Source organism: Lepidochelys olivacea (genome assembly GCF_965140295.1).
Source record: "Lepidochelys olivacea isolate rLepOli2 genome assembly, chromosome: 1".
Classification (NCBI taxonomy): domain Eukaryota; kingdom Metazoa; phylum Chordata; order Testudines; family Cheloniidae; genus Lepidochelys; species Lepidochelys olivacea.
Window position 1 is genome coordinate 197,006,500 of NC_140411.1, and position 288,358 is coordinate 197,294,857.

At 40.8% G+C, this 288,358-nt stretch overlaps 1 protein-coding gene across 5 annotated transcripts; it reads right to left on the reverse strand.

The window, feature by feature from the left end:
* Positions 1 to 5,078: 5,078 nt before the first annotated feature.
* Positions 5,079 to 172,057, reverse strand: ALCAM (activated leukocyte cell adhesion molecule). Of its 5 annotated transcripts, none has more exons than XM_084638665.1 (17): positions 171,792 to 172,057; positions 48,198 to 48,298; positions 45,172 to 45,391; positions 40,308 to 40,372; positions 39,753 to 39,840; positions 39,008 to 39,190; positions 31,809 to 31,936; positions 29,272 to 29,401; positions 22,560 to 22,672; positions 20,677 to 20,812; positions 20,454 to 20,584; positions 19,335 to 19,467; positions 18,339 to 18,377; positions 17,915 to 18,032; positions 15,742 to 15,873; positions 10,389 to 10,499; positions 5,079 to 7,267 (listed from the first exon to the last, which is right to left on the reverse strand). In XM_084638665.1, exons 1-16 carry the CDS (start codon positions 171,877 to 171,879, stop codon positions 10,412 to 10,414), a joined length of 1,893 nt encoding a protein of 630 aa, XP_084494791.1. In that variant the 5' UTR covers positions 171,880 to 172,057; the 3' UTR covers positions 5,079 to 7,267; positions 10,389 to 10,411. The 5 variants fall into 5 exon arrangements, with proteins under 5 accessions (XP_084494791.1, XP_084494790.1, XP_084494788.1 ...); XM_084638664.1 differs by lacking the exon at positions 171,792 to 172,057 and adding an exon at positions 171,037 to 171,150; XM_084638661.1 differs by lacking the exon at positions 5,079 to 7,267 and adding an exon at positions 7,333 to 8,794 and having other exon boundaries at positions 171,792 to 172,017.
* Between the last annotated feature and the right edge of the window lie 116,301 nt (positions 172,058 to 288,358).

Consider the following 288,358-nt stretch of genomic DNA (forward strand, 5'->3'; position numbering starts at 1 on the left):
GCAGCGGAGCTCCGGGCCCTTTAAATCACTGAGGAGCCCTGGGGGCTCCCGGCTGCCACCACTACCCCAGGGCTCTGGGCTCTGGCAGAGCTTTAAAGGGCCTGGGGCTCTGCTGTGGTAGCAGCTGCTGGAGCCCCGAGCCCTTTAAATCCCTGCCTGCGCCCTGCTGCCCAAGCCCTGGGGTCGCGGCGGCGGGGCTCCATCGGGGATTTAAAGGGCCTCGGGGATCCAGCCGCCGCTACCGCCCCGGCCCTTTAAATGCCCACCGGAGCCCCCCCACCTCTACCCCAGGGCTCAGGCAGCAGGGCTCAGGCAGGGATTTAAAGAGCCCCCGGGTAGTAGCAGCGGCTGGAGCTCCAGGGCCCTTTTAAATCCCTGCTGCTGCCCTGCTGCCACTACCCCAAGGCTTTAAATTGCCCTCTCAGAAGCCAGTCCTGGTACGTGCACCGGCTCTTACCAGTACGCCGTACCGGCTTACTTTCACCTCTGGCTCCAATACAACCAGCGACTCCTTTATCTCCATCTGAGAGGTCTTCCGTGAGACCTCTCCAGGCTGTTGGTCTTCTACCAGGACCTCCTCTGAACCTGGAAACTTGGGGGCTGCCGAGGGGGCAGATCTTCTTGCGGAGCCTCTGCAACACAACCTCCAGCTCCCAGTGCAGGTGGTAGAGTCCCCCTCAGTGCGCCAGAGGTTGGTCCTGGCAGCAGTCACCGGAGTTGGAGACCTCCTGGATTACAACCAGGGAGACTGGCTGGATTCCCTGATGCTCACTTGGCGCATGGGGCTCTCCAGGCCTTGTACTCCCTGGTGCATATTTCAGGAGGTGAGGGCCACTTTAGTGCCCACTGCACGGGTCTTCCTCGACTGGGTCCTGTGAGAGGGCACGCTCCACCCCATGACTTGCAGCTGGTTCAGTTACGGACCACACCAAGAAAACATCTGTACATGCTCATGCTCCACACTTTTCATGTCCTCACTCTTGCATCTCGCCCTGGCACAAAGTGGCAGGACCTCTTGCCACCTCTGGAGGGTGAAGAGCCCCAGTGGGCCAGCCTATATTTCACCCTGGTCCTGAGGCCCACCGGGGATGTCAGCTGGCGAATCCTTCACAGAGCTGTGAGCGTGGGCGCGTACTTGGAGCGGTTCACTCCCCTCCCAGACACCTGCCCCTTTTGCAGCATGAGGGAGATTCTGGTGCACATGTACCTGGAGTGCACCAGGTTGCAGCCCCTATTCCAGCTTCTCTTGGATATACTATTACATTTTTTGGTTGCACTTTTCCCCTCACCTGTTCATCTACGCACTCCCCATCCATGGCCCCACAAAGTTGCAGGACCTCCTTGTCAGCCTCCTCCTAGCCCTGGCCAAAATGGCCATCTACAAAACCAGGGAGAGGAGGCTGGCCAACAGGGTTTCCTGCGACAGTTGGGACTATTTCCGCTCCTCAGTCTATTCATGCATCTGGGCAGAGTTCCTCTGGGCGGCGTCTGCTGGCTCCCTTGACACCTTCAAGGAGCAGTGGGCGCTGTCCGGGGTTCTCTGCTCGGTGTCCCCATCAGGTTCCCTTCGTTTAGCCCTGTGACCTCACTCCCGTTCTCTCATTAGTTGTCCCCCACAATTATTTGGAATACCAGACCTGTGGATCCTCCCCTGGGGGAGGTCCTTTAGTAGTGGGCGGGTGAAGCGGCCCGCCCACTTTGGATCCCAACAGGATTACTCTGCTGTGCCCAACTGGCCTGGGTCTATCACAATAGTTAGGATCAAATCTTATCCTTGACATGTCTTGTACAAACATTACTACAATAGCTTGTAGGGTGTGGACATGGGTATATTCATTCACACTTTGCAAACAGGCTTTCTGAGGTATCATTTAAAAACTCATAATATGCTGATCAATAATATGGCAAAATACATATAGCAGCAGCATATGTGAAGTTATAAACATAAGCTGAAATCATGACTAAAATGTTTTTTTCCAGGTAAGTTTGGGGAGTGGTCAGACCAGTTTCTCAGAGACAAAGGGCAAATTGATGCCTCAGCTGACAGACAATTACCAGGTAAGTGACCATTCTTTGGCAGGAAAGGAGGCATGGGCAAAAAAATCTACATCTTACTTAAGAAACAGTTTCCTTTCACATAGTCTGCTCACCACTTTGCTCCCAGCTGAAAATGCTTCTCAAAGGGGGACAGGACTATAAAAAGAAGCAGCAAATACCTCAATGGACCCCTCTCTCTCGCCCTGCCCATCACATTCACTGCACCTGAAGAGACAAAGGAAACAGCCATTGGAGTTTGGGGGCCAGGTCCTGATCTAAAGGGTTTGGTCAGTAAGACTGCTGAGAGCATGTGGTGAGAGAACTTTTCTTTGACTCTTAGTTTTTATTAAGGTTAGGAGTAGTAAGCATTTTATCTTTATTTTTCTTGTATCCATTTCTGACTTTTATGCCTCTTACTTATACTCACTTAACATCTCCCTTTTTAGTTAAGAAACTTTTTTTACTGTTTTATCTCATCCAGTGTGTTCAAGTTGAATTGTCCAGGTAACCCTATTTGGGATAGCAAGTTTTGTGCATAGTATTCCCTTAAAGGAATAACAGACTCAATAGATCTGTGCTGTCCAGGAGAGGGCTGGGCAGTACAGGACACAGTTTCTGGTGGGAAATCTGGGAGTGAATTGGGGTCACCCTGTGGTAATTTTTAAGGCTAGTAAGAGCCAAGATAGTGGCTGGCTGGCTGCAGCACACACAGACATAGCTGGGAGTGACTTACATGCTGGAGGCTACAGAAGCAAGGCAACACAAAGGGCATCCCCAGGTCACAAGGCAGAGGTGACACAGCTACTCAAAGGTCTGGATTGTACCCTGGTATGTCACACTAAGTGGGTCGTGTGCTGGGACTTTTCTTTCCTTCAGGCTGTGAAGCATCCTGCATCTTCTTTGCAGTGCTCTGCACCCTTCTGTATATCTCTTTTCTGGGTAGTAAATCACCAGTGGAACTGCATCTTCTTTTCCTACCTGTCCCCTGCCTCCTAAAAAGCTCCTGAGTACTGCTTTGCAGGAAACCTGGGCAGTACTGTCCTGTGATCTGCATTGAGTATACACCAGCGGAATGAGCTTCCTCTCTCTACTCCCCATATCACAGTGGGTGAACTGCATGTCTGTGGCTATAATCTAGGGGATGGCTACTCTAAGTCAGCACAATTCCACACTGGTCCTGTGTTGATTTACACCAGTTGAGGATCTGGGTCTTAATCTTTTGCTGTTATAAAAGAGCGTGGGAGTCCTCAAGTCTATGCAACAGAATAATAAAAGCACATATTTAGACTGAAAAGGTGAGCTTATATTCTGCTCTTAGCTGCCCATCATGTACGTTAGCAAGCTGGAACAAGTTATGCATCAGCAGCCTTTATATCCGTGTGCAAGGATGTGTCTGGTTTTCTTGTAACATCAGCTGATTTGCAGATCCAGGAAACTGCAAAGTCCCAGGTTTGATGTTGATGGTTTGCACCAAACTCCGACAACCATTCTGTGACACTGGCTGAAACAAGGTATTCCATGTGTATCACTGATAACCTCAGCTAGAATAATTATAGACATGCAACCTCTTAAATGTTAGCTAACAGGAAGTTATCTGGCTGCATGGGGTGGTGTTACGCTTAAATCTCTTATATACTTGTATCAGCCAGGAACTGGGGATATTAAGTTGATTTGTGACACTTCCTGGAGGAAATTTGGGCTAAGACTAACGAATGAATGACACTCATTCATATAATTTCTTATCTATACTGCATACAGTATAAGGATTTTAATATTTGATAATGTTAAATTAACAATCACAATATAGTTTTAAACACTAATTGCCACTACAAACACGCTATATTCATTTTATGTAATTGTTTCAAAACGCAGAAGAAGAGACACTTCCTGTCCAAGAAGACACAACACAATACTGGGTAAGTAAAGGGTAATATTGGGGCTGTGCTTTTGTCACGGTAGTATGTCAGGAAACAAGATACGCCACAAAAAATGGGGAATAGATAATTTTATTTGTATTTCCTACATGTGCATGTATTGGTTACGTGGGCCCCTGCTGTTTCAGCTGAAAATTTATTCCTTATCTAATAGCAGCCTTGGTTGCTATAGATTGTAGCTCTGTGTTGTGTCTGATAGATAAATGACTAGGAAGCTCATGTTGGATTATAAAGCCCAAACAAAGCCTGGGGGTTAGGACAGATACACAGAAGGTGAAATGAATACCCAGAGATGGGCACAAGCAAGCATTACACCATAGATATACTACACCCTTGGAGCCTTTAAAAAAAAAAATCAAAGGGCAGAATCTAGTATAATTTTCTACTAAGGGTTTTTTTGTGTGTGAAATCCCCCCCTGTTCAAAAGGGCAGATTTTTAACCACCACTCTGTAAATTTCTGCCTTGATCTTTTATTTGTGGTGATTGCAGAATTGGTCCTACTGAACAATATGGCACTGTATTGTGATTCAGTTGAACTGGAGAACATAAGATTGATTTAGGAGCTGTGGGTTCATTTTGTGGTAAACCACTATTTCCTGTATGACCTTGGGCACAGAGTTTAATCTCTTGCTCTGCCACAATTCCCCATTGTTGAAATGGGGATAACAGTTCCTTCCTCCCTCCCTCCCTATGTTTTATCTTGAAATTCAGCATATAAGCAGGTGATTATTACCCACAGTATGAATCCAACAACTGAGATCAAATGAATTCATTTGGAGTGGTCCATCTGTGACTTTAGCCCTCATGGCCCATAATTGCAGTTCTTTCTGGAGGCCAAACCTGATTTCCTCACCCTGCCAAATGTAAACCATACAGAGACTTGTAAGGTGCCCAGATGTCTCAATGATGGGTACTAAATACATGCACCCATGTTCTGCATAATGTGATAAGATTTGATTCTTGAGTCCTGATCTGCAATGTGTGGCAGATCCCAGCACCTGTGTGGAACCCCACTGATTTCAGAGATTACGCACGCATGTAACTTTACTGTTAAGAACTCACAGGATCAGGGTTGTTCCTTTGAACTGAAATGTCAGACAGGCAGGTGAATTCATACTTCAGTTTTATTATCTTTTAGGCATGGATTGAAACATTCTTTTTTTTTTTTTTTTTTGCACTGGTGGTTCCTGGAACATGCCTGAAGTGAAGGCTGAACAGGGAAAAATCTGTCTCCTGGGGTTGAAGAGTAAAACTGGATGGGAGATGCAGCAGAATTTCAAAAAGTGAGGTTTTTATTCCTTTTTCACAATTGTGGATGTAGAAATTGAGTGATTACTTTTTAAAATCTTCCTTGTTTTTTTCAAGACATTGGTAAATATTTTTTGACCCATTCCCTCTACTTATCAGTCTTGAAGGTTTCTTCAAATATAGAGAATTACAATAAACTTCTGTCATTCATCACATACTTAAAGCCATTACAACTTTTTTTTCCTAGTCACTCCCACTGCATTTCAGTTAGCAGTGGTGTTCACACCAAAATAAAAAAAAATGGTATATAAAGTACCTTTTTTGTGTGTTCACGTTTTATTTTGGAAAACAGGTGTCTAAAAATTTTAGAATTTAACAAATTCTAAAAAAAAAAAAGGGAAAAAAATCACAGTATTTACAGAGATAACAATGGCTTAGCCATGCAAAACAAATAACTTTGGTTTTTCCCCCAACCCTTTTACTTTGGTTTAAATGTTGACCAAGATTTTTTTCCCCCTTTGCTAAATAAAACATTAACAAATCAAAGTTTGGAGGCAAATAACAGGATTTTCCCCTTAATATTTTATACAGCAGAGAGTTTATAGGACATTATGTATTTAATCCATGCCAATGCACTACAGGAAGCTTTTATTAAGACATCAGTCACTACCGCCCAGACATTTAACATTTTACAAATTTACAAGTAACAGTGTTTTTTCTAAATAATGTAGAAGTGGCAAAATGTTTTCTAATTTCCATTTCTTTAACTAACTTTTTTGCCTACCAGTCTATAAAAACTTACTTTTCCCCCTGGATCATAGATTTAAAAATGGAAACCTGATGTTCTGCTTACTCTATGTACTTATTTTCCTCCCATGATCAGAATTGTCTAATACATTCTCCCAGAAACTACACTTCTGTTCAAGAGTAAAAACTCAGAAGTGCCATCTACCCAAAAAAGTTTCCTTTTACATAATCGTTCTAAAAATTTCCTCAAGCATAAAACACGTTTATAAAGTTAAACTTAAGATACATAGACATTTCATTGTTACAATTATATGCACTGTTTGATAAATTATGTACCAGGTAAAAACACTAAAATTATCTCAAGGTGCATTCAATATCTGTAGCGGAGTTAACAAAAACACACAAAAAATATATATATATTCTATTTTTGTGGAAAAATGCAGCTTTGATATGACCACTGTTTTAAAAAAAAAATCCAATTCTGAGTGTTATCTTGTTGAAACGAAGAAAAGATACAGTACTTTAAGGCAGTGGATAACCAAAAGGACTTCAAATCAATTCAAAATTACAGTGTCACTCTCTTATCTACCATGAGATGGTGAGGACAATCAACTTTTTTCCCAACTGCTTTCAACAATACATTTGTGATTCACTCACGGAGAAAAGGTTTAGCAGCAGCAATCTGTACACAGGCTAACAAGAATTTTGTGGTGAAGTCTGTGCTAGACTCTCAGGCTTATTCTTGGAAACTGTCTATGCCCTTTTCTGGTCAGTTAGGTGGCTGTTCTTACTTTCATGAACCCTTTAGTGAACTTTTGTCATTCCTGGCTCCATCTCGCTCTACTGTGATTTCAATAATTCCCCATAACACAACCTTATGTTTGAGATCTCTGCTCTACAAAAGCAGGGGTTTTACGGATAGCAATCAGAATTAGAAATGTACCTGCTCAAAGGGTGTCCTAAAAACAAACAAATAAAAATATTACACCATACATCAGATTAACAGCAACTCCCAGAACAAAGCTTTACAGTGTATAAAAATAGCTACGTAAAAAATTTACATAAAGGCAAACAAAAAAATCTTCAGTGCAGACATTTACAAAAACAAACAGAACACAACATGGTGACCTATTATCTTGGCTGATGCCAAATTAGTTTTTTTTTAAACTTGAGATAATTGCATCTAAAATCCTTTGAAAACTTGGTAGAATGATCTGTTCAATACTTGAACCATGAATAACTGTCACTTCTTTGTATATGTTTTGAATACAATCCACGTTCATGCTTCTATATGTATTCTCTGAAAATGTGAAAAACAGTCAGTTAAACTAGGTAACTGGCAAAATTATCATAATTAGACAGGAGTTTTAATAGCCTTTATTTAACTGCAAAATAAATGTTACCAGAAAATATTACAAACAAGTTATAAATTACATCACAAAAAGATATGTCCATTGCTGATGAATCAAATTCATTCTCCAAATCATGAATGTAATGATGATAAGCTCATGTTTATATAACACATCGGATTTGAAGGCACCCAAAACAATACACACATACTACCCAGGGCTAATTTAATTCATCACTAACATAGTCACCTCTGTGGATGTGGCAGCTACTACAATGTCCAACACCATTACACAAAACATTAGGGCAGGAAGTGAACCATGTCTTTCCCATGTGAAATTGCAGTGGAAATTTTAGGGATTCAGATTTCACCCTTTTACATAAGAATAGCCATAATGGGTCAAATGGCCCATCTAGCCCACAATCCTATCTTCCAACAGTGGTCAATGCCAGGTAGTTCAGAGGGAATGAACAGAACAGGCAATCATCGAATGATCCATCCCTTGTCATCCACTCCCAGTTTCTGGCAAACAGAAGCTAGGGACACTGGGAGCATTTTCCCAGAAATTTGTAAATTAAGTTTAGGGACTAATTTTTTGACATTTTTACAAGGAATACGAAGAAACTTCCTTCTTGGACAAAATGAATTCAATTGTGCAAAATTCATTTCACCAGAGCCCTCTCCTCTCTCTCTTCCCACAAAGTCTAGGCCTGATGAACTTCTAACACTAAGGGTAGGTCTACACTGCAATCAGGAGGTATGACTGATCTAGCTAGATGGAAGCTAGCTCGAGATCCTGAGTGGGGTTGTACTGGGGGAAGCCACCTGTACCACTGCTGTGGCTCCAGCCGGAGCTTGATTTGATCTAGCTCAGGTAGGCCTGCAGGAGCTGCAATCGTACCTTATGATTGCAGTGTTAGACATTCTCTAAAGCTGAGGGAAACAGGACCACTCCACCATCTCTGAAGGCCTTAAATCCCTTACACTCAGAATTCTGTGTTCTTCTAAAGCCTTCACATCCATAGCAGATTAACAAAGTACCACAGTATCTTTTGGGCTCGTGTTTGCAGCCAGCAAAATGATCACTTAAAATACAACCCCAAGCAATCACTTAATGGAGGGTGGAATGCCACCCTGTGGCATTGTGAGGAATCCATAGAGGGGCTCTCTTCCTTCCCATTTTACTTTGCGTCCAGATATCTGCAATATGAGAGGGCATCTTTCTTAAGACTGTCAGCAGGGCAAAGGTAGGTAGGAATAATTTTGCAGCTGGGCACTCATGGGGGGGAGGGGGAGAGAGCAGATTTTTCAAGGAAGTTCCGGGGGGGTTGGATGTGAAGGTGCTTGCCATTTGCAGGTGAAGGCACGAGAGACCAGCAGCTGGAAGTGGGAAGGAGAGGGTGACTGCTTGTAGTTTTCTCCCATCGCTCAACCTCCTGGTGTTGGACATTCCTTTCCTCCCACCAGTGTACTCTAGGACTGCAGAATTTCAAGGGTATGCACAATTAAAAGAGCAGAGCAAGAGTCTTCCACCACCCTCTCACCCCCAAAGTTGAAAGCAACCTCCCACCCCACACACTCCCTACCTGAATGATGAACTCTGGCACAGCAAACTCTATGGAGGACTTTTGCAACATAAACTTTAATTACAATATCAATGATTAGAACACTATTGCACAATAAATAGGGACATTCCTGACAATAGTAGTAGTAGAGGTTTATATGGACTGTCTGATTGCCCTTCCTTTGTGTCTCTCAGATCTTTGAATCATTCGAGTATTTGTGGCAAGAAAAGTTGTCTGGTAGTTTATGCTAAATTTAGAGGCAAGACTGTATGAATAACAAACATTCAGACCCAGACTTTTTCAAGATCTTAGATTTTTCCCTTAAAGTACCCTTCTATCCCCATCTTACTGGAACAAGAAACCTGGTGTAATAAACTTACAATTTCTACACCAAATTTTCAAGTGACCAATGATTTTGTCCCCCTCCATTTTTGGCTTTGCAACTTGACACTTCAAAGAGGGCTGACAAAGGATAGGTGCACAGCACTTTCTGAACCCGGGCCTTTCTAAAGTTTCTCAAATTGAAGGCTCAAAAGTGGAGACACAAATTTAAAAAAACTAAATTAGAAACTGAGTAAATTTGATAATTTGATATGAAAGCTTATCTTTTGACTGTTTACTTCCATAATTTAAAGAACATTGGAAACTGATTTCTACCCCCTTTACCCTGGCCTTCCACAATATGTGTGTGCTAAATGATATCACTGTTCAGAAAGACGGTGTAAGACCCAGCCTGTGACATTAAAAGAAGACAGAGGCAGCAGTGGTGGCTGCATCTGACCACTGGAGGATGCTGTTGGTTTGTTGTACCACCACTGTATTCATTGCTGTTTGGATTCTGTGGGTCCTCCTGCAGCTTCTGTTTTATAAAGAAGAGGGGAAGTCTCCACTTCTCTTGCACAGTCATGGCACAATGACTACCTCCAGCATGAGGCTAGTAATAGTATGTGGTTTTACTGTAAGAACTTATCTCATCTCTTGAACGTACATTGTTTTGAGCTCACCAAAAACTTTAATTTTTATCTATAGTGAATAAAACTAAATGTTCTCCTTTGAGTATACATCATATAATTATTTATAACTAAATTTCCCTGAGTGCATGAGCTCAAATGCATGCGATCATTTATTTCTGAATGTCAGAATCCTTTTGCATTTCTTTTAATGTGTGTACACATGCTCTATTAAAAATCCATAGTTGCCATGGGTCTTGCTCCCCCAAAATCACAAGAATACAAATAATTCCTATTGTCTTTAGTAAGAGTATTTATAGTCTGAAAGGGGAGAACAAGGCATCATAATTTCCCATAGTTCTCAACTCTGAAGTCCTAGGTTGACTAAAGATCAATATTGGATCATCTTATTGCAGTAGCACAGGCTCTCTAGCTCTTGAACTGAAAGAGAACCTCCCTTTGCTGTACAGGATATAGGATACACAGGTAAACAGTTCTGATTCTATTTTCCAAAGGGTGGACACCCTGGTACTACGCTTTTCAGTTCACATTGCTTACCTTGAATGACTGACATTTGTCTTTTAAGCTTCAGATTTGTGATTGTTTTCTTCTAGCTTTTTATTTTCCTCTGTATTGCCAAGGTCTTTGTCTACGTGTTTTGATGGTGTCCTACAAGAAAAAAATTATCAGTGTCTCATTTGCATGTCTGTAGCATTTTGTTCATATTACCATATAGTGTGCGTGTCTCTCTCTCTCTCCCCCTCTCTGCAAAGAAAAAATTCTTAAGAGTTCAATTACCAACACTAGAAACATTTGCATAGGACTATGAATATACCAATAAGCATTGCAGTAGGACTACATATGCATACAGTAGTAACAATGGAACTTCTACATTGCAAAAGAGCCCAGGAGAATTCTGTTTACTGAGGCTAAGCTGGCTGTGCAGGTGTATTTTTTTTTTTTTTGGACAATTCCCTAGGTTTTCTGCATGTTTCATTAAGGGTTTTGTCCACAGGCACTTTAAATGCCGAAGTGTGGCTAAGACATCTTTATCAACACAACAATCTTTGTGTGTGTCCACATTAAAATAGCTTTTGGAGCTTGTGCTGAGCAGAAGTCGATCACTTCTTAGATTGAAAACCATTTTGGGTACCACCTAGATTCTACTTGTTTCAGTGCCCAAAGCATTTTTTCTGGATCTCTGACCATTTTTGGATAGAGACTGTAAATGTTGGGGAGAGTAGGGGGAGAGAAAGAGGTATAACTCATTTAAAATAGCAGGTCTGCTTTAATGTAAGTAGTGAAGATGAATTAGAGAGTTAAGTGCTTAGTTTAGTTTAGCAGAATAACCCCACAAGCCAAACATTTAATGTGAGAAACCTCACCATCAGCCAAGGTGAAAGATTGCTGCAATAGTGTGATAACATTTTAAAAGCCGTGAGACATTAAATCTCATGTCAAAGCAGCTTATCATATACACTTTCTCTGTGATAATTTGTTTCCTTGATGGAAGTATCTGTTGTGACAGATTTATGCATATGCTTACCACAGCTTCAGGGTAAAGGACTGAAGTGACACTGACTTGCAAAATACAATGATGGCACAAGTTAGCAGAACACTATGACATGGCACACGGGTGCTAGTCAGCATACAGCCCTCTAAAATCAATGGTTTTATTTTTGCTAGTGGGGTGTGCCTGTGCAAAGACATTAGCTTCAACTAGCAGCGTAGGCGAACACTGCCAACAGCCTCAGTTTAAGTGACCTCAAAGTATAAAGGGCTCTGGTTTAGTCACGTCCTAATCCAAATGAGTCAGGGGGAAACATTTCCCAGGAGCTTACAACTGTATCCTAAATCTCAGACATGGCTGAAGTGCTACTACTGGAAGTACCAATTCCCCAGCATGGAAAGTGGGCAGCAGACCTGATGCATCAGGTCAAGCAAGAGTGACAAAGGCTGATGGACCTGAGGTCTAAATAGATGATTGGACATTTGAAATTGCAATAGCTGCCTCTCTGTTTTAAGGTAGATTACTACATTGGCTAGTACATTTTTAATGCTTGAAGTTACTTCAGCCTTTTTACCACTTTCTTTCAACTTTGTTGTTTAATGGTATTGCTATTGTGGTCTCTCTCTGCATGAATTCGTTGCGTTAGTTCAAAGATCCAAGTCTCTGATCACTAGTTATGCTGAAACTGAACAGTTAACCAAGGTGATTAGCTCCTGGATCTGAGCATTCCCACAATAAAGCCCTACTTGTGTTACTGGGTCCTCACTGTTTCGGCACAAGCCTGTGTGTATCTCAGGGCATATCCCATTGTTCTTTTTTCTCAGATGCTTTAGGGTTCTTTGCTGATCAAGTATGGAAGAACTTGTCAATCCTTGGGGGGGTGGGGGAGGAAGAGCATTAGAAGAATATTGGAGGACTATCAGTACTTGAGTGATTTTGTCTGTCCTCCAAACCCAGATCAGAGGGTTTTCTTTGTGGATGATACTGATAGGTAGAAATTAAGGCTAAAATTTAAGATCCTGGGTTAACTATGCAGCACAGATGTACCTGTAGACAACTGTCATTTAAACAGTGGGATTATATCACAAAGTAACTTGTTACACCCATTGTAAGTCTCTTCTGGGAAGTTATTTTCATTCTCTCTTTGAATATCTCAAAGCTAGAGAAGACTGATCCGCACAGAGGAAAATGAGAGAGTGAATGAAACCAAACAAGAAGAAAAATCAATACTGACAGTGGTTGAATTTCTCATGTGATCCTAAATTTTTTTTGCAAATCTCTAAGCCAGAGTAAGAGAAAAAAACCAATGTGCTCTCTTTGGATGGATTTTGCTTGTCATCTGAACAACTCCTCATGAGCAGGTCTCCTTTCTAAACATTAGGTTACAAAAATAGAGAGATTGAGAGTAGGGATGAGGGACAAAGAATTTGGAGTCTTGTGGGAGAAGAATGTGCTGAGCAGATAATTATAGGCGATAACCCCTGAGGGCCTTTTCAGTGATGAGACCAGGCTTTCTCAAAAGGGGTACGGGTACCAACAAATGCAGAGAAGGACAAGTTGACAGGGGATGATAGGAAAACTACTGTTTCTGCCAGGGAACGTGACTGACAGAGAGAGGCCTATTTTTCCATTGGATATTAAAATTTGAACAATTCAAGAGCTGTATTTCAAATGTGACATGTTAGACTCGAGAGAACGAACCACAGCAATGGAGAGAGATGCAGAATTACTATAAAATCCCAAAGCTGCTGTCCCTACTTTGGCTCTCCTGTGAGTTGCTACTTAAGGTTGAAAGGCTTTGTATCTGACATTATCTGCTTAGGTTAAAGTTGTTCTATTGTAAAAATCATAGAAGTTGCTGTAATGGTCCAACTGGTGTTAGTTTTATTTTTAAACAAAATTACTCTGTTATATGTAAGGATTGAATATCACATACCTCTTCCTCAACCCTTCAAGGCTTCTAATTTGGGTGACTATGCCACCTGTACTAGTGGCCAGATTTTCAGAGGGGCTGAGTACCCATCCCCTTCACAGAAGTTAAGATATGGCCCACATCAATGCAATGAGAACTGCACATGCTCAGCCCCTCTGAGAACCAGGCCACTTAGATGCTTACACATGGATTTAGAACACTTAAATTTGAAGACTTAACTATGTTGTTGTAGTCACGTTGGTCCCAAGATATCGTAGTCCACAGAGGTCTGTGGTACTTGAAAGCTTCTCTTTCACCAACAGAGGTTGGTCCAATAAAAGATATTACCTCACCCACTCTGTCAAGACTTAACTATGACAATGTTGGCAGAGGCTGACTTCTCAGTGGTCTCACTACATTTGCTGAACACTAGGGACTTTAGTATAAAATTTCCATCGGTAGCCCTAAAGCAGGCAATGCTTATGTAACTGCCAGCATTTTTAACACTGTTTAAATTACCTTGTTAAAACACAGGAGCCTTGTTGCATGGCGATTCCCAGCAGTATGAGGAGGGTTGGACCTGCAGCCCTAGGAAACTTCTGCATGCTAACCCCATTAGCCTAGACACAGCATGATTTTATAACCAGTTCATGACACAGGGTACATCTACATGGCAAAAACCAACAACCCAGCAGCAGCCTGCCTGAGTCCAAGTCAACTGGCTTTGGCCCTGAAATTCAGAGTGTAGATGTTCCAGGTCAGCCTGGCCTCTGAAATCTGGAACAGCTACACTGCTATTTTCAGTCCTGTAGCACAAGGTAGAATCAGTTGACCCAGAATCTGAGACTCACTACCACGGGTTTTATTTTTACCCGGTGTAGTTGACATGAAACATAATTTATAATCTAGTCAATACTGTTAGTCACCATGGTAGCTAACTGCACTGCCTTTGCTAGCTTCCTTGGAGAACATAAAATTGTCATTTTTGTAGTGTAGACTGAACCCCTTACAGTATGTATGTAGAAGACTCGCTAGTCCTCTAAAGCGGAGTTTCTGGGTCTCCATTACCCTAAGTGCCACTGTCTCCCCCTCTGGGTAGTCTATCCCCTGCTGGAGCAGTAGGGGACATAGATATGCACACTTTCCCAGAATTAATTCAGAACAACAACAGTTGGGGAGCATGGATGCACAAATAGAGATGGCACGTTAATATGTTGTGAAAAAACAGCTGACTACTTGTCTGAACCAAACTTGTAACCAAGTCAAGAGTGTCAGAAATTGGTTATAAAAATACTGTTTTACTTAATTTTATAGATGGTGTGTCTGCCTCCTGTACTTCTCTTTCTCAACTCAGAATGTATGGATCCCTATATCCTTTTAATAAAGTTTAATTCCTCATTTGACATTTCAAGCTTTCCCTTCAGAAGTCCTGCCTTCAAGAAAATGATTACCATAGGGGTTCCTGACTCAAAGGCTCTCTGAAAGGTAGGTAAAATGGTGCTAAAGGGTTTACAGGTTCACTTTTTTTTCTGGGGGAAGATTGCTTTCAAACATTTTTTTAATTTAGAGATCACTGTGGAATAAGTAGTATCAATTAGTGAAAAAATAATTTTCCAGTGTTGTTCTCTGATTTAGACTATACTCATTAAATATAGAGCACAACCAGCTTGTTCCCCGTGTGTCTCCCCCATTTACAATAATGGGACCTTTGTAACTGTAAGTATATGAGACACATGCACTTGTGAGGGTTCTGTAACACACTGTGCAACTTTTGGTTTTAACATACTAACCATCTACAAAATAACAAAAAAGTAAAATTTTTGTTAATTATTCAATGACAAATTTCAGTCTGGGAAGAGGTTAGCAATTAGCTCAGAATGACTGAGGATGCTGACTGGTTCCAACAATTCTGTGTGCATCTGATCATGGTAAAAACTGCTGCAGTTTGAATGTTCAGCCAAATTTCAGGTTTTTTCCTTCATTTTAAGGCTGCAATAAATCAGTGGAAACTAGTTCATAACATTACCTGGAATTTGTGTATTCCCAATCCCAGATAATGAAAGTAGGACAAAAGATTTAATTAATTTATTTAGAAATGCAAATTCTCCCTCAGGATTTCTGTTTCAGAGTGAAGGGAAACAGAGGCACTACTTGGATTTCTTTTCTAAATGATATATGTATGTAAAAACCATTCCCTAGAGAGTTAAAAATATGAGATGAAGACAAGAATATGTAGACTTTGCCTAGCTGGGGGTTGCACTGGCAATTTACTCAGATTGCTAATTAATTTGCATTGAACTGGTGAAGAGGACGTGGCAATAATCAGCTTTTGTATTAAGTGAAGCTGAGATGATGAATAGCTACAGAAGCGAGTTACTGTGAATACACTCCAAGGCCGTGAGTACAATTCCTACTATCCTGTATCACAAGACAATAGAAAATTCTACAAACCACAACATACATTAATGAAAAAAAAACATTTTTCTTGCCTCACGAGGGTTTGAAAGTTCTGTGCTGCTGCCTTCTCAGACTTTCCATTGACGTCACTTTGGGGGCAGAGATTAGGTGAATAACTGTTCGAGGGTGGGTTCAAAAAGTGACTAACTGTTCGAGGGAGTGGCCTGTGTGGAAACGGAGGGTTGTGATTGGACACACAGTGTCAATAAGTATTGCAATGGTGTTTTTGAGAGGACAGCATTTGAGATTTATGGGCTGTAATTTGTGCTGAAATCCTCTGTTTCATACATACTGATGCTCTGCTTGCTCTTTGGAAGTACTGCATGCAGAAAACAGGGAAACTGATTCCCAAGGGAGAGGAGACCAGGTTAATATAAATGTATACTGAAAGTGGGTGCTTGTCAGCAATATAATTCACTTAAACTAATGACTGGTTTCAGAGTAGCAGCCGTGTTAGTCTGTATTCACAAAAAAAGAAAAGGAGTACTAGTGGCACCTTAGAGACTAACCAATTTATTTGAGCATAAGCTTTCGTGAGCTGCAGCTCACATAAATTGGTTAGTCTCTAAGGTGCCACTAGTACTCTCTTTTTTAAGAAACTAGTGACTGTCAGACAGACTGATTATGATTTAAACATAACTTAAAATATTTGGTCCCCAATGAGCCTATCTACTCACTGCTAATTTAATTTTCTCCTTTAAGTATAAATATGATATTCCCATTTCTCTTATGCCTTTTGTTTCATGTTTAATTTCTAAAGTTTGGAAAATAAAGTTTAACACCATAAAGCATAGAAACACATCACAGCAAAGGACACACCACATTCTAAGAATCATCACATTTCCCCCCACAAATGAGTCATTACCTCATGCTTTGGACTCCCCATTGAGAGAGAGAAGAAAAATTCTGGACATTTTGTTTAGTAATGGGGAAGTTTAATTTTTTTTATTTCCTGAAGCTTTATAAATAGCACATGCTTAATATTTCTGTGCTCAGTCATATGTTTATAAAGCTTCCTTATTCAGGAAGTTCCAAAAATCCCCTGCACAGCTATGTTTGTGGTATTGTACGTAAGTAAAATCTAAAGACTTCATGGGAGCACTTTATAATGCCAGAAATAGATGAGGGAAGCCCTTGTAAGTATGGCAACTGAATGAGAAACAATTCTTCATATCAAAACTCAGAATATGTATATTATATAGCTATTGCAAATCAATGTGCAAAGTTTTAGGGAAATACAAGTAAACTTTAATACTGCATGTCTGTCTATATAAATATGTACACAACATACATAACTACTTTCACTTTCAGAACACTTTATAAATGATCTTGGTGCTGTGTAGGCCAGATCCTCAGCTGCTGTAAATCAGATAGCTCCTCTGAATCTCTGAGAAGGCACGGGGGTAGCATAAGTCTGCACTTTCACACCTGACAGGGCCACGGTCTATGTATGGGGAAAAGAGTTTAAGACTACACTCAGCAGAACCAGATGCAAGCTGGATATGGTTAGGGGACCTGATAACCATGAGGATGAGGGGGAAGATATTTCAAAGACTGTCCAGTGTATTCCAGATAGTTTCATTAGTACTGAAAATGAGCAGAGCTAATAGGCACAACATAGACTCTACCTTCTGGATCTAGATTTTTAGTCAGCCCTGGCAATGTCTAGTTTTCAAGCAATACAACTTCCTTCATTAGTATCTCAAACCACTATATGAACAATTTAATTGAGCTTCACATACTCCTGTGAAGTTGGCATCTGTTTACCCTTCTATAAAATTCAGGTAATTAGAGAGAGTATGAGCTGGCCAACTTCTCCTACACTAAGAACTCACCTGACCATCCATGAGGTTGCACAGATGTGACAGCCCATCATTTGACTCAAATTGAAATACCACATCCCACTTAAGTCAAATAGGAAAAGCATCACTAACTTAAATGGAAACACAATCTGGCACTAAGTGACCTGACTAAGGCCACATGGCTGAATCAGGGGCAGATTTAAGGAGTCCTAGCTCTAACCCCTAGATGATACATTGCCTCCATATTAAGATATTCATTTTAATTTCAGATGCAAAATAAGTTTTATAAATGAGGATAACTTCTCGCCCTTAGATTTTCAAAATGCTGTAGGGAGCTAAACAGATAGGTACACATTATTTTAATTTTAAAAAGTCAAGAGCAAGCTTCTATATTAAGTCTTACTTTGATTTCTTCATATATACCCAGTAGATGATACCAGCAACTAGAGCTGCTAGCAGAAGACCAACCACAATTCCTACTATTAGCTTTGCCTGGTCATTAACCTTTTCTCTGTTGTCACCTAAAACAAAGAAGAAAAGTTGTTAAGGTGTCTAACAATAATACACAGCATTAAACATTTTCTATACAAGTAATGCCCCCAGCAAGAAAGGTGGTCAAAAAGTCAAAACTATTAGAGCATTGTGATAATATGCAAAATTTCATTGCTATTAAGCAAAGTTTTTAACAGAGTCTAATTCTTATTGCCTCTGAGACTGGGCAATTTCAACTGAACTCTGAAGGCAGAGAGGACTGTGGAAATTACTCATTCAATGACACTTCATAAAGCTAGAGCAGATAGAAAGAGGGTTCTGTAGCACTTACATACCATTCCTTTCATCTGGCTCATCATATTCTGGGATACTTACTGAAATAAAAAAAACATTAAAAACAAAAACTTGATACCTGAAAGTCACCTTCACCCTGACATTATGCTGTAATATTTAACAATATAATGAGCTATTTTACAGCTAGACCCAAAATGCTCATACTTAATGCTGCATCAGCCACACAACAAAATAATTAATCTTATTTTTTTAGGCAGCAATCCTTGCTTTATATCCATAATGCATCATGTAAAAGTGTTTTATTCCAAAAAAGGACAAGTTTAATCTTATGAATACTTCTGACTAAGCATTTATATGTTAGCATTCATGATAGGGTAACTTTTTACCACTTTATCATTACTGTAGTCCGCTAAACCCTAGCACCTATGAATGGATTCTGTTCTGAAATCACATAAAAAGTTAATAAAAAACCACAAAACTAGAGGCTAAGAAAAGAAGATATCTCAATAATAAAGTAATTTTATAATGTGTATGAATGAGAAGGATAGGATATAGATAGTCTGAAGTACTATCCCCAAAGCAGATGCATCATGAGCCATGGCAGCGCATGGCCTATTTCCCCTTGCCAATATGCCATAACCCTAACCTGCAGGGTTCAAGTATGGGTGTTTGAGGGGAGGTTTCTGCTAAAAGAGGAGAGCTAGTCAGCACTGCTGTGATTTCTGTGATATGCACACTGGTCCACTTTGAACTGTACTGAAATCATACAACTCATTTTCACATACTGTAGGCCACCGAACAGCCATTCGCTAGTAACAAATTTCTTTCACTACCAACCTAGGCTGGGTTGGAGGACTAAAGTCGGTTAATATAGGAGATGTGGAACTTAAGGGAAAAAAACAACCCTCCAATACTACTGCAGCACCGATCAGCATCTCACATTATTTAGAGAGAAAAGCTGGCAAAAGGCATTTGAAACTTTAAGGAAACCACTTCTATTGCTCATTTTTGAAATGCTTCTAACTGAAGACACTTACTGGCAGAGACATTCATCGATGTGACAGTTCTTTCTAGTTGGTTTTCAGCAATACAAGTTAATGTAACATTCTCTTCAGGAGAAATTACAATTTTACTGGAAAATCTTCCATTAACATAGTTGGTCTCCTCTGTCTGGAAAGGAAAAGAAATCAATCGAACAAAAAATGTATACTGTAATGTCATACTAGAATTGTTCATAAGGAAAGTTCTAGAAGTAAATACCTTTTAAAAATCTTACAGTTTTGAAAAAGGGAACCATTTAAAATAATAAACTAAAACTAAAATAATAAACTAAAAGAGCACCCAAAATTAATAGTCAGTTATTTATATATCTCCAAGACATGATCCACGCCCTGAAGCTGCAAGCTAAGGGCCAAATTCTGCCCTTATATACGTCTAGTGCAACCTCCTTGACTTCAGTAAGACTGTGAAGGTATAACTGAAGGTAATATTTGACCATAAGAAATTAATGCAAACTGCTCGTGCATGCTGTCCAACCTATGCTATGCAGAGGACTATCACTGCCAATCTCCATGCATGCATATTTGTTTTCTTTAATCCCTCAAAGTCAGTAAGGTTTTCCAGACCTCAAACACTAATACTTAGATTCATAAATACGAAGGTCAGAAGGGACCATCATGATCATCTAGTCTGACCTCCTGCACAACGCAGGCCATAGAATCTCACCCACCCACTCCTGCGAAAAACCTCTCACCTATGTCTGAGCTATTGAAATCCTCAAATTGTGGTTTAAAGACTTCAAAGGAGCAGAGGATCCTCCAGCAAGTGACCCGTGCCCCATGCTACAGAGGAAGGCAAAAAACCTCCAGGGCCTCTTCCAATCTGCCCTGGAGGAAAATTCCTTCCTGACCCCAATATGGCGATCAGCTAAACCCTGAGCATATGGGCAAGATTCACCAGCCAGATATCTAGGAAATTCTTTGCTGGGTAACTCAGATCCCACCCCATCTAACATCCCATCACAGGCCATTAGGCCTATTTACCATGAATATTTAAAGATCAATTAATTACCAACATCATGTTATCCCATCATACCATCTCCTCCATAAACTTATCAAGTTTAATCTTGTGCATAAATGAATGAGAAAAATACTTGCTTTATTTATGATGCTTCCAGTACCAGTAATTGTCCATTGCACAGCTGGTTTGGGGAAACCCTCCACGTGGCAGACTATTGTTTTAGATTTATTTGACTCTGTTTTCTTTGTCATTCTGATCTGAGGTTTTCCTAAAAGATTATTATATTTAAGCACTATGGTAAAATAATTGTGAATTGTACAATTTACAGTATTAACAAAGCATAACTATGTGCTCCATTACCTTCCACAATAAGTGTAAGTGTTTTACTTTTCTTTAACCCTTCAACCTCCCGTAGAGTAGTTTCACAGATGTAGTTTCCAGCATCCTGGTACTGTAGACTTGAAAATGATGGATCTGTCTGCATTCTGGTATTGTCCTGATAAAGTAAGAAGTTAGTCCACATAATTTCCAATTTAGGCCCCAACCCAAATAAGCATATGCTTAAAGTTAAGTGTGAGAGTCTCTCATCAACCTCATTATAAATAAGCACTGCAATAGATTTCAGTGGAACTCCACACATGCTTTGTGGGATCAGGGTCTTAATCATAGAAACATAAGGCTGTAAGGGTCCTCAAGAGATCATCTAGTCTATCCTCTGCACCAAGGCAAGTAAACCTAGACTATCCATGACAGGTGTCTAACCTTTTCTTAAATCTCAAAGACCAGGGATTCCACAACCTCCTCCCTCGGGAACCTATTCCAGTACTCAACTATCCTTTATAGTTACAATTTTTTTTTTCCTAATATTGAACCTAAATCCCCCTTGCTGCAGATTAAGCAGATTCCTATCTTAAGTGGACATGAGAACAATCACTCACAGTCTTCTTTACAATGGCCCTTAACATACTTGAAGACCTATCAAGGTCCCGCCCCCTTCATAATTTTTTCTCAAGATTCAGGTTTTCTAAACCTTTTATTTTTGCTGCTCTCCTCTGGACTCTCTCCAAATTTGTCCACATCTTTCCCAAAGCATGGTGCCCAAAACTAGATACTCCAGCCAAGGCCTCACCATAGAGTGGAATAGAGGGGACAATTACTTCCCTTATCTTAAATACAACACTCCTGTTAATACACCCCAGAATGTTGCTTGCCTTTTTCACAATTGCATCATATTATTGGCTTACATTCAATTTGTGATCTAGTGCAACCCTCAGATCCTTTTCTGCAGTATTACCACCTAGCCAAATAGTTATTCCCTATTTGGTATTTGTACATTTGATTTTTTTCTTCCTAATGTTTAACCGTCCATCCAATAACTAAAACCCAGCATTTGACAATGTAATTAGCAACAGCTGTGCCAAGTATGAAAAAAGAGGTTTCCAATTTCTAAACAGTGCTGTATGGAGAGCTCAGCAGGCTTTAGTGATCTACTTATATACAAAACAGGGACAGCATGGCAAGTATGCTTGCAAGCTTACCTATGCCACCTTCCCTTGCCCACCATGATAGGTCCCAGCTTTGAAGGAGAGGATCAGAAGATAGTTTGGTGTCTGTAGTCTATTCTGTCCTTGGCCTCCCTAGTAAGATGGCCTACTAAGATGGCCAGAGGCTGCCAGTTTTGGTAACAGTGGTGATAAATGGACACTTTCTTTCAACACAAGCCACTGACCAGTCAAATTAGGTGGTGGTCTATCAATCAGGATCAGATTTGAACACTCTCTGACAAACTTTCTCACTTACCAATGCCCTGAAACATCCCGTCAACCCCCCCCCCCCCCAACATATGCTGTCCTTTTAGTATGTTTATGGGAAACATGACAAAAACATAATTTCTGAAGATATAGGGTGTGTTTAGCGACCTCAATATTTTCAGTGCCGAAGTGGGGCACCTTAAAAGGGAATGATTTTTAGACAGTGGCTAAAGTTTTTAAAAGCACTTTATTTTTCTGAAAGTGTCAAGTAGCACACCAAAAAAGTGAGGCATCCAAAATCACTAGTCACCTTTGAAAACTTATGCAAATTGGTCCAAAAATGTACAGTATTAAATGTCCACGTTAATATTTTAGGTGGTCATTGCTTATAAAAGATCAATTTTAAAAAAGATTCTTCCCAGAACACTGAGGGAGAAATCTTAACAGGTAACCAAATAAAGTGAGTAGGCATTAACAAGAATTATTACTAACCTTTATCCAAAACACAGTTGCGTTTCTACTGGAAGAGATGGTGCATGATACTGGCAGAGCTTCTCCAATCTGCTTAATAACTTCTCCACTAGGAATAAGTGACAAATCCAAATCTATGATAAAAGGAACATTGTTAAAAGATCAATACCAGAAGAGTGAACCATTCTGAGGGTTTACAGAAAAAAGAAATCAGTGGACTTATTGCACTGATAAAACGTAGATTGTTTGCTCAAAAAAGGAATCTAAATCAGTTCTTTAAGTGAGACAGATAAAAAGAAGGATCCTGAAAGAACACAATGCAGAATATGCATATCTACTATAATTATAGCCTAACAAAGTGAAACATGACACAGATCAGCTAATAAACAGACGTTTTTCCATCTTGTGCAGCTGAAAAAATGATCCAGGAGGGTTCATGAAACTGGAGATGTTGTCCAGGTAGGGGAGAGAGGTTTTTGCAAAGAGAATAGCAGAGTGGAATGAGGAGGATTTTTGTTAGGAGTGGGGTGGAAATCTGATTAGAGGACTTGTCTTGAGGGATAGAGAAGAATTTTAGAAGCTGCTTCTAGGGATATCGGACAGAGGAGGACAAGGGAGAGAATTGTTGAAATTGGTAGAATGGACAGGTTGATTCTCTTAAGAGGTGTGGAAGAGCTGCCCCAGTTTGGGGAGGTAGGGTGAGAGGATGGTGCAGGAAGGTTTGGCAATTTAGTGGGAGGAGTGGGTTAGGGCCTTTGTCACAGAGATAGGGAGGCAGCATATGTTCTATTAGTTGATTCTTGTTTCTAAGAATTCTTCTTAACTTAAAACACACACATTCATCAACTACTATGTAGCTTTCCAATGCACCATTTGCCTTTTTTACTTCTTATATGATTACATATGCCATAAGGTCTCAGACATTTCAAATGCTAGGCAACTCCAGATGCTACTGTTTGTTTTTTGCATACAGAATCCTATGTTGAGAGAATAGGGAAGTCGCCCAGTTAAACATCTGTTTTCATCCCCACCTCCTAGCATCTTACTATGCAAACCAAAAAGCCTAGTTATCCTAAAAATTGCATGTATGGAAATCAGTGGCTGGTGAAGCTCTGAACCACAGTAGATTATAATCCCATCATGGCACAGCATTTTCTGGAAAACCACTGCAACATATCATATCCTACCATCTTAACAACAGCTGGGGGGAAAAAAAAGCCAGGCTAGACACAAGAGGGTGAACCTCAAAAAGAAGGGTTTTTTAAATGTTTGTTTTCCTAGGGCTAGAGCCCTAAAGTCTCACTTTGTTCTTTCTAGGTCAGGACACTCACAAGACGAGAAATATTTTTGCCCAGCTCTGTAGTACTATATAATTATTCTCATGAAAATGGCGGTATTGAATTTACTGGATTTTGTTGTTGTTGCGTTAAAGGGTTTAAAATACCACTACCACATTCGGGCAACCAACGGAGTTCTAATTAAATTGTCACCTACTTTTTCTTTATCCATTTCCCTATCATTACAGGCAATCAAGAAATCTATATAAGAGATGCCCCCTTTATTATCCACTTGTTTTGCCTTCCGGATTCTAAATCCTCAGACACTACAGCAACAGTCATCTTAGACATACCTGAGACACAGCTGATGATGCAGATAGAGAATTTCTATCTGTATATTCTCAAGTACTAAAGATCTTAGAATTGCTTAAACCAGTGAATTGTGGTTCATTGCAAATTCACTCAACAGAAGAGTCAACTTTTCTGCTGCTTTCATTCACCAATTTCACTAGAAAGGGCATTATACAATAATTAAGGGATGCAGGCATCAAAGAGAGGACTGGGCCCATCTCGCAATAATAATGAATATTGTCAAATGTTAATAATATCGGCGTTATTACTAATATAGGCCTAATTTCTACTATCAGTGGTTACATGAACTCTATTGGTTCATTTGCTACTTCAGACAGCAGGCACACGTATAAAGACCTAACCAAAGAGAGACAACTGCCTGATCAGTATCATTTAGTTTCCCTCTTCCAGAGGGCATGTCCCCAAAAGCAAAACCATCAAGATTCAGTAAGATATATCAGGAGATCATCTGTTCTCCCCACAATGACTCAGACACAGAGCAACTGCATAGATTCCTGCTTCACCTTGGTAAGGGAGGATTAGTTCTCACTCAACTTGTTTCCTCCTATTCTCTGAGCACATGCTTAATATAGGGTAGAGAGGCTATGGAATTTTCTTCCTCAGGGTGATTCCCCTTCAATGTCTACTCAAACCTTTATTTCTTTGAAGCAGGATATTGACTCAGACTCAAGAGATCATAGACCACCACTCAGGAAGGAATCTTGTCACAGGAAGCAAGAACTCATTACATTCTTGGCCTTCATCTCAGGCAAGACTGACACTCTGACCAGAGCAGTCTTTAAACACAGACCTCCTCATGCTAGGGCCTCTCCCTTTTCAGTGAAAGAACAGAGGCCACCACCCTTCTCACATATTGCTATGAATAATTCAAAGTTGGGGGAAAACTGCAGTGAATACGAGACTTAAGATCTTACTTCTGAACTGCAAAGCCCTGAGAGGTGTTTATAGAACGGGCTGGGAGACAAGCTCACGTTTGGCAGAGGATTCTCCCTCGGAAATCATTGTGGGCATCGGGGTAAACAGTTTCTCTGCATACACCAGTTTTCCTTATGTACCAGGACACTTACTTTTCATCTGTTGGCACAGATGTTACTGAGCAGGGCAGTATGAAAAAGGTTTGCATACACTTGCCTCTCTAGAGGGGAAAAAATTACTAAAATACTCTACTTTTACACTGACTTGCTTCGGGTTTCTCTTTTCTGCCTTTAAAACTTCCTTCATTAATTTGTCATTAAAAACAAACTCCACAGTAGGTGCCATATTTAATACACACCAACTTCTAATTTAGTGTAAACGGGAAGACTTGGATCGATAGCACTACTGGCTTTGCATAGGAAGTAGCATGGTAAAGATGTGAGGATTACATCCCACACGTCATTACACCACCATACAGCACCTGAGGATATAAGAGCCATTTAACTAATGTGGGAAATACTAGAGAGATGTTCCACCGTCACAACAGAATGGGAAACTTCAAGTCAGAAAACTAGGAAGTGCAAGACTGGATTTAAACTCTGTGTTGTAATCAGGAGGGTTAAGTGCAGTACGTCATGTAATTCTGGCATCCTGAATATTTTAACACTCCAGTGTGAACTCCTTCTGGTCTACTGGGAGTTGAAGGTTGTCATATCATTTGAAAGATTAGATTTTTAATAATGTTTGACTTGGCATCTCTTACAAAAAACTAATGATCTTCTTGCAGTCTAGAAGCCTAAAATTGATTATAGATTTCCTAGAATCATGTTGGTTTACAAGGATAAATTCTATTAGCAGAACTCCTTGATTTCTAAAGTTTCATTTAGCTTGAGCACACATTCCTCAGCAGAAAAGAGAATCCTTTAAGTCTGGCATAAGAGGCTGGACAGAGGTAAGCAACACCAGTAGGAGTGCAGGGATACATTGTGTTCCAAGTGGGAACAGTGTCTCCTGGAACTCCATAGAGCAGTGAGGACACCTGACTAGCCTGTGACAGGGTACAACATGCACTCTCCGCTGCCCCATTAAGCTGTGTTGGTCACTTGATGGGGACCATGGATCCACAAATGTCCCACCTTCCCTTGAGAAGGCAAATACCATTGTTGGTGCTAACTTCATGCAGTCCTTGTGGTCAGTGGGTGAGGAGGCTTCTTCTGGTGTTGTCCCCCACTTCCTGGCACACTTACTGTATGGACATAATATACCCCTAAATTTGGTGCATAACCAAAATTAAGGTGTTTTAATATCAATATTCAGCTCTATATGGCTCTCACAATGTACTTTCCACTTAATGTTTTTGTGTTTTCCATAGAGCATCATGATTTTCTGCAAAGTGGTAATGTAATGTATTTTAGTGTCAGCAAGAAGTTTTCCAAAACCCAACACCTGTAAGAGACCAATACAGTCAAATTGCCCAATAAAAAGTCTGTTTGGCACCCACTATTATGAATGAAATATAGATCTATTTAAAAAAAACCCAAATAATCTGGTATATATCAATTCATGGATGGAAAAAGTATTTTCTACTAATTATTCCTTAAGATTATAACATCAAAAGTGAGTAAATAAATCCTTAACCTCAGCAGTAAGACTACTTAAGTATACCATAATTGAATCACTGAAAGGAATGCACACCCCTGCAATGACAGGAGAAGCAAAAAGGGGGGGGGCAAAATATAGTTAAATGGACAGGTTGAAGAATTTGAGCCATACAAGCATTCTTTAAAAAACAAAACCAACCCCCCCACCCACACACACCTCCCCAAATAAGCCTACAGAAAGTAGCAAACTATGGTAGGTTAAAAAGTGAGATGGAAGTCAGGAGCGCAAAGATAGAATCTGAAGATCAAACAGATAAAGACATGAAAACATACAAGTATATTGGAAGCAGAAAGCAATGGTAGAAGCAGCAGCTCTGCTGAACTATCAAAGTAAAGCGAGCAATTATAGAGGAGAAAGCTGTGGAAGAGAAGCTACATGAATTCTCACCACAACACATGTTGTGGAGATTTCTACCTTAGGCCAATAATCTTTAAACCATAAAAGTGAAGCAACGTTAGAGATTGAGGTGTCAAAAGAACAGATACAGGAACAAACTGATTACATTAAATTAAAGAGGAACAACAGGACCTGATGCTATACATCCAAGAATTCTGCAAGAAGTGGCTCTTGACAACTATATGCACTCATTAACATCAGCTACTATATTGAAACACAAAGGCAGTAAATGTTGCCCCTATCTTTAAAGATGATGCTCGGGTGATTCTGGGAGTTAGACAAGCAAGCCTCACTAAGTACCAGGAAATTGGATGAAATAATATCTGAACAGCAGCATTATAAAACACCAAGATGAACATTTAATGATAGTAATAAACCAAAATCAGCATGACTTCTCCCACCCATTAGAATTCTTTCAGCCTGTAAACAAAATAGTGGATAAAAAGAACTGGCTGATAAAAATGATTTTGATTTTTTTTAAAAAGCCTTTGGAAAAAAATCTCTCTTGTAAAAGACTATTGAGGAAATTAAGTAGTCACAGAATGAGAAATAATGTCATGGATCAAGAACTCACTAAAAGTCACAAAACAATTTAAATAATCTGGAAAAGGGTATGAATAGAGACATGGAAAAAACTGCTGGTGACAAGAAATTTTACAGGTTAGATGACCCTTTAATATTTTAGAACTTCAGAGGGACCTTGCAAAGCTCAGTGAATGGACAGCATAATGGCAGATGCTGAAAGTCTTCCTTAAATGTATGATAATGTTCACTAGAAGAATAGTCTGAATTACTCATACAGATAAGTAATTTCTAAATTAACTGTAATCTCTCTGGAAAAAGAGCTAGGCATCCCTGGAGATAATTAATGAAAACCTTTGCCCACTATGCATTAGCACTAAAAAGAAAAAAAGGCAAAACATATTAAGATACGTAAATAATAGGACGGAGAAGAACAATGAAATTGTGGTGATGCCATGATATAAATTGATATTATACCATCTCCTGGAATACGGTGTTCAATTCCAGTTACATTATCTAAAAGAAGGTGGAGCAGAAATGGAAGGGATGCAAAGTGTGTGTGTGTAGGTGGTGGGGGGAGGGAAGAGCACAGGGATACTTTAGCATGGAGACAGTTTAGAGAAGAGACAAATAAGAGTGGTATGGCAATGGTATTTAAAATAATAAATATTGTAAAGAATGCAAACAAGGTGCTCCTCTTTATCCTTACACATAATACAAGAACAAGTGGATAGTAAATTAAATTGAAAAGCAACACATTTAAAACTAATAAATACTTTAAAAAAAAAAGTCTACTTTGCCAGTAGAATTTATTGCCACAAGAATTTGAGGTCAAGAGTTTACAGGATTCAAAAAAATGGTTACATTTTTTTTATAGGTAACGACAAAATCCACAGGGATATAAACTCTCCTATGCTTTAGGTAATAAGCCAAACACTAAAAGACTGCTTTAAGGAGAAATGTCCACTATGGATATAGTTAATCCTTTATTGTCCACCTACAAGGTTCCTAGCACATTCCTCTCAAGTAAGTGCTACTTGCCCTTGTCTGAGATAGGATATTGGACTAGTATGATCTAGAATGGAAATTCCTGTGAATTGTGGTTTTGATTGACATAATAATGGACCACATGATGCTTCTGTAAATTTAAATAGATTTGGAGACAGTGCCTTCATACAATAATTTTTGTATTAAAATACATAAGTTATCACGGCCAGCAAACGTATTTTTGACAAGTTGCAGAGTGTCAGCACAGTTTGCAGGTCTGTTTTAATCCATTGAATTACAGTGGTATTAAAAGGTATCAAGTTAATAAAAATGCACTTAGAAAAAAATAAGACAAAGGATCAAATAGTGTTTGCAATTATTCCATGCTCAGTTCTGCTGTAAGTGACTGAGTTCAATAAAAGATATTACTTCACCCACCTTGTTTCTTTCTAATATCTGGGGACTGACATGGTTACAACCACACTGCATACAGTTCTAATGTAGTCATTAGAACTAATCATATGAGTAAAGCAAGGTGGGATTAGCCCAGAATTTGTAAGATGTTTGAATTGTTTCTGGAAATGAAAAATATAATGACTTACAGTGAACGGTGATGGTGGTTGAGTCCTCCATGCTTCTGTCAATCAGAGAGCATTTGTATTCTCCTGTTGCATTTCGTCTCACATCTGTCATTACATAAGTATCTGAGCTTCTTATACCTTCGGGTTCTCCCTGTGGGTGGAAGTATTACATTTATGGGTTATAGAGAGTTGCTAAAAACAGGAGAGGCACATGTTCTTTGAACAATATTTTATAAAGCAACTTTCATCCTGAAGTGCTTCACAATCTACATACATTCAGCACCAGTGAAATCCAACTACATCAGAGTACAGTACAGATTTAATGTTGTTGCATGACTGCAGGAATTGCACAGTTGCAAAGTCACTAACAAAAAAGTTTTACTTTAAACATTCAACTTAAATGATGATTTTCAGAAATGTTAGAAAAATACAAAATCTGAGACATTTAACAGCAAGATTGGAAGGGAAGATTACATTGAGACAGAACAGAGTAATCATAACTTTGCAAAGAGAAACTATGATGGGGGAGCAATGTCTTTCCTGAAACTTGTAGCATTTTGGATAACATTAACTACTGAAGTGTATCACAAACATTGTTAGATCCATAACACAGACTGCCTAAGCAAACAGCACTAATTTTAGCTCCCCTCAAACAAGAGAATTCTGTAGATGTAATTAGGAGGCTGAAGTTCATGTGAAGTGAGGCCCTTAGCTCACCCATGTTCATCACAGAACAGGTGGAGTTCTGGTACACTTATGGCTCTTCCCCCCATCCCGGACCCCCTGCTACAACTGCTGCTTAGAGTGGCTTAAAAGGGGGTTGATTGGGCCATCAGTTCCACTCTCACTCAGCTTCACCTGCAGTTTGAGGTAGAGGAGTGGCTTCAGACCCTGCCTCCCCTCACAGTTCTGAAGCAATGCAAGCTGCAAAAGGAGAGGAGTCCAAAGTAGCTGCGGGTTATTAAGCAAAGCAACTGGTGGTCTGGAGCTATTTGGAAGCACACAGTCTTCCTGTCCTGAAGGTAAACTGGTTCTCATGGTGTAGTGGGAGCAGAAAACACAGGAAAAGTGCAAGAAACAAAGAAAGGAGGAAACAAAGGTCAGCCTACAGATAATCACATTTCTGTCTGAAAATATTTCACCTATTATTGCAAGATTACTATAACTAATATATACTATAAATGTTAACTTCATTTTCAATTTTTACTTTCTGCATTTGACAGCAGGTTGTTTGATTTGTTCCCTTGTATTGTCCGTCAACCCTTGTTTGTGCTGGTATTTCACACAGCAACAGAGTAAAGATCAAATAAATACAGGAAGATGTGACTGTGAAACCATGAAAAATGGCAGGTGTAATACCTGAAATTACTTTAAACTCATGTGAAAAGAATGTTTGGCCCTTTAACATGTAGTTAATTTTCATATTCTTTATAAATCTTGTTCCCCAATTTAAAAAAAATTCTATTAATAAATTGTGTCTCTATTTTTCACCATATAATTCTAATGTTCTTCTGAAGGCTGTCACTACAGGAATTAATTACTCAATATACTTTACAGAGGAAGGTCTGAATCTTAGATAGGATTTTGCCACCTTAACTGCTACATTTATTTGATTTTTCTCGTGGGATTACTCTGTTCATATTATAGTAAATTAAACTGTTTTCCTCTGGTCCTTTTTCACCATTGCATTTCTATGAACACCACTCCATCATATATCTATTGTAAAAAGATTGTTAATCTGTGAAGAGGGTAAAAAAAATCTTCACTAAATTTTGACAGATTCTCTGCAGGCTCCAGACTGGTATCCTCTCAGCAAATTTCCTGAACTTGCCAAGGTCAGCTTTTCACTTGGTTAATAGCATCAGATGCCTTCATTTGTTATATAAGCATTTATAAATTCCTTCCAGAGATAAACTAGTGTTGAACAGCAGCACCCACAGCCATACGCATTTTACGCATGGTGCCTACCATTGGCAGGGCTGGAATAAGGTATAGGCAACCTATGCAGATGCCTAGGGCATCATTTGTTGAGGGGAGGGGCAACCTGATTTGGGTACTGGTGCAGGAGCAATCCCAATAGCATGGGCCAGGAGGAGCAGTACTGGCCACCCTGTTCTGATTCAAGTTTGGCTGCGGCGTGCTCCTCCCCCATCACAACACAGGGGACATGGGCAGTGAGATGGATTTGCACAGCTCCTCCTGGCCACTGCCATGGGTCCAGCTCCTGAATCCGGTCTCCCCACGGGAGCGTACCCAGCCTCGCTCCACTTCCAGCATCTCATGTCTCCTCTGCTCTGCTCACAGGACTTGCTCAGTAGCAGCTTATGACCTGCTAGAAGTATGGGGCGCTCCATGAGTGCCTTCAAGGGGGAGCTGACTAGGAGAGGGGCAGAGGGGAGGGACACGAGGGGGTTTTGCCTAGTGTAAAATAAAGTATGTTTTGGTGTCATGGTAAGGTAAAGTTAGACTGGTTCAGCGTGGGTGCCTCTGGTGTCAAATAATAGGAAGAAATAGTACAGACTATTATTGCTAAGTAACAACAGTAAAGTAATACTTACTGGAATATAAAACAGAAACTCCTGTGGAGGGGGGTTACCATTTCCTGAGCACTTTAGAGTGATGTTATCACCTTCTTTGATGGTATTTCTTTGTGACAGCACTTTAATTGTCACCTTCTCTGTAGGATCTGTGAAAATAAGGACACAAGTTAGTTTTTGTCAAGTACCAAGATAACTATGCATACAGGGTAAATGTCCAAAGTATACACAATTTTCTCCAGAAGTAGGTGAAGGTAATTGCATTTTTTTTTTTTTAATAGAAGGAATGAAGTTTACAGGTACTCGTCCATACTGAGTACAAATCCTATTAGAATGAACTACACACAAACCCTGTATAAAAATCAAGTTTTCCTTAGCAAAATGCCTATAACTGAAGCAGGAGTGACCATAATTATTTTCATGTAAAAAAAGACCAGTAGGAACAATTTCACAGTATGATTTCATTACGAGAAACTTAACGGCACTATATGCAGCTTGCTGTTTGAAGGGACTACAGCAGCCACAAACATAACTAAAGCTATCAGCCCCCTGCACTAATTAGATAATAGTATCTTGTATTAAATAAAAAGAAATATTAGCTAAGCAACTATAGCAAGGCTCCTCTATATGCTGATCAGTGTAGTAGGTTGCAGAAAGAAGAATTTGGTAAAAACTTAAGACTCAACACAGTCAACCAAGCTGTAAATGTAATATTTCTGTCATGTTAAATAGGGTTGAGCGATAACATATTGTACTGTGGTAATTTTTTAAAATCTTATCTTTACTTTTTAAGAGATTCTCTATTATAGGATACTCCTCCTATGAAGGATGTTAAATAGAATTTTCAAAAGTGGAGTAAAATGGGACAGATTAATGAAAGAAAATAATGGATAGATAACTTTTCGTATTAATTTAAATAATATTTTGTATTCTAATCATGTGCTGCTTTTGCATTAGGATAGGCGGATCTCCACTGCCTTCATTAGGACTCCCTAAAGTCCATGCTGGTGGATCTCTGTTCAGCACTGGGAGTGTTGCACCTACCTTTTAGCTGACAAAAATGGTTAAGTTTGTTCTAAATGACAAATCGCATGGTAGAATTGTTAGTTATAATTTAAAATTTGTTCATATATATATATATATATATGAACAATCATTTGACAATGCTATTTATTCAGCAAAGGGGAAAACTGAATGGATCAGGAAGTACAAGGGTCGTGGGCTCTGACACAAGTGAGGGTGAAAGACTATATGTGATTGCTGCACTAGACAGTCCACCACACTGAGGGGAAGTCTCAAGACTTTTGTGGGGCTGTTCTCTTACTCGAATGCCAGGTTAAAAAAAAAGGGGGGGGAGGGGAGAGCCTGGGATAAATACTTCTCTGAGGCCTTGTCTGTAAGAGAAAATTAAACAAACTAGTTTAGAAATTGATTTAGATAAATGGAAGCAATTCCCTTGCAAGATCCCTTTTTAATTTAGGGGTACCTTGTATTGATTTAGCTAGTTAGGCTGGCAGCAGACAAAAAGATTACTGCTAAGTTAAAATAAGTCCACACAAGGGGATTGCACCAGTTTAACTAAATCTATTTCTCTAACTGATTTAGTTAAATCATTGTGTAGACCAAGCCTAAGATAACATGCAAAGATGATAAGGAGGGGAGCATTTACCTACACAACAGTAAGAGTAGTTACCCAGCTTACCAAGGGGGCTGTATTGGATTCTCAGTCACTAAAAATTTTTAAACCAAGAGTGTATGTTTTTACACAAGGTATGCTTTAGTTCAAACAGGAATTAATTCAGGCAAGTCCTATGTTATACAGGAGGTCAGACTAAATCAGTGGTTCTCAACCTATTCACCACTGTGAGCCGCATATGCGGCTTTCTCAGTGTTGTGTGGGCTACATCCATACAATATATGTGTTACCTATATGGCCTTGAGGATGCCATATGGGCCACAGCTGTGTGATGATTGTGCTGCAAGCGGACCGCAGACTGAGAACCAATGGACCCTTCTAAATTATGAATCCTTGGCCCTAACTTGCTGGCCACACATTATCCCTCTCACTAGGTCAGGATCCCCTTCTCCCGGTCATCCTTACCTTGTGCAAGTAACACTGTGCACCTGCATTTGGAAGGTCCAACGTCTGGAAATGGATACTGATAGCCAAACATTTCACACGGCCATTCAGTAACCTATCCTGATCATTCTATCACAAAACCACCACCCCCACCCAACCTTGACACGCTTTTTTGGTAGCTTTAGAAGAGGCCGAGTGAACAGATGCGGAGTCTGAACCACCCTGTCAAACCTAGAGATACAGTTCTTCCATAACAAGTCTGATGGATGCTGGTGAGGCAGTGTAGGAAAGTTTTCATGTCCAACTGGTGAGTCTTCCGTGACCCTCCACTTCTGAGTTCAAGTCAACGTCTATGAAGCCCTAAACTATTTAGTCATCTGAGCGATCACATCTCTACCACTGTTCTTTCGCGGGAGTTATCATTTAAGTCATTCTTCCTCTTGTTTTCTGGAACTTGCTCCCTACAGCACACTGGACACTGAATGTAAAGAACTTCAGAGCTCTGCATTAAATTTATCCATATGGTCAGCGCTTTGAAAGATTTTGGGTCTCATTTTAATGGAGGAGTTTTTGTTGGTGGTGGGTTTTTTGACAAAATTGGGTGTATTTTTGTTATGGAGTTGAGTTGGGAGTGGGATTCTTCTTCTGGCATATAGCTTCTGGCAGCACGAAGAATGAATCGGATGTCTGGTATATGAGGTAACCACTATCACAGCATCAAGTGGAGATGTTGAGCACATCCATCCCACATCAAGATGGTAAAGAGTGCAGTCCATAGCCAGATGGCATACTGCTTGTTCTTGAGGTCTACAGAGATGGGATGGTGAGATCAAGAAACCCCAACAGTAAAGATATACGTTAAACTGCCCATGATCACAACGTATCCTGTTGTAACAAAGAAGAATCTTTCGTTTCATCTGGTTGTTCTGAGGAGTATGCAAGAGCTCCTCTAAAGAAATAAGTAGATACAGATCTGAGTTGTCTATCTGCCAAGATATCAAAAATATAGTCCCGCACTGCCTGCTGCCCCAATTCCTTAGAAATGTAATTTCTGATGTATTGTCTGAGAGGCTCAACTATTTTGGAAAAGGGGCATCTTGACTTCAGCCAGCATTCTTGGTGCAGCTTTGAGATGAAATTGTGAAGTAAGCTGTCCTGGTGGTTGGCTGCATGGCTCATTGCTGGGGGAGCAATGCCAGCCAAGACCAGAAAATTGGAGCCTCAAGTTGTCCAGGCTGCACCAGTGATGATATGAAGGGCAGAGTAGATCACTGAGTCCAACTTGCTGAAGTGACTACTAGAGCCCCATGCTGCTGCATGGTATTCAGCAGGTGCAATAATTAGGGCATTGGTAGATATCCAGCAGGTTACAGCACTAGTGGCCAATGATAAGCCTGCGGGGGAGTGGATTTTTGCATGTCTTCTCCCTGTGTTGCTGGAAGGACACAGCAGTCAAGCTTTATCACCAAATAAATAGGGTACAATTAAAAAACAACTGGCTGATTATTCAGGAGGACCCTGCAGCTGTTGATGAGTGGGATTCATCACTGATTTTAAACTGAACAGCTGGTATTGTGTTATTTTCTGATTAAGTGTCTTTTAGAAATTTAAGGAATGATAGAGCTTGGTGATACAGCTGAATGCAAATGACTAGGTAAATAAATAGATTTCCATTTCTTGGAGCTGTAATCTGTCTTTTTTTTAACCTGCACTAAATTCAGCTAAAGAAATAATTAATAAGAAGGAGATAGAAACTAATTAGGATTACTGACACGTTTGAAAAACACTTGTATCTCACCATCAACAACTTCACCTAACAGCAGTGGAGAAATCTATTCAAAGCAATTCTGGACACCTATTCCAATGAGATTATAAGGATCTCAGTTTAGAGATGCATTTGTAAAGAATAAGGGACTGATGTTAAATGACTAAAGGTATTTTCAGAAGGAAACTAGTAATGCTTCATTCTGAGGGTGACGGAGCTTCATGCCATGTACTCCTCTTCACTAATCAAGGGTATGCCCAATTCCCACTGTTAGTTAATTAGCAATGCAACTGAATGTCTCTAGAGGAAGCTAGAGATGCGTGCATGAAGTTACCTTAATTAAATTGTCTGCGGAAAGAACAGGATAGAATAGGATCTGGGCAAACCAGATCCACAGTGAGTAGGCTGGCCTGGGGTCTATAAGTGGTCATGGCGATGGGGACAGCATAACTGCTTAACCAGCAGTAGCTATGGAGCAATTTGAAAAGACAGGAGATTCATGCAAGATAGCTCACTACCAGACTTCCTTTCAATCAGAGCCCACTGTATCCTGGATCCTCCAGTGAGCCTGTGGAGGCAGTGAGAATTACTGCTATCTTGGAGTTGCAGCAATTCCTGTGTCTTGCAGGAGAGTGGGGCGAGAGAGAATGAGATTAGATGTCTGCTCTTTAGAGACCAAAAATTAAAGCAAACTGAATTTTATAGGTATGGAGTGGGTGCTTGTGGACATGGGATCTCTTAATGACTTCCAAGAGTAATGGCTGATATTCCCAATGGCCTTCTTCCTTGTCATTTTCTCTGGCTGTTTTGGAAGAGTTAGTCTGTGGAACAGAGCTCTGAATCTCTTACTCAGGTGAGAATCAGGAATAACTCCATTAAAATGCATTGATGCATCGTGAATGGACGGCAAGAATTGGGTTCCCTTTCTATATCTCTCCACAAACTTTGCCCCAGAAGGGACTAGAAGCTAGGCAGCCAAGTAAGCCATAGATGGTTGCCTCAGTCTGCGGCTTTCCTCTTCTCTGGATAATGGGTCATTGTCCCTGAAAATGTCTCTGCCCCTTTGCTAAGAGAATGTTAGGAATAATTTAGGAAAGGAATAGATAAAAAGACAGAAAATATCATAATGCCTCTATATAAATCCATGGTACCCCCCACATCTTGAATATTGCATGCAGATCTGGTCACCCCATCTCAAAAAAGATATACTGGAAGTGGAAACAGTACAGAAAAGGGCAACAGAAATTATTAGGGGTATGAAACAGCTTCCATATGAGGAGAGATTAATAGAACTGGGACTTTTCAGCTTAGAAAAAAGGGTGGATATGATAGAGATATATAAAATCTTGACTGGTGTGGAGAAAGTGAATAAGGAAGTGTTATTCACTCCTTCTCATAACACAAGAACTAGGGGGTCACCCAAAGAAATTAGCAGGCAGCAAGGAAGTACTTCTTCACATAATGCACAGTCAACCTGTGGAACTCTTTTCCGAGGATGTTGTGAAGGCCAAGACTATAATAGGATTCAAAAAAGAACAAGGTAAGTTCATGGAGGATAGGTCCATCAGTGGCTATTAGCGTGTCCCTAGCCTCTGGTTTCCAGAAGCCGGGAGTGAATGACAGGGTATGGATCACTTAATTACCTGTTCTGTTCATTCCCTCTGAAGATCTGGCATTGACCACTATTGGAAGACAGGATACTGGGCTAGATGGACCATTTGTCAGACCCAGTATGGCTGTTCTTATGACTGCAGAGAGCAGCTGTGCATTGCTGCTGCTCTAGGTTTCACATGGTGGAAGTTCTTGTGGCCAGGACTGGGCCCTCAGCGCATGGACAATGATTTGATCCTGGGAGGTGCTGAGCTTCAGCAACATTAAGAGCTTTTAGCACCCTGAACTTTTGGGCCCTAAAGTTGGTACAGAGTTTTAAGTTGCTATGTATATTTCGCAAATTTAGAAAGATCTTAATATGTTTCAGAAATGCCAGCTGCACAAGGCTGCTTTACCCAGTCTGAAATGGGAATCCTTATTTGTTGTAGGCCAAGCAACTGAACTTAATCTGTTTTGTATTTCATCTTTTCTTTGTTGTAACATCTTCACTAGATGGATTTGAAGGAAAATAAGATTTTTATTTTTTCTAGTAGCAGCAAACAGCATCAATATCATACTAAATTATACAGCACCTGAAGAATTCTAGTCAATTTTTTTCTTTTTTTTTTGGTATTCATTTTACTGGTTTCAGTGATCACTTTCTCTCAGCGGCAGTCATTGTAACTCACGAAAATAATACAAATGCATTACTTCACATAAACTTATGTAGTTAAAGCCACATAAAACAGACAGATGCCTGGACAGAAGAAGCATTCCTAAACCAGAAGGGTTTTATTTAGGACTTGAGCTTTCATTTAAGGTATACAGGAAAAGACAGTTTTGTCTGTAAATTTTCTTCAGTGTTCTTTTCTCCTCAATTCTCTACTAAGACCTGGTACCTTCTATGCTCATTGAGAAGTTTCTCTCTTCACTTCTTTGACATGGCCTGCCATGCGCTCGACAGTTGCTAACATCTTCCTCACTATTTCCTGGTCTATTGCCTGCTTTCTTTGCTCAATGAGGGTTCTATTGTACCATAAGATGCAAGTAAATTTTGTATTTCGATGAGTTGGATATTATTAGCTACATAACTTCTCCTTTATAAAAAAAAGCAATAAAAATGCATTTGAAGTGTAAAACTCAATTCAGCATTAACTACAGAGCTGATTGGGCAGTGTTGTATTAGAAAAGCAATGACATTGTACTGTATTGTTTAGATACACAATGTTTTTGTGCTCAAGAAGTACTCTAAACATTTGGATACCTTAGTATACCAATCTTGAGGTGAGCTAGTTTATATTTACTGCATATTTCACTGGGCAGAGAGAGATGAGAAGACTATCTTTAATTCTCACACAATATTTTTGAACTCTAGTCAGCTTCTATGAAAACTTCTAATTCAGCTTATTTAGTAGTAGTTTGTTATGAGGACTTGAAATTCCCATTTCATCATAAGATTCTTTTAGCTGCTACTCTTCCTCCTGAAACAGTAATCTTAATATTAAGAAATCTAATGTCACTGAAAAAAGAAAATAAAACTCATAATCCTGAAATGGATACAGTGTATGCTTGACTTAAATCTTTTCACTGAAATCAACTTTGAAAAAGTATTAATCCTATTATCAAAAAGAGCATCATTCTTCTGATTTATCTCACAGTTTTAGTAAGGGGTTTTGCTATCAATGGAAGTCTGTGACCCTGCAATTTTGCTGGTAGACTGATTTTTTTCCCCAGAAAGATCATATTTATGAACATAGTTCTGCAACCCAGTTTTTAACAACTTACAGTGAACATCAAAGACCATTGGTTCAGATGATATTTTTTCCTGTCCAGATGGTCCGTAATATGTCATGCTACAGGCAAACTGGGCATTTGCATCTTTCTTTGTCGGCATGTACTGGAGAGAAGATGTCGTTGTGAAGAGTCCAGTTGATTGGTCCACGTCCTTTTGTAAGCTCATGACAACAACTGAAAAGGAGACCTTGTTTCAATGTCATTCTTAGTATATACAACCTTTCCTAATTTGGGTTTTTTTTTCTTATTTTGTATATTAATGATTTTTATGCACCTATTGTTCAGCATCTAAGCAGAAGACATGAATTTTAAAGCAAGCAATACAATAAACCAAATTCACCCCAGACTGTATCCTCTGGTCCTGACACTTTGGCTCACAAAGAAAAAACACCCCAACAATGATTCCCGGTCAAATAATACTGTCCTAAAATCCCATAAGCATTTAAAAAAAGACAAAAACAAACCAAACACTTTCTAATTAATTTTCTAGTTACTTTAAAAAAAAATCCTTCAGAAAGATACATCTAACATTTTGGCAATAAGAAGACAATATTTAAACCCACAATTTTAAGCCTCAATCTTGCAATCCTCAATCCTGCAAGCCTCAATCCTTCCCCCATATGCATAGCTTGTGTCATGGAATAACCCTTTTAAATAGGATTACTCATATGAGTAAAGTTAATGACATGTGCAGGTTGTTATAGGATCAGGTTCACTGTTCGTTACTGAAACATACCTCCTTCAACGGGCTGCAAAATATTTCCATTTTTGTACCATGTAATGTTGCCATCTGGATAACTATCTCTTGCAATACATTCCCCGAGCTGCAGAACACAAAAAATATCAAACATTTTGTCCTCTGACATTTTGATAGAATTACTCCTTCATTTATGCTTATGGGGTTACTCTTGGTTACATGATTAGTTAAAGTCTCAGGAAAGTACAAACAATCCAAAACTTTTTGATTTTTTTTGAAGGATAAATGACAAATGATGCTTGGGTATTTCTTACGGGCAGGGGGCAGAATAGAGCTGGACCCATTCTTCTGGATATGGGGAGGGCTAGTTGTAACTTTCTAGCATGTTGCTGTTATTCCTGATTCAGCTGAAAACTGGTTTTTCAAGAAATGGTTTCAGAAATTCTATAGTCTCAGACTAGGTCCTGAGCAATCCTCCCCATATCCCACTATTGCTAGCTCAGAAAACACACACAGAATATTCCATCTTGCTGACGGCACAGCTCCAAACTCACCTCCAGGTACATGCATTTAAATTAAGAAAAATGCTCTTACCATTTTAAACTTTTCCACTTCTAGGAAGTTTGCTGGATGTATAATTTCTGGTTGAGATGGTTGTTCTATAAACAAAAAATATGTATAAGAGAAAGGAGAGCAGGAATTTCAATTTGTTGTATAAAGGACTAACATTCTCCAACAACAAATACAGAACATTCAGCAACATGGCATCAGCAACTACATTGGAACTATTTGGTGAGCTGCAGAGTTATCATGCTTTTCATTTGAAACCTTGTCTTTTGGGGGTTTACACCCTCCTTGGCTGTTAAAAAAATTGCTCCTAACAAAATATTGACAAATGGACTTTGGAGGGGAAAAAAAATCTCACGAGATTTAACAGGAGAGATAATCATGTTACTGGTTTCACTTTACACATGTCATTTTACATGATAATATAAAACTAGTGTAAATTTATGCTACACATATTGGCATGCTATATTTTGGCCAGGAATGCTACAACCTAGATTGAGAGAGAGCCTACTGATGAACATGATACATTTCCCGAAGAAGGAAACAGTGGTATAGAAAACATAGTGGCACAAAAGAAGTTTTAACACAATATTAGTTTAGCTTTAATATTTCAAACTGAGAAACTCAACTTAATCTCACTTCTAATTTTTCCCCCATACTATTGTTACACTTAAGTAACACCTGGGATTAGTATAACAGAAGCAAAAGTAGTATCTGAAATTACTTTATTTTTCAAAACTCACTAGATTTTGAATCGATTGCATCTCTTTAAAAGCAAACTTTCTATTCAGTAGCAATATACATCATCCTATTTATGGTAGCTGCACCCTTCCCTGTTAGAGTTGAGGCTCCATCAGCGTTTCCATTATAAAAACATGATTTTCTAGAGACTACATAACTAGTATGTTAAAATTCATTCTGGCCTAAAGCCTGGAATGCAAATTTTTATCTCCAAGAGACTGTTTTCCTATAAGTTTGAAGGAAACAAAGTCTGTATATTTACACAGTCAAAGAAAGTCTCTGCACTCCAGCTGTGCTTCTAAATAAGCAGACATTTTTACACACATATACAAACTGAAACTTTCTCCAAATTTTCACATTTCAGTTTACAGAAACTTTTTCAAATCAAACCTATCAAACAATGCTAGTAATCTGGAAAGTTACCAAGTGCCCTGCTATCCTGTTCCAAGTTCTCTTCACACAATTTAAAAATATAAAATAAAGAAAAAACAGAATAAAAAGTTTATTCATTTACACTTGTCATGCCTACTACAGCAGTAGCTAAGTTTGCACAAGTTTCCATTCTAAGTCTCTTTCTTTATATATTGAGACACAATTTCCTGCATTTTAGAAGATTTGTCCAAGCAGACGATCAAAAAGAAAAAAACAAAAGCAATAAAGTAAACTATTTATTTGGAATTCTCAAACAACTTGCCAGTGGCAAATAAAATACCAAAGCCATGCACCAAAAACCCTGGGCTCAAAAAGCCTCATGTTGTTCTCAGGCAGAAAAACAGAACAGAAGAAAGTGTATTTTAGAAGCATAAACACTGTGTGTTGTTTTAAAACAAACAGATTAACCCATTTTCCAAACACACTTGCAGGGACAATAAGTTTTCATGCCCATCACCTGAACCACAATCAGCTCTCCTAAACTGCCCTCATCCCATGCAAACAGGTTCCATCAACAAAAATGGCTGTTTTTATATCATTTTGCCAGCCATCTGATAAACTGAACAAATTTGAAGTTTGCTGTGTCTTTTTGTTTTTCCTTTCTTTCTATGTTTTTTCCCCCATGACTGCACTTGGTTGTTCTTTAAGGAAGGCTATCCACCCTTTACTGAGCTCTCCCCTCTCTGAGTTCAGTAAGAGACAATGAACCATCTATCCTGCTCCCTTTGGGGTTACCTGGGGGTATTCACTACCTGGAATGGGAGCAGTGAGCCAGAGCAAATGCTCTGTCCACCCACATATGAGGAGGTGGGAGGCAGCGAAAGGAGGTGCTGCTGAGCAGATGCAGTGGAGAAGGCACAGAAGAGCTGCTTAGAGCTCTCCCTGCCCACTCAGGGTACAGCTACACCACAGTTAAAAACCTACAGCTGACCCATGCCAGCTGACTTGGGCTCAGACTAAAGGGCTGTTTAATTGCAGTGCAGACGTTGAGGCTCGGGCTGGAGCCTGGGTTCTAGGATCTTGGGAGGATCCCAGAACTCAGGCTACAACCTGAGCTGGAATGTCCACACTGCAATTAAACAGCCTCACAGCATGAGTGTGCTGGCACAGACCAGTTGCAGATGTCTAATTGCAGTGTAGACCATGTTTAATTTGTGCCAGGGCTGAGTCCCGGCACCCCTAGGGTTAGCAGTTCATAGCCCCGGCACCTTTAGGCCTGACGCATCAGTTAAGTAAAAAAATTGCTTGAGCCCCAGCACCTCTCTCATTGCAAATTAAGCACTGACTGCACACAGAGGCTGTGGCAGATGAGGAGGAATAGCAACAGGCTTGAACCTGTGCAAACAGATTAATTTACTGTGCTTACACTTATTGGGTGCCAGACATCGAGAAGATCATCTGCTGAAGCAGAAGGAAATTTTAAGCTCAAGAGTTTAATAGCATCAGAGCATAGGTTGGTGGGGCTTGTAACTTCAGCAAACTGCTTATCTCTGGCTGCAGGGGCTTAGAATAGCAACTTTACAGCTCTGTAAGCACATTAACTCTGCTTGCTAGCTGTAGAGTCCAAATCGCTGTGCAAGGAGATAGGAGCTAATGTATGTGGAGCCAGTATGCTCTGGAAATTTTGGCTATCTAGATCCTGATGAAGATGCTGAAAAGATCCACCAGGAAAGCTGGCAGAGGTTCTTACTTGAACAATCCAATGAGGGCTATTAGCAGGTGTTATCTGAGCAATGAGCCAATACACCTTGTTAGCTGTACCAGCTGATTAACTCAGGACTAAGGATGTAACAAGCTCCACAGAAACTGAACTTCAGTCAAACCTCAAGGGACAGATCTGAGTTTCAGATAACCAAGAATTTTGGTTACTTGGCATTCATACAGCTGCAGTTCAGCCGTTTGAAGAATTTAGAAACTTTACTGGCTGAACCTGTGCAACTTGCCAACAAATCTTACTTTTTCCTTAAAATAAGCCAACCAGGGAAATTAAATGCTAAAACGTGTTAACAGAACTTTAAAATTGTAAAATCACTCAAAAAAAAGTCTGAAGTAAAGGTTTTTCTGGAAATGTTAACTCAGCAACGTTACCCATTCAGCATTTTCTATTCTTATTTTCCTTGCCAAATGTAAGTTTAATTAATTAATGCCATAAAACAGGGGAGGGCAAACTACAGCCTGTGGGCCGAATCCGTCCCAACCCCCTGCCATGAGCCCCCAACCCCCTGCTGCACCCTGCACCCCAACCCTCTGCCCTGAGCCCCTTTTTGCACACTGCACCCCCTCCCACACCCTGCACTTCCTCCTTCACCGCCCCAGCCCTGCAATTTCCCCACCCAGATGTGGCCCTCGGGCCAAGAAGGTTGACCACCCCTGCCATAAAAGGTATAGGATGTGGAACATGGCTGAACTAACATCATGTAGTCCTTAGAAGTAGAACTATATACAGTAATTCAACCACTTGGTATTCAAACACTTGGTAACCACTCTATAATACAGTCTTATCTACATATTTACTTCATGATAAATAACCAGGATAATTCTTTATCACTTCATTTCAAGCACTCTACACACGTATCCCTGCTGTCCTTGTAGTCAAACAACAAAATAAAACAGTGGAAGTAAATTACTGTTGACTCCCAATCCCCTTCAAACTGACCGGGACACTGACACCATTGTGCTATGAGATACCAGGACAACAACACTGAAGAATCCCTCACACCTTCTTCCTGCTTGAGTTATAAGATCATCATTAAATTTGGTGGATTATGTATTTTCTTTGAGCCAAAAAGTAATCTTTTTCATAACTTTTCAACTTTTCCTGACAACAGAGTTACTCTGTGTAAACTTTATTTAAACATGCATCTTGAGTGCACAAAGGCAAGGAAGCAAAAGAAGATTTTGAGGTTGGGTATGGAGGAGAAACCCACTGTTTTCTGTGAGTCTATTCACAGTAGGAAATGCTAAGGACAAGATTTTCAGTAGTGATTAGTCATGCTGACTGTCAATTTTTACGTGTTTTATGTCAAAAATCCTAAAGGGGCCTTAATTTCAAAAATTACCAAGCACCTTGTCTGTGAAAATCCTGGACTCTGAAAACTTTAGCAACCCAGAATCACTAGTTACTTTTGAAAATCTTAGACAGATTTGTTCAATAGTAAGGTTTATGGTGTCAAGCCTTAAATCATAATGCTAATACACCTTTGTTGCTGACATTTCAAGAGAGGAGAAAAATATGACTTTTGGCTAATATCCTGTTTTTAAGCCTTTATTTTAAGTTTCGTTATCTGCGTGCGCCAGGCTCTTGAGGACATTTAAATACATTTCTTTAAACTCACATACTACCATCAAACATTTCCAACATATCACTTAACACTTCCTCCACTCCCAGAAAAGTTCACTAACAGAGTAAGTGAAAATTTTCCCGTTAGTCTTATTTTTACATTTTTCATTTTAGGGGCAAAGAGATGTAGTTTATGCATACAATTGATTCATTATCAAGCCCTGAAATTCCTCTTTTTCAGAGCTGACATACTAAGACAACAGACAATCCTGTTACATGAATGCTATAGACAGATTAGGATTTTTTATTGCAAAAAACTGGCTAATGTTAGTCATTGATTCTGCTTAACATTTTTTTTTAACTCTTTTTGCTTTCATCTTTCAACAGCAATTCCCTAATTGGAGATCCACATTAGTAGCTATGCTAGCTGTTACTTACTGAACACCTTGACTACTGTAGGCTCTTCATACACATTGTCCACGGTCACTAGCATACACACAAATCTTTTTTCATCACTGATCCTTGCATTTTTGATGGATAAGGTATAATTTTCTGAGAGACTCAATCTGCCTTTGTATTCGGGTACGTCGTCATATTGTACACCTTTTTTTGTTGTTGACCTGAAGGCAATAAAGACTGGAGAGGTGTCTGCCATTTCCTAAAATGAAGTAAAATAAAAATAAATAAATAAATAAATAAATGCTTCATCTTCCATGAACACAAAGACTTATTTAGAAGTGCTCCAAGATCTGCAATGGGTGCCTGCTATCCAGCCAATATGTAGTTTAAAATGATGCGAACAGACATAATTCGGAGGATTACGATGTTTGTTTTGATTTGGGGTGGGGGGGCGGGGAGAAGAGGATGGGGTATTCTCCAGTTGCTGTGCAATCAATTGATCCAGTGCTGCAGAAGTACAAAGAGTGATGATAAGATCTGCCATTTGAAGGGCAGTCTGTTGTGCTACGTAGCATACTGGGTGCTGGACTGGCTGCTCTGGAATGGATTACCATGCTATGGGGTACAATACTGACATGGAATGAGGAAGGACCTTCTCTGACAAAGGCTGGTGGCTGTGGAATTAGCTGCATTTCCGCATACCAGAGGTATATGAAATATCAGAGGCATCCGAAGTTAGACTCAAGATTTCAGTTTCTTTTTTAGTCTCTTGTTTTTTTATGTATTTTGTATTGTTCGTCGGGGATGTTCAAATATAGTTCCCAACCTGGGATTTAATCAGGCAAAAATGGCCATTTTATTCTAAATTAGTTTTTAGTTTCTTTTTATTAAAGCATCCAGAGGTCTCTAAGCATGGGAATATACCTACAATAAAAGATTCTTTATGTGTTTCAGAATAACCTGCAAAATAGTTTCTAGACATCCTCCTCACTTTAATCAGTATGCAGTTGCTATCAAAAAATGGAAAATATCAAAGGAAAACTTTACATGGAGCTGCCATAGAGAAAGTTAATATTCATAAGATGCAGAATTGCAAACTGTGTTTTGCAAGATTTGTTTTCCCCTCCCCTCCTTTACATAAAAGCAAAGGGAAAGACTATTCTTCATGTTATGTTCCAGGAAACCGAGATCTCCTTAAATCAAAGCACTAAGAATTGGTAGCATAGTGCTTGTGAGCTTTGTTGTTCCTGTCCGCAATGCATGAATATTCACACATCACAAATATTCTGCCCTAGCATGCACCAAAGTCAATGTAAAATCTCCAGTAGATTCTCTGGAGACAGACTCCTCTCTGAGTGTTTCGAAGTCTATACCAGGGACTTGGAAGAGCCACCCCGAGAATATTATAGTAGAAACTGAAATCTCCTCTCAGTCTATAAAATAAGTCGTCTATGGCATGACCAGAAATTGACAAGGCTGTTTTTGCTTCCAAAGAAAGGAAATGTCTTACAAAAGATGAAAAACAAACAGAAAATTATTGGCATGTGAGGAGGCCAGGGAACAGGGGGTTACATGGAATATATTTTGGCTGTACTTAGCATGTTAAAAATCTTAGCTGGTTATGGTTGTACAAATTATTATACACAACATATGTCACTTCCCCCTGGACCCTTGGTGGTGGCTGTTTAGGAAAGGTGTGACAGATCTACAGCAATCAGCAACTTTTTTTCTGCACTGTTGATTAGTAACTATCCCTGGTACAATGGGGTTGGGTGTTGGGGGAAGAGAGCCGGATTTCTCTCTCTCAAAATAGTTTTGCAAGTTCACCAAGTGCAGCAACTGTCTTTCTAGAAAAAGGCGCAGAAGGAAGGAAGGAGTTTTCAACAAAATTCTGGCCATCTTTTGTAGGCTTATTTGAAGTGTTTTAACCCTCTCTTCTGTGGAGCATGTTTGCTTAGGACTCTGCAATTTACATCCCAAAATGCAGAGGTGGGTTTGAAAATTCTGGAGCTCTTGAGATCCCTCGCTTCTTCCTGCAAGAATTGTTAACCTCACAGAAATGATGGGATCTTGTACGGAAGATGCAATTTCACAATATTGCAGTTCACTCCAAGTCCTTTTAAATATTAAAGTGGTAGATTTGTTGCACAAGAATGGCCCATTTGGCCACCACCAAAAGGAGAGAGAATTAGATTAACGAGGAGCAGGCAAAACTTGGAAGTAGAAATTCCCTGCCAGAGCAAGAGATCTGGGAACCAAGTCAGCCCTCCTCAAAACAGGTAACATTTTGATTTTGGGGAGTGAGGGGACAGCTTTGGAAATGGAGATTATAAATCAGGGGAGATGCTTAAACAGGCTTTTCAGAAATATGAAAAATGTTAATTTTGACTTCAGTTAGAGAGAGGCGAAAGGGGACAATGCTTATCATAACTGGTCTGCCCATCCATATTCACTAATTACTGCCTACGGTTCCACTGCTGGTATGTACTCTTGTGCTGTTTATTTTTTTAAGTTTACAGTGGTGTCTGAACTACAAAGTGACATTTACTAATAATACTGAAGTTCACTGTGTATTCTGCAGTGTTTCCAATACAAATCCATGGAGTGAGTCAAGGCAGCATTTGTTTTTTTCTGCTGTGCTTCTGGCACATTTTTTGCACGCCATTAGCTGCACAGGGAAACAGAACCCGGGTCTCCAGTAAGGCTCACTTTGCCTTCTGCAGCATGCAAAAATACAGTGACACATGAAACAGCATGGAGTGGTTGTCAACCTGGGGATCCTTTTCATGAGGATAAAACACTTCCTGCTTTAGGAAGATGCAAATGTGTAAAGATGGGTTTTTATAACCAATAAGAGTTAGGCAATCTGGCATGTTTTTAATGTGGCTTGACAGAATGCCCTAATTAATAATTATTTATCTTGCACATTTGAAACTAATTCTACCTACCTTCAACTGTACTTGACAGCAGAACAGTGGAATTATGTACATTTGATTCTGCACTTTTATTCACCAAAAAATCTACTTATACTGGCAATAATTAAGTTCAAGATAAGCCATACTCACATATTTCCATTTTCCAAACATCAGATCATTAGGTACTTCCTGAGGACAAGGCATAACAATGGTATCTCCATATACTGCATTTACTGTGTACAATCCAAGGCCTATGAGAGAGGAAGGAATGGTAAGTGTTTTATTGGAATTCTAAGGTGCTAGTTACTATTTGGTTTAAGGTTAAAAGAGTATCTTACTGCATTGTGCTATTTTCTAGCATAGGGATTCATCCTTGAATGTTTTAAGCAAAATAGGATTCAGTACATTAAGTATGTTTACTCAGATTTCCTACTGCAGTTAATGGAAGCCATGTGAGAACAGAACTTCACCCTTTCAGCGAGAAGACAATATAAAAAATGTAGCTATGGACACTGGCTGCTACCTTGTATCAAGCCTTGCTGACTTAAAACTGAACAAACATGTTATCTTTCCCATCTGAAAATTCAGCCAGTTCTGTCTGCAGGGCATATGTTGCAACACAATATCAAAATAAGCACAGCTTAGAATCAAACTAAAGGTAATTCCTTTGGTATTAAGCAGTACAGTTGTAGCCACGTTCAACCTAGGATATTACTTGTTCTTCACTACTTATGCTAAACAATCTGTTCCACCTTGCATTTTGCTGTGACATTTTCCCAGGCCTGAAGAAGAGCTCTGTCTGGTCTCTGACACCAACATAAGTTGGTCCAATAAAAAATATTACCACACCCGCCTTGGCTCTCTAACAGATGGTTTAGACACAAAGTAACTCAAGCACAATAGTGCTAGTGCATGGGAATTTCTAAGTGAAATTGACCAGTGTAGTTTCATTGTCTAAAATGAGTGAAATGCAAAAAGAGATCCACATAGCACACATGAAGAAAAATTAAAACTGAAATAATTTTAGAAGTGTAATAACCTAAAATGTTAAGAGCAGCACTGTTGTTACTAATACGGTTTTGCTTTGCTATTATTTTTATAAATCAATTTTACGAAAAACTATACAAGCCTTCGTCACCCCCTCGCATGGAAAAACTCACAGTACAGAAGTCTAGGGAGAAAACAGTCTTAGCAAGTTTTTCCTCAATATTCTTCCCAGATTGTTCCCCTGCACTGAATGAGGATCGGGTTTGCCCACTGTGACAGGCATGGCAATTTTGTAAACCTTACAGAATTAATTTAAACCTTAGTGAATTAAGTTTAAACTCCAGGCCTACACTACACACTTACTTTGGTATTTCTATGTCGCTCAGGGATGTGGATTTTTTGTTTACCGACCTTAAGCCCCTGTGTAGATAGCATTATGTTAGTGGGAGGGCTTCTCTCACCAACATAGCTTCTGCGCTCAGGCAGGTGGCGTTATTAAGCCGACGGAAGAGCTCTCTCCCAGAGAGAGACTTTCCAGCTTACACAGAGCTCTTCTTCTGGTTTGGGAAGGGTATGCAGGGGATCACTGCTAAATACAAGGTGGAACAGATTGTTTAGCATAAATAGTTAACACATATTTCAAGAGACCATTCAAGGTAACACCATTCCAGTCACAGGGAGGAAAGGAGGGAGAAAGCAGCTGGGGCAGGGTTGTTATAGATTGTTGTAATAATCTGGACGGGTAATAATATTACTTCACCCACCCTAGAAATCTCTAGGAGGAGGGGTATGAAAGTTCACCTACTCCAGTTATGCAAGAACTAACCTTTTGAAGCTTTGCCCTGAGGGGGTCTGCTGATCACCTGTTGTAAGAGGACAGATCTAACCCTCCCAAAAAATGTATATAGAAGGAACTCTCAGATTCATGACTGTTCTTGTTCTAAACAAAACGAGTTATGAAATTGTAGCCTCAGGAAAACCCGTGGGTGGGGTTTGATAAACTGTTCACTGGCCATAGTCCTTGTTGGCAGCAGGGAGTGTAGTTTTTTTTTTTTGTTTAATTAGTTTTTCCCATAAGACTTTTACTTAAGAATAAATGTGATCAGTTAGAAAGAGCAGTGTGTAACTTAACTGTGGCAATTTCACTATTTAATGTCACTGAGGAGAATACTAAAGCAGGCCTGCTTAGGTGAATTCCCCAGGAAGGGAATACACATTACAGGTAGGGAGCTGTGCAGCCGGAAAATATTTTGGTCAAGATGGAGGGAGACTATAACAACTGGGGAGGAGGAAGCCTGAGCGCGGTTACCCTTGCTGGACCTCAGAGGAGTAATAGAGGTGCAGTTGCCCTGAAATGTGACATCTACCACACCTATGATTTGGGGCTTCTGCCAGAGATCACAGCCATTGGAGAGTGGTCCTGTGCCTGCACACAGGCCTGGGGGACCCCTTGCTTCCCTTCTCCAACGCCAAGCCAGCATAGCTTCACAATACAGACTTCCCCCAACTTGCTGCTGAACCAGGAACCTTATTTAAGGAGCAAGAGAGAGCTGATGGTATATCCGGGGCTGTACAAGGAGGTCATAAGCCACCAGCTGCATTAATTTTTCAGTATATTCATCATGCCTTGCCAAGGCCAAATGATGCTCATGGTGTACCTGTCCCTTGATTTACCCTCTCCCGAAGTACAGATCTCTGGGCCAAAGGAGTACTCTCCAGGGGTCTGGAATGGTACTTGGAATTGGCGGACACTCCGCGTGCCATGTGTACATCTTGCTTAGGGATGTGCCCTCACCTCAGGAAGGTGGATAGTTAGATAAAATAAAATATATATATTCTCAAAGGATCAAATACTGAAGTTCTTACTTAGTGTTTACTCAGGCAGATACTGACTGTTTTTATGAGGATTTTGCCTGAGTTTATTACTCCTACTGTTGCTAGTACTGAACATTTATTGTGGTAACTCCTAAAAGCCAGAGTCAGACCGAATCCCGGTTGTGACAGGTGCTTCTCACAGATGTGGTTGAGCTCTCCTTTAGGACACTCACCAGACTGCTCTGAGGGGACCCAAATGCTCAATATCCCAAATGCTTTAGCTTGCTGGGGCTGGGCAGAGTTTAGGCACTGTTCCTGGCTTTGGGCCTCTAGGCGCACACTTCAAGTTCACGCCTCATGTCTGACACCCCTCTTGGCAGCAGGGACATCCTCGATCCAATTGCCTCAGCCCGGAAACAAATGTCTCTCCCAAGGCTCCTCAGCAGCACTTGCACATTTCACCAGAAACCCACCAGAAGTGTGCGCCTTCGGGTTTATAGTGAAAGCCAACAGACACAGACAAACTTTGCACAGGATTTTAGATACAATATTCTCTTTACTTATCACACACATATGCATAGATCTAGATAAATCAACGTACACAGTGATATACGTTTTCCCTGCCTCGGTTTCCTCACCACTCTGAAAAGTTCTTCACACACAGGCCAGAATACTCTGTGCAGTCCAATATCCCATCCTCTCCCCACTGTTCACCTGCAGTCTCATCCAGGACATGGAATCTCTGCTCTCTTCTTAACCTCTCTCTGTAAAATGATTGCTGAGGGATCCTCCCTTTTATAACTTCTAGCCCTCTTACCAGGTAATTCCCTTAACAGCCTCATGAGGTGATCAAAATCCCCTACTTGGTGACCAGTTACTGAGTTACCAGCCCACCTGGGATGACTGGTTCTTCTGCGCAAGGCTGAGCCTATTGTCTAGGGGGTTCCATTTCAATGGGACAGCATTTACGTTAATGACCCTTTACTGTTATCCCTATGCTGCCCCCCCCCCTTGGAATTTCTGTCCAAGATGGAGGTAAAATGGAGAAAGCAAACTAATCCATTCAAAATGGAGTCTGCAATCTGACAAAGTGCACCCCTCGCTATCCAACAGAGTTTAAAAGCTGTACATATATTCCCCAGCTCACCACAGTGCTATACAAAAATACTGTATGTGAAAATCCCTTCTCGAAAATGCTTACAATGTAAATGAGAAGACATAACAGGTAGAACAGAATAGGACTGAGAGCCGGGGGGAGGAGGGGGGGAGGAAAGAAGGGTTTAAAGATAAGTATAATAGGCTGTTATATTTTTTCGCATCCTAAGAGTTCTAGCTTAACAATATTCCTTTTTAACCAAGCTGGTGCTAATCATCTGTTTCTGTTATATAGTCACATACTCAATTTAAATACATTGGTCATATTTTAAAATAAAAACAGTCATCTTAGAGCGTGTTGTAATCTGCTATACAGTTTGATTACATTAAAGTGCTATTTTTTAAATTAAGAGAGACAGCATTTGATCCACTAGATGGTGCTACAGAAATGTAAACTTAAAAGTTACAAAAAATATCAAACTCTGTTAATTTACAAACATGAAGACCAATATTTCATGCATTCAGAAATACTGTTGGAAATAATAATTAAAAATAGAAAGGGGGAACCTAAATTCCCTTTATCCTGCTCGAAAGAATTGGTTTGGGGTGGGTGGAAGGATAGTGTACTTTTAATTTTATATTTACAATTCTCATAGATTCATAGATATTTAGGTCAGAAGGGACCATTATGATCATCTAGTCTGACCTCCTGCAGATTCTAATCTTAGTTTCTGTTAAAAAGCAAGAAAACTCCCCTTTAAGTTCTTTTCCTCATGAATAGAAAGGAACAAAAGAGCCTTGCTCTTATGTAAATAAGAAGCAAACTATATGGTATATAAACTAGTTCAAGCTCAAGTCAAACAGGCCTTTTAAATTATTAGACATGACAGCATTTTACACCAGATAGAAAAGAAGGAGATTTGCCTGTTCTGCTAATGTACACTTAGTGCCATCATGGGAAAAAAAAATCCCTTTGGGACCTGCATAGTTGTTCCTTTTTTGTTCACTCTCAGACAATTATATCAACTTCTTTAAGTTGCTACGGTAACAAGCATATACTACCAAAACACTCAACAAGCAGCTTCACGGGGTGTGACTGAAAATGGTTATGGAGACTATTTAGGTTTACAAAATTCAGAGTATGTGATCAATGAGTGGTCTGCTAAAATGAAAGTTTGGACAATTTTGTCTGAAATCAGAAGCCACATACCAGTTTCCCTTGAGATGGCTAAAATAAGAAAGTTTGAAGACTAAGGCAATCTCTTGTACAGCAAATTCAGACTAAACTCAAATTATCCAGTTTTGTAGACAATTGTGCATAACAAAAATACATTTGTGTTTAAACACAGAGAAACTGCAATTACACAAAATATAAGAGGACCTTCTGCAAAATTCTCAACCTCCCCCCCCGCCCCAAAAAAAAATTGCAGCAAGGAATCCAGGATGCATAAAAGAAGTCTACAATGCAAACCAGCAAAATCACTACAAACACTCATAACAGGAATTAAAGAAATCCCTGCAAAACTATTTTAGAAAACTACATATGAAAAAGACATATTTTGAAGTTTCTCTTCTGCGTTGTTATTGGATATACTTGTAAGATGCATGGGGGACCAAAAAAACCCCAAACCCTAATAAATATAATCAAATGACACTTTGCAGTAAAAAAATCACCCTTACCATTTCTCCAGGGAACTTTCCAGTTTACTTAAGGAGGGGAAAAAAAAATCTATCCAAATATGTAGCAAATTGCTCCACAGCCTGGTATGGTATGGGGCGTGGCCAAGGCCCTGCCACCAGTTCAGCCTCGGGGCGGGGGGGGGGAGGAAGCAAGAGCAAGCAGGAAGTAGGATTGTAAGGAGCCTTTTTACAGCCACATAAGGCACTTCTTAAACTATCATTAGAGTCATGCAAGGACTCTAAATGATAACTGGAACATGTTCTTTAAGTGAGGACTTATATAGTGGAACTAACATTTAAAAATAATGCAACTGGCATATTCGGATGTCATTTGTTGGTGCAAGTTGGGAGTATCTCCACTGAACTCATGGAGTTATACCTGTACTGTATAACGAAGATCTAAATCTAGCTTAAAGTGCTTACTTAGCCTACTTTGACTGAATCATTACAAATAGATTTAAGCAAACCTAGTTGTCTCCTAGGTCAGTTTTTTTCCTCTATGATATCGCAGTGAAGTCACCATGCTTTGGCTGGGACAATACAGTCAGGCTAGTTTGTGTCAGGCTAGTCAGCCTTTCTACACGGGCCTCGATAAGGGAAAAAAGAGTAGCCTCAGGAAGCACTGTCAGAGGGGTGTTTCAAAGCACAATCTCTTCCCTTCTTCCTGCTTCATAAATAAAGGTAACAATCGGCTGCCAACTTAACAAGTTATAACACCTTCTGTATCAGCTCGGCTGCACCTGCTAGCATGTGGGAATGGCAGAGCTTCTATTCCTGGTCTCTCACTAACTACCTGCTCTAGTGAAAAGCAAGTGGCAACGTGGCACTCATTGATTTCTCTGTGATAGGGGCTGGGAGGTTATAACTCCCCTAGTTCCTTGCATGGACACTAGCACTTGCATAGCTGTCAAATATAAAGGGAAGGGTAAACACCCTTAAAATCCCTCCTGGCCAGAGGAAACACCTAGTCAAAAAGGGACCCTGGTGGCTCCGGTCGGCGGTGCTGCGGATCTAAGGCAGGCTAGTCCCTAGCTGTCCTAGCACTGCACTGTGCCCAGGAAACACAGGTCTGGCTCCTAGGCAGGGGGCATGGGACTCCGCATGCTGCCCTCACCCTGAGTGCCGGCTCCACACTCCCATTGGCTGGGAGCTGGGGGGGAGGTGCCTGTGGGCAAGAACAGCACACAGAGCCTCCTGCTCCCCCAGACCTGCTAGCTGCTTCTGGGTGCATGCAGTGTGGTGCCAGGACAGGCAGGCTACAGCTCAGAGCCCGCACCCCCCTTCCCCAAGCCTGAGCCCCCGCCAAACCTGGATGCCCCTCTGGCACCCTAAACCCCGCATTCCCTGCCCCGCCCCAGAGCCAGCACCCCCTCCCACAACCAGCAGCCCCCTCCCGCACTCCGATTCCCTCGGCCTCACCTCCAGCCTGGAGCCCCCTCCTGTCCCCTAAACCCCTCATCCCCAGCCCAGAGTCCGCACCCCCTCCCACACCCCAAGCCTCTGCCCAGTGAAAGTGATGAGGGTGGGAGACAGTCAGCCACCAAGGGAGGGGGAATGTAGTGAGCAGGGCTTGGGCCCTTGGGGAAGGGGTGGGGCTAGGGAGTTTGGTTTTGTGCAATTAGAAACCTGGCAATCTTAACTGAAGCAATGGAAACTTTTGGCAGTGACAGCCTGCCTTAACAATACAAAGTTTAGAGATACTATGCTACTACTCAGATGTGCTCTCACAGAGATTTTTTTTTTAAATATCGTGGTACTAAATGAACAAGAAAACCCCATGTTCTGAGCCTGAAATAAAGAGAGCACAAGTAACTGGGGGTGCAAAAAAGGAGGCCATTGCTGAAAATCTGCTCCCTTTGAGTTGGTTTTTTATTTTGTGTACACAAAGAAAACTGTTTTGTGTTTTCATGCATAATTTCTGGTTGGTGAGGTTTTGTTCCTGGGAATTTCAGTGCTGCTACTGCTGTTAATTTTCTAAAACCTAAGAATTAAGTCTCATTAATACAGAGCAGCAGGGTTGTTGTGTTTTTATTTTTTATTTTTTGCATGACGTACTTTGTCCCTGCTACTCAGCAGAGGTAAATTAATCAGCATCTCCATATCCGAAGCATCCGGAACAAATAGCAGTCCTATATATTTTATACACACACGCGCGCACACACACAGCATTTGGTTCCAAAATTTCTAACAGGTCTAAGAATCCCCATCTCTGCACAAGTTTTGATTGCATTTTGGGCAGTCCAGATTAATTTGTGTGTATGTGTAGTGGCCATGGTACAGGGGGAGAGGGGAAGGAGATGCTTGCTTACTGTAAATATTTTATTAAGCAGTTCAGTCTCAGCTGTGAAATAGCAACAGGTATCTTTTCATCTGTTTTTCCCTTGCTGAGCCCTAGGGAGACTGCAGGCACATATGTAGGGACAAGTATGTAGGGAAAAAATTAGGAAGACCCAGGGGCAAAATGAGATTAAGCTAGCTAGAGACAAAGGGTAACAACATTCTACAAATATATTAGAAGCAAGAGGAAGACCAAGGATAGGGTAGAAAATGAAAGGGGGAAAACAATAACGGAAAATGTGGAAATGGCAGAAGTGCTAAATGACTTTGTTTCACTTTTCACCAAAATGTTTATAGCTATTGGACATCTAGCATAGTGAATGCCAGTGAAAATAAGTTAGGATCAGAGGCTAAACTGGGAAAGAACAAGTTAAAAATTACTTAGACTTAAATGTCTTCAAGTCACCAGGGCCTGATGAAATACATCCTAGAATACTCAAGGAGCTGACTGAGGAGATATTGGAGCCATTAGCGATTATCTCTGAAAAGTCATGAAGATGGGAGAGATTCCAGAGGACTAGAAAGGGCAATTATAGTGCCCATCTATATAAAGGGAAATTAGGACAACCCAGGGAATTACAGACCAGTCATCTTAACTTCAATACCTAGAAAGATAATGGAGCAGATAATTAAGCAATTTGCAAACACCTAGAAGATAACAAGGTGATAAATGACAATCAGCATGGATTTGTCAAGAACAAATCATGTCAAACCAACCTAATAACTTTCTTTGACAGGGTGACAAGCCTTGTGGATGGAGGAGAGGGGGGAAAAGCGGTAGGTGTGGTATACTTGACTTTCGTAAAGCTTTTGATACGGTCTCAAATGACCTTCTCAAACAAACTAGGGAAATACAACCTAGATGGAGCTACTATAAGGTAGGTGCAGAACTGGTTGGAAAGCCATTCCCAGAGAGTAATCATCAGTGGTTCACAGTCAAGCTGGAAGGGCATAATGAGTGGGGGCCTGCAGGGATCAATTCTGAGTTTGGTTCCGTTCAATATCTTCATCAGTGATTTGGATAATGGCATACAGAGTACACTTACAGAGTTTGCAGACAATACCAAGATGGGAGGGGTTGCAAGTGCTTTGGAGGATAGGATTAAAATTAAAAATGATCTGGACAAACTGGAGAAATGGTCTGAAGTAAATACGATGAAATTCAATAAGGACAAATGCAAAGTACTCCACTTAGGAAGGAACAATCAGCTGCACACACAGAAAATGGGAAATGACTGCCTAGGAAGGATACTGCAGAAAGGGATCTGGGAGTCATAGTGAACCACAAGCTAAGGTTTGGGCATTAGGAAAAACTTCCTGTCAGGGTGGTTAAGCACTGGAATAAATTGCCTAGGGAGGTTGTGGAATCTCCATCACTGGATATTTTTAAGAGCAGGTTAGACAAACACCCGTCAGGGATGGTCTAGATAATACTTAGTCCTGCCATGAGTGCAGGGGACTGAACTAAATGACCTCTCAAGGTCCCTTCCAGTCCTACGATTCTATGTATATACACACATCCTCCTACGCCTTCATTTGGTGGTCAGTCTAGAAAATGTGAGTGTTTTAATAATGACAATAGCTACCTCCTGCTAAGATTGTGAACTCACTTTTTTGTATTAATAATGTATTTTTAGGGCAAAGCAGCATGAGTGACAGCTAAGTTGGGATTTCCTGATATAATACAAAAGGCGTTGGCACAAATCTAAAAACTTTCAGCCTATAATGCAGAGGCCACTAAACTTAAGGGACTGGAGTCTTTTCTGGGTCACATATTAGGGACTGAGATGTCTGAGGATGATCGGCTTTCTGGTAGCGTTACTACTGAAATGTGCTTATTTAACTGCAAACTATATTCTGAAGCTACTTGAAGGGAAAAATCAGTCCGATAGAGAGAGGTGGATTCTCATCTGCAAAATCTCTCTATTATGACTTAATTACTTGACTTTCAATAAGGATGAAACACAGTACAATGTGTGTCAGAGGTCCTCACACATTTATCTAGCTCCCAATCTAAAGCTAATTGAAATCAATGGAAAGACTCCCATGTACTTCAGAGGGCTTTAAATCAGGCCCCGGTAGATCACTCTCGTTTCCAAACCACACACTTTGGGGACCCAAGCGTCAGCTTATGCTCTTTTATGCTCCTGGATCTGCAGGCAGAGATGTGCACCCCCTGGACTCCTTACCTTACCCCCCCAGGTCAATCAGCAAGTCTGCCATAGCTACCTATCCCACCGTGCCAAAAGCAAGCATCTCCTCATTTGAGCCACAGCAAGCCACTTTCCAAGCTTTTTGGCTCTCAGACACTGTCTTTTATCATCTTCAGTGTTTGCTTTCCATAGGGTTGTTCCATTCTCTGCTTGCATTGATCTTAATCAATTCAAACAGCCAATCATCAGGCAAATGAAGGGCAATCTGATGTTTTGATGTTAATCTTCTGGCATGATACAGAAAATCCTAGATAGTTTTAAGTGTCCAAGGGACAGGCTACTATCTGCATAAAAAAAAAGAAGGGGGGGGGGAGCTCGCAATCAAAATCCATTGACAATCTTATTTTCAATACAGTGGGCATACCTAACTCCTCCTATAAAGACTGTTTACCTGGTTAAAAAAATCAAAGTTAGGAAGTGACAAAATTATGGATGAACACACATCCTTAACTATTATCCTTTCTGTACATGCATTACAGTAGAAGACCACATTCTGCTCTTAGGGTACTTCTAGACAGAAAAGAAAAAACAGTGGCTGGCCTGTGCCAGCTGAATCAGGCTTGCAGGGCTGTTTCATTGCTGTGTAGTCTTCTAACCCTGGGCTGCAACCGGAGCCTGGGGACCCTCCAACCACACAGGGTCCTACAGCCTGAGCTTCTTCTCGAGCCCGGAAGTTTACACAGCAATGGAATAGCTCTGAAACCCGAGCCCCTTAAGGCCAAGTCAGCTGGCAAGGGCCAGCTGTGGGTTTTTCTTTGCTGTGTAGACATACCCTTTGTTACTCTGCATTTAAACAGAATGCAAAATTTAGGCCACAGATTGTACTTAAAGGATCATAAGCTATTCCTCAATGCAATATGCTGACATATGTTTAATGGACTGTATAGACCTTTAAGCATTTACAACAAAAAACAAACCTTAGTTTGGCCTAATTCCGTACCACCCGGATAATCTAGTGTTCCATGTTCATGTTCATTTACACTCAGAGGTTCTTTGTTTTAATCAAAAGCATTTTTTAAAAAGACTATTTTTAATATTTAATTAATATTTTGCATTCTATTTCACAGAGTTAAAATAATTTGCATATCTTCCTTATCTACTTAATATCAACTGACCTTCCAGTACAGTACTGTCTTTTTTTTAAAAAAAAGTTAGACATCAAAATAGAAAAAAAAATGTGGGAATATTTTAAAACTTCAAAGGTTAAACACCTACATCCATACTTAGGAATATGACAGTGCCAGAAAACGACTTTCTGGACAAGTGATTTGATAGAGATAGGAGATAGAGATAGAGAGGCTATATCAAATAATTTATATCTATACCTTGTTTAAAGAAAGAAAACAGTAAATCTATAATTTGGTGATTAACTAGGGACCGATTGTTAAATGATATCTGGTCATTGTGAATCTATGCAATCATGCACATTTTTTCCTGTTCAACTTAACACACCAAAAAGAAATGAACTTTGAAGTTGAGGCTGACACGCTGTACTTATCTTGTCCTGCTGTGCCAACACAGATGAATATATAGCATCATGCGCTGATCACAGACATTTGTAAGATGGTACAATAAGGCTATTTAAGGAGTGTCAACTCAACTTTTTTTTTGGTCTTTGTCAGTTTGTCTGAAGCCAAACATTCCTTCAATTGCTTTTTAAAAAATGTTAATTTCCCTTGCGGTAATTTTTAATCGTAATTTTAAAAGGAATAAGAAAATACTCTTCGTATGTTTCTAAGAACTGATACAATGGACAATGATAATTCCTTTGGAATCTTTACTGATAATATGGTAACCTCTTTAAAAGGGCCAAAAGAACTGGTTCTATGTAGACAAAAGGGTCTTTTCATGTGGATTCCTTTGCAAGACCCAAACTCAAAATATAGGCTTGACCTTGCAAGGTACTACAGCAAATCCCTTAAGAAACTGCTTAACTTTTAAGCATGTAGGTAGTCTCTGTACTTGAAATTAAGTAGGTCCGTAAGTACTTAGCTCGAGTAGGAACATAGCACTCAGCACCTTCCAGGATCATGCCCCAAGTGAGTGTACTCTTTTCTAAACATTCAATAAAAATATGTAATGCAAAAAAGTTAGTTGCAAACAACAGGGCCAAAGAGAATGTGTTAAAACTCAGTAAGGGAAGAAGGCAAAGCTGTTATCTCACAAAGCAATAAGCACGAACAAATCATCACACTTTCTTCTAAATAGAAAAAATGAACCAAACACATTAACAGCTCTGAGTATGGAAACAAGTAGAATGGTATTATTATGAAAAAGGAAGTGCTAACCAATACATTGCCGTAAAGATACTATACATGGCAGGACCTGACCCTACAATGAAGCTGGCATCCTTTGCTATGCACCAGAGAGTTATTCATACAATGAGGATGTTGTATTGGGAAATAAACCAGCCCAGCATAACTTGTGTAGAAAAATGATGTGGGGGAAGGGGAAATGTAAAAAACAAAGGAAATTCACTTTCCAGGACTCCCAACTACTGCTGTCTTGCTAAAGATTGGCAACAACACATGGAAATTCCATCGTTACCATTATCTATTTACCACCACTGGAATCCCCTGTCCCACACAGCTTAGAAAATCCCCTCTTCTGTGAAATTTAGGAGCTGTGCAGCTCCTCCCATCTTCCAACTATACGATGCGGGCAGCAGTTTCCCCTAATCCCTTTGGACCTTACAAAGTCCATGGGGACGAAGCCAAAAGCTCTTGTGGCACTCTTCATTCAGCTCCTGTGCACTTTACACAAGGTGTACCTCAGGCCCAGCCTAACCCCTTTATAAGTTATGAAGAAGGGCAGGACTGAGTCAAGGCCTCCACAGCTAGTGCACATGTCCACTAGGAATTTAATTCTGTAGCTAAGCTATCCATGCACACACATGCAGCACAGCCATCCCTAGCTGTACACTTTGGCCTAGATCCTACAAATAACTTTGCTCACTTACCTATATCCAAAGGGGAGTTCAATGCGAGTACTTTTGGGTAAAGACACTCCTGTGCATAAATGTCTTCAGAACTGGGAACTTTATGAGTTTAGGGAGAGAATTCATACAAAACCTATTGCACACAGGCAACACAATTTTAACATCTCATAACCTGAGAAAATCAAAATTATGTTTTTTATGAGAGAACTCAAATTAAACTTCTCAGTGAGGGCTACCTCTAATTTCAAAATTTTCAAATTTCAAAATTCTACTACTAGTCCGTTCATCATCAAAGTCATTAAAAGTTAGTTGTAAGAAAGCTTTCATAACTGCATCCCTCACACCCCCACACTCACAGTTTGTTCTTAAAACAGCTGAACCATTTTTGTGAGAGTCTTTTAGAAAAATTCCCTGTCCTGGAAAATTTCTGCACAAAAGATGGAAGTTTTTGAAAGTTAAGAGGCACTGAAAACAGGTGGTTTGGAATGGAAACCATTATTCAAAATTAACAGCCATGGATTCTTCAGCTATAATTCCATATACATGAAAAAATATATTTCTTCCATGTTAATATAGTTTTCAAATTTAGATTAAATGCTAAGAAAGTAACTCTGAGAACATATGAACAGCAAAATAGTCTTTCGGACTCTAAATTCAGCTTGAACTTTTCTAAAACTGTGAAGTTATTTACAGACAATTATGTTTAAAGACTCATTTCAAAAGTTTTAATTGTGTGAAGTCCCAAAATGGTTATGTCCCTTGAAATTTTTGATAGAGTGCCAAAGAAGTGGAGTTTTCTTTTTTAAAATTTTGCACAGTATTACCCCTGAAGAATTCACATTTCCTCCATCAACTGAATGTAATAGTTCATTTGGAGTGCAGCAAATTCTGTGCTTTGAATCAAATCAAACTTTCAAGTTACAAAGAAGCTGCTTTGTGTGTTAGCTTCTGCACACTAAATGAGTAGCAAATACTGTCTTAACTCAGGAGTAAATTTTCCAGATGCAATGTGCTAATGCAAAAAGAAGAATTAATACCAACATAGGGTGGGGGGAGGGAGAGTTTCTATCCCTTTTTTAGTAGGGTACACCAACACAGCAGCGGGGAGCAAGCCTCCCAGCCTAGGCAGACAGACTCACACTAGCTGGGCTAAAGCTAGCATGCTAAAAATAGCAATGTGGGCATTCCGGTTTGGGTGGCAGCTCAGATGCTCAAGCCCACCTGGGCCTCTTCGTTTGAGCTCAGGTGGCTAGCCCACATCTCTGCCACAGCCACCACATCCACACTGCTATTTTTTGCCTGTTAGCTCAAGCCCTGTTAGTGAGAGTCCATCTACCCAGGCTGGGAAGCTCACTCCCAGCTGCAGTGCAGACATACCCTGAAGGCCCAACTGAAAAAAGGAAGGAAAATGCCAAGATTGGTAGTCCTGAAAACAGATCAGCAACGGATTTGTTTGTAGTTATGAGTGCATATTGGTCATTTAATCCACTCCATGTTGATCAGGAATGACAGTGAAACCTACAAAAGCACAGGTGCTGGGACTAGGGGTGCTGGGAGTGTTGCCGCACCCTCTGACTTGAAGTGGTTTCCATTAAATACAGCGGCTCCAGTTTGCTTCAGTGGCTCCCAGCACTCCCACTATATAAATTGTTCCAGCACCCCTGTACAAAAGAGAAACCAGAAGGCAGTCGTCGTGGCTATATCTACGCTACGAACTAGGGGCGTGATTCCCAGCTCGTACACACATACTTGCGCAAGCTGGATGACAGCTAGCGAAAGTGATGCCACAGCCACTTCTGTGCTATTGCAAGTATGTGTATGTGGGCAGGGAATCACAACAGTTGCTCCTAGTGTGGTGGTAGTTTGTGAAAGACTTGTGCTTGTGTGTCATATGGGCAGTGAGTTAACAACTTTCAAAGAAAAAAAACTAAGGGCCACAAGAAGTAAAAATGTTATTCTTAATGGGTTTTTTCCAAAGAACATTGACATCAACGGACAGACTCTCCCATGGATTTCAATGAACTTTGGATCAGATCCTACAAACAGGAAACCTAGTTTATACCCAGACTCTAAAAACCAAGCTCCTGTTCTAGGTTTGGTGGGTACTGGTTATCCAGCTTCAAATTTCTGTATTGCAGCTTTTGTTTTGGAGTTAGCTTTCCTCCTCATCAGTGGGATATTTACATCTGAGGGGACAGAAAAAAGTTTTGCATTGGAATCTTGATGGCGCCCCTTTAAGGAAAATTTTAATTAAGTTTGCATTTTACACAAAGTTTCCTGGCACTATCATACAATCACACACAAAACCAAAAACATTGTTAGCACAGTCTTGTTGCTGTTTGAGCATGTAGATTTGTCTTCATGGAATGAAGTTGAAATTTTAAATTTGAAAGCTCTTCAGGATAGGAACCTTCTTATCTTACGTGTTTTGCAAAGCCCCATATATTTATAGCATTATAGGTAGCAAAGTTTAGTGTAATTCCAAATTATCTGAACTAGTTTACTAAATCAAGGTCTTGAATTCCTGGAAGTCCTGCAAAAACAATGTTCCCAGAAGAACTGGGTGGAACCATTTGAAGTGATAGCATTGGAAATTCATGGTCAGTATCATAAAAAGTACTGCATATCTTATAAGAGGTGTGAAATGGAAAAGTTCTCTTTCCCACAATTGACTTTTGAAGATCATTATCAGTAAATGTTTTCCCATCATCCATTTCTTACTTATCTACTATAATGTTTCAGAGGAAAGACCAAATTTTTGTTTTTGTTAATGGTTAATTGATGAGTAATTTTTCAGAAGCCTTTTCCAAAGAGTGTGTCTATTACTGTTGAAACTACCACAAATATCAAAGATAGTAAAGCTCTGTTAGGTCTACTATTCTATCTGCCAAAGGACATATCCTTTGTCAGATGGTTGACGGAAGTAACTGTGCTTTACTTAAAAAAGAAAATAAACTGTACAGATATTGTATGATTTTACAAGTGTTCCATTTGTAAAATAAGTGAATTTAAATGATCAAGCAAAAGTTTGATACAAGCAATAATGGAAAAGAAAAGGTGTACTTGTGGTACCTTAGAGACTAACCAATTTATTTGATGAAGTGAGCTGTAGCTCACAAAAGCTTATGCTCAAATAAACTGGTTAGTCTCTAAGGTGCCACAAGTACTCCTTTTCTTTTTTGCGAATACAGACTAACACGGCTGTTACTCTGAAACCAAGCAATAATGGAAGTCTCCTGCCATGTGGGAAGCAATGGGGAAATGGTGGACAAAGAAAGAGAGAGACTACTGAGACAATACTGCAACAGAGTTTCAGCTTCAAAATGTATCTAATCAGGCAGAATGAAAATTTGCTTTCAAGTCTAGTGTGAAGAATTCTGAGGACTAACCTTTTAGAGTTATGCTTCTGACCACTGTAACATCACTCTTTTGCTTTTACAGGGAAGCAAAAATCTGTAAAATCTATTTTTTCCATACACTAACAAACTGTTCCAATTACATTTTCATCTCCTTTTCTGCCTCCACCCGGCCTTGATGCACTCAGGCATCAGAGTGTGGTTGCTATTTCTGCTTTCTCCTCTTGGCTAAGATGACTCTGCAGTTCACCTCCCAGAATATATTTTATTTTTTAAGTGACTCAAAATCACTCCTAGAATGTATTTTATTTTTTAAAATGACAAACTATGAGTAACCAATATTTTAATGTTTTCAAAGGACTGAAGATTTTTTATCAAGTTAAATAAAACTTTGTATCTCAGAAGTAGTAATTGAAAATCCCTGTAGATTCTTCACTAGATTAGTTTTTGAAAAAAATATTCTGTATTACAATAAATAAGAAAAAAAATCCTGTATTTGCTTTTTCATAATTTGATACTGAGATGATGGATCAATACACCCACGATAACATTTATGCATAAATGCTATGTAAATAGCATATGTTTTTCATATTGGACTTCTGAAATTTTATTTTGAAGCCATACAGCTAATCACCCTGTCATCATAGATTTGAAGTCAATATAGAGTTGGCCAGTTTCCAAGAAAATCTAATCTCTTGAAAGAGGTGGAGACCAGACTTCTTGACAGTTTTTCCACTTTCTGCACATGTACAGAGAGAAGCTTCAGAGATGTGGATGAACCATGATCTTGCTAATGTAGGGATGAGAGGACAGATGGCAGGAGTAGGTCGGGTTTGCTCAGTGCCATCTGGACTTCTCTTCAGATCAGGCCATTGAATGCAGCTGGGAGAGAAAGATGTCACAGTTTTCCCCAAAGTGAACATCCCTGTTTTTCTCAGGGGTGACAGAAGGCTGCAGGTGTCTTTTCTCCCAACTCTTGAGTTTTTGTCTTTACTTCACTCCTTGCTGCACTCAACTGTCAAGTCTTCAGAGCCGGTGTCCTGATTTTTGCTGCCCGTGGGGACCAAAACATTCAGAAGTGGAGCATAGGAGGAGGATTCAAGAGCATTATGAGACAAGTCTTTTCACCCCCTAACCCTTAGAGAATGTATTACTCTTAAAGTAAAAACTCCAACCATCAAAGGAATGAGTGGAAAAAAAAAAACAACTTTGTTTCTTTCTTTAGTATGTACTGAAACATTTTCAGCACGTTATTAAAAGGTTTGTTTAGTTGATGATTAAAATAGACTTATGAAAATTAAATGTTGCTCCATGAAATGCGCCATTTTGTTCCATGCAAAATAGCATAGCCTCATCATAAGTCCTAATAATTTATAATGCAGTACTGCTTAGGGGCCTCACTCATACTTGGGCCCTATTATGCTAAGCATTTCACAAAAAAAACCCATACTAAATGAGAGTCCCTGCCTCAAAGAGCTGTAAGTGAAACAACAGGGAAACGTCCCTTTTCATATATGACAGTTCACACACATTTGTAACATATATAACATGTTGTCTATGTATAGGACATAGGTCCCTTCCATATGGGTCCTTTTGGATTTTGTTGATTTCTGGAGGTTTTGTGAAGGTCGTGGGGGGGTGGGGGATGAGAGGTCAAAATACCACTCTGACCTAAAACATACTCTTCTCCTGGGAGCTATGCCATAATCTAGAGAATGCACATCCTGTTGGCTCCTAGGTTCCCCTCTTTCATTAAAACATACGAAAGAAAAATATAGTAATTCAAAAGGGCTACAGCTTTTGAGATTGGCATCATTTTGTCTTCCAGGAAAGCAGTAAGGATAGTTGTGGGGGCTAGAATGCATATGGAGCCAGCAATTTCTATGGATCCTGGATCCCTAAATCCACATTTTCCCAGTCAAATACATGGAGGGGCTCCTTCTTCATGTTCTCCCAGCCAACAACAGAAACATAGCTATGTCCTATTTTCCCCCACTCTCTCTGCTTCTTCCATACACTACGACTGATGTGGAAGAAAAGCATGGGAATTGGATAGGTAAAAAAGGTTAATATTTATATTCACTGACCTACACGTAAGACATCTCAAATTCTTTCAATAAAGAGTGGCATATAGTAAAGGTTTCATAATCCCTTAACAAAAAAAGCATTTTGAGTTTCAGTGACTGAGTGACCTATACCTTCAAAAGTGTAGATGCACAAATACTCTAGAAAGGTTAAAACATAAGTAATTGGCACCTCAAATGAGAAGAGAAGGAAAAGAGAAAAGAGTATATTTTTACAATTCCTTTCCTGTAGTTTTATATCAACTGAAAATAAAATATATCAGAAAATAAGGGCAAAGGATTATTTTGCCAAACATCTGAAATCACAGAACATTCTCGTTAATGAACAAGCACCACAGTGGAGGTGAGTGAATTGTAGAAAACAAGATTAAAAAACAAAACAAAACCCAAAACCCCCAAAGAGGTGACAAAAGTCAATTTGTAAAGTCATATGCTGTTATAGTCTCTAATCAGAGAAGTCTCAACATAAGAATGGCCATATTGGGTCAGACCAATGGTCCATCTAGCCCAGCATCCTGTCTGGTAGCAGCTAGTGCCATATGCTTAAGAGGAAATGAACAGAACAGGGCAATTTATTGAGTGATCCATCCTCTGCCATCCAATCCCAGCTTCTGGCAGTCAGAAGTTTAGGGACATCCAAAACATGGGGTTGTATCCCAGCCCATCTTGGCTAATAGCCATAGATGGATCTATCCTCCATGAACTTATCTAATTCTTCTTTAAACCCAGTTATACTTTTGGCCTTCACAACAACATCCCCTAGCAATGAGTTCCACAGGTTGACTGTGCACTGTGTGAAGCGATACTTCCTTATGTTTGTTTTACACCTGCTGCCTATTAATTTCATTGGGTGACCCTCATTGTACTATGTGAAGGGGTAAATAACACTTCATTATACACCTTCCCTACACCATTCATGATTTCATAGATCTCTATCATATCTCCCCTTAGTCATCTCTTGTCTAAGCTGAACAGTCCCAGTCTTTTCAATCGCTCCTCATATGGAAGCTGTTTTATACTCCTAATCACTTTTGTTGCCCTTTTATGTACTTTTTCCAGTTTTTATATATTTTTTTTGAGATGGTGTAACCAGAATTGCACATGCTATTCCAGATGTGGGCGTAACATGGATTTATATAGTGGCATTATGATATTTTCTGTCTTATTACCTATCATTTTCCTAATATTCTGCTAGCTTTTTTGATTGCTGCTGCACATTGAGCAGATGTTTTCAGATAACCATCCACGATGTCTCCAACATCTCTTTCTTGAGTGGTAACAGCTAACTTAAATCCCATCATTTTGTATGTATAGTTGGGGTTATGTTTTCCATTACTTTGCACTTATCACCATTGAATTTCATCTACCATTTTGTTGACCAATCACCCAGCTTCATGAGATCCCTTTGTAACTCACTGTAGTAAGCTTTGGACTTAACTATCTTGAGTAATTTTGTATCAACTGTAAACTTTGCCACCTCACTATTTTGCCCCTTTTTCCAGATCATTTATGAATATGTTAAACAGCATTGTCCTAGTACAGATCCTTGGGAGACCTTGCTATTTTCCTCTCCCACTGTGAAAACTGACCATTAATTCCCATCCTTTGTTTCGTGTCTTTTAACCAGTTACTGATCCATAAGAGGACCTTCCTTCTTATCTCATGACTGAGTCCTTTAGTGAGGGACTTCAGTGAGGGACTTTAGCCTTTAGTGAGGGACTTCAAAGACTTTCTGAAAATCCAAGTACACTCTAAATCAACTGGATCGTCCTTGTTGACACCTAAAAGAATTTTAATAGATTGATGAGGTATGATTTCCCTTTACAAAAGCCGTGCTGTCTCTTCCCCAACATATTGTGCTTATATGTGTGTCTGTTAATTCTGTTCATTACTATAGTTTCAACCAATTTACCTGGATTTAAATTAGGCTAACTGGCCTGTAATTGCCAGGATCGCCTCTGGAGACTTCTCTCTAAAAAAAGATATCAATGTTATATTAGCTTCCCTGCAGTCATATGGTACAGATGAAACACCTGAAGTATTTTTCAATAACATTTTTAACATTTTACCACTTACTAAGCTGTGACATGATCAACGTTTTCTATGACTGACTTGTTACCCCCATCAAAACACACAAATTTCTTCCATTAACCACCAATGCAGCCTTGAACCACTGAAAATTAAATGCGTGTCAAAATACAGAAGGTGTGCGATAATAAATGCCCTGTGAAAAACCATATTCCCCAAGATAAAGACGAATCTGTCAAAGCTAAATAAAAATGCTCACTAAATTACAAGACAACTGGCCAGGTGAAAAGGATGTCTCTTAATGGATGGTGATACCATTAACTTTTAGCATTTTAATCATTTCATTTAGCATTTTAAATATAATATTCAGCTCCATTCTAATCTGGCAGTGCACCTCCATTAGGCCTAATCTTACCAGGAGTTTCACACAGCTGGAACTCCACATCCATGTAGAGTTTACTGTGAGATCAGAGCCTTAGTAGTTATAGAGCTGAATCAGCTATAACTCTGTAGCTTATACCACTTCTCAGTCTGACTCCTTTCCATCCTGTCAAATGTTGTTTAGGGCATAATCAAGGCTCCGTCATCCTTGTCTATCCCCTGAGGTGATCTTTGTATGTCCTTTATGTTAGTCACTTAATGAACATTAATACTATTCTGTTGTCCACCATGTCCCATTTTTTCCTAGCACTTCTCACTCTCACCTTGATCCTAGGCCTTTCTTTTTCCAGCTCTTCTATTGTCTCTCCTTAAGTCCTCCCCAGCTCTCAGCCTTTTGGCGGTCTAGGATCCTTTTCCTCATCTTCATCTCCTGGATGACTAGCACTGCTTTTCAATAGGATTATTTTATACCATGCTCATCAGACCTCAGCTACTTCAAATCAACTGAGAGACCAGCAAGTTCCCAGAGATCGGAGAATCAGGTAGGACTTTTTTCCTTCTCCATGCAACGCCACCAAAAACAAAGATGCTGCAGGACAAATTTGGCCCTCAGTAGAGCTCCACAGTTGTAAGTAATTGTCCTTAGCAAAAACAAATTGTCCTCGGAGGTATGCTCCCTTTGTGTGGCAGACATGACTACAATATGCAGAAAGGACAGATAGTGCCTTTTTTACATAGTCTCTTTTTAAAGAAGAACTTTGGAACCTAAAGTTTCAAAAAGGTTATTTTAATATACCATAAATGAAAAAGAGTCATCTTTGGTCAGCAACCATCAAAAATACCACCTATGGGTAGTATATCTTCTATTTTTCACAAGTGTGCTACTTCCATTAACACTCTAATGAGATTTAATCACCTAAAAGCAAAAGAACACACTCATTCCTATCTACCCTGTCAGCAAAGTGAACAAAAAACTGCTAGGTAAGAGCAAAGTGTCCTGTCAAGTACATTTCTATCATACATTCCATTTGTTCTACCTATTTCTCACATACACTCCAGTCACACTTATTTCAACTCCCATCCTTAAAAAGGCCCTTAAAACTATAGAAAAAAAAATAGGAAATTTGCATCTGCTAAATAAGCAATGTGCAAAGAATATGGTCTTCCAGAAATAAATGCAATTGACTCAGTTAAAAAAGTGAAAAACATGAAATACAGAATAAATTCTAAAAAGCCTTGTAAAAAAATCAAACCACTAAACAGAATGCATGAAGTGTAGTTTGATCTTTCTATCATTCTAAGCAGGCTGAATCAGCTCTATATGCTTTAAATGGAAAATGTCTATCCTCTCTGTGTCCAAGCAAATGGAAAATTTCACTTTTCTATGTCATGGGGTGGTTCTGCTAGCAATGGGGGCCCTGCTGATGCCGGCAGGCTTTTGGTTGCTATGACTGTTTTCCAACTACACTTTTTATTGATAAAGGGATACAACACAAAGATGTAGATTATATTAATATAGTCCAAGTGGAATAATCAACAGTTCTTTGCTACCTGGAGACAAACCACATAATTATACTGAGAATATAACACAGGTAAAGAGAACGCAAAAAAAAAAGCTCACTGAAAGTATAATGATGTGAGTCAGGCTGGAATCAGTATGCTTTATGTTAAATAAATGACAGACTGCTCCTTTGAGGGCCTCTTTAGATTTAAGGGGCCCTCACAGACAACGTTTTTCAAATTTCACAGATGCCTGGAGCTGGCCTGGTTTTGGCAACTGTCTCCAACTGAATGATGATGAACTGAAACAGATGTGTTCCATCAGTGACGGGAGAAAACAACAATTTCATCTTTTATTGCTGAAATTTCTACTTTGCCTTTCTTTTTCAGATCTGAACTAACAAGACGAACAGAGAGGTGTGCTGTGGTTCAGGGCAACTGTATCTGCATTTCCACTCAGTGGTTCCGCTGGGGTACCCACTGTCCGTTTCCAGCCTCCCAGCTGTTGCCCTTCTGGGTGGAGACCCGCATCTCGCTCTCATCTGGCCAGGGTATGTCCAGCCTGAACAGCTCCCTGCCTCAACTGTGTTATTCCCAGCAAAGGCAGACTGTCTAAACAGACCTGCTTGCTTTCTCTTCTGAGACTGATAACAGAGCGATTGCCACTGATCTAAGTTACCACCCAGTTCTTTCTAAGCAAGCCTGCTTTTATCTTAAGATAAAAGCACTACAAACATGAAACACGAAAAACAATAAAAAGAACCTACATGCATGCTAATAAGCTTACCAGGCATGTCCCCAACCTTGGGGTTTCTTTGTGATTACAAGTTGCCAGAGCTTCTCTCAGAATCACCACACAGTCTCAAGGCCTCAGTAGACCAAGACCTTTCAATCACCCCCCTGAGGACTGGGGCTCTCCAGGGACCAGGGATCCTGTCTGTTTGCTGAATCAGGAAGAAAGCCCTGAGTCAGGTTAAAACCCAGGCTTTTATCCAAAAGTCTTTTCTTTTATCTATTGGTATCTGGAGAATCCAGTTTGAACTAGTATATGCATATCACCCCAGGAAGATGGCTTCAAAGGCTGATAATGGTTGAAGTACATTAGCATCTCCCTGCCCTACTAGAGAAGGTATATAAAAAGCCACAACATTTACAATTGCATTTTTAATACAAGGTACCCCAAATGTATTAACCCTAATTCAATAAGGTTTAATTTTATTCAATCAAGTTTATCTTAATTCCATATGGGTTTGTTCAGGATATTGTCAGTGTCAGCAGGTGCCAACAGCATATAACTATAGTACTATGATAAAATGGGTTAGGTAAATTATAAGAAGGCACACTTTTGATTGGCTGCTGACCTTTCCTGTGTGTGATAAAAAAAGTTCATAGCAATGAAAAAGGCAAACAAACTATTGGTATTGACCAATTATCAGCATAGCAGGAAAAAATAACCAAAGTTATAGATTATAGCTTCTTATTCATGGTTAAGAATGTACTATTTATAGTCTGTAATTAAAACTAATTTTATATGCAATTATACTGCCAGTATCACATTGATAACTAGTATTTTCAAAGTAGATTATAACGGAGATACATCAGTACGAAAAAATGTGATTAAGCTGTTCTAAAAGCAGTACTATAAGTTATGGGATGGAGTACAGTGATACATAAAGGCATAACAGATAATTAAAAAAAAATCCAATCCTGCAAATGTTTATGCACATGCTTAAACTTTCAGCCTGAGTGGTCACATTAACTTCAAGACTGGGGCATCAGTTTTACTAGCATATGCCATCACACCTTGAAATGGCATGCTTCACAATCTATTATTACTCTTATTTGTATGGCTGTAGCCCCTAGGGACTCCAGCCATAGTTCAGGACCCCATTGCATGCCTGGATTCTGTGGATAACTGGAGGGGGCAATTCTCCAGAGTTGTCATTCTGGTATCCTTCAGAAGCACTAAACCAGTATTTTTTTTACGAAGTACAAAATACTAGCTTTTAATCTATTTTCAAATATCAATAACACATTCAAGAATATGAATTATGCTGTAACAGCACTGCAGGCCATGAGTCTTGAGGACATACATAGTTGTACTGCAATACACACCACTACCAATTTCTTATATTATATTACTTAAGGTGATATGCACAAAATGTAATTTACTTGAGAAGCGATACACACGAGGATCTCATTAATCTGCCCCTTATAACTTACTACTACACTGCTGTCTCTCCCATCAATATCTCAGCTAAATTTCATAGTAGAGCAGTTCTCATATATTACTAATATTTCAGTACTCTTGCTTTGTGGGACCCACATGTTGGCCTCCCTAAAACACCAAGGCTAGAGTATTATTCATATGGACTTTGACCATGTTTGAACAGATCTGGAAATTCTGTATATTTTTATGCCTTGATACTGACAAGCCTTTTTACAGTAATTCAGTGGGAAACCAATGCCATGAAGCCAAGATAAGAATGACTTTCCAAAGTTATACTCCTCAGTTGTCATTTTAAGAGACCAGGATCCTTGTAAAAGTTTCAGTACCAGATTGCTTGAAAGAAAAGAATAGAGGGACGGCATAAGGGGCACATGTGCTATTGAATCACATATATATTCCACTTCTGGTGGAATTCTGCGCCACTGCACATGCGCAGAGTTCATGTCCCCCGCAGATTTCTTTGCTTCCCCGCAGAAAAATGACTGACAGGGAAGCAAAGGGACACTGCAAGAGCAGTCACACACCACTCCTTAGCTGCACAGGTACAATGTTTCAGGCAGACAGAGCATCCAGCAGAGAGGTAAATCACCACAGGGCTGGGGACACCCCAGCCAGTGGCTCCTACCCTGAGCCAGGATCAGCTGTTAGTTCTGGCAGGGCTGGAGGCAGGAGAGGACTGACTTCCTCTTCCCCTGCAAGGAGTGGCTGTGTCAGACCCACCCCAGAGACCTCCCCCAGCTGTAGGAAGCTCACCATCCTCCCCTGCTTCCTGCCCCCCTCACTCCTCAGCTGCAGGGGACAGGTCACTGTACAGGGAGCTGCTCCCCCATCCACCCAAACCCTGTGCATCTGGACCTGCCACATCCAGACACCCCGCCAAGCCTGACCATCACTCAGAAGCCCCCTAGCTCGCCATACCCAAACCTCATCTCACTGAACCTCAACCCCTGCCCCCTTGCCTCCAGAACCCCATGCCTGCACCCAGACCACGACCCCCACTGAGATCCCAACACTCAAACCCCACCCTGACAAGTCTGAGCCCCCCACATCCAGACCCCCATGCCACTGATCCCCAACTAACTGCACTCAGACCCCCACCCCACCAAGTCCCACTCCCCCAGAACCCAGACTCCCCTGCTGAGACCCCCACACCCAGACCCCTTTGTTGAGCCCCAAGCACTTTCACCTGGAAGCCCCTGCAGAGTCCCATTGCCCCTGCATCTGGAACCTCCCCAACGAGCCCCTGTGCATCCAGATCCCCCCTCACCTACACACACCCCCACTGAGCAGCCTGCACCCAGACTGTCCCACACAGAATCCTCTCACCCCACACTGAGCCCCTCCACACTTGGATCCTGCCAGGTTGAGCCTGCCTACCCTACACCCCTTGCGCCTGGGGCAGAGGGGCAGGGCCCCAGGGTGTTTCAGGGGCAGACCCACGCCTTATGCTGTGTCAGGGTCAGGCGCAGCCTCACCGAGTTCATGTCCCGGGGCTGGGGAGGCTGCAGGGTGATCTCCCACCTTCGTACAGCCAGTGGCCTGTGCTCCCCACTTCCATGCTGGAGCCTCTGCATTTATTTATTGACAAAAAAACTTGCAGAATTTTAAAATATTGTGCACAGAATTTTTAATTTTTTGGTGAAGAATGCACTTGGGAGTAATATTCCCAAACCTAAATATCATTTGGTACAACACATCTACTTTTTGGTCTGCCTTTAATTGGGCATCCTTTTTTAACCAATAATTCGGCTGACTCTTGTTATTTACAGCTGCAATTTAGGCCTTTTAGATATTTAAGTAGTTACAGGTTCAGTCAGGTACATAAATGTCATTGGTCTAAACTGCACCCATAAATATCTGCAGGCACTAAAAGGGAGGCCAGGTTTTGGAAATCTAGCCCCTTAAGTACCAATCTAGAAAATGTCCTGAGAAGCATCTGTGCTATGACAAGCACCCATGTTGCAGAGGTTCTTCGGTTATGCTTCACTGTTGGGTCAGTAATTTGTAGGTAGAACATAAGAATGGCTATACTGGGTCAGACCAAAGGTCCATCCAGCCCAGTATCCTGTCTACTGACAGTGGCCAATGCCAGGTGCCCTAACAGGTAATGATCAAGTGATCTCTCTCCTGCCATCCATCTCCACCCTCTGACAGACAGAGGCTGGGGACACCATTCCTGACCCATCCTGGCTAATAGCCATTAATGGACTTAACCTCAATGAATTTATCCAGTTCTCTTTTAAACCCTGTTATAGTCCTAGCCTTCACAACCTCCTCACACAAGGAGTTCCATAGGTTGACTGTGCACTGAGTGAAGAACTTCTTCCTTTTATTTGTTTTAAATCTGCTGCCCATTAATTTCATTTGGTGGCCCCTAGTTCTTATATTATGGGAACAAGTAAATAACTTATCATGAGTGCTGTGGAGAAAGTGAATAAGGAATTTACATGATTTTATATACCTTTATTATATCCCCCCTTAGTCTCCTCTTTTCCAAGGTATTAAAACGTATTTCATTCTCATGACTAAAATATAATCAAGGCCCAACTAAATAATTCCCTAGCCTTGATCTCTTCAGGAGAGCACCATATGGCTCACATGAATCCCTCAGCAAGAGATTTCCAGAATTTCAGGACTAATTTGATTTGGGGATTAATCTTTAGAAAAATTAAATTCCCATACATACTTTAAAATTGTATTCTGCCTAACAAATATTTTTCTAGTTATGAACACAAGTCAGGCTTTACATTTATTTAATGTGGATTTACAAATCTGTAAAATAAGCCCTTAAGCTCGCAGAACTGATATTAGTATTACTTTGAAATAGGCACCTTTGCACATTATTTACTTGGATTGCAGTAGTCTTTGGAGGCCCCAGCTGAGATCATTGAGCCCACCATATGAGGTATTGTACAGAGTAAGAAGCAGTCCTTGTCTTGAAGAGTTTACAATGCACACAGATAAGACAGGCAAAGGGTGGGAGAAGCAGTATTACTACTTCCATCTTACTGATGAGGACACTGATGCACAGTTTAAGTGACTTGCCTGATGTCAGACAGCCTATGACAAAATGGGGAATAGGGACTCAGGGGAGCGGAGTTCAAGCCCATCTCCACAAAGACCATATTTCCTCTCTAAAAACACATTACAGTCCTAGCGGAGATAAAAACCAACAATTAAGCCTCTTCTGTGGAAAGCAAGCTGTGCATATTCCCATGAAATATGGCAAATACTCTACAGTTATTGAATTTCAATAGCAGGGATGAAATAATTTCATAACCTCTATAAGGCAGAGAGATATAAGATCTCTGACTGAAATTGCAATTAGTTGTACTGTACTACAGAGGTGGTTTTTCTCTCAATGGCTAGTTGTATACCTAGACAAGGACAATGTTTCTTAAAAAAACTGGTGTGAGCAGAGGGACTTTTTATTTATTTATTATTTTTTTTAAAAAAACCTTACTGTGTCTCTATTTCCAGTAATTTCAACTGCAAAATATATTCTTCCACAGATAATGAGAATCTGGTGCACCACACCTCTCATATTGTGGAGGTAGGGCTAGAGAGCAATATCTGCACCTGGTAATGAAAAGGTCACAAAGCAGATATTATTACATTAATATTGGTTGAAAACTTCTGACAGTCTCCAAAGCTCATGCAAAACCCTAGAAAAATGTACCCAGGCTCCTCAGATCAATATAGGGTGACCAGATGTCCCGATAAAATTGGGACTGTCCTGATTTTTAGTTCTTTGTCCTGCGTCCCGACTGATGGATGGTCGGGACGCTATTTGTCCCGATATTTCGGCTTTGGGGTTTGTTCTTGGTTTTTTTTGTTTTTTTTTTTGTTTTTGTTCTGCATGCTTTGGCAACTCGGCTCCGGCTGCCTTTTTTTTTTTTTGGTGCTTCCCCCATGTGTCCCGATATTTTGTCCGTTTCATCTGGTGATCCTAGATCAATATGCCAGAATATCACGAAGATTCATCACACAGCAGGAAGGCACTGAAAAGCAGCCATAAAAGTACTTAGCCCTTAAATAGTGTGCAATTTCAGTTGCCAAATTGGAAGAGTGGTTTGCTAACCATGCTGAGGCGCTAAATTGGAAAACTAGTCTGCTAACCACATAGTTCAACACCAGGTATGCAGGAGTCTCACATAATTACACTGTACCAGCCCAAATGTTACAGACAGACTGTACTTTTTCAAAATAATATATTTTATCTCTAACATCTTTTAAAAAAAATCTGTGAAATTCTAGAGGAAAAATGGAACCACGAGCAACAAACAGCATGGATTTAAGAAGAACAAACCATGCCAGAGGAACTTGATTGCTTTTTCAAAAGGATATTTTAAAATCAGTGGGTGAAGGGAATTTAGTACATGTAATGAATTTGATATTCAGAACACTCATATCATTTTTAAAAAGGAATTCAAATTAACCAGTAGATGACCAACGTTACAATGTCTCAAACTGACTGAAAGACATCAAACAGAGAGTAGTGATAAATAGTACTGTAGTAACTTCATTGACAATCAGAATTTATTGAACTTCATCTATTGGTTTCTAGATGACCACTCCAGACCTACATTTCTATGACTCTGTGTTCTGTGGAGATGCCTAGGGCCTGAGCTTTGGATCATGTCCCTGATTAGCTCTTCTGTTCACTCCTTCTGGGCACCTGGCATTGACCACTGTCAGAAGACAGGACAGTGGGCTAGATGGACCTTTGGTCTGACCCAGTAAGGCCATTCTTACGTTCTTATGAACATCAAATTCCATTTTGTACCCTGGAACTTGCAATGTGGTACAGCATCCACATCACAAAATGAAGACAAATTAGCAGGAATTCAGGGAGAGACTCAAAATCATTAAGGAGTTGCTTAGTAGCATATATTACACACATATTCCATGAACTAACGAACATTATTACTGAGCCCCACCACTGCAGATAGACTCTTTTGTTCCATTTTGCTTACTCTTCTCTGACCTAGGGAATGGTCAGAGATCAAAGCTGTCAGCATACCAGAGAATATCCCTTTTGTTCCTATTATACCAAACTTAAGTACCTGTACAGAATCATGCAAAGCTTTTCTGCTCTGAGGCTGCCCAAGTGAAAGAGATACAGATGCATACAATTTAAAGTTTCTTGTTTAATTTTTACTGCATATACAAGTGAACATTTTGCTGGCCCATATTAAAGTAAATATTCTTGGAAAATGTATTTCAAGAAAGAGTTACTGCTTAATTCCATCAGGATATTTTAAAGTGTGATTCTGCTAAAAATGCCTGTAAAAATAACAACACCTTACTCACCAATTTTGCTCCCACTATGCATTTGGAGTCATAGCTGCTCACTTTAGTGATAATATTTTTTATTTCATTTCTTTACTCCTGTTAGCTCTGTAGAGCTATGAGAGAGAGAGAGTCGGATTCAAGAATCTGGCTTACACAAAATCAAAAGAATTTTTAACAGTATTTGATTTGCTGGGCCAAAATCTGCCTTCTTTTATACATTTGAAATCTCTGAGCTGCAGAATCTTTCACTGATGATAATCATGGAGTAAGAAAGAATCCAGCTTGATTCTCAGATCCCAGGTTAAGTTTGCAATACTAATAGTTTACAAGTAAAAAGGGAGGGGCTTTGTTAACAGAGCAAATTTGATCTGCAAGTCAAATGGTAAATAATCAGTTACCTGCACAAGACAAGTGTAATCTTTCTATTAAATAATTTTAAAGAGATGAAGAGAAAAACATTAAAAAAAATATCAATCTGAAAGCGTACAACTAATAAAATAGCAAAAGCATAAAAACATGTAGAAGAACCAATCGAGGTAGTGATACACAAGGAGGATACAATAAAAGCATTATGCTTCTGGCCTACAGCTTACATTTGTTAAATAATAGCATAGTTTATGCATTAAGGCTTAATTCCATCAATTCTGACAGAACTTCCTTTTGCTTGGCTTTGTATACTTGCTTGGAAGATAATTTCCTGGGGGCCAACTACTTAACAATCCACTCACTAGCAAAATTCTAGGCAATTAAAGATATCTACTCCCATCTCTAAAGAACTAATAAAAGATGGTTGCAACATTTATGCTTCCAGTAATGCTGAACTGGTAAGCCGGACATGGTAGAATAATGCAACAGAAAAGCTTTGCAACCCTGTGTACAGGTTCATGTGTTTTGTATAATAGGAATGCTCACTCTCTGAAATAATGAAAATCTTGATCTCAGACAATGCTCTAGGTAAGAGCAAAAAGGAAGCAATATAGAATATAACAGGGGTCGGCAACCTTTCAGAAGTAGTGTGCCGAGTCTTCATTTATTCACTCTAATTTAAAGTTTTGCGTGCAAGTAATATATTTTAACATTTTTAGAAGGTCTCTCTCTATGTCTATATTATATAACTAAACTATTGTTGTATGTAAAGTAAACAAGATTTTTAAAATGTTTAAGAAGCTTCATTTAAAATTAAATTAAAATGCAAATCTGATCAGTTTAGTGCAGTGGTTCTTAACGTGGGGTGCAGGCACCCTGTGGGGTGCGAGACGTGAGATTTTTTTAGAAGGTAAAACATCAGAAACAAGCACAGGCACATAAGTACAACTACTTTGTTTCATCAAACCTATGTATTTATTAACTTTACATTTTTTTTTAAACAATTACTGTAATGTACAAAGTTTTTAAGTTTTCAAGTTTTTAAGCTAATTGTAGTGTAATTTTTGATCAGGGCTGCAGAGCCCTGGGCTGGCTGCTGGTACCCCAGGCCAGCAGGAGGGCTGAGCAGGGCCGGAGGCCTGGACCGCGGCTGGCAGGAACTCCAGACCAGCAACGAGGTGAGTGGGGCCAGCAGCTGGTATCCCAGGCCGGCAGCAGGCTGAGTGGGGCCGATGGCCGGGACCCCGGCTGACCAGGGGCCAGCAACTGGAACCCCAGACTGGTAGCAGCTCACCTGCTGCTGCTCTGGGGTTCCACCGGCTCCTGTCAGCCGGGGTCCCGGCCGCCAGCCCTGCTCAGCCCGCTGCTGGCTGGAGGTTCTGTTCATTCAGGCCGGCAGCGGGCTGAGCGGGGCCAGCCGCTGGGACCCTGGCTGGCAAGGGGCCGGTGGCCAGAACCCCAGACTGGCAGCGGGCTGGGCGGCTCAGCCTGCTGCCGGTCTGGGATTCCGTCCCCTGGCTCCTGCCAGCTGGGGTACCAGCTGCCAGCCCTGCTCAGCCCGCTGCCGGCCGAGGATTCTATTCACCCAGGCTGGCAGCGGGCTGAGCAGGGCCAGCAGCCAGGACCCCTGGCTGGCAGCAGCGTGCCAGTAAAAATCCGCTTGCATGCTGCCTTTGGCAAGCGTGCCGCAGGTGGTCAATCCCTGGTGTATAAGCACTTTTGAAAATCTCACCCGTCATTAGGAATCTTCACTTATTGTACTTTCAGAGGGGGATAATATTTACTACTAATGCCTGGTTCTCACGGTATTCCTCCACGCGTTTAACATGACCCATGTGTTACCTTGACCTTCACAATTTCTATAGAATACACTGATTCTTTTACAAAAAGAAAGCAAGCAAGCAAGGGGGAAAAAAAAAAAAGTGTCCACTCCCTTGACAGATGTGTTTGCACACATCCTGTATGAATCTTAGTAAAGTATGTACAGATCTCCCAGCTAGAGAGATAGCAGAAGAATTATATAGTCTTAAACATCTCAAATGTACTTAATGTATTTGTTCATTGTAAAAACTACTGAGCTCTGAATCTGCAGACTATAATTTACCTGTTTCAAGCAAGCAGGGCCTTCTAGTAGCCAATATGAAAATGGGAAAGTCAAAAGATAAATAGCAGCAATTTAGTGAAGTAATAGCTATTCCAGACGTATTTTTGGCACACCTTACTTTTGGCACTTAGGTTAACTGAATGGATCATGTCAGACATGTGAAAACTATTGTATTAGGAGTTCTAAATAATATTTTCTGTTATTGATCATGGACAATTGTGCCATAAATTGTAACCTACCACAATGAGAACACATACCTAAGAATTCTGATTAAATAAAAAAAAAGCATATACTTTTACATTAATTAACCAAATATTACTTTGTGGATTATAATAAAGATGACATGCATATTTATATTAAACTATTGCTTAAACCAGCTTCCGTCAGTGAAGACACCCCATCAATACAACAATATTCTTTTTGTCCCCATTATATTTCTTTTCTTTATATTTTATTCTGTCAAGGATCCCTGCCCGCTTGAAAAAGTGAGAGAAGAGGAATGCAGAGTTAAAGATGGCAGAAGCCTTTCAATTCGGTCTCATATTGTAGCCAGACAGCCAGCGCCCCCCCCCCCCCCCCCCTCAGACCAGCATTGCTGGAAACACAGGAGGAAGCAGGAACAGGGCACTTAACATATATTCCAGCCCAGCCTTTGAAGCTGTGAAAGCACAGGTGTGCTGCTACAATGTGCCTCTGGGAGCAGATAGGACGATTAAGCTCACAGCAGGCAGAGGCCCTGTGACAGACATGGCTCTTAGCCCCTACTAAATAGCGTGATGCACACACACCAACATCCTAGGTGGGAAAATATTTACCCTGATAAAAGAAATGTCCAGTAGTCGAAACTTATTGTTTCTCTCCTTTGCAAGTGTAAACTACTCTTGCGAAAGCTGGCGTCGCCCAGACAGACCAGCCTCAATTTGGCATAAGAAAGGAGAAAGAGAATAAAGGAGTACAGAAGTATAAGTAGGGGACCTACAGCACCATGATTTTTGAGTGCTTTTCACTATCTATCTGCTGGTCAGATAAGTGACAGCCTCCCAAGGCTTCTGCAGCTAAGAGGGTCCCTACGCCTTGTCCCTTATTCGTCTTTCCGCGGAATTGAGTGACCGATCCTGGCTTGGCACCGCTGGAATCGAGAGATGCAAGGAGGGTAAGAAGCACCCACACCTGATCTCCTATCTTTAGTGTACACATATTTTGAAATAGAGCTCTATACTTTGTTTTCTTTCTTTGGGATTGTGGCTTCAGTTTTGTAACTTGTTTGTGTGTGTAACATCTCTACATTTAAATAAGTAGGCACTAGCAATTTTGTAACCACATGATTAGAATCTAGCTTAATAAATTTTGGTAACCATTTATGCATAAGCCTGACTTGTTTTCTCTGGTTTACTGTAAAGCAGCCAACACAATTAAAGAACCTCAGCCGTTTTGGCTCTAAAGCCTGGCCATTAGGTGAGAGTACTAAGAGCCTAGCGTTGAGTTGTGCCGCCTCCACGGGGCAAACTCTTGGGGCACCTGTCAGTCAATCCTGGCTGCCCGCTGCGAAGGAGCTCTGAGCTCTAGCAGTTAAAGTCACGGGTGTGGAGAGGCTCTTAGTGCTGCCATTGGGGCACCTGTCAGTCAGTATTGACTGCCCACTGCGAAGGAGCTCTGAGCTCTAGCAGTTAAAGTCACGGGTGGTTAGGACCTAGCCTGGGCTGCCCGCCGCGAAGGGACAGTGTGTCCTAGCGGTTAAAGTCACGGATGGTATAAACGGGCATAGCTGGCACCTCACCAAACATCCTTGGCCGTCGGCTAACACATATCCAAAGCAGCAGCATACCCAAAGCATTTAAATATGTTAACATTAAGTTCCTCTAGTTTTAATGAAACATTTTTGTTTTCTACCCAATAATCCTTTTGTAGTTTTACCGATTAACATGTTACAGAGGGTTCGACTGCCTGAGATTATTGAAGAGCAACAGTGCTTCCCGCTTTCCTCCCAAAAAAGAATCTGTAAATATTCAGCTGTCAAACCCAGTGTCCTGACCAAACTGCAGCCCAAAATTACATTTTTTCCCCTCACCAAGGTTTCTGCTTTAGCTTCCACTGAATGTAGAATTCTTTTCTTAACCTAATCCTGTAGTGGGGATACGTGAATATCTTAGACAGCTCCCATATTCCACTTCATCAGTGGTTGTATTTCACAGGTGGGCCGAATGATCCCTCTTTATACCTTGTTTCATGGGTAAAAAGCTTTGGGATTTTTCCAGTTGAAAGGACCTATATAAAAGTAAGATATTATTATAACAATCATGCTTACTATATTTTGAGTGGAAACTGTTTTGCATCTTCAGCTACCTGTTTTCATACATTAACATTCGGTCTGAAATTTCCATTATTGATTTTTGCCGAAAAGATAAATCTTTTTGTTGCAAAAAGATTAAGCATTCAGTCATTTTAGAACCGAGAAGGTAAATTCTCTCCCTGCCCCACATCTTGAAACAAATGCTAACCACTTCTTTTAATGGATAACTTTAATGTTCAGCTGTTTTTAAAATTTAAATCTGCTACACAAATGGCCTTTATGGGCCATTCATTCTTCATTAAGTTTGAATAAATTGCTTTTAAAATAAAAGTTAGAAAACATTAATGAGTGAAAATTCAAAATTGAGCATGCCCATTAGAAAATGATGCTAAGCGGTTTGCTGATGATTTAGAAATGGTGGTATTACACAGGCTATTCAAATATGCTCCTTCCTACTTGTTTACAGGAATTTACAAGCCCAGCTGCTGAAACAGGAAAGAACTGCAAGCTTGAAAGACTTAACAGTTATCAAGTAAGGGGTGGTGGATCTTGTAAGTGAAGTCACTTAGCTCCAAACTAAAAAACTTACAGCACTATTGTCTCCCCTTGAGCCCCTTAGTCACAGAAAAAGGAATTTACAAGCAGCACTGGTGATTAGCTCTGGATTTTTGTTAACCCTCCCCCCCCCCCTTTTTTAAAAAAAAAAAAAAAGACAAAACAGTTGGATTGGGCTCTTTGTTCCAAGAGCTCAAGTTTGACCATTTAAAATTCTGATTTATCCAGAACTCTGGTTCTTTATCCACTACATACAACTACACTTGCTCAATGCCTACATTTTTGCAGAACTAGTTCTCTAGGCACCTCTGTTTCTGCCTCTGAGCATGTGAACTGCAGCCCCACACCAGGCAACTGGACGCCTAGGCTCCAGATGATGCACAAACCAGGAAAAATAGGAGTTCCTCCACCTAATTGACCAGCAGGGTTGCTCTGGTAAGTGTGATTGGAACTCATCTACTGGACTGGGTCTGTATAGGTGAGCTTTAACAAAACAGCAGCATCTCCTGTTAAAGCTGTTCCACTGTGGATAGATAATTTAAAAACAAAGAACAAAAAACAAAAAAGTTATTGGAGCAGGGGGACTGGATTCTGGGTCTTCTACCTGCGAGGTGAGTGCATTGACCACCAGGCTAGAGTCATTCTCATGCTTGCTCCTCTCTGTCTCTCTGGAACCATGATTCTTTCATTATTTATTCAAAATGAGACTGCTTCAACAGGAGAGATGGAGGCAGCCCCACATCAGAATATCACATCTCTCAGTTGCTGGGCTGTGCGAGATCCCTGTTCAAACCCCTTCTCCCCATCACGTGGAGGAGGGACTTGAACCGGGGGTCTCCCACATTCCAGATGAGTACCCAAACCACTGGGCTAAAAGTGAAAAGGGGAGCTCAAGCTCTTCTTTCCCACAAGCTTCTTGCTAAAATGGCATCAGTGCCTAACTTCTGAGAAACCCCAGCAGAGACAGGTGCCTCCCTGCAGCCTGGATTTAGCCACTTATCTTGGAGAGAGGAATGCGGTTTAGCACACACCCCTTGGTTTGGCATCTCCCATTGGCTAATTTAGGCGAAGAGCCACCTAAAGAGCTGGCTTTTGTCAATCTCATTTATCTCTCCTCATTCATTGTATCGGGAACGTAGGTGCCCAACTCTGGCTTTGTGAATCCCCATGATTTTCTAGGCACCTGAAAGTTAGGTGTGGCAATGCTCAGTGTCACAATGCCTAAGTTCTGTTGTGAACCTAGCCCCTTGATGGGAAGGAAATGTATAAGTATACAGTAGTTATAAAATTACTTAACAAGACAAATAGTGGTGTTATGTTCTGTCTAATTTTAAACTCTGCTATGCAGACAGCTGCAGTTGCATATTCAAAATCAAACTATTGACTAGCAAAGTTCATTCTATTCTAATGCTCAGTTTACTACAAAAAAGATTTGCTCTTAATTAGTAATAAAATGCAGTTAACATTTTTAGTTTGATTGAAAGCTGCAATATAAAGGATAGTGCAAATATTAATAGTATTAAATCACTTAACATGAGTAGTCCCATTGAAACCAACATGCAAAAAGAACCACACAAGTGTTTTAGAATAATTTAGTTACTGTGATTTGCAAGGAGAGAAACATTTCAGGCAGTTTTTTGCCACTACAAAATGACTATAGCATATTTACATGACATACTACATAGCTGATCACTTTTAGTTTAATTTCTTATTTTTTAAACTGCATGTTTTATATGAAAGGTTACAGGTAACTACACAGCTACAATTTTAGATGTAGTATTTGCATACATGGATAATTCCATAAGTACTCATCTGGTGAAGACAATGTTAGGCGTATGTACTGTGCCTTTAAGAGCAGAGCATAGGTTAGAGGGAACTGGATTGGGGGAAGTTTAGTGGCAGATTCACGAAAGAGACACAGCGAGGAGCTCATGGCTCTCTTTTAGCTTTTGTAACTGTTTTAGTTCTAATAAAGCCTTACTTCTAAGAATCCAGACTGTTTCTCCTTTGTATGAATTCACAAGACAACAGGCATTTTCCTCTAAAACCTATGTACTATATCTACATAGTGTATATTACCTGCATATATTTCTATGAAAGAACAGCTTAAAAGTATTAAGCAATTTAACAGAAACTGAACAAATGTAGATCATGAAGTATTTTTTTAAACCGAACCAAAAGTACCAATACCCAGCTACACTGAAAACAGTATTTGTAAAACCTAAGTGAGATTAAAAAAGACCTTTCTGTAAGACTCCATGCTATTTTATTGCCAATAATTATGTTTTCCTTTGAGATGTATATACACATTTCAGTTTTGCTCCCTATTGTTTTTGCCCTATAAAGCCCTAAGCCACTTGGAACTTGTCCTGCATGTAAGCTCTCCCATGCTGTATATCAAGGGATCCCAATAGTAATGGAATCAGGTTTTGAGCAGTGGCAGACCTTGGAGTGGTGGGAGTGCAATGGGTCATTGGTGGTGTCACCTCAGTAAGTACTTATTGCCTTGAAAAGGCACCACATATGTGCCTAACGGCCACAGAGGGGTGGGGTAGGAGGGATTTTACCTGCCCTCCTGTTCTCTCCATCACTGGCACCCAGAGCTTTGGATGTGCACCCTTTGTTTTGGAGTTTGTACTAGCCTGAAATCTTAAACAAAGTGCCCTGGTAATACCTACAAGCTTCATCTATAAAAGGCTATGCAACTACAACTTCTTAGACCAATGTCCAAGACTAGAGCCTTATGCATTCTCCATAACCAACAGATTCTCATACTCCACTCACACATCCACTCAAATCTCTCCCCTGGCCTTTTTCTAAACAGAAAACCTGGAAGAGGAGATAAACTTTGCAGTGGTACTTGAAGGTAGTCATCAGATCTAGGAGTAGGATGAACAATACAGGAAGTGACTTCAAAAGTTCAGGACCTCTACTGAAAAATTCCTACCTCCAAGTCCTTCACTATTAGACTATTGTACAGTTAAGCTGAGTGCCTGGCTGATCTGAATTGCCATTGCAGTAATGTACAAGGAAAGAGATGGTCTCCAATCTATTTAACCCAACTCATATAGATATTGTAAAATAATCTTTAAACACCTTCAGCTGTTGATGTAAAATTTAGTGATTTCTGAAGAAAAATATAAACTTCTACTGCTAATACCCCATTGAAATCTTTTAAAACAAAAAAGGATCTTCATTTAATTTATGGAGAAATACCAAAAACTGAATAAATGGAGAAATGTTTGAGGAAAAAATACTTTTTATAAGCCAACTACTACATACGTTAGTTGAAATATTAAATTATAATCTGCCAAGAAATGGTGACCTCTATCTTCATCACTATCAACAAAACAAATGGCTACAATTTGCTGTTCCATTGTGAAAGGAGAGAGAGCACATAACCTTTTTCAGTTCTGGAAAATTAAAACACTTTTCTTTCAGCCAATATTTTTCATAAAATAGAAAAAAAAAGCTTAAATCTGCAGGTTTACATTTGTCACTGAAAGCACAGCTACTTAGTAAATTAAACCCATTATACATTACATTATATATGCATGGTGCAAGTCTCCTAGGTATTAACCTCATGTTCTAAGGACAATTTAATCTGACTGGACAACCTGTCACGGAACTAAGAAAAGCAAATTTTCATAAAGTTTCCTATGTAACACATTGATCAGTTCTTCTAATGACCATCTGGTATTCCATATACAAAGTGTTTTTTTGTGAATATTAGCTGTCCTGTTTGTGACTGATTACACTTTCAGCTCAAAATTATGCGAGGGCAAACAGCAGCCAGCTTCCAAGTGTAAAAAAATACACCTAATCTACTTGATTGTATAAGGACTCCAGCATTTTTTATCCATTACAATAAATGAGAGAACACTTGCAAATGATCTTACAACTCAATTAAATGAAAGCAGTACAAACACATACTGCATTTCAAACACTGTCAGTACCCTAGCTGCTGTTGTTTTTAGAACTAATATTACAGTAGTATGAAGAGACTCCAACCAAGATTATAGCTCCACTGTGCTAGCCACTATATCAAAACACACTACATCAAGTCCCTGCCCCAAGGAACTTGCAAGGTAAACAGACAAACACAAAGGGTGGAGTAAACTATGTTCCCATTTTTATAGCCAAGGAACTGAAGCACAGCAAGAATGAATGTCTTTCTCAAGCTTACTCAGTAATTATATGGACCTGAAGAAGAATTCAGTGTACCCTGAAAGCTTGTCTTTCTCACCAACAGAAGTTGGTCCAACAAAAGATATTACCTCCCCCACTTTGATTCTACAATAATTCTGTGGCAGAATCAGAAACTGAACCCAGATCTACAGTCCCATAAGACCATCTTTCATCTCTAGGATCTAGGTCCACAGATGTGTTTTTCTGAATCCTTTGTAACAAAACATTTTATTTATTTAGCTTCTGCCCAATTAAAAATGTGCTTGAGTCTCCGTAATACAGAGCAAAAGTAAATACAACTTAAAATACCCTCTAAGAAATTCAAGTGATGGGGTCCAAAGGGAAAAAAACTTATTGAAAATGAAGGTAAAAGGTCATGGTCACTGTATAAGCAGGGAGTGGAGTTTGGTTGTTTTTAAGCGAGGAGGGATGAAATGAGAGGGATTTCTGAGGGTAGGAAGGAACACATGGGAGGGACCACTACAGCAAATATGCAATTATTCCTGCCTTCAGATGCAATGGTGGAAATCCCAAATACCGGCTGATGTGCAAGTGGCACATGTGGCTCAAAGGGCAGGCCTCATATCCAAGGCCAACATGGTTAAAGGGTTTATAAAATCTGTAGTTCTAATATAAGTCAACCTGACATTTTAGGGAATCAGTGTAAAGAATGCACAAGAGGCATTAGAAGATTGTGTCTCCTCCTTTCCACATTCTCTCCTCTCAGAGTCCTTTCTGTTCCATGCCTCTCATTCTCTTCTCCCAAGCTGTACCCTTGCATGGAACAGCATCCTGAAATTCACCATTCCTTGTTAAAGTCTCTCTTAGAAACTCACTTCTATCACATCAACTACAAGTAGCATATTTTTTTTAAAAAAAATACTGATTTAACAGAACTATTAAGATAGATACATGTGTTGAGATGCCATTCTTATTACACTTTGTCTTTCCTCTGACATTCTCACCACTTATTCCAGCATGCCATGTCTGAATTTAGATTTTCAAGCTCTTCAAGGGAGGAACCTGGGTTTATGTCAGGAGCTTTGCCTAATTTTGGGCACTCAAAAATTACTCTGAATAATTAAATGGTATGTCAAACAAGTGTGCCATCATGCTGCCACATCCTGAAAAAGCTGCAAGCACTGGAGCAATTTTACTCTATGCTTTACAAACAAGAATTGTAATAAAAGGGCCTTTTGGTCTCAAGGCTGTACGTTGTTATTGTATGGCATTCAGGGAACAAAGGTGAAACCATCGCAGCACACGCAAAAAGAAAGAAAAACAAACACTTTCATGATACCTCCAACTCCATCCATGAGAGTTTCTATGAAAAGGTCATGGTTACAAGGGATGACAAGATCTTTTACAAGCTTAACTGATGAGGACATGAAAGCAAGCAAAAACAGATGAACTCTAAAGTAGAGCTACATCTGTCTTCCCACAGCTGAGGGAAAGACCCTGTCTAATGCACACAGCTGGCAACATCAAATAAAGTATTGTTCCAGATAAGGGACTGAACTTCTAGGGTTCACAAGGCAAGAGATGACAAGGCTAATGACACACCGTTGTATATTGGTGACACTCCGTTTAGAAGTGAACACACCAAAAGGCCTTTAGACTCTAAGTTCTGATGATTGACAAGGACATTAGAGAGACAAGCTTGTCTCTCTCACCAACAGAAGCTGGTCCAATAACAGTTATTGCCTCACCTGCCTTGTCTCTCTAATACCCTGGGACCGACACAGCTACAACTACTCGGCATCTGACAAGGACATTCATCTCCATAATGGAACCTACTCCAGATATCACTGTTTAAGCATTCAGTCACCTAAACGCAGGAGGTTTGAGACATGAAGATGGGACAGACATCTGCATGTTCACAGGTATTCAAAGGGAAGGAGACCAATACCATTTTTTCCAATGGAGTTCATGCAATGGGTAGTTTCCCATCTGTGCCAAGAAACAGCAGTACCCCTTTACAGGGGAAAGCCTCCTTAGAAAGGTGTCTTTGACTGAACTGTGGAAGAGGGAATACTCAAGATAATCTTTATATCCAGTGACAGCGTATTTCCTAGATCAGAGAGCTCTCCCCTGAGAACACACTGTCTGCAATCCCAGAGAGCTTTAGCAAAGGAACCATCAGCCTCAGTGTGTCTGCAAATCAGACATTCTGTGGAATTGGGGATAGATTGGTTATAACACATTAAGGAGTTTGTGTCCTAGTTCTGATCTTTAAAATCAATCCAGAATCAGACAGGGAGTCAGTGTAAAGTGAACACATCATAACAGAGGCTGACATCAACTAGCCCTGCTTAGCCGACAGGCTTCAGTGTATTGAGTCAGGTATCGCTTTCGCGATCAGCACGTTTCAGTAATCTAGCCCGATAGCAGCATGAGCAGTGAGTACCCTGACTAGCTCCACACCTGAGCAGGGAAGGGGGTGGGCAATCCCCTTGGCGAGCTTGAAGTTGAAAGATGACATTCTGGCCATTATTGCTATTAGGCTGTCCAGAGGCAGCAATACAGCTAACAGGACCTAGCATTGTGCACTATCTTGACAATCTAGGAACTGATGCCCCCAACAGACTGTGAGAACATAGCTCCTACTAGTTCATCAACATGGTTTCCTTTTCCCACCATTTTCTGTCCTGTCTTACCCAGATGGAATTTGAGCCAATTTTCCAAGACATTAGGTATCCAAAAAACAGCACTGTCTGTGCTTACCAAGACTGTGTGCCGCATGTTAATGGGCACTGCAGCCCATAGAGTCACATGATTTCTCCAAGAGGTTCACCAAATGTTGAATATAATTAGCAATAGGCGTGAGCCCTGGGGGACTCCACAAGTGAGTGCTTGTTGGGAGAAGCTGCAGCTTTCCATCATGACCATCTGGTATATATCAGAGAGGAATGAGCAAAGCAATTTTTGTGTAACTTAAGGTCTCATGTTAGCAGCACCTCATGGATGACTGTGTCAGAGGTTGTTGTAAGATCTATCACCATTAGCATGGATGCCAAGCCTCTGGAATGCATCCATCAGTGCAAAAAGATCAGCCATAAGTAGATTATCTATCAGAGCAACCTGTGTCATCTCTGTTTTACATCCAGGCATGTTGACTCATCCAAAGTATCTATGGTGTTATAAAGGTCAGGTGCAACTAGAGTTGACTCACCTACCTCTTCAATCAGGAAAGCTCAGAAACAGCTTAATGGTTGGTAAGGCTGGTAGCAGTCAGTGATTATTTTTAAAAAAATAGTATATATTTTTTAAAAGATAGAAACATTATAAAAGCAGTTATCCGTGATTATCGTGAGAAATGCTTCATCACCATTTAAAAAAAAGAAAACTCTCAATCAAATGTCTCATGGAAAAAGTTAATGAAAGTATTAATCCAATCATCATCGTCTCATTTTCAAAAGATCTTGTCAGAACAGTCTCTGGCCTATCTTTTCAAAAAGTGACTAGTGAGATTTTGAGCTCCTCCAGTTTTGGATGGCTGAACTGAGATACGTTAGAGTGCGGATTTCCAGAAAGTATTCAGTACCCCTCCCACCCTCTGAAAATTAGACCCATTTAAAGGTGTGTCAGATGGGGCATCCAAAAATTGAGACATCCCTATCACCAGTCACTTGTGATAATTTAGGCTTTTACATTTCACATGCTCATAAAAATTGGCAAAGGAAAGTAGAATTTTGCAAAACTACTCTAAACCATTTAATCCCACGGCAGCTCTTGCCTCTAAGTATACAGCAGTGGATTTACACACAGTGAAGAAGAAGAAGAATGGCACCTGCTTGTATATTTGTCACAATTCAGAAAAGTTACATGTTTTCCAAGTGTATTTTTAAGCCATGATTTTGTTACAATTAACTTTTCACTGAGGACTTCTCATAGTGGAAAGGTTTCTCAATCTATAACACCAGCCTTTTAAGTCAAACATTTTAAACAAGGTATTCTTATAAGTTATTTACAAAGTGGCTTAATCTTAGTTGTGGCAAGGTGAAGCTCTCTGCAGCTTGCTTAGAAGATTTTCTATCTTTAGGATTGTGATCTTAGCAAGAAAACAGAGAGAGCAGCAGAGTACTGGGCACTTTAGTGCACCTGTGCAACACAATGCACTGTAAATTAATCACTTCCTCAATATTTGCAAGACTAATTCTTTTGCTATAGGTGCTACAGGACAATTGTTAATTTCAACAGTCTCTCACTTTTCCTTATTTCCTGCATTAAATTAACTGGTCAATTGCATAGAATTTTAAAACTATTTTCTCTCTTTTCCCTTATTGTTAATGGAGGCTCTAACACAGACTGCATCACCAAAATCTGCCCCCTTTCAAGAGAATGAGAAAATACTTTTAACACAAGTTTGGGCTCTGAATAGAAAACTTCAGAAGAGTTGTTTTAGACATTAGGAGAAATACATGAGACTTATAAGCCTCATCCATTTGAGTCCCAAGTCTCTGTTTTACATCGGTACTCATTTAAATCGAAGGACATAGAAGGAACACCATATAAACTTCTTTGTCCTGTAAACTACTCTGGCAGTGCTATCTAGCAACTGACACTGTGTTAAGGTCTGAGGAATGTCATGCAAACCTTAAAGGAGCAAATATGTATATGTATATATCCTACTATTCTGCTGTACTTGTTTTCTGTGGTCTACCTGTCTGCAGCATCATAATATTCCCAGTGCTCCTTTGATCTACAACTTGTTACCTTCTGGCCTCAGACAGCAGTAATGCACCCTCAAAAAGCTAGTTCCTGTCAATTACAGAAGCAGCATTCGAGGTCTTCCTACGTGTACCCATAGAAGCATGCAAAATAAAATGCTTAGGAACTTTTTGTGGAAAAATAGGAGATCCAGATTCAGAGGCACTGAGAGATAGGAAAATTCTTTTATGAAAAAGTTATTATGAACAATAGGAATAAGAAGAGGCATGGACAATTGCTCCAAGTTGCTTCCTAAAAATGAGCATTTTCTTTTAGAAATGGCTGATTTATAGCTAAATAAATTATGCTTATCCTCCTTGTTAGAGATTAAACCTAAGAAACACCTTTAAATAGCGTTCTCTGAAACACCAAATATACGGATACAAGTTGAAAATTTAGAGTAAAACAAATTTACTAGCCTTTTTTACTGCTTAAAAATCTAGTTATTTCAAGACTTGTGTTAAAAATAGTCCCTCTGCCTTGTAGATTTACAATCTCATTTTCCCATTGGTTCAAACCCCACACTAAGATTTTGCCTATTACTTGAAGAGTAGCTGTTAATGGCATTTAGGGTATATCTATACTGCAATTGGAGGAGTGGCTGCAGTGCAGATAGGTTAAAGATTGCACTGGTATGGCTAACGAGCAATAGCTGGGAAGACACAACAGCAAAGGTTTCTGTGCAAGCCTGTCCGGGACCCTAGTATATATTCGTGTTGCAAGTCTGCACCAGGGTCCATGCTCTCACATCTTCGCTATTTTTAGCCATAATAGCTAGATTAAAGCTAGCCTGGGTATGTCTACATGAGCCGCAATCATCCCTCCAATTGCAGTGTAGACATACCCTAAGAAGCAAGGAAGTGCTGTCCTATTTTAGAAGCATTGCAAGTTAGTGGAATAGATTCTGTATTACGGCTTTTTGCACCTGAGTGAAGGCCTCAATAAAGCCCATTAAAATCACAGGAAGACTCCAATAGGTTTTGGACAAGGCCCCAGTCTAAGTTTTAATTAAGGGTTTGCCAGTCTCCCATTGTTCACACAGAAGTTACCCTTTTTGAAAATGGTTAGAATTGCCCTTTAAACTTGTAAACCTTTTTCCCTGAAGGACCAAAATAAACTGCTTGTCCTTAATTTCTGGGAAAGATTAAAATATGTTTTACCTTTTTCTAAAGGGCCAGTGTATACAGTGCATTGTTCTTTGTGTTCTAAGTATTGGTAACAAGGAAGGCAGAATATACATTTGATTAATTGAAGAGCAAAAGAACTTTTCAGCTGAATCCTGGGACACTAAAAAGGAAGACCTCAGGAAGAACCCCCCCTCCCAAAAATGAAAAGATCTGAAACTAACTCTCTGAAAATGAATAACTACAAGAAAGACACCTGGAAAAAGAGGAATTACAACAAACCAAGAGTGGGAAGCTCAAAAAGGTGGTTCCATTAAAGAACTCAGCACCAGATTAAGACTCCAGGAAGGAAAGACTTTCTGAATGTCAGTCTTATTAAAAGAGGAACACTTTTTAAAAATTGTGATTTAAAAAGCATTAATGTTTTTTTTCCCCCCTGAACTCTGCCCCCGACTGCTGAAATAGCTGCTATTTGCACTAGAGTCAACTCTAGAGATTTATCAAGTCCGTTTAGAAGGAGTCAGCAGTGTGCCCTTGTTGCCAAGGCCAATGGCATTTTGGGATGTATAAGTAGGGGCATAGCGAGCAGATCGAGGGACGTGATCGTTCCCCTCTATTCGACATTGGTGAGGCCTCATCTGGAGTACTGTGTCCAGTTTTGGGCCCCACACTTCAAGAAGGATGTGGATAAATTGGAGAGAGTCCAGCGAAGGGCAACAAAAATGATTAGGGGACTGGAACACATGAGTTATGAGGAGAGGCTGAGGGAGCTGGGATTGTTTAGTCTGCAGAAGAGAAGAATGAGGGGGGATTTGATAGCTGCTTTCAACTACCTGAAAGGAGGTTCCAAAGAGGATGGCTCTAGACTGTTCTCAATGGTAGCAGATGACAGAACAAGGAGTAATGGTCTCAAGTTGCAGTGGGGGAGGTTTAGATTGGATATTAGGAAAAACTTTTTCACTAAGAGGGTGGTGAAACACTGGAATGCGTTACCTAGGGAGGTGGTAGAATCTCCTTCCTTAGAGGTTTTTAAGGTCAGGCTTGACAAAGCCCTGGCTGGGATGATTTAACTGGGAATTGGTCCTGCTTTGAGCAGGGGGTTGGACTAGATGACCTTCTGGGGTCCCTTCCAACCCTGATATTCTATGATTCTATGAATCTAGGATCACCAGCCACTTGTTAGGAGGAATTGTGCCAATGGGTACCAGAAACATGTAGACTGGTCATGTTCGCATCATGTGAGCAATGGCTATGGGATCACTTCGTCTGAGTTTGGGATCACTTCGTCTGAGTTTGTGATTAACCACTCAGAAGCTAATGCTGGAACATAAGCAGCTGGAGGATGAGGCCTTGTAGTCAGAGGAGTGGAACTCCAAAAATCTCTATGTTCCTTAAAAAGAAAACTGTCCCCAATTCATTTGGCGTAGTGTTCCAAGAGCAGATAGAGATAAAGAAACCACAAGATGATTCTGAAAACAAAGTTCTTAATTAAAATAGACATTTCTTACCCTAAAGTTTGCAATGGTGTCCATCTTGCTAAAAAGTGGCATTTCACCATGTTTGCACAGATCAATGGAAGTTCCAGAGTTTTAAAGAGTAAATCACAAATGAGAAGAATTGTACTGATTTCTATTTAAATAAAATGTTTAAATAGAACCATCAGTGAGACAGGAATGACATGTGTTACTTAGTGATGCCAGGCTCTTCTCTTAAATATCACTGGAATGAGGGGAAATATCATCAGTGGCAAGAAAAGACCCATGTGTGAGATGAAGCAGCAGCAGCAATTACATAAGCTAAGTCAGACTGCTATAATTTCCTCAAATGTAGTACATATGGCAGGATGTCAGATATTGACATACAGTGCAGACCCCATGAGAAGTGTTTCACATTATGAGAAGAATTTTTAGAATGCTGTTCTGAGAAAAATGGATTCTAGATTCTTTTGACTATATTAAGTCAATATCTAGATTTCAAGCCCCATTCTGGAGAAAGAATGACTATTTGCATAAAAAGGAACTTGAGAACTTCCTCCAGCAGTAGGCTTCTTTAACACACTCCAGTCTGGTTAGGTGTTGATACCATAACATTTGTTTTTGTGAATTCTGGTGCTTTGGGATTTGTTTTTGGGCAGTGATGGTGGTGGTTTTTTGTTTTAGACAGACCCTTTCTTTTTTTCTTTTAACATGTAGATTTTGTTTCATTTATGTAACAACATTAATAGATCTGTTTCCCCATTCAACTGCACAAGTAACTTTTGCATGTACTAACATTTGGAGTGAATGGAAGTTGAGACTTAAAATGAAGCTGGACAAATGATATCTAGTTATTCTACCTATACATTAACTCTGCCATTTAAACCATTCACTTTTCCCTGAACATACACCTTCACTTTTTAAAATAACATATTCCATAATATTTGAAGAGCTTCACTGTGGGAATGTCACAGAGTTAGTTTATCAATTAGAAAATTTGCTATGAAAATAGACAGCCACCAAATGAAAACATAAGATACTTATGGCGTACAGCCATTTTCCATCCCAGTGTAATGGGAATGTTCCTTTTCCTCACCCTACAGCCAACTTTTCACTACAGTTACCCCCATGACTCCTCTACTCAGAAACCCATACAAAAACAAAAAAACCCAAAATTCCCTGCCAGAGCAACAGGTCACTTTTCCTATTGTAAACTAATGACATATGTTCTAGGAAGCCAAACATATTCTATTCATGCAGGACTCCATTTGCCACAGTAGACAACGTAACAAATCTACATTATGGACTAAAAATTCTTTTGCAGTTATAAAGCTATTTTTTATTTAAAGGAGTGTAAAAAGAGCATCTTAATCCTACTTTGTATGGATTTCTTTAAAAGCACAAACAGATTTTGTGTATTTATTCATTCATAAGAGATCACAAATACACAGATTCAGAAGAGTCATTTTTTATAGCTGAGTTATGAATATGAGCTCTTGAAAGTAGAGTTTTCAAGTGAAAATGCTGATATAAACTTGCTGCAAGTGTCACCATTACCTTATAATACTGTACAACTGGAAAAAAAACTCTTTGCCAGATCATTTAATAGATCACCGTTGCTTGTACTACTTAGCACAGATAAGGTAACTGAAAAATCATCAGACATTTCACAGGCACTGAAAGGGACAGAAAAGGCTGCACATAGCCTTTGCAATGGTATAATCTGCTGTAGTGAAACCAAATCAATGCATTTTGAAAATTTAATATGAAAGATACATGTTCCGAAAACTGAAAATCATCTAAAATAAAAAAGTAAATAGAGTCAGTGAGTAAGCTTTTCCCACTAATTTAATAACTTTAACAGCACAATTTCTGCTTCAACACAACAAAAGATTCACAGAGAACATTTTTCTTTCTACGGCACTGAAGTCCTGGTGGTAATACTCAGTAAGTAAGCTTCATTGTATATTCAACCTGGAAAATGCAGAAAATGTGCAGTCTTACTTTTAAGACAGCCAGAATTATTAATATTGGATTCCTTGAAAACAGCATATATCTTTCAAAAGAAAGAGTCTGGTCTTGTGAGGCAGATGGGACTTATTTCAAATAATCCTCTTTTCTGTGATCTGGCCTTCTCAGCACAGAACATGGGTGTCTTCTCCTCTCAAGTTCATAGGCAGGTTGCAGTCATTGAAGAAGACTCTATTCCCCCAGCCAGCTCCCTTCTTTCCACTTTCAAAGGAATATCCCCAGTCTTCTTCCTACCTTGCGAGGCAATATATCTAAAAAATTATTGGCTTTAGTAGTCTGAAGTACATAGCTCAATATTTCTTTGAAGTTTTCACACAACATCCTCATTGCTTCCATTGCAGCCTGCAGGCCTATTTGAGTTCAACCATGGGTTAGGGATATTTCAAATTATTGCTGTCTTTCCTTTTCAGAGTTGTTCTAGATTCAAGCTGTTTGACCTCTTGGAAAAGCCCTCCCCATACTAGCAACTCAGTCCATTTGAAGGACTCCAACTCCTCCTGGTGTTCTGCCAAAAATTAGTCTTCCTTCTTTACTTGACTAGGTTCTGTCAACGATAGGACCAATTTCAAAGTGGAAGTGATTGTTTCTTTACTACATTTATTGAGTCCTCCCAGCTCTTCCACACAGTCTGAATGCATTCTCTCTTCCCCGGCAGACATGGGTCTGTGTGGAAAGTCACACTGGACTTCCATTATATCGGAGTAATATTCTCTCTCTAGTAAATAAAAGGATTACTTTATGGAATTCATTCTTCTTTTTCAGTCCCCTCAAATGGTAGCACGCCTGTCTAATTGCCAATAAAGGATATCATAGCACACAAACATCTCTTCTCTTCCTAAAAAGCAGAACCAGTTTATCAAACAGCAGGAAATTTGGATGGAGATGCTGTCCACTACTGAACAAGATCAGCTGATATCCACTGATCTGAAGAATGTTTACAGTTACTTTATGGTCGCAAGTGTCTGTGCTGATTCATTTGGATATGTCGGCTGTCTCTGATACTTCTGAGCACAGTTTTGTTTACAGGTCGTGTAGTCCCTCAGGGGAGAAATGAGCATATCTGATCTTTTTCTTTAGAAAGGTCAAAAGGGAGATTTAGGATGATTACTCCTCTTCCCACAGGGAATTATTTGACCAACCATCATCTTCAATCATGGGGAGGATTAGTGAGGGGACATGAGTTTTGGTGTTCTCATTATCTGTGTCTCCATCATATCTGACCCTGTCAGCACAATGGAATGAACAACAAGGTCTTTGGGGATTAGGTCTCATCCACTTTGTGTGACCCAGTCCTCAGAATCAAACTCAAAATATTGGTAGGTTGGAAGAAGCAGTCAGACTTGATCAAGATGGTATCAACACACTATATTGAGGAAGTACGCTTGCTATGCACAACAGAGTCAAAATCTAGGGATCTTGTTCTCTTGTGCAGTCTTTTACACCAGTGCAGAGTGAGTGCAAACTGGCTGTAAACCACTCCCATTTTGATTTGGTAGTATTTTACGTCCATTTTGCACGTGTATAAAATGTCTGTGCAAGGTGAAGGGCCATGGAGGATTATGCCCCCTGGGTTACACTAGACCCTAGGCTGCTGCTGGTTGTTCAGGTAGCAGCTGTGGCCACCACACACCGCGGCACCTCAAAATTAAAATATTTATTACAATAAGTTCTACATGGGGCTGTTCATGGAAGCCATTTGGAATTTGAAGCTAGTGCAGAAAGTGTGGAGACCAGTTTATTAGACAGAGATTCACACAGATTACACCTTATATTTGTGCTCCATGACCTGTAGAGGCTAACAAATTTTGGAGTTCAAGCTATTCTATATATCCCTCAATAGTTTGGGTCCTAGTTATGAAGTGCCTTTCTCTCCATGCAATATTTCCAGAGTTTAGATCAATGGAAGGTGGTTGAGAGCTAAGAAGGGAGGAGTTGCTACTCAGAAACTCATTTCTGTCCCTTGGCAGTCAGGGCCCAGATTGTTAACCTTCCAGCTGTGCTCAATATCAATGGATTGATAGGTCGATAGATATAATGAGGATTCAGGGCAGCTGTGGGGGAATTTTTCTTTGGTGGATTAATTGTTGTATGGCCGGTTCTACAAGTATATTGAAATTTAATAATTATACATATTTTAGATTAAGATATGTGCTATGGATTAGGAAATAAATTACAACAACCTAGCACCTAAAAACTGCCCCTTTGATTATCCTCATCTGGAAAGTGCTCTGAAAAACTAGGAGAGTCTGAACACCAGTCACTCTATTCAGTCTTAAATAGCAGAGGCAAATTTGGTATGTAACACTCTTTACTCCTTTTGGGGAAATTGTTTCCTCCTCCCATACCCAGATCTCCTGGCTAATGACTCAATTTTACATTCTGATCTAAGCCCATTAAATATTTTTGGATGGTTCATGACAATCGTTGCTGAGAGAACTAGGCATCTTTGACAAAGTAGCTAAGATTACACCTCCAGCAAGAAAAAGATAGTGGTTCACTGGCTTACTTTCTGAACTGGTCCACATTAATTTTCTAGTGTAAGGGACCCATTTGGGGGCTGTTCTGTGAGATCTTCCCCTCTGGACGACTGCCTTGTACAAAGCGTATCCTGGACCTTTATGGACTCTGGTTTCCAAAGAGCCTAGAGGTCAATAGGTGCTGGTGCACATGCTGATGTATTTTAGCACACAGTGCTTTACAAATCTTAAGTCATAATCCTATGTGAAGTAGGCAAGTATTATCCTCTCTGTTTTACAGATGAGAGAAACTAAGGCAAAACACATGATATGGCTTGCCCAACACCACAGAAGGGTGAGGAGTTGGGATTAGAATGCTTCAGTCCCCTAGACCACGTTGTTTCTCATACTACCCCTTTTGGCCAGAGGTTAACTGCAGACAAACGCCCCTTCAAAATCACAAACTAATTTAGGGTGCTCCTAACTATCCAGTGGCCTGTGACTGTCATTTTCATGGACCTAAGTAGTCAGCTATCTGTGGCTATTAAGAGGAGACCATCAATAAACTGCAGTTTTATGCAAAATCAGTGACAAACTTTCAACACAAAGAGCAGATTTATGTTTTCAAGGCCATGGCTGGGAGGAAAAACAACAACAAGATGCTTAAAAAAAAAAAAAAAAGCAGAGATTCTCCTTTAGATATCTTGGTCTCCCAAAATCAAAAGGACACAACCATGGGCTCCACCTGATCCAGGAGCTAGCTCTAGGCAGAGATTCATCTTTGATTTGTTGCATCCTGCTTTGTAACTCAGGGGAAATGACATATGATCAGTATTAGTTTCCCCATACCAAGAAAGCAAATTATTCGAGCAAAAGGAAAAATGGTCTTTTCACCACTTTTCCAGTTCAAATTAATTGCAAAATGTATACCAACGTACCATGAAAATGCCAAAATTGATAGGTTTTGCATCTGTAAGGACCCCCACAGTATCTGATATATATATATATTTGAATCATTTTTGTCAAAAAAAAAAAGTTGCTTAATTTTGAAACAGGCCTATTTACAAACACTTTTCACAACATCCATGTGAGCTAGGTAGCCACAAAAGTAATACTATCCCTATTTTAGTGACTGAAAAGCCAAAACAGATCAAACAGCAAAGCAATGGTGAAGCAGAGATTAGAGCTCAAGAAATCTGGACATCCAATTCATTAGACTGAATGAGCAATAGTACATTAGCCATTTAGGGCTAGGTTGGTGCTTCAGGTAAAGCTCCCTACAGGCCAGAGTAGTCAAGGCTCGACACATTTTCCTCCCATTTGCTTGCAATAGGCAGTAGCGACTGCATTTGCTTCTTCTCACCTGGTGCTGAGGCATTGAGAAGCCACGTGGTAAGTGAAAGCATGTGTGTGTAGAAGGCAGGAGGTGCAGGCTTTATTCTCCCATACAGGGCTGCATTAGAGCCAGTCATGATATAACCCTAACTTAGTCTTTTTTTAAATTATTAGTTATTAGTTTTTGTTCTGTAAACAGGCAAAATAGCTAGACCACAATGAAGACCAATATTGTGAGACATTTCATTTAAAAGAAGAAAGGTGATTTTTGAGTCACAGAGGTACAAAAAAAGCAGCATTTGTAATTCATTGTAGCTGTGGAATGTGATCTGTAGAAGCAATCCCAAGGGATTAGAGGGGCTTGACTGCGTTTACTGTCAATTCTATGTCTTTGAAGGCAAGACTGGTAGAAGGCTCTCTTTACAGTATGTGTGTGTAGTTTGTCAGCAGACCCATGCTTATTTTAGCAGGTTTGGTTTCTCCAATTTATGAGACTGACCTTGTAACTAGAACACACATATGCAGGGCATGATGTACGATGAGAAAATGCAGCTCCAGTTCAAAAATATGCATTTTGACTATATTGGATAACTAGTAGTAATGTGAGAGACTACCTTGTGACAATATCGTCCGTGTATGTCATTTGCCATAATATGACATATTCCTGCTCCGTAGTTCCTGTGCTCTGGCAATAGGGCAAAATGCTGTGATCACATTAACAGGTCCACTGAGTTGTACTCAGTTCTTTATGGTAACATTTCAATCGCAAGTGACTGCTCATGAAAATCTCAGAAGTAACAGAAAATCTTCTAAAGTATGAACCTGGCAATTAAATTACAAAAATACTTCACAAACATTAGAAATGACTTATCAGGTTCCCTAGTCCCGAGGTTCCCAAGCTGTGATCTGTGGACCACAGCTGTCAGAAGGAAAGTTGTCTAGTCAGATGATGTTGGTTGTGCTCCTCAACTTTAGTTAGAAGAAAGAACTTATGGGAACGGGAAATACAATGAAGCACAAGTAGATATTGGAAAAAAAGTGAATCATACTAAGGACAAAACATAGGACCTGACTATCTAATGACTGAAACCAGGAGGACTACTTGGATGAATAACTGCTTGCCAGTGAGAGCAAGGGGTTTGCAATCTGATCTTTACCATTAAATACACTGAAAAATGCACGTATTTACCTAATATTCCTTTTCCATGTATGCAATTGGTGGAGTTGCCACCTGGATATTTTGTGACTGTGACAGGAGGCATCCACATGAGTAAATATATTTACATTAAAATGTGCCCCATGCTCTAAAAAGCTTGACAAGCCCTGATGCAGCAATGCTCCCCCTGCCAGTGATAGGATTTTATCCTACAGCATACTCAAGCACTTTGTGCAGTCTAGTTTAAAATGTTTTAAGTGATCTAGCTTCAGATCATTCCTCCTTTAAAAATCTCAGTGCTAGGAATGACTCCTGATAAACTGAAGAGATTTGAAATTAAGTTGTAGTGCTCTATGTTCTCATTCATAGTAATTAATTCCTTTCACCTTTTTATGAGAGTGGACTTGTTTGTACTGAAAATTATATGCGCCAGTTATGGCACTTCTTATAGCGTGCAGTACCCTGAGGTTTGATTTCAAAAGCCAGGTACTGTACAGTATATTCATTGCTGACAAAAACATTCATTTAGAACATATTACACCATTCTTCAAGAAGTCTGCAAGAGGGATTAGAGTCAATGAAGGGAAACCTGAAGTGATCTCTGATGATGATTGTGTTAATCATTTTGGCACCAGTATGTCTGGTGTCTAATGCTTATGACATGCAGCTTATCAAAACAGCACAGTACTAAATTCCTGATATATTGTGTAAACAAAAGATGTATGCAGCAATACATGCCTTTGTAGTGAATTATGGGAGTAGAAAACTAGTTAAGGCAGGGGAAAAAAAACAAGACAACTCCTCCTCACCACCCCGACACACACCACTTTATAAATACATAAATAAGACAGAAGAGGGTTCCTGGTGTAATTCAGTGTCCATTCCCAACATTAGAAAGAAGATAAAAGGGTACTGTCAAGGCTGTTAGGCTTAACTATAGACCTACTGCACTATACCAGCTTTGTCTGGTGTTCAGACACAATGTACCTGTATGGACGCACATGCATTTAGGGTTGTATTCTCTTCTCAGAGGAGGGTTTTATACACATTCAATACCTGGCCTAATTATAAGGATTAAGAAAGGAAGGAGAGCAGAAAGGTAGAACGTGCAGCCAACAAACCCTATTCTCTGTGTTTGTTAAGAAGTCACACCTCTGAAAAGCTAGAATTTTATGCATAGTTCATTATCACTTCCATTTTGTGAGGGGGCGGGGGAGGAGAGAGTGGTGAAAGACGACTTTCGGGACCAAAAGAAAAAAAGTTTAAGAAACTGATGTACTTTACAAGTAATAAAACAAATGGCCCCACACCGCGTGCAAGGCATCGCAACCAGCAATCCTGAATTGCAGGAAACATGGTAAGAGAGAATGGCACAGCTGTAATATACTGCCCTTCTCTCCAGAACTTGCTGAAGCACCTCTTTGCAGGTGCTTTTCGGGTTCCAGTTCTGTGGGTGGGGAGGTGGTGGACTAGGGCCCCCACCTTGTTCAGTTGTATTCTCCAACTCTCAAAATGTGAGGGACAAACCAGCATAAACAAGTATTAAACTGCATGGCTTCCTCACAACAAAGTAAAGTTCCTCTGGGGGAGTTTGGGGGCACCTACTGGAAGGGGAATCTTTGGGTGCAAAGGCTGGAGACAAGGTCTCAGATGATCTCCCGAGATATAAACATTATGAAGGATCAAGTCTCTCCTTCCAACAATAGGAGAGTTAAAGAGGAAACCGAGTACAAACTACCACCACTGACTAAGTGGGTTATTGTCATGAAGGGGAGCATGGAGCTAAGTGTTTGCAATCATTGTGTCGGGACTTGAGGGGGTTGGAGATGATGCCTTATAAATAATTTTGTACAATTTTAGCGAAACTAGAGGCATTAGTTCAAGGATTTATTTTAATTAACATGAATAAAAAAGGAATAAAATAATAATTGGGAGGGGAAACCCCCCAGAAAGGTTTGTATTAAAACAGGAAAGGACTCATGGTTAGCCAAGGCAGCAATCTGCCTGAGGTAAGAGCTGCAAGCCACTCTCACAGTGATGAAAGGGAAAACCATCAAAGAAAATACCTAGTCATTATAAGTCCCAAATACCACCTTCTCTCAGATCACTTTCTGCTAGGATTGTCATGAGCTAGTCATATTCCCCTCCCTTTCAATGCATATTCATGAGAGAGAGAGAGAGAGAGAGAGAGAGAGACTGGATTCTAGCTGTCCTCTAACATGTGGATAGACAGGAAAACCTCTGCCATGCCAATCTTAGCTGACAAAGAGGCTTAAGCTTCTCAATAGGCTCTTTAACCTATTAGTATGATCAATAGCCTTATTCATCTCATATTTAAGGAAGCCTCTGAAGTGCACTCCTGAAATGACTCCTGACCAGTAAGTACTGAGGAGAGGAAATTTCTGGTAAATAGTGGTAACAGACTATGCCACAGCAAATTTTCGCTTTTGTCCACATTAAATATCCCTCTATACTATATTAGTAAAATAATTTAATTTTCAATTGACTTTAATGTATAACATTTTATAAATAACTGTTCAAATATTAAATGTTTGCTGAATGTGAAAATATATATGATGACACTTCAAAGCCTGGAGGAATTTTAAAAAACATTCTAGAAGATTAAAATATATATTTTAACTACCATTCTGTGAATGGTCGATATAGGCTAGAGATTATTTGTTACACATGCAGAGTCATATATACACACCAGATTCATGTACGCGACTCCTACTAATAGAAATGGCCACTGTACACGGACACAGGGTAGTAATTAGGCACTTACTGTCTCAAGATTAGACCAAATATTAATAAAATATTTTGTTTAATATTTATTTAAGGTTTAAGTAATATTTCAGTATTTGATATTCTGAAGCTCACTCCAGTGGTCGTAAAGGGAGGGGAGTTTAAAATATGCTATAGTTAATCAATATTTCAACTTCTGCATCTTTCTTTTACTCAGTTAACTTAAGCAACCAAATATGTGCAATGAATAAAAATGCCATCTTTGCACCATGTGAATGAGTGTTTGAAAAATATATACTTGATTGCAGAATTTAATTACTGGTATAGGGAATTCCTCTTCTGAGTTTTTTAGTAGTTTTGTAAACTTTTGAATGAGCAAATAAGGAGGAAAATGCTTTATGGTTGGTAAAATCATTCAATCATCCATGTTGGTGTTTGCAAAAGGTACCAGATTGTTCCCTCTAGACACAAAGGTACAGCTATGGCAATGCAAACATCTCCTCTCTACTCCACCCCATGTGCCTCAAACCCTGACCTGGAGAGACCTAGGAGTCAGGATGATCTTCAAAGCTAGTCAGTCTTTTGCTTTTATGATGAGACTTCCATTTAATGTCAATTGTTATTTAATAATGTCAGTTGTATCTCAAATAGACACCTGTCCATTAGGAATTGGACAGAGGTCACTGCTTTGTGCCAGCTTGAGTTATCTGTGTTGCAGGTTATATCCATCTTACAAGCCCAACATTTCATGCTTTCAATTCAGGATCTGGCACTTACTGTTCATTTGTGTCAGCTCTATCACTTTTTTCTCATTGTTTCTTTTCAGAGTCCCATCCCCAATCCCAAAGCTATACACCACAGGAAAGCCTCACTGGGGTTTATCTCGAGTACAATAATATATAGGTTGTTTATTTAAATAAAAACATATTAGTGAGCACATGTGAACCAACATGTTCTAAAATGCTAGTATAGACCGAGCAAATTGTATATGAATGCTTTCAAGCTGAGCGAATTTAAATTGAGGGAGGAGCTTTCTCAGCAAGTACCAGTGTGTGATCCTGGTGAGTTCTAAAAAAGATGAAATCTGGTGACAGTTATACAATGTGCAATTTCCCCTCCACTATTACCTTACAGGATTTTTGTGTAATAATTGATGCAAAATAATCACAACTCATTTGGAAGTTAGTCCACTTTGAAGGCCGTAATAATTACACTTTTGATTCTTTGACCTTTTTGCAATTTTAATGGGCACTTGGGACCTTGAAAACCCCTAGAAACAAAGCCTGCATCTCCATTATCTTCCAGATATCCCCTAAACAGGGCTGAAAAGCTCCTTTGGAACAGAACGGAACACTGTACTTAAAGTGATCTTATATAGAGAATGTCTTAACAGCTGCATTTATGGTAATCACTTGAAGATGAAAGTCCTACATGCTTATCAGTCTTCAGGATCACTTTTCTGCATTAAAGAAAGGTTAAAATGATCCTTACCTTGTCAATGTTAATGGAACATGCAGCACTATACCCATCATAGTATAAAGGCTCAATTCATATCAATTTAGTGTTTGTACTGCACTAGCATTTCCCAAATCATTTTGTGTGATACTGAATATGCTCCAAAATGTCCTAGGGATTGAAGGAACATATTATAAACTTAAAGATGCACAACATTTCCAGCATTCACTTGATGTGAACAGTTCCCTCTCCCCCCTGGCAATATGCCTCATTAAAAACTGCCTCTAGAACTTGTATCTAAACCCTATAAGGCTGATTACTTTTTTTTCCCCTTTATTAGGCCAATCAAACTAAAGTACATTTCAACCTTCACCTGATATTGACAAAGCCTTTACATGGCATGGTTCCTGGCTTTCTTAGCAGACAGTTTTCAACACAACCAGTTAATTGAACAGTGCTGAAGAGTTACACTGAAGTTTACTGATTAATTTCATTTTGAAGCCATCTAATAAAGTACCTGAGACAATAAATAAATTTCTTCAAAGAAACTATAGCCTGATTAATGCAATTTATACAGTTACATTTTTAACTCTGCTTGACACTCCAGCCCTCAACATTTTACACTGAGATAGTCGGGAATTTTTATTTAAAATGTCCTTTTCATAAACAAAGTTTTTCCATGAGAAAATTTCAATTTTGCCACAAAATTCAATGTCTTGTTCACAGCTCCCCAACTCTCTGCCTGGAAGGGTTCTTTCAGGCAGAAAGTGAAACTGGCAAGAGCCTTCCAGAAGGGCTACCAAGGCTGAGCTGTCTGCCTCCTTGGCTCTCAGCCTGCCTGCCCAGCTGCCTCCCTGCTCCCTATCCCCTATCCCTTAGACTCCAGGAATGGGGAGGCAGAGATCCCAGGCACTCAACCTTCCCAGCCCCACAGCTGTGGGGGAAGTGGGGAGGCCGAGCAGCCTGGCTCTCTTCCTCACTGGCAGCCAAAGCTTGGTGTAGGAGGAGGTGCGCTGTGAAACAGAGGGTTTCCTGGCACTCTTTTCCTTTAAATCCCTTTAATAAGTTTCATAATTTTCACTTTTTCTCCCAGTTTGGGGAAAAAAAATTTTCCTCCAAAACTGAAATTTTTCACAGGAAGTGAGTTCCATTTTCTGGCTAGCTCCATTTTCAAGCCCATAACTGAATAAAGAAAAATAGGATCATATACAGCAAGTTTTCCTGCTTGACTATTACGGCTGCTTGTGCTCCCTAAAAATGAAACATACAATTTTTATGTTTATAAAAATTTATTTCTATATAATATACACACACCACACATGGATGTCTTAAATTGAGGCGACACAAAATAAATGCATTTATCATGCACCTTTGACCATCTTATTGTGACCACTAGTCCACCTCTAATATTTTACCTTACATTTCAAACAGATGCCTTTGTTTAAAAAAAGCCACCTAGCAAATAAAAGTATTTCTCTCTTTATACAAATATGGAATTTTCCCACATAATACCTTGACTCGAAATGGGCAAGATTCAGACCTACAACATAGGTGTCACTGTCAAGGCTTTAAAGTCTGTTATTTCATGATCCCGTAAAGGATAGAAGTGTGAGTTATATACCATTGGAAAGAAAAAGAAAGATTCCCAGCCTCCTAGGGGACCCTTGCATCTAGCTTTGGAGGGGCCCAAGATACTGGGCCTTAACATCATGACAGTTTGAGAGGTTTTTATGCGTTTCCCTGATGGTGGGACTTCAAGTAACTAGTCCCTCCATCTGGAGATACAAGTGCATGGATACCAAAAATAGTCCCAATAGGTTTTATGTATTCTATGCATGCCACAGGTTACAGAGTGAGCTATTTTTATTAGCCTGAATTCAGGATAGGCTCCTTTAGATGCCATGGAGCTAACTGCCTCTTCACAAGGAAAATACTTGTGGGAGGGATTCTGGGAGAGGAAAAAAATCAGCATCATCTCATGATGTTTGTGCTAAATCATGAGAAGAAGAACAGGAGTTCGCTGCCCAAGAGCAGCAATGCCATCCCTAAAATCGCTTTCTCAGGAGGCCAAGGCTGTTCATGTGGAAGCCCTATGCCTCTGGCCTAGCTGAAATCTCCTCTGCCTCAGCTCTAATGGAGCCATGTTGCCAGGTGTTCTCCTCATTGTTGTCTGTGGGAGCTCCCAGCCTCTCCTCAAAAGGTGTTTCACCAACATAAAGAATCATGGAACAGTTAATGCGCCCGTTAGGTTACATTATTATACCAGGGGCTTTACCTGCTAGCATCTAGAACAGAGGTAACAGGAGAAGGAAGAAGAGGAGGAAAGGGGTCTGCTAGAATATGTTGACACCCCATTCCACCCTCTTTCTGTCAGTCTTCCACCTTCTCATCCCTTACAGACACTGTACTTCATGAAGAGACAGCAGTTATTGACTGTGACTGGTGGGAAAGCTACTTTGGAATGACTGACTCCAGAGTGCAACTGTACAACTGTCTAATGGAGAAGAAAAAAAATAAAACTAATGACTTTTTGAACTGCATTTTGGTTTCGCTTAATCTCTCTTGTTGGAGCTGCCCCACTTCGTATTAATAATTAAGTATTCATTGGGCCAGAGATATTGAGAAAGACTTGGTAGTCTGGTGATTAGGGCAGTCACTTGGGAGACCCAGGTTCATAGAATCATAGACATGTATGGCCAGAAAGGATCTCAAGAGGTCATAGTTCAGCCTCTGAGCTAAAGCAGCAATAATTATCCCCAGACCATCCCGGATATGTGTTTGTTAAAACTGTTTAAAAACCTGCAAAGATGGGGATTCCGTAACCTCCGTTGGAAGCCTATTTCAGTGCTTAACAATCCTTAACGTTAGACAGTTTTCCCTAATATCTAACCTAAATCTCCCTTGCTGCAAAATAAGCTCATCACTTATTCTACTTCCAGTGGATACAGAACAATTGATCACAAGCTCTCTTTATAATAGCCCTTAACATCACTGAAGACTTATCAGGTGCCCCCCCCTCCCCAATTTCTTTTCTCAAAAATTTTAACTTTTTCCTCATAGGTCAGGTTTTCTAAACCTCTTATCAGGAAAATGCTGCCTCTATGGAACTGTTCACACACCCTTCCCCCACCCTCTGATACACATTTGCGAAGTGTGAGGGTCAATGCTTGGGGAACCCTTTTAAAGTTTTGATTCTGCTCTTTTTCTACATTATCTTTTTCCACACCCATATTTTTCCAGTCTGGAATGACCTAAGGCGTTTGAGAGTATATCTAGTATTATCATTCAACTGTTTCCCAAGTGGTAAACACGATGCTATGCTATCTGGTTAGCTATTGAGCCAGCCCTTGGCTTTTGGAGATCCAGGAACACACCTGCAAATTATCTCAACACTATTCTGTCATCTGTTCTATGAAACAGTTAAGATATTACTTGAAAGTGATGTTTTTGTTCCAACAGAATTATGTGGGATTCACTCACACAGACCCTATACCAGGGGTGGGAAACTCCCACTGGCGAGTGTAGGAGCCGAAGTGGGGGCCATGCTGCAGCTTCTGGGAGCCACATGGCGCAGCCCTGACCCTGTGCCCCAGCCAGAGCACTCAACCCAGCGCTCCGGCCGGAGTGGGACCAAGCTGCATGGTGCGGCTTGCGGGCTGGCTTAAAAAACAGCCCGCAGGCTGTAGTTTGCCCAGCCCTGCCCTATACACCGGTCTGGAGCCCATTTAAAGTCAGTTGGACTCCTGGGCTGTTTACTTTGCAATATTGATCAGGGCCTTAAATTAGTAAATCTGATTGCAGAATACTGGACAAGTTACTTCATGTTTACCTCCTAAACCAGCACAGATTCTTTTCCCAAAGAACTACTGACAATGATAATTATCAGCATAAAATCTGTGATAAGTAGAAAGTCTTAAATTAAATCCTTGAGAGCTGCATATATCCAATGAAATAGCAGCAGCATCTAGATCTGAATACATTTTATTCATAAGGAAAAAAAACCTCCATTGTAGACATGGATTCAAAGTTTTATAGCAAGAATGATCATTACTCACCCTTGTTATGACAACACAGGATGATGTAGCAATTTATGAAGAAGAAAAATGGTCAGTAACGGTTTACCTTCCCCCCCCAGCACTCATCCCTTCCCGGAGTGGCACTGATTGTCTGACAGAAGGGCACTGCAATCAACATTGCCTTTCTAAGGAGAAGCATGGAACTACAAAGGTTGCACCCGAAGTGTTTTGTCAGTTTTGGAAAAAAAAAAAATACTATAATGGCATATCAGTTTTTCAGTCTTTTTTAATCTTCATCGTTCAGGTCAAGAATACAATTAATAGTACTAAATGTAGTTATGTTTACACAAGGCTCTAGTTTCCTCACCTACTTTATTTGGGCTAATATTTTAGAAGATAGTGAAGAAATAATTTTGTATTGTAAAGGCTAACTGACCCATCTCCATTTCAATTCAGTACATGAAGATAAACCAATCAAAATACTTACTGCTTATTTTTCATGACCACTTTTAAGAATCATATTCAAGCTGACTGTGCTCCAAAACAAGGTTTCATTGTGCCCTCAAATCACCATTGCAAATTTCCATGGTTAGGAATAATTTTTCATAAAAAAGGCTGCCAGAAGCCTCTGTTTTTCTGCTGCACCAGCCTGATTCTTTCATCCTTTGATCCATTGAGTTTGAGGCGGCAGATCTCCAGAAAGGGTTGAAGGGTGACTAAGAGTAAGTAGATTTAGATAATCACACAAATTGCTTGAAGGACCTGAATATCACAGATTTGAATCCAATATTAATATAAATTGCAGTGGATTTAACTTCATAACCATCTACAATTGTCTAGCATTACTGTTATAACTTCATAACTGTCTAGCAAACAGGCAACTGTTTGGATACAGTTGGTCAAGTCCCCATTCAAGACATTAACAAATGAAGTAGACAAAGCGTGTCACCAAAATACCAAGTGTTGTACAGGTATTGGCAGAAATTCACACCCGATTTACTTCCTCTATACCTATCATTGCAAATTTAAAAGCTTGAGACAATGGCTCATCTCAATTTCAAAGTCCTGATGACATTCAAAACTTTCTTTTAGCCATCCATATAGTTCATGAAAATAATCTGTAAGCTGTAAGACAATGCCAGTTTTGTGCAAGAGTTAAGTTGTGTGCCACCCCTTAACCACGTATTTATAGAGATGATCCTGTCAAGTAACAAATTACAGGAACATGAATAAACTTCAAAGAATGCAACTGCTTGCTGATGTATTCTTTTCAAAAATAGGTAGAGAACTGATTTGGTGTTTAGAAATCAAAATGCAGCACAAAGCATAAACACACATGCACATGCACCATTAAGGCTGTTTAAATTTGATATTTGTCTGTCCGCAAAGTCAATGCAATTAAGAGTCCTGAATCCTTTTCAGCATAGCACTTCATTTTAAAATAGCCTTAGTGTTAAGGATGCATTTTGCTTAAACATCCATCTTGTTTGGAAATACTACATTTGATAAGCCCACACAATAATGAAATTCACAAGACTCTAGCAGCAGAATCTCGTATAAGATCTGCTCCCCAGATTGTGTTAAAAAACACACACACTTGTTTTTGAGGTTGCCATGTAGTAACTTCTAAACAGCAGAACTGAGGATGTTCGTGATGGATTTGTAATACAACCAGCTGGCAGAAGTTAAGTTATAAATGAGTTCAAGCACTGTTCTTTTAACGGATTAAAAAAAAAAGAGCAGAAACTTCATATGAATTGTGTGATACTGCACTGTAAGCAAGCTGTCAATATCCATTTAAGCTTTCTTCTTGTACATTAGACTAGATCTGCTTATATACCTTGCTCTGAAATTTAGTTTTTTAAAAGATTCTGAACATAAAATTAGCTCCACTGTTACTACTACTGTATCATCGTTCAAGGCCATCTGTATATATATGTTTAAATGCACGAACTTTAGGATGATGTGATGAATGCCTCAGTAAGCAAGCTAAACTGTATAGGGGTAATTAGGTTGTTTAGGCAGATGAAGGAAATTCAGCACAACCTTAAAACCACACTTCCCCCGCCTATTTGTTTGGTACTAGGTTCCTTAAGTTGCCTACCACTGGCTGCCATTCTGATTTGAGATCATGTAAATCTTACAGCTCCCATTAAATCTTGTTACTGGAGCACAAAGCCTGCCTAACAGTCAGATAAATGGCATTATTGTCCCATATAAAAATGCTAAGAAAAAAATAGAAAAGTATATTTTATAATAGACAGATCATTGAGATTGTATATTATACATTTATATTTTAGTGGCACGTGGGCAGCCAACTCTCTGGAGACCACCACTGGTCCACAAGTCCACAAATTGAAAACCTCTCTATCATACAACAGCACATTTTGGGGCCTTGCTCTGCAGCCAAAGATTGTTATCCATGGCTTCTAAAACAAGAAAAAAAAAATGACACTAAGTGGCTCTTTAAGCTTGCTATTTGAAGCATTCAGAAAATCACCTTACAATTTGGCTTAAAAAGCCCAAACATTTCTAAAGGTGACAAGTAAGCTGTAAAAAGTTCAAATGTATTCTTTCCTCACTTGTAATACATAGTAAGCTAAAATGCTGTACTCTTACAAGGCAACAACATCCTCACAAATTATCAGCTAGTACCGAGTCTCCTACTTGCTTTTAAAAAATCAGTGGGAGTCCTTCCACTGACTACACTGGGCATTGCATTAGACACTAACAGAAAATGAAAGAGGAGGGGACACATCTAACTGGACATATTAAGAATAAAGTGGTATTATTTTTAGCAACCACACAAAAAAGTTTTCAGGTACTTTTATATTTGTATTTTATTAAGACTAAGCTTTACTGGAACAATTTCAAAATCATTTGCAAAGAAAATTCTCTTTACTGTTGAATCATAACCAATGAATGTGTTTTAGATATTTAGTTCCATTGGTACAAATCTGAAGAAACAAATTTAAAAGAAAAAAAAATCTATTGGCTTCATTTGTAAGCTTCCCAAAGAAAAAAAATAAGGAGACAAAAGATGGTTACCTACCTTTTCGTAACTGTTGTTCTTCGAAATGTGTTGCTCATGTCCATTCCATTCTAGGTGTGCATGTGCCCATGTGCACAATTGTTGGAGATTTTTGTGTTAGCACTATCCAGAGGGTCAGCTGTCACACACCCCTGAGTGCCAAGCTCATGTGTTGGTATACTGGTGCTGTCGACCACACATCCTCTCAGTTCCTTCTTGCTGGCAACTCCAACAGAGGGGTAGGAGGGCAGGTAATGGAATGTACATGAGCAACACATCTCGAAGAACAACCGTTATGAAAGGTAGGTAACAGTTTTTTTTCCTTTGGGCGCTTGCTCATGTTGATTCCTTTCTAGGTAACTCACAAGCAGTATACTCAGAGGTGGGATCAGAATTCACAGTCTAGTGGCTTGAAGTATTGCTCTATCGAAGCCAGCATCGTCCAGGGGCAGGCCTGCTGGATAAGTGCATAAAGGGACGTGAATGTGTGGACTGATGACCAGGTGGCCACCCTACAGATTTCCTTGATAGGCACCTGGGCTAGGAAAGCTGCCGAAGAGGCTTGTGGGGGGAGGGTCACAATCGCCGGAGGTGGCACCTTCACCTGATCGCAGCAGCAGCGGCAGCAAATGCAGGCAGTGATCCAAGAATAAATTCTTTGAGCAGACACTGGATGACCTTTCATCCTGTCTGTCGGCCACCACAAAGAACAACTGCAGAATGGCTTGGTCCTTTCAACGTAGAAGACTAGTAACCTCCTGATATCTAGGAAATGCAATCTAAGCTCCTCCTCCGACTTATGCGGCTTTGGAAAAAAGATGGGCAAGTATGTATCCTGGCCTGTATGAAACTGAGAGACTACCTTGGGCAGAAAAGCTGGGTGTGACCACAGCTAGACCTTGTCTTTGTAGACCGTATAGTGTGGGTCTGAGGTAAGCGCTCTAATCTCAGAGACCTGGCGGGCAGATGTTATCGCAGCTAGGAACATGACCTTTCAGGACAGGAGAGAGCAGGAATGCGACCTTTTAGGACAGGAGGAGAGAGCAGGAATCACAGAATCATAGGAAGGGACCATGAAAGAGCATCTATTCCAGTCCACTGCACTTGTTGCAGGACTAAGAATTATCTAGACCATCCTTGACAAGTGTTTGTCTGACCTGCTTTTAAAAATCTCCAATGATGGAGAGTCCACAACCTCCCCCTACGCAATTTATTCCAGTGCTTAACCACTCAGAGTTAGGAAGTTTTTCCTAATGTCCAACCTAAACCTCCCTTGCTGCAATTTAAGCCCATTGCTTCTTGTCCTATCGTCACAGGTTAAGAAAAAAAAATTTCTCCCTCCTCCGTGTAACAATCTATGTCATGTCGCCTCTGAGTCTTCTCTTTTCCAGACTAAACAAACATTTTTCAATCTTTCCTCAGAGAGGTCATATGTTTTCTAGACCTTTAATAATTTTTGTTGCTCTTCTCTGGACTTTCTCCAATTTGTCCACATCTTTCCTGACATGTGGCACCCAGAACTGGACACAATACTCCAGTTGAGGCTTAATCAGTGCAGAATGGAGTGGAAGAATTACTTCTCATGTCTTGCTTACAACACTCCTGCTAATACATCCCAGAATGATATTTGCTTTTTTTGCAACAGCATTACACTGTTGACTCATATTTAGCTCGGGGAAGCCAGAGGCTTGAAGGGGGATCCCTGACATTGATGTGTAGGAAGTGATCGTGACTCAACCAATGACCTTGTGTGCGGAGATTGCCCAGGTGGTCTCCCACCCCACGAACTGCAGGGGGTAGCCCTAAGGTATTATGTCGAGCACCCAATGGTCTAAGGTTAGCCACAACCAGGCCGATCAGAAAGGGCACAGGCGATTGAGGAAAGAGCAGAAGAAGTAGATCCTGGGAAGTGACTGGGGTGCCGTCCTCAGGGGCATCCTCAAAATGCCTGCTTCCAGCTTCCTTGGACTCTGGAAGAACAGGCTGGGCGGAGGATCGGGAAGACAAGGTGCGACACTGTTTAAATCAGTTGTCTTTGTCCTTCCTGAAGGAGCTGGACTGGGGACATCCCAGGGCCCTGTGAACTTCAACCGCTTTTTAGGCACCGGGGAGGGGGTACAGTGCCGGGTGGATTCTGGTGCCGGTGCTGCACTGCGTGCCGATGCCGAGATGCCAGGCATGGAATGCAATCGAGAGGGCGACAAGGTGGACGACATGCAGGCTCCATGAGGAGGGCCTTCAAGCAGATATCCTGCTCCTTCCGAGTTTGAGGGTGAACGTTTTTGCAGATCCTGCACTTGTCCTCTCTGTGGGACTCCCCCAAACTCTTTAAACAGCTCTCGTGTGGGTCACTAGTGGGCATCGGCCGGCTGCACAATGAACATGGCTTAAAGCTTTGGGAATGGGGCATGCCCCACTCCGAGGCCAAGTCCCTCTAACTCCTGAACTACTATTCTAACACTTAAAGGTCTAACTACCTATCAGCTAGCAACAAAGGAGACAGAACAATGGACTGTAAGAACTGCTAACGCTCTTGCGATGCAAGACAAGACACTCTGACCAACTGTCACAGGTGGTAAGAAGGAACTGAGAGGACAGCACTTAACATACCAATGCATGAAAGTGGAACTCCTGGGGGCACTACAGCCAACCCTATGGATACCGCGAAGATAAAAATCTCTGATGACTATGCACATGGGTGCACACGCACTCGAAGATGATCAATTGTTTCTAGAACTATTAACACTGGTTAATAGTGCAATGGTGTAGTTATGTCTTCCTAGTCAAAATGTCAATTAGTAGCATCATAAAGGCTTGTTTCAATGCAAAAATAACCTGGTAATGGGAGCTATAGAAAACACCCACAATAGGGTAGATAACCTACTTTACTGAGGACAAAAATATCATTATCTTTGATTAAGCCTGTGCTCAACTCCAATTAAAGTCAATGGCATGTAAACACATGCTTTAAATGGGACTGAATCACATGCTCATGCATTCCTGCTGTCCTGAATTGTGGCCTTGCTGCTTTACTAAATGTAAATAAAATAATGTAAAAATATTTTGTATTTAACGTCATTCCAATATTTTAACACACGTTTTTATGATGGAATATAATACTAGCTGACAAAACTATCTGACTGGAGCACTGTCCTGGATGGGTATAAACTGTTCAGGAAGGACAGGCAGAGGAGAAAAGGTGGAGGAGTTGCACTGTATGTAAGAGAGCAGTAGGATTGCTCAGAGCTCCGGTATGGAACTGGAGAAAAGCCCATTGAGAGTCTTTGGGTCAAGTTTAGAGGCGAGAGCAACAAGGGTGATGTTGTGGTGGGTGTCTGCTATAGACCACCAGACAAGGAGGATGAGGTAGATGAGGCTTTCTTTGGACAACTAAAAAGTTTCCAGATCACAGGCCCTGGTTCTCATGGGGGACTTCAATCACGCTGACATCTGCTGGGAGAGCAAGACAGCAATGCACAGACAATCCAGGAAGTTTTTGGAGAGTGTTGGGGACAACCTCCTGGTGCAAGTCCTGGAGGAACCAACCAGGGGCCTTGCTCCTCTTGACCTGCTACTCACAAGAATTGCTTGGAGAAGTAGAAGTGGGTGGCAACCTGAGCAGCAGTGACCATGAGATGGTCAAGTTCAGGATCCTGACAAAAGGCAGAAAGGAGAGCAGCAGAATATGGACCCTAGACTTCAGAAAAGCAGGCTGACTCCCTGGGGAATGGGTGGGAAGGATCCCCTGGGAGGCTAATATGAGGGGGAAAGAAGTCCAGGAGAGCTGGCTGTATTTTAAAGACGTCTTATTGAGGGCACAGGAACAAACCATCCTGACGTGCAGAAAGAATAGCAAATATGGCAGGCGACCAGCTTGGCTTAACAGAGAAATCTTCGGTGAGCTTAAACACAAAAAGGAAATTTACAGAAAGTGGAAATTTGGACAGATGACTAGGGAGGAGTATAAAAATATTGCTCGAGCATGCAGGGGTGTAATCAGGAAGGCCAAAGCACAATCAGAGTTGCAACTAGCAAGGGATGTGAAGGGTAACAAGAAGATATGATAGCAACAAGAAGGTGGTCAGGGAAAGTGTGGGACCCTTATTGAATGGGGAGGTAATCAAGTGACAGATAATGTGGAAAAAAAACTGAAGTACTCAGTGCTTTTTTTGCCTCGGTCTTCACAGACAAGGTCAGCTCCCAGAATGCTGCACTGGGAAGCACTGTATGGGGATTAGGTGAGTAGCCCTTAGGGGTAAAAGAACAAGTTAAGGACTATTTAGAAAAGCTGGACATTCACAAGTCCATGGGTCTGGATCTAATGCATCCGAGGGTGCTGAGGGAGGTGGCTGATGTGATTGCAGAGCCATTGGCCATTATCTTAGAAAACACGTGGCAATCGGGGGACGTCCCGGATGACTAGAAAAGGGCAAATATAGTACCCATCTTTAAAAAAGGGAAGAAAGAGAATCCGGGGAACTACAGACCGGTCAGCCTCACCTCAGCCTCTGGAAAAATCATGGAGCAGGTCCTCAAGGAATCCATTTTGAAGCACTTGGAGAAAGGTGATCAGGAACAGTTGACAGGGATTCAACAAGGACAAGTCATGCCTGACCAACCTGATGACCTTCTATGATGAGATAACTGGCTCTGTGGATATGGGGAAAGCAGTGCACATGATGCACCTTGACTTTAGCAAAGCTTTTGATACTGTCTCCCACAGTATTCTTGCAAGCAAGTTAAAAAAAGTATGGTTTGGATGAATGGACTATAAGGTGGACAGAAAGGTGGCTAGGTCGTTGGGCTCAACAGGTAGTGATCAATGGTTCAATGTCTAGTTGAGGTATCAAGCGGAGTGTCCCAGGGGTCGGTACTGGGGCCAGTTTTGGTTCAACATCTTCATTAATGATCTGGATGATGGGATAGATTGCATCCTCAGCAAGTTCGCAGAGGATTCTCAGCTGCGGGGGGGGAGAGGTAGATATGCTGGCGGGTAGGGATAGGGTCCAGAATGACCTAGGCAAATTGGAGGATTGGGCCAAAAGAAATATGATGAAGTTCAAAAAGGACAGGTGCAGCATCCTGTACTTAGGACGGAAGAATCCCATGCACTGCTACGGGCTGGGGACCTACTGGCTAAATGGCAGTTCTGCAGAAAAGGACCTGGGGATTACAGTATATGAGTCAGCAGTGTGCCCTTGTTGCCAAGAAGACTAATGGCATATTGGGCTGCATTAGTAGGAGCATTGCCAGCAGATCCAGGGAAGTGATTATTCCCAGCTATTTGGCACTGGTGAGGCCACATCTGGAGTACTGCGTCCAGAAAGGATGGGGACAAATTGGAGACAGTCCAGCGGAGGTAACAGAAATGATTAGGGGGCTGGGACACATGACTTATGAGGAGAGACTGAGGGAACTGGGCTTATTTATTCTTCAGAAGAGAAGAGTGAGAGGGGACTTGATAGCAGCCTTCAACTACCTGAAGGGGGGTTCCAAAGAGGATGGAGCTAGGCTGTTCTCAGTGGTGGCAGATGACAGAACAAGAAACAATGGTCTCAAGTTGCGGTGGGGGCGGTCTATGTAGGATATTAGGAACAACAGGGTGGTGAAGCACTGGAATGTGTTACCTAGGGAGATGGTGGAATCTCCATCCTTAGAGGTTTTTAAGGCCCGGCTTGTCAAAGCCCTGGCTAGGATGATTTAGTTGGGGTTGTTCCTGCTTTGAGCAGGGGGTTGGACTAGATGACCTCCTGAGGTCTCTTCCAACCCTAATCTTCTATGCTTCTTTGAAAACATTTTGATTTTTTTAATCTAGTCCTTTGCATCATGCAACCCTTACAATGAAGTTTCCCTGCTAAGAATCAAGAGACTTTTCAAACTGTAATATGGTCCATCGTAAAATAATGCCAAGTTATCATGCCATGACAAGCAATATGTATGAAATGACTTTTTTTTGTACAACAGAGTAAGAGACAGATCTTGCCAATACACACAGGAGTAACTTTACATAAGGGAGCCATCACACTGAAGCCAGTGGGATTAATCATGTAAATGAAATTACTCACACATGTAAGAATTTGCAGGATGCTACTGTAAACCTCTTTACAACTGAAAAGGTTAATTAATATTTGTTGGGGGAAGAAGGAGATTGTTTTTTAAACAGACAAAAGAATTCTTCTGGTTGTGTTGCTAGATTTTTAAGTATATTGTACATTTTCAGATCTCAAGCTCTGCAGGGTGTTATGCTTTCCTGGATTCCAGTAAAATATATTTTGTATGGCAGCTGTACCAAATTATGTGGTTTATACCAGTCTATATGGCAAAAGTAAAAACTCCAACTCCCTTTCACCCCACTCTGCCAAACAGAAGGCCATATAACTCCTGCTCTCCTGCTAAATTTACTGCTTCGCAAACTCATTAGTAAAGGGAATTTACCTTCCCCCGCACTGCTCCTTTTTAGTTGAGATAGATTAAGTCTGTAATATGAACCCTACTCTGTTCTTCCAATATTTCACAATAAACTTGATCTTAATTCTCTACTTGCTCACAGTACCAAAATTTACACTAGTGTAATGTTACAGAATTAAATTAAATTTCTCCAGATTTAACACCAATTCAGAAATCATTTAAGTGGTGGTTAACTTTAAACATATACTTAAGTCACTGAAGTCAGAGAGAAAGAGCAGGATTTCACCTTTTTAGAAAAGAAACTGACTTTCTTTTTAAAAAAAGTTCCTTTAACCTATAAAATAAAAAGATGCATCTTAGAATGTGGAAACTGACATCTTCCTGTCTCTTGAGAAGTTCTCACAGGACAGAACTCACTCTGCATTAGGGTACTCTATATAGAAAAAAGTTTGAACTTAGACAGTATTCAGAGTTTTTCTTTAGCTTTATCTTTTTTCCCATAGGCAGATGATGAGCAGAAGCTTTTTTAAAAAACAAACAGAATAGACCTGCTATTCTTTAAATCACTCTTCCTAGTACTCTCCCTCTCCCAGTGCCAGGTTCTCTACCCAAGTCCTCCCAAGCCCCACCCACCATGCATTCACAGGAATTCACCAGCTTCTTCTCCTTTTCATCAGCCATCCATTCAGAAATTAATGCTACCCCATTCTAACCACGGGCAAGAGCTATACCTTAAGCCTCTCTCTCTCTCTCCAGCCCTCTTATTACCAGTCATGGACCCCCTCCCTGATATGAAAGAAATGCCTAGGGGAGATTTGATAGTGTTAGAAGGGAATTCTGCACCAAAAAATTAGAAATTCTGCACACAATACTTTAAAATTCTGTAAAATTCTGCATATTTTATTTCTCAAAACACCACAAAATAAACATGCCAGTTTCAATTATTCTAGTAATTTATTTCAAACTGTCAGCAAGCGTGTCTGTAACAATACAGACAAAAAAAGTTTTTTTGTAAACTAATAGATTCCTTACTAGGCATATTAGTACAGAACACTGAGTAATACATTTAAATTACAGTACAGAACTGTATTTTCTGCACTCATCAGAAGCAGTGCAATGGCTTAGCGGTGTCAGAAATAACGGAGGAACTGAGGGAGAGGGAAGGAACCTGGAGGGCTGCTGGGTGTGGGCAGAAGTATGGAATAGGCTTTTTAGGGGAGGGGCAGGATTGTTAGGGAGTTGGGGAGCCTCCCGCATGCAGATCCTGGCTGACCCCAAACCTCTCCCATTCAGTCAGATACATCTGCCCCTGTCCCTGCACCCCCATACTGATGGGTCTCTGCAGCCTCCTCCAACATTGCCATGTGTCCCTGCAGCCCCCCTTCCTGGTCCCCATGTGGCCTTGCACCTCTCCTCCCATTCAGCCCCTGCCTCAATGCTATCACCCCATTAGCTCCTGAGCCCACCCACCCCGTCTGTCCCTCCCACTAGCCATTTTGAACCCCCAGAAGCTCTATGTGCCCCACTCTCTCTGTCCTAACCTGGCTCTGCAGGCAGGGTGCTGTGATGAACTTCTATTCCTAGGGGAATTCTATGCCACTGCACGCACAGAGAACTCTTCCCCCCCCCCCCACGCCCACCCCCCTAGAAAATACATTCTACCCTAGAAGTGCTGCAGTTCTGCCTTTTGCCCATCACAGGCTACTGTGGCACCAGAACAGCCTGCTGCATTCATGCTGTTGGCTGTTCTATCACCAGCACTTCTTGGGCAGAATGTATTTTCTGCTGGAAAAAAAAATTTGGTGGGTCACATGAATCCTGTTTGCATTTTTGAAATTTTGATGAAAACATCATTAAAAATTCACACACACACACACTCACACACCCAATATTCAATAAGCTCCAGAGTGTGGTATGTCAGACTCAGACAGGTCAGAATCATGTTGAAAACACTTAAAAAGAAAGCACAGCGACTCTCAATGCATTGTATTGCAGTGAGTGGAACATTAACAAAAGACATGAAAGTGAAGAGTCAGAGCAACTTCGTAAAAAGAAAATGAATGGTTCCGAAAGCCTCATTAGTTGAGGGTTATTAGGTATTCTTGTTGGTCTGAACAATTAAAAAAGATTTCACAATGACTGTCCTTCATTTGAAGGATAGCAGTGGAATCTGGTATACATAACCTTAGGAAAGACAAAATATGAATGGCTGGCAGTTTAAAAACTATTTCCAACCACTCCCCAAAATAACAAATCTAAGAACTCTGAAGTTGTTAAACAAGACCTCTGTTATTTAGTTTGCAGACTCAGATTGATCAGCAAATTATAGACATAGTGTAAAATATAGATAGTCTCTGTCCCATCTCTTTATGATGATGTCAGCATGTCTGAACAGCTTCCAACAAACAACTGGAGGGGAGAGGAATATCACAGTTCATCTAGAAAGTCAAATGCCCTTCTCCATCCTGTCTCATTTGAGAAGGAATCAGGGTATCTTAGTGGTTTAAAGCTTATGGTATCAGAGATATCTAGACTCACTGGAATAAAAGGTTCAAATTCCAGTAGGGTTTCATCCTTCCATGGTAGACTAGTTGAGTTCCAAGTGAAAATTAAGGACCTGTTTGCTCAATATTGACATTGAGGATCCAAGGGTATTTTAGTTGAGGTAGATATTTAACTCCAGTGTCCTTGGACAAAATTTCTCATGTTTTGCATGGGAAGTTTGCCAAGTATAGCTGTTCTCTCCCACTTCAATAAAGAGAGTGAAGAAATTCCTAAATGAATTTTTTTTAAACGTTTTATGAATCTTGAGGATGAAAGATGCTATATAAAATGTGAGGCATCATCATGGCAGCCATCTACTTTCAGATGAACATGAAAGAACTGTTGGTTTGGTTCAGATTTTTTTAAATAGAAGAATGAGAATCTGAAATGCAAGAGTTGTTAAACTACAGTTTTGTTTTTCTTTTGTTTGCAAAACAAAACTGCATATTTTGCTATTACAAATTACTATTTCACACAGTATAACCGTGAAGACTTCTTTAACAGGACTGGTTTATCCTTCGAGTATTCACTTAAGCAGGTTTTAAGAAGATTCTAAATTGGGCATAAATTAATGTGGAGAAGATTCAGGAGCTTTAGAGATGTTTCTGCTTTACGGACTTGATAATTATTGTACTTCACCTTTAGTACATTTTCATTCACTTAGTTTCTTACAAAGAACTTCAAAAATATTGAAAGACAACACACTATCAGCTGAATTGTACTTGGCAACCTCAGAAAAGAGATGCCATTGAGCATAGCCATCAGAAACGCCAAAACGTTAACAAGTATGGAAGTTACAAGTAAGGTCACATATGGAACTTGACATCAACCATAACAACCAATTCATGCATTCATACTATTAAAATTAAATGTTTTAAGGTTAAGAAATAAGGTTGTTTGGGTAAAAGTCAAAGATTTTTAGTACTTTAGTATTTTTGTTAGAGGCAGTTAACTACTAAGTCTAAATGATTGAACCAAATGATACATTGACAACGTAGCTTTCTCTTAGAGCAGGGATGGGGAACCTATGGCCACAGGCCGGATCCAGCCTGCTGCTCAATTTCATCTGGCCCGCAGCAAGTCTCCATGCCGCGACCCAGAAGCCCCGAGCCTTGGCTCGCCCTGCTGTGGGCAGAAGCTAGGGTTGCCAAGCTGTTAAAGTTCGGTCAACTCTGCACAGTTCCCGGAAGCAGCCAACATGTCCCTGTGGCCCTTAGGTGCAGGGGTAATCAGGGAAACTCTGCATGCTGCCCCCACCCCCCAACGCCAGCTCTACAGCTCCCACTGGCCACACCGGCTGTCTCTGGGAGCAGCGCAGATCCAGCATTAGCCCTGCTGCGCTGCCAACTAGGAGCCGCCTGAAGAAAGTGCCACCAGGCCAGAGCTCACACCTCAAACCCCCTGCCCCAGGTTGGAACCCCCTCCCACACCCTAACTTCCTCACAAACTCTGCACCCCCATCTGCAACCTCTTGCCCCATCCCTGAGCACCCTCCCTCACCCAAACTCCCTACTGGAGCCCACACCCTAAACCTTTTCCTGCACCCCAACCCCCTACCCCAGCCCTGAGACTGCTCCTGCACTCCAAGCCCCTTGGCCCCAGCCCCACCCCAGAGGCCATACCCTCCTCTCACACCCCAACCTGGAGCCCCCTCCCAAACCATGAACCCCTCATTTCTGGCCCTACCCCAGAGCCTAGGGGAAGGCCCAAGCCTCCATGCCCCCACCCTCCTCACAGGGTGGTGTGTGGCCTGCAATGGATTTTTTTTGTGGGTCAATGGCCCCGATAGAAAAAAGTCTCCCCAACCCTGTCTTCGAACTATATGTAAAAACATCCATACCTACTGTTATTTAAACCATACACAAACCACAAAATTAACTGAAATAAAAAGCCCAACACACACAACCATCAGTTCAGCACGAGTTGACTCTCTTTTCACAAAATAATTTCACATACCTACAGCTAAGCAAGCATCGTTACAGAAAGAACTATGATCTGACTAAACTAGAGATTTATTTACAGATGTAGGGCTGGAACATTTTTCTTTACTTTGGTTTCATTATTAGGCAATGTTATAATGAAATATTCCTTGTCTTTAGATAGTCTTTGTAAAGATACTTTGAATCCTTCTGGCATGAGCACATTATAAATATGTAATAAAATTATAAGAAATTACCTTTACTATACTATTTATGTAAAGCTGTATATTAAGGAGCATAAGCAGTACTGTCATGTGCAAAATAAAATTTGGACTGTACCTTATATTATAAAATGTAATCCCAAACATTTTTTGCTCTGTCCAGCACGTAAATGTTTTTATTACGATAGTAAACATAAAAGGTTCAGCAGAACACAGTTAATCTTATAAAATGTGTGTTAACAGTTCTTTAGAGTGTCTGACATCACAGCCAAAGAGTAGATCAATATTAAAAACGGACACCAGCTGTTTAAATGTTTTTTTTTTATTTACAGTGGTTTCTACCTAGTTTAATAAAACATCAGTCTCTCAGCAGAAAGTCTTCCAGAATATCACCTGCATGTGGAGCATTTTAAAATGTTATTTTTTAAAATGTGAAGTACAGTTCCTTAATAGTTCAATAAAAATACTTTAAACATTGAACAGCAGAGTTTCAGGATGTAAAGACAGTATTCTAACACTTTGAAACCTGGGTTACAGTCTGACACTGGACTTCCATACTTCTAGTGTCACAAATGATATCCCTTTTCAATAAAAGCTTGTTCAAGTTCAATTGACTTAGTGATAGTAAGAGATCTACAAATGGTTAGGGCTTCGCAACAGAGAAGCTACTCCTTATTCCAAGAGGGGATAACCTCGTTGGTTATGTCCACATAATGCCAGCCTCACGATATGAGGCCATCTGGTCATGCCCTGATTTTAGGAGCAGAATGACCCACTGCTCTTTCACTTCCCCATATCTCCCCCTTTCGCTCACCACACTTCTCACTCTCCTTCTCCCTCCTATATTGGAAATCATCCTTCTAACAGCTGACTGTTGTTCTACACGGTATACATCAGGACAATAAAATGAAACTTTGTGAAGAAAAGAATGGAGCAATATAGAACTACTGATGGAAGGAGTGGATTAGAGGGTGAAATTAGTAGGAAAGGGAACTAATTAGATCAAACATCTATCCATATAGTTGGTTTAAAAAACCTGATCTTTTAATCATTCGCTCTGTGAATAAACATGGTTTATTCTTAGGGGTTCTCTTTGGGTTGGGAGGTGGTGGGGAAGATGGCATTTGCATAGTCTTAGAGCAATGAAGCTATGAGCAGTTCTCTATAAGTTTCAATTGTTCTTCCTTTTAAATGTCTTCAAGTTGTTAATAGCTACTACTGCACATGCTGTTTTTTTCTAGGGTTTTGAGGGTTTTAGATGCATTTGCTTCTGAATAATTGATGTCAGTTTCTTTTTCTCTCTCTCTTCATCTGCTCCGGATTTGTAAAAAAATTCAAAAATATTAAATAAAGGAATACTGATAGTTGTCAAATGCCTAGCATCAGCTGAGTTTTTTTTTAAAATGTATATCCCAGATGTTTAGGGCGTAATAGAAAAATCTAGCCATGTTCAAAGTTGTTTGCTTTGTAAAATAGGAGCTAAGATTATGCCAGTCAGAACTCCTTTACTGTATCCAAGGTCACAGCTAGATCCCCAAGGAAACTTCTCTGCAAGAACATACAATGACACATCTCACAAGCAGAATGAACAAGAAACTGCTGAGATATGTGAATGTCTTCTTTGAAACCTTGCTTGCCAGCTGTTATGCCTTCCCTCATCTCCTGCTAATTCTAAAAGTAATTCAGAAGATACAACAGCGCAATGCAATCACCGTTCAGTCTGATACAGATGTCAAGGGATCAGCTCCATATCCTTTGAAAGGCTTCAAGCATATTAAACAACCTTACTGTTTTCTCTCCTTGCTACTGTTCAATCTCTGGATTTTATTAAGACTCCAGGTGTTTTCAGTTACAAAGTAGAAAATGTTTTGTCCATTTCTACAAGAAAATCCATTTTATGTATTCAAAATACATATTTGTTTTTATACTATAAAACCTAGAAAGCTCCGGTTGTTGGAGGAATGTATTTCAAGCCTTTCAATTAAGGATGGCTCAGACAAAGGCCTAAATCCAATATTGTTTAAAACATCAATGTTTGAGAGATGCTGAGTTAGGGCTCAAAATATGTTTTGTTACATGACTAACATTACACTCTTCCTCCAAGGCTGCTCAATTTAATCTTTTATGGTATATAAAGCATTTTCACACACACAAAAATGTTTAAAACTAGCTGTAAAAAGTTCACATTTAAGATTCAAGATCCTAACACTCTGGCTCTGACATTTTATTTCATGACTGGATTATTCCTCAATCTCCATTTTGGGTACAAAAATGGTTGAATTATTATTTTTTTAAAAAAAGCGGGGGCGGGGAATTCCTCTGACTTTTTACAGTGAGCTGAGAGATTGACAAAAAGCCCTAGAAGCTGAAACACCTCACACAACTGGAACCAGGCCAACACACACACTGCCAGTGCAAGCTTTCCGATCCATCATGTCAATGTGCCTTTACTTGGACAAAGTATTGTATTATGTTAAACAGATCATATCCGATCATTGTTTGGACAGCCCCAAGTTACACTGGCACAATGTGGTGGGGAGAATTAGCTTTATTTTGGATTTTTGTTTTATGATGTGATATGCAAGTATACAAAAGTAAAAAGGAAAGGAGTACTTGTGGCACCTTAGAGACTAACAAATTTATTTGAGCATAAGCTTTCGTAAGCTACAGCTCACTTATACAGAAGTGTAATTCACTTTCTCGCCAGATAGTGGCAAAAGAGGGGGAAAATGTGCCACTACCATATAATTTGAGACCTGAGGTTTCTGTAAACCTACTATCTAAACAGTAGTTCTGTGTAGTCAATTATTTGTCTTATTCTCTCATGCATTCCACCCCTACTATAACAATTTGAAAGTAACCACTGTAATATTTTATTACAAGTATGTACAAGAATACAAATATCAGGACAACATAGGTTGCCATAATCCTTTTAAAAATTTATCTTTGCACATGGATGAACATTTTGTCCTCTTAGTCTTCATTGGCTAGATAGAATTCTAATATTCATAGTGGTGATTGTGATCTACATCACAAACTGTACCAACAAGTTTTGGTACACTCCCTGATGAATGAAGTGTCATTTTCAGAAGATTTCTCCACTCCACAGTTCCAGATGTTTTTTACATCTGCAGAATTTCAAGACTTTAACCACTTGAGTTTGTACAAAAGGGTCTAACTTTAAAGATCTAAAATAAGAGAAATCACTGCAAGATGACTTTACATAAAAAAATAGAGACAATATTTTGCACAAGACTTCTAGCCAAAGCTACCTTAAAATTAGCCTTTGATGTTAAAAGAAAATTAAGTGTAAAGCAAGCGGTCACAATACAATGTTTGGGTCCAGGATTTAAAGCCAATGATGGTTATTCTGCAGGTTCTTGTGTTGTATATCAGAGTACAAGACACTGTATGTTTAAATCCACAGTTAAAAGCATATGAATGAAGTTACTTTATATTCAGATTTCCTAACAAAAAATGTGGAGCTATTCATTTACAAATAGAATGTGAGGGAACCACTCCTACTGACAAGCTGCCCTAGCTGCCATTGACTAAATACAGACCTTTGTTCTGAAATGAAAGACAGAGAACACAACACAAACACATTGTAATAAGTCTTCAGGTATACCCGATTAAGATTTTTTGCTGGCAACACTGTAGATAGCATGAATACAAATATAAAAACAATCCTACATATGTGATTTGATATAGTGTACAGTTAAAGAGTCATTCAAGACAGACAGGTTCTTGGGTCCCCTAACATCATTATCGTACCACTGGCTAGGTTTGTCCTTCCACTGTAAAGAAATGAGGACACAAACCAGACTTTATATACAAGACTTACAGTGATTTGCCATACTGCTTTGGTTTTTTTCCTGGCTTAGAGAAAATTAGGAGCTTTATTGCTCACTTCATTCCTCACTTCAAAGTCAAAGAGATCAGATTCTGAGGAATGAAGTGCTGCAATTGTTACTTTAAAAATATGGTAAGAATTCTATTTTTCCATGAGTTTTCAAACCCCGCTGGTCAACTAACCTTTCTAATCATCTGTAACAGAAGGAGCACACAAAACAAACATTTTATAATGTTATTTTTTTAATGGCAAAACCTTATAAAATAAGCTAGCATGAATCTTTTACTTCTGAACAATGGCAACCTACAATAGTCCAGCTGTGTGTTACCTCCCAAGATAAGTTAGCACATTCACTCTTTAAATCTATTAGTGTTTTTTTCCACCTGATCATTCTGTTCCCACTAACTATGAGGGAAGTGGTGAGAACAGATGCCCATAAACAAAGGAAAGCCATTAGGCATCATTTTATAATTATAAGAGGGCTTGTCCCTGGCTGTTTGAGAATCAGCTCCTCATATTGGTACATGAGAGCACAAAATGAACAAGCTTTTTTCCAATGAAATGAAAAATAGCAGGGTGTTGCTTTTTTGGCACTCAGAAAATTAACTGACTGCTTATTTTCAGTAATGCTGGGTACAAAGTAGTAGATGAGCAGACAATATTTAGAAACAAAATTTATATATAAGGTCACTCTGCTCATAGGATGCTGTTTTGGAAGTTATTTTCATTGACTTCCTTTTATACGCAATTTTTGAAATTTATTTAGGAAAATAAAAAGCCACATATTGCAGCTGATATTGTAGCTTGTAACTGATGAAGAAAGAAGTTAGGAAATCACACATCCTTCAATCCTGCCACGACAGTTTTCGTGTGGACAAGCATCTAACCCTCACATTACCCTTGTCAAACTCTGTCTCCTGTCAGTGATGAGAATTACCCCATCTTATGAAGCTTCACAGCTATTACATTTCCCAAAAGCTTAGCTGTGTATGACGTTCTAGGGTGCAAGCCATACTAGTGAGGGGCTGTGTCACTCCAACCCAGCAAGCTTGGTGTCTCACAATGCTTTGCTGTTGCTGCTTCTAAGCTGGGTTGCTCATAAACAGCCTACCAGAATGCAGGTCACACCCTGAGTGTCTGTGTACAGCTACAATCCTGGTCCAGAAGCTCTGACCTCAGCCATATGTCAGCACACATCAGCCACACTCTGGCTTCCACCAGCTTGGGTTACCAAACAAACATACTCCCAGTCCTGGATTCTCTCCAAAAATGTGTGTTCTGCACTGTCCAGCCCTCTCCTGGACAGTCCAGATATATTAGGTCTGTTCCCCTTCTTGGGGGATCAGTATACAACAATTTGCCATTTTAAATAGCATTAGCCACTCAGTTCAAAACTAATCCAGTTGTGATTAAAGAATACAACATGTTTATTTAACTATAGAGCAACAGGTTTTAGTGAGTACAAGTACTAAGGCATTAAAATCAGAAATGCATGCAAGCTAAATAAAGAGAAAATGCTTCCTAGTACTAAACTTAAGCTACACTTGGTTCAAGGTGAATTCTTATCACAGATTTTCAGTAGCTTTGCAGACCAAGTTTCAGGTCAGGATCTGCCCCCAAGGTCTAAAGGCTACTTCTTTTGTCTTTTTAGGTGAAAAAGAGTTCAGCCACCCTTTGAAAACGTATTGTCCTGAGAGTCACTGCCCAAGAAAGTTCTTTCCAGCTGGGAACAAGGAGACAGAGGGTATGTCTACACTACGAAATTAGGTCGAATTTATAGAAGTCTGTTTTTTAGAAATCGGTTTTATATATTCGAGTGTGTGTGTCCCCACAGAAAATGCTCTAAGTGCATTAAGTGCATTAACTCGGCGGAGTGCTTCCACAGTACCGAGGCAAGCGTCGACTTCCGGAGCGTTGCACTGTGGGTAGCTATCCCACAGTTCCCGCAGTCTCCGCTGCCCATTGGAATTCTGGGTTGAGATCCCAATGCCTGATGGGGCTAAAACATTGTCGCGGGTGGTTCTGGGTACATATCGTCAGGCCCCCGTTCCCTCCCTCCCCCCGTGAAAGCAAGGGCAGACAATCATTTTGCGCCTTTTTTCCTGAGTTACCTGTGCAGACGCCATACCACGGCAAGCATGGAGCCCGCTCAGGTAACCGTCACCCTATGTCTCCTGGGTGCTGGCAGACGCGGTACGGCTTTGCTGCACAGTAGCAGCAACCCATTGCCTTCTGGCAGCAGACGGTGCAATACGACTGGTAGTCGTCCTCGTCGTGTCCGAGGTGCTCCTGGCCACGTCGGCTGGGAGCGCCTGGGCAGACATGGGCGCAGGGACTAAATTTGGAGTGACTTGACCAGGTCATTCTCTTTAGTCCTGCAGTCCTATTGAACCGTCTTATGGTGAGCGGGCAGGCGATACGGACTGCTAGCAGTCGTACTGTACCATCTTCTGCCAGGCAGGCAAGAGATGAGGATTGCTAGCAGTCGTACTGTACCATCTTCTGCCAGGCAGGCAAGAGATGAAGATGGCTAGCAGTCATACTGTACCATCTTCTGCCAAGCAGCCATGAGATGTGGATGGCATGCAGTCCTTCTGCACCGTCTGCTGCCAGCCAAAGATGTAAAAGATAGATGGAGTGGGTCAGAACAAGAAATAGACCAGATTTGTTTTGTACTCATTTGCCTCCTCCCCTGTCTAGATCACACTGCAGTCACTCACAGAGAAGGTGCAGCGAGGTAAATCTAGCCATGTATCAATCAGAGGCCAGGCTAACCTCCTTGTTCCAATAACAACGATAACTTAGGTGCACCATTTCTTATTGGAACCCTCCGTGCAGTCCTGCCTGAAATACTCCTTGATGTACAGGCACACCCTTTGTTGATTTTAGCTCCCTGAAGCCAACCCTGTAAGCCGTGTCGTCAGTCGCCCCTCCCTCCGTCAGAGCAACGGCAGACAATCGTTCTGCGCCTTTTTTCTGTGCGGACGCCATACCAAGGCAAGCATGGAGGCCGCTGAGCTCATTTTGGCAATTAGGAGCACATTAAACACCACACGCATTATCCAGCAGTATATGCAGCACCAGAACATGGCAACGCGATACCGGGCGAGGAGGCGACGTCAGCGCGGTCCCGTGAGTGATCAGGACATGGACACAGATTTCTCTGAAAGCATGGGCCCTGACAATGCATGCATCATGGTGCTAATGGGGCAGGTTCATGCTGTGGAACGCCGATTCTGGGCTTGGGAAACAAGCACAGACTGGTGGGACCGCATAGTGTTGCAGGTCTGGGACGATTCCCAGTGGCTGCGAAACTTTCGCATGCGTAAGGGCACTTTCATGGAACTTTGTGACTTGCTTTCCCCTGCCCTGAAGCGCATGAATACCAGGATGAGAGCAGCCCTCATAGTTGAGAAGCGAGTGGCGATAGCCCTGTGGAAGCTTGCAACGCCAGACAGCTACCGGTCAGTTGGGAATCAATTTGGAGTGGGCAAATCTACTGTGGGGGCTGCTGTGATGCAAGTAGCCCACGCAACCAAAGATCTGCTGATATCAAGGGTAGTGACCCTGAGAAATGTGCAGGTCATAGTGGATGGCTTTGCTGCAATGGGATTCCCTAACTGTGGTGGGGCCATAGACGGAACCCTTATCCCTATCTTGGCACCGGAGCACCAAGCCGCCGAGTACATAAACCGCAAGGGGTACTTTTCGATAGTGCTGCAAGCTCTCGTGGATCACAAGGGACGTTTCACCAACATCAACGTGGGACGGCCGGGAAAGGTCCATGACGCTCGCATCTTCAGGAACTCTGGTCTGTTTCAAAAGCTGCAGGAAGGGACTTTATTCCCAGACCAGAAAATAACTGTTGGGGATGTTGAAATGCCTATAGTTATCCTTGGGGACCCAGCCTACCCCTTAATGCCATGGCTCATGAAGCCGTACACAGGCAGCCTGGACAGTAGTCAGGAGCTGTTCAACTACAGGCTGAGCAAGTGCAGAATGGTGGTAGAATGTGCATTTGGACGTTTAAAGGCGCGCTGGCGCAGTTTACTGACTCGCTTAGACCTCAGCGAAACCAATATTCCCACTGTTATTACTGCTTGCTGTGTGCTCCAGAATATCTGTGAGAGTAAGGGGGAGACGTTTATGGCAGGGTGGGAGGCTGAGGCAAATCGCCTAGCTGCTGGTTACGCGCAGCCAGACACCAGGGCGGTTAGAAGAGCACAGGAGGGCGCGGTACGCATCAGAGAAGCTTTGAAAACCAGTTTCATGACTGGCCAGGCTACGGTGTGAAAGTTCTCTTTGTTTCTCCTTGATGAAACCCCCCGCCCCTTGGTTCACTCTACTTCCCTGTAAGCTAACCACCCTCCCCTCCTCCCTTTAATCACCGCTTGCAGAGGCAATAAAGTCATTGCTGCTTCACAGTCATGCATTCGTTATTCATTCATCACACAAATAGGGAGATGACTACCAAGGTATCCCAGGAGGGGTGGTGGAGGAGGGAAGGAAAATGCCACACAGCACTTTAAGCACAGCACTTTAAATGTTTACAACTTTAAAATTTATTGAATGACAGCCTTCTTTTTTTTGGGCAATCCTCTGTGGTGGAGTGGCTGGTTGGCCGGAGGCCCCCCCACCGCGTTCTTGGGCGTCAGGGTGTGGAGGCTATGGAACTTGGGGAGGAGGGCGGTTGGTTACACAGGGGCTGCAGTGGCAGTCTGTGCTCCAGCTGCCTTTGCTGCAGCTCAACCATACACTGGAGCATACTGGTTTGGTCCTGCAGCAGCCTCAGCATTGAATCCTGCCTCCTCTCATCACGCTGCCGCCACATTTGAGCTTCAGCCCTGTCTTCAGCCCGCCACTTACTCTCTTCAGCCCGCCACTTACTCTCTTCAGCCCGCCACCTCTCCTCCCGGTCATTTTGTGCTTTCCTGCACTCTGACATTATTTGCCTCCACGCATTCGTCTGTGCTCTGTCAGTGTGGGAGGACATGATGAGCTCGGAGAACATTTCATCGCGAGTGCGTTTTTTTTTCTTTCTAAGCTTCACTAGCCTCTGGGAAGGAGAAGATCCTGTGATCATTGAAACACATGCAGCTGGTGGAGAAAAAAAAAAGGGACAGCGGTATTTAAAAAGACACATTTTATAAAACAGTCGCTACACTCTTTCAGGGTAAACCTTGCTGTTAACATTACATACATAGCACATGTGCTTTCGTTACAAGGTCGCATTTTGCCTCCTCCCACCGCGTGACTACCCCCTCAACCTTCCCCCCTCCCTGTGGCTAACAGCGGGGAACATTTCTGTTTAGCCACAGGCAAACAGCCCAGCAGGAATGGGCTCCTCTGAGTGTCCCCTGAAGAAAAGCACTATTTCAACCAGGTGACCATGAATTATATCTCACTCTCCTGAGGATAACACAGAGAGAGAAAGAACGGATTTTGGTTGAATGCCAGCAAACATACACTGCAATGCTTTGTTCTACAGTGATTCCCGAGTACGTGTTACTGGCCTGGAGTGGTAAAGTGTCCTACCATGAAGGACGAAATAAGGCTGCCCTCCCCAGAAACCTTTTGCAAAGGCTTTAGGACTACATCTAGGAGAACCGCAAATGCCAGGGCAAAGTAATCCTTTCACATGCTTACTTTTAAACCATGTATAGCATTTTAAAAGGTACACTCACCAGAGGTCCCTTCTCCGCCTGCTGGGTCCAGGAGGCAGCCTTGGGTGGGTTCGGGGGGTACTGGCTCCAGGTCTAGGGTGAGAAACAGTTCCTGGCTGTCGGGAAAACCGGTTTCTCCGCTTGCTTGCTGTGAGCTATCTACAACCTCCTCCTCCTCCTCATCTTCTTCGTCCCCAAAACCTGCTTCCGTATTGCCTCCATCTCCATTGAAGGAGTCAAACAACACGGCTGGGGTAGTGGTGGCTGAACCCCCTAAAATGGCATGCAGCTCATCATAGAAGCAGCATGTTTGGGGCTCTGACCCAGAGCGGCTGTTCGCCTCTCTGGTTTTCTAGTAGGCTTGCCTCAGCTCCTTCAGTTTCACGCGGCACTGCTTCGGGTCCCTGTTATGGCCTCTGTCCTTCATGCCCTGGGAGATTTTCACAAAGGTTTTGGCATTTCGAAAACTGGAACGGAGTTCTGATAGCACGGATTCCTCTCCCCAAACAGCGATCAGATCCCGTACCTCCCGTTCGGTCCATGCTGGAGCTCTTTTGCGATTCTGGGACTCCATCATGGTCACCTGTGCTGATGAGCTCTGCATGGTCACCTGCAGCTTGCCACGCTGGCCAAACAGGAAATGAGATTCAAAAGTTTGCGGTTCTTTTCCTGTCTACCTGGCCAGTGCATCTGAGTTGAGAGTGCTGTCCAGAGCGGTCAGAATGGAGCACTCTGGGATAGCTCCCGGAGGCCAATACCATCGAATTGTGTCCACAGTACCCCAAATTCGAGCTGGGAACGTCGATTTAAGCGCTAATCCACTTGTCAGGGGTGGAGTAAGGAAATCGATTTTAAGAGCCCTTTAAGTCGAAATAAAGGGCTTCACTGTGTGGACGGGTGCAGGTTTAAATCGATTTAACGCTGCTAAATTCGACCTAAAGTCCTAGTGTAGACCAGGGCTCAGTCTGTTAAAGAAGAGGTATTATACCGTTGTTTGCTAAAATGAAGATCCGTTTATTCCTATCCCCTTTTCTTGACAAAGAATGGCCACTTGACAAGTGATGGCCCATCAGCTTTGATGACACCTGGCTAGAGTGCCCTTTGTCTTTGAGAAGCAGGTTTATATGCACTTCCCAGACTTGTCTGGTAAACACGCAACAGTCAGCATTTATAAAGTTCTTAACTTATGATGTTGTTACTTACATTTCACCATGATGCTACTGACTAGCAAGTTATTAGTTTTCAAATGATACTCCACAAGGCATATTTTGTACAAGGATTATTACAATAGTGTGTTGGGTGTGAATACAGGGATGCATTCCATCATACAGACACTGGAAAGAACATCCACCAATCTTAAAATGCAAATAAAAGTTACTCTACTTTCACTGGGGGCAACGGAAAAGTGGCCTAGACCTTTTCTTGTAGTCCTGGAAGATGCTGCAAGACATCGCCATGCCATAACACATTTATTGTAGCACCATCGGACATACGCTAGTGGATCCTCACTTGATACTACCCTCCACCTCTATAATTTCCTTTCCTTGCGTGTCTCAATCTCTTCTCCAGTTCCTTCTCCTCCCCAATTTACATTACATAAAATCAGTAAGTTTAACTGTTTATCACTATCCAACACAGACTGACCTAAAATTTTCTGTTTTTTTGTTGTTGTTTTTTGGTTTTGGCCTGAACAATGGATCTATTTCCCCTACTTTTGAATTGCAGTTCTGCTGTGTAAAGTGACTGAATGTCAACATTTTTTTAAATTGTTCTTTAACCCAGGTTCTCTTCCTGTCCATCCCTCTCTTTTTCACTTAAGACGACAAAAGTAGCAGCCATTAGACCTTGGGGGCAGATCCTGACCTGAAACTTGGTCAGCAAAGCTACTGAAAATCTGTGATAAGAATTCACCTTGAACCAAGTCTAGCTCAAGTTTGGTACTAGGAAGCATTTTCTCTTTATTTTGCTTGTATGCATTTCTGATTTTAATGCCTTAGTACTTGTACTCCATATCAATTATGGTCTGTTTAACAGGTAATTTCCCCACCCTTCTAACTAGCAGGCCTGGAAACGCAGCTCTAATTCTGAGTGCCAAGATTGGTTCCTTTAATTATTACAGACATCAGCAATAATTTAGGCTGAAAGCCAAACTGTGCCCTCAGGTGTCATGTGTGCAATCTTCATGGTCTTCAATTGGTTTGCATACACATAACTGATTCAAATTCCAATTTGGTGATGATACACAAAGAAAATAAATCTAACTTAATCCCTATTAGTTGGGTTGATTCTGCAGAGGAAAGAAGGAAAAAGCAGTAACAAAGTTATTTTGTCATTAAGGTAAGATGATATGACTGAACACAGAAACAGGAATAAATCTGTTGAGTAGGAATGGTGCCATTTTCACTCACTTTACAAAAGACCTGCATCTTGAAATTTCTTGATTGTTACATATGCATATATTGATTTATACTGACTATCCAATTTGCTCTCTCTGTATATTGTTGTAATGTTTTGGGAAAAAGATAAAGTCGATTTAATTTAAAAAGAAGGATGGTCTGATATCCTGAAAGGGATTACTCGTGCTATAAAGTTAAGTGCGGACTACAGGATTTGTGGCATTCACAAAAACAATAGGCCAGATTCTCAGCTCCTGTAAAGCATTGGAATTACGCCAATATTCATCAGCTAAAGTACTAGCTATTAAGTGAAGTCTTTAAAACTCAAACTTGTACAAGTGCTTATCTGTGATAAGCAAAGGATGGTAAACACTGGTTGTGTTTGTTTTGCCTTTAAGACCAACTCTAAATGAATGACAAGACAAAGCAAGGAAAATCATATCACTCAAAAGTTAAGAGTCTTCTTATTCACTTTCCTCATTTTCCCTATTGCTAGGCAGGGTCTCTTTGCATGGTATAGTAAGGTACACACCAGTACATACTGCTAGTGTAGTTCAGCAGGATTTGGTAAAATAAAAACTGCACCACTAGAATTCTACTAAATTAAGATTTTTTAAGAGCAGGGGTTTTTATAGTGTATTTTTAAACACATTTTTATTCTAAATCTACTTTTGTCACACACACAAGAGCACATCTCCTCAAAAACACGTGGTTTTCTTTTTCATTAGTGTCACTAAAATTCTTCCCAAGGGAAATTCAATTTATTTATAACCACTTGCTTATGCTGACCACAATATACTATCTAGTCTCAGATTATCAGTGGATACTTAAACTGGAAAAATAAGACTCAGGTGAGACCACTTCCATTTTCTAGCCTACAACAATTTTTAAGAAATTCCCTCTTGGAGACGTTTTATTTTTAATGCCTTCCACCTTATCCTCTACGACAGATTTAACAAAAATTGGTTTTTGCAGGTCACTGTTCTCTCCTTGTCACTAATTTTTTCCTTGCTTAAAATGCCTGTTGGTGCTCTCTAAATCGATTAGGTCTACCACAACATGCTCTAGTCTAATGCTACAGGTAGAACCATTAGAGACCATCAGGAGCACACTTATGAAATGGCAGGTAGAAGACATGCACTTGGTGTTGTGGATTTGCTATCATTCTGAGGAGGTGTGGATTTATTTTAGGTTACCTTTCCGTACTTTTCCCTTTTCCCCCTCCACCTCCAATCACTGTTGTGCTTAAAAAGTTTTCCTTTCAGAGACTTCCTGCAAACGACTGGCTTAGTGGTCAGATCTTTTTCTAGCTCCACCATCTGAAATTGGATATTTTAGTGCCACTGCTACTTTTAGACAGTGAGGTATCTTTCTAAAATCATCACTGACAATGGCAAAATATTTACAGAGCCCAGATCTATGCTTAGATTCCACATTTAAAAAATATTTTAGCTGTGTATTTTTCTTCTAACCCTCACTAAAATGTAGATTAATGTCCTCTGTTTCTGCTTGGTTGACAATACAATGAATTACATTTATTTTTCCTACATGGATCAGTGCAAATCACTGTCAGCTTCACTTTCAACCTTCACCTGTCCCTACTGTTTTTAATAGATTTTTTGCCAATGAGAATTCATCACATCATCATATTACAAAATCCAGCATTATGCAGCTTTTTTTTCTTTTTTGCACCTAATATGTTCACATATAAGCCTACTACTTTCCGTAGCAATTTTAGAACAAAAAATAATGCACTCTAACTAGGAGAAATCTAACTCCACAATAGTGGAAATTCCAGATCTGAGAGACTGAGGATTTTAATAGAAAATTCTTTTGTTCACCATGCAAACTTTAATAAAAATCTGCTGATCCTACTATTGGTTGCATAGGTGCCAATCTTTGCTCTTGATGCTGCACGCAGGTGGAAAGAAAGTGCAGTGCCTTAACTGAATATCAACTTAAATGACTATCAACTTCGAAGTTTCTTCTGGTGCATTTAAGTGCTAACAGAACTAACTAAAGCACAAATGTCCAGCTTGACAAACAAATTTAATTACAAAACAGGATAGCTGGTGAAGTTTTAATTTGGACTTGTTCTTTAACTACATTCAAATGTTAAAATAATAATTTAACAAGATAAAACTAGACTAGTTGTTGACATAAATTGTAGATTAAAACAGCCAATCAAAAAGGAAGGTAGGGGAGTGTGTTTGTGTGGGGGAGGTGAGGGAGGGGCAGCAGCAGGGGAAGTTGGGGGCTTTTTTTGTATTTTAAGATTGAAAATAGTCCTAATACCTTTTATGTTTATAGAAAGATAAAAGCTGGCTGTCTTTAAATGTTCATTACCTAGTACAGTTGAGCCCATCAATTTCAAAGGCTCACTGCCAGCACAAAATTCAGCTGCCCTGGCAATGGCCCTTTGAAGAGAAAACGCCACCAGCAGGACGACAGACAATACGACTGTGCTCAAACAGCCCCTAGCGTGATAGCAAGCAGCTGAGCAAACATAATGGAAAAGGTGAAAGATTATTATTTACCAAAATGAAGCACATACCACCTGAAAAAGTTTCTTATTTAAAATAATAATTTATCATCAGTATTTCATTTCAAATAGCCTTCCTCTCAGCACCACTCCTCTTTCTTGGATGATCCCAAGCAGGTGCTTCCACAGCTGGTGTCACTGCCACTCTTCCGCTGATCAGCAGGAGGCACCTGCTCCTTCCGTTTCAACGGGCAGATGATATACCTGTTTGTATTTTACTTGTTCTCTGCTGGTCTGTTTGGAAGCCTAGGTGAGTGACAGACTACATATATCTTTCACAAGTCAATGTCATGTGCTGACAGTCTTGTGATGGGCTTTTATTTCTGAGGTTATTACAGGTCCTTGCTTTTTAGATTTTTAAGGCCAGAAGGAGCCATTGGATCATTTAGTCTGATACCAAGAGCTGATAAATTTCACCTGGTTACCCCAGGACAGAGCACAATAATTTGTGTTTGGCTAAAGCACACCTTCCAGAAAGGTATCCCATCTTGATTTGAAGACATCAAGAGATGGAGAATGCCCCTCTTTTCTAGGTGTGTCCTAGAGGACAGAAGCCCCGAGACCCCCCCCCCACCTGCAGGGCACAAGCCCTGAGCTGCCCCCACAGTGTGCTAGATGGAAATGGGCCGCGTGGGGCTCCATGAGTTGTTCTTTAAACTGTTAAAAAGAAAAAAGAAAAAAAAAGAGCCCCATGCGGCTCATGGGACATGGTTTGGCTACCCCTGTTCTACATTGTTCATGTGCTGACAAGGGCAAATAGAATTCACATTTTTTAACTTAGTAACAAACCTGCTGATTGTGTTGTAAAATGAATATTGCTTGAAATACGACGATATTCTTTTCCTCTCCATATTTTACTTACATACACACATGTACAGTATTGAATTGGATAATAAAGACAAATATCTAAATCTCATGTCATCCTCCCTATTTGTGAGGATTTCACAAGTCTTCACACAAATATTGTTGCTACATGTTATCTACCCAAACAACTCATTTTCCTTTTGAAGACGACCCACAACTTGCTCCCACCACCTTTTAAAAGAAAATTAAAAATAGCAGAAAGGTCTCAGATGCCCTGGTATATGTAAATTTAAAGAGAAAACAACACAAAGATGAAGTAATATTCACGAGTTCAATGCATTATATCTTCTGCTTTGGGTGTTATTTGATAAATTAAGATGCATAAGCTAACTTGTACATAACATTTCTGAAAGGATACAATTTACGAGATTTCTAGCTGTAACATTATTTGAAGTTTTTTTCTAATTATGCCTACCATAGCTTGTAAACATCAATAAAGAATGTGCATTAATAAAACACAGCATTTAGGGCTGGAAATCATGCCCTCCATGAGTGGCAATACAGCACTTTAAGAATTAGCATGGTAGAATTTATCAAACAAAACTAGAACAAATTCACAGGAATGCACAAGTGCCAGCTGATAAAAGTGTGGCGATCAGTCTTGTGAAAATATACGGTCGCTGAAACATTTATCATAAAGGTATTAGAGCAAGTTGTTTTTAACTCTCAGCACTAAAACGTAAGTGCTCAGATACAATGGGGACAGGTGCTACATAAAACCTCAGAAAGGACAAATTATAGTGCATTTCACACTTTGAAAATGGTGGTTAAACAGCTGTACCGATATAAACCAAGGATATGGATCATGTATGTAAACAACATTTGACAAAAAGTTTCAGTAATTTGCTGGTTTAATAATTTTGGTGGAATAGTCACACACGACATGCAGGATACCATTTTATCATAGTAATTTCATGGCAATAAAGTGTTGACAGTTAGTCCTCCACCACATTAGCTCACTGGGCTTCCCTGTTTCTTTATCACATCAGATCCTAAACAAGGTTTTTGTTTTTTTAAAAAGAAGCATTTCTAAAAGGTGAAACTTAATTCACTGTATGTCAGCATCAATGTAAAGCAGATTTTCAATGAACTGAAGATGATTCAATTAGAAATCAGAACATTTCAAAATTTAGCTCCTCAAGCCAGGGTGGAAAATGTATTTATATATTTAACACTGCAGATAGGCACTTCTTATAAATCCCATTGGGTGCCTAAGTAGGTTAGGTACTTAACTTCCATTGCAGCCAATGGACATTAAGAGCTGTACAGTTTTAACAGTATTATTTAAAGTGCCACAAACAAAAACTGCAATTTTATTTCGGTGAATATTTATGAAGAAAATTATATTAAGGAAACTTACTATTTCTATTCTATTTCTTTGAATTTTAGAAAGTTCAGGATGACTCAGATTATAAACAGATAACCTAAAACTAGAATACTTTCTTCTTAAAAATCAGAAAAATCGTTTTTGTTAAATATACACACTGAAAAGACCCCACATTTCCCATTTTATTGCGAGCAGACAGCTGTTAATTGGAAGGGGCTGATGAGTCAAAAATATCTCCCAACACTTGTTGGGACTTCTTCCCTTCGAATGTGGTGTTTTACAGGGGGCCATTTTTATAAACTTAATGGGGAACGTTTAAAAAACACAGCAACAAAATTTTACTCCTAAAAGTCAGAACATAATTTACCTAAAAATAAAAAGTGAAAGTTAGAACCAACACCTAAAACTATGCACCTTGCACCGTTTTACACAATTCACCATATACCACTTTGAGTACCCAGGCTCGTTCTGTGTAGCGGTTGCAAGAAATACTGTAGCAGTTGTGTACTGCAAGACACTAAATATTCTAGGTACCCTCTAGGTGACTAGATGTGAGCATTACAGACTTTGCCATTGCTATATGTGGGATAAGGCAAGTAAAGAGTATATTATATACTAGAGAATAGTATTATATACTAGTTAGTGGTACTTGATGAAACTTTCAAAAGTATAAGTGACCTAGAAGTTTACAGCTCTTTTGAAAATGGAACTTAGGATCTTCTGAAAAGTTTCCTCCATTATCACCAACATTGTATATTAGTTAACAGCACATATTTCATTTTTGAGCTCCAATTTTTAAAAGCTTATCTAATTTTGTTATTTTACACTGGAGAGAGCAGAGACAGTGATAAGTAAATGGATACTTTTATCTTATTCATTCAAATGGAGAGAAGACTCCTGGTGACACTGATTATGATTCTTTTTCCTAAGCAATACCAATTGTAACTCAGTGCTGTAAAAGTGATAGATTACATTAACACGGCAAGGGCATATTGCCTATGCCCCATTAAAGCTTGTGGAAGTATTAGATTGTCAATATGGGGGAAAGGTCACTCACTTTATGTTGATGTTTTGTGACTAAGCTCAAATAGCAGCCCATAATCAAATACTTTCCAGAGTAACAAACGATCCATTAGATGGCAATATTGAACAGCAAATTTAATATATTTTTAACTGCCCACCCGATATACATATATGGAAAATTTCTTAGCTAAAATCCAATAATTACAACTGTTGTCTTCATTTTCTTCACCCCAAGTGAGAAAAGTGTGAGAGTGAAAGATTACCTCTGCTATGCACGTAAAGGTACATGCACAGTTAAAATCTGAAATACAGCTGAGGCCTTTTTGTTGGCTTCTGATGGAAAGATTCAAACTGGGATGTTTTTCTGTACTTAACAGCCCATGATAAATGAGTACCAAATTTCAAGATTCCAGCTCAATGGGAAAATTGGGTCCACCAGTCATTTGTTACAAGTGTCTGCAATATTCAGATGCAAAGAGATGATCAAGATGACAAATAACTTGAGATGCTTAAAAAGCTCTCCAAACCTAATCTATCAAATGAATTTCTGTATCCAGAAGGTTAAAGCTCCCATGAAATACTGTAACTCCAGTAGCTGCACAAGGCTTCTCCCTCATCCCCCGTCAAAAAAAATGAAACCCAAGAATTAGAAATCTAATAGGACTTTCTTCAAACAAAATATCCTTGAAAAAGAGTGTACATCTCTGGGTTTTGCTTTAGCCCAGAAATGTGTAGAATTCTTTAATTACCAATTAAAAATGTTCATACTTGCATAATTAAACAAGACCCCATAAGTATAGCATCTAAAATGTAGAGAAAGTATTTTCTGCATTGTTGACATGGCATTAAGAACTATTTGAGGTCTATACTGAATGTCTTCTCAGCAGACACTGGATAGCCTTCAATGGCAGTGAAAACAGGAGTTTGGTCTTACTTTGCCTTAAGTCTGCTTAGGGTCTCAGATGAGATTGTACTTGGGGCTAGTCTGTCCTGCCACTTGTGCCACCGTAGCTATACTTCTATTTTTACACCTTCCAGCTCCAATGTAGACATACCCTCAGTCAAAGAGACATTATCTTTTATCCAGTCAAGGGTCAGCAGTTACCACTTCACTCACCACACCACCACCACAAACATGAAAGACACCACAACTTTGGCTGAGAGTGCGGTGTCTGTGTAAACGAAAGGACATAAAACCACACAGTCTCCTACTTTTCCATATCAAGGTGTAGGGTGACCTGACTGATTGGATTCCAGTCAGCCAATCACTAGATAATGCCAAGCATTACTGAGTTGCTCATTTTGCCCAAAGATGACCAGTAAACCACTGAGATCTTCCAAGAGCACAGCTTCATTCCAAGGACCTGCCACTTACTTTTGACCAATTTGTTAGACAACAAATGGCTGTCCTACTTAACTACTGTGAAGAGTCCATTTATGTAAGAATCATTTTACTTTTTGTGAGCTACCCTGACACAAGCTATTAGAAAATAAGGACTATGAGAAAGCTAGAGTGAGATTGGACCTAAAGAAACCTAAGGTGAGGTCTACACTACAGACTTTACAGTGGCACAGCTGTAAGGTCTCTCATGTAGCCACTCTGTGCCAATAGGAGAGAGCTCTCCTGCCGGCATAATTAAACCACCCCCACAGAGCGGTGTTCGCTATTTTGCCCGAGAGCCTCTCCTGCTGATATATAGCTGTCCACACCAGCACTTTTGTAGGTGAAACTTATGTCAGTCAGGGTTTTTTTTCCCCCCACACCCTTGACCAACAAAAGTGCTAGTGTAGACAAAACTTAAAAATCAAATAAGAAAAGATATGTTGCCAGATATGTCACATCCAATCTATGGTCTTGTCCATACAAGGAAGAGGTTATAGATATAACTAAACCAGCAAACCCTCCTAGTGGTTTGTACAAGTTCCCCCAACAAAATAAACTACACCGGCAAAGGGGCGTTTTTGATGGTGTACCGGCAGCTACGCTAGGGCTTTTACCAGCACAGCTATGTCTGGTAAGGGTGTAATTTTTCCTACCGTCCTAATCGATACAGCTCTGCTGGCAAAACTTTAATGTACAAACCAGGCCTACAAGTAGAACACAGCGAATGTGACCAGAACACTCAGGAGTGCTGAATAAAGGGTAAAGTTTTGTGTTGTAACATGTTAATATCTACAATCAACCCCACCTACCAAGCACACCTTGTCCCTTGCTGTAACTTGAGAGCTATTTCAGCACAAATTACAATGGAAATTTACACTGAAACATTTTAAAATATATTTATTTAAAATATTAAATAAATAAATAAATATTTAAATAAATAATCACTTATATTGCAGTAATGCCCAAAAAGCCCAGTCAGGATCAGGGCTGCAACATGCTAGGCAACTTGAGGAACACAGCTAGCTGCGAGAATTAATGAGAACCGCAGGACACATTGATCATCGACACTTCGAACGCCTGTCTGAGTGTCACTTGAAGGTCAATCGTTCCCGCGGATGCAGCCCTCCTCCCATAGTGGTGGAGGGCCATGAGCAATCCCGCCACCGCCATCAGCCGGAGGCGCAGCTGGGGTGTTACAGGCACTGGGATCAGTCTGTCACCCCACTTCCCGTCCTTGGGAAGGGGAGCCCATGGCTCTCCCCAACACCTTCGTCCCCCTAAGGTCAGACCTAATGCCCCGGAGCTTTGGGGAGCTTGGTCCCTTTCGTGGAGGAGTGGTGTCACAGCAGGTGGTCCCGGGCATCCCATCCACTCATACAGTCCCTGCCCAGTGAATTCCTACCACTACTTATTTGCATGTTCTTTCTGTAATTGTTGTAGCTTTCACTGCAGTGTGGTTTAGAAAGAAACAAATGAACAAAAGTGTTAGCTTGATCATTGCTGCCAGACCACAAGCCTACTACTCTTGTCAAGAGAGTGGATGTTTTCCTAGTAATCTGAAACAGTTATACTTCAGAAGTCCGTCTCATAAACGCATAAAAAAATTATATGAGAAATTATTGTAAGGAAAAAATGTGGACCCCTAAATGGTATTGTTAAAGTAAATTCAGTAATAATTCATGTCCTCCTATGTATGAGGGCAAAGAAAGGCCAGAATTAGCTGGAAAACTCTGTACTAATGGCCAGAGTTTCTACTGAATCATCCCAATAGGAGTGGATGAGTTTGTCTCCCCCTGTAGCAGGATTGGCCCTCCAAATGCATGGACATCATGAAAATGGGATCTCAGAGCATCCATCAGGAGATATGCTTCAATGGATTCCCCAGATACAACCAGGCTAAACCTATTCCCAAAGAGGGCTGGGGTTAACATTTCATGTTGATGTCTGGATAAACTCAGTTAGCATTAACTTATGCAAACTCCCAGCAAATCTGGAGGAGGAATAATTCCATCGAAAGTGGTTCTGACTCATCTCTACTTTTTCCTGGCCCTATTTTACCCTTCAAAAGCTGTGGAGCCCCAAATGCACATTCATCCTGCTCAACCCAACTTTTAAGTAAAGAACTGTGGTTTTTCCCTCTTTTTACCTTACTGCTGCAAACGTAGAGGGAAAGATATAGGATTTGGGAACATCATCATATACATTACATTCTCTCATAATTTGTATTCTGAATAAATTGAACCGCCTACAAAATATTTTATGGCATCGATTTTAAATTAAAAATAGCTTTCACAACTGATCAGCAGCAGAAATTCATAAAGAAAAAATGAATCTAATAATATTGACTACACATTGAATCACATAAGGTTTACTAGTAATAAAACACCTAATTATCACTGGACGTAACATAAAAATGAAGTACAGTTATTTTTGTAAGCAGTGCAAAACAAACTGGAAAGCGAAGAAAGCACTGACATTTTTCACTTCCTCTAGAGATTGCCTCTGGAACCCCCCCCCCCCAAAAAAAGAGAAACTCTGACTTCTAATTTAAAACCCCAAGTTTCAGACATAAGCCTAGAACAATATGCTTTTGCTACTTTACTGCCTTGGACACCTCACTGTTATCGGTTATCTTATTTCATGAAGATTCTCTCAAAGCTTTATTTTTATGTACATTTCTAGATCTTTCATTTTGAATTTGTTATTCAGTGTCCCCGTCATACTCTCTCAAACAGATAGATCAAGACTGTTGTGGTTATATTAATACTAAATATTTACAGAACGATTTTTATCAAAGTGATTTGAGAATAAGTAATCCAAAACTCTGTGAGGGACTCATCCCCATTTCACAGATGGGGAAACAGAGGCAAAGACGTGCCTGTGGTCAGAGGGATACATTCGGTAGGAGATCAGAACTTGTGAGCTACCAGTCCTGTGCTAAATCATTGGACTAATAATTCTTATGAATTATGCTGGACTAACCAAAAATTCTTACTTTTACAAACTTACATGAGAGTAATGGGTGCTTTTATGAATTATTTAAACCAGTGATTTTCAACCTTTTTCATTTGAGGACCTCCAAAAATTTTTGAATGGAGGTGCAGACCCCTTTGGAAATCTTAGACATACAAAAAGAAAAGGAGTACTTGTGGCACCTTAGAGACTAAGGTGCCACAAGTACTCCTTTTCTTTTTGCGAATACAGACTAACACGGCTGTTACTCTGAAACTTAGACATACAGCTGAACCTCAGAGTTACGAATTGACCAGTCAACCACACACCTCATTTGGAATGGGAAGTATGCAATCAGGCAGCAGCAGAGACCGAAAAAAGGGGCGGGGGGGCGCAAATACAGTATAGAACTGTGTTAAATGTAAACTATTGAAAAAATAAAGGGAAAGCTTGTTTAAAAAAGATCTGACAAGGTAAGGAAACCATTTCAGGGCTTATTTCATTTAAATTAAGCCAGCTAAAAGCATTTTTTTTCTGCACAGTAAAGTTTCAAATCTGTTTTAAGTCAATGTTCAGTCGTGAACTTTTGAAAGAACATACATAACGTTTTGTTCAGAGTTATGAACAACCCTTATTCCCGAGGTGTTCGTAACTGAGGTTCTACTGCAGTCTGCAGACACCCAGCTTGAAAACCACTAATTAAGCTAATGAGCTATCCAGATTCATTTTTCTTGGTGCTAAACTGAGCTTGTCTAACACAACTTGGAGACTGTGCTACATACAACAAGTGAGAATATTCAAGACTTTAATATAGGTTATTGGAAAGAGACAGAAAGTAGATCCAATATATCAATTTGTTCCCCTGCCCCAGCTGGTATCCCCTCTTCCACTCTACCTCTTTCCTCCCCCATTTGACATATCATGTCCTCCATTTCTTCACGCTCATGCATCCAACAGTTATCAACATAGTTACTGCTACATTTTTTCCCCACTGAGTAACAAGTTCCTTGGCCTTTCCCCCATTCCTTCCAGTTAATCAGCAACACCTACTTCAGTCTTATCTTGTGTCAGAAGTTGGGGGGGAACAGAAAATCTTGCCCTTTCCAAGAAGTATGTTCCCTTCCCTGCAAGGCCTTTTTCTCCTCTGCTAAAAACTACCCAGCTATTCAAATAACTCCCTCTCATAACACTGCTGACATAGTAATAGTGAGAGGCAGCTCTGAGCAGTGACTGCAGAAGCACTGAACAGAAGATTGGTTAAGCTGGTAGGAGAGGGAGTTTACTCCCTGTAAAGGCCAGAGGGCCTCCCGCAGAATGCAAAAAATTCAAGCGGGCCACTTCATCAAGAGATTCTCTCTATCTACAATAAAATAGTTGTCTAAATACCCTTCAGATAGTTTGGCTGAAGCTAATTTTGAATCCTGAATGAGATTCAAGCCAGACTGTTATAAAGTAAAGTAACTAACTATTTTTCATTGTTATATTAAGATATCAAACGTACCTAGAAAAATACTTTCATTTTCACTTCTGTTACAGTCTGCTGCAGTGTGATTTAAGAATAACCACAAACTTGAAATGAATGACTAATCATTGCTGTACAGGTCAAAATACAAGCCTGCGCCAGAAAATGAAGTTCTGTTTAGGAAACCAAATGAGAATGTCATTTAAGGCTTGTGAGAGAATAAGGTCAGCAAAAGAGAACAACAACAATGGTAGCCAAAGTAGCTCAGGTGAATGAGAAGGGCTTTTACAAAAATATCAAGGGGTATAACAACAGGAAGTAGGCCAATTTATAAAATGGCTAAGCTTGCCTTTTAAAAATCAGTCATTAACAAGAAAAAAAATTATGTTTATAATTACGGAATAATGTAAAAGGTGATAATATAACTGTTGATCAAAAGCATATAATAGCAAAAAAATCTTGGAAGAGATTAACACTAAATTATCAGGCCTGAATAATATTCACCCTAGGATCTTAGGGTAATGAGCTAATAAACTTTACTGAATCACTATTTATCAAAAGTCATGGTAAAAGAACTGGGGGGAAAAAAAAGCACAAATGTAATCACTTTCTTTTTAGTGGAGATCAATATCCTGCCATATCACCATCTGGCAAGTAACGTAGCTGAATATATATAAAAAAAAATATGATACAGGATCCTGGAGAAATAAGCAGCATGGGCTTATAAAGCACAAATATAAAGACTTTTCAGAATGTAAATACAAAAATCACTGGATGATGGAATGCATTAGATGCAATACTTGGAACTTTTGCAATTTTACACAAAGTATTACTTGAAAAGTTAATTAAAAATAGAACAGATAATATGAAATGTCACATGAAACAGACTGGAGCACTGCAAACATACTCATTTAAGATAGCGGTCAACATGATGCATCAGGGATCAGCTTTCATCTGGTTTTATGTGGCATCTTTATTTAAAGACCACACTAAAGAATGATACAGAAGATACTAACCTTGGCATAAGACTGCAATCATTAACAAGGACAGAAGCAATGTAAAAGAGCCTAAAAATGTCAGAAGTTTCATCAAGAAATAAAGACTCAACTAGAGGAAAATTATGCTAAGATACCCGAACAAAAATAAACAGAGATTCTATAGGAAGGAGATACTTCAAAAACAAGGCTGATAAAGACTATGACTGACAGTGAATAGAAAATTAGATATGATCCTACAGTGTGATAGTCAGGGTAGAAAGACCTACATTTTTCTGATGCAGACACATCATCCTAGTCCATGGAGGCAACTGTCACCAGCAATACAGAAACAAGACCTCCCACCTAGAGTCACAAATGAATTCCAGGACCCCAATGAGAAAAACTGTGGTAATAGGAGGATGACTTTTTCCTCTCTTCCTCGTCAAACCTGCTATGCCTATGCGGCTGTGGATGAAGGAATTTTGGGGAGGCAGGGTGAGCAGCAAGATCATGCAGCTGAAAGGGAGCTATTGTGGTGAGCAAACAAGTACTTAATTCATGAGAAATAAGCCCAGAATGAATATGATTGGTGTAACCAAAGAGCGTACTGGAAATTAAGGGCTCAATCCTGACCCCATGAAAGCCAGTTTTGACAGACTTTAACGACTCAGACTCATAGATTTTAAGGCCAGAAGGAACCATCATGATCTAGTTTGACCTGCACATTCCAGGCCACAGAGCCTCACCCACCCACTCCTGTAATAGATCCCTAACCTCTGACTGAGTTACTGAAGTTCTCAAATCATGATTTAAAGACTTCAAGTTACAGAGAATCCATCATTTACACTAGTTTAAATCTGCAAAGTGACCTCTGTCCCATGCTGCAGAGGAAGGTGAAAACCCACCAGGGTCTCTGCCAATCTGATTCAGGGGAAAATTCCTTCCCAACCCCAAATATGGCGATCCGTTAGAGCCTGAGCATGAGGGCAAGACCCAGACATATGGGAAAGAACTGTCCCATCATCAGCCATTGGAGATATAAAGAGCAGGATAATGCCCCAACAGAGAATCGTAAAGTGCTACACTAAATCACTGCAGGTATTTACTGAGAATTATAATAGTTTATACTCTGGTAATAAACTGTAGGATTGGACATTTGATTAGAAAAAGTAAATTCAATTTGCCATTTGCTAACTTCTGATAATAGATGGCTATAATTGATTCATGCTATTACCATGCATCCAATTGCATTGTTATTAAAGGCTATATATGAAACAAGATATTTTATCTGTTGTATCTGTTTCACTGGCTACTTTCTTTTTGAATGAAAAATGGACTAAACATTGAAAGATAACCTTATTGCTATTTACTTTTTATGGTCTCTCTCCTTCACCCACTTATTCCCTAAAAGTCTCAATCTCCTACTACTTTTTTCTAGTTATCTTTAATATCCTCACACATTTCCCCCCACCCCCAAAAAAACCCCAAAGCCCCACCTCTCTCAATTTTAACTCTCCTTTTCCCCTCTAGTTTAAAAAAAACAAACAAACAGGGGAAGCAGTTCCAGCCACTCTGTTCCTCCCCTCCAGTAAAGAGCATTGCCTAGACTCCTGTGCTCTCTGGTTTCCCTTTTCTTCCTGTGTGAAGGAATACAGCTCTGAGGCCTAATCTACAGGCCTCAGTGCTTTTGCCAGTATAGTTTATACCAGTTCCCTGAAAGAAATAAGCTACAGCAACAAAAGCACATTCTTGCCATTATAACTGTGCTTACACTAAAGCTTTCGGCAGCATAGCAATGTCATAATAAAATCACTCCAACCAACATTACTATACTGGCAAAAGTTTCTAGAATAGACCTGATCTAAGTTACTCTAACTACTTTGCAGATGCATGAAGGAGCCCTACCAGTTTTGCATGTTCAGCAGAAAGAAAACAAGGTTTCTGTTTCTTTCTGGGCTTATCTACACTACAGAATTAGGTCAACTAAAGTTAGGTTGACCTACAGCCACCAAACTGTTGGTGTCTATACTGTCCTCTTTCTGCCAGTGGTGCATTTCCTCACTAGGAGTACTTGAACTCACTGAAGTGGGGCCTTATGAGACTCTGACAGCCCAAGTGCAGGGTATTGACAGCCACGCAGGCTCACAGCAGGTGCCCACTCTCCCTCTCTCTCCCCCTGTCCCCAGCCTCACTGGGGCTCATAGCCACAGCACCCAGCCCTGGGGTTGACAGAGAGCCAAAAATGTGAAATAGCAGCAGCCATGAAACTGACAAGAATGTCAATTTTACTGCTGGTAGGCTCCCTGCTGTGAAACTGAGCGCTGTGCCAGGCTGAGAGCTCCTGCTGTCAGTCCTGGGAAAGGTGTGTGTGTAGGGGTGTCCAGCTGTGAGCCCCTTGTGGGGCTGACAGCCAACAGACATGTAAGTAATGCAGTGTCTACATGAATACTGTATCGCCCTAATCACGTTGACCTAAGCACTGTACCTCTCACAGAGGTGGAGTTATTAAGTTGATGTAGTGGGCAACTTACATCGGCAGGAGCACCATTGTAGTGTAGATAATGACAGTCAGGTCAACATAAGGCAGCTTATGTAGCATAGACCAGGCCTCTGTGATGTTATACGTGGTATAATACATGTAAGCAGTGTCAGGATGAGCTCCACCCTGACATCTGGTGGTGAGGTGTGGCAAGTTGTGCAAAACAACTTCAGGGGCCGATCTTATTTGCATAGGCACACCCACCATGCCTAGAATGAGACCATAGCTGCCCAAATGGTCACTCTGGCTGCTGTGGGATCCCCAGTGTCTCTGTTATTGGGGCAGGAAGAATAAATTGTTATTACCCTGATTATGGGAACTGTGCTTGGAACTGTACGTGGCCTTTTGTTATGATGGAGGGATTCACCATCAACTAAGTAGCACTCGCTAGGCAAGGGTCATGGGTTCCAAAACTCTGTGAATTGAGAGAGGCTGGGAACAAGTATTAATACTTGGTGGCATGGGCCCCTTGGTGAGGGCCTTACATGCTAATTGCACTTCCTCCTCTCTCCACTGTGGAATATCAGAGCTAATTTTGATTTCATTAGAAGTCTAGTTATAGGCTGCTGAGCTCACTTTGGGCTAACAGTGCACCAGCACTGAGGCTCCCCTACTACAAGCTGAATTCACCTAAGAGCTGAAATCACTGAGCGGTGTGTTAAGTAGTGGGGGAGCCTGAAGATATATTGTGGAGCAGTTTGCAGGACAGCTGGAGTGCCTTGTGGACAGGCTGGTGAAGCAGTTCGACGTGGAGCAGTTTGTGGATGGTGGGAGCTGCTTGTGGGCCATTGAGCGGAGCGGAGCTGAGCAAAGGAGTTTGTGGGGCGGCTGGCAGAGCGAAGCTATGGGGCAGTCAGCTTCAGATCACGTAAGGTGCCTCTTACCCCCATCCCATCACCACCTAGGTTGGGAGGTAAAGCTCCGCAGATAAACTTTCGAACTCTGGGCCTGCCATGACCAGGGACAGAGACTTTTGGGTCATTGGGTGATTTGGGGTTGCTGGACTCAAGAACCAAAGGGAAAAGGGCATGCCCCAATTTGCTTGGGGTGGGTTTTTTTTTGCTCATGGGTTGTGTTATGAATCCTGTTGGTGGTGTTTCCCCAACATAATGCCACATTGTTTCTCTCTGTTATTAAAAGGCTTTTTGCTACACTCAAACTATGTCCTTGCGAGAGGGGAAGTATTGCCTCTTGGAGGCGCCCAGCGGGGGTGGTATATATTTGTCCCAGGTCACTGGGTGGGGGCTCGAGCCAGTTTGCATTGTGTTATTGGAATGGATCCCCTAGATATTGAACCCGGCCCTTGTTGCTGCCAACTCTGACGGGCAGAAGGGTTACATACACACATAGAAGATCTTGTTTTACACGATCAAGATGCTACCATGGCACAGAGAAGAATGATGGTCTTGTGTTAAAGGTCAGAACTGAGTCAGAAACACACCTCACTTCTTAACAGCCACACACCTCCTTTTTGATATAAAGCAGGTCACTTAACCTCTTTAGGTATGTCTACACTGCAGCTGGGAGCGAGCCACCCAGCTCACCCTAGCACACTAAAAGTAGTGGTGTGGACACTGCAGCTCAGGCAAGCTCACTCAATCCCCATGGCTTGAGAGTCTAAGCCTCAGCCTGAGCCGCAACGTCCACACTGCTATTTCTTGCACAGCAGCTTGAGCGCCACTGTCATGAGTCCTTCTGCACAGGCTGGGAGCTGCAGTGTAGATATACCCTTTGGTGTCCCGGTTTTTATGGAACTAGAAAACCTGCAAACAGTATTGTTTGAGGTGACCAACCACATCCTATCAGTATTATCAAGAGTTTAACACAACATATTGGTGGTTAGAACAAGCACAAAATCAACTATTTGCTTCAAGTAAAAAAAAAAAAAAGTTTAACCTAGTATGGATCTTTGCTTTCATTCTTCCATTCCAACTGAGCAAGACCTCACAAGTAAAAAGGTACCACATCTAACTCTAGCCAAGTCTTGAATCTTTTCTTGGCCAAATGTAAACACCCTTTTAATGTCCAAGACCATTACACCAAGAATAGAGGGCTTTCATTGACACTTGCAACAATGCATCATTTTTAGTTAGTTCCATTTTCCCTAGTAAATTTTGCAAAGATCATGCTTCCTATCACAATTTCACTCCATGTGAGCCAAGATTTTATAGTTTTCCCCAGATAAATTTGTGATTTAAATCTCCTTTAGCTACTCATGGTGATCTCTCATTAGCTTACGTTCTGTAGATTTACCGTCTCTGTGTCTGAAAAGGACTCCCAAAAAAAGGTGGAATATACATGATAGTTACTCACAGCGATCTAACAAAAAATATGCTTCACTGAAAATTACTCACCAAGAATAAAAGAAAAGGAGGACTTGTGGCACCTTAGAGACTAACCAATTTATTAGAGCATAAGCTTTCGTGAGCTACAGCTCACTTCCTCAGATGCATATCGTGGAAACTGCAGCAGGCTTTATATATACACAGAGAATATGAAACAATACCTATTCCCACCCCACTGTCCTGCTGGTAATAGCTTATCTAAAGTGATTTCCAGCACAAATCCAGGTATAAATAAACCAAGAATAAATTTCAATGAAAATAAACTCCCAAGATAGGTTTTAGTGCTTAGTCTTTAGTACACAAAAGAAACACAACTACCTCACTTCAGGTGGAAAACAGGCATGCAGCACACACGAATGGGACCATAACTGTATTAATTATAACTGCAGCCACAAATGGACAAGTAAACATTTCTGGATTTAATAGCCATGCATTTAAATATATCCTGATCTCAAAACTAAGAAGAATATCTATAAAGATACATCTTTCACATTAAGTCTCATTAAAATAGTTACAAGAGCAAAAATCTGTTTTAAACGATTTCCTTGCATTTTAGTCAGCAACCAGAAAAACCGTGATAGATAACTGAAGGGTGTGGTATTTTAGTACCTACATGGTATTTTCGTTCTCACCAGAGGTATGTAAATTTCAGTGCACACTAGTGTGTCACACTAACTGACCCATGTGGGCCCTGGCTGGAGCACCCTAAAAGTTTCCTAGTGAACATTAATGTAATTCCATTTCAAACAGTACTACATGAACACACACTAGGGAACTTTCAGTGTGTCCATCTAGCCGATTTTAGCATGCACTAGAATTTACACCCCTCTGGTGAAGACCAATGAACCATGTAGACAAACCCTTAGAAGTTTGTATAGATCCATTTTCTCTTTTAGTTACGTTCACAGCCAAAACCCTAATAAGCTCTCCCTACTCCTGGCTGACAGATTCAAAGCGCGATTGTCCCTGTACCTTGCATATTATATTGCCACATGTGCAAGTGTGAATGTAATATAAAAAATACTCTGAAGACCTCAACTGATGGAATGAACGACTGCTTGCAGCATGCATTGAGAATATGTCAGAGTCAGAATGGAAACTGATGAGAATCTATGCCTGAAAATCTTTAAAGCAAGTTTCAGCCCTCTGCCATCTTATTAAAGGCACCCACAAAGGGAGCAGAGGGAATAGTACAACTCATTATACAACATGCTCATGATCCCAACAGCAACCTGAATTTATTTTTTATTTCCTACACAGGTCATCAGCTGCAAGCCTACTTCAGCCCTCACTGATACAGCCCTCACGATCACTGGGAGAGGAGATATGCATTAAACAAATAAGTGTTAGGTGGTGATCAAATGTGAGATCCAATATCAACCATTAAAATTATAAACCAAGACACCAATTAAGCAATGTACATAAGCACCTGGAGTAGTCCTGTTGAAGTCACATGCCTAAGTACCTGCTGGAACAGGGCCAAAAATTGTTACAAGTTAAAAACTGACACCAAAATGTAAGTACGTCATATGATCTCTCTCCTACAATTACATTTTATTTTAAAATAAACTTTTGTGTCAAATCAAGCTAATATAGCCAAAGGGGTTTGTAATGTTCATTTTTGCAGTGATTTGACAAGGTGCAAGTTAAGGAAGGAAGACTGGTTAACCCTGAAGTGAATTACTTTTGCATTAGTGGGACAGACAATTATATATTTACACTAATGTTTGTATTAAACTACTCCTACAAAAAAATCTATTTGAAAGTTACTATAAAATCATAGGTTTATTTACCCAAGAGACTAAAAAGCTTGAAACTCATGTTGCTAATTACGAAAAAATGAAGATGTATGTTGCTTCAGAGAAAGTTTGACGCTCAAATATGTAATTACATATTTTTGTTAAAATGAGCAATTACACTCAGCGTATTGTCTTTCCCACTGCTGCCTCACCTCATACACACTTACATAAATGAAGTAAATGAAACCATTATAGGTCTCTGGAAAAATGCATAGAATAGTATATAGGCAATTTTTAAGCTATCTGTAATGGTGACCCAAGAACAAGAAAGAAAGAAGTTTCTTCAGATGCATTATTCTGAGTAAATGGTTACACAAATTGAAAACCAATGATGAAAGACAATATAGTTGAAACACAGGAGAAGTACAACCTTGAGGCACCACTTCAGGAAGGTGGGTGACTTGCTGTGGCAGTCAAGAAAACTGACACATTTGATGTGGTGGACGAGAGTAAAAAAAACCTGAAGCTGCTGTAGTGTGGCGGTAAATAGAGCAGAGACAAAATCAAGTAGTTATTGTAACTCTAAGAATGGGGACACCTAGATAGATAGTGAGATTGAGAATGCATGTGATCACATGGGAAGATATAAATAGTGCCCTCTACTTTATCTCTTGACTTTCAGTACTCCCTTCTCTGTTCTCCTCCAGTGCCTCTCACTACTTCATCAGCATGTCCTTTGAAGGGTCCTTCTCATTCTCTCCCTACCTCCCCTTCTGCAGGGATTCCAGAGAGCTATGTCCTTGGTCACTTCTCTTCTCCCACTATACCATCATTTCATGCTCAATCTCTCCCCAAAGTCCCCTCTCCTTTCTTGATCACTGTGGACAACACCACAATCCTGTCTTGTCACTCAGGCCTGTAACCTGGGAGTCATCGTCGACTAGGATCTCTCTCTAGACCCTCATGTCCAGGAGGGTCTATATCTTGCAGATCATTTCTGCATAACACCTTTAAGATGAGCCTTTCCTATGCATTCACACAGCTAAAAAACTCTTGTCAAACTTTTATGTCAACATCCTCCTTCCTAGCTTGACAAATACAGTCCAGCCCACTCATGTCTCATGCCGCTGCAAAGATCATTTTCCTACTCCATTGCTTTGACCACATCACCCCTCTTCTTATATGCATCCATTGGCTTCCCTTTCTCTATTGCATCAAACATAAACTGCTTGTCTTTGCTGATTTCAAGGCCCTCCACAGCTTAACATCTCTCAATCACCATGGAGATGTTGATTCCTGCCTTTGACTGGTTCATGATGCCAACCTTCAACATACACTTGTTAAATTTCCAAACAAACAATTATCCTCCTTCAGAGCCCTCCTTCAAAAAAATCACTTTTTATATATATATACACACACACACACTCTACATAGCAGCAGCACATTATAAATAAAGAGAGAGAGAGAGAGAGAGAATGGTTAGACTGCTATCTATCATGCTGACTCACCAATACTGCCACATTGTTTCTCTGAGCTCCCCCCATCTCTCTGTATTCATTTGTCTTTTACTCAGATTGCGAGCCCTTTTAGGTAAGGACTCTCTTTGTTCTGTTTGTCCTGGTCCATAACTAGGAATCCTACACACTACAGCAGGGGTGGGCCAGATCCAGCCCGCCAGCCATTTTAAGCCAGCCCTCGAGCTCCCACGGGGGAGCGGGGTCTGGGGCTTGCCCTGCTCTGGTGCTTCAGCCAGGGAGCAGGGTTGGGGGCTGCTCCACGCAGCTCCAGGAAACCGCAGCATGGCCCCACTCTGGCTCCTACGCTCTCTAATGGCCTCCCTCCAATTGCCCCCTCTGGTACTCCAATGGGAGCTGCAGGGGCAGTGCCTGCAGACGGGGCAGCGTGCAGAGCTGCCTGGCTGCACCTCCACGTAGGACCTGGAGAAGGGACATGCTGCTGCTTCTGGGAGCCTCTTGAGGTAAGCACCGCCTGGGGCCTGCACCCCTCAACTGCTCCCCACACCCCAACCCTCTGCCCCAGCCCTGATCCCACTCCTGCGCTCTGAGCCCCTCAGTCCCAGCCCAGAGCACTCTCCTACACCCCAAACTCCTCATCCCCAGCCCCACGCCAAAGCCTGCACCCCTAGCTGAAGCCCTCACCCTGCCCCACCCCAGCCCGGAGCCCCCTCCTGCACCCTGAACTCATTTCTGGCCCCACCCTCTAGCCCACTTCCCCCAACCAGAGCCCTCACCCCCTCCTGCACCCCAATCCCGATTTTGTGAGCATTCATGGCCCACCATACAATTTCTATTCCCAGATGTGACCCTCGGGCCAAGAAGTTTGCCCACCCCTGTGCTACAGTAATACAAGTAAGTTGAGCACTGCATTCCCATATTAATGGAAAGGATGAACTAGTGGATTTTTGCTAGTGCTTGTAAATTTTCTTAATAATTTTGCAAGGCTGATTTAAAGAAAATTATCTGCATGTGCACCATAAACTATTTCAGGGTCTTAAATAGTTATTTCTCCTTGTGCATGCATTTCTTTGGTTTTGTCATACCTCTAAGAGATATTTGGCCAAATTCTTACCTCAAATGCACAAGTAACAAAACAGGATCTCTCTACCCCCGTCTTAGGTGTTTCACAACAAAACAGATATACTAAACGCTGGGGCAAAAGCCACTTTTGTCCCTTGTGCTGACGAAGAATTACTCTGAGTGGTTATGCTACTGTAAATTGTACTTTGAGATATTTACACTTCCTTCCCTAATCTTGCCTCCTTTCCACAGTCTAATACCTCTACATAGCAGCAGCACATTTCAATACGTAGAGATTTCCCAGAGGGTGAATAGTTTGCATATTCTGAGTGAGCAGCAATGGTTTTAAGTGTCTGTCTCATTTAAATTACATGAATGTCACAGATACATGGGGTGAAGTTGGGAGAAGAGAATGCATAATCTTTAGCCAGGATTAACCAAAGCTTTCGGTCCTAAAAAGGGGTCAATTGAGTCAGAGTAGCTGCAATTCCAAGTTTCCAGAGCACAGTAAAGTGGATGCTAGCCAACTTTGTAGACTACCTAGTTTTAGAGAAAGGTTAACGGGCCCTTTTTTATTCCAGCTAGTCTACAAAGCCAACCACTGTCCACTTCAGTATGTTTTGAGCTTTGCAGAACCCAGAGGGCCCCTTAACTCCTCCAATTTTCCAAACCTCCATTTAACCAAAATGTTTTGAATGTCTGCATCCCTAAAACAAAGGTATCTTTTTTCCTTCTACTTAGGTGTCTAGAAAAGTTATTCATATTTTGAACTTGCCATTGAACATAATTCACTGAAGCACCACCCAAAAAGTGATACTACTGAGAAAACCTAGGAAACCACATCCAACTTTTAAACACAAAGAAAGCCATCTTTCTCTATTTTGTTTAAATGTGTCTTGTCACAAAAGAAAACAGAAAAACATTCAAGACACTGGAGTGTACACAACAGATATTTTTGTAGTTTTTAAGTTCCTCGGTTTTGCTTAATCATTTAATACCCTACATGCTACTTTTGCCTCTATTGTTCTTTAAGATTACAAAAAAAATGGATACAGATTATGACATTGCACATTTGTTAAATTTCACTAGTTAATCAGGAATATTTCCTCTTCTATCTCCTACCCTAAAAGGAAATGTTGAGGATGGGGTTTAACCCACATTTTACAAGTTAAACTACAGTACATAGGTAGCTTGAAAAAAAAGCCTATTTTACGATTTCTCAGTTGCCAACTCTTGCAATATTTGGTGTATTTTTCTTAACACACAATCTCCTGAACTCAAGTAATGAGGTGAAAATTTCAGCTTTCATTTAAAAATTTAAAAAAAATGTTTTGTCCTTATGATTGTGGTTGAAAATGTGATCCAAGTGTACCCTAAATACTCAAAAAAACAAATAAAAAGAACCTGAAATTCTTTTTAAGGTCTCATGATATTGGGGGACCCAACTCATTTTTAAATACTTGTGGTTGGTAAATACTGTGTTTTGAAGCTCGTTACCAAGCTTGCTGGAATAATATGGACAAGCCCTAGTGGCAGCAGCAAAGAGCACACAGACTACTCATTAGGACTTAATGCAACTAAAGTTATCTGCATTTTCAGATAGTCTGCCTCCAATGGCAATTACCAGAGAGACAGGTACTCTGATGCAGAAGCAGCACACCTAGTCCTTTGCCATTTGCATGGCTTGAAAGGTTGCAAGCATTTTTAGCGGCACTGGGGCCTGAAGAGTTCTCTGTAAGCTGTCTCTCACTCTATACCAGGAATGTTCCATTCTGTATTCTAACAAGTCTGATGAAATGAGAAGCCTGATTATTTTTTTAGTTACCTGGTTAGCAGTTTGCAATTTAGACTGTTCAAATATACTCAGTAGATGCTTATGGCTCTTGAGGAAATCTCCATCCTCACCCCAGCCTCATGGTTGGGAGTTTCTGATCTGCCAGAGGGAAAAACAAATGACCTTCCCATCCCCGCATCAGTCTTGATTCTCAAGAGTTTCCTATCTATGAACAGCCACTTATGGGAAATGGGATTGGCTCTGGGACTGGCCTCCGAATAAAAGGGTTACAAATATGCTACTCTTACTTCACAGAGAGACATAGCCTTTTACTCTTCCTTCTCCCTTCAAGCAACATCCAGCCGCCAGTCTTCCCCGAGCAGAGGCAAGTAAATGAACTCAGACATCTCAGAATCTGCCATGTTGCTAGGACATTGGGGAACTCACTTGGGGACCAAACTGCTGAAGGGTTAAAGTGTTTCATTGGGAATTCGAAGACATGGGTTCTAGTCCCATTTCTACAAATGATGTGCTGTGCATCTTTGGACAAATCTTTTAACCTCCCTGTGCCTCACTTACCCCCTCTATAAAGTAGATTATGCCTACCTCACTGAGGGTGGAGGAGGATTAGTATGTGTGTGTAAAGTATTATGGAGTTTTTTTCATTTTATCTGGTGTTTATCCAGAGTTTTAAGCATCTCTAAAAATTTAACATAATTAGAAAATCTGATGTTTACAATGCAGTCATCTTGATTATTAATTGGAAAACTTTTAAATGGACACTTGGAGACTATCACAAAAACAGAAGGCAAAACCCACATCACAAAACATGCTCCAAATCCTCCTTCAAATGCCAGGCCTCATTCGATGAATCCCTGACATCCCTCAAGGTCTTAAGAAAAGTTGGGTTGTGTGGTATGTCCTGAAGGTTAACAAATGCAGATTCTGGCAGATCAAGGAGGGAACAGAATTCTAGAGAACAGGAACCCTCATGGAGAGCATCCTGCCCCCTTGCCTCTAACTGAAAGAAAATCCACCTTGAGCATCTCTGCCATTCAAACTGGCAGCATCTCACAGGAGGAGAAGCAACCATTCAGGTGACCACCTCAAACTATTTAGGGCTTTATAAGATAAAACAAACACCTTAAATTTCACTCAAAGCCATAAACAACCTGCATAGCGGCAGGAGTGCTGGTGTTATCTGCTCTTTTGTAATCATAGAATATTAGGGTTAGAAGAGACCTCAGGAGGTCATCTAATCCAACCCCCTGCTCAAAGCAGGACCAATCCCCAACTAAATCATCCCAGCCAGGGCTTTGTCAAGCCTGACCTTAAAAATAATTTTTGTTGCCCTCCGCTGGACTCTTTCCAATTTTTCCACATCCTCCTTGTAGTATGGGGCCCAAAACTGGACACAGTACTCCAGATGAGGCCTCACCAATGTCGAATAGAGGGGAACGATCACGTCCCTCGATCTGTTGGCAACACCCCTACATATACATCCCAAAATGCCATTGGCCTTCTTGGCAACAAGGGCACACTGTTGACTCAGATACCTTGGTCAGGGGTGTTTTTTGCCAACATAGCTATGCCACCAAAAGCCCTAGTGTAGATTCAGTTATACTGGCAAAAAGACTAGCTTATGTTGCCGAGGAAACTTTGTACAAGCTATACAGGCAATATGACTTTTTTTCAGGTATAAACTCCATCCACACAAGGAAGCTATACCAGCAAGCCTTTTAATTGTAGGTAAAGACACATGTACTGCTCAATAATCAGGTGATCACTTTCTGCACAAACTTTACCTTGTATGTAGTCTTAATGTGCAGCCCATACAAAACATATTACAAAAGTATAGTCTCAACAGCCAAATGTACACATCATGGTAGCAAGAATCACTTCTAACCAGATTGAAAAACAAGCCTTCTGGTTACACTTAAAGCAGCCCTGAATCTAATAAAACAAGATTGTGAAGCGGTGTTGCAAATGATGGATGCTCTTCATCTACTAGGGGTGCAAATATCACCCTTGATAGCACTCCTGGATACTTCCCCCAACAAACCAACCAACCCACCCACCCTTCAGTCCTGACTGAATTAAGACTCCGCCAGATCACTCATTTCATGGAGAATAATAAAAAAAAAAAATCACAGTGGGTTATTCTTTCCACTGCAACAGCCGGCTCTGATGTAATGGAAACAGGGAGCTGTGTATCATCAGCATACTACTATGCTGCAACCCCTATGCTAACTAACTCTAGCAACCTCATGTACACAAACAGGAAGGGTGACAAGAGGACCCCTGCAGTACTCCATGTAACACCCTTCGGACAGAAGGGCAATTGCTCAGAAATCACCTTTGGAAACTTCCAGAGAAGGATGTACGCTGCTCAAAAAAGCCCTCCAATAGTCCCAGGAGCTGTACAGCAAGAAAACTTCAGAGAATCACGAACTCCCTCCACTAGAAAGGGTGAACTGGTCAAAATGCAACATTCCACGGAGACTAGCGATGGAAAATTTCCTTCCACAATCCTCTCTATGACAGCACAGGACTCTCTAGGACTCACAGGACTGTCGGGGGAAGAGGCAATCATGATATGGAGACCATTTTCTTTTAGAGCAGATAGATATTATTTATTAGTTTTTGAAGTTTGTTCGCCCTCTTTTAAGTGGACTAAAATTTTAAATAATCATAGGATTCAGTGCTTCTCAGCACTGAAAGGAACACAGAAGGATCTCACGAATAAATCTATATAAACACTAACATTTTTACTTTGTTACCTAAACTTCAATCCTGCATACACAAAAGCTCCAATTAAGTCCAACCAGCTCTGCATGGGCATGGAGTCTGCCAGTGCAGAGTACTGTACACTGTCTGACTGGGGGCTAGATGTCTATAGGAAAGCAAGGACTGTCATTTCCTGTCATTCAAGGCTACCAGAGTGAGTGAAGTTAAGGTAAATCAGCTGGCAGTTATCCTAAAGAAAATAATGGCCTCTGTAACAGGGGTCATTGTGAGAACTTGGTAAGTAATTCCTATTGAATCTTTAAGCCACTTGAAAGAAAAAGGAAGGGAGAAAAAAAGGCAACCTATATAACACATTAGTGTGTTAGGTAACCTATATATCCATAATGGAAGAATGTATTTCTGCTAATTTAATGCTCAAATAATAAACTAGTATATATTCTTTGCTTAGATAATGTATATTTAAACTGTAAAGAGTACCTGCAGAATAAACTTTATATTCCAGAAAATTTCTTCTATTATTTGTGCAACAAAACTACGGTTTGGAATGTGGCTAGATGGTACAAACTGGTACTGTCATGAGTCAATATTATGGTAGCTACTGTATCACCCCAGACAGTCTAAGATTAAAAACAATTATGCAATAGTCTGAGAACTGAACATTTCAGTCAAATAGAAAAAACCTCAGCATTGCACACAAATTTGAGAGATTATTCCCCTTGTATGATTTGCAAGCTATCACCTGGGAGTGGCAAATGTTTTTCATTCTCTCTTCCAGCCTGCCTGTTCTTTTGTCTTCACCAACAAAGTGGGACAAAGTTAGCAGGGACTGAATGAAGTCTCCAGTTTAGTAATGGGGAAGCAAGTCGCATAATATTGTATTCAGATTCATTTGAACTTTAACAGTAGATAAGCTAACTGTTTTACCTTACCACTTTTCTTCATATATGCATGCATACATGCAGTTATTCAACTTAAAAAGCTGGCATTCAGCACCAAGACTGAGGAATCCAAGGATTTAAAGTTGCTCATTTGGGATCCACCTCATGGATTCAACTGTAAAAATGCTGGTGTAAATAGTCAGTGTTTTTTCTCCAATTATAAAATGACAGACTGTACGTCCATTGGTAAAGGCCATTAAGATTATCTCTAGTCTCTAAATCAATTAGAATTTACCAATAGAAAATTGTGTCTTCATTTGGAATAAATGATATAGAGCCCAGAAGAAGAAGAAAAAAAAATGCTGTTTCTGGCTACCATGAAAGTCTGTAAAAAGCTTTCAGACACGGCAAGGCATTTTGTTCATTGGGAATAATGTAAAAAAAAAAAAAAAAAAAAGTCACACAGAAAGACAATCCTCACTGCACAATCAACCAAAACCAAAACACTGGGGTGGGGAGCGGAGCAACCCACCACCCAACCCCACAGTGCTCCTAGCCAACTGTCCAACACTTTGATCTCAATTTTGGATACTCAGATATCAGAATGAGACATCTTTTCTAAACAAAACAAAAATCCCAAATGCTTTTTCTAATATGAATTGTTACCTAACCATTAGTTTTTACTAGGCTGAACTGCACCACCTAACCTTTGTCATTTCTCAACATCTCAAGCTTCATGCAGTCCTGGAGCCTTAGAATTTCACCTGCCCTGCAGGATGAATTCTAACACTGCCTTCCTGGAAAATAATAAATCACTTGTTGCCTATGGGATAAATGGAATTTTAAGGCTCCACACCCACATATTTCCAGTTTTATAACTCTGGAGTCTTGGAAGCAATGGTGCTTTACACTTTCCCATCCTTATTTAAGCATTCCAAGCACCGAAAGGAATAAGTATTTAATATGATATGGTTATATACTTGAAAAAGGATTTAATTCTAGTTGTCTATAAGTTACAGAAAATTATAATATTTTAAAAACAAATACAGTTACTTCCATTTTTGTTCAACTGAAAACAAATTAAAAAACACAGCAAATTATTATTGACTAACTGGAAAAGACACTTGGCCAGCATTCACTGATTGCATGCTATTCTTAGAATGAAAACAGAGAAACATTGAGTTCACTAGTGAATTTACTCCAAGTACACAATTTAATAAGACACCCTGAATTAAAAGAAAATTTTATTAAAGAGGGGTGATCCCTAACAACTCTCCATAATTAGCCCAAAGATACTATGGTGATGAACACTATAAAAATCTCTTACACAGAAGTTCTTTCTAGCTCCCATATCTGGATTTGCAGAGTAATTACCTGTTTCTTGTATTTAATACAACTCTCTAGAATACGTATTTCCAAATTAAACAGGCAGATCTTACTAACATGCAAAAAAATAAAGTAAAATTTCGCCTAATCACCTCTTAAACAGAACTGGGATTCTCAATAGCATAACCATTTGAATTTCCCTTTGTAATCTAAAAGAAGTAACTGCAAAATTGTTATTTAAAGTTAAAACTTTGTTTGATAAAGCAAAACAAAAGCTTATTTCTAACCTCTTCATGCCCCAACAAAAAAATCTTGTGTAATCACTCCCATGTTATCCTTCAACCACCAATACCTCTTTGTACCTTACTTCTTGCAACAACCTGCACCTGGTGTTCCATTGCCATTCTAGTGTAGAGGTAACCACCGCTTCTTCAATGAAATCCCTCCTTAAAACTCTTTTCATCCATAAAGTCCACTCAGGCAGATCCAATTCAGTAAAAAGGGCCACTTCCTAACCATCAAGAAAAAGAACCATTCTCTGCACCTCTCAGAGCACTGGGTTTGTTTCTCAGTTTAGACTGCACTGGTAAACTCCTTGACGTGGAGATTATCGTCTTCCTCTGTGTCTTGTACAGCACCAGGCACACTGTTGATGCCTACCGATACTGCTGGCTGTCCAAAGCAGTATTTGAAGCATGAATTTGCTCCCATAAAACTTTTCACTCTTAAAAAAAAAATTGTGGATGCTTAATGTAATTTTCACATGGAAACCAGAGGTCTGATGCAGAAGTACAAACATACAAATAACGCTGCTTTTAACAATAAGGTAGTGGAGTTCCCTCTATTGAATTAACTGGCAAAATCTCATGTTTAAAAGTCATGCTGTTGTCAGAACCACTGTATATACGTTTTTATAAAACTTTCTAATCAAGATTTTCAGCTTATACCTGATTATTGGAGGTATGAGCACCCACAGCATCTGCTGAGACTAATGGAAGCAGCAGGTGTTCAGAGCCATCATGCTCTCTAGAATTCCTGTGATAATTCTTTAAAGACCTGATTCAGGAAAGGTTCTGTACTCAGGAAAGTTTTCAAGTCACTGGGAGCTAAATACATGTTTAAGTGCTTTTCATAGTAAGGGCCAAACTTAAGTAACATCCTCATTTAGCTAGCAAAAACTGCTAAATTGAATTAAAACAATGCATTTTACAAACCTCATTTGTAGTTAGTAAGGGTTTTCCTTGTGCAAAAATATTTACTGTATTAGTATGAACAAACTGAGAATAGTTAACATGGATATATAGATTACTTCATTTCACTAAACAGTCAAGGACTGCTGAAACAAACAAAATACATGTTTTTGCTTGTTAACATGAGAGCAGCTTACTATTCTTTTAGCTAAATTTACTGAAGACATTTCAAATACTTATAAACTATGATAACCCCCAAATCAGACCCTGCAGCTCTACCAGTCTCTTCACCAATATATCACTTCCTTTACAAAAGAGGCACGTTTCTTATCAGTGAAGGAAATACCAGCTGAACAGATGTGGGGCTTGTTTAAATAAATAGATACCGATGTGCTGTTCTGGAGACTTACATGTATGATAAGAAAAGCAACTTAATCTCAGACTAGGCAGACGTTCCTCAAAGAACCACCACATCAGAGTACTAGATTAACATCCAACCAAGGTAGAGTTGAGTGCAGATTAAGCCACTCTCAGTGAAATTAACATTATCTGGTTGTTGGTATGTGTGCTAATAGCACGGATATATATTCAGGATAGCCAATTTACTACCATCCCTTGCCCCAGGGAAGCAACAAACTCATTTGCAAGTTTATACTATACATTTCAGAAAGATTTTACCATTAAAATACATATTTAAATACAAGTAGTGTGACAAGTTAGAATATTTAAAAAGTTAAAGCCTGATTTTCAGAGGCACTAAGTGCCCAATAATTCACCTGGACTTAATAGGAGGCACAGGTGCTCGCTCAGCTCCTTGGGGGAGATGGGGGGGAGGGAGGAGGAGGAGAGAAGGGTACCAGTCAAATCTCTAGTAAATTCTAATCACAATCTACAGTACTTGCTATTTTTGAAAAAGCTTTCACTTGATTATAGTTATGTACAAGCTTTTTTTTTGTTTGAGTCAAAGAGAGGTGAGGACACTTGGCAACTCACTTGTGATGCTCTGTTCTCTCACAGGATTGGGCTCATGGTTTACATATACACTACAACTTGTTAAAAACAGTCCTATCACCACAATAAATACCCCCTGTGTTAACCCTGATGATGAAGATTCTTGAGTAGGGCTGAACACAGTTTCAAAACAATATGTTTCTAGAAACAATGTTGGTACCTTTCTAATCCCACTAAAGACAGGAGCTCACCATACAATAAAATGGCTGCAATATGATTTATAAAACTATAAAAGATGTAAGATACCACATACATAAAAAAAGGCTATATGTTAGGGAATCCAGTCACAACATTTTAGCTTCTGACACAATTAACACTATTCAGTCTGGTAATGTTGATGGGAGTTAAGTGCCGTTTAACTGTGTGCCTGGATTGCGCGCTAGTATGATTGGTGAGCAAAATTATCACTTTTTTCAGTGCTGTCTACACTACAAGAACAAGATTTATTTTAACCATGTTGGAAACTTCTGTTCTATATTGTAACCAGATCTGGCAACATGGTCAGTTCTTGCAGCATCTAACACAGGTGAGCTGGAAAAATCATTCAACCCATATTAAGACATTGTTTTTCAAAAAGTTTCATCTTCATGATAAAATAGAAAGGATATAAATCACTCTTGCCTATGTAAGGTGCAAAATATTTAATTGTTTTTCCTTTCATGCATATCATGTTAAAGTGTTCAGAGGTTTCTCCCAAATTTTAGAATGAGAGAAGCCAATCAATACTCTTGATGCAAACCAGACAGCTTATGGTATTACTGTGGACCAAGTTTAAATGTGAGGGAAGGCTTTTGGGCAAAAGGAATATGAGGTGTTAAAAAATAAAAGCTGCTATTCTTTAGGGGTTTTGGGGGGGAGGGGGGGGAAATGATGTACCCTTGAAGTAGTTGAGATGTGTCAAGAAAATATTTATTAATATGGATATAATGGAGTTTTTCCTCCAATAGAACAAAAGCAAAGGTTGGGTCTGAAATGCCATATACACCGGAAAGAGGTACTTTGTTTTCCCCTCAATCACAAAGTTCACAGATTGCTCTGATTACATGAGTGATTTCTAGGGTCATCTCCTATCCTGTCAAACAAAAACCCTCAAAAAAGGAGAATCCCCAAAGTTACTGCCAAACTCTTCTAAAAAGAGCCTCCCAAGAGATTTTCTAGCTTGCTCTTCTGGTCATCCCAAAGCATAAAAATAATTATGAGTTTTTAAACCAGACAAACAGTTTCCAAATGTAATGAGTGACTGCTAATTTTTGATGAGCTAGTTAGATGTGTGTATTCAGCTAAAAAAATAAATAAATAATCCCCCCCCTCACACACACACACAGTGCATACAACTGAATCTCTACTCCACTGGGAGTTTGTGACTTCAGTCCTAAAATCTGAAGTTCATACTGGCCTAGTAAAAGAAAAGGGAAAGACACTGTAGAAGAATAAGATCAGAAATTAATTTTGGAATAATCATATGAGCAGGAACTCATACAGTGTATTATCAAATGCATTTTGTTAACAGACCATAATTTCTACAGAATCCAGCCTCAAACAAACAAACCACATTATCATCTGCCAGAAAAAAGAAAAGAAAAGACCGTGAAGACTGAAGTGAACTCAAAATTATTATGGGACCTATGTCACTTAAATGAAAATATTGGGATTTTTTTTAAAAATTACAACACAAAAATGCCATTTCAGATTAGAAAACTTATTTAACAAACATCAGGTAGACAGGACCAAGCAGAAATATTAAATAATTAGTGTTTGGTAAAGAAGGAAGCAGTCTGTCCCATAACACAGTTTATTCCATAAAGAATAAAGTTTAAATACTGATAAGGATCAGCATTAATTTAAATATTCATGGAAGGTTTATAAACACCACATAAAAAAACAGATAGGGTTTTTTAATCTTACACATCCGCATATTTACACTAATGCATGTGCCAACTTGATTTGGGCGCTTCCAAGAGTCAGATTACTTTGATGGTGCAGTACACAATAACTGGACCATGCAGGGTAATTTATTGTTAGGAACAGTAAAACAATAAAGTGGTTGAGGATAACAAATAGAAATACCAAAATGCTAGCAAAAATGGCAAAACAATTTTACAGCTATAAAAGCTTTTTAAAAAGTGTTCAAACTAAGTTACTGTTTTAAAAATAAACTAGAAATTAAGTAGATTTAGTATTTCAATCCTGAAAGAAGGGGAGCTAAGCTTTTTCCTACCAATTTTGATCCCATCTTTCCCCAACCACAAACCCACATGTATCTACTTGTGTTTCAAACTGAGTTAAAGTGAACTGGGGGGGAAGGGGGGAGGAAGGAAGAGAGGCAGAAAAGCACAGCAAACTAGAGAAGTGGATAACAACTTTAACCTGTTTAGACAGCACTTGGTCATTTTCCATGCAGCATTACCAGCATCAGTATAATTCTGCAGGTAGAGTATCTGCGGGTTAATGGATGCTATGAGACAACAGAAGAGGGAATAAGAATAGCTTAAATATTATTAGGGCAATTAAAAAAATTCTTGCTGATGGCATGATGTACTTTTTCTTAAAACACCAGAAAAGACCATTCTGAATCGAAAATTTTCCCAATAGGATGATATGAGGCACCTCAATGTTAGGGACATACACCTGTCTCTGTCCCTTTCAGAGTTTTAGCCTACTCTCCAATAAAGCACAAGAGACAAGGTGAGCATCATTCTCAATCATGCCTGGAGAGTCTCTCTTAGTCAAAGAGCAATTGGGTTTCCCAATAAGCTTTATACCATTGCTACTTAAACACTGGCAATCATTAAATACAGTGTTTAATGATTTACTAAGGCAGAAAACTGCAATATAGTTCAACATTTTGTTTTCGAAGGATAGCTTGCTACACTCATTTAAAAACAGGACTTCTATTAAGATTATACATTGCTGCCTTTGTTTAGCTACTTGTTTCACCTTAGGAAATTAACAGTAGACAAATATGAAAATAATGCAAGAGAAATAATATTATACTGAAGTGTATTATTCTTGTTTTCCATTTCCTGTATGGAGTATTAGGCATAAATAGGTAACTGGAGAGCAAACCAGAGTGTAGAGTCTAGTCCTGAAAACACAGTGACTCCAGGGCAACGCTTCCCTAACCTCTTGACTGCTGTAAATGCAAGTACACAAAAGAAAGGCTGTTTCTTAAAGCAATACAAAATGTCACCACAGGCTGACGCTCTTTCTACAAGAATAATGAGACACTCTCTACCTTTCAGGTTTCAGAGTAGCAGCCGTGTTAGTTTGTATCCGCAAAAAGAAAAGGAGTACTCACGAAAGCTTATGCTCAAATAAATTGGTTACTCTCCTAGGTGCCACAAGTACTCCTTTTCTTTTTACTCTCTACCTTGAATGCAGAACACACACTTTACAGCTTTTCCTTAGACTTCAGTTTTCATGTTTAATATTGACAAAATGAGAATAAACACCTCCCAGCCAAGACAGTTAAAGAGAATGTTAACGTTTCCCCTGTGTTCCTACTTCCCTAATGCCTTAAAAAAAGCTCAGAGGGGATATTTACACACATGAAACTGATTTGTCATCTCAATCTAATCAAACACCTGTTAAACACTAACCAGGCGGAATACCCAGACTCTGAACTGACTCTAATGTGGCAACCCCTCAACCTCATTCACACAGCCAGGTCCGATCAAAGTATTTAGCTGCTATGGAAGTTTCGATCAGGACTCTGACACTGGACTATCCCCCGGGTTTCGATCACACCCTTGAAAAAGAGATGCAAAGAACAGACCGCATACAATGTATCCCCATGAATAATCGCGTCCCTTGTTTCCCTATTTCAAGCCGGCAACATTTCAAGAGAAGCCATCTAAAGGCAACAGCGGGTTACTCGCTGGTGGCATATTTGTTAATGTTGATATTACTAATCAGTGGCATCCGTTCAGAGTTGCATATTCTGCTACTAATACAACCCCTAGGAGGGGGTGCCTTTATTAGTCCGTATCGAAAATAAGGTGTCACATACACCGCGTGGGGGAAACTTGAGACGAATTTCAACGGCGGAACCACTGTCTAAGAGGAAGACCGACTTCGGTACTAGCGCGGGGGAAAAGCCGAGAGAGACCGCAGCAATCCAGCCGTTTGTGTACAAAAGGAGGAAACAGACCCAATGACACGTTGTTTTTAAGGGGCGAGCTACCGCTGTTGGAAAGTTTAAGGCTGTCGCTCAGACAGACGTGCAATGAAAACAGAAAGCGTAACTAGCTACATGCAAAACCCGGTGTTTTTTGTTTTGCATTCTTTCCCATCCGATTGCATTTCTCATTTTTAGGAAGACGTAATGGTCTGGACAGAATAGCACCAACCTCCTCCCCCCAAGAAACCGGCTCGTCGCAGTTTACTCTCACCTCTTTAGCCTCCCTTATAACTGCCGGTGAGGTCACCTCCTCCCACTAGCTCAGGCGCAACCAGAAAAGCAACTTTGCAAGGAAGGTGGAAGCCCACCCCGATCACCGTGTCCCTTCTCCCCCGGGAGTCTTTCAGTCCAGCTAAATCTGGCGGAGGGCTCGCTCTGGAGGGAAGCGGTGAGTGGCACAGACGGAAAGCAACAGGCTATGCAGGTTCTCACAGCACAACCAGCCAGGCAATACTCCCCGACAGCCCAGCGTCAGAGAAGCCGGGGGAAGTGGGACCCGCTCTTTGTCATCGCTTTGCTTCCCTGGGCACAGACACGCGCGGCTCTCACCGCGAAGGGGCAGATGTAATGCTCGCAAGCAAAGAGACCCGACATGACCAGAGCCAGGGGGGGGGGGGTAGGGGGAGCCATTTCGTAAAGAGGGGACAACACCCCACTCCCCGACACTGAAAAAGCGCCACTGATCGCCCCCCAAAGCGGGAGAGGGGGAGGACACACCGACACCTCCCTCACCCCCCCTCCCTACGCCAGAAGGAGGAAGCACCCCACGCCCTCCCTCCCCCAAAGGGGGGGGGGTGTGGCTGGAAAAGAGGAAGAGGCAGCGGGACAGAGCCGCAGGGGGCAGCTCACCCCTCCCCCGGCTGCTCCCTAAAGTTGCGCGCGACGAGGGCAGCGCTGCACCCGGGGAGAGGCGGGCAGGTGACAGCCGCCCGCCGCCCAGCCCCAGCCCCAGCGCGCCGCGCTCACCTGGCCGCAGGCAGAGGGCAGCGAGCAGCAGCAGGCAGAGCAGCGGGAGGCCGGAGCAGGAGGCGGCGGCCGCCGGGGTCTCCATCATCCCGCCTGGCCGCGGGGCTCTGCTCCTCCTCCTCCTCCTCCCGGGGCGGCGGCGGCTTCCCCTCTCGGCTCCTGGCTTCCCCGCGCGGGCGGCTCGGTAACTTTCCAGGCAGGCGCGCGGCGGCTCTGCCAGCAGCTCAGCACCGAGCAGGTGGCTGCGTCCCTCTGGCAGCCTAGCGGCGCTCCAGGACTGAGAGCGGAGGGAGGGGGCGGGGCCAGGCGAGTAAACGAGGGGGGGCGTGTCTTCTGGCCTGGCCCCGCCCCCTCCCACTTCTACCCCCTTCCGCTCGGCGCGCTGCCGCCTGGGGTCGGCTTTAGAGCCCGGCAGCGGCGCGTGTGGCGGCGGGCCTCGTTTAGAACCTGCGCCCGGCAGGGGCTCGTCCTGCGGGGGCTTTAGACCCTGAGCCCGAGAGGGGCGCGTGCTCCGGCGGGGGTGTAAATCCCGTAGAAGCTGAGCGGGGGTGGGAGCTGTCTGTGCATGAGAATACAGATCCAAAATCGGCCCCTGCAACTGAGCACCTGCTGTCGAACTTGTGTTGGGGAACCTTACACCAAATATCTGTCTAAACATGAAGAAAAGGAGTACTTGTGGCACCTCATCCGATGAAGTGAGCTGTAGCTCACGAAAGCTCATGCTCAAATAAATTGGTTAGTCTCTAAGGTGCCACAAGTCCTCCTTTTCTTTCTTTTTTTTTTTTTTGCGAATACAGACTAACACGGCTGTTACTCTGAAACCTGTCTAAACATGGACTCCCAAAGCAAAGGCCCTGAAACTAATTAAAATCATAGATTTTTTTTTTTTTTTTTTTTGGTAAAAGGGAAGCAAATGACAGGTACCTAAAACCACCTTCGTGGCTACTTCACAATACCAGTGGCAGACCTATTCCAGCTAGCCTCTTGCAAACGCTAGTAGTTACTTACAGCTTCCCTTTGTGTCAGTTTGTTTAGAAGTGAAAATTTTAATGTAAATACTTCTCAAAGTAAATAAAACAATCCCCAGATGATGAATTGCCTGTTCTGTCAACCATCTGTTTTCAAACAGTAATAGGTCAACGTTAACCCTCTCCCCTCAAACAAAATTAAAGCAAAAAAGTATACAAAATCACTCAGAATAATGTAGGGGTGACTCTGCAAGGGACTCCACACATTTTCATTGCAAAAAGTGGCAAAGAAAGTATTACCATCACTTCTGGTGAGTCAGCTGACCTGAATCTAAAGTAAAAAAAAAAAGACTCCTGATCAAAGTTATGAAATGCAAGAAGAGTGATTTCTGGACTAAGCAAGCAGTGGTGCTGTTTCACAATGGGAAACATAAGCCTAAATTATTATTGCAGGACTCATGATAAACATGATCATCCTGCAGACCACATCATAGTTCAAAACAAGCCTCTTTGATTCCTTCAAAATAAAAGTTTGCATAATTCACACCATGTGCTTACTCCAGTGGACTTTCTAATAGTGAAATATAAACCAGCAATGGTCATATATATCTTTTCATCATGAGGAAGTGATCAGCAAAAACTGAACTCTACAAAAACTCCCACAACCAATATACACGGACTCATCCAATTTATTCCATAAATGCTTTCAGTATCCACAGAACAATTTTCACAGTGACAAAATAAGGTAGACATATTTAAAATATAGTTACCACATACAGAGACTCCTTGAATTTCAAGTAGGATAAAATTGATGCCTCTTGTTTTTTTCTTTTAGGACTGCACTTTTCCCAAGAAATAAAATTAAATATTTTTAATCTTCATAATTCTGTATCTGTTGTATTGTCTTCAAATCAAACCTTCTATCTCTTGTTCATATAGTGCAATCAGTTTAAAATATGTTTTATTTTCTGTTTACTGCTAATCAGAGCCCTGAGATCTTTTTTCCAAACACTTTCCCCAGTAATCTACTTGAATTGAATTGAATCCACTAAGTCCATTTTAGAAGTGCACAGAATTCAAGACAATGGATCCTACCCTGCTCTTATTGAAGTCAATAGGTATTTTCCACTGACGCCAATAGCAAGACTGGACCCCATCACTGAGGAAAATAAGAGATTCAGAAGGACCATTTTCTTGTACATTTACAGGTATTGAAAAATAGTTGATGATAAGTATATTACTGTAGAACTAGAGGCTCCAATCAGATGCTCCTTGTGCCAGGTACTGTAGAAAAAAGACAGTTCCTGCCTCTAGGGCATATATTCTTGTTAAAATCCCCTCACTTCTAATGGTATTAGGAATGTGTGTTTCTTTGGTGATATCTCCAGCTCCATTACAGCATTAAGGGGCTGATCCTTCATCCTTTAATCATATGAGCAATGAGATTGATGCTAGTGGAACTATGTGTGAGAGAAAGAGTTGCAAGATCACGCCCTAGAATTGGTCTGAAATGCTAATAAACCCAGAAGTGGAGGCTTATAGATTCCAATCCAGGAATTCACTTAAGCATATGCCTAACTTTAAGCGCATGAGTAGCCACACTGAAATCAATTTGGGTAAGTGATTTGCTGGATGAAGGCCTTATTTCTTAAACAGCTTCCTGTTAAAGCATGTGATGAATTATATACCTCAATTACATCAAATTAATGAACAATGGACATTTTTGGAGGGCATGGGGTAACCTCTTGAAACTAATCATTCCAAACTGCAGGACGCTGAGACACCCTAGATTGTGAAAAAGAAATGTATAACCAGTGATTTCAGTCAAACCACAGAAACACAGGTTGAGGAACTTTACATCTTGTCCTTGAGGTATTCTGTAGCTATTTTATCCTGAAGTCTATGTAACTTGTATCATAGAATCATAGAATATCAGGGTTGGAAGGGACCTCAGGAGGTCATCTAGTCCAATCCCCTGCTCAAAGCAGGACCAATCCCCATCTAAATCATCTCAGCCAGGACTTTGTCAAGCCTGACCTTAAAAACTTCTAAGGAAGGAGATTCCACCACCTCCCTAGGTAACGCATTCCAGTGTTTCACCACCCTCCTAGTGAAAAAGTTTTTCCTAATATCCAACCTAAATCTCCCCCACTGCAACTTGAGATCATTACTCCTCGTTCTGTCATCTGCTACCACTGAGAACAGTCTAGATCCATCCTCTTTGGAACCCCCTTTCAGGTAGTTGAAAGCAGCTTTCAAATCCCCCCTCATTCTTCTCTTCCGTAGACTAAACAATCCCAGTTCCCTCAGCCTCTTCTCATAAGTCATGTGTCCCAGTCCCCTAATCATTTTTGTTACCCTCCGCTGGACGTTTTCCAATTTTGCCACATCCTTCTTGTAGCGTGGGGCCGAAAACTGGACACAGTACTCCAGATGAGGCCTCGCTAATGTCGAATAGAGGGGCACGATCCCGTCTCTCGATGTGCTGGCAATGCTCCTACTTATATACATCCCAAAATGCCATTGGCCTTCTTGGCAACAACGGCACACTGTTGACTCATATCCAGCTTCTCGTCCACTGTAACCCCTAGATCCTTTTCTGAAGAACTGCTGCCTAGCCAGTCAGTCCCTAGTCTGTAGCAGTGCATGGGATTCTTCCATCCTAAGTGCAGGACTTTGCACTTGTCCAACCTCATCAGATTTCTTTTGGCCCAATCCTCTAACTTGTCTAGGTCCTTTTGTATTTTATCCCTACCCTCCAGCGTATCTACCACTCCTCCCAGTTTAGTGTCATCTGCAAACTTGCTGAAGGTGCAGTCCACGCCATCCTCCAGATCATTAATGAAGATATTGAACAAAACTGGCCCCAGGACCGACCCTTGGGGCACTCCGCTTGATACCGGCTGCCAACCAGTCAAGGAGCCATTGATCACTACCCGTCAAAAATACTCAAGATATGTAATCACTTATGGTTATGATTTTTATTAAGGGCCCAAAATTTAATACAGAAGCATGGTTTGTTCTGGATTTCCCTCACTATTCGGGCTTTTCTCTTCAAAGGTCATTGTGTGTTTTTAACTTTCATTTGAAATAGGTTGTTATAGGTTTGAATAAATAGAAAATGACTCAAAGTGGGATTACTCAAATGTTTTTATACCTTAAAAGGAACTTAAATGTGATTAAATGTTAAGATTATGCTTAGAAATATCTTTATTTGGTATGATATTCCAAATATCCTTGATTTTTGTGGTTGATAATGAATTCCTATATTGAATAGAGGGGTGGCAGATAATAGACTTGTGAAAAAAATAAGTTATATACTTGGGGCATACTCCTGTTCCCATTGAAGTTAATGGAAGCAGAACTGAGTCCTTGATCTAGTGAAAAAATAGCAAACTGCATGTTTTAAAGTTCTCAAATAAAATCTGTACAGAACCAGACTAATTAGTATTTTAAAATTTTTCTGTTGTGAGAAATAGTTATATATAGAACAAACAGAGAAAATTCTTTGATAGATATTTAATCTGATCAAACCATGCCTTTTGCAGTTATCTGACAAAATGGATTAATGATGTAATCCACTAATGATGAATTATGCAACATAAAATAGTTTGTTAATCTGAAATATCACTTTCAGTTTACAAGTGAATAAAACACTGACTTTTGACAAGCAAATTTCTAGTAATAATAATAGAGAATATTGTTGGGTAGAGCACCACAAACACTATTAATCCATTAAATTCTAATCAAGTCCATTGTCTATACTGTTTTTAGTGGGAATAAACTTTAGGACTCTATAACAAATGTAATGTCAGTTAAACAGTGCATGTCATTACGGTTCAGTATTCCAAAAGGTGGTATGCAGAATATGTTTTCCATTGCTAACACTGTAAGTAGATTATAGGGCAAATATTTAATGTTCAGCACTGTAGAACATTGTTATGTTTATTTTTCACTATGCATTGAGTAATCATGTTGGATTTTACTTTTACCAGTTAAGGATTTAATTGCTTCTAGATGCCTTTTTGTACATCTGCCTCAGCTACTTTATCTACCTATTATGGCAAAGGTGATAATTCAGGAGGTTCATGAAATATTATCATAAGTACTCAGTATGTAATTCTCCATAGCAAGGGTTAACATAAATGGGATCCATGATGGCTGGTTATAGCAGCTGCACTCACAAGGCCCTTAGGGGGATTGTGTGGGTTAAGTACTTTCTTTTGTTGGGATAAGGACGAGGGGGCAGATTTTAAAAGGTATTGGGAGTTAGGCACCCAGGCTTTCTTGAAAATCCCACTAGGCACCTGCCTGAATCTTTAGGTGCCGATATACCTTTAAAAAATTGGCCTTAGGAGCCTGACCCACAGCACACTGTAATCAGTGGAAGTCTTTCCATTCACTTCAGTGGGTTTTGGATCACACCCAGGCAGAAGGGAGCCAGCTGCACTGAACACTGAGTATATAGTCAGATTCATCTGAGATTGCTTTGCACTGAATAGCAGCTGCACAAACAGCGGAGTTAATGCCCAGGTCTGCCTGAATTAGTCCATTACATATAGGAATACAGGTTTTGTGTGACCAAGGGAGAGTGACTGTGGGTTAAAGGATATCTCAGGTGAAAAGTACTGAACTCAAGCAGGAGAGAGATGAACAGACAACTTGCTAAAAACAGAGACTGGGCCAAGTGTGAGAGAGAATGGAGCGGTTTCTTGGCAACAGGACTGACTCACTGGTGTCTTAGCTGGAGTTCTACAAGTGCCTGCAGTTCTGGCTACCCCTGTTCAAAGTAAATGGGACACTTACATACATTTGGCAAATAATTAAATCACACTAGAAAATACCCTGAGCCTCTATTACCAATTTCTCCTCCAATGAAGAAAGTGACCTAGTAAAAAGCCTCAGCAGAAGGATGACGGTATTTATACTAAACTCATCAATATGGTATCTGAGCTCCTAAAACAAATTTATTTTCTTGTCAGTCATGTCCAACACACCTTTTTTTGATGAGTTAAATGAAGGACCTATGCTTTACAACTGTCTCTTGAAAATGACATGACATTTGCATTATATTCAAATATGCAGAATGCCTCCAGATGAGAGTAAGTTTACACAAAGCATGAGAGGGAGGAAGGAGGATACCCAAAGATAAATTGCGGATATTGACTAAAAGAGTTTGCAACTTACTTCAGAAAAGGAAGATACAAAAATACAAGTACATACTGTAACAGAAAATAACCCAATGGGGCCTGGTGTGGATAAGCATCTTAACAAAGAAGTATGAAAAAAGCAAAGGCCAAGCCTAGCAAACTCTTCTTTTAGGCTCTGCTGCGAATTTGCCTGTCTTGTTAGCCACCTGTCAATCATTTGTCAAATCTCAAATGTAATTTCCCTGCATTTCTGTAAAGCAATTGCCAAAGAGGTAAAACATAAGCAGAGTTTCTAGAGCTGGTACATATCACTTTGTCTAAATGTCTTCTTCCATTATTTAGGGGGTACACAAGAAAGGGAGCAGCTATTTTTTTTTTCATATAAAAGCCTATGTGATGCAAGAGGGCAGAGATGAAAGAAGGAATTGGCTATATATTGCTTTCCCACATCAAAGATTTTTGGGATACAAAGGATGAGATACCTGGCTTAGTAATGTTAGTATAATGCATCCGATGAAGTGAGCTGTAGCTCACAAAAGCTTATGCTCAAATAAATTTGTTAGTCTCTAAGGTGCCACAAGTACTCCTTTTCTTTTTGCGAATACAGACTAACACGGCTGCTACTCTGAAACCTGTCTAAAACCATTGTGATTTTACATCTAAATAATACCATTTTTCCCCCTCAATCAATCTGACCTTGTCCTGCACTGCTAAGTGTGATTCATAACTAATGAATTATATTTGGATAGATTTTTAAATAACTGTTTCCTTTTTAAATCACTCTATTTAAACTTATTTTAAAGAACTTTTTGACAGAGGCTACTCCACATTTTGGTCTAAAGGTTGACTTATATCTCTGATTTCTCTTCTGGTGAGGAAAAACACATTGGTTGTCACGCTTTAAAGGTAACAGTGTGGTACACATACCTTCAGTGATGACCACTGTAATTTTAAAAATCTCCTTCATCAACTCTAATCAGAATACTTATACAGCAACTGACCCAGAGTGACTGGCCCCTGTAATTAAAGTCGGTCCAGTGCCCCTGTGCAGGGCTGGTGCTCACAGTAGGGCCATTAAGGGGGCAGGGCTGCACCTGGGCTATAAAGGTTTCAAAGGCATTTCAGGGAGGGACAGAATTGACTGAGGGAAGGCTAGGAAGCTGTAGGAGTAGTAGAATTGCTAAAGTCCTCTAGGAGGGGAGATAGTGGGAGCCTAAAATGTAAAAGTAATGCTTTAATGTAATGCTTGCTTTATGTTTGGACAAAAACCTTGCCTAGAAGACAGGTTTCAGAGTCTCTAAGGTGCCATTAGTACTCCTTTTCTTTTTGCCTAGAAGAAATTCTGCATGTAGCAGTGGATCATTTTCAAGTTTTGGAGAAGCCCTGCCTTGTGACAGCAAACTTTTGTCTAACAGAATCCAGAGTTCCTGACTCTGTCTTCTGCTCTAATGACTTAATATGCTGCTTGATAATGTGTCTAAACTTTATTGGTAAGACAGAGGTAATGAAGAATGGAAATATTATAGACTGAGGTGGCATGGGGGGAGGTGTATATGGGGTCAGGACCCCCCCCTAGATTTGCTGCTTGGCTTATACTGCTGAAGCCAGCAGCCCTCACTCAGCCCTCTCCCCACTATTAGCAGGCATGGGTCATCTGTGATTCTAGAGTAAGCGTATGTCTGTACTATGAGGAATATGTAGGCAGAGCTAGGTCAATGTACCTATGCCACCACAACCCTCTCTTATAGCTGTAGCCTATGCTGATGGAAGGGGCTTTTCTGTCCATGTAGGGACACTGCCTCCCCAAGCAATGGTAGCAACATCGACGGAAGCATTCTTCTGTTTGTACAGCTGTGTCTACAATGGGTGTTAGGCTGGTATAGCTAAGGCAGTCAGAGTGTGTAGACTAGATATAAGTTGTATACAGGGGTTAGTATAAAATCACTAGTACTTAGTGCCCTCATTATTAATTTTAGAAACTATTCAGGGGTTCATGCAGAAAAAGCCATGTATTGGTGTGATTTAGACATTGCATTTAGCATTGTGAAAAGAGACAGGGAATGAGAGAGAGGATGGATTGAGGGTGGGGGACTGTAAAGTACAGGACATGGAGAGTAAGGCTACGGAATAGGATCTGGTTCATAGCCCACAGAAGTCAATAGAAAGACTCTCACCAAGTCCATAAAGGAAAGCAGGAGAAGCACTAAAACAAAGACTACATGAAAGGACAGGAAATGTGAATTGTGAATAAAGAGGAAACTGAATATAGAAGATAAAATTGAAAGATTAGGATTAGAAGTACAAAATGGAAACCAGGAAAATGAAGTGGAGACCAGAAGAGGGAAAGGGCAGGTTGTAAAAAGGAAATAAAAATGTTCAGGGCAATATTCTGTCACCTTTTCTCATGTTGTTCCCTTGCTTTACTTAAACCAATGGGACTACTTATGGAATAAGGGATTATGCCATGAAAGGGTGGCAGAAGCCACTTGGGCCAAATCCTTGTGTGCACCTAGCTCATACTTTGGATTGCTGAGGAGAGGAGTTGGTGGCTTTAAGCCTGGGACTGCTGAAGGCTGAAGTGCCCTTTTGTTTAATTTAGAGCATCTTAAGGGCTGCAAAAACCAAAGATCAGGTGAAACTGTGGGTCCTGCTCTCCTTCCACTTTTCATGCCAATGCACCCTATGTGGAGTGTGGCACACATACCTTAACTGATGACCACTGTAATTGTAATAATGTCCTTCATCAACTCTAATCAGAATACTTATAGCAACCGACATAGGGTGGCTGGTCCCTGTAATTAAAGTAGATCCTGTGCCAGAGCACCTATTTGGAGGAGGTGGAGCCAATTATTCCTATTGTACACCACTTGAGGCTTCCCCTGTGTCAGAGGGAGTCCGTGGTGGCACCGTTAGAACAGATTTCCGACCTTTGCATTGCCTGAGTGACACAAAGTAGTTGGGCCAGAGCTCCAAGATTGAGCCCTTAGTGTTTAATACCACTGGTATCTTGGCAGTACCACAGTGAAGAGTACAGCTTCTTTGAAGAGAAGAGTTTCCTATCAGTGATTGAAAGAAGGTCCTTCTTCTGATGCAGCACAGTAAGAACTAATGGACTGAGGCTTAGTCTACACGTAGAACTTAAATTGGCATAGCTACGTTGGTCAGGGGTGTGAAAAAATCCACACGCCTGACAGATGTGGTTATGCTGAAAATCTCTCCAGTGTAAATGCACCTATGCTGAGAGCTATGTTGGCATAAGCTAATGTCCTCCACCAGGCCAGCCCTAGACCAAATGGTGCCCCAAGCAAGGAGCGTGTTGAGTGCCCCCTCCATTTGTTGAACTTTTGAATAACGCTTTTTATTGCATTTGTAACGCATTTCACAACTTTGATGCACAATTTGCATGCATGCACTATCTCTGTCATATAAGATAAATTTGCATGCTAGGATCTGTAAATCTGTATTTATTCATACCATATATAAACAAATAAAATTCATTTCCTCTAAGCTTACAGAAACTTTTTAATATTAAGAATAACTGAAACATACTAACATCAAGAAATTGAACTGTGCACCAACATTGGGTGGACCCAGTATTAAATGGTGTTACAGCAAGAGACAGCTTTCAAATGTTAGCCATAGTCCTTTAGATCAAAAGGTCGCTTTTCTCACCTTTGATCTCATGAACAGAAGCACAGCATCGGAGAGATCCAAAGACTGGCCAGTGGCATTTTCAAGTGATAAAATAGCAAGTGATGTCAGTCTCTCATCAGCCATTGTCGATGGAAGATGAGCCTGAGCTTCAAAAAGCTGCACTCACCACTCGCAACAGTGACTGGCAGCATGAGCTATCCACACATTAGGAAAAGTGTCCTTAAGCTCTGCATCATGAATGAACTGGAAAATTTGGAGTTAAGAGTGCTTCCTGTGTAGCAAAATGTGATGAATGTTGTCCAATTCAACATAGAGGTCTTTATCATTGATATCCAAACATTCCCCAGGGTGTAAGTGTCCGGTGAAGGTCCGTATAATTGTTCAAGAATGTTTTCCTGTCTGATGGCAGCTTATTAAGGTCATGTAAAAGCCCCCACGTCTTTTGTCTGAACATTTCTTCGATGGACACTCAAGCAGTAACAGCAAGCGAGCAAAAAAAACCTCCCTCTTGAATTTTTCTTCCGAGCTGCCCATCTCCTCATCTCTGCCCTTGTAACCAAACTATCTCTTCTCCTGATGAATACGAGTTTCCTTGAAGACAGACTCAACTCCTAAGTTTTCCCCCATTTCTTTGGCAGCAGTGATGGCATCTTCAAATCCGTTGTTTCTGTGGGCCACAAAGAAATCAAGGCAGCTTCTCATCAAAGTAGTAGCGGTAGCGATGATTGAGTTTGTAATGCCTTGCTTACAACGTTTACTTGGAACAGGATATTGTGCCAAACCACAAATGAGACGAGAAATTTGAAGTCAGTGATCTGGTTTGCAAGTCTTTGCGCCTTGTATTGTATTCCAGCCTAGTTATACTTGATTGCGCCAGTTCCATCAGAGTGTTGTAAACCTCAGTCACTTGGAACCTCACTGGCCTTATGCTGTGAATGCAGCTCTCCCAGCAAGTGTCACTTAGCAAATTCGTGGTCAGATTTGTAACATTGTCCATGAGGCTCTTCCAACTGATACTTGATGCTGAAAACGGGATGTACCTCCTTTGCAGCGCTCCAAAGAGAGATACTGAATCTAAAGAAGATGATGCTGCATCTGACACAACCAGGTTGAGGCAATGGGAGCCACAAGGCATGAAAGAAGCTCTTAGATTCAGCACAAGAATCCTTGCCTGGATACCACTGTTTCTGCTCTTCATGTTTGTGCCATTTTCGTAGCTTTGGCCACAGCAATCTTGAAGCTTTATTTTATTCTCATTCAAAACTTCTATAAACAGTTCTGTTTGGTCTTTTCCAGTAGAGTCATCCACAGACCAGAAACAAATAAAGTGTTCCTTTACTTGGATACAGCCATCCTCGTTGTCAACAAATCTTACTGTAAATGTCCTCTTTTCACTGTGACTAATGTCAGGAGTGCAGCCCATTATTATGACATAGTACTTCACTTTGCCAGGTTGCATCAATATGTTGTCATATTGGTCAGTCAATTTGTTTTGAATTGTTTTGTGTTTTCCTTGTCATAAAGTCAATCAATTTGTTTTGAATTGTTTTGTGCAGTAATGGTCCATAGCTTCTTTATGAACTACTTGACTTCATCATGTTTCCCAAGGAGTTCTACCAAACTGAGGAAATTACTGTTAGGTTCAGTGAACAACTTAATGAATGACCCCAGAAAGCCAAATTATTCTTTGCAAGGAAGGGTGTAATTGAGATCAGATGCTTGAGCACCTTCCTCCAATACTGGGTTTCTACATTAATAATGAGTTGGTTTTATGCATCTATGCATTTATTGAGCTTGAGCGTTGACTCGACCTCCATCCATTTGGAATAGGCCATAAAATGGCTGGGTGACTTTTCATGTTGCTTCTGAGCATCAACTAAGTTTTGCCAGTAATTGTACCCAGAAAGCACAAGCAATGATTTGGCATTCTTGTCAAATATTTTGCAACAAAAACAGAACATTTTTTCAGTTGATTTTGAGTAAACTAGCCAATATCAATTCAGTTTCTCACCATTATTAAGCACTCTTTCACAGTATGACTTTGAGAAGTGTCACGTTTTTGCTCATTTATTGGAAATGGCACATCCTCGACTTTGCGTGGTCCATTCAAAATTGTATGATCAATATCGGCAGAGTTTAGGATTGCTGGCCATAAAGCAGCATCTGATGTATCAATCTGTTGTGTGCAATTTTTCTCACTGCTGTTTCTGTCATCATGCAAGGCTGATTCCTCTTTATCGTTTCTCTCTCTTTCATATAAACCAGATTTTTTTTCTTTATCATTACTCTCCTTTACTCCACCATGAAAACTGGATGATTCTCTATCACTTTCCTCACATTTCCATTCCTTGTCTTCAGGTAAATCTGCTAATTTCTTAGTAATAAGACTACCATAATTTACGCTTGGCTCCTCAGTTTCTTCTACACTGTAACAGTTGCTACTGCCTACAGCCCGGTTTATGTTGCTCTGTTTCAGATATTTTTCCATCAGATTCACCTCTTGCTGTAAACTAGATTGCAACTGAACCTTTTGCTTTCTATACTGAGCTTCTGAAGGCTTCTTCGTTGGCATCTTTTATTTTCTACAGGGAAAACAGACAGTATGAGAGAGAGAGCAAAAGTCTATGTTCCGCAATCTTAGAAAGTCATCAAACGTTACGTGTTAAGCATGGCAAAAGAAGTAACTATTTCTTTTATATTGTTGGGTAGATAGGGGTAAATATCTCTGCTGTCTCATTAAATATGTCCTTTATTAGTCACTAATTACACACTTCAAGTCTTAAAACACAAGTACACTTTCACAATTACACAATAAAACAAGGCTCACAATATCGCAGCTGGGCTCTCACTTCACTTAACTTTGTTCTTATATGTCACTGACTGGCATCACCCCACCCTTATACCCACAAGGGCATGGCTAACAACATTCTAGGAGGTTTGAGGAAAATGTAGTTCTCAGAAAGTCTGGAAAATTCCACAAGATTCTACAAAAGTCCAGAACATTCTAGGAGGTTAGTGAAAAATGAATCCACATGCGGAATACCTGAAACACTACAAACATTCTGTTTTCCCTTTTGTCGCTAACAACAAAAACAGCACCTTGAAATCAACGCCTCCCAAGCCCGGTTCCCCAGGTGGCCATCTGCCCCTAAATCCAGCCGTGATCATCCACCTGCTGGCATAGGCTCTGTAGTGTAGACATATCTTAAGTAGTGTCATCAAAGCTAATAGGGAGCATTAAGAAAAAGGTATGGCACCAGATTTCCGCTAGTATGTAGTGCTACCAGCATAAATTTGAAACTATACATCCTAAATCAGCATGGTTGGCAATTATGATTGGAGTCACCTGAAATCCTACCATTTGTCCTGCTTAGCAGTTTCTTCCCTGCTACATTGATGGTAATAGCAGAACTTTTGATGCAGCCATTTCTTTTAACATGAGGAGATTTAATTTGTTAACCTGGGGGGAAGGGAATCAGCAGGAAAGCAATGTTGCTTTTTCAATCTAGCCTCATGCAGAACTATGTAAATGAATCCAATGACTCATGTTCCAGCACTGCAATTTCTGCCTTACAAACTTGGTTGTAGATCTGTCTACCCCTGACTCTGCTACATCAGCACTTTCAGATTAGAAAGAGCTGCTGCTATCTACGTAAAAGGAGCTGCTTCTTTCCAATGTGTCCATTATATCCAAGGTGAGAGGAGGCCTGCTAGAAGGGGCCAGCAGGACGCATGAACAGTTGGGGCATCAGATAGATAGAGGCACCTTCCTAAACAACAACCATACTCCTCATTGAAAAATGTACAAGATCTTTCATTGTTTAACTGGTTTTTTGTGCCCATGCTGAAGTTATAACCCAAATCTAATTTTGGAATGCTTGGAAACTGAAAGGTTTCTAAGGGAAAGTATTGGAACATACCTCTTGTTTATCTGGAGTGGACTTCTCTGAAGCTACAACTAGGCCTTGATAAGAAGGATGTATTTATTAGAAATGTTGAAAATGTAGGTTTTATTATTAAATAAATGGCAATGTGCCAATAGGATTGAAGGCAAAGTGGGATAAAGTTAAGGATTTTGAGAGAGCAATTATATTGTATTACAGCAGCACATTAGTTACTCTGAAACCAGTAGCACGTTAGCAACCACAAAAGTGATTGTGATCCCACTGTGCAAGGCTCTGTGGGAATGTACAGTGAGAGAAACACCCTGCCTTGAAGAGTTTACAATCTAAATAGACAAGGCAGACAAAGGATGGTTGAAATAATTATCCTAATTTTAGAGATGGGTAACTGAAGCAGAGAGAGATTGATGTGGCTTAGGTAGAGATGGGAATTCTTGACCTGAAACTGCCTTACACTGTGTTTTTACCTATGTCAAAAATCATAGGGATGATACTTTATAAATAAGAATTTGCTGAATAATTCTGCAAATTAAATAAGATAAACAAAATCTTTAGGATACATCTGAAAGGATTATTTAAATCTGTGCCATTCCAGTAGTGGTAATATTTCAATATATTATTTTTAAAATGTATCTACATTAAAGAACCAGCCAATAAAATAGAATCCCAGTTCATATTGTTATGTTACAGCATTCCGGAGCTGAGATTTCAGGTGTGTTTAAAGTAAATACAATACTGTAGGAGGAGTAAAATCAAACTGGCTGGAACTTTGATTTGCAATATTAAAAGTAGGTTTGGAGGAGATGAATTCCAGTGAAAATGGCCCTTTCATTACATTCAGGCAGCTATCACAACTCCTGTGGAAAGTACTGGGAAGGAGGTTCACCTACTAGATATATTGGCAGAACATGTTGACATGACCTCTTGGTCGGTGGACTAGTGACAGTCTGAGAGAGAATGTCCTAGAGGATGATCCATGGGTGGCTCATCTTTACTAAGTAGGTAGGCAGGCTGGCTTGGTAGCAGTGTCGTATGTTCGCAGTGGTCAAAATGTTCATCCCAATAAAAGGAGCAGTGCTGAAGCAGCATTCATCTCACAGAGGACTGAGACTGACACAATTGATGAATACAGAGATAAAGGAATAACTGACTTCACTGCATGGTATCATCATAAGTGCTGTGATACCCAGTCCCTTCTGGTAGCACTCTGTATACCAGAGGCAAGTGCTGTAAACTCTCCAAGGCCTAGGTTCTATGGTCTGTTGCCAGCTGCAGTTAACATTCGTGACTGACATACAGATTTATCTCATTTACATCCAGCCCATATAGGGTGTATCTACACTGCACAGATCTTATGCCAGGGTGTAAAGAAAATATACTGCACACCCACCAGCAGTGTAGATAGGGAGGCACTGCTTAGGCAAGTTAAGATGCACTAGAAACTTATGATATATATCCTACAGGGATCTCTACACATCCAAGCCAGGTATCCCTGATCTATGCTATTTTTAATAGCATAGTGTCCTGCTTCCTTCCCACTGATGGAGTTTTTCCCTGCCACAGAAAAGGCTCTGACAACAAGGAAGCAGAGGGGAAAGGATCTTGCAGCAGAGAGCCACCAGAGCGTTTCCATGCTGCTTTTCTCCTGCCAGAGCCTTTTACTGACACATGTAGCTATGCACCACCGTGTGGAGATAGCCTGCCTTTTACTGTGGCGTCTAGCTATGCATATAGGGCTTGTACCCTGTACGCAACCACAGGTGTAGACAAGGCTTAAATGTGGTCGTTCTCCTATCCAGTGCCTACCAAAGAGGTGGGATCTGAATGATGGTGAACTGTCTGAAGCTCATTCCAGTTAAGACAGCGATAATGTGAATATGTTTGAAGAAGCACCTCTAGTGTGGATGGTTCACTACTCCATCATTAAGGATGTCTTACCCCTCGTCCTTCTTTGTCAAAATGGTACACAATTCGGAGAAGCAATTTAGTATCTTAGGTAGTACTGGTGGTTAAATATAACTTTTTAATTTGAGTCTGGTTAAAATTTATTGTTTCTTTAAGATAAGGACCTTATCACAATTATACATGTCTTTGTTACCTCCAGAGTGGATTATTGCAATACACATAAGCAAGGCTAAATGGAAGTCACAGGTAGGGCAGAATGACACAGCTAATTTATTTGATAGTTTCACCATCATATTCAGAAATTAGCTAACTGAATAATAAGTGGTATGCATTATAATTATGTTATCTAGCACGTCTCGTCAGTAGATCTCAGAGTGCCTTTCAAATGAGGTCAAGATCATTATGCACATTTTACAGATGGGAAAATTGTGCTGGTTTCTCAGTACAATTAAAGTTGCTTACATTGTTCCATAATTAAGTTTGGGTTCTAGCTATGTGAAAGACTACTTCTTTCTCCAAGCAGAGCAATTGCTATTGTTGAGGTCAGCTCGACTTTGAATGTATGGGACGGTAGTGGCAAAATTTATAATGGCAGGGTGGGGGAGAGAGGAAACTTAACTTGGAACCCCCTCTCCTACTGGTTGATGGAAGAAGAACTATGAACTTCAATACAAAAATGATCAGTTATTAATAAAAACAATGATTTATTTAGAATTGATATCATCCCATTTATTGCCTTCACCTCTAATGAGTTTTAAGAGGAGCACACATTCATATATTCTTACATCTTATGCTCATGTGTTTTGTTTGCTGATGTTCTTTTGGGGGGGGGGAAGGGAGTATATTTAATTAAATAAAATTACATTTTAAAAGGGCAGATCCTGCTATTAAACATCAAGCTTCAATTGGTGAGATAAAGTTTAGCATAAACTCTGTTAGGGGTTAGGTTAATTGAAATAGACTCAAATGGTATATTGAAATGTTATTGTAATTTAAGGCTTATTAACATTCCTGGAGAGCAAATGGAAACAGATTATGGTGAAACAGAGATATAGTGGGATATACTTTGAAATTAAGATTTTTAATTTTCATTAATCTGCCTATATCACAACTCTCTTTAAGGGAATTCGGTGCTCAAAGGCAAGCTGCAATTGTATACAAATAGACCCTGATTCAACAAAGCACTTAATCACACTCTTAATTTAAGAACTGTGCTTAAATCCATCCCATTCATCTTAAATTTAACATATGCTTAAATGCTCAGCTGAATCCAGGGACATTTTCTTTGAGAGTCTTCTTTAAGTAATCAAATTAAAGCTCTTCTCCTTTTACTTAATTTTATAAGGCTTACAAGATCACTTACATTTGTTCATTTATAAACGATTTTTAGTTTATTTATAATAGGAAAACCAGGATTCACCTACCTTAAATAAACTTCCTTTTACCATTAGTAAGTGTCTGCAGTGGCCATGAAGTTATTCAGCAGGTTCCTACCTCAGATCTAGATTACATGGTTACCAAGGTGTTATATAAATAATACATAATGGGACAAATTCTTTGGTCCTTAACCAAGCAAAACTCCCATTAAATGGGATTATTGCTCAATTAAGGATCACAACATTTGGCCCAATATTTATTTTCATAGCATTGTTGCTTTCCTTTCTTGTCCACTTTTGTGACATGTTTGAAATAAGGTAATACAAAGAAAGTAAAGCAAAAGTAAAGACTAAGATTCTCTAATAATGTACATCTCTGTAATTGGATAAAATCTTAAATTTCCATTCAGACTGAAACTTTATTTGAACTCTTCACTGTCTCTAAATCCATAGTTATCAAACTGCCACTTTACTGTGGGTGTGGATGAGGCAACTATGTTTTTGAGATATTGCTTGTATTACTGGAAGATATATGAATATTAGTACCAACATTCATATGATTTGTAGCTCCTTGCTAGTGCATGGTGAAGAAAGTGCCGAGAGTTCTCTGTTATGAGGTCTATGAATTAATATAGTCATCCATAATTTATTATTCTTTCCTATGCTTCTACTCTACATTTAGGGCATGTTTACACTACTGCACTACATCGGCACAGTTGCACCGGTTCAGCTGCACTGCTTTAGTGTGTCTGGTGAAGACACGCTATGCCAATGGGAGAATGTCTCCTGCCGACCTAGCATGGTGTGAATAGCACTTTAAGTGGATGTGATTTATGTTGCTTGGGGGGGTGTTGTTTTCACACCCATGAGTGACGTAAGTGACATCTACTTAGGCAGTAGTGCAGACAAGCCCTAAGTTGATAAAAAGTTGAGAGGTGTAGAGACAAAGAGGAAGATGGAGTAACAGTGAAATTATAAGACTTGATTCATATAATTATAATCCTCTCTACACCAACTGAAAACAAATACTAGGTTCTATTGTTATTTAAATGCTATTTTGCTGTCTTGTTTTAAAAACTGACCACTCATTAGCTAAAATATAAAAATTCCAATAGCTCTATCTTACATTTCTCCTGCACCCAAAGTGGGACTCCAGTGGGAGATAGTTCAAAAGGCTGGATACAATTGTTAGTTTAAGGTGGTTACTTTCCCATCTTTTTACCATGTGTTTACATGCATTTTTCAGGAAAAAAAATCTTCAGATCCACTGCATTTGCTAGCATTTGGTTCTATATGCATCCATTAACCATTACTTTAAATACAATGTTCACACTTATTTAAAATCTATTAGATATGATCAGTTGTTAAAAATTGAGGCAGATATTATTGGTTTACTAAATATAATTTTTTCAGCAAAGCAGTAGCATATTTGACTTATTAATTTACATTTTTTAAAAAGCTGTTGCAGCACTTTGAAGATGTAAATCCACTCACACCCACATACAAAGTATTATTACTGTATTCTAGCTTGGGCCTGGGGAAAAGAACCTTAAAAAAACCCTAAACTGAGTTCATGTGAAGTTTGTGAACTTGACTAGCAGATGATTAACTGAAGTTCACCCCACTTGGGGCTCAATCCTGTAGATATTATTCTAGGCAAACTCCAACTGAATGCAAATACCCCTCTTATTTCCCCAAATTTTGCATCTGAGGAGTGATTTTTCTGACCGAGTGAAGTTTCTTTCCTATGTCTGTCTTTTCATTCATGTTCCCAAATCAGTTTCTGAGCACCTATAAATATAACCTAAGGGTCTTATCCTGCAAATACTTATACACATGAGTAATTTTATTCACATGCATACGTGTTTAACAGATCAGGCCTTAATTTTGTTGGTGATCAAGATTTCAGTAGATTATGAAGTTTCATTAGAGTCCCCCTGTTCCAAATGAGCCTGGACATTTTTATAGATACTCATAAAATAATCATGATATGATATTTTATGAGTGGGAAATATTTTGATTGATGTGTGTTTCTTATTTATTCATTCTTTAGATTTATAAAATAACAACAAGAGGCACCTGTCTGAACAAGAGGTACCTGCCTTAGACAAACACCTAAAAATGCAATAACTGTGAGAAAGAAACAGCAGCCCCATAATATGTAACACTAAAAACCAGGCAGTCCCCCAAATAAACCAAATGAATCATTTTTCTTTAAGTATTATTCCCTGCAATGTCTGGTTCAGCAACTCTTCTAACAAGATGTGTTTTGCAACATGCCCTGAAGAACAGCAGATAGGGGCTGTTTCAAGGATGGTGGTGGTGATCTCTTTTCAATGCAGAGCCTGCCAACTGCCCACTCTCTTGTATACCAAGGGTTGTCCAACTATAAATATAATTACCTGGGTAAATCTCAGCTGTCTCGCAGTATGCCATAGGAAGAGAAGCGGTCTCTCAGATAGAAATGCCTTACGCCATTTAGGACTTTATAGATCAATGCCAACACTTTAAACTCCATCCAGAAACCCACCTGCAGTTAGGTAGATCACAGAGCACTGGCTGGATATGCTTACGGTGAAACATTTCATTGACCAAGTGGCCTGCCACATTCTGCCCTAACTTTGGGTTCCAAATAAATTTTAAGGTGTAACCCTAATTAGATGCAATCAGTGTAATCTCAAGGTGAAAAAGGATCATAATAGTGATAACCACATCAGGTCCACCCTCCAAGCCAGGTACAAATAATAAAAAGTATTTCTGTTACTGCTGACACATAATCATCCAGCAACAGCTGGGAATTATATATCATACTGATCATATATCTCCATAAAAGAAGGACAAACTGCTCCAGGACACTATGCATTGTCTTTGTTGTCATATGTGACTCTTTCCAACCTGCCAGATCTGACAACTCCCAGGTCTGAGGATATGTCTGATGCAGAGGAGGACTTTCAGGGTTGAAACAATAATCTCTCTGAAAACATCAGTCCTCTTTAAAATGAATGCGTAAAACAAGAGGTGCTACAATAGATTATTTTTTTCAGTCTTTCTGGTTGCAGAGAAAAGCAAGACAGCAGTGCTCATCACAAATACTAAGAGAAGAAAAACTGGGTTATGAGGGCTTTTATCTAATTAATAATTGTTTAGATTTGGAAGAACATAACAAAACCTGTGGAAAGGCAGGATGTTTCTGTAAGATAATATCTTGATATATTATTTGAAAACAGGGCTTCTAATTTATAAGACATTACATACTGGTGTCTTTTTGACATCTTGAGATTTTTATAGATATTAAAAAAAGCATTCCTCATAGTGAAGGCCAGAAAAATAAATTGTATTAATTAGTACAATATGATGTATGATTATATTACACCTTCTGCTTCCACTTTGCAACCCAAAAAATGAACCAAACCCCACAAACCTACATGTTTTTGATCAAGATTTTAAAATGAGAATAGATACATAGTTTTTTTGAATTTGAACAGAAGCCAATTCTACAGCTGTAGAGAATAATTATTATAAAGACATTAGCCCCAATTGTTTTTGAGTTGATATTGAAATGATACTGGAACAGATATTCAACAGATGCAGTCCTAAGTGAGTGACTAGGAACATATGGTGAGACCGAATCTGAAAGCTATGCTAGATAGCTATCATTAAAGCATTTGTAAGTGAGGGGAAAAAACCTTTAAATCAGCATGGACTTTTAAAGGAAGACAGCAAAGAGATTATGGAATAGAGAAGATAGAGTGATACTATTTGGAATTACTGAAAATATGAGCTGCTGCATTTTGTCCTAATTGAAGGATGTTGATGGTGAACTTTGCTAGACTTTCAAATAAGACTATACAATAGTGGAGCCTTAAGATTGTTACGCTCTGACGAAAGATTCCATGTCTTTCTCACGATAGCAATATTTCCAAGAAGGCAGAATGAAGCTTCAAATGGTGGAACTCCAAAAAAGATATATTATTAACCCAGCATGCAATGACACAGTTTCTGACTTTTGAAAATTAATTAACTGCATTCCATTTCAGGAATACAAATTATTCTTTGGGGGAAATAACTCACCCTTTGCCACCTTGTCTGATGGGAATTGTCAATATCTCATTTCTAGGAATATATTATTGAAATATAATCATCCATCTATTTTATTGTAAACATCACAGTGCAAAAGTTGCAAAGACTATCATATGGATCTTCGAAATGCTGTAAGGAATTATACTTTTAAAAATAAAATGATAAACCACCTTCTATATGCCTTAGTTTAAACTGATAACATTTTTATATGACTGAAACAAGTGTTTAGATCTCCAACGATAAGATACATCCCAATCAAAGACATTTCACATTGAAAAAATAATTTGGTGTCAGATGGGGAACTATTAGATATTAGGGATGACAAAAATGGCTCTATCTATCTTCTAACTGAGCAGAGGAAAAGAACAGAACACAGTAGAGAATGTTAATTTGGAATGCCAGAAATGATTACAACATTCTGTGAATGCATGTAATTGAAGTGAAAGGCACATCACACCTGCCATTCAGTTGAGGGATATGCCACCAGATAGCAATGACATGGCAGAGCTTGATGGCACACCACAGCTGAAAAGCAGTCATTGTGACATGCTTTTACTTCAGAATGCTGCAGTCCCTACTGCCCTCTCTGTAACCTCTTGGTGACAGAAAACACAAGCTGATACAGGAATTACATAACCTTTAACGTGCTTGAGATATGTGACATTTTCTGGAGGATCTTGGAGGAATCACTCAGATATCCTGTTAAGATCCTGTGTTTTTCAGCTGAAATATAAATGTACTTCAGCAAATTCTGTTTCAGTTAGGAAGAGATGATCATTATAATTTTAGGTAATAAAATGATGAAGGACCTGTTCTGTGTTTAATGGAATCAAGACAAGACAGTTTGGGCTAAGTAAAAATGCTTAAATACTTATAATCCATTTATTTAAAGCCCCCTTCATGTGTATCTGGGTGATGTACAATCTCAATATCAAAATGAAGCACACAGTATGGAATGAAAAGCAGCCAAAGAAAAGAAACTGGTGTGCCCTAAAAAGAAAAGGAGTATTTGTGGCACCTTAGAGACTAACACATTTATTTGAGCATAAGCTTTCGTGAGCTACAGCTCACTCCACTGAATGCATCCGATGAAGTGAGCTGTAGCTCACGAAAGCTTATTCTCAAATAAATTTGTTAGTCTCTAAAGTGCCACAAGTACTCCTTTTCTTTTTGCGAATACAGACTAACACAGCAGCTACTCTGAAACCTGGTTTCCCGTAGTTTGAGACAGGTCAGAGGAAATCCTGGACATGGAAGCTCCACAGTATACAGATGCCACGTCCAGAGAAGAGTCAAGTCCAGTGCACAAACTTACACATGAAACTGGATCAAGTCAGACTGGAAATTGTTGGTCTAGACATTGCACTTGCTGTGATTAAAAACTGTCTAGATATGGGCTAATGGCAAAAACCTGAATAGAAGTGTTTCTCAATGTTGGGCCTTTGAAATCTACATCTGGAGCTGAATTTGAGCTATGAGCGCACCTCCAGCCTTGGTGATGTATTTCTGAAGTGCTGATTTGTATCCTTCTTCTGCATTCCATTTACAGATACATCATCAGTAGAAAGAAGATGCTTTCCGATAGTCCTAAGGCCCCAATCCTGCAAACGCTCATTAATTGTATGTACATCTGGGCCTGATCCATGGACCATTTAAGTACATGGAAAGACTCCCATTGACTTCAGTGGGTTTTTGGGTCATGCCCAGGAGTAGTCCCACTGAAGTAATATTAAGCACTTATATAAATGTTTGAAGGATTAGGGACGAAACCTGTTAGGTGCTGTGCTCATGTAGATATTATATGAAAATTCAGAGTTAAGAGTGGAGTCAACTTTTCTCTGAAAACTCTGCATTCAGACTGGCTTAGAGAGCAACTGTCTTCTGGATGTCAGCCAATCATAAATGAAGTTATTATTTGATATTGAATAAATAAACTGTTATATTATAAATACGTGAAACAATACATTTCAGCCAATCTGCTTTCAAGTGAACAGGATCTTTTTCATTTACATATAAGGTATTTACTTGTTAACTGTGCTATTGACCTCATTCGTATCAAGAAGATATAGCCTGGTAGCCTAGGCCTCATTCACACTGAAAAAGTTCTGACATTGTCTGTAACATTATGCTTCAAGTAAACAACATACCTTGCAATATTACTAGTTCAGGGATTGTGAAGTTCATAAATCATCCAAAGATGGTGGTAAAAAGTCTTGAATTTTCTAAAGGGAAACATTGTTTAGAAGAATAATGATTAAGTGAGATGAAAATGTTATTCTTAACAAAACAATTTACTGAACCACTTGGTAAATGGAAATGCCAGCAGGCAATTTGTTTTGTTTTGAAGAGTTTCAATATTGCTTTCCACCAGCTTGATGGGGATAAATATATATATATGTGTGTGTGAGAGAGTAATGTTTTAGTTTGTAGTATGGAATAATTGCTTTAATTTCATAAATTTCACACTCCTATTATTATTAATTATATTATTAATGTTTTATTATTTTGTTTCTTTGTTTCTGTATTAATGTTTCTTGCTAATTGATTAATGGAAGTAAATAAGTTACCTGTTAGAAAAATGGTAAAAAGTAAAAATATACATGAAGAGTCTTCAGTATTAATGAGAGAAGGACATTGTCTCCTTGCAAAAAAAAAAAAGTAACATTTTTACTACATACAGAGAAGATCAAGCAAATAGCAACAACAAACAAAAAACTTTTTAGCACAGATTGCATTGTAGTGACTATTCTGGATTTGAGTAAAAAAAATCTAATGAATTTCATTAATGGTTGGGGGGACAGGACAGGGAGAGGGAATGAAGACCATACTGCATTTTCATGGAATACTTGGAGTTTCAGATGGAAAATACCAGTTATGTAGTCTGTATCACCGTTAGGGTGGGATTATTCTCTACAGTTTTTTGACTCAGTTAATTTATTATAGAGAACTAGTAGTAGGGTATTCTCATGCTTCTAATGTCTTCCTAGCCTGACAGATTATATACAATATGGCAGTTGGGCTCTTGAGAAACACAGCATGAATGATATATACCCCACACTTTTTAAATTCTAAAGGGTTCTCCATGGGACCAGGTCTTCTGTCCTCTTCCGGAAAAGTTGGTAAAAATATGTTCACTGGTAAGTCTAACTATCATCTAGATAAGGTACTTACATGGTCTCCATTACCATAGTATCTGAGTACTTCCCTGTGTGACGGGTTGGATCACAGAAACCCCCTTGGGGTTGTACCTGATGTGCCAAGACTACTTCTGCCCTGCTTTTCCTGCCAGCCTGGGACTCCAGCACCTTGTCTTGTTGAGCCAGACACACCCGTCTGCTCCAACACAGATCCAGAGTCTGAACCACGTACCACAAAGTTGCAGACTTAACTGAAAGCAATTTACAGAAGTGTCCCTGTCTTTAACACTCAGATGCCCAACTCCCAATGGGGTCCAAACCCTAAATAAATCTGTTTTACTCTGTATAAAGCTTATACAGGGTAAACTCATAAATTGTTCACCCTCTATAACACTGATAGAGAGGTATGCACAGCTGATTGCCCCCTCCGAGGTATTAATACATACTCTGGGTTAATTAATAAGTAGAAAGTGATTTTATTAAATACGGAAAGTAGGATTTAAGTGGTTCCAAGTAGTAATAGACAGAACAAAGTGAATTACCAAGCAAGATAAAATAAAACACCCAAGTCTATGTCTAATCAAACTGAATACAGATAAAACCTCACCCTTAGAGATGTTTCAATAAGTTTCTTTCACAGACTGGACACCTTCCTAGTCTGGGCACAATCCTTTCCACTGGTACAGCCCTTGTTCCAGCTCTGATGGTAGCTAGGGGAATTCTCATGATGGCTCCCATCTTTGGTCTGTTCCATCCACTTATATATCTTTTGCATAAGGTGTGAATCTTTTGTTCCTCTGGGTTCCCATCCCTCCTTCTCAACGGAAAAACACTAGGTTAAAGATGGATTCCAGTTCAGGTGACATGATCACATGTCATGTGAGACCCCAAGCCTTTATTCATCCCAGCCTGACTCACAGGAAGGCCAGCCTGCAAACAGAACCATCCACAGTCAATAGTCCTGGTTGATGGGAGCCATCAAGATTCCAAACTACCATTAATGACCCACACTTTGCATAATTACAATAGGCCCTCAGAGTTATATTTCATATTTCTAGTTTCAGATACAAGAGTGATACATTTATACAAATAGGATGACCACACTCAGTAGATTATAAGCTTTGTAATGATACCTTACAAGAGACCTTTTGCATGAAGCATATTTTAGTTACATTATATTCACACTCATCAGCATACTTTCATAAAATCATATTAAGTGCAACATCACACCCTGCCTCACAGGGACTTCATTCCACTGAGGCACAGATAGGAAATCATTTGAGCAAGGCTGCACAGGAAGACTGTGGTAGAGCATAGACTTGAACCCATATCTCCCCAGTCCTTGGCTGCTGGCTTAACTCCTGAACCTATCAGTCTCTATAACAAAGAGTTATAATGAAGTCACTTCTTCAGTAGGGGTAATTGTTACCAATCAGGAAGTTTACCTAAAAGGACACGAGAAAGATGGCAGAGAAAAATGTATACTCTGGGCTAGAGAGAAAGCAAAATTGTGTGCACAGAGCCTTAACTACATCTGAAGAAGTGGGCTTTTTACCCACGAAAGCTTATGCCCAAATAAATCTGTTAGTCTTTAAGGTGCCACCAGACTCCTTGTTGTTTTTGTAGTACAGACTAACATGGCTACCCCTCTGATACTTAACTATTAATAACATTTCAAAAACCATTTCTATCAACTAAATAATCCTCAGATACTTTTATCACCAGAAAAATCAATAAAATTTATATTTGTCTACTCTTTGTAAATAAATATTGCAGAATACTTGGTGTGTAATAATTTAAGATTTGGTTCTCATTTACACTATGGCTCCTTATACTGGTCTTGTAGTGCAAAAAGGGCCTTTAAAAGAATGTACATTATGTCTACTCTCATTTTAAGGCCACTTTACATTGCCAGAGTGGTAATGTAAATGAGAATCAGGCCCCTATGGACATATCAAACAAAATCTATACTAGACAATGATATATCCTCAGATGTAATAATAAATTATACCATATTGGAATATATGGTGAGCACTGCCTTCTGTAAGTGGAAAAAATATATTAAAAACTTCATTGCTTATTCAGAAAAGAAGACCCATTTTGTTTCTAGATTAGTGGAAGCTCTGAGGGCTTGATCCAAAGCCCATGGAAGTCCTTGGAAAGACTTTCATTGACATTCATGTGCTTTGTATTAGGCCTTTTGACTATCCTTATCCATAGGCGCCGACTTTCAAAAGTGCCAGGAGTGCTTGACCCCCGGCTCTGCCCAGACCCCACCCCCACTCCACCCCTTCCCCTAAGACCCCACCCTGCCTCTTCCTGCCCCCACTCCACCCTTGCCCTGCCTATTCTTTCCCAGTTCCGCCCCTCTCCTGAGCATGCTGCATCCTCACTCTTCCCCCGCCATCCTCCTGTACTCCGTGAAACAGCTCTTCGCAGCGGGCGGGAGGCGTGGGGAGGGAGGAGGAGGCACTGATCCTTGGGGCCCGCTGTTAGGCAGGAGGCACTGTGGGGAAGGGGAGGTTCTGATGGGGGGCTGCCCCAGAGCACCTACGGAGTCGGCGCCTATGTCCTTATCCTAATCGGTGTGAACACTGAGGCCAAGATAGGGAATGCCCCAATCTTTGGGTGCCTGATTTTCAGAAAATGCAGCTCAGTTTGGTGACCAAAAGATTGAAACAAAACCTCCATAAATCCATTGTGAAAATATTGGCCGAAACTCTTGTTTACACTAGCACTTTTGGGGATATCACCTCATTTACTGCTTAATCAGGGCAGCTCCACTGGCAGTAGCAACGGTGGGAGCACTAGCATGAACAGGACACAAATATTTTACTCGGTCTATGCTAATGTTCCCACTGTTTGTATAACTGGTGGAGAAGCCAGGTACCATGCAATAGCTGGTGATTCTCTCAAAAATTTAGGATAGACAAGAATTTAATATACCCATTGATTAAGATAAAAGGTTACATCCACTGCACTAAAGCAAGGAACTACAGTTGTCTGAGCCATTTACTAAATATCTGTGGAGACTCCGTTACTTACAGGAGAGTTAAAGCAAGTTATGAATAATACTTGCTATCTAGGTAGCTCTTTACATCTTCAAAGGATTTGAAAAAAAATCATTAAATTTCACTGCACCTCTGGGAGGTGGATAGGTAAATGTTATCCTTACTTTACAGAGGGAAAGACTGGGGCAGAGAAATTAAGGGCCAGGCTGCCCCCAGCCCCAGCCCTCCCATAGTCGAGTCGAATATTGCCTTACTCTGCAGCTGTGCCTGGTAAAATCAGTAGAACTACTTGTGGAATAAGAAACTACTCAACATGAGTCCAGGTGGCAGTGGTGGATTAATGCATGGGCCCTGCCCAGGAGCCCCAGCCAATTTGAGGGCCCCCAGAAAAAAAATCTCATGACGCTAGGACAGGATGATTTAGCCATTGCGCTCTCTGCTTTGCTGGCTGTGTTGGCCATGCTTGGGTCAAGGTGTTTTGGATGACCCGGTGGAGGGATCAGCCGGTGAGTGCAGCTGGAGGGAGCAGCAGCCGCTGCCACCTCTTCCTCTCCTGCTTGTTGTTTTCTTTGCTGCTGCCCAGGGCTTCTCACCACTGCCAGTGTCAAGCTCCCCCCCCGCATCCTCCCATACCTTCCATGGGCAGCCAGGGCTAGGCTGTGAAGGAAGATGGGGAACACCACCCCCTTCTGCGTCTCTTCCAGTGCTAAGCTGCACAGGAATGCCCACTCCCAGCTGGAGTCCTACTGCCCCAAGCCCGAGATGAGCCACAAGGACATGGGGTGCAACCTGCAGCATATCAGCCCCCAGGGAAATGCAACCCCCACAAGCACACAGGAGCCAAGGTGGGGGAACTCTTTGCTATCCTGCTCAAGGAGGGAAACAGGGAAACCCACAACTCCTCTCCCCACACACAGCATGGGAGCCCCCATTGCCTCTTCCTTGCCTCCCAATGTTCAATCATTTTTCTCCCCCAGGCATGACCTATTCTCTCCCCATCTCTTCCAGTTTTTTTCCTGTGCCTTTTGGTGAGGATAAAATATATGCTGAGACAAAGGCTCTGTTTGGGTTTTTATGCCTCCATTCACATTTTCAAAGCTTTTGGATGCCCCTATCCCTGGGTCTCACAATGCATTATACCCCATCCTAATATGTCATGATTTCCCCCCACCTGCGCTCCTGAGACTTTTGTGTATGTCACCTCCCCATGCATGTGGTTCACAGCCTTGGGATCTTAGTGTGGACTCTTGCCATATACATTGTGATATATGGCATCATTTACCCATCTGCTCAGCTGATATGAGGCCTTCCATAGTATAGTTCTCTCACCTTAGCATTGGTTGAAAGACTAGAGTGCTATTTACCCCAGACCATACTTTTAAGATCTTTGTGTGTATTTCCCTCTCACCAAGCATGGACTGACGTGACACTGCTTATATGGTCCACAGCTTCCAGACCCAGCTCACTCAACTATGAATTTCACAAATGAATTGTGGCCTACCCAAATTTACTTAACAAAGATGATCAGTGGAATCAACTGTTGTCATGGGCTAATGGTCATTTGTTGCTATGTGAACGTCAAAGCCAAGACTGGTTGGGGGATAAAACATAAAGAATAAACCCAGGTAGTTATAGAAGTGGAAGACATTTATCTTGTGAGATCTTCAGTTCCAGTGACTTTTTTCCCTCCATTACACTGGTGATGAGGCATTGGTATAACGAAGTGATGAATATTCTCTCTCTGCAGTGTTACTGGAAAAACTATATTCTCATTGGCTTACTAATGACCAAACAGCCTGTTGTGTGCTCTGGCTAATCAGAATCTGGCCTATTCTGAAAAGTGAGATTTAATATAAACATATAAACTAGTTTCTGATTAGCTGAAATAGTTCTAAAACTTAATAGGTAAAATGTCGACTTTCTCCTGGTTTGACATGAATTGCCTTTGGCAGAAAGCCAAAAGAATCACTTTGGCACACATCAGATTCTTGCAACATTTTTTCATAGCATATGTGATCCATTGCAAACTTTGTTTTAAACCAGTTCTCACCATCGGCTGAAACTTAAAGTTCTTAATAATAGAGTAATTTTACCACAGGTTGGGATTATTTCGTTTAATTAAGTTACTTTCTGGAATTGTGACTGTTGTCTTTCAGATGTTTTTGCTTCCATAGTAGAAAAACTGGACTGAAACAAGTCAGTGGGGCGGGGGGGGGGAGCATAAGGGTCAGGTTTAAAAAAATTGAGGGAGATGAAAGAACCACTTGTTGACCTGTGAATGACTGATTCTTGTAACACCAGTGTTGTCCAGATTAGCAGTGAAAACATTTGTGTAATATTCATTTTCCATGTGGAAAAATTGAGCAGTTAATTTAGGCATAATGTACTGGGATATGATTTGCTTTATTATTATCGCAGTGTGTAAACACTGAATGGAGTTTTTGTATGAATGCATTTTGATACATTTGTGTTTTTAATACGTTGTGGGAGCTCCAACAAATCTTAATCCATCTCTGCCAGGTGGCACAAGCCACTGGTATTGGTTGATTTACCAAATGGCACAGAGGGAGTCAGAGTCAGGACTGGAATTCAGGCATTTCTGTTTCCCACTGAAGTATTTATTCTTGAGCTTTGAAGCAAGACTGATCAGTAACTTCCTGATCTAAATCCACCTATCTTGGAAGAGAGTTGAAGGGGACAGACCTGAGAAAATAGAACTTTTTTCCTGTCAAAAATGTCACGGGGATATTCAACTGCACTCTATGATATTTCCAGAAGCATTAACAAGAAGTTCTTTCATTATTTTTAGCTTGCCTTTCTGAAGATTTTACAAAAGCTCATTAGAGAGAGAATGTAATATCTATGTCTGCAAACACTCACTACTGGACATAATGCTTACTTCTGTGGGTGGTCCCACTTACCTCCTCTAAAGTTTTGTTCTCTCTAATTCAGACAAAGCCAACAGAATGTGCAATTCACGCCAGCACTGACCAAGAATTCACTTTGTTTCTCTGACATGCACTGTCACATTTCATCCTTTATTAGCAATAACTTGGAGATGCAGTTCTGTCTAATTATGGCAGTTAGTGGCCAGTAAAGATAAGAATATCTGATATGTTTCAGAGTAACAGCCGTGTTAGTCTGTATTCGCAAAAAGAAAAGGAGTACTTGTGGCACCTTAGAGACTAACCAATTTATTTGAGCATAAGATTTCGTGAGCTACAGCTCACTTCATCGGATGCATACTGTGGAAAGTGTAGAAGATCTTTTTATACACACAAAGCATGAAAAAATACCTCCCCCCACCCCACTCTACTGCTGGTAATAGCTTATCTAAAGTGACCACTCTCAATATGAACAAGAGGCTGCTCGGCAGCTCTCCAACGCCACTTTCTACAAACCATTACCCTTTCATCCCACTGAGAGTTACCAAAAGAAACTACAGTATTTGCTCAAGAAACTCCCTGAAAAAGCACAAGATCAAATCTGCACAGACACACCCCTGGAACCCCGACCTGGGATATTCTATCTACTACCCAAGATCCATAAACCTGGAAATCCTGGGCGCCCCATCATCTCAGGCATTAGCACCCTGACAGCAGGATTGTCTGGCTATGTAGACTCCCTCCTCAGGCCCTACGCTACCAGCACTCCCAGCTACCTTTGAGACACCACTGACTTCCTGAGGAAACTACAATCCATCGGTGATCTTCCTGATAACACCATCCTGGCCACTATGGATGTAGAAGCCCTCTACACCAACATGCCACACAAAGATGGACTACAAGCTGTTAAGAACACTATCCCAGATAATGTCACGGCTAACCTGGTGGCTGAACTTTGTGACTTTGTCCTTACTCATAACTATTTTACATTTGGGGACAATGTATACCTTCAGATCAGCGGCACTGCTATGGGTACCCGCATGGCCCCACAGTATGCCAACATTTTTATGGCTGACTTAGAACAACGCTTCCTCAGCTCTCGTCCCCTAATGCCCCTACTCTACTTGCGCTATATTGATGACATCTTCATCATCTGGACCCGTGGAAAAGAAGCCCTTGAGGAATTCCACCATGATTTCAACAATTTCCATCCCACCATCAACCTCAGCCTGGTCCAGTCCACACAAGAGATCCACTTCCTGGACACTACAGTGCTAATAAACGATGGTCACCTAAACACCACCCTATACCGGAGACCTACTGACCGCTATTCCTACCTACCTGCCTCCAGCTTTCACCCTGACCACACCACACGATCCATCATCTACAGCCAAGTTCTGCGATACAACCGCATTTGCTCCAACCCCTCAAACAGAGACAAACACCTACAAGATCTCTATCAAGCATTCTTACAACTACAATACCCACCTGCGGAAGTGAAGAAACAGACTGATAGAGCCAGAAGAGTTCCCAGAAGTCACCTACTACAGGACAAGCCTAACAAAGAAAATAACAGAACGTCACTAGCCGTCACCTTCAACTAAAACCCCTCCAACGTATTATTAAGGATCTACAACCTATCCTGAAGGATGACCCAACACTCACAAATCTTGGGAGACAGGCTAGTCCTTGCCTACAGACAGCCCCCCAACCTGAAGCAAATACTCACCAGCAACCACATACCACACAACAGAACCACTAACCCAGGAACCTATCCTTGCAACAAAGCCCGTTGCCAACTGTGCCCGCATATCTATTCAGGGGACACCATCACAGGGCCTAATAACATCAGCCACACTATCAGAGGCTCGTTCACCTGCACATCCACCAATGTGATATATGCCATCATGTGCCAGCAATGCCCCTCTGCCATGTACATTGGTCAAACTGTACAGTCTCTATGTAAAAGAATAAATGGACACAAATCAGATGTCAAAAATTATAACATTCATAAACCAGTCAGAGAACACTTCAATCTCTCTGGTCACGCGATTACAGACATGAAAGTTGCGATATTACAACAAAAAAACTTCAAATCCAGACTCCAGCGAGAAACTGTTGAATTGGAATTCATTTGCAAATTGGATACAATTAACTTAGGCTTGAATAGAGACTGGGAGTGGCCAAGTCATTATGCAAGGTAACCTATTTCCCCTCGTTTTTTCCTAACTCCCTCCCCCCCCCCCCAGACGTTCTTGTTAAACCCTGGATTTGTGCTGGAAATGGCCCACCTTGATTATCATACACATTGTAAGGAGAGTGGTCACTTTAGATAAGCTATTACCAGCAGGAGAGTGGGGTGAGGGGAGGTATTTTTTCATGCTTTGTGTGTATAAAAAGGTCTTCTTCACTTTCCACAGTATGCATCCGATGAAGTGAGCTGTAGCTCACGAAATCTTATGCTCAAATAAATTGGTTAGTCTCTAAGGTGCCACAAGTACTCCTTTTCTTTTTGCGAATATCTGATATGTAATCATTATACTAGGAAAGGTTTCTTCTATGCCACAGTCTCTGATCTTTTCTTAGATATAGTCTCCATGCACACTGCCTGTTTGGACTCACCCCAAAATTCAGCAAATTGAGCAAGCTCCTAAACTAAAGCAATTTCCAGATTCAGATTTGGGGAGGGAAGGGACTGCTTATGGTACAGTGTCCCTGAAATTAGAACACTGATGCTTCTTGGGAACCCAGAAGGTTTCTCACTGGGTTTCTCACTGACAGTGCTGTAAGTAGCTTTGAGAATTTTACCCACAGCTTCTTAATAATAGGAAAAAATGTACCTCACCAAAACATGACTACTGGGACCACAAGGATCTGTCTGAATCTCATATCTGCAGCTGCTTCTGATAGAGATGATATATTCTGCTTCAGAGAGTGATGTTCTTGTCAGTGCACAGAAAACTTGTTACAGCTTTTTGAATTTATGGAAAATTCAGAAACTCATACAAAGAAGTGAGCAGTATTGATGCTCTACTCAAGGCAATAATTGGGCTCTGCAGCTGCGTGTTCATTATATGGTATTGAAACAATGAAACATCCTATGTGATAGACTTAAAAGCTATTTCTGGATTTTTTCCTACTGCTTTGTTAACGCCTTGACATGAATTTCTGTTGAAGTGTGGGATGAATTATCATCTTCCTCTTCTTTCCAAAGAGTCATAATTGTTGTCTCCCAGTTAGATTTGGAAGCTCTGCATGTCATGAGCACAGGAAGAACACACAATATGTGAGAGTCTTTTGGCAGTTCCATCACCAGTGACATCCAGAGTAGAACAGACATCAAAAAGAAGGTGAAGAGTATCTGTGTGAACCAAAAATATGATATCTTTTCCATATAACATGCTTTCACATCACAGTGAAGGTTTAATTTGCATGTAGACTGCTTTACCATTAAGTTACAAGATGCTTGCATGAACATCACTGTAGCACTTAGATATATTGCTTGTACTCTTATTATATATTTCCCCTCTGATATCTCAAAGGGTAGCATCTAATTCTTCCAAAATAACGAGACAATGTGACTGAGAGACTAATGTGAGCAAAGAGACACCAGACTGGCTCCATTAAGTCAATGAGAGTTCTGCCATTGATTTCAATTGAATCACAATTTCATCCCATATGCTTTGGTAGAGATCTAAAGGATAATCTCACATCCAGAAGTCCCTCATTTTATTAAGTCCCTCCTACAACTTATCCTGGTCCATTGTGGTATCTCAAGGATTAGGAACTCTCTATAAGATTACCTTTTCCCACACAAACTGACATCAGGTATCAATTTTTTGTCAGTTCTCAAGATTTTATAGCTTGGGGTTTTTTGGTGCTATTTAATGTTTTACTTGAAGATCCAGTTCCTGGAGTTGTGGTTAAGTGAGAATTTCAGTTTTTGTTTAAATAAAATGTCTAGTTCTTGTAGTTGTGGGAAAAAGCTTGAAAAGTGACCCTAATGCACCCTAAAGCTAGTAAACTCAAATAAATAAAAGAGGCAAATAAAAAAGAGCCCAATATTTATTATTTTGTTTAAATATCAAGGTTTTTAAGCCACTCTCATGATTTTTTGGTGACTCACATTTTTAAACATTTGGAGTTAGTAACATGGAGTAACATTAGGAGAGACGGAGGCAGGGTGTCGTTGTCTGAGCATAGAGCTGAGAATCAGAAATTTGGAGTCTTAATTCAGTCTTATACTTCTCCAATTTTTGGAGTTTGGGAAGTTTTCATCTCTTTCTCTGGTTTCCCTATCTGTAGAAAAGGGATAACATCACTTGCCTGCCTTACAGCAGATCTTCTGGGAAATAATTGATTTAGATGTGTAAACTGCTTTTTGAGGATTGAAAGTACTATATGAAGTTATTAATATGAACCTATCTCTACCCACCATTATGGTTATACAAGAGCAACTGCCTCCCACCCACAAATGCCCCAAGAAATGCGAAAGTACTTTACACGACCATCATAAGCAGCTGCAACATTCAAGGGATGACGTAGTTTTTGTTCATTTTTAAATAAAATGCCATTTGCTGGTTTACCCTGAAACTGCCTCCTTTGCCTCAGAGATGATTTGATTAGATAAAAGGCATATGGCTAGATTGTACCTGGGATCTGCGTGGCTGCTCCCTACCAACTCAGTTTAAGGAGCTGGCACAGTTGTGGTCCTTATACTCCACTGAATGCAAGGACTACTTAAGTCCAATGTTGATATTTATGCTAGACTTTCCAAGGGTGCCTGGAGGAGGTGAGTCATTGCCTTGTCCCCTTACACTGGCCATCAGAGCAGGAGTGCAAATTGCTATTTTTAAGGGTGGTGCAGCAGCTGTGCTTCCCTGTGGTTCCTAGGGGCACTGTGTCTATCTAAAGGCCTCCGTTCACACACCACTATTCAACCAGCCTTTGGAAATAGCAATTCCTCTTGGTAGTTCTGATTCACTGTGCTTTAGCTGGGGTTGTTACTACTTGATCATGTGGCTGCACTTCATACTCATACCTCTCTGACTTCTAACTCACATTAGCACAGGAAGAATATATTTCTGTGCCTTGTTCATCTTCCACTGTGTCCAGATATAGTGCATGGGATTAGAACCGTGTTTTCTATCACCTCAAGCAGTTTTAGTTGTGTGTGGTTTTTGTTGTTGTTGTTCTCTTTCCTTTTGCTTCAAAGCTCCACAGCTCTGCTTTGCTGGACAATTCGTATTCTATGAAAAGTTAAAGAAAGAAATAAGATATTGAGAAAAGGTGTGTCTTTTATACAAAGCCCATTGACTACTGTATCTCGATAGCATATTGCTTTGGCTCTCTGAGAACTTTCTGGATAGGTTGAGCTGGTCAAGAATTTTCTAATGGAACATTTTCCAATCAAAAAATGATTATTTGAATAAATTGAAATGTTTTGTGGGGATTTATCAAATTCATCACAAATTTGGACAAAAAATACTGAAATATTTAATTTTGATAAGGTTGAAGAGCTTTGTTTTGACTATATCTTTTTGAGATTTTTATTATTTTAAAGTCAAAACGAAATGCTGAGATAAGCTTAAAATTAGATATTTTGACCACAGGCACTGACTTTCTGATTTTCCTGGGGCTGCTCTGCCCAGGGTCCTGCTCCCACTCCACCCTTTTCCCCAAGAACCCATCTCCACCCTGCCTGTTCCCGCTCTGTTCCCACCCCACCCCAGAGTGCGCCCCTCCCTGCTCCCCCAGCCAGGGACTGTGGTTGAGCAAGATGGAAATGTGCTGGGGGAGAAAGGGGAAGGCTCTGGCTCACTTGCCCCAGGTCCCTGGCACCCGAGTCGGAGCAGGGAGCAGAAGCCGCCTCCTCCCCAACCAAGCTCTCTCAGGCAGCCACCAGACCGCCATGCTGCAGAGCAGCATCCCAGTGGCTGGAAGGGGTGGCTCCCAGGTAGATCCCTCCTCTTCCACCCCTAGCCCTGCCCCTTCCACTCCCCGCCAGTGGGTGCTGAGCACCCACTATTTTTTTCCATGGGTGCTCCAGCCCTGGAGCACTCACGGAGTCGGCACCCTCTGATTTTGACCTTATCCAAACAAAATGTTTCAATAAAGTCATTTTGATAGTCTCTCAATGATTTTTTAAATTTCATTTTGTGGGAATAAAGTTTGACCTTGATGAGAGATGAAAGGAAATGTTGAAATGTCAGAATTTCCCACATTTTGAGTGGCACAATTTAAAGTGTCCAGCCTTTGCTGGTAGCACAAATAGCACAATTTAAAGTGTCCAGTCATAGTTTTTGTCAGACATTGCTAGGGGGATGTTCTAGATTGCAATGTTACATGACTTGAAAATGTCATGAAATTTCAGACCTATTTTCCCATTAACTGACAGTTTATATACAACTTCAGAACACTACAGAAAATGCTAGAAAAGACTGTGGTACAGTATAATATTTAATATAAACACGTTTCACATTGTTTAATAATATACTGGCTTGGGGAAAAATAGATTACCTAATACATCTTGGCCATCTTTAGTCTGATGTTCTGACATTCTATTAAATTAAAATGCAGATAATATTGTGTATATTTCAGTGTATAGTCCACTGTCCAAATTGAGAGCTCCTTTATGGAATCCCCTTATGCTGTAAACCCAAAGATCCAGATTAAGATTTATGATTTAATCTGTAGCATTTTATCTATACTTGTTGAGGGCAAAAAAAAAAAACAAACCAACCCATGGGATGAAAAAAATCTCACTTATTAGCAGATTTCCCTGGGAGAAAAAATCACTCATCATTTTACTCTTGCAATATATGACTATAAAACTGATCCCAAAATCAGAGGGATAGACACAGGAAACCTTTTAAAAACATTTTTGTGTTTGCAATTATAACCTCTAAAATCTAAAGGGAAATGAATCCCAGTGAGGAACTTAATTTTTGACCTTTTCTCGAGAAGGACAATCTCTGGCTTGGTCCACACATACAGCTACGTCAGTTTAACCAATGTAAATTTTGCACTAGTTTAGTTAAATGGGTGGAACTTTGTATATGGACACTCTTACATTAGTTTAAACCTGATTGACATCAGTTTAACTTGCCTCTGTTATTTAATTGAATAATCAGATATATTTTCACCCCTTCCTTTATATATTATCTTCCATCCTGCCTACTTTGGCACTTAAAGGTTAACCTCTTGGCTAAGAAAATCCAGGGAATTCTTGAATACTTATGAACTCTAGGATGAATCATCTGATGGGGGACAATGTGATTGAGGGATGAAAATACTCATTGTGACATCTTGATTGCACCTCAGAATCCCATGGAGTTTGAAGACAGAGATCTGTAGAATCTCACAATGATATTGACGTAGTGTTGCATTTGCTATTTTTGTTAACTAACACGCACATTTTTATCACATGTATTGGAGGTTCATCTGATCTTGACTTCCACTTTAATGAATGACCATATTGCTTTCTGGGTGATTTTAATAAGGACCTGAGAAATTTGTTTTATTCTTCTGTTATGTTAGTTTTTTTCATCTGAGACATTATGAGTTTTTTTCATTTTCTTGAAACCCATTTGTACACATAATAAACACTGTATTCTATTGACCTTTGACTATTAACTCAGAAATATAGGGAAAAGAGAAGGATGGTATTCTCAAACTGAGTCTCTTACTTTTTTGTTATAAATATTATCTGTGTACCACATGTAGGTCTTAGTACTCAGCAGCAATTTTTACTCCCATCTGATTTAAACAGGTCCATGTTTACTATGGCACCAATGGTGTGCTGTTGCGCTGAGCCCACACTGGGAAGGGTCCCATAGTGACTACTTGGCGGGGAGGGAGGCACTAGCTGAGGTGGGACTTGACAGTGTCTGGTCAGGTGCAGTAACCCAATCTGCCACTGCAGGGTGGGAAGAGGAGAGGAGAGAAGAGGGAGTGGCTTGGTTCCAGAGGAGAGGTAGGGATCCTGACCCTGCCGTGCCCCATTGCCTCCAGCCAGCCCCTCGCTCTGGGGAACAACCCCCCTCACTCCCTGCCTCAATACCCCTGGCCAACCCCTCGCTCCAGCAACCCGCACCCCCAAGCCAATGGAGGCTCACAAATTTGTTTGGTGCTATGCCCACAAAAGGTTAATCTGGCCCTGGATTAAATACTCACTCAGGTTGCATGTTGGGTGTCTGCAAGGTTAATGATGCAACATATATTGTTTCCAGCACAGATGAAAATGAAGATGAGATCGGAATTACACATTTTTGATGTAAGATATTAAGTGTTGATAATTTGTATAACTATGGTTTGTTTTAAAAGAAAATGGCCCAGCACCTTTTGTCTGGGAATCTAAAAATGCTTTAAACATATTAATTAATTTTATTCAAACTACTAAAAAGTTATTATTATCTCTATCTTATACATGGAGGAATGGAACCACAAAGGAATGGAACCACAAAGCCCATCACCTGTAAGGCAAGGGAAAGAAGCTAGTTAGTCATGCTCTGCACCTGGGAGGAGAGTCACTAATTGCCTCTTGGACAGAGGCAGTGGAGCTAGGCTGTAAAAGGAGCTGAGGGAGGGGCACTGATGGGTTGAGACCTAGGAGAGGGGAGCTAGTGACAGTTTTCTCTCCCTAGGAAGGACCTGGAAGAAATTTGGGATTGGCTGTAGCCAGAAAGCAGACTACAGGTGTAGCATTAAGTCCTGCGGTGGGACCGTCAAGTGGAGAGGAGCCCTGAGTTAGGGTCGATGTGCACCAGGAAATGAGATAGAAGCCCATGAAAGGTGAAAGGCTAGTTTTAGTCATACTTTGACTTGCTTGAGGGAAAAACCTTGGGGGTCAGTAATCCTGACAAAGGACAATTGAAGTTGAGTCTAAGAGGGGCAAAGGACCTTTGGTTTAAAACTGAATCCCTGAAAGGGACTGAAATGTGTTTGACTTGGATAGAGGGCTAAGCCACAGAAGACCAGGACTGGTCAGTGTGGTCAAGAAAGTGGCCCCCAAAGGGGTGTAAGAGGCAAATGCTGTGTCTGGGCAGGAGGGGGTGCCCTAAAGGTAAGGACACACTTTGACAGACCCTAAATTCAGGAATATAGTTAAGCACATGCTTAACTTGAATCATGTCCCATTGAAATCAAATTAAGCTATGCACATGCTGTCGCATGTCCCTGAATAGGGATGTATGGATGTGCTTTCCTAAAGTAGGGCCTAAGGGCAGGATTTTCAAGGTATTCAGACACCTAAAGATGCAGGTAGGTACCTAGTGGGATTTTCAGAACACCTAAACAGGTTAGGTTCCTAAATTGTATTCATTTCAGAGGGAGTTAAGCACCTAGGGCCTCTTGAAAATCCCACGAGCTGTCTACTGCATCTTTAGGTATCTAAATACCTTTGGCCATATGTGACTTACCTAAGGGTGTGCATTGAGTCAGGAGCAGAGCCGGAAAGAGATTTTAAGTTTCCAAGTCCCCTGCTGTAAGCACGAGATAACACTGTCTCTATTCTTTCTTTTTGTAATCTTGGTCTATGGCCCAGTCCTACACATGCTTTGTTCTCATAATTAGTCCCATTAGTCCCATGGAACTGCTCACATGAGTAAAGTTATTCATATATATAAAGCTTTGCAGGATCAGGCCTATTAATTACAGGCCTTCCTTTCTCTGTTTTGCTAAAGTTCTCATTTTTGGGGGTTAGCAGCAGGCAGGTGTTCTTACATTGATAACAGAACCCTTGAGAAAGAAATTACCTGACCACTGATGGGATAATCAGAGGAGGTGAAATCACAGTAAAGCTGAGCTTCAGCTTTTCATCTAGGACAAAACGAATGTATATTTTTTGCCAGATAACTGTGTTTGTCCTGAGGAAAGCCTTGGGAATGAAGCTCTGGCATTTTTCCACATGGAATGACTGCATCTATGGAAAAAGCATGAGTACTCAGCTTGCTTTCTGCTTATGTACATTGTTTTGTGTCCCAGGTTACTGTGAACATCTTTTTAAAATCAAAGCACTGAGGCTTCACTCATAGCTACGAGCTTTTTTAAGCATATGGGCACCGTTGAGTTCACCAAGTACCGTCCCCAGCTTTTAACACTGATCTCAGTGCATGCTGGAAATTCTCAGTCTTTTCCTTGGTTGTTTTCCAATTACTGGCTGGGAAGCTAGAGGGTATGCCCCATGGCGTTAGACACTAAAACATTTACACTCCAATGCAGTTATAATGGGGAAGACTGTCCAAGTTTTCAGTGAATTGTATAATTCTTTAAAATGCTACTACAGTTTGATGTGATATTGTTTATACAAATTTATTTGTAATTGGGCATTTTTGCTTCTAATCCTCCAGCACTATCATCATTCTGTTAAAGGTTACCTGACAAAGAATGGACTTGTGCCCCTTTTTTAAATATTAGAAATCCAAGTCGTATCAAATACTTTATGGATGATTAAAGACCCAATAAAACTATGAGAACAAAGATTATGAGGGGAAGGGATTCTTTTTGGAGGGCGCTTTTATTTGTTTTTTCTAGCACCTATTTAACTTAAAACGTGGGAGAAAAGTTCTCTTTGCTCCTTCTGTTAACAGCTGGGGGAGCTCCCAATCCACATCTCTGTATTATCGAAGTGAGAATGTTAGTAAAAAGGGCACAAACTCATTTTTTTCTTTTTGTAGGTCACCTTTAATTTCCTACTTATATCAATGGAATCTTGAGCCCTAGCTGATGCAATGTGTCTGGACACACCTGGAATAAATATTTTAGACATCTATCAAAGAATATCTATGCTCTGTAGAGTAACCAAAGTAAAAATGTTAAACATGCCAAACCTAGACTGAACTCATGCCCACACAGAACCAAAGATCTGGAAGAGAAAAAAACATATGACTCAGTGAAAACTATCCCCAAGAACAAAAGGGACCAATTCCCACAGTATACAAAAGGATAGTGGGGAAAGGGCAGAGGAAGACAAAGTGGTTAAGATTAAGTTAACCTGAATAGATGGGACTTGTGGCAAGTCCTAAAAGCAAGGGACTTCAATAAATCTTGTGGGGGGAAGCAGCACAACAGGTGTGTTCTTATCTGGATTCATTTGAAATGCTAAACAGCAGCCAAGGGGTTACTTTACCCTCAAGAATTTCTATTCAAGATGAACTCTGAGCAATCAGATCTGCTTGTATCATCAGGGTCTAATTCCCTTCTCTTTCTTATATGTTCTCTGCCAGTCACTTTATTTTCAATCTGTTTTGGAGACTGTTTCATGTCATGTTAATGGATCAACCTCCTGTCTAGGTGCTATCAGTGTAAAGATATTGCCCCGAATTGTGAGCACTTGCTGCAGCGGGACTTCAGGGATATAAACAGGCTGTATTTTAGGTCTGAGTTTATGAAACATTACAGAGTGCAACTGGTTGAAAGGTGAGGCAGAGGATTTTCAGAGTCCCAGTCATGGAATCCCATTAAACAGGGATTCCAATACAGCCGCGATTCCCAGACTTGTTCCACTGCTTGTGCAGGGAAAGCCCCTGGCGGGCCGGGCCGGTTTGTTTACCTGCCGCGTCTGCAGGTTCGGCTGATCGCGGCTCCCAGTGGCCGCGGTTCGCTGCTCCAGGCCAATGGGGGCTGCAGGAAGTGGCGGCCAGTACGTCCCTCGGCCCACGCCGCTTCGAGCAGGCCCCATTGGCCTGGAGCAGCGAACTGCGGTCAGTGGGAGCCATGATCGGCCGAACCTGAGCAGGCAGCAGGTAAACAAACCGGCCCAGCCCGCCAGGGGCTTTCCCTGCCCAAGCGGCGGAACAAGTTTGGGAACCACTGCAATACAGCTATCTGAATACCTTTTTAAGTGCACCCATTGTCCCAGTGGGAAGTGCCGAGGACCTTTAGAATTGCTGATGTCTCAAGATTTCTCAACTTCTTTTCTGTAAGTTCTCAGTCTAACCACACATCTAAAGTGAGAGAACTATAGGATTCAATTTTTAAAGTGCATTGGTACAATTTAATAGCCAGTGTGCCGGATTATTAAATTGATAGTAAAGGAGAGTTGCAAAACCAACCTGTTGGCAATGTAAACAGTTGTAACTGTTTATTTCATATTCTCCAAGTATAAAGTATCATGCCTAAAACCTATTAGTTTATTTTATAAAATGTCCTTAATAAAAAGAGGCATTGTAATGGAATATTATATTTCAGAAATAATTACCGACACCTTAATCCTGCAAAGACTCGTTGACTCTTAGGGTCCCTTCGAAACCAATGATTCTATGTGCGCAACTTCACATAAAGTGAGTAGACCCACTGAAGTCCCTTTCTACCCTGAACTCAGTAGGACTACCCACGGCACACAAAGTTAAGCATATGCACAAGTCTTCTCAGGACTGGAGTGAGGGTAGATGCTCAGGATCCCAGTGGGCAGCAGAATTGTTTGCGTGGGTGATAGGTATATCTATCACAAATTTTAAGAATCTGGGCTCACTTGTGCTGATTTCTATGTTTGTTACACAACACACCACGAGAGCTGCCTGGTGTTCATCACAACAATTTTGCTCAGGTGTGTTGGCAGGGACGTGGAGGGAAGGTGTGCTGCAATGTTGCTGTTGGAGAATTTAGTATCAGGATAGGTAGATCAGCTGGATAGGTAGGAAGGAAGAGAAATTAATGTGAAGGCAAGAGACTCTAGGAAGAGCTTAGCGGGGAGTGGGGAAGGAAGGAAATGGATGACAGTGAATATAAATGCAGAAAGATAGTTGGCTAGATTCTCAGGCTGGTGTAAATCTGCAAAGCTTCACTGACTTCAGTGGAGCTATGTCAATTTACACCACCTAAGAACCTGGCCCTGAGCATCATCCAGTTCCCACTAACATCAATGGGATTCTTTCCAGTGACTTTAGTGGGAGTTGGATCAGGATTAAACTGCTAAAGATCGCCCTCAACAACAGCGAAGATTGAGAAACGTAAAGAATATTTAGGATTGAACTTGCGCATCTCCTGAATCTGAACTCAGTGAGTGGGTTTGGTCAACCTCTAAGCATGCACAAAATAGGGAACTGCACACCTACCTAAGTTTTGTAGTCCTAAATGTGGCTTTTACTTACCTAAGTGCAAGATTTTGGCCAAGTTCTTTTCTCAGTTGCATCAGTGTAAACCTGGATTAATTTTTCTGTCTTCAGTGTAGGATTCAATCCAATGCAAAATGTATGGCTGCTACTTGGGTGCCACTTCTGAAAAGGTGACCCTTAAATTTTATTGTTAAAATATTTAATTAAACTAAAGCTATTAACAGGAAAACCATTTTTCCTGACCCTTTTTAGAAAAGAAAATTGATGAGATTGAATCTTGTAAGAAATTTATGATTAGAAACAATTCTGCCTAAAATATGAACTTTGCCTGATGAGACAATTTACACACATCATTAAAATATACATATCTTGAAAAAAACATATTTTTGTAGTAGTTATGGAGGGTTGCATGATGTGGACTTATTTCATTATTAAATAACGTTAATAATTTATTAGGCTGGAATAAAAATACCAAGCCACTTACAATGGAAGCAGAAATTTTGGTCTATGAAATATTGTCCAAGTCAGCATTAGAAACCAATTAAAAGTACAGAGGTAGGAGAATGCAAAAAAAAGTGGGGGGAAGTTAGGATGAGACTCATGTGAAGACAAATGATGAGAAGAGATGGACAAAGAACATTGATTAGAAAGTATTATTGTGTTGTTTCTTTTGATCTATTAAAGATGCCCAGCCAATCTATCAGCACCTGTACTGTGTTGAAAATACAACACAGAGAACCAGAGTGAGCTTGTGGCTAGCGCAGTAGACTGGGACTCAGGGGGCCTGAATTCTGTTCTTGTCTCTACCATTGATTTGGGTGAATCACTTAATCTCTCTGTGCCTCTGTTTACCCCAGACCTTAGTCTGTCAATTAGACTGTAAGTTCTTCAAAACAAGGAGTGGTTCTAACTGTGTGCCAGTAGAGTGCATAACACAGTGGGGTCTAATCTTGACTTGTATTACAGTAGCACTTAGATGCCCCAGTCTTGATCTTGAGGCACTTTTTCAATATTACTAATAATGCAACTGAGAATAAAAATCATGAATTTTAAAAACTTTACCGGCCAAACCTGTTTCCTGGCAGAGCCCATTATTAACTATTCCACAACCAGTTGCCCTAAATTACTCAAGCTACAGCTCCCCGAGAAAGTAGATTAACTAGGACCTGATTTGCAGAGGTTCTGAACATTCCACACTCCAACTAATGTCTAGAAGTTTGCAGCATGTCCTGCATGTCCTGCAGGTCAACAAAACCAGGGTTTGTTGGACAGGGAAAGGAAATGAATTCCAAAGTCAAACCCCCGACTAGCAGCCAAGAGCCTCCACTGATTGAAAGGGCTGTGGTATCAAATGGCATTCTCTCAAGTAGCCAGATTAGAGACACTACTATGACAATATGTATGAGAGCTGGAGACCATTTATTCTATTAAAGCAAAGGAAATTAACTTAGCTGCTTTGCTCAGATGCCAGCTCTGTGGCTGAAACCCAATGCAATGCTTTGAAAATGGCAGAGTTTGTTGTCTTATTGAAAACTCCCCGAAGCCAGACATTTAGAATTAAGACTGAAAATCTGTCTAAAACTCTGTGTTATCTATGTGTTTGCACATCAAATATGTTGTGCAAAACAGAGTTTTTGTTTACCTTTGAATGTCCTTGCATTTTTTAAAAAATATAATAATATACTACATTTCAGTACAACCTCTTTATTAATCTGTTTTGATAAGCCATGCTAATCTCCTGTTTTATGGAGTACTTGTAACTAAATACATCGGCTTATTATCAGAACTACTTTAGCATCCCAGCAGAAAACTATTAAAAACCCATTCACACATATTACCTAAAGTCACAATCGTGCAGTAAGGCAGATGTTATTGGTTGGGCCAGTGGTCAGCAAATGAATCATTGAAAAAACAGGTTGTTATTTGAAGTCACACACAGTGGTTTTTTAATAAGATCCTACTATTTATAGGTCAGGTCACAATTATAGTAAAAAAGCTTAATCTGTTTATTCACTTTTCACTGGACAAAGCACTACTTTAATGCCAATCTGCTGAATTTGGCAGAAGCACAATTACATCATTAGAGCAGAAGTGCCAAAAGCAACGTTCAGTTCTTTCAGATCCCTGGCTCTTCAATCCCTTTTATGTCAGCAGGCTATACTAATTAAATACTCTAAGACCTAACTTGCTCAGTTTAAATTATACCAGCAGTGTTACAAGTGTGGTGATAGTAATGAGGGAACTACTGGTCTGAGCACAGGACTGGGTGCATGGAAATCATGAAGTCTAACACTGACTCCTTTATGGTCTCAGCAAGGCCCTTAACATGCCTGACTCCACTTTCCCATCTATAAAATGGGGATAGTAATACTTACCTATTTCATGACAGGGGTGTTCTGAGGCATATTTGTGGGGAAGAGGACAGCTTCCCCCATGCACCTCTATACAGGGACTGGCCAGCATTCTCTTGTGGAGTGCAGAAGGGTTCATGCTGATCTCTCTCCAAGAGTGGGGACGGGGGAAGGGGAAGATAGTAATGCATCTTGTACATGCTACTTGGGGCTCGAGCTGCCATGTGGCCCCTCTGTCACACACGGCAGAAACTTGCCCTTAATCTTTGCAAAGTGCCTTGAAGAGGAGTAGTGCTAGGTGTTAATATTATATTTTAAAACTCATTGCTCTTCACTCTTCAGGATGATGGCACAGTTTGCTGCTGGTCTTGAGGATGAGTGAGCGCTCACTGGTTTAGTAGATTTGTCTGTCCGCTGTCACTGTAACATCTGATGTGCAGTTACATGTATTACATAGCAGTGGTTGCAAGCCTAGGAGGATATACATGCAATGCTCATCATCCCTTTGATGTATCACCTCTTCACCCACAGCCAAGGTACTGGTTTTACCTGGCCAAGCTAGGGAGTCTGAGTTGGCTTGAGGAGTAAAAAAATTATTGGTAGTATTAGAATGGCATCTGGAGGCTCCAACTGAGACCAGGGCCCAGTTGTGCAAGGCGCTCTACAAACACGGTTAAAGACTAAGAAAGGTTGGAAGGAGAAACAGAAGCACAGAGAGGTGAAGTGACTTGTCTAAGGTCACCCAGCAGATAGGTGGTAGAGTAGGGAACAAAACCCAGGCCTTTTGATTCCCAGTTCAGTGCTCTATCCCTTAGATTGCATTGCTTGTTTAATACCTAGATATCGTAACATTAGAATTAGGGGACAGATCCTCAGGATATGTAAATTGGCATAGCTCCATTGAAGCCAATGAGATTATGTTGGTTTATTTTAGCTGAGAATCTGGACATAAGTCTATGGTAACATTAGTATTTTTACAATATTACTAATAATGCAACTGAGAATAAAAATCATGAATTTTTGAAGATCCCTTTGAAGATAGAGATGCTATAGAGATGCCAACGCCAATATTTTCAAACTTTTCTGCCTAAAATTAGGCACAAAAATCAGTATTTAGGCCCAGAAATACGTGGCCTGATTTTGAAGAGTGACTTCAGTGGCAGTGGTGGTTGTCTACACCCTCTGAAAGTCAGATCACTTATCTAAGTGCCTGAATATGTATTCACATGCTTAACTTTGGGCAGCGTAGTTTGAGAAAAATTGGCCTAAGAATTGCTGTTAGCTTTTTTGTCTAACAGAACATTTTCATTTACTTTGGACCATCCATCCATTTCACTGATCTCCATTTTTAAGTACAAATGGCCTGGAGTTTTGGGTAAACGGCACCTGTGCTAATTCAACCCTAGTGTAAGTGATGCAGTTCATTGGACTCTCACTTGTTTACAATAGGGCTGAACTGGGTTCTGCATTGAGGGCTCAATCCTATTCCCATGTAAATCAATGACCAAACTGTCATGGCTTCAAAATGGGGCAGGATCAGGCCCCAGTAAAGGTAAAATCCTTATTGAACTATGGTAGAATAATGACCTGAGCCTAGTTTAAACTCTCCAGTTCACTGACCTGCCCACTTCTGAAGCAGGTGTATTTCTTGCACTGCTAGGGACAGTTATTTCTAGTGCCATAGAAAACACATTTTACTCTTTAACAGGTGTTTTAAAATGAGCTCACAAGGTGATATACAGTTTTTTTTCCAAGGAGATCTAGAGCCTGTAGGAACATGTTGGATTGATATTTCATTTACATCTCGATATACTGTATAACGTATTAATGCCGCAGACACATCTGCTATTCCTAAGGGGCTGAGCAAACTTCAGAATCTTGGGCACATTCAGTACCTTGGGCTGACAGAGAAGACATGGAAATATCACAATTTAGTAAAGCAGGTGAAAGATGGATGCAGGGGAATTGAACAGGGCTTATGATGGTGCAGTGTGTAGTGCAAGGTAACATAAATCACATGGTTACATTTTGTGACTTAGTCTAAAGGGCATTAGGTGTTATTTCTATCAAGCAATACATAACGTGCTAAGAAATCATGGATGTAAAGCTGTAACTGTTAACGATTTAATTGCTTGCTAGCCAGGGAGTCTCTTTGTAGCTAATAAGGGGGTATGTCTACACTACAAAATTAGGTCGATTTTATAGAAGTCGATCTTTAGAAAGAGATTTTATACAGTCGATTGTGTATGTCCCCACTAAGCGCATTAAGTTGGCGGAGTGCGTCCTCAGTACCGTGGCTAGCATTGACTCATGGAGCAGTGCACTGTGGATCACAAGGGATATTTCACTGACATCGATGTGGGATGGCCGGGAAAGGTGCATGATGCTCGCATCTTTAGGAACTCTGGACTGTTTGAACAGCTGCAAAAAGGGTCTTAATTCCCAGACCAGAAAAGTAACGTTGGGGATGTTGAAATGCCTATCGTTATCCTTGGGGCCCCAGCCTACCCCTTGCTCCCATGGCTCAAGAACCTGTACACAGGCATCCTGGACAGTAGTAAGGAGCAGTTCAACTATAGGCTGAGCAAGTGCAGAATGGTGGTAGAATGTGCCTTTGGATGTTTAAAAGCTCGCTGCAGCTGTTTGCTGACTAGGTTAGACCTCAGCGCAACCAATATTCCCATTGTTATTGCTGCTTGCTGTGTGCTCCATAATAGCTGTGTGAGTAAGGGGGAGACATTTATGGCAGGGTGGGAGGTTGAGGCAAATCGCCTGAGAGCAAATTTTGAGCAGCCAGACACCAGGGCGATTAGAAGAGCACAGCAAGGCACGCTGCGCATCAGAGAGGCTTTGAAAACCAATTTCATGAGTGGCCAGGCTACGGTGTGACAGTTGTGTGTGTTTCTCCTTGCTGCAAACCCGCCCTCTTTGTTGATTTTAAGTCCCTGTAAGCCAATCGCCCTCCTCCCTTTGATCACAGCTGGCAAAGGAAATAAAGTCACTATTGTTTTGAAACCATGCATTCTTTCTTTATTAATTAAAAAAAAAGTGAGATAACTGACAAGGTAGCCCAGGTGGGGTGGGGGAGGAGGGAAGAACAAGGCCACATTGCTTATTGTAGCCACACTACAAATCAAAGCTGTTTGAATGACAGCCTTCTGTTGTTTGGGCCATCCTTTGGAGTGGAGTGGCTGGGAGCCTGAAGCCTCCCCCGCCCCGCATTCTTGGGCGTCTGGGTGAGGAGGATATGGAACTTGGGGAGGAAGGCAGGTGGTTATACAGTGGATGCAGCGGTGGTCTGTGCTCTTGTTGCCTTTCTTGCAGCTCCACCAGATGCCTGAGCATGTCCGTTTGCTCCCTCATTAGCCTCAGCATTGCCTCCTGCCTCTTCTCATCACGCTCACCTAATGCTTTCCTGGCCTCTGACACTGAATGCCTCCATGCCTCCAAGCTGTGCCCTATCAGTGTGGGAGGACTGCAAGAGCTTGGAAAACATGTCATCGCGAGTGTGTTTTTTTCGCCTTCTAATCTGCGATAACCTCACGGACGGAGATGATAGGGGAAGCATAGAAACATTTGCACCTCCAGGAGAGATAAAAAGGGAGAGTAGAATTTAAGAATATACATTTCTGAGAACAAAAGGGAGACTCTTTCACAGTGAATCAAGCAATTCACAGCAGACAGCACATGTGCTTTAGGTACAAGGTCGCATTTTGCCTTTTATATGAGCGCCTGCTGGTATGGTGACACATCACACATGGCTGGGCAACAGAATTCGGTTTCCAGGCAGCCATGGTAAGCTAAAGGGTACGTGGGGTTGGCTTCTTCCGCCTTCATAACATGGGAATGGTTTCAAACTGCAGCGCCCTCCTTTCCTATAGCAAGCAGTGCTGGTTGGTTTGCCATTTAAAAGGATGGGCTGCGGTTTTCAGGTGGAAGTGCAGCACACCCCTGTCCCCACCCCACTGCATGGCTATTCTCTGGGATGATCCCTTTTAGCCAAGTGCAAACAGCTCAGCATGAACGGGATCCTTTTACTGTTCCCTTACAAAAATTTGTTTATTTCAACCAGGTGACCATGAACGATATCACTTTCCTGAGGCTACCACAGAAAGATAAAGACCAAATGTTTCTTGAATATGACGAAAACCCAGGACCATTCACTGTCATGCTTTGTGCTGCAATGATTCCAGACTACTTGCTACTGGCTTGGTGTGGTAAAGTGTCCTACTGTGGAGGACGAAATAAGGCACCTTCCCAGAAACCTTCTGCAAAAGCTTTAAGAGTATCTCCAGGAGAGGTTCATGGAGATGTCCCGGGAGGATTCCCGCTCCATCCCCAGACACGTTAACAGACTTTTCCAGTAGCTGTACTGGTTGCGAATGCATCCCAGTTCTTCAGGGGGAAAATCAAACATTAAACACAATTGCTTTTAAACCCTGTACTGTAATTACAAATGTGCACTCACCAGAGGTGCCTTCTCCAGCTTTAGGGTCGGGGATCCCACCTTGGGAGGGTATTGGCTCCAGGGTGATGAAAAGATCCTGGCTGCTGGGGAGAATGGATTCTCCACTTGCCTGCTGCACATTCTCCTCTTTCTCTTCCTCATCCACAAAATCCTCCTCCCTGTTGCATGAGACTTCCCCCTTGCAGGTGTCCACGAACAGTGGAGGGTAGTGGTAGGGTCCCCCACTAAAATGCCATGCAGCTGATCATAGAAGCGGCATGTCTGGGGCTCTGACCTGGAGTGACCATTTGCCTCCTTTGTCTTTTGCTAGGCTTGCCTGAGCTTCTTAACTTTCACGCAGCACTGCTGTGTGTCCCTGTTGTAGCCTCTGTCCACCGTGCCCTGTGTGATTTTGGCATATATATTAGCATTTCTTCTTTTTGATCGGAGTTTGGTCTGCACAGATTCTTCTCCCCATACAGCAATCAGATCCAGTGTCTCCCTTTTGCTCCATGCTGGAGCTCGTTTGCAATTCTGGGGGGACTGCATGGTCACCTGTGCTGCTGAGCCCGCCACGCTGACCAAACAGGAAATGAAATTCAAAATTTCCCAGGGCTTTTCCTGTGTACCTGGCTAGTACATTAGAGTTGAAAGTGCTGTCCAGAGTGGTCACATTGGAGCACTCTGGGACAGCTCCCAGAGGCCAATACTGTTGAATTGCATCTGCACTACCCCAGATTCGACACAGCAAGGTCGATTTTAGTGCTACTCCTCTCGTTGTGGAGGAGTATAGCAGTCAATTTTAAGAGCCCTTTAGGTTGACAGAATGGGGTTGGTTGTGTAGACACATTGCTTATAAAATCGAACTAATGCGCCTAAATTCGACCTAAACTCGTTGTGTAGACCAGGGCTAAGGTACTTATATGGCCCCATTACTGTAGTATATGAGCACCTCACAGACTTTAAGACAGTGTAAAGTTGTCTTAACACTTATGAGGTAGGGAAATTCTACTATTAGAACTGAAGCACAGAAAGACTTCATGCCCCAGATCACATAAGAAGTCTATGGCAGAACAGGTAACTGAACCCAGATCTGCCACATTCTGGGGTAGCACCCTATCCACTGGGCCATCTTTTATGCTGTACCTTAGTACTCTTACCTTCCCACAAAATCTCTTCCCTCCCCCCCTCCAAAAAAAATTGGTTCTCAAAACCTTCAATCCTGCAGACCACCAGAAGGGAATGCATGGACCACTGTGACAGCCTATTGACCAACCACCAAACTGCTTCTGAAGGGGTTCAGAATGAGATCTCCAACACTTCATTTTCACAAGAGATCAAGATAAAACAATTTAACATAAAGCATTTCCTATAATGATGATGCACTGGGGAATTCACAAAAACTGATTGCCATCACACTCTAATTTCTATCTGTTGAGATGATGGCTGAGAGCTCACTATTGATCTAAGATATATACAACAGCAAAGATTGTAAAACAGGCTTGTAAGCAGTATTTGGATTTGTATGGTGGATGTGTGTGCAAACCCTTATTTCACATTTAAGGCCAATGTTAGTACCCCCATGTATGAATACCATGAGCTGCCTTAAAGAATTCGTAAGAACGTGGTCAGGTTCTAGTTCTGTGAAAGATTTTGTTTCTCATATCATTTGTGTTTATTTGATGGACTGTAGTAGGTATGTTTCCATGCTCTGGATTTATAGGAAGGCACATAACCATCCAGGACTGGGACTCATTCATATACTATAGCCTTATCTCAGAGATGGAGGAATTGTCAATAGAACGTGATATATAATCTGGAGATTTCACTGTATATCTGTAAATGGAATATTTGTGTGTAGAAGGGAGGGAATGGGGGCGTATATGAGTGGTGATGGTAGGAAGTGGCCTTCTAGAAAGGAATTCTTTTTTGCCCTGAAGGATCAATTAATGTGCTCAACCCAGGTTTAATTCTGGCTCTTTGGAGTTGCACAGGTATACTTACTCTGAAGTCAGTCCTGTAAATGAAATCAAAGGAGTTTCATGGCTGCAAACAAGGACAGAGTTTGGCTCACTGATTGAGTTTGATAGGAACAGAGTCAGGTCAATCCTGTTCAATTTTGAAAATATTACCCTAAATATATACAAAGGATCCAAGACCCTAAGGGCTAAATTACTCCTTCTTTGAGCTGGTAGGCCTCAGAGGGGAAGAAGATACAGGGAGCCCTTTTTTCTCCCAACAGTCCCATGAATTGTGGGTTTCCCAGCACTTGGCAGTGCAAGAGAGTGGGGGCTGCCTGCAGCACTAATGTGACCCAGAGGGGTCATTTCTGGCAGGGCATATGTGAGATCAAGGTCCAGCCCCTCACCTGTGCCAACAGAGCAGTGCTGGGGGAAGTGCTTGCTACAGGTATCGTAAGATCTGTTCTGCTCTGAGTCATTCCACACCAGCGTCCCTCCTCATGTTGGTATTTGGGCAGTCTTCTGTCCCCTAATAAGGCTTAGCCTCAGACTGTCCAAGGGATCTGGGTGGCTCAGAGAACTGATAATACACTATGGAGCGTTTCACTGTTAGGGTTGCTATCCAACTCAGGCTGGTAGTGACCCAAACTTTTATCACCTGGACGGCTGGTGGCCTATGTGAAATTAAATTAGTGGTCTCATTTTAGCTCCTGATAAATAGGTGTACCCGTTGCCACAATCACCACTACAGCTGGATGGAGGCAGACACCAAAATACTCTCTCAGACGTAAAGGTACTCCATGCTGGTTAGAATTGGGGAACATTGGCAGAGCAGCATAGGAAAGCTTGCACTACCATTGCCCATGCTGCATCAGTTTTATCTAGGGATAAGGACTTCATTCTCCAGGGCTGTCTGGCAGTCTGGCGCATTTTAAAAGTAGTAAATTCACACACAAAAGTGAAAAAGAACTAAGAGTTTTCACTGGAACCCATTTTTTTTAAGGCAGTTTTTCTTTTTCTTTGTGCAATGTTTTAAATGATCTCTAATAAGGTGTATCAATGTGAACTGTAGAGTGTATGGGACAGTAGTTAATTGTACATGGCTTTTCAGATATACTGTGTGTTACAATTTTGATAAAGAAAAGTGAGTAGCAAGGGAATAGTAGGTGAAATTAGGCTCTAGTGAATACAGGCAACAATGTGGCATTTAATATCCTAAACTGTAAAGGACTTGAGTCAGCTCACTTTAAAAAAAAAAAAGACAGGAAGGGAATAATTTTCACTTTTCATATAAATTAGAGATAAGGTTGGTCAATTAGTTTCTTGGCACTCAGGTAACTTTTAATTATGCTAGACAGAGAGAAGGTGTCATCTCTCTCAATAAGAAAAGGAGGACTTGTGGCACCTTAGAGACTAACCAATTTATTTGAGCATAAGCTTTCGTGAGCTACAGCTCGCTTCATCAGATGCATAAAAGTGGAAAATGCAGTGAGGATGTTTTCATACACACAGACCATGAAAAAATGGGTGTTTATCACTTTTAAAGGTTCTCCCCCCCCACCCCACTCTCCAGCAGGGAGAGAAAACCTGGATTTGTGCTGGAAATGGCCCACCTTGATTATCATACACATTGTAAGGAGAGTGATCACTTTAGATAAGCTATTACCAGCAGGAGAGTGGGGTGGGGGAAGAAAACCTTTAGAAGTGATAAACACCCATTTTTTTCATGGTCTGTGTGTATAAAAACATCCTCACTGCATTTTCCACTTTTATGCATCCGATGAAGTGAGCTGTAGCTCACGAAAGCTCATGCTCAGATAAATTGGTTAGTCTCTAAGGTGCCACAAGTCCTCCTTTTCTTTTTGCGAATACAGACTAACATGGCTGCTACTCTGAAATCTCTCTCAATACAACTCCCTGGGGAGTGTTGTCCAGTAACAGATTCAAAACCTCTTTAAATCTTAGGCTCTGGAGACTGATTTTGCTCCATGACCATTTATAATCCAATTAAAATGAAATAAATAAATAATCCCCCTAAGCCCCTTTAAATTGTCAACATGAGCAAAACAAAAGCACATTAAAGTTTACAGTGCTCTTTAATGAAGGGGAGGCAGAGAAATAAATGTCAGAATTAGCTTGTTTTGGCAAATATGAGTTCTAGGATTTTTAGGGGGTTGTATTTTATTTATTTATTTCAGATAAACGGTTTCAATAGCACCCAACCTGTTTCTTTAATCAGCTCTCTGTTATTACCTTCCTGCTTCCTTGGCAAAGCAAAAATAATGAAATGAAAAGCTTTCCCATATTTATAACAGTTCATCACAAGCAGCAGGGCATGAAGCCACTGGGAAGGAATTACAACTCATTACACCTTGGAATAAAGCCATCTTCCCTGAAAAAGCTCCAACTGATAGAGTGCAGCATCCTGCCTACTTACCAACACCAGAACCATGAGCAATCTCCCCTGCTGCTCAATTATTCATTGGCTCCCTGTTGTATCCAGAGTCAAATTAAAGATTTCTGCCTTATACTCAAAGTCTTACAAGGGACTAGTTTTTCATTCTTAGGCAATGTCTACACTACAGACCTTAAAGCGGCACAGCTAAACCACTGTAGCTTCACCGCTGTAAGATCTCCTCTGTAGCCGCTCTATGCTGGCGGAAGAGAGCTCTCCCGTCAGCATAATTAACCCCCCCCATGAGCAGTGGTAGCCATGTTGGCAGGACAGTAATCCCGCCGACATAGCGCTGTCCATACCAGCGCTTCTGTCTGTGACTTATGTCCGTCAAGGGGGGTGTTTTTTTCCTTACACCTGACTGACAAAAATTTTACAGACAAAAGTACTAGTGTAGACATAGCCCAAGTTGTATCAGGGACCCACTGTAGTAGGAACTATACAAATGCATAGTATAAGGACAGCCTTCCTGCTCCAAATGGTTCACAATCTAAACAAAGACAAGATTGACAAAGAGTGGGAGGTGGAACAGAGGCACAGAGAGATGATGTGACTTGCCAAAAGTCACCCAGCAGGCCAGTAGCAGAGCCAGTAATAGGACGCACATCTCCTGAGTCCCATATCAGTGGCCTGTTGAATAGACCATGCTGTCTGGACAAAGCTACTTGAGACCACCTGTTGCTTCATAAACATAGCCTCCCTTACCAGCTACATTCTACAGGAACAATGGAACCATTTACCACAAGAGTGAGTCTTCAAAGAGCAGGAGACAGAATTGTCTCAGAAGCTGTACCCAGACTGTGGAACTCATTTCAGCAAGGGATTACGATGATAACCTCAGACATGCTCAAAACAAAACTCATTCCTTTGATTTAGCCTTCCCACAGTCCATATGATTTTTTTAAAATAATCCATCGAACCTGGAGGAGGGAGAGAGATGGACTAAAATAATCTTGCCCTTTTACTTAAAAATCAGAAAATGCCCAGATACCACAGCATTGGAGGGCCTAGAGATACCTATACAAAGAGGAATAAAACTTTAGTTCATGTGGTTGGTCACACTTGGGATCAAATATTTAACACTGTCACTCCTAAAATATGGAGTTAGTTTCTCTTGAACATTTATCTCACCCCATTCTTCCCCATTTAAAAATGAAATCTGAAAACCTCTTCATTGTCCCTGTACAGATGTCTCTCACCCCTTTGGTTTGGGGTTTATATGTTTTTGACACTTATATGTTTTTCAACAGGTGTGCAGCAGACCTAGTCTGGGCATGCATCCCCCCGCATGTAAACACGGAGGACCAGATCCTTACCTGATGTAAATAGGCATAGTTCCATTGACATTAATAGAACTATGTTGATTTACAGTAGCTGAGACTCTGGCCCGACAAGTTTTACAGGAGCCTGCAAGTATGTGAACAAGGGTGCCCTTATATGCACCCTTGTATGAAAATTTCATCCTAATTATTATTTCTCATTATTTTTTTAAAATTTTAATTATCTGCACAGCAGCCCAGGTGCCTTGGCTGGCTAGTGCTCTAAAAATAAAATGACTAGATTATTTATATTGTTATTAACAATAAACATGTAGGCCTTCAGACTTGGTTTACGTGAATGCAACTTAAATGTAATAGATCTGCCAAATGGTTTAGATTAAAGGATTATAAACAGGAAATGAAAGGATTCATTAAAGGATTACATACACGAGCTGAAAATTGCCCAAAGGATTCAAGCAACTAGTTGCTACAGGGCAAGGACCCAATACTGCTAATGCTTCTGTATCCACGTAACTTTATGCACACTGAGTAATCAATGGGAAATCAGTTGTGCTGTTCAGATGTGTACAGTTACTCTGTTACATAAGTGTGTGCAGGTCTCTGGACCAAAATTTCTGTGAAAAAACCTGATACCAGTAAAGACTTATGGCCTGATCCTGCAGAATGACATGCATGAGGCTGCTTGCGTGAATGTTTATAGTATACATATGTAAATAAGGACTACTCATGTGAGTAGGAGTTGCATAATAGGACCCTCAGTTTGCAGAGCATTGGGGTAATCCTTAGCCCAGTGTGAGATGAGCCTGAGCCAGTTTAATATGGTTTAGAGTGCAAACCATGGAAAACTTTATGGGTTAAATTGGAGATTTTGGCTAAGTTTGGCATCAGAGTAAAATTCCAGGGCCTGCCAGCCACTGTAAAATGAACCCACCAAGTTTAGTACAGTTTTCAGCAAGAGTGCATTTCTTCAGGCAGGAGTTGAGAAAGATTGTGTAGTTTTGTCAGGAACAATTATAGCTTATCTGTTAGTCAGTATATAAGTGCAGCCAGGTACTGAGAATCCTTTTAGAGCTCGATTATGATAAGCAGCCTCTCAGTAGCCATGAAAAGGCCACTCACAGTGGCAGTCCCTATGTTCCCTGCACTCTTGGGAGCACAACTCTGAACAGAAGACAAGGAGCAGCTGGTCTCCATTTTCACTGGCCCATGGAGCATGGCTGGTGCACCAGGGAAAGTGATCAGCTTCAGTCTGTTAAACACAGTGGACTGCTGACTCCCATGTCCAATAAGCAGCCACAACAAACTGTGCAGCTTGACACTGCTCCCTACCACAGTTTTTACCTTAAAAGTTACAATCAAGCCCTTAGTAGATATAACTGTGACAAAGTATTTAAATATATGCATAAATGAAAAACACAGGCATGATTCTCCGTTGCTCTACACATTGTGTTGTCTCCTCCACCTACTTTGCCATGGTGTAAATGATTACATAGAAGGCCTGTTTCTCTTTTACACTAAGGCCCCTTTACACTCCTAGGATTCTGTATCTGAGAATCAGGCCCAAGGTGTTCAGGACAATGGAGAACCTGTTCCAAAGAACCTGTTCTGTACCTTTTCAGACGTGCACACAGTAAACATGTATCATAATTCACTGAGTTTTACAAAGATTACTTTGGTTCTGTGTGGTGCTTTCTATTTTACAGGTAAAGATCTGACCCAAGGAGAGAGCTAACAAGCTATTACTTTAAAATGCTACTACCATCTCTTCAGTTTAGTTACCGTAAAATATACTACCTGCACGTTTATATGGTTAACTCAATAGGATTAGAATAATTTACAAATAAATTGGGTAAAAAATGCCACATAGAAATTACCATTGAAAGAAACATACTATACTTCTGTTCTAATGCAGCTAATAAAGCTCACAAGCTGGGAGTTCGGGGGCGGTGGTAATGGTGGGGAAGCATTAAAGAGCATCCCTGTAGACTAAAGAAGAGCTTTTATTCTTGTCAGTCACTAACTGATGTTTTACAACGTATATTTATATATTTGAAACCTTGCTATAGCCCCTAATATGTTTTGTGAAGCACTTGCCACGTTCTGAAGAAAGATCTACATTTTTGGTTTAAGATCCGACTCCTCTGTGTATTAGAAGGAGAAGGGAGGATTTGTTTTTATTTCTTCTTTTTCTGAAGACATAGACTTCTGATAACTTGGTAACCATCCCATTACATTCGTCATTTGACTTCCTAATTTATTTTCATAGTATTTTACACCTTTTTTTCTCACCAAATTAGTAATGTTTCACATTCGTCTTCCTGCCTCCCATCAGTAATAGTGATCTGCATTCCATTCTAGATAGTGAGCAGGTTGAGAGGTACATTTTAAGAGGATTTTGTACAATCAATTTATATATTAAACAAACAAACAAAAACAATTAAAGGGAAGGTAGAACAATTTCCTGTTTTCCTTTAACTACATGTAGGAACGCAGATGTATGTATCCATTTTATTTATTACCTTTTGCATATTTCAGCAGAATTTCCTATTTGTTTCCTATTTCCTCCCTGTTACTGGGATAGGAAAACAACAACAACAAAGCAATAGGTGCAACCTATACATAGTAGATTTGAGACCAATCATTAATGCCTAAACATCCCACCACTAGAAAGACAACAGTACATAAATAATTGTGATCCTTATCTGTATCTATATTGGAAAACTTTATATGTTTTAATGTGTTTTTCCAACTCACAGACCCATTGCAGCAGTGAGCACGTCAGAATATTTTCTGGACTGTGATCAATAGTAAACTAAGATGGAATGTTTTGATGGCAAGACTGTTTAATCAGGAAAAGAGAGGGTCATGTGACTTCTTTTTAAGCCTCCATCCAGAGCTGAGTGAATGTTGTTATTGTTGTTTGTGGTTGATAATCATTTACGTTTTTGTCTGGCTGTAGCACCCATGTGTCCCAGTCAGGGTGGGAATTTATGCTAGGCTGTACAACACACAGAAAGACACAGGCCCTGTTCCAAATTGCTTAAGCTTGAGGAACTATAATCAGATAGCAGGAACATTTTGTCAACTCTAAAGTGAAGTTTGATGCAAATATTTTCACACCCTTTCCTACTCATTCTTCTGTGAACTGTCATACCAACAAATTTTGTTCATGGCCTTGTGTTTGTCTTGGAGTGGGCCACTGAAAGCACATCACCCCTCTCCTACAATACTTCCAGTGGCTCCCAGTCCACTTCTGTTAATCATGTCAAGGCCTTGGTTGCAATCTGTAACACAATCAATCGGTCAAAACCCAGCTACTTTAGTGAGTTCAGACATTTTTCTTGCTGACAATGGCTAGGTCTTCCAATCAGGAAAGAGAAAGAGTAGCATGTGACTTAGGTGACCAGTTCCACAGCTCATATAGCAAATTCTGAATATTAAATATCAAAACCAAAACTTACAGCAAACAATTTCTTAGCAGTCCTTATGCCGAAATATGTTTGGGCTAAACAGCCTGTAAGGTTCCTTCCCCACTCTGAACTCTAGGGTACAGATGTGGGGACCTGCATGAAAGACCCCCTAAGCTTATTCTTACCAGCTTAGGTTAAAAACTTCCCCAAGGTACAAACTTTGCCTTGTCTTTGAACCGTATCCTGCCACCACCAAGCGTTTTAAACAAAGAACAGGGAAAGAGCCCACTTGGAGACTTCTTCCCCCCAAAATATCCCCCCAAGCCCTACACCCCCTTTCCCAGGGAAGACTTGATAAGAATCCTCACCATTTGGTACAGGTGAACACAGACCCAAACCCTTGGATCTTAAGAACAATGAAAAATCAATCAGGTTCTTAAAAGAAGAATTTTAATTAAAGAAAAGGTAACAGAATCACCTCTCTAAAATCAGGATGGTAAATACCTTACAGGGTAATCAGATTCAAAACCTAGAGAATCCCTCTAGGCAAAACCTTAAGTTACAAAAAGACACAAAAACAGGAATATACATTCCCTCCAGCACAGCTTATTTTACCAGCCATTAAACAAAAGAAAATCTAACGCATTTTCTAGTTAGACTTACTAACTTAACAGGAGTTGGGAGGCTTGCATTTCTGATCTGTTCCCGGCAGAAGCATCACACAGACAGAACCCTTTGTCCCCCCCCCCTCCAAATTTGAAAGTATCTTGTCCCCTCATTGGTCATTTTGAGTCAGGTGCCAGCAAGGTTACCCTAGCTTCTTAACCTTTACAGGTGAAAGGGTTTTGCCTCTGGCCAGGAGGGATTTTATAGCACTGTGGACAGAAAGGTGGTGACCCTGCCCTTTATATTTATGACAGAGCCATTGAACAATTTAATATAACAAACAGATCATCAAAATTGTCAGCAGCTAGTGGACAACACACCTGCAGAAAAAAATGTCATCATTAATTTGATTAAATACTCTGTGTTACTACAAGCTCTACATCAATCAATGAAGTTTTGACGGATAGTCTTGGTAATCTTTAATACGCGCTCAGAGCCAGCTCATCATTTTTGCAAGGTGCACCTATGCAGTCCAGCAAGGCATACATCAAAGGCTGCTTCCACACTGGCGGTTGTCATTTTCCAGTACAATGCTATATAGGTATGTCATGAAACTAATGAACTGAATTTTCATCAGTTAAACTCCTATCCTTTCCCAGCATCTATTCTCTATTTGTGGAGCCTCCTGATTTTCTTCACAGTATTTCCCTTAGGGACCTCTCTTCTGTTGTGAATAAAGATCCTCGAGAAAGTTTGGGAGATCACCCATCTTCTGAGAGACCAAGCAAGTTTTTTCTTTGACATAGTGGTCTGCATTGCACAAACTTAGGCACTATAAGTCCCAAGGCCTCTTCAAACCCATGGCACTTACAGGTAAGTTTGAGGTGCTGCCTCCTAACATAGTGTGTCTCTTGAAGCTTTCCAAAGCCAAAGACACTGTGAATCGTCTGGGAGCCTGTAAACATGCAGTGTTTATGACGGGATGTGTTGTATCATCACTGGTGTCCTTTCACAGAGCTGTGGCTCATGCCTCAGGATGCACAAGGGGTTAAAGAACAGAAAGTTTTATGCCAGTGGTACTATTAAAAAAATAAACAAACAGCCTACTGTATTTATAGGGAAAATATTTTATTATGCATTACATGACCCAAATGCATATCCTGCCCATACACAGAAGACCTGCCATGATTCCATTGTGTAGGTGTGGACATAAGTCAGGACCTCTCTGCGATGCTTCCTTTGGGTGCCAAGAACTGTGAGTCACCTCGTTACCCCTCTGCTGCCAACTAGAGGAAGAATTGCTTGTGCTTAACTGATAGGTTTCAGAGTAGCAGCTGTGTTAGTCTGTATTCACAAAAAGAAAAGGAGGACTTGTGGCACCTTAGAGACTAACCAGTTTATTTGAGCATAAGCTTTCGTGAGCTACAGCTCCCTTCATCGGATCTGATGAAAGGAGATCGTTCGTAACGCTGAAATGTTCGTAACTCTGAACAAATGTTATGGTGGTTCTTTTAAAAGTTTACAACTGAACAGTGACTTCATACAGCTTTGAAACTTTGCTATGCAGAACTAAAAATGCTGCTTTTAGCCATCTTACTTGAAATGAAACAAGCACAGAAACAGTTTCCTTATCTTGTCATATCTTTTTTAAACTTGCCCCCCTTTTTTTCCCCACTAGTTTACATTTAACACCATACTGTACTATACTGTATTTGTCTTTTTTTTTTTTTTTTTGTCTCTGCTGCCTGATTGCATACTTTGGGTTCCAAATGAGGTGGGTGCTTGACCAGTCGGTTCTTAACTCTGGTGTTCATCAAAGATTAAGATTTAAGAGATAGTGAATAAGGATAATGGAAACAGAAAGATTACACACAAAACAAAATACATACATGCATGCTAGAGGCTAACCATCTGTCTAAAGCAGTCTATTCTCACCCAAGGCCTTCTTGCAGCATTTCCAACCAAGGTTGGCTGGGATCCTTTTATGATGAATTTAATGGCACATCCTGATTACTTCTTTGGCTACAAGAACAAGAGGTTCCTTTTTCCTTCTCCTTATATCCCCCAAATCCATTATTTGTCCCCAAAGTCAGGGTGATTCCCTGGGTTTATTCCCTGATGTGGTGATTTCATATTGACTTCACATCCTCATGTTGACTGTGTGTGCAAATGGAGCTTCAGTTAGGGTCCCTTACAATGCTCAATTTACATGAGAAAAGAGGCAGACGGGAATGCACATCCTTTGTCTGGCAGACACCTGCTGTTTGTGAACCATGCCTTGATTTAGACTTTTTTAGGAACATATACACGGAACTTCTTACTTTGGTATTTGTACATACATTTCACCATAATATTAGTGACCAGTCTGGCCCAGGCTTTTATTGAAGACCTCACATGACATTCTCTATGGATAAATACTATGAAAGTGGTGTGCTAGGTGAGGTGAGTTTGTCAGGCCTGTCAGAAGTTACTGTTACAGAACAATGAACCCTCTGCCAGTTGGCATGGAGGAATCCTCAGGGTCACACCCCTACAAGATGTCTGTTCTCTTTGCATGCCATGGAACCCAATCTGAAAGGGTTTCCAGCACTGCTGACAAAGCAGTCCTTTGGACATTGTGGTATATTGAAAGGCATTACATTTACAAGCTGTCACTTTAAGTGGTAAGGGATTTCCTAGTTCTGCTTACAGGCTAGGGAGCTCTGCAGGGAAGTGTATAGTTTAGGTCTCATACAGTCAGTCTTCAAAGAGCCAGCCTAGACCAAGTTGGGGTGAGTTGTGCCTCTTTGCCTTATGGAGCAGCCTGCTTTGTTTTTCTTTGTTTTAGGTTCTTGTGTGTTAGGGTTCTGGATTCTAAGAAATAAAGTAGTGTTATTTTGCAGCCTCCCAGAAGGAGCATTATATGTTTTTATATCACTTCTCTGTAAGTATTCAATGAACATAACAGACATGTGAGGGGTAAGAGAAGGGGCTGGAAAACCTGACACTAAATGGTACCTTTGGTCTCATTCCACACAGAAATGTCGCACAAGAGCCATGGAGGCTGCTCAGCCCCTTAGATTGGAGTACCAGCTGCTGAATGGCTCTGTGGCTACTCCACAGATGATGAGTCCTTCCCACTTGCCCCCATGGCGCTCCTCCATGCCCAGCTGGTTCCTGAGGCTATGGGCAGGATTTGGACCTAAGAGCACCAAAGGTCTTTGTGCAGTGTGCATACTTCAGCAGAAGCAATGTGTGTCCTTGATTCCTGTTTATCTTGCAGTAATAATTTTGGATACACATAAATATCTGCAAGAAGTATTTATGGGATGTAGAAAGCTCAGCCCCTGGCTTTCATGCTCACTCATGCTTAACCCCACTAGAATTAAGAGATATACATAATAAATGATTCATTATGAGCGATTATCTCTGGAGGTTTTTTTTTAATCTTATCAAAGCGTAGTCTATGTCAATCATATGCTAAATCCCAAATGGAATTACTTCTTATAATCAACCCCTCTTAAGTTGTGTATCTCATTCCTACCACATAGTTTTAAAAGAAGATCTCTGATTCTCAGTGCTTCCATTTCAAATTAAACGTGGAAAATTATATATATTTATATATATATATATATATCTCCGTTTTCAGCACTTCTAGCTATCAACAGAATAACTACTTGAGTATTAGGCTTTCTAATAAACTTTCATCAAGAGAAGATCAATCACCTCTGAAAAAAGATAGCTGGATCCCAGTGGTTGTATACAAACATTAGAGGGGTGACATGTATTAAATGAGATGTCTGATCATGTAGCAGAATGGCCATGGTGTTAATATACATGTCCCATTGAAACAGTGGCTTGTGGCAAAGCAAGTCAAAGAATTAATATTGGAAGATAAAATAATATATATTTTTAATGTATAGGGTACTACATGTTTAATGGCCTTTGACAAAATATAACTAAAAACCTGTCTTATGAAAGAGAAAAGGAATCCAATAAATATCCGTGCTTTTGCAGATATGGTCTGAAATGACCTATTATGAATTCATAACATACATGTAGCCACTCTACCATTCAAAACGCAAAGAAAATTAAACAAAAAGGGTATTCTAAAGAAACATTAGGAGGTAACTGTTCAGCATGAATTGTGCAGCTTCCATTAAGGTTAATGGGTGTTTCAAGGCAAATTCCCTGCATTGAAAATGTATCCTTAATCGTCTCACATAAATCTTCCCAAAAGCAAGGAAACTTAAATTTCAAGCAGAAATGTACTAAATATCCTCCAGTCCCTAAAAACAACTGGGCATAATTTTAGTTTTCTTAATCTGCTCAATTTTACCTTTATAACTAAAGCTTGAGTTTTCATGCTTTTCCTGTGACTTAAGAAATATGCACAGCTTTTGACATTTTGGGATTTGTGTGTCAATGGATAGCTGAGCAAATGGACTGGTGCATATTGTGAAGAATTTGGGTGCTATCATTATTCATTTTTATGGATATTGTGGGAGCCTCCATTTGTTTGATTAAAAGTGGGTAATGTCATAAGGAAGCCTAAGGGTTAACTCAGTCCTCTAAGGTTCTGTAGGACTATAGGCTGATGGACAATGGGTGTAATTAGCCCCAGTCTCTGATACTTGACACACAATACAGGTGTCATTTCCTTTGCAAGTTCAACCCCCTTTATGTTCTGATCAGCAGGCTGGTTGATGGCTCCACACTGGAACTGCCAAGTGAATAAAAGGCAGCCAACCTGAGCAGGTCTCTGATGCGGGGGGGGGGATCGGACTGTCGGATAGGCAGCAGACGCAGAAGTGCAACTTGTTTTGCCCAGCCCTAAAGCTTGAAGGGCTAGGGAAACACCTGGGTTAAGCAGAACTTACTTAAACTGTCAAGGAAAGGCTAAGTTTAGCTAAGACAATATGCATTTAGGCTTTTGTTGTTTTCAACCCTCTTCTCTCTGCTTGTTATGTTCCTATGGATAAGTAAATTGAACACTGTTTAGAACAAGCTGCTTTCTGTCACTGCTTTTACCAGTTGGTCGCAGCTCCCTGGGAAGATTCCATATCAGGGGCCAAATCCAGCTGGACCAGCTGAAGGTAAATATGGTTGGTAAATAGGGAAGCTATAAGCTAGCGGTACAGTCAGTAGTGGGGTGAACACTGAGATTCCACCCGGAGAACGTATAGGTGTAGGCCTGTCCCTTGGAAGAACTACCCACAGAAAGTCTGAGGGAGAGACATCACAGCTGCAAAACTATACAAATAGTAGTGAGTTTAACACAATTCCCTCTAAGAGATGTAAAGTTAGGTCCTGTGAAAACAATGGGAAAACTCCTATTGACTTCAATGGTGTAAGATTAATCTGATAGAGATGTTTGAAAGGCCGAAGGACATTTTATAGGATCCACTAAGGGTTTAGCCCTTTTGAAAACCTAGCCATTTTTAAGGTACTTAGGAGACCAACGTTAGGCACTCGTTTTTTTAGAAGCTTAGCCTTACGGTTTCAGCGAACATCGGGATTTATTGTCCTTTAAGATTCTGTCTCTGTCTGACTAATAAAATTCTATTCTCATTAGGGTATAAATCAATATATTTATTGTACCCAGTTTAGAGGAGAGTAAACTGATTTGCTCAAGGTCACACAGGAAAATCAGTAACACAGCCAGAAACCACAAACCCAGAGCCCTGACTCTGAGACCCATAAGAACTCCTGAAGCTCAGCACTTTTGAGAATCAGGCTACTTAATTAGATGCCTCAATATGGTCTGAGCAGCCTAAATTTAAGTGCTCATTTTTTAAAATCTTAGCCTGTCAACATATGATTGTTACATATGTTCTGACCGTCTACAATAGAAATATATGGAAACGTCTCCATTCGAGCCATGGATTAGAAAATGGGACAGTTTTTCCATTTCGACTAACATTTTAATGGGAAGATGAAGTTAGAGGGAATGATTTTTATTCACCTCTGATGAGTCATTAAGGAATTAGAGATTTGCATATGCTCTTTGACTGACTTTTCAAAAGGTGAATAATAGTGTACACACAAAGAGCCATTATCCTCCTTTCTCCAGCAGGGAGCAGAGCTAGTGCAGTAGCAGAGGTGATCAGGAAGGATGGAAAGCCCCTTTAGATGTCTACAGGAGAGATACCACCTGCAAACCTTAGGTACTTGCAGTTTTTGCCTTATACTTTCGGTCTGATCCATAGCCCCTTAAATCAATAGAAATTCTCCCATTGATTTTAATGGGCTTTGGATCAGGCCCTTTAAGAGCATAGCAAGAAAACGCCATGCAAATTATAGGGGGCATACACAGCACTCCATTTCCAACAGTTCCTAACCAAATCAAGATACATTTTCATTGGAACATGCAAAGGCTCTTCTCCTCAATGAGAACTTGTGCCAAATGTCAGCATTATACCCTCAGCGGCTTTGGTGGAACTGGTGAAAAAGCATGGCAAGAATATTCTTTTACAATGGGGAAAATTTGTTCCCCTCACCACATCCCACTCCAGTGAAAAATGGTTGAAGTATTTTTGTCTATACCTTCCAAAAGAATCATCTGTGGGTGGAGACCAAACTTGGAAAATTCCAGCCCAAAACACACTCGTTTCAGAAAGTTATGAGTGAATCCAAACAGTGTCAGAATGAAAATGTCTATGTGACCTTAATTTTCAGTATAGCAATTGCTGTTCCACCTAGTATAATATCTCATTTTTCAGTAGTTCATTTAAAGCCTTTAAAACTTGGCATGGGGCACCTTAGATAATTAAACCACTGCAGTGGTTGTGACTTTGACCTATATTTTAAAAATCCAATTTGTTTTACAGTGCACAGGTACGCCCATGATCAATGAGATATACACTATACAATCTATTCTCCCCTCAATGCACAGAGGATGTTCAGACCTGCAGCAGGAACAAACTAGAACTCTGCATCTCATTAGCAGATATGGTTGGGAGCCAAAATACCGAGTAATTCAAATGCGGCCAATGTATCTGATGATGTGGCCACATGCATATTGGTTATCAGAACCCAATACCAGAGAAGAGAAAAAAGAGAAGTTGGAATTCCTTTTTAAACGTGCTAACACACCTGCATCCAGCATGTGTGATGGGTGGAGCTCCTCTACGGATTGACGATTACAAGTGCAGCGTCAGTTTAATATCTGATATGTCTTTTGTTTGCAGACTTCACACTGTTCTTGCAGAAGGATGGAATCCTTGAACCTTTCCCTCCATCTGTTCCAACCCCTAACTCCATGCGGGCAAAGAGAGAACACAAGGGAATGGGAGGCACAGAAAGCTGTTACAACTAACTGGTTTCAGAGTAGCAGCCGTGTTAGTCTGTATTCGCAAAAAGAAAAGGAGTACTAATGGCACCTTAGAGACTAACCAATTTATTTGAGCATAAGCTTTCATGAGCTACATGCATCCGATGAAGTGAGCTGTAGCTCACGAAAGCTTACACTCAAATAAATTGGTTAGTCTCTAAGGTGCCACTAGTACTTCTTTTTTTCTGTTACAACTAAGTTCTTAGGTCCCAATCCTGCAAACATTTAGGCATGTGCTTAACTTCATGCACCCCTGAAGTGACCATGCATATCCTTACAGATAGCATATGCATGAGTGTTTGCAGGATCAGGGCCACAATTTGGCAAATGGCACAGTTATCTCAAAAGATTAGAAGCCAATATTTCAAGGTGCCCTGAAGCACTTTTTCATAGTAGCAGCATGTAACTGATAGCACTGGGTATTGGAGCAAGTGAAAGATTGGACATTTGCTAAACTGAATAACATAAAAACCAAGGTCCTGATGATTTGAACTCATTAAGGACCAGATTGTGTAGGGAAGGAGAGGGTGCATACAAGGATTTGTTTTCATGCTGGATCATATATAATCAAAATGATTAGATGTTTTGTAGTTTATTTTTCAGAATTTCCATCTGTGAATTTTTTTAAAAATTTCAATTGCTCTCTCTCTCTCTCTCTCTCTCTCTCTAAAAAATTGAAATTTCAAAAAAATTTGCAGAATGGAAATTCTGAAAAGAATTAAATTCAAAAACATCTAATCATTTCATTTGGGTAATGTTGAAACATCAGAATATAAAATATCATATATAAAAATGTAATATAATACACATATATAAAATTTAAAATTATATACATTAAAATTAAGCAAAGTGGTAACACTGAAACAAACATTTCAACCTTATCATAATGAAATGTTTCAGCATTATTGAAACAAAAGGAATAAGTAAAAATGACCACCCCCCACCTTTAACCGGGGTGGGGTGGGGGTGGGGGAAGGAGATTTGGCTGGCTGGCCAAATGAAGGGCACTGTTCTTTATGGCAGGGGTGGGTGGGGGGGGAGAAAACTGCTGCAAACGGGTCAACATAGTTGCTGACTCATCCCCTGGGAATTAAGGGTTTAAAAGGGGCAGCCCTGTGCCTACAGCACCCCTTTTACACAGAGCATATTTTTCCTGTGCCCACGAGCCCTCTACTTATAATCTGCACATGAATTACCGCTCTGCTTTGCTTATTGTGTATATTTTAACATTTTCTGTCTTTGTGTAAAATGATTGCATTAACAGACTGCACTCCCATCTCCCGAACCATGGGTGCCAATACTGTTAATGTATTTCACAGTCGTATTCAGCATGACTATCAGAAGGGTGGGACACTTCATTTAGTTCCACATATTAAAGTGATAGTATTTTTAAACCAACAAAGTGAGCCTCTAATGGTCAAATGCTACAAAACAGCGTGTGTAATTGTTTATTTGAACATTGCAGAGTGAGCATTGGTTCACTCTGAATAGCTGTCTGGTTGCCTGCCTGTCCGCCATGCAAGTCCTCTCTCCTAGACCTCACTCCTCCAGCTTACCCTTCCCTTCCTGTTCTGCTCAGTGAGAGAGAGCTGCTCAGAGCAGACCTGGTTCTCTTATAATTTCCTGTCCCCTCTGCCATCTGACTAGGCTTGGCAGAATCTGATTTTTTAAAATATAATTTCAGTGGATAATATTGTTTTTAAAGCAGTTTTTATTTTTGTATCAGTTTAAATGTTCACACTTGCAGGAAATTATGAGATGTGCAGGGGTCAGACAATAATTATTTAATGACAGTAGACACTGAGATTTAAAAAGTTAAAGCTTTATAACTTAAAACACAAATTGTCAACATCACATGTCAAAATATACAAAGTAAACAGCCTTAAATCAAACTCTAAAAAGTTCTCAAGCAGTATTTTTCTTACTTTGCCTATCTGTAAATGTCTATTGTAAATGAAAATATTTTTTTGTCCGTTTGCATGTGTACAGTGAAATCAACATTTCCCAATGTTTACTGACATAAATCTGATCCTTCCAAGCCTACATATGACCCTTCTGATTAGCCTCAAAATCCTCCCCCTCAGCAGGTGGTTTGTTGCTTGGTTACCAACCACCTGGAGTCTAGACTTGAAAAATTGTTTTACTTCAACAATTTTACTCTACAAACTTTGGTTGATGCAAGTTACATTGGCATACAGCCATGAGATTTGTATATTGCTTGTACATATGTATACTTGGCTGCTTTCATCTGTGCTGTATGTACTTACCAGGAGTGCTTGTGTCAGTGAAAAGTGTGTTGTACCATGGGTAGTGATCCCAATGTCCTGTGTGCAATGGCTTTTTGCTATATATTGTGGGATAAAAATGACTAGCTGTGACCTAATGCATCCCTGTATTCACAGTCTTCACACTATTGTCATAATCTTTGTATAAAATATGCCTTGTGAGGTATCATTTGAAAACTATTAACTCATTGGTCAAGAATATCGTAATGAAATGAGTGTAGTAACATTATATGTAAAGTTATGAATATAAGATGAACTCATGACTGACATGTTATCCAGACAAATCTGGGGGCTGGATAAATCTATTTCTCAAAAACAAAGGACAAGCTGATGCCTCTAGACAGGTGTCATCAAACCTGATAGGCCATCACCAATCAAGAGGCCATTTTTTGGCAAGGAAGGGGGACAGGAAAAAACAGATCTGCATCTTAGCAAACAGCAGCACAAAACCTCTTTTACCACCAAACTCCTTGTGTCCGTCCTCTCAAGAGGAATGAATTTTACCTAAGGGTAACTCTTAGGACAATGCATTTCAACGGGTGACTGAACTATAAAAGTGAGGGGCAAAACACCCCAAGATGTTTCTCCCTATCCGTCTATCACTCTTTCACTTAAGAAGAGAAAAGAAACCAGCCCATTTGACTTTAGAAGAGATCCTGACCTGAATATTTGTCAACTCTGTTGCTAGGAGCATAGGGTAAGAATTTCACCTTTGAACCAAAAGTCTAATTGGTTAAGCTTTAGTCCTAGGAAGCATTTTATCTTTATTTCTCTTGTAACCTTTTCTAACCTTAATGCCTTATACTTGTACTCACTTAAAACCTCTCTCCTTTTAAATACGTGAACCTGGTGTATTCTTTAATCAAAGCAAATCCAGTATTGTGAACTGTGTAGGTAACTCCATTTTGTGTAGCAAACTGTTGTCTATTGATCCCCTGAGAGGGGCAAAGGACCTAATAAATCTGAAATGTCCAGGAAAGGGCTGGACAGTGCAAAACACAGGTTTTGGGGAAAAATCAGGGACTGGGAGTGTTTTGGGGTCATCCCAAAAATGGTAACCAAGGCTGATGGAAGCCAGAGTGTGACTGACATGTGGCTGGCAGGCTGCAGCTATACAGACACTCAGGGTCTGATCTGCATACTTCTGGCTGTTTGTAAGCAGCCCAGGTGGGAGCTACAGCAGCAAAGTATTGTGAGGCACCCAAGGTTGCAGGGCAGGGGTAATGCAGCCTCTCACCAGTGTGAAACGTCATAGTAGCTTAGGGATCTCTGAGAGCTAGGGGTCATGTTCCAAGCATACAACTTTCTCATTCCATAATACCTTCCATATCCCACACTTTTTGCATTTTTATTCTAATCCCACAAACCTGTACAGCACTTTTCAGTGTCAGCCATCTCTGACAGAAGCATGGAGCCTGCAGAGCTTGGAACTATTCTCATGAACTTTGCAAATACACGATGCATAATTATCCGGTATTTGCAGACCCGCAGGAAGTACCGCAACAACAGATACATGAGGATTTCTTTGAGGGCAGTTTTCTGAGGGACATAGTGAAAAACAATTCAATGTTGCTGGTGGCATTCAAGGAACAGCTGCAGGCAGTGGAGTGCCACACCCAAGGAATGAACACTGAGTGGTGGGATCGCATCGCAATGCAGGTTTGGGACGATGAGCAGTGGCTGCAGAACTTTTGGATGTGAAAGGCCAGATTCCTGGATCTGTGTGTGTTGAGCTTTCCTTAACATTCCAGTGCATGGACCACAGAATGAGAGCTACCCTGACAGTGTAGAGGTGAATGGTAGTCACACTCTAGAAGCTTGCATTGCTGGATTGTTATCAGTTGGTGGGAAATCATTTTGGAGTTGGAAAATCCACAATGGGGGCTATTGTCATGCAAGTGTGCAGGGCATTAATCATTGCCTGGTATGCAGGACTTTGACTCTTGGTAAAGTGCAGGACATTGCTGCAAATCCATTATGGGGTTTCTGAAATGTAGTGAGGCGATAGATGACACACACACAACCACCCTTATTGTGGCACCAATCCACCATACCACAGAGTACATCAACAGAAAGACTTCTTTTCTATATTTTGGAAAGCACTGGTGGATTACTGGAGATTCTGCATAATGCTCGCATCTTTAAGAACACAGGACAGTTCAGCAACTGAAAATAGGGACATTCTTTCCCAACTGGCAGATTGCCACTGGTGATCTCAAAATGCCAGCAGCGATTCTGGGGGACCAAGCCTATACCTTGCTCTCCCAGGTCATAAAGCCATCCTCTGTCCACCTCAAAGCACCAAGGAAAAATTCACCTCAGCAGGTGCAGAATGACTTTTGAATGTGCTTTTGGTGGATGGAAAAGATGCTCAAGGAGTTTACTCACTAGGTTGGAGCTCAGTGAGAAAAATATCCCCATGGTTACAGCTGCTTGTTGTGTCCTGCATATAATATCTGTGAGGAAGAAGGAAAAGCTGATGTGTGGGACAAGGGTGGAGATGGAGCAGCTTTCTGCTGACTTTGAATAGCCAGACACAGGGGCCGCTACAAGAGCCCAGTGTGGAACTGTGCAGTTGAGGGAGGCTTTGAAAGAGCACTTTAATGGCCAGACAGAGTAATGTTCTATGCTGGAGTGTCCTCTGAGCCTGGAGCTTTGGGTGATGCTAGGAATTGTGTAATGCTTGCTGTACATTTATAAATATGGCTGTTTTCTTTAAGCTCTGAATTCTGTGCTGCTTGGTGTACATTTACAAGCACTGTGTGGTTTGACTACTACTGTGCATTCTGCAATATGCGATGTGAACAAATAAAGATCATTTTATTTTTCAAAAATTGATATTTGAATTGCAAAGACAGTGCAGGGAAAAAAAGTGAAAAAACCCACAGGCTTATATTATACAGTCTTTTAACATAAATTAACAGAGTGGGACTTTAAAAGTGGAAAGGGAGCAAACATTTCTGTCCATTTCAGAGTACAAATGTGGCTACAGCTATAGCAACCAGGGCTCTCGTAGATCAATGTATGTGAAACTGTGGTTTTCCTTCTTCTCCCGCTGTGTGGAGTGGTAGGGGTAAAGAGGTGGCCAGTGGTACCATATTATATGTTGGCCCTGGGGCAGAGTCCATGGAGTTTTCCAAGGATGGCAAAGAGCAGGGAGTTTGGGATTTTTGAATCTCTAGGTTAACCAGGGTCTGCAGCATTTGGGTTTGCTGCCTGAGAACACCCATTATGTCCTGGTGCATCTCCCTGTCCTTGTCCTGCTCGGACTTACTTCTGTCTGCCCTTTCCTTCTCCATACTGTGAGTCATATTGACCCTCCATGTCCTTTGTTCAGAGTCCAATGCAGCACTGGCTTGCAAGATCTCACTGAACAAGTCCTCTTCTTTCTCCTCATCAGTGTGAGGCGTTCTGTGGGTGTGGAGGCAGCACCCTTCAAGGCCGCCATGCCAGAAACGATGACAAAACCAGACAGATATCACTGGATTTAGTCACAAAGTTTTGAAATGCCCTTCCCTTATTTCCATAAACACTTTGAATAAGAAATGCTTATTGACGCGTCAGCTTTGAAGAGCTATCGCACAGCGCGGCTCTCCAGCCCCGGCCATGATGAGCACGGCCCACTGGAACGGACGGGAGGAGGGGGAAAGGGTTTTCTGTTGCATGAAGCAATAGCATTTCCCCCTATGCCATTGGAACAAGCAAGGGCAATGGCGGTGAATACTGGCACTATTTTCTACATCAGTGGCGGCTGTAGCTGATATCTTATTCCTGAAGGTCACAGAGTCACAGAGAACACAACTGCGAGTAGTGTCCTGTAGCCACTCTGACTTGTATGCCACTAGCTCATTTACTGCCATGGTGCCAGCCGAACTCATTACAGAATGGTGTGGGAAAGTGTCCTACGGCAGAGGAAGAAAGAAGGCAGCCATCCCTAAACACCTTTGGGAGAGGACTGTAGAGTACCTCCATGCAACTGTCATCCAGGTCTCTCAGGAGAATAAAAGGGATGTCCCTATTCACCTAAATAAAGGATTCCACATGCCCCCCCACCCCAGCTAACCCAACAGGGGAATGAGAAGCAGATGCCAACTCTACCGCTGCTTGTTGTACCTCTGCCTCTTCTCGTGTGAGTAAAACAATGCAAAGTCTATTTCTGTGGCTTGCTAACTTGGGGATGGGCTGAGGGCCTTCTTTCAATATAAAGATGGTAAGGAAAAATGCATGCACACACTTCCCGGAGATCCCTTCCCCTTCATCAGGCTCATCCGTGCTTGGCTGACGGGACAGACTAAACTGTGGTGGAGTCTGGACAGATCTTGGCTCATGGCATGGCTGGAGCCCCGCAGAAGTGTCCCCCTCCCTCTCCTCTTCCGCTTTACTGTTCAAAGCAGGGGGCTCTGTCTTGGGCTCCTCTGAGGTATCCAGGATGGTCTGCAGGGTGCTGGTGGGGTCTCCGCCACTTATGGCATGCGGCTCCTTGTAATGTGGCAGGTCTGTGGTAAAGCAGCAGATCTATTGTTGGCCTCCCTAGACTTGTGGCATGCCTGGCAGAGTTCCTTTGCTTTCATAATGCACTGCCATTGATCCCTGTCATGTGCCTTTGCCTGCATCCCCCAGGCACTCTGTTTATAGATGCCCACGTTTCTCTGGCTGGTCAGAGTTGTGCTTGCACAGCCTCTTCTCCCCACAGTCCCAGGAGATCCAACACCTCCTGCCTACTCCAGGCAGGAGCGCGTCCGCTGCATGGAGATGGCATGGTTGGTTGGGCAGTTGCACATGACAAGGCTGAGCAGCTAGGTGTGCTCACCCAGATGGGCAATCGGGTAAAGGCATTTCAAAAAAACACACTCAGAGTTTTAAAGGGGGATTGCTTCCAGTATCTGTGACCCCTGGGCAATGGAGTTCACAACTGTGACCAGAGCAGTCACTGTCACAGGGCATGGGGTATCGTGGGACAGCTGCTGGAGGACTGTTGGGGTTGACACAGGTCACACTTGTGTCTACACTCACACTGGGCGGATCTCAGTAGGTTGACCATGGCTCCATGCCAGTCAGAGACGAGGTTTTACTTGTCTCTGTAACAGGGCACTTATATTGACCAGAGACAAATTTGCGTGTAGACACATGTACAAATAGGTCAATGCAAGTTGACCTACAGTGACCTAACTTTGTAATGTAGACCAGGCCTTAGGTTGCAGCTGTCTCATTGTTCTTCTAAGAAATGATTTATTCAGTTATTAATAGTCCTTAACTGTCCCATCAGAGGCAGACAGCCAGGTACCAGTCCCCAACTCCATAATACAAGAAGTATAATGCAAAACTGCAGCAAAAGACAAACATACAGCAAGTTCATCATAGCAGGCAGAATTCATAAGTTGCATGAAGGCAGATCCCTCAAATTGTCACAACATAATTTATTTGTTGAATAATTAGGAATAGATTCAAAATCTGTCCATGAATGATTCACAAAGAGTTAAAACACGCCAAGTTTGCAAGAAGTATATCATGTGCAACAAATAATTCAAACTCCTGTACAGTTGACATGACCATGCTTGGCTGAGCCATATCCTCAGATGGCATAAATCAGTGTGACTCCAGTGATGATCCATCTCTTTAGTCCTGGTGCGCAGCCCCAGATGTAGGTAGACTGCAATGGAGTGACTCTGATTTACAACAGTTGAGGATCTGGCCTGTTACATTTAATTAAGTGATTCACCACTTCTTTTTAAAGAGCAATATACAATCTAACAGGTTTACTGCTCTACAGAGTTTAGAGCTACACCAAATACACAAATTCCATCCATTTCCTATAATCATAGATATTTTTTACCTGGGTCTTGTTTCTTAAAGTTTTAGGATCTGATGCCATTATGTGTGTGTGGTCCTCATAAAGTAGGTCCATGCTGCAAGGAGAAGGTTAGCTATTTATGTGAATAGGCAGGCATAACAGCCATAATGGACTTAAGTCTCATCATAACTTTTACAAACTATACCATGATGTTTTATCAGTAATGCTTTATTTTAGGTGAACAATGATGACCACACTATCACATTGCATTTATGTATTTGCTGTGATTTTATTTGATAATAGAGGATGGGTGGAATTTTCAAAAGCACTCAGCACTGATGTTACTCTGCACCCATTGAAGTCAATGGTAGAACTCCCATTGACTTAAACTGAGAGCTGAGACCCTGAGGATTTTTGAAAACCCCCACCACTATATCACTTAGGTAGGAGGAGAAGAGGGATGGGCCAATCCAAAGTAATAAAGAAAAGGGTTGAGAGACTGCTTAGACAGTCCTTGTGGGCACTACCAATATGCTGCAAACCCAGGATGAAACATGGATACTGTCTAGCCTAACATGTTCTGAACTTTTCTGATGCGTTTCCAACATATGGTGTAATATCTGTTCTTTCGTCTTAATGGACAGTATACACCTTATAAAAGGAAACTCAACAGGGTAGAAAGCTAATTAATGTGGAGCGTGGTGTGTGGATTTGTTAGTCCAATGCCATGTGTCTGATTCACATGGTCATCCTGGTTGCAAGGATTTTTAGCTCCATTGCTGTGTACCTGGAAATTGAACATTTGTTTAATACTAACAGCAACAAAAATTTCCGCCAACAGCTACAGAGACAAATGGACAGTTTATACTGAAACATCAAGGTTTGAGAGAAGCCATTTCCTCCCTTTTGCTGGGTTATTCTGATCTTGGTATCATTTGTGTTTACAGGAAAGAAACCTAGATTTCGCAACAAGCATTAGAACAAAATGCATTACCAATCCACAGTGAAAGGGAAACACGAGTCTGGCTGGGCTGCTGCTGCTGATTTTAATAAAGTGTGTATTTTCATGACAGATCAACAGAACATAATTTGTACAATGCATCACACAAGTACATATATAATGCTAAGTGCAGTCCCTCCAGATAGACTTTCCTGCTTAGAAAACCTTTACAGAAGGTCCACTTTTCAATAGCTTCTAGTTGCTTATATTGTATTTCCCAATCCTTTAGCACATAAAGAACAAGAGTGAATTTTTCAGCAGAGAGGATCTCAGTACCAGTTGCTTTTCCCCCAGAGGCCTATTTCTCCCCAGGATACAAATAATTCTTATTTAAACAAACAGAAGTTACTTATCCCTCTGAAGGGAAAAATCAGGCCTTGTATTAATTAGGGAAAGTTAGGTGGTGTCCAAAAGCCATCAGATCTTGAAGGACTTCTTAACCATGCTGTGGTAACAGCCACCATGAATTGGCATGGTTGTTGTTAACAAATTTCTAGTATGTTTTCCTTGAGCATTATGCAGAGAAGTTACTCTTAACAGCTGGTTGAAAAACAGGTTACCATTACAGTGAAAATTTCCCACACAAATTTCATCGCTTTTTGTTGTTGCTGAAATTTCAACAAAAAATACATTCCAATTTAGAATTTTGAGGATCTTTGACCAAATCCATAGCTGGTGGTGGTTTTGTGCCCTGTTGCGGTGGGTTCAGTCTGATTACCTATGGCTATCAGAAAGTGAGAAGTGTTAAAAGATTTGTGCTAGTGTCACTGGGGCAAAGGACTTCTTGTCATTTTGTGGACTCATTGCAGGGGGGAAATGAGGGGAACAACCACAGCAAAATAACTGTGCTCACTATGTCGACTCTGCAGTCTTAAATACCAAGAATATGCCCAAAGTATCAGACAATGCAATAGAGCTGTGCCAAATGGTCTGACAATAATTTGACTAGTCAGCAAGCTATAGTATGTTCTGCTCCGTTTGTCAAATGTGTGAAGTGAGGGGACTTTTCCGCATTCCCTCTGCCTCTATCCATTATCATAAATTTGGATTGCATGTCAATTATCCGAATTTATTACTATCCGCCTTTCAATTCTAAATGTATGTGATTTGTAATTTAAGTCTTTTATATTGTACATTTATTATCACTTCTCCATTTTAACCAGCATTGAGATAACCACTACTTTCCACTCTTCAAATGTCTTCTCTTTTCAAGGTCAGCAGTTTCACAACATAGCTGGAAATGAAGTGGGACGTATGGTTCTGTTTAATCAAATTTCATGCTCTGTTGCCTCCTTCTTATGGCCTCTCTGCTAATTGATCAAGTTTTCAATTAAAGTCCTCCATCTTTGTTTTAATTCTTTGTTAAGGCTTTTATTCCATTACATGGTTTCATGAGATCTAAGTTGCTACAAGTGCAAACTGTCTCTGCCTATTCTATCCACTGTCTAGTTATGATGATGTGGCTGTGTAGCACACCACTTCCCTCCCCCGCCCTCCTTGTTAAAGCCCTCGGTAGACTAGTTTCATCTATTGGATTTAGGCTTAAATTCTAAAAATCTGATCTATCAGTCAAGGAGGAATTCGTTTACCTCATGAGATATCATAAATAAAAATCTCTCTGTGTTTCAGCACTTTTCAGTCATATTGTCCAACAAAAAGTTAAGCTCATTACAGTTTCTAGAGAAATGTTAAAAATGACTGTCATTAAGAAATGGGGGCATGTCAAGTGTGCACCCAATGCACTGCTTCTTTGAGAGGTTTTCCTAACAAGCTGTAACAATGGTTACGAGACACGTTTTATCATGTTTATATGGATCTAGGTAAGTATTCATACAGCAATATGTGTCAATGAACAATGCTGATTATTCACTTCTCTACTGTATCACTTCGTGTTTTTCATTCCCAGAGTGTCAGTATATCAAGTTTGCTTTGAAATCCACGAACATGTTAGTTTATTAAAATCAAATAGTTATTAAAATCAATATTTTTGAAAGGACCTACGAGGCTGTAAATATATAGCAATGTAAATATATTGTATACAGGGTGCCTTTGTTGGTGTAATTCTTAATTTTAAAGTGGAAATGTCACTTTGATGCTGATACTTTCAACTCAATGGAAAATACAGACCAGATAATTCCTTGAAAATATTGCGATGAATGTCAGGCAGCCTTAAAGGTTTACTGTTTAGAGCCTTTGCAATATGAAAATTCTCACTTTATGCTAATCTTCAAATAAACCATGAAAGCCTATAAAACACTTTCCATTTCCCTGCTTGAAAGCAGGTTTACTTTCTAACCTCAGTTATCTGAATGTTAAAACAGAACTGATGCATTGATCAGAATGATTGCAGTACAGTACAATTCCACCGTGGTTCTGCTTATGCATTTTGGTATGCTGCTAAAGTATAAAGTTCCTGCAGCTTTTAACAATTCTATATTTATATATCTAAGAATATGCTACAAGTTGCTGATTTCAAATGATCTCTTTTATATTTTCATAACGTTTTATATTTGTCCACCATAGCCAATCGCTCATTTAGAAGAATCCTGACATAACAGAGGACATAGATCTGGGAGTCAGGGCACACTGGGTGAAAACATGGCCTCATTGAAATGAGTGGCAGCTTTGTTTGTATATTGTACCCAGCTCTGACACTGAGTTTCTATGTGACTTTGTACAAGTCACTTAGGGTATGTCTACACTACAAAATTAGGTCGAATTTATAGAAGTCGTTTTTTTAGAAATCGGTTTTATATATTCGAGTGTGTGTGTCCTCACAGAAAATGCTCTAAGTGCATTAAGTGCATTAACTCAGTGGAGTGCTTCCACAGTACCGAGGCTAGAGTCGACTTCCGGAGCGTCGCACTGAGGGTAGCTATCCCACAGTTCCCACAGTCTCCGCTGCCTATTGGAATTCTGGGTTGAGATCCCAATGCCTGATGGGGCTAAAACATTGTTGCTGGTGGTTCTGGGTACATATCGTCAGGCCCCCGTTCCCTCCCTCCCTCCGTGAAAGCAAGGGCAGACAATCATTTCGCGCCTTTTTTCCTGAGTTACCTGTGCAGACGCCATAGCACAGCAAGCATGGAGCCCGCTCAGCTCACTGTCACCGTATGTCTCCTGGGTGCTGGCAGACGCAGTACGGCATTGCTACACAGTAGCAGCAACCCCTTGCCTTGTGGCAGCAGACGGTACAGTACGACTGGTAGCCGTCATCGTCATGTCCAAGGTGCTCCTGGCCACGTTGGCAAGGAGCGCCTGGGCAGACATGTGCGCAGGGACTAAATTTGGAGTGACTTGACCAGGTCATTCTCTTTAGTCCTGCAGTCAGTCCTATTGAACCATCTTATGGTGAGCAGGCAGGTGATATGGATTGCTAGCAGTCCTACTATACCATCTTCTGCCAGGCAGGCAAGAGATGAGGATGGCTAGCAGTCCTACTGCACTGTCTTCTGCCGAGCAGCCATGAGATGTGGATGGCTTGCAGTCCTTCTGCACCGTCTGCTGCCAGCCAAAGATGTAAAAGATAGATGGAGTGGATCAAAACAAGAAATAGACCAGATTTGTTTTGTACTCATTTGCAACCTCCCACCCCCGTCACCCGTCTAGGGGACTCATTCCTCAAGGTCACACTGCAGTCACTCACAGGGAAAGTGCAGCGAGGTAAATCTAGCCATGTATCAATCAGAGGCCAGACTAACCTCCTTGTTCCAATAAGAACAATAACTTAGGTGCACCATTTCTTATTGGAACCCTCCATTAAGTCCTGCCTGAAATACTCCTTGATGTAAAGCCACCCCCTTTGTTGATTTTAGCTCCCTGTAAGCCAACCCTGTAAGCCGTGTCGTCAGTCGCCCCTCCCTGTGTCAGAGCAATGGCAAACCATCGTGCATCTGAGTTGAGAGTGCTGTTCAGAGCAGTCACAATGGAGTACTCTGGGATAGCTCCTGGAGGCCAATACCATCGAATTGTGTCCATAGTACCCCAAATTCGACCCGGCAAGGCCGATTTAAGCATTAATCCACTTGTCAGGGGTGGAGTAAGGAAATCGATTTTAAGAGCCCTTTAAGTCGAAATAAAGGGCTTCATTGTGTGGACAGGTGCAGGTTTACATCAATTTAACGCTGCTAAATTCGACCTAAAGTCCTAGTGTAGACCAGGGCTTACGCTCATGTGTTCAAGAGTGTCCTTTTATTTTTGGGTGTCCAATCTGAGGTATCTACGGCCTCATTTTCTGAGTTGCTGAGCACCCACAATTGGATTTGAAATTTATGGTGCGATAAGACTGGCTTCCTCAGCAGCCTGCAGAATTATCAGTCACACCAAAATTAGATTTTAGCCCTTGGTTCCGGCCTGAATTTATTATCGAAATGACCACAAACTTTACAAAAAGAAAAGAAAATTTCCAGTTGGGATTTCCTACACAACCACAATGCCAGGAGCTCACCGCCCTTTCTTTCGTTTTCTTTTTCTTTTTCTTTCTTTTTCTACTGCAAGAAACTCCCCCTTCCTGCAACTTCAGGACTTGTCTACTTTACAAAGTTTTGTCGGCAAAAGTTATGCTGCTTTAATTAAAGCGCTTTAATTAAAACTGCTGTTGCATGTCCACACTAGCTCCTTGTGTTGGCATCCACACTCTTGCAGCTCTTGCATTGACACAGAGAGCAGTGCGCTGTGGGTAGCTATCCCACGGTGCAACTGGCCGCAGGGTGCTTTGGGAAGGGTTTTCAATGCCTCATGGGGCAGGTGCAGCGTCACATGATGCAGGTTTCTCAATCCCAATGTTCCAAGGGCATCCTAGTAGATTGTCAGCCCCTTTTCAACTGAAGTGTGTGGGGGGGGGGAGGGAGAGGAGAGTGGTGTGTTTGGAACGGGGGAGACAGCAGACTGACCAAGCTATCCTGAGGCAAGGGGATGGGGACTCCACCCCCTGACGTCAGCCCCCGGCTCTGCTCAGCACAGCAGTCTCTCCTGGACAGGGCCGGTGCTTGGGGCGGCAATGAAAATGGGGCGGCAGTCCGTGTCCCGCGGCAGCAATTCGGCAGCAGCTCCGCCACTCTTCCCGCCGCGGCGGCTTTTGTGCGGCACCTCTGCTGCTCTTCTGGGGGTGGCTTGCAATTTGGCGGCGACTGCTTGGGGTGGCGAAATTGGTAGAGCCGCCCCTGCTCCCCGAGCAGCCGGCTCTGCCTGCCTGCCCATGGTTCTGTGATTCCCTCCGAGTTCTCCCACAGCCTCCTCAGCTGCCTGGAGCAGCTCTGTGAACAATCTGTGCTGAGGAATGTCAAAGCAGCGCAGCAGTCCCATTTCCCCCCTTTCACCCCCCTCATCCCCCACACCCATCCCCCACACCCGTTCCCTGCAGCAGCAGTCTGCCTGCAGCTGTGTTCCTAGTGCAGGGCAGCGCAGGAGCATTCCACCTTAATGATTGGCTCTTTGTTCCCCATGCTCAGCTGTCAGATACTTCCTGGAGCCTTGAAAGGGGAGGGGCGCATGTCTGCCAGGCAGCAGAGATGAAAATAGTGAGCAGAGCAGAGTTTTGCCACCAAAAGTAGCTTTGTAGCATGTACACCTCCCCTGTTTTGTCGGCAACAGGCAGCTTTTGCCAACAAAACTTTGTAGTGTAGACAAGGCGTCACTCTGCAGTCCCCCACCCACCTTGCTGGCTTTTATAATCACATACTCCTTTTCCAGATGAGTCTGATAATTGACCAGGGTGGCTGGACCTGGGCCTCTGGCCCTTAAAGGGGCCCTGTTACAAATGGGAATTACATGTACTCAAACGTCGGAAAAGCAGGCTTTAGCTGACACTAAGGCTTTGTCTACACTGGCAAGTGAACAACAAAACTTTTGTCATTCAGAGGTGTTAACAAAACACACATACCCTCGAAAGACAAATGTTTTGTCAAGGAAAAGCGCCGGTGTGAACAGTGCTCCTGCCAACAAAGCTACCGCTGCTCATTTTAGCGTGTTGCTAAGAGCTGTGTAGACATAGCCTGTAGTGTAGACATAGCCTGAGTTGGGCACCTAAAATTAGTGGATGCTTTTGATGCTATTGGCCTTCAATTCTCTGTGCCTAAGTTTTCCCTTCTGGGGGTGATGATATTTACTCTCCTTTGTAAATTACTTTGAGATCTTTTGATGCAAAGAACTATATAAGTGGTAGGTATCATTTTGAACCAGTGTCTCTCTATGAAGATATCTATTTCATTCCTTAGTTCAGCAAAGACGCTATGGGGTAAATGTTTAAATGGGTGCATAGACAGGGCACAAGCTGTTGTTTATCTAAGTGTGACCAGTAGTGATAATAATTAATAAAAAGCATACAGTGTAGGTTTGAAACATTATGCTAGTGCAGTGGAAGAACTCTTGGATATGCGGGTGCAGTTTTTAAAATAAATATTCTTCCTCTTTTTCTAAAGGTATGCTTTGGTATATATAATTGCATGAGTGGCCAAGTCAAGAACAGCAAAAAAGCATATGCTGTAATTAGTATGTTTGAGATTTAAATAAAATAGCTGCATAAGTATATAATTTTTTAAAAAAGGTACAGCAAACTCTGATATTCTTCTCATGAGCATTCCCACCGCCTGCCAAAACAAAACAAAAACAAAACAAAACAAAACAAAACACCCTTTTGGTCCAGTGGTTGATTATCTCCAAAAATCCTTTTTGTTTTTAAAATTTATGATGTGTTCTGTCTTGTCACAGTGAGCCATAACGTGTAATAAATTTAAAACCAATGTTGCCTGCAAATGCATGCTATCGATTTAAATGGCACTTCTTTGGTTTAAAGGGACCACAGCTCAACAAATGGGGAAGTGTTTGAGAATTTGCTTGTTAACAAGTAAACGGCAGATCATTAAAAGCTCGACTGGTGCCTTGCAATCCAGCCTGAATAAGGGGCACTTTGTCGCTGCACTTTCCCAGGGGCAAGACAGCAGCCAGACTGATCTGAGAGTCACAGTCTGGACCCTGCTTCCCATTCACTCCCTGCCCACCTGCCTGGGCACAGCAACAGCAGCTGAGCAGCAGTGCAAGGTGTAACATGTAGGGAGCTCAAGCAGGGCACACAAGTGAGCAGAAAAATTGCTTCTTCTATTTTCGTCCATCTGTCTTACAAACTTTGTGCCGTTTTCTTCCCTTGAACTTTTTGCCAAACTCCCATTGACATCAGTGACAGTTCTGTTCCAGAATCTTACCTTTTTGTCTTCATTCCGAACTCTGCCACACCTCTATATTCTCTATAATCTAAATTCTTCTAGACTCAGCATTCTGCTGGGTGTTGGCTTTAATGTTGGGAAATGTCTAATTGTGTACCCCCCACCCCCCCTTCCAAGATTAGTAGCATAAGCTCATCCCAGCATCAACAGATTTTTATCACCCAATCAACTCATTGATCAACGGTGGAGATAAATTCATTCATCCAGCAGTTCATGCATCAGTTTCTTTAGAGTCACTTTTCCAGAAAGTTTTTAATAAGCAGCTCAATTCACTATGGGCCAGATTGTACCTCCAGGGTAACGAGCCTTGTACAGAGCTGCACTGTCCCCACAGGGAGCCGAGGAAAGCACAATCTCTCTCCATGCTGCCTACTTCATGAGGAGTATGCAAGTTTTACATCCTCCAGGGCAATGCCTCCTGCTCCCCTTTCCACATCCAGTCAGCTCAGGTCTGGGGCCCCCCTTCCCCTTTTGGGTGATTCATGATGCCACAAGTACACAGAGGGAAAGTTCCTATACTCTGAAAGGGGAGAATCTCATTCCTTCCCTCCCCTGCCATACCCCATACACTCACACTGGGCCAATGACACTCTGGCCTTTAGCTGAATTTCACACCCTTTTGTGAAAGGATTATTGATATACAGCCATTGCCTTTTTTTCTTTCCCTTATCCTCTTTGTCTTAAGTTTTGGGATGAACATAAAGTAATAGCTTTTATTTCCCATTGGAGAATCTCTATCCTTATGTCAAGAGTAAACCTTCCCTGCAGGTGAACTGGGGACAAGCTAGTATTTAATGCTTCTGGCCTAGAAGTGGAGCTCTGTCTCCCCTATGGAAGTTTTATAGGGCTTAATCAATTAACTTAGTACCTGTGAAGGAACTAGCTGATTTAAATCTCACCCACGTCATGGAAGGCTGCTGCCTCAGATGCTTGAAGGGCCATGGGTCCAGAATTTAATTAAATACAGGGACAAAAAAAAGAACAAATAGGGATAGGGTGAAAGTCACAGGGTGAAAGTGAGGGAAGCAGAAGGCGACACTGAGCAGAGAAACCTGGACAGTGCCCACTGCTCCCAGAAGGAGTGTGAGTATCAGGGGATGACACCTAAGGGAACTCTGCTCAGATGTGTGCACAGTGAATGGAGCAGGTAAATTTACTCACAGTTGCAGAGCACTGCCTCTACCTTCCCACGCTCAGCTTCCTCTTTCTGGATTGATGGTGGCCATCTTGGCCAGTGCCGGGAAGAATTTCACAAGGAGGTCTCATTACTTTTGTGGGGGTTGTGCGCACGGATGTGGAGTACATAGAGGAACAGATGCAGGGAGAAGTGCAGTCAGAACCACAACAAGAGGTTTTGGAGGAGGCAAAAGAGGGGCTGCCACCTTGCACACTGATGAAGGGAACCAGCCTGTCTGAAATTCTGGAAGGGTGGGCAGAGCACACAGAACAAAAGACCCATTCACTCAAATAGGGGAGGAGCTACAGAGCAGGGAAGCAACCAAACATAGAGGACAACAAATGTTAAAAGGGGAATGGGAGCGGGGGGGGGGTCAAAGATGGAAAACAAGACGACACTGAGCAGAGAACCATGGACCATCACCCACTGCTCCCCAGAGGAATCCAAGGAGTCAGTCGATGCAGCCCAGGGTACCTCTGCCCATAATCATGAAACGATCATGGAAACCAGCCTATTTGAATCCTGGGGGAGGTGGATCTAAGGTCACCCTAAAATAGAGCCCCATCTTCTCAACTGAGAGTTGGAGTCACTGAGACCAGAATGCAACTGAGTCCTTGGGACAAATAATGAAAAAAAATACCCAACTGGGATGGAGGAGAGGGAAGGGAACAGGTTAAAAACAAGGGAACTGGATGGGAACACCAAGTGGACACTACCCACTACTCCATGAAGGAGTCCAAGGAGTCAGTGGATGCCTCCTAGAGGAACTATGAACCAGATTGACAGACCTGAAAACGGAAGTTCTCTATCCACAGAACAGGTACAATGTCAGTACAAGCCTCTCAATACAGCTCTACCAGTGTGCTTCACTTCCTACCCATCTATAAGGACAGTTCATTTTGCACACATTGTGCCAGATCCTCGGTGTGGGTTCTGGGATTCTGTCCCCTTCCATTGTAAGAGTGACAATGCCATCTGTGACGCGGTTTTGTTGTAATGTGGACAACAATACTTTATTAACTTGTCTTGAACCACTACAGGCCATGAAACTGATTCTTCATTTGGGACTGATCCTGTAATCCTGACTCCAACAAAACTCATTTCAAAATTGCACCCAATGTCCTCCATTTGAGACTGAGCCTGTAGTCCATATTGTAGCAAAACTTCCATTGTGTTCAACAGAATTTAGGATTATAGGCCTTGATTTAAGACTCTTCCAACCTACACCAGATTCTAACCAATTAACTAAAACCGAACGGCTCAGAATCTCATTATCAATCCACTGAACCATGTAGTTTACGGCCTAATTTTCGGAAAGCTGCTGTTTGAAGCAGCCCAATGGTTTGCTTTTTCTTCAGCCAGTCAGCTGATATGTGCTAAACTTGTGGCTGCTGTAGTAAAAGATCTAGAATTGTTTTTCTTAAATATAGGTTTTATTGAGTTTAATTACTTTATTTTAAAAACCATACCACAGTTAATGCTCCAAAAAGATCCATATTCATGTCCAAACTAAATACATGTTAAAAATAAAATAGATACTGCTATTTTCACATAAAGCTTAGTGAATCTGTGGTGAATTTTAGGTAGTTTCAATTGGAATATCAGCTAAAGAAAAACACATTCCCTGTTCCTGTAATAAAGGGGAATGCTGATTATGTCAGGGGAATAACGACACAACACACCTATTCTGGTTTTATTTTCTCTTCACAAGTGTAAATCAAGAGTAACCTCCATTGATGTCAATGGAATAACAGACTAGTTTAAAGTCAGTATGAGATCAGAAGCAGATTCACCATTTCCCCATGTTTTTGTATATCAACCTTCCCCATTAAGATATGTCAGATGAAGGCTCACGCCAAGATGTTGTGCTGCTCCTTTATATAGAGAGCTTACCTCCCATAAGTGATCGATTTTAGAACCAGGTGCAACCACAAAAGACTTGGATGCCTGGGATACACATTTTTAAACATACAGAGAAATCTTCAGGTGCACTGGAGAAATACTCGGCAGGTTAGTGGAGTGGAAGGCAAAATTTACTTTTTCTCACCTTTTCATCCCCTTTCCCCCCTGTAATCCTGGTCCCTAGAGCAAGTTGGAGTAGTCTGAGGGCTGCTTTATTTTGTGCTGGTTGCAGTAATGGTCCCCAAAGAGATGTAGGGTTGGTCTCAGATCTATTTATCAGGGAATCAGGGGCAGGTGGCATAGAGCTATCTACACTGGCTTATGGCAGCTGGGCATTCTCCCATGCCACAGGAATTGCTATCCAGCTGTGTAAGCCCCCTTTCATTTAAAAGAGTACGAAGTAGGGCTGAGGATCAGGCCCATAAATGGGCTGGGAATAAAACATCTTTATTCCCTTTAACAGAATTACGTAAGATCAAAGTTCATCCATTTGTATATGATATTATTCCTACCCTGGGGTTGTAACACTGAGTACCTGTGCAGCTGCCAAGTTTGGAGGTGAGTGAAATTTATTGTACAACCCCCCGCTTTTTTTTGGCAAAAAATGCAGTTTTGGGCTGACCGAAATATTTCACAAGTTTGGTTCAAATTCACTGAATTGTTTCCGTTTAAAAAAAAATCAGGAAAAAAGTTCTGAAAATATCAAAAGACTTTGTTTTGACACTTTAAAAAAGGAATGCTTTGACTTTTCAATTCAAAATGCATTTTCAGTTTGAATTTTACTGAAGTTTTATTAAAAATGGAAAGTTAACCCCCTCCACCCAAACAAAACAAAACAAAAACCCAACAAAATACAACCATAAAATGTTTAATTTTGGGTTCATACAAAATGGTTTTTTGCAATTTGCAAAAAGCACTTTTTTGCTTCCCAATTATGTTTTTTAAGGGTTTTTTTTTTTGTTTCAGGTTGATCCAAACTGAATTTATTTTTTATTTAATTCAGACTCCAAACCAAAATCAATTATTTGCATAGTTCTGTGTACTTGTCTGCAGAAGAAAGTGTCCAGTAGTGTTTAGCTAAGGCTGTTTTTGGATGCAGGTATCAATGTGGAGGTGTCTTATTATTTCTTACCTGCCATAGATGCAGCTAGAGCCTAATTGGACTGCAGCTATACTAGGGAACTGATCAATTGTGAGTGACAGATCCCTCCAAATTAGTGTTGAAAACTATTTAATTTCTAATTAGACTTTTATAAAAATATACACTTGTCATGGAGGATGTTAGCTAAAGGCTTTCATGGTGGACCTAATGAGTATGGAGAAATTTGCTGCTGTAAAAAGAAGGTATCCATACTAAGCTTCTTGTCTGCAGATGCATTAATATATTTTTCCAGCAAGAACAAATGCAGACTTCTGTATCTTGCCTGCCTGCAACAATAATGTGGTGTAAAGTTACCATCTAATTAAGCTCTAGACTTCCCAGAATGGAGAAATTCAGACCTTTTTAGGTGCTTTCTTTTCCAACCCTGATTCGGTTTTGGAAGAGCCAGTTCTTAGGTCCTGCTGGACCAGCATAAAGGTATAGAACATGCCAGTTTAGCAAGTGTTGCACCTGGAGTTATCCATTCAATGTAGATTATTTAACAATACGCTAGGGTCTCAAGTGGAGTCATGTTGCTGTTCAGTAGGTTTGGCAAGGGTGGCAGTCCTGAGCAGAGCTCCAAACTCCCTGTTTCTGCTTATTCCTGGGAAAGATTGGCTAGAACAGAAGTTTGAACAGCGGCATTGGATTTCCCGTCTATTACCTTATACACTCGATAATTAATGATTACTAACTTAACTCTTGAAAAGGAATTTTTATTCCCTGAATCTGGTTTTGTTTACAGGACAAAAAGCCTACGAACGCTGTTGTATGATGTATTGATTTTATGTTTTTCAGCCTGCAAATTGGAGCTGAACAGTTTGTTCCTTAAATCTTGCATTTTTCAAAGATTCTCTTTCAGCAAACATTCGCCAGTCAGGGAGCCTTTGACTGCAGAACAGTCCCTTTGCTGCATTTCTCTCTTGGTCACTTCCACTTTCCACAGGACCACAGGGATCTCTGTGAGGAATTGTAAATTTGTGTGGAACCATGATCAACAGGAAAGGATCAGAAGCTATCTCTATGCTTTTCCCTTCTCAACATTGCCAGTACCTTCTGTAGTTCCTGAAAAACAGGAACAAGTCCAGTGACTGAGCGGATGTTCACAGGATAAAGTATCCCTGCTCTGTGCAGACTTACATAGGAAGCTCATGACAGATTTCTGACTGGTTCCACTGTATGCATGGCTTCATGTTTTCTGGGATTCTGCAATTGCTGCAGAATTGGCTTTAGAATCAACAACTGTTGCAAAATTTAGCTTCAGAATCTAAGCTTCCATTGACATGACTAGAGAAACTTCACGCTGCTCTTAAAGCTGTCAGTTTGTAGACTCAAGAGGATAATACTACATTGGGTTACACCAGGGTCAGAGACTGAGTAACGATCAGGGCTGGAAACGTGTTTCAAATAAGAAGCTTAGATTCTGAAGCTAAATTTTGCAACAGTTGTTGATTCTAAAGCCAATTCTGCAGCAATTGCTGCATGTAAAGCTCAACATTATTAACTCTTTCACTCCCACGATTCTTAGCAGATGTATCCAGCTAATGTAATTCTCCATTGTTGTTAGATCCAGTGACTGACCTTGAGAGGTTGGAAGAAGGACAGCAGGTTGCTACCAATGGCTGCTGGGGCATAGGATAGGAAATTAAGCCTGTTTAATAATATAAAAGACACCTCTGCCTCTGCTCATAAGAGAAGGAGATGCAATAACTCAGCAGCTTGCACTGGGCATGAAAAGGCCCATGCCACCTCCCATCTTTTCCTGGGTACAAAGAACTTCAGCCCAAACCTTTCAGCTTTCCTCAAATGGCTTCTACGATGGCATTCTCTGTGACCACCCAAAATTCTGCAACACTGTGACAACAGAAAACGTAAGGGGGGCATGGAATATGTTGCCAACCAGAAATGTTTGGAGAATAGTAGTCTATTTAACATCAAAATAAACAAGAGAAGGAATGCTCTACTTAGTGCTGTATTTAGTTAAACTCTCTTTAAAAAATGTACTGGAAGATGCCATAGGATTCAGCATTGCAATCAGTGAGTTGTGTCATGGAATTTATGTCCAGTGTGCTACAGGATGCATGAGGTCTGACTGTATTTTCTGCTGTAACATAACTTGTAGATTTTTAAGGCCAGATTGGGCATCATCTTGGTTTCTCCAACTCTGATGAGAGAGGGTCTATGATACTGTTTTCTGGCTGATCCCCAACATGAGTATATTCTGTTAGCTATAATCTGATGAAAGCCTCCAAGAAGCTCTAATCTGTTTATGTTTGGTGCTGCCGATGACAAGACACATAAGGCCATTCACTCTTTTATAAGTGAAGGAAGAAACTAATTTTGATGTTTCCATCTCTAGACTTTCTGGAGTAGGCAAATACAGGAAGGGTTGTAATTTTAAGTCCATTAGGAACATGACAACATAAGAACGGCCATATTGGGCCAGACCAAAGGTTCATCTAGCCCAGTATCCTGTCTTCTGATAGTGGCCAATACCAGGTGCCCCAGAGGGAATGAACAGAACACGTAATGATCAGGTGATCCATCCCCCATCCCCAATTCCCAGCTTCTGGAAAATAGAAGCTACGGACACCACCCCTGCCCATCCTGGCTAATAGCCATTAATGGAGCTATCCTCCATGAACTTTTCTAGTTCTTTTTTGAACCCTGTTATAGTCTTGGCCTTCACAACATCTTCTGGATAAGAGTTCTAAGACTGACTGTGCATTGTGTGAAAAAATACTTCCTTTGTTTGTTTTAAACCTGTTGCCTGTTAATTTCATTTGGTGACCCCTAGTTCTTATGCTATGAGATGGAGTAAATAACACTTCCTTATTTACCTTTTTCACACCAGTCAAGATTTTACAGACCTCAATCATATCCCTCCTTAGTTATCTCTTTGCAAAGCTGAAAAGTCCCATTCTTATTAATTTCTCCTCATAAGGAAGCTTTTCCATACCCCAAATCATTTTTGTTGCCCTTTTCTGAACTTTTTCCAGTTCCAATATATCTTTTTTGAGATGGGGCAACCACATCTGCACGCAGTATTCAAGATGTGGGTGTACCATGGATTTATATAGAGGCAATATGATATTTTCTATCTTATTATCTATCCCTTTCTTCATGATGCCCAACATTCTGTTTGCTTTTTGACTGCCACTGCACATTGTGTAGATGTTTTCAGAGAACTATCCACAATGACTCCAAGATCTCTTTCTTGAGTGGTAACAGCTAATTTAGACCCCATCATTTTAAATGTATAGTTGGAATTATGTTTTCCAGTGTGCATTACTTTGCATTTATCAACATTGAATTTCATTTGCCATTTTGTTGCTCAGTCACCCAGTTTTATGAGATTCTTTTGTAGCTCTTCTCAGTCCGCCTGGGACTTAACTATCTTGAGTAGTTTTGTATCACCTGCAAATGTTGCCAGCTCACTGTTTATCCCTTTTACCAGTTCATTTATGAATATGTTGAATAGGACTGGTCCCAGTACAGACCCCCGGGGGACACCACTATTTTCCTCTCTCCATTCTGAAATTGACCATTTATTCCTACCATTTATTTCCTATCTTTTAACCAGTTACCGATCCATGAGAGGACCTTCTCTCTTATCCTGTGACAGCTTATTTTGCATAAGAACCTTTGGTGAGGGACCTTGTCAAAGGCTTTCTGAAAATCTAAGTACACTATATCCACTGGATCCTCCTTGTCCACATGTTTGTTGAGCCCCTCAAAGAATACTAATAGATTGGTGGGGCATGATTTCCCTTTGCAAAAACCATGTTGACTCTTCCCCAACAAATTCTCTTCATCTATATGTCTGAAAATTTTGTTCTTTACTATAGTTTCAACCAGTTTTCCTGGCTTACCAGCCAGGATCACCTCTGGAGCCCTCTTTAAAAATTGCCTTCATATTAGCTATCCTCCAGTCATTTGGTACAGAAGCTGATTTAAATGATAGGTTACAGACTACAGTTAATAGTTCTGAAATTTCACATCTGAGTTTCTTCAGAGGTCCCAACTTCATCATATGGGTAGCAGCCAAGTGTGCTGAGACATGAACATACTCGCTTTTTAGTTGGATTCTGTTTTTTTGTATTCATTAAATATTTCTGGATGCCCCTATAATTGAGAGTAGATATATGAAAAATAGGAAGAAGAGCTATTGGAGACCACAGCTTCCTTGCTAAATGCTTCTGGGTGATGGAAGAAATAGATATCATGACCTGACATACTTTTGTTTATGGATTCCCTTTTAAACTAGGGAATATTTAGGTTTACTATTTATTATTTACATAGCACCAACAGCTTGCTATGCATTTATAGAGTGGTATGACGACAAAGTCCCTGTCTTGCGGTCTAGACAGATGACATAAATAGACCATGTACCAATACAGAAGGGGAGATGAGAAGCGTCAAAAGCATTATGACTGCAGTTGAATTGAACATGTATTTTAGTGGGCTCATATTTTTGTTTAGATTTTTTTCTTTGTTTTAAGAGTTGAGTCATTTACAGTAAATTCCCAAATGTCCAAACTGGAAGAAAGGCTTAAAATAGACCTTATTTTTTTTTTTTTTTTTGCTTACCAGAAACCTGAAGGCTTTTAGCCAGTCCATTCTGTCTGAACTATGTAGTCTTCAGAGATCATCTGACTCTACTGAAATCAAAATGTTGTCTAAGTAAATACAGTAATTTTTATTCCTGAAGACCTTAGGAGATGAATTTGATCTCATCACCACTGTAAATACCTTACAGGCAATGTGCAAGGCTATTATATTGCTTCTTCCACTGAGACAATGCTCCTTTTGAAGAGAATGTGAAGAATATATATTTTACTGCGTGTTATTTATTTTGTGATTTGGATGAATGGGAACGCTGAGCACACCTTTGCTTAGGTCTATTCTTGCTGGGAAATGCCTTTGTAATCAGTGACTCACGTTCATTGACTGCAATGGGAGCAAAACAAGCCCAAGAAGCAGCAGCTGGGACTCTTGAAGGTCAAGTAAACAAATGATTATTGGAGAAACAGGAGAGAATAAGGATGGGCTGATGCAAGCTATAGAGGCAGGGCCAGGAGAGTATCCTATATGGGAGGTTGCATCAGCCTGGAGCAGCTCCTCCATGCTATCTGCATTTATGGGGATGAAGGGAAAAAGTCAGGAAGCTCTGCTGATAGAGAAGGGGCTTCAAGCCCTTTGGCCCAAAGATCTGAGGGAACCTTATGCCCTCGAAAAGGGAAAGGAAAATACCCAAAGCAGGAACAATAATCTGTCTTCATATTGCAGTTCATGCAGATATTTTCAGATTCTGAAAATACTTTCAAGCATTTTATAACCAGCTAGAATGTCCTTGTAAAGAACTGATATAGCCAGGCATCAGGTTAGTGTATCTATCTATATATGATATCGACACAATAGCAACTGTGGGCATGAAACCAGACAATCACTACGCTCTTGAATGAACTCACACAGAAAAAGACGAAATCACCAGATCACCTGTGCACTTTTCACAAAGTGATGACTCTATATCTGACCAAACAGCATGGGCTGTGGGTATCATAGGTCAGGGGAGGCTAAGCCTCCCCTAACCCAAGCCATGGCCTGGCCCATGCTGCATCCCAAGGCCCTACCCTCGCTCCCCCTCTTCTCCAAGGGCAGCAGGGGCTCAGCTTGGACCAGCGGCTGGAGCTCAGGGTTCAGGGCAGCCTGGGGCGGCTTGAGCCAGCAGGCAGCTCAGGCCAATCAGCGCCCAGGGGCGGCTTGGGCTGACCCAAGGGTTGGGCCAATGATTGCAGCCAGCTGGCAGCCCAAAGATCAGGCTGCTACATGGGATCAGGCTGGTACATAGGGCAGACTGTCCAATGGTCCGGGACTGGGGCAGTTTGGCTGGCACTACTCCGGCTGCAGTGTGGGGTGGGGGGTCGGGGCTCTGGCAGGCAAGGGGGTGTGTGGAAGGGGCAGGGTAAGGGCAGGGCCTCAGGTGGAAGGGGTGGGGCCTGGGGATAGCCTCCCTGAGGGAGAGGGAGTTTCACATGCCGCCCATGCCAATCAATCCTCATCCTCAAAGGAAACCTGCACCACACCTTCAGAAGATGAGCCAGGGTCCTTATATTTGTAACTTTGTTAGACTCTAAAAATAGAGACACTGGATGTATGGCTTATTACAACAATTTGTAATCCCTGGCAGTGCTGCCTCCCATTGCTTTCCCCCCTATTTCTCCCCTATGAGTGGAAGGGTGTTAATGGGCCACTTTACCTTGAATGGTCCCTTGAAATATATGTTAACTAAGTATGATAAATAAAATGTTCAAACCTTGCAGTTAGCACGTAACACTTTTTGTGTTTGGGCTTGTACACGCTCCCACTTACGCTGGAATAATTTATGCCACTCGGGGTGCGAATAAGTTACACAGACCTAAGTGCCAAGGTGGACCGCGCTCTGTCGACGGAAGAGCTTCTCCTGCTGACATAGCTACCGCCTGTCCCATCGGCATAAAGCTTCTTCACCAGATGTGCTAGGGCAGCACAGCTTCACCAGTGGAGCTGTAGCACTTCTCTCGTAGACTAGTCTTTAGTTTCTCAGACCTGAAGGAGCGTGCCAGGTAAGCTCGAAAGCTGGTCTCTCTCTCACCAACAAAAATTGGTCCAATAAAAGATATTACCTCACCCCCCCTTGTCTCTCACAGATACACACAGGCATGCACATGTTAGCAGGCATTCTTTCGTTGTGCTAGAAATGGCCAAACAAATATATCATTATTATTGGTGTTATTTTTATTGTTTTTTTATTTTAGGTCATTATTGGATGACCATGAATTTTTCAAAGGAAATAACTGGCACTAGAAATTAAATGATCTAACAATTTATAGTAATGAGTACTACATTTGTAAATACTGTACTTTTTATAGTCTGGCACTTGGGACTATCTACATCAGTGGTTCCCAAACTTGTTCCACCGCTTGTGCAGGGAAAGTCCCCGGTGGGCCAGGCCGGTTTGTTTACCTGCCGCGTCCGCAGGTTCGGCTGATCGCGGCTCCCACTGGCCGCGGTTCGCTGCTCCAGGCCAATGGGAGCTGCTGGAAGTAGCGCGGGCTGAGGGACGTACTGGCCGCCACTTCTCGCAGCTCCCATTGGCCTGGAGCAGTGAACCGCGGCCACTGGGAGCTGCGATCGGCCAAACTTGCGGATGCGGCAGGTAAACAAACCGGCCTGGCCCACCAAGGGCTTTCCCTGCACAAGCGGCAGAACAAGTTTGGGAACCACTGATCTACATGTTTTATAGGAAAATAAATAACCATCTGTGATTTCAAAATGAAACAATTTACTGGGGGTGGGGGAAATGAAAGCTGTTTCACAAGGGAGATCCTGTACCAACTTGCTATAATTTTAGCAAGAAGAAATCTGTTGAAAGTGTGCACTGTATGCATAATAGGCACTTCAATATGAATACTGATTTTTTTTAAATTTGATTTTGAGTCATCTATAGAGCTAATGGGAAATTAGTGAAAGTTTTGCAAAATTGCAGGGATTTTTAAAATTCCGTTTGTCAGGCAATTAGAAAGATCTTTAATTTTTTATAAAGTTTATCCCTTGCTTCAGTTTTTAAAACATAGTGCTGGATGTACTTTCACATAGCTCACTTCTGAAATGCACAATCTGACATATTGTTATAAAGTATGGGCCAGATTGGGATTGATTTTTTTCATGTTGAATAGTACCCATCATGAGTTTTTCCTACTGAAGTTAACAGAACTGCTTGTCGAACAAGGTACCACCACTGAATATGAGTGAAGGTATCAAAATTAGAGCTAGGTGAATAACAGATCTTTTGGTTCAGTGACAGTTTTGAAAAATTGGAGGGAAAAATCATCTTGGATTTAATCAAAATCATTTTTAAATTTTGGGGGGGAAGAAATTGAAAAGTTGAAAAAAATGGTGTCAACAGAACATTCTGTTTTGATTTTGAACAATAATTTTAATTAACATTATTTTAATTTTTAAAATAAAATTAAAGGAAATTTCAATACAAAAAGTCATTTCAAACTGAAAATGGTTTTGTTTAGAAAATTGCAAAATAAAATATTTTGATTTTTTTCAGGTTTTTTTACCTCAATAATTTCGCCAATGAAATCTGAATTTAGAAAATGTTGCACTGTCGCCAAATCTGCCCCTCCTCGCCATTTTCTGCTTGGTTTGTACTCACATGGACTGAGCATGCTCAGTAACACTGCCGAAGCCAGCTGCCCTCATTCTGCCCCCCCACTATCGGCATGCATGGGTTGGCTCTGATTCTACCAGTATTCCCCATTTTGTGTTGAGGGAAATTGACTCAAACTGTAGCATATTTCAGAATGGAAGAAATGGTTTCAGTGAGATCCCTGTAGATATATATATAATATTTGGCTGGATTTGTAAGTGTTCCTATTAGCTTTAGTTAGGACCAGACTGTGACGACCCTACCTGAATTGGCGAGGGTTAATGTGCATGAATAGGCAGTGGGATGCCTTGTTGAGTAACTGCTCATGAAAGGGATCAAGAGGTTTTACCTTAATTATGGGCTATATCATACAATTGAATTTTAAGCAGAATTTCTCATTGACTTCAGTGAAGAGTTCTGCTTAAAGATTGATGGCATGATATACAGCTATTGAATCAATGCAACTACTTCTACATGATATGGTTACAAATATAGTGGGCTACAAATAGGTTATTCTGATTAGTCTTGGGGCTGCAAAGTCCCACCTGTTTTGGTGAAGATATCTCGCCCTGCAGGGTGAGCTCCACACTGATGGTTTGATTCGCTGAGCTCCTAAGGTCAGCTTGTGCTGTGTTAAAAGTGGCTTTAAAAACTGGCCATAGGTTCATAGCAGTAAATTCCTGCCCTGTTGTTGGATTCTCTGCTCGTGTATGGCTGGTCCAGTGTGAGGAGGAGGAAGGCGCAGGGTAGGGCTGGGGTGGGGGGAGCCCCAAGGTGGTGAGGCTGACCTCCACTGGTACGCCAGTCATGAAAGTTAGAGTGATCCCCTGCTGTTTTAAATTTTGCCGGGGCTGAGCTGCTGAGGACCAGGGAGCTACAACCAATTCCCTGTAACTTCTGTTCTCCCCTATGTCTGAGCTGCATTTGGATGTAGTGGAGAACTGAGGCCCGAGTTCCTGAAAAAGACAAACTTCCTAGCAGGACATGAGGAATATTCAAGCTCCAGGACTGTGTATGTGGATATCACAATAATATTTCTGCCACAAGGCCCTGTAGTTGGGTAATATATGCCCCAGGTAAAAGCGGAACTGTAAATGCCAGCATAGATCTCTCTCGCTCTCTCTGAAGGGTAATAATTCAGAAGCAGGAAACTGGGAATCATCTTTTTCTGCTCTAGTAATTTTCCCATCTGCACTGACCACATTCAGAAAGGTGTTCTGGATGAGATCCACATTTGGAGCAAGGTTAGAACTGATGGCACTTCAAGCAATATTACATTATAGCGCTCCAGATGGGAGAATATTTTAGCAAGGATTCTCAAACACCATGTGAGTTTTAGGATTTTGGTTCACTGGAGAAAAACTGCAGACAAAAGCATGTTGTTTCCTTGTCACACTGGTACACAGAGGCCTCATTAACAACTGACAAGTGGATGAGAGAATCCACTATCTTATAACCCTGCCTCTGTGTGGTTTAATTGTAGGTGTTTTGCCAGTGCCAGTGGGCAGGAGCTATTCTCTATTTAAGAGGAGACTAATTTAATGACATTGTGGGGGAGACTGACAAATCCACTGCTTAGTGCCCTTGTGAATGTCCTCCCCACTTTGGAATTTCTTGTAGGTGGTTAGTTCCCATATTCCTGAGTGTTATGTCACTATTTGAAACACTAGGCCTAACAGAAACTGGAGGATGCAGTTTAGTGATGATGTTTTTATGATTCTAGGCTGCGAAGAGAGAGAGAGTGTGCAACATTTGCTGTCCGTCTATCTTACAAGCTGTTGAGTGGAAAGGCAGCAATGGAAATTCTGAAGGGAACAGTGTACCTACGCTACGCTGGAGGTAAAGTGATGCTGCAGCAGCCTCTGACAGAAGTGAAATAGTCCCTTCCCTTAAGTTATATTAGAGCCTTTGACTCACTCCAGATGTCCAGAGGACAAGGGAATTATTGAAGCTGCATATCACAAGGCAAGAGACAATGGGCTAAATTCACCTACTTAAATCCAGAATAATTCCATTGTCTCCAACATAGAATTATTGCATATTTTTATCGGTGTAACTAATAGCAGTTTAGCCCATGGCTAATTCTGTGTGTCGTGTTTTGTGATACTCAGTGTGATTATTTTCTTCGTATTTAGAAGCGGCATTCCTATGTTTCTTTTCCCCTTCCCTCAAAAACATGTCCAGGAAACCAAGAGGAATGAATATAAAAGTGATTTTTAGTGGTTTACATTAGTTATCCATACAGATCTATCACAGACCCATCCAGAAACTCTTGCCAGGACCCTGAAATGCACTTCCTAGATGAGTGGCTTCTTGCAGCTAAATCAATTTGTGGTCACATTGCAATATAAGGATGAATTCCTACAAACCCTTACTTATTTAAGCTGTCCCACTGAAGCCAAAGTTAAGAAGGAGAGTAAAACTGAAATGACAACATTCCTTTCCAGTACAAAGTATCCTCAAAAGTTAATGGGTTAAGGCATCATGAGGATGTACTTTTCCCTATACATTTTCCATCTTCTGTATCAAATATGAAATGAAGAGAATTAATTTAATAGCTGCTAATGCCTGTAAGCAAAATTAAGTCCTGAAAACCTCGCCCTGCCTGTGTCGCTGACTCACTCGGCAGTTCATGGCGGAGAGAGAGAAGATATTCCAGCAAGCTCAGTAATTTTGAGAGACTTGTAAACAGTCCCTTAACGAATAGTGGTTTATATAGATGAATAATTTACAAAGTACTCACCTGAAGCCTTTACTTGGGTACACTGCATATTTTATTGTTTCATTTTTAATTTACAATGAAGTGTACTTGTAATTAGTCCTTATCTCCATCATTATTCCTAGTTCAGCATAATGGAATGTAAGCAAAAAATAATGCACCAAAATACATAGTACTGGACAAATGACAAAATGCATGTAGGAATAGTTGCAGTGAAGTCAGCAATCCATTTCCAGAATTGCTTGTTCCATGAATTCAGCAAAGCACTTAAGAATTTCTGCTTAACTTAAAGTATCTGCTTAAGTCCATCCCTATTCTGCGAAGTGCTTAAACATGTGCTTAACTTTAAGCATGTGGTTAAGTCTCATCAAAGTCATTGATTAAGGCTAAGCACATGGGACTTGATCCAATGCTCATTGAACTGAACACTGAAGTGGAAGAAGACTTTGATTTCAATGAGCTGTGGATCAGGTCGACGCCTAAATGCTTTGGTGAACTGGAAACATCCTTTATTCTACAATGAGGGCTAAGATGTACCATTTAGACACTGCCCATAGTAATGAGTGGTGTGCAGCTATACAACAGGGGAGCACTGGCTGGCATTCTTCATTCTGTCCATCCATACAAAGACAGTAGAACCCTGTGAAGGAGATGCCAGAAGGTTACCTGCAGACATCCTCACAGATGGTTGCTTGCACAATTTCCCCAAAATAGTTCACTTGTGGATGGCAGTGTTTGTCTCCCTGCAGAATGGGCATGGCACCACCCCAAAATCCCACTGATATCTGGGATCCACAGGAGAGTCAATGCTCTCTGCTGCTTTTCACGGCTCCTTGAGAGCACAACTCCTTTGAAGCCATGCCCCTGGAGCTCTTCCCAGATGCTGTAGCCCTGAGATCATCCCCTGAATGGGGGTTCTCCAGTGCAGAGAGAACTGCAGAGGAGTTGTGGTCCCTTGGAATGCAAAGGCATGTCAGAAATCTTGAGGCATTTGAAAAATATTGTGCAATTAAATTTGTGGGTTTTAAGATTGATTCCTTCACTGGTAAATAATTTACATGCAAGCTTACGAAGATTTGATTTCAATCCTTAAGAGCCAGATCCAGACCCTAATGGGGTTGAAAGGAATTTTGCCATTGACTTCAGTGCAAGCAAGATTTGGTCCTAACTTCTGGTCACTATCTCTTCATCCTGGAAACTGAACAGGAGTAATTCCCATTGGTAACAAACATGGAGAGTGGGTGGGCCAAGAGAGGGGCGAGCATGTCTGGAGGCCTGCATCATCTCACTACTGGCTCAGGATGGAAAGATAACACAGCCCCGCAGTAGATTATCCTTCTGTTATCCCACTCTCTCTGTACTGGGGGAAGGGGTTCTCTTTAAAGAGAGATGCCACTGGCTGTGGTAGCCTTTTCAGCATGGATGCACTGGAGCCCTGTTGTCAGGAGTAAGGGGGACTGCAAGAGACTCAGAGGTGTGGAGCCTCTGCATGAATGGTTTCCCACTGGTGTGAGTACAAAGAGTTAAACCTCAGCAGTCCATTTAAAGTGACCACACATCCTGCAGGAGCCTTGGAGTGCGCCATTACCTGGTGACTCTCTCAGAACTTCTCACACACACACACAGGCAAGTACCAGGCACAGAGACTGAGAGAGAGAGAGCACACAGCTGGGCTAGATTACAGCAGTATCAGCACTGGGTTTATACATGTTTTCTCATTTCTGTGAAATAGGTTATCCTAAAGCTTCAGGAATCACTGAAATGCTACAATCCCCTGAGAACCCCACCCACTGATGGAAAGAAAGGAGAGAAAATTCAATGGTGAAAACTTCACAGTAATATACTCTTCCTTATGCCTGTGCAATTTTCCGTCATTGCCCGACAAACATGCTGTTGGAAAGCTCAAGCAGAGATTATTCAGTGCTGAGTTCAATCAAATATAGTAGTCTTGACCCAGGAAATTCATTCAGCTGTTTATAATGGAAAGCCGTGAATCCATGGCACTTTCGCATTAGCAGAGAGGTTTTGTCTTCTGTCTCGCAATTCGTACTTTTTCATTGCTCAGGCCTGAATAGCAATGTAGGCAAATGGTTATTGTCATAGCACCCAGACTTTATATGCTCAGCACAGTGATGGCTTCGGGAAATTAATACAGAGGAAACAACCTGATGAAGCAGCCGTAACAATATCTTTATTTGCGATCTGCTGTATTCCAAAATGTTTTTCATGAAATAATTAGAATCCTGCACATCTATAGCAAAATGCGAGAGAGATTCTCTTTATCTTTTTGCCTTGAATTTCTTGTTTACTGTATAGTTTTAGCTATTTTACAGCCTTGAAACATTTTAAAGTATTGGAAAGTGCTCTGTGCTTTAACAAGCAGAAGTTAATGTATTCTCAGTTTAGAGAAGTAAAAACCATCACAGCCTTCTAGAGTTTCTAATTTCCCACCTTGTTTTCACCTCTGAAAAAAAAATATGCAGATGAAAATTAAGCAAGTAGGGCAGAGAAAAAAATAGGTTCCTGAAATGTTTTGAGGGAGATGGAAATTGTCAGCCTTTTGTGAGATGTCCGCCCAGACTGAATTTTGGCATTAGTTATCCAAATTATCTCCTGCTTTTATCTCACTTAAAAAATACTGCCAAGCTGTTAACTAATGTTCCAATATGTTTTGTGGGTGCAGTATCAGATGCTTAATTTGGTCAATATTTATTTATGTATTCATATGAACTTCCTGATGGGCACTGGTGAGTCATTAATTACAGTGTATAATTATCACTGATATTAACATTTTTTGTGCATCAGCGATCCACCTGAAAAAAATTAAATTCACATAAATTTCCAGGGGAATTTAACACTTGTTCTGTATTTTCTCTTCAATATTAGCTGTCACAGCACTTCACATATATAACAAAGCTTGAGTTAATATTGAAAGACAAGAGAAGTACCCAATCCTGCAGTTCTTCCTCAGGCAAAACTCCGATTACATTCCAGTCTTGAGTAAGGATGACGTGATTGGGTTTTACATTTCTAAAATACCGGTATCTGAAATTTGCTAATTTCATGCCCTTCTGTTTGATTTGCAACAGGGAAATCCAGTGCATACAGTACACCTTTTGTGTTTTTGTTATAAAAACCTACATGTTCTCTTAGAGACAAAAACTAATTTTATGTGAGATCATTGCCTTTTGCTTTAGAAATTAAAATAGATAGCATTGGATTCCGCAACTGAAATTCTGTTTTTGTTAGGAAGTTTATTTTTAATGTTTGTAAGTGAGATGCAAATTTTATATTTCACTTTAGAAATTCAAAACACAAAATGTTTCATCAAGCTTCAGAATAAAACGTTTGTTCCTTCTAGGTGTTTTGGAAATAGCTTTCTTGACTAACCCTCTCATTTTGCATATGTGTGTAAATAATGCAATATGCATATATATATATAATGTATAATGCATTATTCACACTCATTCATTTTGTGTCTCTGTATATATATCTATAGATACAGTATAATAGAAAACTAAATGAAGGAACTACGTTAATGCAATGTTGGCTTCACAGTTACACACTCAGAAGTTAGAAAATTCCAGTTAAAACTGAACATGTAATTATAAATTTGCTCCGATGCATTACTATACTCCCTTTAATTAAATGATTACATACTATTTCTCAAGTAATACAACATCATGCAGCTTTATCTATGTTCCTAGAGCATGAGTAATGTAGAGGCAGAAGTCTCTAAAGCCTCTCTCCCAGGCATGATCCCACACACACTGAAGTCCATGGCAAAGCTCCTATAATGCAAGATTAGTGTCTCAGTTCCCTGAAGCAGCCAGATACCTACAATAGTACAAACTAATAATTATATTTAAGACAGCCAAATTCTCAAGCTTTCCTTACTTTGTTTCACAGGTAAAATAGCATCTACATCAATATTTTTTGCAATAAGTATCCTTTTTTTAGAATTAAAATTGAATAAGACAGTTTTCAAGGAAGATTATAAAAAAACATATAATTAACCTGGGCTGAACAAGTAATTTCTTTGTTTTGATCCTACAAAGACTTAGGCACTTATTGAACTTTATGCACTGTGAGTAGTCCTGTTGGCTGGTGCTGGTCGAAAATTTTCCATTGACACTATTTTGGGGGTATGGGGACTAAAGATTTTTCACTAAAAGTTATCGCTTTCTGAGGAAAATTTTGATGTTTTGACTGAAAAACCAAATGCCCCAGAATTGAAATATTTCAATTAGGATTTTGCACCGCAGTGCCTCATGGTTTCTTTTCATGTTCCCATTTTCCTCTATGGGCTGGACATTCTAGCCAGACTACATCTTGAATGATTCATCATAGCCACCTGTGTTTCACCAAGAGGTGAGACCATGGGGCATCATGAGTGATGAAGTCCCACCACCAAGTCTGACCTACAGAGGAGAATGGGAACATGAGGCATCTGACCAACAACTCCCATTTTTTAAAAATTGTTATTGAAATTTTCCACAGGAGGGGGGGAGCCCATTTTCCAACCATCTCTGCTACTTCAATGGGATTACTCAGAATTCCGATGATTACGTACCCACTTAAATCTTTGAAGGATTGAAACAATAGATAGTAAGAGTCACATCCTGGCCACCTCTTCATCTTACATATTCCTGAGATAAGAGGGGGCCAAAGGGAACAGAGGTGGCACCACTGTCTGCTGCAAAGAACTAGGAGCAAAAATCTATTCTCAGTGACATATATTTAGATCAGGATTTCAGGGATTCAACCAGTTTTTAATTTGTAATGAAATAGGTGCTGGGGCTCAAGCAATTAGCTGCCAGGGCTCAAGCAATTTTTTCGCTTTCATAACTGATGCAGCAAGCCCAGAAGTGCTGGGGCAAGCCTAGAGGTGCCAGGGCTCAGCCCTGGCAAGCCCTGGCATGAATTAAGCATGGGGTTCAGTGTAATTTCAATTAATTTGAGGGAAAGGAACAGCCAGACACAGAAGGAAAGAGAGAGAGAGTTTCAAATTGCAAAATGAAGATCTGGTTTACAAAGATTCCAATGTCTGACACTGTCTAGGTCCTTGGTTATGGTTTGGGCCATTAGGAAAAAAGCCATTTGAAAATGTGGGTCTAGACTCTAATTTGGATTCCTAACACCCAGGCAGGATCCAGATGTTTTGCTTCAGGCCGACCACTGACAAGGAATAAAAAAGGAGTGAACCAAGAGAGTGTGTGAGAGAGAGCAAGAGAGAGCAGGAAGAAGAAACAAGTAAAAACTAGACAAAGCCAAACTATGATTATTTAATTTTTAAATTAGGTTAGTACTTAGAGGCCACAATCTGGATCAAGGCCTCATTATGCTAGGCTATGTATATACTGTACCTAATAATAGAGATAGTGAACTTTGTAAACTAGTTCTGTTAGTTCTATACAAAGTTGGCTGCTGAAATATCATGGTACCAATCCTGCAACACTTAGGCACATGCTTAACTTCACAGCCATGTGTAGTTCCATAGCAGTCCAAATTAAAAGGATTAGTTACATGAGTAAAATTAAGCATGTGCATAAGAATCTAGACCCACATTTTCAAATGACGTTTTTTCCTAATGGCCCAAACCATAACCATGGATCTAGACAGTCAAACATTGGAATCTTTGTAAACCAGATCTTAATTTTGCAATCCGGGCTAAACTGGTGCCTCTCAAGATGTGATAAGTCAATGGGAGAGCCCTCTCCTGTCAACTTAATTAAAAAACTTCACAGAGAGGTGGAAGATATGTCAATGGGAAAGCGTTTCCCATTGACATAGCGCAGTGCAGACGCCGCTTTAAGTCAATGGAAGTTATGTTGACTTAAGTTACATAACTTACATAACTTAACCAGCATAACTTAGATCGACTTACAGCATTAGTGTAGACGAGGCCTAAGTGTTTGCAGGAAGGGGGCCTATATAAGAAAATGTACACACTACAGATTATGTATCCATCCTCTATAGACACACAAAATACATGGCGTGAAATCCTGGTCCCAGTGAAGTCCATGGCCAAACTCTCATTGACTTCAGTGGGGCCAGGATTTCACCCATAGAGAACATATTAATTGTATAATGGGTGATGGAAAATACCACAGCACCTGTTTGTAACAAGATATACTAATTTGTCCTTTTTGGGGGGGGGAGGGTGTTTTAAAGACATCGGAAATCTGGAAGAAGAACAGCAAAGAATTTGTTCTGTTTGACCCACTGTGAAAGAGCAGAGCGAGCGAGGGAGTAACCTGCAGGAGGCTTGAAGCCTGGAGCAGGTTTGCTAAATGAACTAACCAGAGATATGTGGCACAGAGAGGGACCCTCAAGCATTTGGTTCCTCCTTATAAGAGAGCTGAATAATTTGTTTGAGGCGGATTACTTTCGGGGGTCTACAAGGGAGTCAGCTCTGAGCAGAACAGCTGTAAGCCAAACCCCAGGGTGGGTCTCTCTCTAAGAACTCATAAAAAATGACTCTACGAAGGAACCTGGGATCTGAGGGTCTCTATGAAGGAACCTAGGCTCTGCCTTAGGACAGATTTTTGGGACTTTGAGTTTTACTTTTGAGTCATTTGTCTGAATAAACTCACACCCCAAGAAGAGTGGTGATTGGAAGAGCAAGGGTGTGGAGTCTCTGTAAAAGGGCCTGTCAGAGGAAGAATAAAGGGCAAGGCAGAGGCACCCCAGGCATGCGAGGGTGCAAGAACAGCCAACTCATGTGTACACACACACACACATACACACACACATGGAATTTTGTTCTCTAACTTTTATAAACAATAAGATTGTAACATTTCTTTTGCCTTTATTGCCAGCCTTCTCATAAATAATGTGCCAGGCCTATTAGTTGAGTAGATAAATTCTTTGTGGGTTATTTCAGAATGTGAGCTGACAGTGAGTTAAAGTCTATTAAACCTTAAAGTTGTCATTAAAGGAATATCAAGTTAAGGGAGTTGTCAAGGTTCCCTCACCACTCTGAACTCTAGGGTACAGACATGGGGACCCGCATGAAAGACCCCCTAAGCTTATTTCTACCATCTTAGGTTAAAAAATCCCCAAGGCACAAATTCTCCCTTGTACCTTGGATTAGGTAATGCTGCCACCACCAAGTGATTTAGACAAACTCAGGGAAGGACCATTTGGAGTTCCTACTCCTCCCTAATATCCCCCCAAATGCCCACACCCCTTTCCTGGGGAGGCTTGAGAATAAACAAGATGAGCACAGACCAAAGTTCGGTTTTTTTAGGACACTAAAAAACCCCAATCAGATTCTAAAAGAAACAGAACGTTATCAGAAAGGAAAAAGGTAAAAGAAGCACCTCTGTAAAATTAGAAAGGAAGATAATCTTACAGGGCAATCAGATTCAAAAACACAGAGGGTTTCCCTCTGGGCCAAACTTTAAAGTTACAAAAAGAAAACCAGGAATACACCTTCCTCTCACAACAGAGAAAATCCCAAGCCAAAACAAAAATAAGCTAACACATTCCCTTGCTAGTACTTACTAATTCTAATGGAGTTGGATTGCTTGCTTGCTTGCTTCCTTGATCTGTGTCCGGCAAGCACACAGAACAGACAGACCAAAACCTTCCCCTCACCCCCGAGATTTGAAAGTATCTTGTCCCCTTATTGGTCCTTTTGGTCAGGTGACAGTCAGGTTACCTGAGCTTCTTAACCCTTTACAGGTAAAAGTATTTTGTGCCTCTGGCCAGGAGGGATTTTATAGTACTGTATACAGGAAAGTGTTACACTTTCCTTTATATTTATGACAGGAGTTGTTACAGTTAAGGCATGCCAATGTCTTTTAATGGACTGAGCATAAGACTATTAGGAAATCCAGAATTCTAATCCCAGCTCTTCCACCAATTCCCTTCCTGGACTTGTATTAATCACTTAGGTCTGGATGCAGCAATGTAGTTAAGGTTGTGCCTAACTTAAAGCTCATGACATCAATGGAAGCACTCAGGTGCTTAAAGTTACATGTGTTAGATGCTTTACTGAATTGGGGACATCATAACAATCTGTCTCTGCCTTGGTTTTCTCATCTGTAAAACTGGAATAATACTTAGCTGCCTCATAGTTGTTGTGATTAGAAGATGAATAGGACTGCATAATTGCTAAGTACTTCAGGCACACACAGGATTTTAATAGTGACAGTCATGCCAGTCCATTAAAGTGGCATAGGAAATTTAGGGCACAGCATGTACATGCTTCACTTCAATCAAGACTGTGTTTCTTCCTTGCATATTTTCCCCTACCCCATTTTCCTTTCCATGAGAGGACTCTTCTGGCCAGAAGAAAACCTTTATGTTCTCCATCTACATTTCCTCCTCCTCTCCTACCTAATCCAGCCACAGACATCCTTTAAAAGCAACGATGGGCCAGAACCACAAAGTCCAGATCCAGATCTAATCTTTCTCAAAGTTCAGGATTATTTGGTTATGGAGTTTTGCTAATTATAGATAACATGTTCTCTATTTTTAAGAGACTTGAATACCATTGTCAATATACACTTATATTTAAGTTGCAGCTAAACTGAAACTCATTTCACAAGTTTTGATCAAAAACATTTTAAAAATGCCTCAGTGGGCACACGAGTAAAATTTTTGATCTTTTCTGAGAATGGTTCCTGCCTGGCTACCCACTTTCACATGTTGCGTGCCTCTTCTATATATTGGCCAGCTCGCCAGCTGTTTAATATTGGTGTAGCTGCATTGAAGCTGATTTGACAGAATCTGTCTGTGTTCCTGTAGTGGAGTGGTCACCCTGCTCTGGCCCTGAAGGGGTTAAAACAGCCCTGGGCGAGGGCTGCCCTGGGGAGCCAATAGTAAAAGCAGCCCTGGAGAGGGGTGTGGCTGGGGGAAGAGGAGTGAGAACAGCTAGGGGAAGCTGAAAATGTAGGTGACCACAGGTGTGGGGGCCCAGCTGGCCCTTATAAAAGGGCTGTGGGCCAGAAGCTGTAGGAGTCTCTCTCCAGTACTGGAGGAAGCTCAGCTCAGCAGCTCCAGCCTGGTAAATCCCCAGGCTGCAGGCCTTGGTGAAGACCAAAAGGTACTGGGGCTGCAGAGGGGCAACCTGAGGATAGGCAAAGGCAGCAGGTCCTAACCTCCTTGCCAATGATGAGTGGCCTTTACAGACTGTAGTCTGCCCCAGTGAGTGGGAGCCAGATGATGACTGGCAGTAGCCACTGAGGCAAGGTGGGTTTAGAGGGCTGGGGGTTCCCCTGGGAGGGGAGACCCAGAGTGTGGGGACACTGCCAGGGGGCAGAACCCCAGGGTAAAGTGCCAGCGGCAGGGTGCTCTGTAGGCTGGAGAGCTAATTCCGAGGACCGGAGAGTTGTCGCCTTGCTACAGTTCTCTAGGAGGGATTGTACCTTAGGATACACAACTTCCACTGAAGGGAGTGCAGCTTGAGTTGGCACTGCATGACACGTGCTCAGTTGATGTGACTTGACACCATCCCTAAATGGCTAAATACCTCAACTCTGACCCTTACTGGGGTCAGTCTGACTGACTTGTTGACCAATACTACAGAATGTTGTAGGAAGACAAGGAAATCTGTGTTAAAATACTTTTTTCTTTTAGAGCAGAACACAAAGAAAAACAATGTTTCATCAGTTACTTCTTTCTAACTCCAGGAAAGGGTGTGAAAGGAGCCACGACAACAACAAAAAAAAACCCCTCGGGATAAATAATATAAATAGCCATCATTGCTGTAAAACTGAATCAATAATATATTTTGACGTGAATTCAAAATGATGTAATCTTTTAATTTCTTGCAATTATCCCTTCTTTTCTTTAAAGATGATGATATCCACTGAAGTCTGCCATAAAGTTGCTAATGTGTCTGTCTGTCTGGCTCATGGTAAATTCCCAGTCAAGCCTGGATAAGTGTAAAAGTGTTAAGTGTAACATTATTCAAAAAATTTAACATACCAGAAAAGCTAAACTGTTCCATATGATGAAAATCCTTCTTATTACATCTCTTGTCATATTCAGAGTATCCTCCTAAAGTGCAGCTACTTAGCTACCCATCAATGACCATGCACCGGAGATTAATTTGATATTCATCCCCTATTGTTGCAAATTATTTTAATTACTTGTGCAGAGGGTAATTGACACAATCAGCAGAAGGTTAGTGGATCATCTGACAGCATTTATTTTGCAATTTATTCATTCTGAAGTGTGTACATTTAATATGTTTTGTGAATACTGTACATATATGAGAAGGGTAAATTTGAGTATTTGCCTGAAGACCTTGTGACCTCAAGGTTCATGAATTAATACATTCATTCTGGCAACCAAAGCTAAGCTGAATGTTAATGCAACATTTCAAGTGATGCTGTCACGGTTCCTCCCCCACTCTGAACTCTAGGGTACAGATGTGGGGACCTGCATGAAAAACCTCCTAAGCTTATCTTTACCAGCTTAGGTCAAAACTTCCCCAAGGTACAAAATATTACATCCGTTATCCTTGGACTGGCCGCTACCACCACCAAACTAATACTGGTTACTGGGGAAGAGCTGTTTGGACGCATCCTTCCCCCCAAAATACTTCCCAAAACCTTGCACCCCACTTCCTGGACAAGGTTTGGTAAAAAGCCTCACCAATTTGCCTAGGTGACTACAGACCCAGACCCTTGGATCTTAAGAACAATGAACAATCCTCCCAACACTTGCACCCCCCCTTTCCTGGGAAATGTTGGATAAAAAGCCTCACCAATTTGCATAGGTGACCACAGACCCAAACCCTTGGATCTGAGAACAATGAAAAAGCATTCAGTGTTTTACAAGAAGACTTTTAATAAAAAATAGAAGTAAATAGAAATAAAGAAATCCCCCCTGTAAAATCAGGATGGTAGATATCTTACAGGGTAATTAGATTCAAAAACATAGAGAACCCCTCTAGGCAAAACCTTAAGTTACAAAAAAGATACACAGACAGAAATAGTTATTCTATTCAGCACAATTCTTTTCTCAGCCATTTAAAGAAATCATAATCTACCACATACCTAGCTAGATTACTTACTAAAAGTTCTAAGACTCCATTCCTGTTCTGTCCCCGGCCAAGACGACTACAGACAGACACAGACCCTTTGTTTCTCTCCCTCCTCCCAGCTTTTGAAAGTATCTTGTCTCCTCATTGGTCATTTTGGTCAGGTGCCAGCGAGGTTACCTTTAGCTTCTTAACCCTTTACAGGTGAGAGGAGCTTTCCCCTGGCCAGGAGGGATTTCAAAGGGGTTTACCCTTCCCTTTATATTTATGACAGATGCCATTTGTTGTCTTTCGTGAATACAAGATGTTTGTGTTATAGCGTAATACGTATTCGGGTAATGAGAGAATATAACGTGCTCAATAAATATTGAAGTTCTTGGCCTCCCACTGAGCATTTGATATTGAAGCGTACCAAGTTATAGACTTTGAAATTGATGCCACTTTTCTTTCTGAGTTGCATTTGCACCTTTGCTGCAGCAGTGTCACTTTTCATCTCTAATTCCTGTGAGGCTGATTCAATACAGGAAAAATAAAGAGAGAGAGACACACACACACGTATGAGAGCTCTGCATGAACTGCTGGTAAGGCTTTTATTTTTCTAGGGGGGAAAATCAAAACTTTCCCAAAAAAACCCCATAAAGCTAAAAACTCATGCAGTTTATTTCTGCTTCCCTCTTGTCCTCACTCACCTGGGCCCAGATTCTCATTAAGTAAATGAGTTACTCCCAATATATCTCACTATAAATGGGATCAGAATCTGGGCTGATTGGTCCTAAGGTATTTAAGGGTATGTCTACACTGCAATTAAAAACCCATGGCTGGCCCAGGCCATCTGGCTCTGGCTTGTGAGGCTCGGGCTAAGGGGCTGTTTATTTGCGGTGTAGAAGTTTTGTGCTCAGACTGGAGCCCGAGCTCAGCATAGTTCTATTGACTTGAAGATCTACTGAAAAAAGAAATCAAAATGAAGGCAGAGAGAGAGACCCATCATTAAGTATGGCCACTCCAAAGTATATGGCCAGATCCTCAACTTGTATAAATTGGCATAGCTCCATTGAAGTTAACAGAACTACATCAGTCACCAGCTGAGGATCTAGTCCTTTGGGTCACTGGTGTCAGATGTAAAATGAAATGCCAATCAGTGAAGTTTTTAAGGGCATGGCCATTCTAATTCTAGTCTGTTCTCTTTGAGTGACATACATCTTAAAAATTAATGTCAGTTGAGTTTCTTGAGATGAGATCAGCCAAAACATAATGTCATATTAGAGATTTTTGCAGTCAATGTCCATTCAGGTTACCTGCAGGTCTCTCTCCCACCACTCCAGATATTTAGTTTTTCTCTCTAAATATATATTATATTTTTCTGGGATTTATATACCAGGGTGGCCATACTGTGCCTCATGAGCAATATGCAGCTCTTTTACTGTTAAAATGTGGCTCGCAGAGACCCCCATGTCCCCCACATTCTCCACTTACCTGACTGGAGGGGTTGGGGGGGAATCTTGGGACCTTTGCCTTGCAGTGGAGTGGTGGGGAGGGGCTTCTGCCCAGTAGGGAGCGGCAGTCTCATAGCTTCTGCCTAATGGAGGGGGGGCGGTCTCGGGCCTTCAGTCCTGTAGGGCACATCTGCTGGGGCTTGGGGCTTCAGCAGGAGTGGGACTGAAGCCCCAAGCTCCATCTGGTGCCTCCCATGGGGCTGAAGCCCTGAGCCCTAGCAAGTGCACCCTAGTTCTCAAACTTCTGAAGATTATCGTAGGCAGCTCAGAGGGTCAGTAAGTTTGGCCACCCCTGTTATATACTTTAGACATGAAACCTTTGAACCGTAGAATCACAGCACTGGAAAGGACCTCGAAGTCATCTAGTCCAGTCCCCTGCACTCAAGGCATTATCTAGACCATCCCTGGCAGGTGTTTGTCTAACCTGCTTTTAAAAATCTCCAGTGATGTAGATTCCACAACCTCCCTAGAAGCAATTTATTCCAGTGCTTAACCACTCTGACAGTTAGGAAGGTTTTCGTAATGTCCAACCTAAATCTCCCTTGCTGTAATTTAAGCCCATTGCTTCTTGTCTTATCCTCACAGGTTAAGAAGAACAATTTTTCTCCCTCCTCTTTGTAAGAACTTTTTAGGTACCTGAAAACTGTTATGTCCCCTCTAAGTCTTCTCTTTTCCAGACTAAACAAACTCTATTTTTTTCAATCTTCCCTCATAGGTCATGTTTTCTAGATCTTTAATCATTTTTGTTGCTCTTCTCTTGACTTTCTCCAATTCGTCCACATCTTTCCTGAAGTGTGGTGGCCAGAACTGGACACAACACTCCAGCTGAGGCCTAATCAGCGCAGAGTAGAGCAGAAGAATTACTTCTCGTGTCTTGCTTAGAACATTCCTGTGAATACATCCCAGAATGATGTTCACTTTTTTTTGCAACAGTGTTACACTATTGACTCATATTTCGCTTGTGATCTACTATGACCCCAGATTTTTTTCTGCAGTACTCCTTCCTAGGCTGTCATTTCCCATTTTGTATGTGTGCAACTGATTGTTCCTTCCTAAGTGGAGTACTTTGCATTTATCCTTATTGAATTTCATCCTATTTACTTCAGACCATTTCTCCTGTTTGTCCAGATCATTTTGAATTTTAATCCTATCCTCCAAAGCACTTGCAACCCCTCCCAGCTTGATATTGTCTGTAAACTTCATAAGTGTACTCTCTATGCCATTATCTAAATCATTGACGAAGATATTGAACAGAACCAGACCCAGAACTGATCCCAGTGGGACCCTACTTGTTATGCCCTTCCAGCATGACTGTGAACCACTGATAACTACTCTCTGGGAATGATTTTCTAACCAGTTGTGCATCCACCTTGTAGTAGCTCCATCTACAGTTGTATTTTCCCTAGTTTGTTTATGAGAAGGTCATGTGAGACAGTATCAAAAGCTTTACTGAAGTCAAGATATACCACATCAACTGCTTCCCCCCATCCACCAGGCTTGTTACCCTGTCAAAGAAAGCTATCAGGTTGGTTTGACATGATTTGTTCTTGACAAATCCATGCTGGCTGTTACTTATCACCTTATTTTCTTCTAGATGTTTGCAAAGTGATTACTTATTATTTGATCCATTATCTTTCCAGGTACAGAAATTAAGCTGACTGGTCTGTAATTCCCCAGATTGGCACTATTTTTGCCCTTTTCCAGTCTTCTGGAATCTTTCCCGTCTTCCATGATATTTCAAAGATAATCACTAATGGCTCAGATATCTCCTCAGTCATCTTGAGTATTCTAGGATGCATTTCATTAGGCCCTGGTGACTTGAAGACATCTAACTTGTCTAGATAACTTTAACTTGTTCGTTCCCTATTTTAACCTCTGATCCTACCTCATTTAACTGGCATGCACTATGTTAGATGTCCAATCACCACCAACCTTCTTGGTGAAAACCAAAACAAAGAAGTCATTAAGTACCTCTGCCATTTCCACATTTCCTGTTATTTCCCCCCACCCCCACTCCCTTCCCTCATTGAATAATGGGCCTACTCTGTTCTTGGTCTTCCTCTTGCTTCTAATGTATTTGTATAATGAGCCATCACTGACTATAATATTTGCAATTCCTTTTGGCCAGCAACTGAAATTCTCCAATCTGGTTCAGCAGCCATCCCTCCAAAGAAAAACGTTATCTGCTGTGAACAGGATATATCATAGACACTGGGCTCAACACTTACTGCTTCAATGCTGAACCCCAAACAACACACATCCATCCAAATGCAAAGCAAAGACATGCATTGTCAGTATGAAACTAGTCTGGCCCACAAATATGCATTCCCTAAGGTAGTGGTTCCCAAACTTGTTCCGCCGCTTGTGCAGGGAAAGCCCCTGGTGGGCCAGTCTGGTTTGTTTACCTGCCACGTCCGCAGGTTCGGCTGATCGCGGCTTCCACTGGCTGCGGTTCGCCGCTGCAAGCCAATGGGGGCTGCGGGAAGCGGCAGCCAGTACTTCCGTCAGCCCACGCCGTTTTCCGCAGCCCCCATTGGCCTGGAGCGGTGAACCACGGCCAGTGGGAGCTGCAATCGGCCGAACCTGTGGACGTGGCAGGTAAACAAACCAGACTGGCCCGCCAGGGGCTTTTCCTGAACAAGCAGCGCCCCAAGTTTGGGAAACACTGCCCTAAGGAATACTGACCCAACAGTGCCGTCAGAAATGGCTGCATTCTCATACGTGGAGGGAAAATGGAGCACTTTAGAACTGGTTTGGATGCCTTGAGATTGAGCAATCTGAAATCTGTTTCTTCACATTCTTTCTACAGGTGAAGATATTTACCTTTGGTTGTGTGTGCTTATTTTAAAGGCCACCTCTACTTTTTCCTACAGAGCATACAAAATACGATCCTCTCGAGCATTGCATTCTGTCTCCCCCCCCCAAACTACCCCTTTGCATATGTATATTTATGTAGCATAGATACAGCTTATGTACACTGAGTTTAGTTGTGTCAAGGTTACTGATGTGTGAGATGGAAAGAGCTGAGGAGGAGCTGGATTTTCTGTTTCACAGGCATTTCTGGACTTCCCATTCACTTCTGAAACCATTGTCTTGTTGAAGGTAAATTGAGCACACTCTTAGGTTAGGGTTTAATACTGTTTTATTAGCACTTGAGCACTTAATAGCTCATACACTTTCACAGATTGTGCCCCAGAAATTATCTCTGGTGTTGGGGTTCTCAGGATAAATCAATGAATGTTGTAATGTTTAATTTATGCTTGACTTCTTTTTGCTGTTAGATCCATTTTAGTGGCTGTGGTCTTGATCTTAGTCACTTAAGAAAAAAGCGAAGGAACAATTTTCACTAGAAATTAATGTTTGTGAGGCTCTGACACTGCAGCAATGAGCATAGAAATGTTCTAAATAAAAATTCAGCATAGTGGGAACTGTGGGCAGAACTTTGAGTGGTGGCTACTACTATGGTGAGATGAAGAAGAAGAAAATACTAATGGACAAAAAAATTACCTTTTCCTGGGAAGAAGCACTAAAAATAGACTTCCTTGAGGGCGCTGATGGTTGACTGGCACTGGTTATATAGGAGGAAAGAAGAGCGGTTGTTCTGAAGCAGAGGTCTTTCATGATCATGTCAGCTGTTTTAAGCAGAGGGAAAGGTGCTTTATGATTCAAGTGTTGTGGCAATGTTAAGAAAGAAAGCACTGAGCACTGTGAAGAGTGGTTTTTTTTAAAAAAAAACAAGTTACATGCTTGAAATTATTGGTTTCAATAGTGAAGTTTTGTTTCTACCTCTTCTAATAAAGCTTTTGCTTTGCACATATTTCTAGTTGAAGTGGGTCTATCATTAACTATTTTCATATAATAGATACAAGGTGTATAAGCCGGAGCACACAGTGCAATTAAATACAGAGTGTGCATATGAATAAACAACTAATTATTTCCATAAGAGAACATACGTTTTGATTAATTTCTGAGCAATTAAGAAGTGCTAGTTTTATCTGATGGAATCAGAGTTCTGAAGAGAGGCTATGTTGCTGACTTTTAGAACACAAATGCAGGAGGCAGGACAAGAAACTAGGACTGACCCCACTCTGAACCCCTCCCATGCCCGTACCCCAGCCCTGATCCCCCTCCTGCCTTCCAAACCTCTCAGTTCCAGCCTGGAGTATCCTCCTGCACCCTCAATCCCTCATTTACCAGACCTGACCCAAACCACTACAAATACGCACCAGGAAACTACAAACCAATACAAAGCCATGAGAAAAATCACCAGTGGAACTTCGTTAGTGGAAAGAAGGTGTAGGTTACCTTAAAGGGACAAATTCTGTCTTCCAATATACATGCAAAACTCCCATTGTAAGTAAATGTGTGATGCTTGCACATACCGGATCGCTGAATGTGGTCCCCAGGAATGTAGTTGAGAGTATATTTTACTTACCCACTGTGCCCTCTCAGTCTCAGATAGGGTCAGATTTAGGGAATATGAGCCTGATCCTATTTGCCCAAGTAGCTCTTAATCCTGCAAATACTTGCTTGTTTAAGGACTATGCAGGAGACCAAGGGTTTGCCAAATCAGGGCTTTAATTGGGTAGAATTTTAATCCTCATGTTTTCATGTGTTTTGTGCTTAAGGGCAGCAGGGGGTAAACTCCTGTTTTATTTTTTATTTGCAAAATATCCTCTCTCAAAGATACTTTTAGGAATTATGTTAGTGTTAAAGCAACTGGATCAGTAGGTTTTATGGGTAGAGTTCCATATATCAGGTACTTTAGTATAGCACATTCACATCTGTCATTTAAATTATTTTTGAAGCCACATTAAAAATTAAGAGTTCTCAGGCAGAGAGAGAGAATGCATGGACAAAGTTCAGCTACAGACTGGCTTTTGAGCTTTGGAGGTAACTTCGGACCAAATTTATTAAATATTTGCATAAGCAGATTTCATGTCAATAGCAGTAGTGCAAATTGCATGTTAAATATATTAAAAGCATTTGGCAAGATGGTAGAGCAATTAGCAATCTCTTCTATTTCCTTTACTTGCAGCAAACTTGATAAAATATTGATTATGCCTAGCTTCTGAAAATCAGAAATGGGACGTGCAAATATGTTAAAATCAATGTTCTTAATGATGTATTCCTACATTGCACCAATGCAAAAGGCAGAAAAGATTTCCTACCATATACCGTTTGCGTCAGAAGCGAATCAAATGTGATTTTTAAAATCCCTTAACATCAGGTTTCTGGAGAGAATACACATGGTTACAAATTCACAATTTGCTTTCTCTGGATAGTCTGCTATATTTATTTAAAATTCGGTTTCAGTGAGCGTTCTTGGCAGTAAACTCATTCAGTGGAAAAGTAACAAAGTAAACTTCCACAGAATTGTCCTTCCAATATTTTCCCCTCTCTGCATTCTACCTACTAATATTGATACAGATTCCTCTACTGTCACTCCTACCATGGCTGCTCACAATCGTGAGGTTATTTTTAACCTTTCACCCTTTCATCCACGGCTCATCTGTTGCTGTTTCTGCTTGTCAGTTTCAAGTTCCTGCTTTAAGAATTTGTCCCTTCCCCCACTTCCTTTTTTGCAACTAAGCCTCTTTTTCTGTCTTTTTGTCTCTCATCTTGACTATGGCAGCTTCCACTGTCCGCCTTGCTTCCTCCCTTAAACGACTGTGGCTTGTTAAAAATTCTTCTT

Coding starts and splice junctions, on each gene's coding strand:
- ALCAM (XM_084638665.1), bottom strand. CDS start 171,879: ATGATGGAGACCCCGGCGGCCGCCGCCTCCTGCTCCGGCCTCCCGCTG. Junction 39,191..39,752: donor TTTGCAGCCCGTTGAAGGAG/GTATGTTTCAGT, acceptor TCTCCTTTTCAG/TTGTTGTCATGAGCTTACAA. Junction 31,937..39,007: donor AATGGTCTTTGATGTTCACT/GTAAGTTGTTAA, acceptor TTATTTTCACAG/ATCCTACAGAGAAGGTGACA.